The sequence below is a fragment of the Urocitellus parryii genome, chromosome 3 (assembly GCF_045843805.1).
Source record: "Urocitellus parryii isolate mUroPar1 chromosome 3, mUroPar1.hap1, whole genome shotgun sequence".
Lineage (NCBI taxonomy): Eukaryota > Metazoa > Chordata > Mammalia > Rodentia > Sciuridae > Urocitellus > Urocitellus parryii.
The window spans coordinates 157,193,446-157,414,166 of NC_135533.1; the positions used below are offsets into that span (position 1 = coordinate 157,193,446).

General features: G+C 46.4%; 5 protein-coding genes and 1 pseudogene across 23 annotated transcripts; 3 read left to right on the forward strand and 3 right to left on the reverse strand.

Annotated features, from left to right (window-relative positions):
* Positions 1-8,602: 8,602 nt before the first annotated feature.
* On the forward strand, positions 8,603-10,052 carry LOC144253510 (nucleoside diphosphate kinase, mitochondrial-like). The gene is made up of 4 exons (XM_077795603.1): positions 8,603-8,617; positions 8,855-8,956; positions 9,083-9,195; positions 9,795-10,052. Exons 1-4 carry the CDS (start codon positions 8,603-8,605, stop codon positions 9,916-9,918), a joined length of 354 nt encoding a protein of 117 aa, XP_077651729.1. The 3' UTR covers positions 9,919-10,052.
* Positions 10,053-35,325: 25,273 nt separating this feature from the next.
* On the reverse strand, positions 35,326-92,648 carry Txnrd2 (thioredoxin reductase 2). 5 transcript variants are annotated; one of them, XM_026401644.2, is made up of 19 exons: positions 92,534-92,648; positions 88,490-88,555; positions 81,525-81,581; positions 80,916-81,060; positions 80,172-80,246; positions 78,299-78,377; positions 77,619-77,681; positions 73,021-73,091; positions 69,835-69,912; positions 61,191-61,210; positions 60,326-60,417; positions 59,681-59,855; positions 46,020-46,156; positions 42,521-42,616; positions 42,077-42,169; positions 40,066-40,137; positions 39,765-39,862; positions 36,724-36,930; positions 35,326-35,601 (listed from the first exon to the last, which is right to left on the reverse strand). In XM_026401644.2, the coding sequence occupies exons 1-18, from the start codon at positions 92,646-92,648 to the stop codon at positions 36,807-36,809; spliced, it is 1,656 nt and encodes a 551-aa protein (XP_026257429.1). In that variant the 3' UTR covers positions 35,326-35,601; positions 36,724-36,806. The 5 variants fall into 5 exon arrangements, with proteins under 5 accessions (XP_026257429.1, XP_026257428.1, XP_026257432.1 ...); XM_026401643.2 differs by having other exon boundaries at positions 88,490-88,558; XM_026401647.2 differs by lacking the exon at positions 69,835-69,912.
* Positions 92,649-92,654: 6 nt separating this feature from the next.
* Comt (catechol-O-methyltransferase) lies at positions 92,655-127,060 on the forward strand. 4 transcript variants are annotated; one of them, XM_077796180.1, is made up of 6 exons: positions 92,659-92,738; positions 114,953-115,028; positions 119,482-119,770; positions 120,703-120,896; positions 121,255-121,386; positions 125,743-127,060. In XM_077796180.1, exons 3-6 carry the CDS (start codon positions 119,482-119,484, stop codon positions 125,941-125,943), a joined length of 816 nt encoding a protein of 271 aa, XP_077652306.1. In that variant the 5' UTR covers positions 92,659-92,738; positions 114,953-115,028; the 3' UTR covers positions 125,944-127,060. The 4 variants fall into 4 exon arrangements, with proteins under 4 accessions (XP_026257436.2, XP_077652306.1, XP_026257433.2 ...); XM_026401648.2 differs by lacking the exon at positions 114,953-115,028 and adding an exon at positions 108,022-108,111 and having other exon boundaries at positions 92,662-92,738; XM_026401651.2 differs by lacking the exon at positions 114,953-115,028 and having other exon boundaries at positions 92,655-92,738.
* Positions 101,495-102,396, reverse strand: LOC113191795 (inhibitor of growth protein 1 pseudogene; annotated as a pseudogene).
* A 99-nt stretch (positions 127,061-127,159) lies between the features above and the next one.
* Positions 127,160-178,025, reverse strand: Arvcf (ARVCF delta catenin family member). 8 transcript variants are annotated; one of them, XM_077796176.1, is made up of 19 exons: positions 177,849-178,024; positions 172,171-172,224; positions 148,153-148,379; positions 139,836-139,994; positions 139,119-139,645; positions 137,609-138,108; positions 136,530-136,713; positions 135,547-135,664; positions 135,038-135,209; positions 133,266-133,337; positions 131,827-131,954; positions 131,439-131,589; positions 130,950-131,148; positions 130,734-130,845; positions 130,547-130,637; positions 130,159-130,212; positions 129,729-129,814; positions 129,007-129,126; positions 127,160-128,487 (listed from the first exon to the last, which is right to left on the reverse strand). In XM_077796176.1, exons 3-18 carry the CDS (start codon positions 148,360-148,362, stop codon positions 129,019-129,021), a joined length of 2,871 nt encoding a protein of 956 aa, XP_077652302.1. In that variant the 5' UTR covers positions 148,363-148,379; positions 172,171-172,224; positions 177,849-178,024; the 3' UTR covers positions 127,160-128,487; positions 129,007-129,018. The 8 variants fall into 8 exon arrangements, with proteins under 8 accessions (XP_077652302.1, XP_026257437.2, XP_077652300.1 ...); XM_026401652.2 differs by lacking the exon at positions 129,007-129,126 and adding an exon at positions 129,456-129,624; XM_077796174.1 differs by lacking the exon at positions 129,007-129,126 and adding an exon at positions 129,456-129,624 and having other exon boundaries at positions 130,547-130,845; positions 177,849-178,025.
* Positions 178,026-181,148: 3,123 nt separating this feature from the next.
* On the forward strand, positions 181,149-218,089 carry Tango2 (transport and golgi organization 2 homolog). Of its 5 annotated transcripts, none has more exons than XM_026401736.2 (9): positions 181,149-181,243; positions 198,699-198,793; positions 201,586-201,674; positions 205,897-206,016; positions 206,685-206,799; positions 209,094-209,164; positions 214,855-215,008; positions 216,204-216,308; positions 216,980-218,089. In XM_026401736.2, exons 2-9 carry the CDS (start codon positions 198,738-198,740, stop codon positions 217,098-217,100), a joined length of 831 nt encoding a protein of 276 aa, XP_026257521.1. In that variant the 5' UTR covers positions 181,149-181,243; positions 198,699-198,737; the 3' UTR covers positions 217,101-218,089. The 5 variants fall into 5 exon arrangements, with proteins under 5 accessions (XP_026257521.1, XP_077652307.1, XP_026257523.1 ...); XM_077796181.1 differs by lacking the exon at positions 181,149-181,243 and adding an exon at positions 181,714-181,734; XM_026401738.2 differs by lacking the exon at positions 181,149-181,243 and adding an exon at positions 182,970-182,990.
* Positions 218,090-220,721: the final 2,632 nt, after the last annotated feature.

The window sequence follows — 220,721 nt, forward strand, 5'->3', positions numbered from 1 at the left end:
ATATACAAAACAAAATTTACCATCTTAACCATTGTTAAGTATGCAATTCAGTAGCATTAAGTACACCGCTACCATTCCCAGACCTTTCTCATTACCCCAGTAACTGTCTTTAAAACTAGCTCTCATCCACCTCACCCCCAACCCCTTGCATCCACATTTTACATTCTATCTCTATGAATTTGACTACTGTAGGTACCTCACATATGTGGGCTCAAAATATTTGTGGCTCTCATATTTCACTTAGTATAATGTTTCCAGGGTGCACTCATGTTGTAACATGTGTTGGAATTTTACTTTTTAAAAGCTGTTGTGTATATATACATTTTGTTTATTTATTCATCTCTCCATGGACACTTGGTATTGTTTCCATCTTTTGGCAATTGTGAATAATGCTGCTGTGAATATTGTTGTACAAAATTCTGTTTTGAGTCCTTGGTTTCAATTCTTTTTAAGTATTTCCCCAAAAGAGTGGAATTTCCGGATCATATGGTAATTCTGTATCACTTTTTCCCCTTTTCTTATTTTATTTATTTACTTTTATTGGTTCTTTTTAATTATACATGACAGTGGAATCCATTTTAACATAATTATACAATATATGTAATATTGTATAATATATCTTGTTGTAATTCAGATCCCAGTACCTCTCCCTCCCCTTCCCTATTCCCGCTCTCTTCTTGCTCCCTTCCCTCTATTGATCTTTCTGCCATTTACCCATAGTTATATTTTTAAATTAATTTCCTATGGATATACACAATGGTAAGATCAACTGTGGCATATTCATATATGTACATAGGATCTATATCACTCTTTGAGGAACCACCAAAATGTTTTCCATAGTGGTTGCATCATTTTACATTCCCACCAACAATGCACAAGGGTTCCAGTTTCTCCACATTCTCCCCAACACTTGGTTATTTTCTGGGTTTTTCAACACTAGCCATACTGATAGATATTATGTGGTATCTCATAGTGGTTTTAATTTGCATTTCCCTAAATGACTAGTGATAGTCATTAGTGATAGTCAAATGTTATTGTCCATTTGTATGTCTTCACTGGAGAAAAGTCTATTTAAGTCATTCCTATTTTTAGTTGAGCTTTTGTTTATTTTTAAGTTGTAAAAGTTTTTTTAGATATTCTAGAGATTCATATGCATATAGATATATATAAACATAGATATATATTTTGCTAATATTTCTCCCATTCCATAGATTGCCTTTCATCCTATTGATAGTTTCCTTTGAAACACAGAATTTTAAAAATTTTACAAAGTCAAATTTGTCTACATGCTGCTTTAGTTGCTATACTTTTGATGTTACAGCCTAGAAATCACTGCCAAATCCAATATTGTGAAGATTTTGCCCTATGAATTTCTTCTAAGAGTTTTATAGTTTTAGGTTTTACATTTATGTCTCTGATCCATTTTGAATTAATATTCTGTTTGCTAAGGATCTGGCTTTGTTCTTTTGCATGTGAACATTCAATTCTTCCAGCACCATTTGTTATAAAGACTGTCCTTTCCCCATTGAATGATTTTGGTACCCTTGTCAAAAATCATACATGGGGCTGGGGCTAGGGCTCAGCTGTAGCATACTTCCTTGGCATGTGTGAGGCATTGGGTTCAATTCTCAGCATCACATATAAATAAATAAAATAAGAATCTATCAACAAAAAATAATAATTTAAATAAATATTTTTTTAAAAATCATATAAGCTAGGGCTGGGGTTGTAGCTCAGTGGTAAAGCGCTCAACCTAGCATGTGTGAGGCCTTGGGTTAGATCCTCAGCACTACATAAAAATAAATAAATAAAGGTATTGTGTCCAACTACACCTAAATAATAAATTTTTTAAAAAATAATATATGCTGGGCATGATGGCACACTCCTGTAATCCTAGCAGCTTGGGAAGCTGAGGCAGGAGGATCACAAGTTCAATGCCAGCCTCAGCAATTTAGAGAGGCTCTAAGCAACTTGGAGAGACCCTGCCTCAAAATAAAAAATAAAAAGGGATGGAGATGTGGCTCAGTGGTTAAGTGCCCCTGGATTCAATCCCTGGTACCAAAAAAAAAAAAATTATATGTGAGAGTTTATTTCTAGACTTTCTATTAGTTCCATCAGTTTATGTGTCTTTTTATTTTTTTATTTTTATCTTTTGTACTGGAGATTGAACTCAGGGGCCCTTTACCACTGAGCTACATGCCCAGCCCTTTGTTTATTCTGAGATACAGTCTCACTTAGTTGCCCAGGTTGATCTCTGGAGTAGCTGGAATGCACCACTATTTCTGGCTATATGTTTGTCTTTATGCCATTACCACAATGTTTTGATTACTGTTGCTTGGTAGTATGCTTTCAAAAAAGGAAGTATGAGACCTTCAAGTTTGCTCCTTTTTGAGATTGTTTTGACTATTAGGGGTCCCTTGAGATTCCATATGAATTTCAGGATAGGTTTTTCTATCTCTGCAAAATCACCATGGATATTTTAATAATAATTCATTGAATCTTAGGTCACTTTGGATAGTATTGATATCTTAACAATACTGGGCTGGGATGAGCTCAGTGGTAGAACACTTGCCTAGTATGCATGAGACCCTATGTATGATGCTCTTCTAGCTCTGGGGGAATATTATTTTAGTCTTTTATTTTCAGGTTTTATTTTATGTCTTTTCCTTTTATTTAGGTTTTCTTTCTTCCTTTCTTTCTTTCTTTCAATACTGAGGGTTGAACCCAGGTGTGCTTAACACTGAACCACATTCCCAGCCCTTTTTTATATTTTATTTAGAGACAAGGTCTCACTGAGTTGCTAGGTGCCTTGCTAAGTCTGAGGCTGGCTTTGAACTCACTATCCTCCTGCCTCAGCCTCCCAGGCAGCTGGGATTACAGATGTACACCACCATGCCTAGCTTATTTAGGTTTTCTTTTATTCCTTTTAGCAATTCAGGGGGTAGGGTGGTAGTGGGGATTTAACTCAGGGCAATTTACCACTGATTTACATTCCCCAGCTCTTTTTATGTTTTATTTTGAGACAGGGTCTTGCTAAATTGCTTAGGGCCTCGCTAAATTGCTGAGGCTGGCCTCAAACTTGTAATCCTCCTGCCTCAGCCTCCCAATTCACTGGGATCACAGTGGGGCACCACCACCCCAACGTAGTAGTTTTAACAATGCTTTCGAGGAACTTCATGGTTTTCTAGGTAAGTTCATAACATCTATGAACAAAGATTTTTACTTCTTTCTTTCCATTTTGGAACTCCTTTTCTTGCATAATTATTTTGGCTACAACTTCTAGTACTGTTTTAGTCAGCTTTTTTGCTTCTATGACCAAAAGACCTAATGAGAACAATTTTAGAAGAGGAAGCTCACGGTTTCAGAGGTTTCAGATGGCCCATATCTTTGCTCTGGGCCGCAGGTGAGGCAGAACATCTTGGCAGAAGAGAGTGGAGGGGGAAAACAGCTCAGACCATGACAATCAGAAAACAGAGTTCTGCTCACCAGGGACAAAATATAAACCCCAAAGGCATACCCCCAGACATCTATCTCCTCTAGGCACTCCCCACTTGCCTACATTTACCTCTGAATAGATTATAGCTTTTATAACCCAATCATTTCACCTCTAAACTTTCTTGCATTGTCTTATACATGAGCCTTTGGGAGGCTCTTCATATCTAAACCATATCAAGCACTATGTTGGAATAGATGTGGCAGAAATGTGCATCCTTGTTTTGTCCCCTGTCTTAAGGGAACAGATTTTAGACTTTCAGAATGAAATATGATGTTGACTGTGGGTTTTTCATGTATGAGCTTTAGTATTTTGAAGAAGCATCCTATTATTGAGTATCTCTGTCTTGAAAAAGTATTGAGTTTTGTCAAATGCTTTTTCTGTATTGAGATGATCACACAGTTTTTTTTTCCTTTTGCTCTACTTATGTGATGCATATACTGACTTTAATACATATATTTCCAAATAATTTTAACTTTCCTATGGATTGGGTCCTTAACAGGGCCCAGGCTGCCTTTTCAACCAGAGTGGGGGAAGCAAACTTTGCTGAGAGCCCATCATATGATGAAAGAATTCCCAAGGATAATAAAGCAGGAATAAGCTCAATTCACAGATGGACAAGACTTACCCAAGGGAAATCCCCTTACTTGTATGGATGCATTTGAACTTCGAGGCCCAGAGAAAGTGGTCACCCAAAGGACATTGGATTGGACTTTGTCTCTCAGATGTTTCAGGTTAATGTGAGCCCTGTAGCTCCCTAGAGCCAGGGGTAACAAGAAGCAGGCACAGGCAGCACAGAAGGGTTGATAGTCACTCTCCAAGAACTATTAGCCTCTTAGCTGCCTGTGTTCTTTGTGCTTGGACTTGCATGAGAGTCATTCTTCAGAGCATCTGAGTCAGAATCAGGAGCAGCAGGGCTTTGCTATTTAGCCAGCCATTTTACTGTCTTGACAGAAATTTCCTTCAAAATGCAGAGCTGTATCCTTTGGTGCCTTTTCAGAGGTCTAATGGTCATTTTCCAGAAAGGTCTACCTTCTGCCCTGCTGATGGGTCTGTGACCTATGTGATTAGCATGGACACTTCAGAGACCCTTCCAATTTAGCCAGGAGGATGAGCCCCTGAGTGTGGTGCTCCAGGGCTCCTTGTACTTCAGCCTTTAGAAAGAGTAGAGCCTTTGTGGGTTTCCTTCCATTCTTTTTGTTGTTGAGGTTAGATTTACTATAATGAAATATACAGACCCTAATGTAGTTGCATCCCCATATCTGAAGTTTCTCTTTCTATGGTTTCAGTTACCTATGCTCAACTGTAGACTGAAAATACTATATTAAAAAATTCCATAAATAAACAATATAAGATTCTTAAATTACATAGCATTTTGAGTACCAGAAATATAGCACCGCCCCATTCTGTATCTCTCAGGATGAACCATCCCTTTGTACTTGTTCTCAAGTAATCCTTATTTTATTAATAATGGTCCCCAAACACAAAAATAGAGATACTGTCAATTGGGATATGCCAAAGAGAAGTTGTAAATTGCTTCCTTTGTTCCTTTTAGTGAAAAGTGAAATTTCTGAAAAAGAAAAAAAATGCCTGTTGATATTGCTAAGATCTATGATAAGAACAAATCTAAGCATGAAATTGTGAAGAAAGAAAAGTAACTTTGTGCTAGTTTTTACTGTTGTACCTAAAACTGAGACAGTTACAGCTACAGTGTGTGGTTAGTACTGAGTTAAGATGAAAAGAGGCTGATCACAGTGATGCATGCCTGTAATCTAAGCAACTCAGGAGGCTGAGGCAAGAGGATCACAAGCTTAAGGCCAGCTTCTGCAATTTAGCAATACCTCATTTACTTAGTGAGACCCTATCTCAAAAATAAAAGGGGACTAGTGATGTACTCAGTAGTAAACTGCTCCTGGTTCAATCCCCAATTTTAAAAAAAGAAAATACCATTACTGTGTGGGTGGAAGACAAAAACAGAAAACCATTCATGGCAGAAAGCTTTGAACCTATAGGAAGTTTACAACAAGAAAACTGAAAGGAGTGACACCAAATCATTTACATAACACCACTGTATATTGGTATAATTATTCTATTTTATTTTTAACTATTTTTGATAATCTCTTACCGTGCCTAATTTAAAATTTAAACTTTATCAGAGGCACATAGGCACATACGCAAAGTATATATAGGATTTAGTAGTACCCAAGATTACCTGGAAGTCTTAGAATGTATCTCTAAGAATGCATTGTACAGTCACATGTATTTTGTACATGTAAACCACTGGCATATACAATTAAGCTATGAACATTCTATTCTACAGAGAGTGCCAGTATGCTCCATTCTTCACAGGCACTGTTCCAATTTCTACTCCATAGTTTCATTTCACTCATTCTGGAACTTCTAACAAACAGAACTCAACAGTATGGACTCTTTTGTGTCTGTCCTTGTTGTGGTTTAGATGTGAGGTGTCCCCCAAAAGCTCACATGTGAGACAATATAAGAAGGTTCAGAGGAGAAATGATTGGGTTATAAGAGTCTTAATCCAATCAGTGAATTAATCCCCTTATAAGGATTAACTGAAGTGGTAGGGTGTGGCTGAAGGAGGTGGGAATGGGGGCGTGGCGGAGGGGTATATATTCTGTATCTTGAGAGTGGAGACTCTTTCTGTTTTCTTATCACCATATGAGCTGCTTCCTTCTGCCACATTCTTTTTTTTTTTTTTTTTTTTTTTTTTTTTTTGGAGAGAGGAGAGGGGGAGAGAGAGAGAGAATTTATTTATTCATTTTAGTTTTTTTTCGGCGTACACAACATCTCTGTTTGTACGTGGTGCTGAGGATCGAACCCGGCCGCAAGCATGCCAGGCGAGCGCACTACCGCTTGAGCCACATCCCCAGCCCCCACATTCTTCTTCCATGATGTTTTGCCTCACCTCAAGCCCCAAGTATTGGAGCCAGCCTTCTATGGACCAAGACCTCTGAAACTGTGAGCCCTCAAATAAACTTTTCCTCCTCTACAATTGTGCTGGTGGCGTCCTTTAGTCATAGCAGTGAAAAAACTGACTAAAACAGGCCTTTTATGGTTAATATAACATTTATAAGAATCATCCAAAGTGTAGTTTAGTATGTCTCATTTGTTTTTATTGCTATGTTGTATCTCATTTCATGTCTACACAGTTTTCATGTCCATTCTTTTATCCATGGACATTCTGTTTTTTCTGAATTTTTTTTCTGTTTTTTTTTTTTTGTTTTTTTTTTTTAAGAAAGCTGCTATGAGCATTTGTGCAAGTTCTTTTTATACACATAAGTTTCATTTCTTTTAGATAATATCTAGGGGTGGACTTGCTGGGTCACAAGATAGGTACATATATTTAACTTTATAACAAACTTCCAAGAATTTTCCAAAGTACTGAAACTTTTGTATTTCCTTCAGTAATATATCATGATTCTAGCTGCTCCACACCCTCCCCAACACTTGATATGATCAGCCTTTTAAATTTTAATCATTCTGACAGGAGAGGAGTAATATCCATTGTATTTTTGGTTTGCATTTCCTGATGACTAATAGTGCCCATGTTTTCACATGGTTGTCATATTTTATTAATTTGCAAGTTATTAAGTTATTACATACATTTTGAATAAGTCTTTTTCAGATACATTCATCAAAAATACCTTTTCCTACTGTCAATTGTGTTATTCATTTTCTCAATAGTGTCTTTTGAAGAGAAATTTTATGTCTGGTGTCTTGAGATTTTAATACCCAAAGAAACTTTTGCTTCCCCAGTGAAAGGAAGATTTTCTCCTATGTTTAATTTTAAAAGTTCTGTTGATTTATCTCTTATATGCATATCTATGGTGTATTTTGAACTGATTTCTTTGTGTGACATAGATCGAAGTTCATTTGTCTCCATGTACATCCTGTTGTTCTGGCACCATCTGTTAAAAAGATGATTCTCTTCCTCGCTGAATTACCTTGACACTTTGTGAAAATTTCAGTTCCATTGGGCTATGGGTGTAACTCAGTGGTAGAGCAAATTCTTAGCATGCTCAAGGCCCTGGGTTCGATCTCCAGCACCAGCAAAAGATAAAGAGTTCATGAATATAAATTCCTTAGGACTTTCCATGTACATGATCATGTCATCTATGATTAAAGATAATTATACTTTTAAAATATATATGTTCATATTCAGTTATCCCTTGATATCCACAGGGTATTGGTTTCAGGATCCTCCTTGGACACCAAGATCTAAAGATGCTCAGTTTCCTTATATAAAATGGCATAGGGGGCTGGGGATGTGGCTCAAGCGGTAGTGCACTCGCCTGGCATGCGTGTGGCCCGGGTTCGATCCTCAGCACCACATACAAACAAAGATGTTGTGTCCGCCAAAAACTAAAAATAAATAAATAAATATTAAAAATAAAAAAATGGCATAGTACTTGCATGTAACCTACCCATATTCTCCTGTATACTTTTATATTTTTTTTGAGAATTTTAATATTTATTCTTTTTTAGTTTTCAGCGGACACAATATCTTTGTTTGTATGTAGTGCTGAGGATCGAACCCGGGCCACATGCATGCCAGGTGAGCGCACCACCGCTTGAGCCACATCCCCAGCCCCCATCCTCAGCCCTTTTTAAATTTTTTTTTTTGAGAGAGGGTCTTACTAAATTGCTGGGGCTGGCTTTGAACTCACAAACCTCCTGCCTCAGCCTCCTGAGCTGTTAGGATTACAGGTGTACACCACTGCACCAGTCTTGGGCAGTTTTTGCCACTGTGTGGGAGAAGCCTGTGGGGACATGCTGCCTTGGGTACCCCTGGCAGGCAGTGCTAGAAGGCAGCTCATGTTTGGGGGTGCTGTGCTTGTTCCTTCTAGAGCTGCCCTGCATAAAGGCACTCTGAAGCCTAGTGCTGTCTGGGCCCAGGCAGGAACTCAGGTTGGGGAGATGTGAAAGGGTGAGGCAATGGCAACCCTAAACTTCCCCACTTTTAAAGGAGGGCCCTCCTGGACCCAGGAGAGCACCCTGGTTGCAGTGAAGCCAGATGGGGTACAGCGGCAGCTCATCGGAACTGTGATCCAGCGCTTTGAGAGGCGGAGCTTCAAGCTGGTTGGCATGAAGATGCTGCAGGTATCAGAGCCCTTGTAGTGTTTGAGGTACTAGGGGTGCTTCTTGGCCATTCACAGCTCAGTCCAGTGTCATGGGGGTTTTCTGGCTTGGTATTTGCAGGTGTGGGGAGGTATCTGTCTGGGATGCCAGCCTATGTAGGTATTAACTGCAATGTGCCCTGAGGTCAGGACACCAGTTTTGGGGTGGGGGGGGGCTCATCTTTAGGGACTCCTCTTACCCTTCTCCCATGTTACCCAGGCACCTGAGAGCATCCTTGCTGAGCATTACCAGGACCTACAGAGGAAGCCCTTTTACCCAGCCCTCATCAGCTACATGAGCTCTGGGCCCGTGGTGGCAATGGTACGACAGGACCAGGGTGGAGGATGTGCAATGTGGGTGTGTCCTTCCACCAAGCACAGGGAAAGGATTGAGCCCTGGGCTCTTGGTGCTCCTCACTTCTCCCCAACTTGTAGCTCTGTACTGCAGGTCTGGGAAGAGTACAATGTGGTCCGCGCCTCAAGGGCCATGATAGGACACAGTGACTCCACTGAGGCTGCCCCTGGGACCATCCAGGGGGACTTCAGCATCCACATCAGCAGGTACTGGGAGCCTGATACACTGGGTTGCCTGCTGTGGGGTGAGGAGGGCCATTCCAGCAACAGCATGCTTTGAAGGCAGATCCCAAGGCTTGGGTTTCTTGCTGGGTGGGCGACCAACCTTGCACATAACTGGGTCACTCCCTGGCTGGGTGCTGAAGCGGCTGGGTGCTGAGTCGCTTAGTCACAGAAATGTGACAGAGCTTTCCCCACCCTTGGTGGGGGGGTGAAGCCAAAGAGGCTTGACAGTGGGACATCATGAATAAAACTGACTAGAACAACTTCTTTCCCTGCCCTTCCATGCACTTATTGATAATGACACATTCTCATTGTTTGTTGTTTTGACTGTACTCTGTGTTGTGTGTTATCTGTCCTGCCAGATACCCTGAAGGGCTGGTGTGGGACACTGGTGGGGAAAGAAGGCTCCCAAAAATCAGGGTTTGGGCTGGCCCCAAGAGGCTGGCCTGGCAGTTTTCTGGCTCCTATTTTTCCTTTTCCTTCTGCAGTCACCTACTTGCTCCTGTGGGTGCAGGGGAGCAGCAGATTGACCCTAGGGCCCTCGGATGCACACTGGAGACTAAGCTACTTGTCACCTGGCACAGGAACATCATCCAAGCCAGTGACTCAGTGGAAGGGGCCCAGAGAGAGATCCAGCTATGGTTCCAGAGCATCGAGCTGGTGAACTGGGCAGATGGGGGCCACTACAGCAGCAGCTACCCAGCTTGAGGGCTTGTGCTGCCCTCAGTGCCCCAGCAATCACCCAGGACCAACTGCTTTGGTCAACAACTCAAGCCACACCCATCCTGTCTCCCCCAAGCCACTTTCTTGCTCACTTTCTTCCCCACCACAGCCCAAGGGAGTTTGAGGCCCAACTCTATGTGCCTTTCTGTATCCTAAGTCAGCACAAGATTGGACCAAATCCTTCTGTACCAAAGTGCCAGACAACCTTTGGGCATCCTCAGAGGTTACCTTAACTGCTCCAAAGGAGACACATTAAAATCCACTGCTTAGGGGCTGGGGATGTGGCTCAAGCGGTATAGCGCTTGCCTGGCATGCGTGCGGCCCGGGTTCGATTCTCAGCACCACATACAAAGACGTAGTGTCCGCCGAGAACTAAGAAAAAATAAATAAATGTTAAAAAATTCTCTCTCCCTCTCTGTCCCCCTCTCTCTCTCTCACTCTCTCTTTAAAAAAAAAATAAAAAATAAAAAATAAAATAAAATCCACTGCTTATAATGGGGATGGTGTGCTCATTTTGTCTTCTGCCATTTCTGAGACAGTAAAGATGCCCTTATGAAGTAGTAAACAGAATAAAATTGAAGCTTCCTGCCTTGCACACACAGAAGGGGCTCCCTGACTTTGATGACTGTATGAATCAGGCTGAAATCTGGGGAAATTCTAGCGGAACTCTGCCTAGCCAGTCTGATTCTGCTGAAGGAGAGTGGCAGGAAGGGAGAGGTAGGGACTAGGACCACACAAGGCACAATGAGCCTGTGACCATGGTTCCCCCCACTTAGTGGCCTGATTTCATTCAACACCAAGAGGTGCCCAGCAGTAGGGTTTTTTTTGTTTTTGTTTTTGTTTTTCTGGCACTGGCAATTGCACCTAAGGGCTTCATGCATGCTAAACAAGTGCTCAACCACTGAGCTACATTCCAGACCTTTAAAAAATTCTAGAGACAGTCTCCCTAAATTTGCAGAGGTTGGCCTCAGACTTGCCATCCTTCTGCCTCTCCTCCTGAGCTGCTGGAATTAAAAGCCAGCGCCACCGGGCCCACCTGGCGTCTGCACATCTTCACGTTGCCACAAGCTGCTCATATCCATGGGTCCTGAGGTTGCTTCTCTATAGCCCAGGTTACAGGAAGGCCGACCTGGCTGTCACTTCCCCACTTGACACGGAGCGACCGAGGCCTAGGGTCTAGGTTCTGAGCGGCTACAGATGGCATGGGCGAAGTGCCTAGACGCTCTCCACCCGGCACAGGGGCAGTCCTGCGTGCACACCACCGCCTTTTCGGCCCCAGTTTCGCGAGGTCATCCACCACAGGGAAAGCGTGTCCGCGAAGCGGGTACCTCCGCACGCAGAGCGCCCCACGAACTGGCCTTAGTCCAGTAGTCTGAGAGTCGGTGGAGAATGGTCGCCTACCAGCACCGGTGGGAAGGACCTCCTGTATACTTTTTTTTAAAGTTTCAACCCTTGTATGTCTACTTCTCTAGTTTATTTATTTATTTATTTATTTTGAGAGAGAGAGAGAGAATTTTTTTTTAAATATTTATTTTTTAGTTCTCTGCGGACACAACATCTTTGTTGGTATGTGGTGCTGAGGATCAAACCCCGGGCGCAGGCATGCCAGGCGAGCCCGCTACCGCTTGAGCCACATCTCCAGCCCCCCCCCCCCACTTTTTTTAAATATATTTTTTTAAATTGTTGATAGATCTTTATTTTTATTTATTTATTTATATGTGGTGCTGAAAATCGAACCCAGTGCCTCACACATGCTAGGCAAGTGCACTACCGCTGAGCCTCAGCCCCAGCCCCTTTGTTTTCCTTTTAATACAGGTTCTGACTATGTTACTCAGACTCCTCTCAAACTCCTGTGTCCAAGTAATCTTCTTGCTTCAGCCACAGCCATATCCATCTCTTATACTTTAAATCATCTCTAGATTACTTATAGTACCTAAGATAATATAAATGCTAGGCAAATAGTTCTTTTATTTTGGAAATAATAACAAGAAATGCAAGTCTGTATATGTTCAGTACAGACACCATTCCCCTCCCATATTTTCCATCCACAGTTGGTTGAATCTGTGGATGTGGAACTCACTGATAACAGAGGGCTGAATATACAAAGGACATTTCTGTGTATCTATTTATCAATCTATAATGTGTACATCATATATTCATATGTATATATACACCATATATTGTATATTTATATATGTGTGTGTGTATATATGTGTTTTTCCCCCCTAAAAACAGCCAAGATCTTTAGTAACAAAGTTCAACAAAGGTGACTTATTCCTAATCTTAGAAGGAAAGTGTTTGATCTTTCACCACTAAGTGAGATATTAGCCATCGACATTTATCCTAGATGACTTTTCAGCAGGTTGAGAGAGTTTCTTTTTAGCTCTAGTTTATTAAGAGTTTGTTTCACATAAATAACATGATATATGTGAATGACATATGCTTTTTCTCTATTGATATGATCACAATATTTTTATTTATCATTCTGTTAATGTGATAAATTATATTGATTAAATGTTGAATATGAAACCATCTAGCATTCCTGGGATGAATCCCACTTGGCCATAATGAATTTTTGCATGTATTGCTAAATTCAATATGCTCATATTTTGTTAAGGACTTTTTCATCTATTTTTGAGGAATATTGGTTTGTCATTTTCTTTGCTTGTAATGTTTCTTTGCTTGTAATTGTCTGGTTTTGAAACCGAGGTGATAATTTGGGAAAATATTTCTTTCTGATCTATTTTCTGAGATAATTATTGTAAAGATTGGTACTAACTCTTCCTTAAATATTCTATAACATTAATCAATGAAACAATCTGGGCCCGGAGTTTTTTTATGAGATAGTTTTTTTTGTTTGTTTGTTTATTTTGTTTTGTTATTTGTTTTTGAAGTACCAGGGATTTAACCCAGAGCCTCATTGTTTTAGTAAGCTTTTTCACTGCTGTGACTTAAGGACCCAACCAGAACTATAAAGGAGGAAAAGTTTATTTGAGGCTCACGGTTTCAGAGGTCTTAGTCCATAGAAGGCTGGTTCCTTTCCTCAGAGCTCAAGGTGAGGCTGAACATCATGGCGGGAGAGTGTGGCAGAGGGAAGCATCTCACATCATGATCAGAGAGAAAGAGATTTCCACTTGCCAGAGACAAGTAGAAATACCCCATAGCCATGCCCCAATTCCCACCTCCTCCAGCCACACCCTACCACTTCAATTACCATTCAGTTAATCCCTATCAGGGGATTAAATCACTGATTGGGTTAAGACTCTTACAACCCAATCATTTCTCTTCTGACCCTTCTTACATTTTCTCATAAGTGAGCTTTTGGGGAAAACTTCACATCCGAACCCCAACACTCATGCATACTAGGCAAAAGCTCTACACTGAGTTGTTATTATCTCTAGTCCTTCTTACTTTGAGACAGAGTCTTACTAAGTTGTATAGGCTGTCCTTGAATTTGAAATCTCAAGTAGCTAAGATTATAGTATTTGTTACCACACCCAATTTATGAGGTTTTAAAAAAAATTTTTAATTGTGGATGGACACAATACCTTTATTTTAGTTATTCATTTTTATATGGTGCTGAGACTCAAAACCAGTACATCACACATGCTAGTCAAGTGCTCTACCACTGAGCCACATCCCCAGCCCCAGTTTATGAGATATTTTTAATGAAGAATTTATAAACATTTTAATAGAGGGCTACTCATATTTTCTTCTTCTTATTAAGAAATCTGTCTATTTCATCTAAATTATCAAATTTATTTGTAATATTGCCTTATTATCATTTGTGAGTATATGAGTATGTGTGTGTGCACACATGCAAGCTTGAGGATTAAACCCAGAGCCTCATGCATGGGAGGCAAGCACCCTACCATTGAGATACACTCCAGTGCTTTTATTATTCTTTTAATGCCTATAACTTTAGTAGCAGTGTTTCTTCTTTCGTTCCTGATACAAGTAATTTTATTTTTTTCAAATAACAAACATTTTATTTTATTAATCATGATTTTCTTCTACTTAATTGTTATCCACTTTTACATTTATTATTTATATCTTATTTATGTTGGTCTTAATTTGTTCTTTTTTTGGTTTAAGGAAATCTGGGGTCATGGATTATAAATCTTTCTTTTTAAAAAAATATTTATTTTTTAGTTTTAGGTGGACACAATATCTTTATTTTATCTTTATGTGGTTCTGAGAATCGAATCAATCCAGTGCCTCACACATGCTAGGCGAGCGTGCTACCACTTGAGCCACATCCCCAGCCCCCAAAATCTTTCTTTTTAAGAGATGTATTCACTGTTTGGGGCTTTTTTGTTTTTCTTTTTGAGAGGGAGTCTTGCTGTATTGCCCAGTCTGCTCTCCAACTTGTGGGCTCAATTGATCCTTCTGCCTTAGCCTCCAGAGTCATTGGGTTTATAGGTGGGCATCACCATATCCAGCATCATTCTTATAATGTTAAACATGTGCTAACTTTATGACCTAGACATTTCAGTCCCAGATGACCAAGAGAAATTAAAACATTTGTCCACACAAAGAGTACACCAACATTTGTTGTAGTTTCATTGCTAATAGCCCATAACAATCCAAGTCAAATATTCATCTATAGGTGAATGGATAAGCAAAATTGGCACATCTGTTCAATGGAATACTATTTATTAAAAAGAAGAAGAGAAAAATAGATAAATCAGGTACATCACAAAAACTGAGTGAAAGAAATCAGACTCAATAGAGTATACACTGTATGAAACCCTTTAAATAAGATGTTCCAGAAAAATGCAAATTCATCCTTAGTGGCAGAAAGCAGATCAGTCCTCACCTAGAACAAGGAGGTGGCAGAAGTGAAAGACCAACAGGGCATGAAGAAATTTGGGGGAAAGGGGATGAAAAATTTCTATATCTTGGGGCTGGAGTGGTGGCTCAGTGGTGGAGCATTTGCCTGGCATGTGTGGGGCATTGGGTTCAATTCTCAACACCGCATATAAATAAATAAAATAAAGGTCCACTGATAACTAAAAAATATATTTTTAAAAAAGTTTCTATATCTTGATCATTGGGGTGACTTCCTGAGTAGATACATTTGTCAAAAGTTATCAAATTGTGGGCTGGGATTGTAGCTCAGCAGTGTAGCGCTCACCTTGCATGTGCGAGGCCCTGGATTCAATCCTCAGCACCATGTAAAAATAAATAAATAAAATAAAGGTATTGTGTCCAACTACAACTAAAAAAAATTTTTTTAATTGTCAAATTGTACCATTTATATGAGTATGATTTAACCTCAAAAACTTGTTATTGAAACTTTTCACAAAATTCTATCAGAGCTGCTAGCCATTAGAGTATAAATGAAAATAATGTGACTTCTGTTGAAAAAATTAAAAATGGGCATGGTGTTCTATAAATATCAATTGGATTTAGGTGGTTGATAGTACCTTCAAACCTGAATTTTTCAGCTGTATATCAATTACTGAGCAAGGTATTAATATCTGTGTGAATTCGTCCTTTATCTATCTATCTATGATTCTGGTATCAAACCCACAGTTTTGTCTTTTATTGTTTTAATTTTGCAATTCTGGCTGGCTGCATTGGAATATGCCTGTAATCTCAGTGATTCATAACACTGAGGCAGGAGTATTGCAAGTTCAAAATTAGCCTCAGCAACCTGGGTCAAAATAAAAAAACTGGGGTGTAACTTAGTGGTAGAGTACCCCTGGATTCAATCTCCAGTACTGCAGCAACAACAACAACAACAACAAAAGCAGTTCTGTTACTAGTTATGTACATTTATGAGTGTTATGCTTTCCTGATAAGTTGAGTCTTTTATGATTACGAAATGTTCCTCTTTTACACATTTTTTCACATACAGGAGCTCCAGGCAATCCTGTATGTGCCCTGATATGTCCTATAAAGAATGGATCTTTTCTGTCCCAGATTAAACTTTGTATAGTGGAAAACAAAGAGAAAACAGTAGAAGAAGGGGAAATCCTACCAGCATCTTCAAGGGATACTATAGCATTAACTATATACTGACTATCAGAAAATAAATTAAATACAGAATCTTTAAACATCACAAAAGTTTGTAATACTGCATTAAGCTCTACCTTTTGAGCTGATTGTTTGGGTACTAAAAATGTAAAAGTTCGATCAGGGGTAACTATTGCTGCTGTACCATTATTTGATCCATCAGTGAATATATTTGGAGCATTCATGATAGGTGTTTTTCTTGTCATTTTTGGAAAAATTACAGGATGCAATGACCAAAAAGACAATAAAGGATTAGATGGTAAGTGGTTATCAAATGAAACATTAGATTTGCACATGATTATTGCCCAAGTATTTAACTCATTAGCTAATTCATCAATTTGATTCATAGTATATGGAGTAATAATTTTATTAGGAGAAATTCCAAACACTGCCTTTGCTGTTTTTATTCCTTTGAGTATTAATTGTCCTACAGCCTCAGGATACCTAGTAAGAATATTGTTAGGAGAATAAGATAAATGTATCCATAATAATGGACCTTCTTGCCAAAATACTCCTGTAGGAATATTTTTTGTTGATAGTACAATAAATAATAAAGGCAAACTTATATCAATTCTATCCAAATGCATATTTTCCATATATGTTTCAATGATTTTTAATGCCTTTCTTGCTTCAGGCGTTAACATTCGGGGTGAATTTGGATCTGATGGACCTTTTAGGATATCAAATAAAGGTCCCAATTCTCCTGTTGGAATACCTAGATAAGGCCTTATCCAATTTATGTCTCCTAATAACTTTTGAAAGTCATTAAGTGATTTGAGTTGATCTACTCGTATTTGAATTTTTGGTGGACGGACCATGGTTGAGAATAATAGAACTCCCAAATAATTAATTGGAAAATTTAATTGTACTTTATCTATTGCTATCTCTAGATTATAATTTTTTAATAAGTTTGTAAGTGTGGCATAACATTCTAGCAATGTGTTTTTAGCTTTGTGTGCTAATAATATGTCATCCATATAGTGAAATATTTGTAGCTCAGGATTTTGATTTCTAAGTGGCTGGATTACTTTGTTAACATAAATTTGACACATAGTTGGGCTGTTAGCCATCCCTTGAGGGAGTACTTTCCATTCATATCTCTGATCAGGACCTTCATGATTCAGTGCAGGGATAGTAAATGCAAAACGTGGACTATCCTCAGGATGAATTGGAATTGAAAAAAAACAATCTTTAATATCTATAACTAAAACATACCAAGTTTTTGGCAAAGCAGACAACTGAGGAATCCCCGATTGAGCAGGTCCCATAATGACCATTTCATTATTAATGGCTCTTAAATCTTGCAATAATCTCCATTTACCAGATTTCTTTTTGATGACAAAAATGGGAGTATTATGGGGAGATACAGAAGGTTGTATATGTCCTTCCACAGGGACAAGGCATAGTTGAAAGAGCTCATCAAACTATTAAAATGTACTTATTAAAGCAAAAAGACGGAATTGGGAAGGGGTATATATTCCCCAAAGATAAACTTAAAATAACCCTTTTTACTCTAAACTTTTTAAATTTGGATTCATCAGGACTTAGTGCTGCAGAAAGGCATATGTGTCCAAAAAATGTACATAAGCCCAAGGTACTTTGGAAAGATATTCTAACAGGACAGTGGAAAGGTCCTGACCCAGTAATTGTCTGGAGTCGGGGGTCTGTTTGTGTGTTTCCACAGGAAGAACAGCAGCCGATTTGGATTCCGGAGAGATTAACTAAAGTCCTGACCCAGTGATTGTCTGGAGTCGGGGGCCTGTTTTTGTGTTTCCACAGGGAGAACAGCAGCCGATTTGGATTCCAGAGAGATTAACTAAAGCAATTTCTACAGACCAAAAAGAAGATGATTTGGCTCAAATCCATAACAGCTGATATCCAAAACTCCAATTTGGCTATCCTTACATCTGCAACAGAACCAGGATGCTTTTTTCAATATCTATTTTATTCTATTTTGTTTTTTGAGCTCATATAGACCTAGGTTAATGTTTTGCTGATCAGTTCTATATATTTTTTTTTACTATAGAGTTTTTAAACATTGCAATGGAGATTTCACCTGTAAAAAGTTATAAGGCCTTTACCATTATGTTATGTGTTGTATGTATTATATTATGTGTGCACACTTGTGTTTTGTGTTTGAATGTACATATGTCCATATATCATATATGATGAGCGCTCATAAAAAAAAAAAAATGGATCCAAAAATTTTTTTTTTTATTCACGTGATTTAAATGGTTTAATTTAAATTGGGTAAATAACTGTTAAGAATTGTTTTAATATGTAAACAAAAAAAGGCTAACAGATCTGTTTGTTTACTTTCACCTATCCTTTTCATTATATTTAATAATTCTTTTCAAGATAATGTAAATTGTTAAGAAAATTGTTTTCTTTTAGTGCCTTCTAGAATGTTACACAATTATTAATATTAACCATTATTGTCAAAATTCTTATCTTCATCCCAGTGCCGGTGGAGATAATGTAAATTGTTAAGAAAATTGTTTTCTTTTAGTGCCTTCTGGAATGTTACACAATGTTTTCTTTAGCTATTGTTGCCAGAATTTCTATCTTCATCCCAGTGCCAGTGAAGACAATGTAAATTGTTAAGAAAATTGTTTTCTTTTAGTACCTTCTAGAATGTTATATAATTTTTTCTTTAGCCATTATTGCCAGAATTCCTATCTTCATCCCTGTGCCGGTGAAGACAAAGATAAAACTAATCTACAGTCTCTGCAATAGCCATCACTGAACCGCTTAACTCACTTGTATGCATTGTGAACTATCTGTTGGTGCAGCAACTTGTGGTAGTGTTGGAGTATTTTTGCTGATGATGTCATCAGTGGTACAATTTTTCCAACAAGAGCTGTCAATTGGCTTGGTATATCTTCCTCTCTTCTGCTTGTCATGATCGTTCAGCTATTTGGGGGCCAACAGAGGTGAGGCAAAGAACCTCACCCCCCCGCTGGTACCTCTCCACAGGTGTGGCTGTATACTGGACCGGTAGTCAATGACGGGTAAGATCCAATTACAATGGTACCAACCTAAGACAGGAGGCTGACGCCCTGAGGTCAGCTCATCCGAAGACGGGTAAGGACCATATGTAGTATTGGACAACCTAAGGCAGGCACGGTCCCTAAGCCACATGCTTGTTGTTTAAACAGAGAGGGGGAGATGTTGAGAGCCACAGCCAAAGGGGCCCCAGAAAACTTCCAGCTGCCAGCAAACTCCCAGCTGCCGGCTGATGATTGGCTCACAGTGGCCCCAGCAACATCTAGCTGATTGGCTCCTCTGCGGCGATGTTCATTGGGCTGTTTCCCTGCCCTTCAAGCTGCCAGCTGATGATTGGCTCACATTGGCCCCAGCAACATCTAGCTGATTGGCTCCTCTGCAGTCATGTTCATTGGGCTGTTTCCCTGCCCTTCAGACTACGGAACTGCTCATTGGGGGACTTCTTTGGCTCCGCCCACGCGACCTAGCCAATCGGCCTCAAGAGCAGGAGGATTGTGGGAGGTGGTGGTTGGTGTGTGGGGAGGCTTGGGGAAGCCGGTGGTGGCAGTTGGGCTCTGAGGGTTTTTCCTGAGGAGCTGTTTTGTTTGGCGTTTGTAGTTTTAAAAATAAAGTTTGTTTCTTTTGACAAGTGGCTCCTGAATTGTGCCCAGTCAGACTGCGGCATTTGGTGGCCCGTACGGGGAGCGACTGAGGGTAAGTAAACTGCTCGCCCCTGAGGGCAGGGCGAGAGGATGGGTAGCCATTCTAAGTTTACTCTTTTGTTTTGCTTCATTTTTGTTTTAAGTTGCCTGTCCCTGGAGATGAGTGAGACGGAAGAAAAACCGCTCACATTTGAGGAAAAATTATTTGCGTTTGAGGAACAGATAGGGAGAAAGGACGGATGGACATTTCAGTCCCTGGAGATGAGTGAGACGGAAGAAAAACCGCTCACATTTGAGGAAAAACTATTTACGTCTGAGGAACAGATAGGGAGAAAGGACGGATGCACATGTCAGGAGGATAGAAAGGCTATAATGAAATTTTGTTGTTCCATTTTTATTGGATTCTGTCTCGGTTTGGTTTGGTGTTATCTTGCTGGGTTGTATTATAGTAGAAATACGGGATCAGCAATTAGTAAAAAACAAACCGAAAGAGTGTTAAGTAAATTGTTAGACGAAGGAGGCATCCCAGTAAAATCAAGAGCAGTCAGGGCATACGTTGATACAATACAAAAATACAGCCCATGGCTTTTTAAGGAGGAGTTGTTAGATATATCACAATGGAACCATCATGGTGAAGATTTAAAAAGAATAGAAAAGAACAACCCAGGGACTCTGCCAGTTGGCACATTGACATTGTGGGCGAACGTATCTGGTTTGCTTAGTCCAAAGCCTTCAGATCAGACAAAGGTAGAGGAAGGAGAAGACATATTGATTCAAGTAAAAGAGGTCTCTCAAGTTAGTCAGAATGAGGAAAAGATTCAAGTACAAGACAAGGTCTTTCAAGCTAGTGAGACAGAGGAAGGAAGTTTAGAGCAGAAAAAGCCATCAGGGGAAAAGTTACAACAGGAGACTGCTAATAACACCTTTCTATCAGAGAGCGAAAGTGTCCAACCAACAGCACCACCTCTACAGGAGACTGCTACTAACAGCATTCTATCACCAGAGGGCATAAGGGTCCAATCAACAGCACCACCTCCATATGCTAAGAGACTCCCAACCCCCGCAGTTGATAGTTGGGATCCTGAGACAGGATCTCAAGTATGCCCTGTATTTGAGGTAGGAGGGCAGCGAATTCACCAGGGTTTATTTTACAAAACAGTGAAGGAGCTAAAAGAGGCTGTAACAACCTATGGTCCTCAAGCACCCTTCACTGTAAGCTTGATCGAATCCATTACCAACTTAAACATGACGCCAGCAGATTGGGCTAATATGTGTAAAGCTGTGCTAACTGGAGGACAATACCTGTTATGGAAGGTTGCTAATGAGGAATTTTGCAAGGAGACAGCTATGGGAAATGCAGCAGCTGGTTATCCTCAGAGAAATCTAGATATGTTGTTAGGAAAGGGACCTTATGAGGATCGGCAGCAACAACTTGCATATGATCCTGGTGTATACGCACAAATTGCTATAGATGCACTTAAGGCATGGAAGACTTTACAAGGACATGGAGGTTTACAAGGTCAATTATCTAAGATAATACAAGGAGCTAATGAACCTTATGCTGAATTTGTAGATAGGCTTATTCAAACAGCTACCAGAGTTTTTGGGAATACAGAACAAGCAATGCCATTAATAAAACAACTGGCTTATGACCAAGCGAATCGTTGGTGCAGAGATATCATTAGACCATGGAAACAGGAAGATTTAAACAAATATATTAAATTGTGTAGAGACATTAATGAACAAGAGCAAGTCATGGCAGCTGCAGTAAAACAGGCTTTAGATGCCAGAGACATTAATGAACAAGGGCAAATTGTGGCAGCTGCAGTAAAACAGGCTTTAGATGCCAGAGACATTAATGAACAAGGGCAAATTGTGGCAGCTGCAGTAAAACAGGCTTTAGATGCCGGGCTAAGAACATGCTACAATTGTCAACAAGCAGGACATTTTAAAAGGAATTGCCCCATAGGAGGAGGGTTTAACAATACTAGGTATCAAAGGAATAGAATACCGGGTATTTGCCCACCATGCCGTAGAGGGAGACATTGGGCTAATGAATGCCGTTCTCAAACCACCATAGAGAGTACTCCATTATCAAAAAACGAACAAGGACAAGGTTTTTATCCACAATATCGTGGACAAAGGCATCGGGCTCCGTTGCCAAAAAACGGACAGGGGGCCCCAATGCTCCGGGGCCCCAAACCACAAATATATGGAGCTCTGGAGGAACCCAGCAACCCCAGCAACCCCATCAGGGTAGTGCCCAGGGCATCAGATCCCTCATCAGACAGACTAGAGGGAGCGCAGGGTTGGACATCTGCGCCTCCGTCAAATCAGTACTAACTCCAGAGATGGGAGTTCAAATCATTCCCACAGGGGTGAAAGGACCTCTTCCCAAAGGAACAGTAGGCTTATTATTGGGACGCAGCTCTTCTACTCTAAAAGGACTTTTGATAAGTCCTGGAGTAATTGATCCCGATTATGAAGGTGAAATAAAAATTATAGCCAGTTCTCCAAAGGGTATATCAGTAATTTCACCAGGAGATAGAATAGCACAGTTACTAATAATACCATGCCTACATGATAAATTTTCCAGTCATGCTGTAGAAAGAGGTTCCAAGGGATTAGGCTCCACAGGTGTAGATTGGGCTATGCTTTCTTTAAATTTAGATTCTCGCCCCATGCTAAAACTAAATATCCAAGGACATGAATTTAATGGGTTAATGGATACAGGTGCAGACCTTAGCATTATCTCTCATCAAGAATGGCCAAAACATTGGCCATTACAACAAGCCACTCAAACGCTTCGAGGCCTAGGAGTGGCGAATAATCCCGATAAAAGTGCAATGGTATTAGATTGGAAGGATCCTGAAGGATGTGAAGGAACTATACAGCCATATGTATTGGATCATCTTCCTGTAAATTTATGGGGACGAGATGTCTTAGATCAATTAGGTTTAACATTAACAAATAATATCAATAAAAATGCACCCACTATTATGGCTAGACAAGGTTTTAGGAAAGGAAAAAGATTAGAAAAACAAGAACAAGGTATAGCAGCACCAATACAAATAAATCAAGGAACAGACAGACATGGGTTGGATTTTCACAAAGGGCCACTGAGACAATAAAAATTACCTGGAAATCAGAAAGACCAGTATGGGTTCCTCAGTGGCCCTTGACTAAAGAAAAGATACAAGTAGCCCATGATCTGGTCAAACAACAATTAGTGGAAGGACATATACAACATATACAACATATACAGCTCCTCAGGAAAAACCCTCAGAGCCCAACTGCCACCACCGGCTTCCCCAAGCCTCCCCACACACCAACCACCACCTCCCACAATCCTCCTGCTCTTGAGGCCGATTGGCTAGGTCGCGTGGGCGGAGCCAAAGAAGTCCCCCAATGAGCAGTTCCGTAGTCTGAAGGGCAGGGAAACAGCCCAATGAACATGACTGCAGAGGAGCCAATCAGCTAGATGTTGCTGGGGCCAATGTGAGCCAATCATCAGCTGGCAGCTTGAAGGGCAGGGAAACAGCCCAATGAACATCGCCGCAGAGGAGCCAATCAGCTAGATGTTGCTGGGGCCACTGTGAGCCAATCATCAGCCGGCAGCTGGGAGTTTGCTGGCAGCTGGAAGTTTTCTGGGGCCCCTTTGGCTGTGGCTCTCAACAGTACATTTATGAGTGTTATGCTTTCCTGATAAGTTGAGTCTTTTATGATTACGAAATGTTCCTCTTTTATCTTTGGTGAAACTCCTCTTGAAGTCCACATTGTTTGATATTGATATAGATACATCAGCTTTGTAGTGCTTTCATTTCAGATTATATATATATTTTCCATCTGTTTACTTTCAATCTGGATGTGTTTTCATATGTAAAGGCATCTCTTATAGATAACATATAGTTGGATTTTGTTTTTTAAAATCAAGTATGACAATCTGCATTTGTTTAGTTGTAAAGTTTAATCCATTTTTATGCAATTATTAATATGATTAGGTTTAGGTCTACCATTTTACTACTTGTTTTCTATTTCTTCCATCTTTTGTTGTTATTCCTCCATTCCCCCTTTTCTGGCTTCTTTTGGGTTTTTCAATATTTTTTGTTTTCTATTTTATTTCCTCTATTGGCTTTTTTATTTTTATTTATTTAGCTTGCAGTGCAGGGTGGAACCTAGTGCCTTGTATATCCTAGGTGCCGCAGTCTGGCTGGGCACAATTCAGGAGCCACTTGTCAAAAGAAACTAACTTTATTTTTAGAACTACAAACGCCAAGCAAAACAGCTCCTCAGGAAAAGAAACCCTCAGAGCCCAACTGCCACCACCGGCTTCCACAAGTTTCTCTCCCACCCCAACCTCCCACAATCCTCCTGCTCTTGAGGCCGATTGGCTGGGTCGTGTGGGCGGAGCCAAAGAAGTCCCCCAATGAGCAGTTCCGTAGTCTGAAGGGCAGGGAAACAGCCCAATGAGCAGCTCCGTGGAGGAGCCAATCAGCTAGATGTTGCTGGGGCCGCTGTGAGCCAATCATCAGCCGGCTGCTGGAAGTTTGCTGGCAGCTGGAAGTTTGCTGGGGCCCCTTTGGCTGTGGCTCTCAACACTAGGCAAGTGCTCTACCTCGGCGTTACATCCCCAGTCCTCTACTGACTTTTTAGATGTAACTTTTTCTACTTCATTACCCCCCCCCTTTTTTTTTTGCCATCAACAATCTGTTTTTTGTTTGTTTTGGTACTGGGGATTGAACCCAGGGGGCACTCAACCACTGCACCACATCCCCAGACCTTTTTAATATTTTATTTAGAAATATGGTCTCTCTGAGTTGTCTGGTGCTTCACTAAGTTGCTGAGGTTGGCTTTGAACTCACAATCTTCCTGCCTTGGCCTTTCCAGCTGCTGAGATTATAGGCATGTGCCACCAAACCCAGTTTACAATCTGTTCATTTGTTATTATATGTTTGTAACCTAGAATTTTCATCTGGGTTTCTTTTATAGTGTCTATTTCTCTGCTGAAATTCCCTCTGTTCATTAATTGTGGCATTTAGTGGTTGCTCCAGAAGTTTATAACACATCCTTAATTTGTTATGACCTACTTAGAGTTAATATTGTATCACTTCACTTTAAATTGAAGAATCTTGCACTCATATGACTGCATTTGCAACTGTTTTGCCCTTGACATTTTTTCATTACTGTAAGTTCAGCTGAACATTTTTATAGTTGTTGTAAGTAATCAGTATCTTAAAGAAAATAAAGAGGAAACAGTATATTTTGTTCATCTGTATTTTTACCACTTCTTGTGTGTATTAATTTCTTTTTATAAATTTGTTTCCATCTTGTATAATTTCCCTTCAGTTTGAGAAGAACTTCTGTAGTTGTTATATTTATTTATTCTAATTTGTTATACTTGACAGCAGAATACGTTGTAGCTGTTCTTGTAGTGTAAGTCTATTTCGAGGAATTATCTCAGCAGTCTTTATCTGAGAATGTCCTTATTTCTTTCTAGGGTTTGAGTAATGTTTATTGCTCATAGATTTCAGGTTGGCTTCTTTTTTCTGCCAATACATTTTGTTCCATTCCTTCTGATCTGTTTTTTTCTGATGCAAAATAGGGTAGTGATGTGTACCTTATTTCTGCTTTCAGCATATTCCATTAATCTTTGATTTTCAAGAAGTTCGGCTATTATGTATCTGCCTGTTATTTTTCATTCCCCCACCCTCTCCGTTGTTATTTTTATTTTGAGATGGGGTCTCATTATGTTGCCCAGGCTGGTCTCAAACTGCTAGGCTCAAGCAATCTTCCTGGGCTTAAGTGATTCTCCTGCCTTAGCCTCCTGAGCAAACTACTCAGGACACTACAGGTGCACTCACACCTGGCTTGCCTGTGCTATTTATTTTTTCTTTCTTTCTGGTACTGGGGTTTGAACACAGGGGCAATCTACCACTGATTCCCAGACCTTCCTTAAAAAATCATTTTTTTTTTGAGGGACTGGAGTTGTGGCTCAATGGTAGAGCGCTCGTCTAGCATGTGTGAGGCCCTGGGTTCGATCCTCAGCACCACCTGTAAATAAAGGTATTGCGTGCAACTACAACTAAAAAATAAATAAACATTTTTAAAAAATCATTTTTTTGAGACGGGGTCTCACTAAGTTGCCAAGCTGTCCTCAATGTTAAGATCCTCTCGCCTCAGCTGCCTAAGTTGCATAGGCCACCACACTCATCTGCCTGAGTTTATATAGCTTAGGGTTTGAAGAGATTCTTTTTTTTTTTTTTAGTTGTAGTTGAATACAATACCTTTATTTTATTTATTTATTTATTTTTATGTGATGTTGAGGATCGAACCCAGCACCTTGCACGTGCTAGTTGAGTGCTGTACTGCTGAGGCATAACCCCAATTCTGCTGAGATTCTTAATCTATAAATTGATGTTTTTTCACAAGATTCATGAAATTTTAGGTAATTATTTATTCAGAATTTTTTTTTGCCCTGTTCACTTTTTTTTCTGAAGCACCATTATGTTAGACTTTTAAATATTACCTCTTAGGTCCCTGGTTTTTGTTGTTATTTTTAATATTTTTACTCTCTAATCTTTGGAGACTTTTTAAAAATATGTCATCAAGTTCCTTACCCTTGTGGTGCATACATATAAACCCAGTGTGAGTTCAAAATGAGTTCAAAATGAGCATCATGAGTTCAAAGCCAGCCTCAGCAACTTAGCAAAGCCCTAAGAAACTCAGTGAGACTATGTCTCTAAATAAAATACAAAAAAGGGCTGGGGATGTGCTTCAGTGGTTAAGTGCCCCTGAGTTTAATCCTCGGTCCTGGAAAAAAAAAAAATTCAATACCCTTTACTCTGTCATCTATAATCTTTTCTTTCTTTTTTTTTTTTTTTTTTTTTGAGGGGGTCATATTAAGGATTGAACTCAGGGGCACTGGACCACTGAGCCACCTCCCCAGGCCTATTTTGTATTTTATTTAGAGACAGGGTGTCGTTGAGTTGCTTAGTGCCTCACTTTTGCTGAAGCTGGCTTTAAACTTGCAATCTTCCTGCCTCAGCCTCCTGAGCTGCTGGGATTACAGGTGTGTGCCATTGCACCTGGCATACAATCTTTTCTTTTTTTTTTTTTTTTTTTAAATTTATTTTTTAGTTCTCGGCGGACACAACATCTTTGTTGGTATGTGGTGCTGAGGATCGAACCCGGGCCGCACGCATGCCAGGCGAGCGCGCTACCGCTTGAGCCACATCCCCAGCCCCCACAATCTTTTCTTAAGAACAAAGTCTACCCAATTTTTTATTTATTATTTTGCTTTTATGTTCTAGAATTTTCATCTGGCTTCCTTTTATAGTGCCTGTTTCTTTGCTGAATTTCCTCTGTTTATTGTGATTGTTTTTCTCTTCAAATATTTACACATATATTTAAGCTATTTCAAAATTTAATAACAGGCGGGTGAGGTGGTAGATGGCTGTAATCACAACAACTCCAGAAGCTGGGGCATATGGATTGCAAGTTTGAGACAAGCCTCAGCAACTTAGTAAGAACCTCAGCAATTTAGTAAGACCCTGTCTCAAAATAAAACCAAAAAGGGCTAGGTATGTAGTTCAGTGAACGAGTACCCCTGGATTCAATCCCCAGTACTAAAAAAAAAAAAAAAAAAAATTTTTTTTTTTTTTTTAGAATTCCAGTATCTGAGTCATCTTGGGGCCAGTTCCTATTGACTGAGTTTTCTTTGGGCTAAGAATCACATGTGACTTTATATGTCTAGTATTTTTAATTGCATTCTGAATACTGTAAATGGCATTTTATAGAGATTCTAGATTTTGTCCTCTTCTTTTGAAGAGTATTAACTTTTGTTCTAGCAGGCCTTCTATTTCAAGTTTATGTTTGTTAGGATAGATCTGTTGCAGTTTTGCTTTTAGTCCTAAAGTTAGTCCTTTAGTCCTGGAATACAATTTTTTCCTCTAAGGCAAGGACTTTCTGTGGTTTTAGTGGTTGAATTCCCATAGTGTCTACTGCTTTCAGTTGATTTTCAGTAACTTCAAGAAGTTTTCTTTCATATTTTATCTAGAATCATTCATTGCTATCTGTGATCAATTGATCAACACCTCTGTACATTTGTTTTATAAGCATTGGTCCAGCAGTGCCTGTCTTTGTGGCTGGATATGCAGGGTGCTTGACAAAATGTTTGTAGAAGGTGTGTTATTCTGCTCATCTCACATGGAGGTGGTCTCCAGTGCATCAGATGCAAGAGAAGGTAAGCTGAAGAAAGTCAGATCACATCTAAACTACCCCCTATTTCCACAAACTATGTACAGAATATATAATCTTAGATATTGCACAGGAGGGCACCATGGACACTTTAACACAGAAAGTAGAACATAGGGGTAGGGATGTAGCTCAGTGGTAGAACACCTGTCTAGCAGGCATGAGGCCCTGAGGTTCAGTCCCTATTACTGAAGAAGAAGAAGGAGAAGGAGAAGAAGAAGAAAGTATAATAGTATAACATAAAAACTTCATGTCAGGTTGACAACCATGCTTTACACATCTACTATTTACCAGGGACCCATACTGGGGATAAAGATATGAAGAAAGAAGGCCCCGTTTGGACACAGGAGAAAAAAACCCTTCTAGGGTCACAGAAAAAACAACATTCCATGGGAGCCCTGAACAGGTGATTCTTAACCAGAGCAGAAGAGTGCAGAAGGCACATCTTTGGACTGAGGGAATAGATAGACAAAGGCATATAAAGACCAGACAAGGCCAGATGTGTGCTGCACTGAAAAATCCAAATAAGAGGAGTGCCCCCTTCACTGAGTGCCTCTATGGTAGCAGGCACCTGGTTCTCAGAGCAGCCTTTGGAAGGGTGGGGCGGGGTGAAAGCTTGTCTGAGCTGGTGGAGGCAGGACTCGTTCCCACTATGTCTGGGCCTCCTGGTATAGCTTCCCGCCCTGACATGCCTGGGCACTGGGGAGCTGACAGGTACAACACTTTTTGAGAAAATTAAGGCACAAGATGGGAGACTCTGCCTTGCAAAGAATAGACCGATATGAACAACATACTCCATTTATACACTGCCTCCCCTCCCAAAGACTTTGAAAATCAAATACTCCCCAAGCTATGGAAACCAAACCACTGGCTGATTGTTAAAACTTTATTATTATAATCACCCGGCCCAATTCCAGCCATCATGGGCAGAACAATGAGCCATTGAAGCCTTGTGGAAGTTTCACCTCCCATCTACTCTCCCACAGGCAGGGATCTAGTGCTGGGGCCTCTGTGGGGAGGGTAGCAGGGGCAGCATGCTGGTATCCTGGCTTTACCATTGCATACCATAGTGACTCCTGGGGGCTCTGGGCATGGTCTTCTCATTCATCAAGTGAGGGACCTGAAGAAAACACATCCTGACATTTTGTACCATATCTTGACCCTTGTAGGTCAAGATATCTATGCCTGCCTTATGGAAATCTATGGATATGAAAATTCTATTAAGATTCTGGAGATACATGAGGACCTGAGTGCCTTAACCAGAGAGACTGTGGGATTATCCTGCCCCATGTTGGGGTGCTCACATGTGTGCCCATTCCCAGAGTGGAGCTGGCCCTGGGAGTCCCAGCTGGACTAGCAGCCAGCAATTGGGTCAGTGACCAGCAATTGGGGCATAGAGCTGCACGCAAATCTTTCCCAACCCCCAGCTGCTAACGTAACAAGGCCATAATGTGTCTTCTTTATGGTTCTACTTTATTCCCAAGCATTTGGTGTTATTTGATCCTCAGTTATTATCCCAAAAGATCTGATTTTATTAGGAGAAAAACAGTTTAATTTTATGGAACCACAAGGCCCAATCACTGTCCCATGAAATACTAGAGGCCGGGACCTCGCTAGGTCTGCCTTGGCTATCATTTCTGTTGTTGCCACTGGCTTTGAATTTCCTGGGTAGAGGCTTCAGCAGATCCAGCCAACCAGCCAAGGACCTGGTGTTTTCAAGCTTGCTAGCGTTCACCAGGTCAGGATTTTCTTTTACCTCTGTGGGTGCCCAGCACTCTGCCCCATCCCTAGTTGGAGTCAGCTCTAAACACAGATGGCTCCTGGGGGGAAGTCCTCTTGCTGCCCACTGGGAAGGCCCTGAGTGCCCCTCAGATGGTGCTGGGAAGGCTGCTGGAACCCTGGCTTGGGTTTCAGGATTAGGGTAACCCGAGTACCATAAACCGCATCAGGGCTGGGATTAGGCAGGCTTGAGTCTAAGATGCTTTACTGGGCCCCAGGGGGACGAGGAGGGCTCCTTATTGCCCTTGTCACCACAGGTGCTTGGCTGGGGACCAGGATATGCAGGGCTCCTGGAATCCCTGGAAACCTGAGAATTCTTGGGGAGTGAATTTGTGCCATAAGGGGGATGGGGGATAGAGAGGGAGGACAGCAGAAATGAGGCCCCAGTGGGTTCAGAGTGCTCAGGTGGGTCTGTAGGAAAGTGTGAAGGCCTGCAGCTGTTAGGCCCAGGTCTGATGACCTCTTGATGGTTGTTCCACCATCAAGCTCACAGGTTTTAAGTAGCAACATCTGCTTAAATAGGCCCAAAGTCCTGTCTCTTTTCCTCTCCCAGGGTTGCTTCCTACACTGGGTGTTGACAGAAGCAAGTTGGGACACTAAGTAGACCCAGGCCATGGTGGGCATGAGTGTGACATGGCACGACACCATGCATGGACAGGCACAGGTGCCTGAAATCTTTAGTTTCTGATCGGTGTAGTGAGGTATAACTATAGCCACTCTTTGTTTCTTTTGCGACCTATAATGCTGGCCCTAGAGGGAGCTGATCACAGCCTGTGGAAGCTCATGTTTGCTGTATGTCCTTGGCCCTTAACAAATCTTCAGCCTGTTGTGGTGGGATTCTGAAAACAGCAGCAATGACTACAGCCATGAGTGTTGGGCTTGGAGGTGGGCCCTGTGATCAGGGGCTGTTATAGGTAAGGCCTAAGGAACATTTAGGTATGGCAGTCTGGAGTCTCATCTCTCTAGCTCTCTGCCTTCCCAGATTACCATCACTGAAATATCTCTTCCATTTCCTGAATTATCAACCTCTTAGTAGTTCTTTGGTGAAGAATTTTTCTCCAGTTATGTCTAGTTATTTCCCAAGCTGAACATTCTGGACAAGCCCTTGCCATCCTGCTACCTGCTTTGGGTAGCTCCTTCTTCCCCAGCCTGTCCAAGGGGAACACCATTCAGCTGGGACCCTATGGCCTAGCCCTGTGGAAGCTGGGACAGAGTTGTTGTCTACACAAATCCAGGAGAGCCTTCTCCCAACCAGGAAGAAGCCCAGCAGAAAAGCCCCAAAGCAGAGCATCAGGGAATCCCCTCAAAAACTTGGGTATGTAGAGGAACATCGGGGGCAGGCAAAGCCTGTGCTTGGCAGCCCCTCCTGCCTGCCTTCTGCTAGGAATGGGCATAAAGATGCCAGTATATACTTACTTACTTATGCCCATCTGGCACAGGAAGGATGTAAGGCAGCTCCTAAGGCCATGCAATGACCAGTCATAAAAAGCCTAGATCTAAGAAGAAGGAAGAAACAGAGGTGGGACACAAAATGCTACCCATGCAGGCCAGCCTGGTTCTGGGCTTCTGGTGGCACTAACACCAAGGAGAAACCTGATGGGGAGGAAAAGGGCAAAGGAGGCAGAATTTCTCAGCCTAGAGAGATCCTCAGAGAGGAATCTTTTGTGCTGGGAGCTCGATCAGGTGGGCTTGGGGCTGCTGCTTGGTGATTTTTTCCTTGGCAGCCTAGGGACCAGATTCTAGAAACCTCTAACAACAGTCAGCCACCTCGTTGTGCAAGCATGAGGAAGAAATAGGGGTCAGGGTTGTAGATAGATAGGCAGTAGGGTCCCGGGCAGCAAGGGTGCTAAGGGTTCAGACCTATAGATAACTCTCCAGGTTAGGCCCTAAGGCCAGGCCCTGCTCAAGCAGTCCCTGGTCAAGGGTATCTACATAGCTAGAGGAGAAGGATAGTACCCATCATCACTCCACCTCCATTCTAGTACCCAACCCCAGTTTAGATTGGGCTGAGGCTCCCACACCTGGCAGGAGGCCCACAGCTTTCAACTTTGGGGCCAGGAAATTTTCGTCTGAGTAGGGTTTGGGGGTAGGCCAAAGCCTGGTTTAGATCCCATCTGAATGGAGAATTAGTTCACACATGCTTCACAGGACTGGGCTTGTGGAGGAATATACTTGAGCTTTCATGGGTTCTGGTACTCAGGGCTAGGCTCCTGGCGGTGTTGTCCCACTCCCCAGCATCTAGTGCCCAACGGCCATCTTTATGCACCCACTACTGCTGCTTCTTGCTTGATGGGTGGCGGATATTCCCAACCACATGCCTGGCAATGACTAGCCCACATTGTCTTCCCCTTGTACCCTCAGCAGGACCAAAGTTGGATTAACTAGACAAGTGGACTGGCAGATAAGCAGAGGTCAGGGCAAGGGAAGCCAACAGGTTTGGTCAGGCTTGGTAACAAGGGGCCCTGGTTGGAGGGGAAGTGGCTCCAGAGGCATATAAGGTAAAATCAGGGAGGCAGGAGCAAGTCCTACCCTCAAGTCTAGTGCAGACATGAACACACCTCTCACATGGAGTGAGTCCCCTGACCAGGAGGGCCGGGGGAATCTGGAGTCTGAATAGGGTATAGAAGGCTCAGCAATATGGCCTTGTAGTACGAGGTCTCCTGCAATGGCACAGCCCACCTGGCCATTTCAGAGTGTCCCTTGTGTAGGTCCTGGGTGGCCTGAACTTCCAGGTAGCTCTGTACCCAGCAGGTGAGTGGTAGGTGGTAGCCTCGGGCCTCCCCCTGTAGACCTACCTTAGAGTGGGGAGTAGTCTGGGGCCTAGGCTTCTGCTTGGGCACTGAGGCTGGAGTAGCCACCTGGTGAGGTGAGTCATGTATGTCAAGATACTGTGGGACACACAAACACACAGACCTCAGGGACAAGCTCAAACCTGAAGTCATAGGCACTGCCAGATGCTGAGTTGCTCCTCACAGGAGCAACTCTGCTCACATGTGAGGGCCCCCATCCAGGAGGTCACTTCCAACAGCCAGAAAAGCAGAGCCAAAGCATATGCCCTCCACTGGCACTGAATGAAACTGGGATCCCAACATGCTGTGGGATGCTCAGAGTGGATGCTCAGGGGGGCTTCAGTCTGAACATCTCAGCTGTTCCTTTTGATATGATGACTTCCTTCTACACCCTACTGTCAGCCCCAGGCCCCTTTGTCAGAGACTTCTCTGGACCCTACCCTTTACTACTAGTACTTCATTCAGCCTCATAACCACATGTCACCCTTCCTCTGTGTGCTTACCCTCAGAGAGCTTCAGAATAGTGTGCAAGGTGGGGGTGGCTGAAGGAGGAAAAGGGTGTGGTGTGGCAGAAGAGGATGGGTGATCCTGCCCCACTTCCCAGGGGAGGGTGAGGCAGAGATGGGCCAGCTTGGCCCTGAGCATAGTACCCCACCCCCATCACCCGCTCCTCTCCCTCCCCTATCCTTGCGCAACCTGGAGCCACAAGAAGTGTGCAAGACATCCCCAGGGTAATTGCAGGTTACATGGAACAATCTGAGGAATTAAAATCATATTTTCATTGCACCATAAAAACATGCAAAGGCAGCAAGGAGACAGCCCTGGGGCCAGGTGGAGAGCACCTCGCCTGTGGCACTCTGGCCCCTCCTTGTGTTTTCCTGGGTGGAAGAGAAGGGCAATCTCTGAGCAGGGGCTGGCCATGCCATGATCTTGGAGCTAGAGCAGTAGGGACACCCAGGACAGAAGCCATCCCTGCATAGTATATCTGGCCTGCTTCTGACCCTGGCCCCACCTTGATGTAGGCACAGGAGCTCAGGGTGAGAGGCCCATTGGAGCTGTCATGTGTACACACTCATGTTGGGGTTTTCCTCTTATGGTCCTGATCCATAGCTGACTGTGTGCGGTTTTTGGGCTCATGCCTCACTAGAGCAATAGCATGCCTCCAAGGTCCCCTGAACCTGTTTCAGGGCAATGAACCCTATGGCCAAACCAGTGTATACTGCTCCAGCATCCATCCCTGAAGGTTGCCCTGGTGATTGTGGTCCCTAAGATCTTTGTGGAAGATTTTCTCCTGCAACACTCAACTGTGAGATGGACCAGTCCCCTGCTCACCATTTCCCAGGAGTGCATAAGGCCCTGTGCAAAGGGAGTCAATGGACTTAAGACCATCCGGGATATGAGTTATAGACATTTTGATCCCTCCTAGGGGTTGGCACATGCCAGATGAACAGCACAATGAGAGGAGAAATTTTTTTTTTTTTTTAAATTTATTTATTGTTTTTTAGTTCTCGGCGGACACAACATCTTTGTTGGTATGTGGTGCTGAGGATTGAACCCGGGTCGCACGTATGCCAGGCGAGCGCGCTACCGCTTGAGCCACATCCCCAGCCCGAGAGGAGAAATTATAGGAGCAGATATGCTGATGCAAGATCTGTTTCTGGGGAAAAGATGTGCAAGAAGACCACCTGGAGGGACTATGGGGGACATGGATGTGTGTGAGCATTCTGGCTGCCAGTGACAGGTACTCCTGGCTGACTGGGTGGGCAAGGAGGCAAAAGGCCCTCACCCCAGGGAGCTGCCTGGTATATGCTGAGGACCCCATATAGGCTGAATCTTTTCTGTCATCACAGAGAGTACCAACTGCAAGTTTCTTGTCTGCCCCAAAATAGAGGGTGCTGCTGGGGCAGAATAATGTCTGCCCTACCTGTCTGACCCCCAGAGGGGCCTCCCACAGACCCCCCACAGGCCCCAGGTGTTAGCTGACCTCTTTGCCTCTGAGGCAGACAAAAAGCTCAGGCTAGAGGATTCTTCCCTGCAGGATCTGCTGCAGGGGTGTGCCACCAGCCGTGCGTTAAATGGGACACGGCTGATCTGGCTCTGCACTTGTCAGGAGGACCCAGCCCAGCCCAGCACTTGGCATCTTAATTGGGCGTCTGAGAGCTCCCGCACACGCTTCACACCGTGAGCCAGGCTCCCGTAGGCCCATTAAGGTACAAACACATTCCTTTGTTCACTGACAAGCAGGGTCCCATCCAGGGCTCCCAGGCCGGCAGACTAAGTGATGTTTTCTTAAGGAAGACATGAGATTAGCTGCCACTAAAGCCTCAGCACAATGCCGGGCCCTGCCCAGCGCTGTCAGCACTGTCTCTCTGCAATGTGACAGACAGGCGCTCCCTCAACCCATCAAGCCTCAATGTGCAGGATTAGCCAGAGTGCAGCCAACAAGCTGACTTGGAGGCCACGATGGAAATGTAATGAGGTGGCTGATGTTCAGGGACAGAAGTCTCAAACACCCCTGCCAATTCATACACTCCTGTCACTTGCCCCAACCCCTGCCCAGTATCTGCTTGGGGCTGTCCTCCTTGCTTTGAGGTACATAGAAAACTAAGGGGAACCTGTGCAGAGGGTCCCCAGAGAGATCCCTATGAGAGGTCAGATAGCCAGGAGGCACAGGGGGGACTGTGTTCTTCCTGGGGGCCAGAAGGGTCAGCGTCTGCCCCTCTCACCCACTGGCTACTGGGAACTTATATGCTCTGAACTCTGGATGGCCCCAGTTGATTGTGGGCTTCCCTTGCCAGCAGGTCCTAGAAACTACTCTCATTTGATGAAGGGAGCTAGTGGGCTGGCCAGGCCTACCTTACCTGAGCAGTCCTGCATATATATCAGGGATATCATAGGCAAAACACACTTCAGGAAAACATCCTCTTTATTTACAATCCAGAAACGCCAGGGGGCTCGGACATGGGCAGCCCACAGAGTGGGTTTCTGCCCAGGCCGTCATCATTTGGCATTTAGGGGTCTGGGTTGGGCAGTGGCGCTAGCCCAGGTAGAAGAGGAGAAAGGGGCTGACTACCCCTGGAGCCATCCCTGCAGGGCACACCAGCCATCTGTGCAGATACACGCTGCTCCCATGCAAACAGAAGAGGGGAAGAGACTCATCCAATTCTCGCCTTCTAGTCCTGCCAACGACAGGTAGGAGTCAGCACAAGGCAACCCTCACATTTGTTTGGACACATCTCCCTCAGCTGCCCATGGGACCCTCAAAGGGTAGACTGGAGAGATGCTCCCCTCTCCCTACACCAGTGCTATAAAAATATTTTGAAATGATAAAATTTTTGTAGCAGGCTCTTAACAAAACAGCTCTGTGAGGTATAATATTCTGATAAGAGTTTCCTCAAGATGCTTTGTTTGTCTGTATCAAAGGCATCCCTGGTTCTGGTAGGTTGTGGTGGAGCTAGATGTCAAAATGTCCAGGCAAGGCCCCCCTAGTCAGGACCTACTGCCCACTGGACCCCTCAGCAGCTGATTAGACAATGAAGTCTGCCAAGAGTATCTCAAGGGGGAGCTTACTGTTCTGCCTACCAACTCTGCCTCTGCTCTGGAGGAAGAGGGGATCTAAAGAAAGGATTAGGAGGAGTCAACAGTCATAGGAGACACCCAGGGAGGGCTGGACTGTGTAGGCTCCAGGGTTTAACCCTGCTGGGGCTTGAAGAGTGTTATGTCAGACTGACAGGGGACAAAGCCCTGGCCATATGCATGCTTTCCTAGGGGCTAGGAACTCACTACTTTTTTTCCTCTACAGAAGAAAACTGCAATGAACACTGCAATACCCCTGAGACTTCTGGCCATCCATTTGGCCAGCCCAGCTTTGCAAAGCTGTAACAGAACCAGATGTGCAGGGCGGCAGCTGGCTATGTATGAGGCAGCATCTCCACCTTCTGGGCAAGAAGGAAAAGAGCTGGTGCTGGCACTCTGAAAAGACAGGAGCGGGTGGCCAGCTTCTTGCCAGCAGCCCACAAGGACCAGCAACTTGAGGTTGCCCAGGGGATACTATAGGTGTGAGCTTGTCCTTTCAAAACCTGAACATGGGGAACATTTAATGGCCAGGAAGGGCTCTCTGGGTATCTTTCAGAGAGTAAGGATACTTGGTGGCCTCCCCTCCAATCCATGCTTCTAGGCTACCAGGGCTTAACACAGGGAGCAGGGCACACTTGTTTCAGGTGGCATAGTAGGTGCAACCTTGCACCTACCTGATGGCTCCCACAACTCTGAACCACGTGTTTATCCTCAAACCTGCATACCTGGATCTGGGCTTTTTAGGAGCCTTGGCAGTGGGGAGCAGCATGTCGTGTACCCTTGGCCTTGCAGGGATGATGGCTTAACCTCAGCAGCCAGTCACAGTAGGGTCCAGGCCTGAGCGCTTGGAGATACGTAGCTTGACCACCTCCTCAGAACAGGTGGGGTGGATGCCCACTGTCCTCATCACCTGTGCATACGAGGCCCCGCATCTGCATGCAAAGATTAGCAGAGATACGCAAGGAACCTGTCAGCACAGGGAGTCATATCTATGCCACTCTGACTCTAGGAAGGCTTTAGAAGTACCCCTGCCTTCTCCAGCCAGTGCCAGAACACCTGCCTGTGTCTACATTGTACCTGACCACCCAGAAAATGTCCAGTTCCCTCAGTGGCCAAGTGGCAACCCCTTCTGGCCCACCTCCCATCCAACCTCTCCTTGGCTTGTTATAGCCTGGCCTCCTGCTGCTGTAGTCCTACCAGGCATAGTCCCATCTGGTCTTTCCCTAGGACCTGCTCCCTCACTCTGTCAAGATATAGTTCAAGGGCTGGGATTGTGGCTCAGTGGTACAGCGCTTGCCTAGCATGCATGAGACACTGGGTTTGATTCTTAGCACCACATAAAAGTATTGTGTCCACTCACAACTAAAAATATATTTTAAAAAAAAAGATATGGTTCAAATTACCAATCAAAGTAAGCTCAAGCCCACTTCTTTTTTTGGTGGTGCTAGAAACTGAACCCAGAGTCTTGCATATGCTAGGCAAGTGCTCTAACCATTTAGCTACACTTTTTATTACTGCAGACTGCACCTGCCTGGCCTCCTGCTCAGCCCAGTTCTGCTCAGACTTCTCACATGCAGCGGCATAAGGCATAACGCCAGTGCTCTGAGCACCTGCTGCCTAAGGCAGGGAGCTGGCTGCTCTGTGGGTGGCTGTGCCCTGAGCCCCAGCATCCTGCCTGCATAGAGTGAGTATACAATGGAGCATGGGGGAGGGGTCTGGTCTAGCTCTGCAACTAGCCCTATAAGAAACAGCCTTTGCTTCCTCTGGAACTTCTGAGACCTGGCCCTCATCCAGGATCCCAAGCCCACCTTCCAAAATTCTACAGATTAAGAGCTGAGGTGGGTATTCAAGGCATCTACTCATGTCCCTTGCATTACTTCACACACTCAATGTACACTGTTCATCTACTTGGGAAAACAGTATTATGGATATCTCATAGGGCACAGATAGCTTCCGTTGTTTGTCATTAGACAAGGTTGCAATAGGCAGCTCTCCTTAAGATGTACTTGTGTGTTGGAATATCTCATGGGTAAATTCCTAACTCAAACAATAGGCATGTGCATTACAGACAAGAAGTCAGTAGTAGGAAGGTCCACTCCATGTCTGAAATATCAGTCTTTGAGCTCTACTAGCTTGCTTCAGAGCATCAGTGTTTCCATCATGCAGACACTGGAAAATGATCATTACGGGACAGTATTAAGCCCCTTATGCTTTATCAACCAAGATGGTTCAATAGTATTTGAATTACATTTTAATATTCCAAACTTTACATTTCTGGGCACAGTGGCCTTCTATTGTTTATTATTATTTTATTTCCTGTGAATTGCCTATTTATTTTCTGTATTTTTTCTTTTTGGGTTATTTGCTCCAAAATTACTATTGATTTATTAACAGCTCTTTGCATATTAAGAAAATCAGCTCTGCTGGGCATGGTGGGGCACTCCTGTAATCGTGGCAGCTTGGGAGCAAACAGACATTTGGAACTGGACATTTTCTGGGAAGGAGATGGTCAGGTACAACATAGACACATACATAGACACTTAGACCCTGGAATCCCCCAAACACATGGCATGATGGGGTTGGGATGTAACTCAGCAGTAGAGTGCATGCTTAGTACGCCTGAGCAACATAGCAAGGACTTTAGCAACTCAGTGAGACCCTGTCTCAAAATAAAAAATAAAAAGGTGTGGGGATGTGGCTTAGTGGTTAAATGCTCCTTGGTTAAATTCCCTGTATCAAAGAAAGAAAGGAAAATCAACTCTGCAGTTGCATTATAAAAAGAGGCTGCCAAAATTTAAAGGACTTTTCCAGAAATTATTCCAGAAACCAAGTGTTGGTATTGGCATCAGCATTTGCATTCTAGAGCATGTGAATGGCAAAAGCCTTGTGGATGGACCAGATTGTAAGTGTAACTAAGAGCTAGTCTTAAGGGTAAGAGGTCTGGGTATAGGGAAGGTCAGTGAGAAGGCTGGGGCAGGAAAGCAGGGCCAATATGTTGAAAGGTTCCATGGGCAAGGTGGAGGATCTGGGCCAGATGCTCTGGGTCTGGGCCCTGTCAGCCCCAGAAGTCTCTCAGGCTAGAGCTAGTACTGTGGACGGCCCCAGCCTACCATCTCTTGCACAGTGTCAGTGAACTGGGTTCCAAGGGTCATTCTTCTTGCACCCCACAGGCTCTAGGAGAACTCTCAGCAGAAGCTACATGAGGCTCATGGGTTCTATCCAAAAGTTACTAAGGTCTGGACTTGCTTAGTACATGTAATACCCTGTGTTTGATCCCTAGCACTGAAAAACAAAAACAAAACAAAAATATAACACAGCTTTAGTCCAGGACACAGGCAAAAGCCCAAGCCACAGAAAACACAAAACCACTCCATTGTGGCTCTTTCCTGGCTCACTTGAAACCAGGACCTTGCTCTCAACTGCCTGAGGGCTCAGCTGGGTAAGTGAAGACCAATTCTGCTTGTTCTGACTGTGTAGAAAAGGCCTAAACAGTGACCCAGGGCCACAATGATCCCCAGGCAGCCAGCCACAGCAGACATGTAGCATGGCTCTGCCTGAACAGTGTTTGGCTAGAGAAGAAAGCTGCCTCTCTTCCCACTGAACCTGCCATGTCTGAGGGGAACCTAAAGAATCCGTGTTGGAAACATGCGCAAGGCCACATGAAAGCAACATGAAACCCAGCAGGCTTTCCACTGTAGTGCTGCCAACACTAGGAGGGACACCCAGTCTGAGCAACGCATAACGGCCGAAATTCCTCCCGACTTACTTGATCCCCAGAGCAAATCCTTGAGTAACTTCACCAGCGTTGGGGCCGAGGAAGTGCAGGCCCAGCACCAGCTGTGGGGGCTCCTTCAGGCACACCAACTGAAAAACAGAGTATCTCAGTGGCAGCCAGGCCAAAGGAGGGACCCAACTATGTCCCACCTCTGGGGACACTAGTGACCCTCAGACATTCCAACTGTTTTGCTAGAGGGGCACCACAAATCTCACCCACCTCTGTTGCCAGCTCTTTCCCTCCTTTCCTCCAACCCCCTGCACACCTCAGGCTGGACCCAAAAGACACTCACCTTTATGTAACACTGGGATGCATCTCGTTCAGCCACTGTGAACTCTAGTGGTTTATAATATGCGTGATAAACCTGGGTGACAAGACACCAGTTCCTGGAATTAGCAGCCACAGCAAAACCAGTCCTATGGGTATTTTTTGGATCCAACAGGAAGGGTGCAAGGAGTAGATGTGTTCTCAGGGACCCAGAATTATTCACTTGGCTCAAAACTGTGATGTGGGGTGAGAACACAGCCTAGCTGGCTGCAGAGTGTGTTCACCTCTCCCATGCACAAGAAGCCAGTACCTGCAGCCAAGCAATCTGCAGGATAGACCCTCTCCTGCTCAGGCCCTAAACCCCTGTAACTATATGCAGCAGGACACTATAGATTGCTCAGGTACTGCTCACCATGATGTGTCATGAGCTTGGGCCAGGGCATTGGTGCACTCCCTTGGGAGCAAATGTTGGGTAGACACAGGTCCCCCATGACAATGTAAACTGGACAAAGTAACTGCAGCAATGGCCAGTGTGGGGGTTTCCCAGCCTGCCCACATAAGCAGGATTGGGCTGATGGACCTCTGTTGGGCATTCTGTCCTTGGTTTGGCCTTGACTTCAGTGAGGAGGAGGGGCCTGACACAGGGTGGCCAAGGGCTAGGGCAGGCTACGGTCACACTGGAGCTGTCGAACAGAGGCTTTCAGCACCCATGAAGGGCCGACAGCACATTTGGGGCTGCAGCAAGTAAAAAATGAGCAGGGCCCTCACATGTGCTGCACAGCCATTATTAATTAATAGAGCTTCAGAGAATATTGTTCTAAGTAAGACAGAACTGAAAAGAAAACAAACAAAGAGTATTTGGCCATTCAACATTGTGAAACATAAAATAACATTATAAAATGCCATGAACACATGTCCCAGTGTACTTATGATGAATCAAACAAAAATAGCAAATAAAGTGCTGCAGGGAAGGCTGGCCTGTCAGATGCTTTCTAGTGATGGAGGGGCCTGAGGTGCAGGGGAAGGGCCAGGCTCTGGAGTCCAGTGACTCATTCCTGAATAGCACAGACCTCCCTGCCCAGGCCACATGGGGTCTGGTTTCCCCTACCGCCTGCAAGCTGCTGTAGCAGGAAGATGAAACCACATGGAAGGCTTTCAGCTTCCACAGCCTGGCAAGTTTCAAAGCCTCCAACTTCCCTTTAGAGCACCTAGACATATTCTGTGGCCACCTTGGGGGCCATAGCCCACCTGCCAGGGCAGACCCCAAAAGTAATCTTGCCCTATAAAAGCTCGTTTCTTTGGGATGAATGCTTGAGTCTGGGCCACGGAGGCCTGCAAGGACTTAAAGAGTCTGGGAAGAGGACTGGAAGCTTGGATTGGGGCAAAATGGGATCATGCCTGCTGGAGCTGCTGGAGGAATGCCCAGGGTTACAGGTAGGAGGGGATGGGGCAGCCTTAGGTAAGAGGACAGAGTAAAGGGGAACAGAGGTCAGAGGACACCCCAGAGGAGCTATTCCAGGTTGAGAGAGACCATGCCCCTGTGAGGTGGTGAGAACCACAGAGGCACATGGGCCCTCAGGTCTTCTGTGACAAGTACTCTTCATGCTGGAATGGGGCTGGTACTTTGATGCCCTGAGACTTTAGCAGGGAGCTGTTGGTACCAAGGTGAGGACCCCTGATGTGTTGTAGCACAGCTGGGCATGAAAGCTAGAGGCTGCTGGACCACTCAGCTTCAGAATGAGGCATCTTGGGGCCCTTCGGTAGTCACATGACATGCAGTAGCAGATGGCCACTGAGACCACAGAAGCTGAGGCTCAGCCCACACCAAAGCTGACAGAGGCCTCTGCTTTCCTTCATTTCTAGAGTTGCCTTCCAATGCTTCTGTCCTGTGTGTTCCTTCCATAGCCATTGTTATGGATCCCCATATCCTGCCCTGCCAAGCCACAGCTCACAGGAAGCAGGGACATAAACACCCCTGTTCACAGGACTTCCATCCAGGGAAGGACCATCTGTGGGGGTGAGAGCCACACATGTACCTCAATATGCTCTTGTCCATGGCGAGCCACAGCCTCCTCTTCTGACAACCCCACACAGCCATATTCCAATGGAGTGAAGACAGTAGTGGGAACCTAAAAAGCAGGTCTGGAGTCAGGTATGCCTCTAGACCCCACAAATTGAAAGTCTCCACTGTATAATTCAAATAGAAGTGATCACGGGCCAGGGCCCTAGCCATAGTGGCTGGCAGGCTGCAAGCACAGCAAGTGGATCCATTCACAGTTCCTGGGCTGCACTCTTGGACTAAACCATAAACATGTGCTCATATATGTGTACAAAACATTCACATACACATACCACTTGCATATGCACATATGTGCCATGAAAATGCAGGCATACAAGAGCACACACATACCCTACCCACTCCAGAAGATCCAGCCTTAGCCTTTTCCAGGCTGGACTTGGGTTTCTTTAAGACAACTCACATTGTTATAATCCATCAGGTCTGAGGATTGTCCAAAGAGCCGCTGGGCCAGAAGCTTCCCTGCCATGATAGCTGTGGGTGTCAGCTCAGGCCGCCCCTGATGGAAGAAACTCAAGGTTATATCAGTACCACATTAGAGAGTGCACCACCCATCACCTTCCTCATGGGCAGCTCCCTGATGAAACTCCACAGAATGGCAGTGAATTGAGAGCTTTCTCTACTGGAGGTTGATTCTCCCATGGTGAGAAGGTGCAGGAATGTCAAGACCCTCATTGGTTTGCTTATTCTCTTAATGGCTTCCTTACACCTTCCTCTGGGGAGAAACCTGTGCTTATGACCCTCTTTCCAGGAAGAGAAAATGAACTGCTAATGGGCTCAGTCAGGTCACTTTCACTCACTCAAGTCTTCTCTCTGAATCCCTTATTCATGTTAATGAACTCAAAGGTTTGTCCCCATGACAAACCTCAAAAGAGATCCTTGCTCCATTCCCATTAACTGAGATTTCAGCTAAAATGTGCCTCAAGTAGCCCATATGCTCCTGATACACACCTTGAAGTGCATGTCACAGCCCATGACAAATCTCAAATCAAAGTATCATACTGTAAGAGACCCCTCCAACCCAGGGTGTACTCCCTGCCTTGGGTTTTCCTGCATATGTAGACCTGGGATCTGCTAGCAGTCACTTCTGCAGCAGGAAATGCAGATGTTGTTTGGCATTCCAGAAATGAATAGAGATCTGCAGAGATAAACTCAGGAAAGCAGCCTGTGCATTCCACCAGGCCTGACTAACTGCGGAAACATCCACACACACAGCACACAATATCTCATTAAACAATATCCCCCTGCCCCCAATCCTCAGAGCTCTTCCCAGCTCTGGTCTAACACTGGGTGTTAACTCTTTGAACTGCTCAAAATGACCTTTGAAGCTACAAAGAATGCTTTTGTATTTGTCATGTATTTCTGGCAATATAGTTCGAAGTGTTATCATTTCTATCACATTGTTATAGGCCTTGGAGACTAGGAACTGTGTTAGTGCAGATGAAGAAACTTCAACTGGTGGGTGCAAAGGAGGCATCACAGGATGCACAGAGATGCACACAGTGTTATGCTGGTAAGAAAACAGGTGTTGTCTTAGGGTACAGCACTCACAGGATTCAACAGAAGCCTGCACACAGATCACCACATCCAAACTGTCTACAGGCAGAGAGGCCTAGCAACTGCATTGCCCAGCTAAGTGGGCTGGAGCCAGTTGACAAAAGAAGCCATTACTTTGATGGATTGTGTACAATCCAGCAGGGAAGGGGACAGACTCTGATAGCAAGCCCCACCAGAGCTGTCTCATAATCCTTTTCAACACGGGGAGCCTTAGAACATCTACCTGGCAGGGTGTGGGGGTTGCATCTGGCAGCAGTGGGTACCCAGAGTCCTCCAGTGCCCTACACATGGTTTCTTGAACTTGAGTCACAGGGGCTTGAGTGCTTGAGTAGCAGCAACTTGGCTCACATCTATGTATTAGCAATGGCTGGTAGGTGGTGCCTCTTGCACACTGGGGGCACGAAGGACTCTATTGCCCCAGCAGAAAGGATTAGTGTGGGTCCCAGTATTTGGCAGGAATGATTCATACCACATAAGCAGGCTGGTCCCCAGGAACAAGGGAAAGCCTCACCTTGTATAGCCCTCTGCTCTGATCTGTTTCTACATGTATGCCAACCTTTTCCCTGGTGTGAGTCTTAGCAGAGTCCAACATGGAGGAATAGTCCTTCAGTATTGATGATAATGCCCACCTGTGCCCACTCAGCTCTGGGATATCCCACCCAGGGACTTGCTAGCCTTAGATACTGGCTCCCATTCCCTCCAAGCTCCTTGCTGGCATTTCCCAAAGTGGGTTCTAGGGTGATCCAGGGCAGGGTGGTGCCTGTACTCTCCTGAGAGCACTAGTATCCCCACAAAGCCTGCTGTGTTCCAGCACAGGGGTGGATACTCACTGGGCCCCCTCTCTTAACTCCTTCTAGGTCTCTCCTGATCCCTAGTACTAAGCATCTCTTGATGTCTGAAATAATTCACTTACTATCATCTATAACCTCTTCCAAGATGCACTTCCATGTGGGTGTAACGTTTATTCCTGCTGTGTCCCCAGTACCCAGAAAAATGCCTGGTATGCAGTGGGCACTCAAGTGAATGTCCATCTGAGTGAATGTAAATTAATGTATTTGGGTGGGTTGAATAGAGACTTCCCAAAATTCATGACTGCCTGCAACCTCAGAATGTGCTTATTTGGAAATAGGGTCTTTGCAGATATAATTAGGGTTGCAGTGGATTGGGATAGGCCATAAATCTGATGGGAGACATTTATAAGAGACAAATAAGGGCACAAAAACACATGGAGGAGATGGGTACAATACTGAAGTGATGTGGACAGGATGCAAGGAACTCACAGGGCCATCAGAAACAGGGGGAGACAGAAAAAAATCCTCCTCTAAAAGGTCCTGGAGAGTGCAGCCTGGCCTACACCTTCATTTCAGACTTCTGGACCCCAGAATGTGAGAGATGAATATCTGTTGTTTTAAGCCACTGAATTTGTGGTGATGTGTTTATAGCAGCCCCAGGACATGAACACACACATAGATGACATTAGCATATCTCACTGCAAAGAGGTGACAGGGCCTAGGAATGTAGGGAGCACCTCTCAGCTTGTTTGACTAGGGACGTCCTGAGGCACCTTCCCCCAAATGTATTAGAAACATGCAGGTCAGGCCAACTGTTCCTGAGGATGTGGGGAAACAGTGTCCCATGACTGATTTCTTTCAAGAAACCATGCAGGTTTCTTGCTGGGTGCCCATAAAAGAGAGGGTGACTAGATGCCTCCCAAGCTAGGAGTAGGGTCTAGGGACTTCAACCAGGGACTCACTAGGGAGGTGTTACAGTCCTTGCTTTCCAGGGGAGAAAGTAAGACAGGGAAGAGACTGCAGCTACAGACCCAGTGGATGGAGGCAGACTCCAAAGCCTTTGTGTCTTCCTTGGACTGAACCTCCCACCAGGAAAGATCAAACTGGCCCCCATTTACAGTAACAGTAAGAAGCAGACACCCTGCTCCCATGTGATACCCTAGTTAGGGAGCAAATTGAACCTGCCTGCAGATCAGAGGAAAAAATAAGGCAAGGTGGGCAGGACCAGGAAGGGCTGAACTAGGCCTGCCCTTCTACCCCTGTGGGAACAGGATGGCCCTAGGGCCTCCAACAATGTCATTTGTGAGATGTGGCTAGTTGAGCTTACAGCCATTTTTTTAAGTTATCCCACACGGGGTGGGGGGGAGGAGCTTTTGAAAGAGCTGAATCTAATGCCCAGTTCTTCCCAGAACACACCCTACCAACCCCTGAGGTTTGGTCCAGTGCCTCTGTAATTGAAGAAATGTCTCTTTCCCATGTGAAAGCAGCCATAGGAACACGGGCAGCTGGGGGGTTCCTGGTCACAGGAGATGAACAGAGGGGCACAGGTCATACCTCAGCAACATCTCCAATGGCATAGATGTGGGGGACAGAGGTGACATCCTGGGCATCAACAATGATCTTTTGATTCTCAGGGTTTATATTCACTCCAACTTCCTTCAGATTCAGATTTCTGGTTTCTGGAATTCGACCTGAAGGAAAGACAGAGAAGGTTGAAAGATTTTCTTTAGAAGTTCTAACCTAGATTCCTTTTATTTAAAACATTTCTTGGAGCTGGACATGGTTGTAGTGTACCTGAAGTTCCAGCTACTCAGGAGACAGAGGCAGGGGGATCACCTGAGCCAGGAGTTTGAGGTTAGCCTGGGCAACACAGTGAAACCCTGTCTCAAAACAAACACACAAACAAACAAAAAAACGAGGAGGAGGAGGAGGAGGAGGAGGAGGAGGAGGAGGAGGAGGAGGAGGAGGAGGAGGAGGAGGAGGAGAAGGAGGAGAAAGAGGAAGAGGAGATAGAGGAGATGGAGGAGAAGGAGATGGGGAGGGGAGAGCGGAGGAGGAACAAGAAAAAAAATTAAAACATTTCTCAGAATGATCTTAGAAATGGTCAAATGTGAAGTACAGATGGTCTCAAAAGGCTCCCGGCTTCTGTAGACAAGCAGCTTCACCATGGAAGAGGGGCAGGGGTGTCTGTTATGAACCTTTATCAAATGACACAACTAGTCCATTGTTGCATACTGAAGAGAGAAGCCTTCTCAGTGGCTGCATTCTGGCATGTGGGGAAAAGAGCAGATGCTTACAAATACAAATGCTGCCCAACATCAGGGTGCTAGAAATAAGACTCCAGAACCTTCCATGGGCCTCAACCTAGCCTGCACCACCACCAGTACTAGCATGAATAGTTCTAATACTGTTTTCATCTTGAGAAACCAGTCCTTCCTTGGAAACACAGAGTAGTGCTGTTGGCACCTGGTCCTCTTGCTGTATCATCCTCCACACCACAGCTCACTGCCATTAGGTACCAGGAACACAGCCCCCAGATTTTGAGAGTCCAGCTGGGCTTCCTCTGAGGGACACCAAATGGCTTTGATGGCCTCTTTCTCATCTGGACAGTCTGAGGCTCAGTTGGTCGTGTACTGGGTTATAGCCTCAGTTGACACTGTCTGGCCCCACCCAGGGCCTTAAGGTCTCTCCCCTCCAAGGATGCATGCTCAGGGCCTCCCTCTCCACTAATGATGCCTTCTTCATTCCTTTGGTTGTTCCCCCCAACCCCCCCCCCCCCAGTGCTGGAGATCAAATCAAGGACCTTATGTGTGCTAGGCCAGTATTCTACTACTGAACTGTACCCCAGACCCTTTCCTTTGGTTGTAACATGAAGATGTTATATATTATTTTTTGTTTCTGACAATGCAGAGGAGGTCTGGTTCCCACAACCCAGGGCAGAACAACTTAGGCCTTAGAAGTAACCCTACATGGAACTGAGACCCTTAAACTGACATGCTGCAAAAGCTACATAGATAATGCTTTTTGAAGGTGGGCCCTGGGCCCCTGCTGGACTCTGCTTTGGACTACTACATGCTGGGAGATGACTGCCTGGGATTCCCTGTCCCTCCATGAACAAGAGACCCTGGACAAACCTCTTTTCTCTATGAACTTCGGTGTTCTCATCTGTAAACAGTGCCAATGTGAGACCCAGACAAGATGAGGCATATGGCTCACATGGAGATTCCTTTTCCATCCTGCCTTAATAGTCACAGGGGAAGGCCATGAGACCATTGCAGAACCAGTTCTTCTGCCTGAACTTTCGCAGAGGGAGTCCCTATGCTGACATGAGTCAGGAGGGGCTACCTAGGCTGATCTGAGGGGCCATGGGATAGAGTAGGGCAGGCACACAGCAAAGCAGTGAGTGTTCAGAGCATCATTGTGAAGATGGAGGAAATGCATGTGCACATACATGTGCCTGTAAAACATACACACACATTTGCAAAAGGAATCAATGAAAGATTAAAAGCAGAATCTTACAGGAAGTGAGAGAAGAGGACAGAGGGACCGAGGTGGTCCAAACACATCTTGTGACATTTTGGTTTTCTTTTTTCTTGAATTCTACACAATTATGTATTAAAAAAATAATATTATATTAACACAGGAAAAATTCTTTAAAACCATAAATAACCTAAAATGAATGAACCTAACTTCATATAAGGCTGGTAACAGAGCACACAAGAAAAGCATTATAGTTGTACCTGTGAGAAACTGGTTCTAGATCCCCCCACCAGGGATAATAACACTCAACTGCCTTTTACAAAATGGCACAGTGTTTGCATATAATTTACCCACATCTTCCTGTAAACTTTAAATTATCTCTACATTATTGATAATATCTAATACAATGTCAATGCTAGGTAAATAGTTGTTTAAGGAATAATGACAAGATAAAAAGTCTGTATATGTTCAATACAGTGCAGCAACACAGTACTTTCCATCCATAGTTGGTTGAATCCATAGACAAGGGTTGACTTTTTTTTTTTTCTCTATGCCAGGGATTGAACCTCAGGGTCCTTAACCACTGAACTACATCTCCAGTCTTTTTTCTCTTTTTTTCTTAATTGAGATAGGGCCTTACTAAGTTGCTTAGGGCCTCCCTAAGTTGCTGAAGCTGGTGTTGAACTTGCAATCCTCCTGCCTCAGCTTCCCAAGTTGCTGGGATTACAGGTGTGTATTACTGTACCAGGCTCAACTATTGTTGAAAAGATGGAAGGAGCCCATGTTTCCTAATATTAAAGAAAGCTGCAAAATATCATCCAAAGAGGACAATTAAGACCCTGTAATTTCACATTTCAACTACAAACAGTAATTTATTTTCTTTTACAAAATATGAAGTTCTGGGCTCTGGTCTAGCAGCAGAAATGATCAACAAGTGACTCTAGCCCTACAATGGGATCTCTAAATGCCTCCCACCAAGATCAGGTTCTTCCTGGTCTAGACTGCTTGTAAATGGGGCAGAATATGATCAAAGACACTGCATAACAGAGAAGGCCAGGCAGCATGGAAAAGCATCATACCCCAAGAGGAAGATGCCCATCTTAGTCAGATTGAACCTAGGGTCCTTAACCACTGAACTACATCTATAAGTAGTGCTTATAGGAGTAGTTGCTCCATCCAAGTAGAATGTAAACCCTAGAACTGTCTTGTATTTTGGGGTATGGGATATCTCAGTCTTCTGGAGCTCCAAGTGAGCTGACCACCTGGCAACTCTCCATATGGCTCTTCCTGGGAGAAGCAATCTTCTCCCCACTCAATCAGCCCCCAGGACTCCCCTGAAGCATTTACCATCCCCCATTACTGAGCTCCTTGTACAGGCAAGCCCCTCACATCAGGATGGGTTCATATTCCTCTCTGCCAATATAAAAAGTGGGCAGTTTTCACCCATATGTCCCCATAATCCAACAGTATGGCCTGTAGTCAGTGTTGTGTAAAGCGCAAGCCAACAAGAGCCAGCAGTGAGAATTTGTAAGCTCATGCTCCACCCAGACTCTCAGAGCAGGCCCACAACCTACTTATCAGGCAGATATCACAGGTGCTGAATGAACAGGGCTTGCAGCCAGGTCTTCCAGCCACTCCGTGTCCCAGGCCTCCACTAAGTCCTCTCCTACATGCCCCAAATGGCTGCCCAGCAAACAGCCCCAGTTTTGAGACCTCAGAGTTGAGAGGAGCTGGGCTTTGGGGCAATGTTTGAATCACATCACACCTATATTAAGGCACATTTGGAACCCACTGATCCTGCTTTCCAGGTGAAAAGTCAGGAGGGGTGGTGGCAGTGGTAGCATTGGCATGGCTGTCCTCTCCAGACTCCATACAGCTTTGGGCCTATAGGCAGAGAGCCAACATATGGATCTTATCATAGTTGAGCTGTCAGTGGAGGTTCCTTTAGCCCCCAATTCTGAGGAGTATGACCTGGTTGAGCCAGTGGGTGGTCCCCCAGGGCTAAGGTGCTCTTGGCTCCCAGTGGCTCAAGATTCCCTAATGACAAAGGTGATTTGCTATTAGAGGTATCATTTTATCAGCTCTTGGAGTCTCAGACAAAACAGAGTTCAGCAGGCAGCAGCCGGGAATTGGGTGGCGCCCACCTGAACTTGTGGGAAGATAATGCCCCTATGAAAAGGAAACTTTAGGGGCTGGGGATGTGGCTCAAGCAGTAGCGCGCTCACCTGGCATGCGTGCAGCCCGGGTTCGATCCTCAGCACCACATACCAACAAAGATGTTGTGTCCGCCAACTAAAAAATAAATATTAAAAATTCTCTCTCTCTCCTTTCTCACGCTCTCTAAAAAATAAAAAAATTAAAAAAAAAAAAAAAAAAAAAAAAAGAAAAGGAAACTTTAAGTCTCCAGCTGCCGCCCCACAGTGGGAAGTCAAAACACAGAGGCTCAGCTAAGCTGAATTGCTCAAGTTCATGGGAGGTCGGCTCCAGCCTCTTGGAGCTGCTAGGCTACAGGAATTGGATGCCAGGTGGGTTGGCACCAGTCAGGATCAGCCCAGACTCAGTGGTGAGAGACCACATCAGAGGAAGGAGCTGAGGTCACATGGGCAGGACTGGGGCATTCAGGAGACGAGGGTCCCTGCAGTCTGGGGCTCAGAGCTCAATTGTTGGGTCCCTCCCCATGCTGGTCTGTCCAACTCAACAGCTGCTTCCTGGAGACAGCTCTGTGTTGAACTAAGAGCAAAGCTAATAGCCCTGCCTCAATGCTGGCCACCCTGTATCTACACAGCCCCTTGTACACCTGCCTGACTATTCCTGGGGAGGCGTAGAATATCTCCTTATGCTCTTTGCAGTAACTAACAATTATGAACCTTACACGTGCGTGCTGACGAAGCTCTGTGCCAATGTCCAGAGGAAATAAAGATATAGCCATGCAACACTTAATGACCAAGATATATTCTGAGAAATTTGTTGTTAGGTGAATTCATCAATGTGCAAACATCTAGAGTCTACTTAAACAAACCTAGGTGATATGGCCTATTACACACCTGGGCTTTATGATATATCTCATATGTATATAGATATGTATATGCACATACACGTATGCCTATGTGTGTGCATACATATATACATGCATATGTGTCCCCATAATCCAACAGCATGTATATGTGTGTGCATACATAGAGATTATGTGTGTGCATGCACACATGGGAGATTGTGTATATAGCCTACTACTCCTAGACTACAAACTAGCACAGAATTTTACTCTCTGTGCACTGTACACAGTTGTAACACAATGGAAAGCATTTGTGCATCTAAATAGATTTGTTTGCAACAGCAGCACCACAAACAAGCAATTGTTGAACTGCAGTTACACTAACTCTGAAGAGGTCATTATACCATAGAACATTTTCAGTTCTATTATAAACCTTATGGTCATATATTTGGTCCATTGTTGATCAAAATGTTGACTGATTGATTGATTGGTACTAGGGATTAAACCCAGGGGAGTTTTACCACTGAGCTTTTTTTTTTTTGAAGGGGGGGACTGGGGATTGAACTCAGGATACTCAATTACTGAGCCATATCCCAGTCCTATTTTGTATTTTCATTTAGAGACAGGGTCTCACGGAGTTGCTTAGCACCTTGCTATTGCTGAGGCTGGCTTTGAACTTGCAATCTTCTTGTCTCAGATTCCTGAGCTGCTAGGATTATAGACATGTGCCACCATGCCCGGCTCTGAGCTTTTTAAATTTTTTATTTTTATCTTTCTAAGTTGTTTAGGGCCTCACTAAATTGCTGAGGCTGGTCTTGAACTTGCAATTCTCCTGCTTCAGCTTCCCAAGTCACTGGGATTATAGGCATGTGCCACTGGGCCTGGCTAAAATGTTATTGTATTTAAAAGCAGTTGCAGGAGATAACGGAGGCATGGAACTAAGTGGTCCCTATGATACATTTCAAAGCCAGGACTCTTAAGGACATATTGTAGGTGTACTCTAGGGAAGTGTGCAAGAATATGAGTATGTAGGAAATTGATGGCTGGATGGATGCAAGACGAATGGACAGTGTGGCAAAAACTTGCCCAGTATGTTCTGTTGCACGCCTATGTGCTCTGTTGTTGCTTTTGGAATAGATGGTAAAGGGAAGGCGGAAGAGAGAGGCCAAGATAGACAGTGAAGTCCAATCTTGAGAAAGAAAGAGTTTAGAAGGTATATTGGCAGGGGTTGACCCTAGTGGGCAGGGAAGCCAGCTCCACCCAGGTGCTCTACATCATGGGGCCATGTCTTGAAGCTGTAACAGACTCTGCCAGCTAGGACACTGAGCCCTGAGCCCCTACTCTGCACCTGGCTAAGCAAAGGACTCTAGCACAGAAGAGGCAGGGTGGGTCCCATGACTTCAAACATCTCATAACCACTTGAAACACTGCTCCCTCATGCTTAGAGCAAGGTCAAACCTCCCTGTTGGTGCTGGGGATCCAATCAGGTGTAGGTACCCCTTCAGTTTGAGGCTGAATTCCCAGTGGAAGACGGGAAATAGATGCCAAGGTCCATAAGTAGGGTAGCTTCAGGCACACTAGGCTGAGGTCCAGTGGACCCTACATGGTATGAGAAGAAAGATACAGGCCAACATGCCCCAAGTCATCTCCTTGACCACTTTTCTCTTGTCTTATGCAGCCAATTTGGGGGGGGGGGGAGAAGAGATCCCATGTCTTATACTCAAGAGTTTTCTCAGTCCCAGCTGGGTCCCAGGATGCCAGCTCTAGGCCTCTTTGTGGGGGCCTTTGTATTTCGTATGGCTCCAGCCTCATGGCCTCAGCTCTAGAAAGCCCAGTGTGGTGTCTGTCAAGCAATATTGAACCTGGGGTGGGACATTTTGTGGCTTCTGAATCTTTCCTTCCTAGATACCACCAGGCTGGAGACCTGAGGAACTCCTTTGTCTATGTGTCTGTTTGGTTTCTTAGAACAAATTCTCAGAGGAGAGACAGTTGGACAGAAGGGTGAAGTTTCCCAGCACAAGGTGGGGGCCTCCTCTCAGGATGGTTTCTTCTTTTTTTAGGGGGGGCGGGTTCCAGGGATTGAACCCAGGGGCACTTAACCACTGAGTCATATCCCCAGCCCTTTTCTTATTTTGAGACAGGGTCTTGGTAAGTTGCTCAAAGCTTGCTAAGTTGCTGAAGCTGGCTTTGAATCTGTGATCCTCCTGCCTCAGCCTCTGGAGTTGCTGGGATTACAGATATGTGCCACTGCACCTTATTCTTGAATATGTACCTTCACTGGGGGGGAAGGGTGGCTCAGAGGGTCCTCTTAAAATGTTTTTATTTACACTTCTTTGATGATTAATAAATTAAGTACTTTCTGGTCACATGTTTACCAACTATAGTTTCTCTTTGGTGAACTGCCAGTTCCTGCCTTTTCTCATTCACTGGTAGACATCTTCGTAGATTTTCGTGATTAGAGCTTCTTTATGTAAATGACGCATGATGCTCTGTCACATTTTCTGCAAATGATGAGGGCATTAAAGTTCCAGGTATAAATGGACATTCTCACTTCCGCCTCTGAGTAAACATGTGGATGGGTCTTTGATGGGGGATATTCAATATGCCCTGTACTAAAAACTTCTGGCCACTGGATCTGCCTCCTTTCCCAGGTCCAGCCATGTGACTTGCCAATAGGACAGCCCTTTCCCTCAGACCAGGGACCCTAAGGTAGGCAGGATTTGGCCCCTGAGACCCTCAGAGCAATGGGGCAGGAACAGATCTCTTCCAATCATACTGGGAATCCCACCAGCTGCTGTTGCTGGCCCAGGGGTACCCAGCCACCACGCCTGCCAGTCAGCCCTTCTCCAAGGCAAAGCCAAAGAGGGCTGTAGGCCAAAACCCACCCAGAAGGCAGACATCGTTCATCACTACCTGCTCTGCTGGACACAGAGAAACATAGACAGAAGGCCACATGCAGCAACATAAGTTTCTCTTATCCACAATGGAAAAAAGCATACCCTCCAATTTCATGCCTGCCTGGAACATATGTTCCCACTAAGGAAGAACAAGCCTTGTAATGAAGTGAGATTTAAGTGTCAGCAAGAGTAGGCAGGATGGATGAGGGGTTATGATAGAGATGAACATAGCTTGGGCATAAAGGACACAGCCAGAAGCTCCATGCTAGGAGGTGCAAGGGTCAATAGGGTAGAGCTAGCTATGGCTGCCCTGCAAAGCAGGCAGAGCTTCACATAGGCTTGAGTCCTCCAGTGCCAGCCTAGTTCAAGAGCCAGGCCTTTCATTTGCCCACCCCAGGCATATAGAAGGTTCACATCTGTGGAGTCTAGAGTCAGATCCTTGAGAGGCTCTGATCTCCTTCTCTTACTCTTTTTGTGTATGTGTGTATTTGTGTATATGTGAGCTGGAGCTAGAACCCAGAGCTTTGAGCATGCTAAGCATGAACTCTACCACTGAGCTACACCCTCAGCCCTCTTCTTCCTCCTTCCTCTTCCTTCTTCCTCTCCTTCCTCTTCCTCTTTTTTTTCTAGAATGGCTCCTTCTCAATGATTCCCAGGCCCCCACCCACAGCTGTGACACCCCAGGGGCAGGTCCCTGGTGGGCTTGGCCTGGGGAGGTATAAGGTTCTCTGGACTAGTATATCCATGCTCTGTGGTTCTATCAGCTCCTCCCCAGTGTCTGAGCTCCTAGCCATGGCCTTCAGGAGGTACCAGACCCTGATCCACCTCTTCCCTTTCACAGGGCTCAGAATATTTCCATCATAAATTCCCAGACTTGGGGAACTCAGTTTTGTTTAGCCTTTGATCTCCTCTCTTGCTGCCTGGCATTCTAGAGGGGGGAGGAGCACACTGCAGGGACTCGCATGGACTGTGTCTATGATGGCAGGGCCACTGTGTAAATATAAGCAAGCAGTCCTGGGTGGAGAAGACCCAGGCTAGAGCCCCTCTGGGCCAATGTGTACCCTTCTTGGACACTGAGGGATCCTCATCATGGTCTCCCCAGCTTCCTTGGTCATGGGTCAAGTGCTATGTGGGGTGAAGTATCTGTACATGGGGCAGCTCCTGTGGCAGCCTTCACACAGTGGTCAGATAAGAGTGGAGAAGCCAAGCTCCAATGCCCAAGAGCCAAGCAGGGCTTTCTGGCTGCCCTCACACCACTTCCGAGAATCAGAAGTGGGTCTATGACACTAAGTTGTCTAAGACAAAGGCTGAAAAAGGGCCTCAGTGGCTGCAGGTGAGAATCAGGCTGATTCTTCCCCTAGGTCTCACCTACCACTTTTTTTTTTTGTAGTTATAGATGGACAGAATGCTTTATTTTATTTATTATTTTTTTATGTGGTGCTAAGGATCAAACCTAGCCTTTTATACATGCTAGGCAAGCGCTCTGCCACTGAGCTACGGCCCTAGCCCTCACCTGCCACTCTTGAGAAGTTCTCCAGGCAGGCCCCACTGCCCTCCCAGGCATGAAGGATAGCAGAAACAAAGGCCATCCAGGCTGCAGACCCCACAGATGCAACAAGGTCCCTCTGTTACATGCTGGCTCTTCCCACTACAGCAGGACTCCTTGGCCGAGATGGACTTACCAGAGTCTTCATCATTTTTCTAAAAAAGGGGCAAAGAACCATCCAGAGGGACCTGGGATGTTGAAAGGCACACAACAATCTCAGGTCTGGGTTTTCCCAAGACTGAACTCCAGAAGCATTCTTTCCCTTCTTTAACACCCAAAGTTCAACTAGAGCTTAGACATGTCTACAGTGTGAAGGCATCTGCTGCGATGCCCATCCTGGTCCCTCTCCCCAGACAGCTGTGAATTCAGGCCACAACTGGTTAACTTGACGGGCAAATTCGAGCCCGCAGCAGCCTGTGCACAGGCTGACTGTCTTCACTCAGCGCTGTAATCGGCACATCTGCAGACAGGAAATCCTCCTCGCTGAAGTTCCCAGTCTATTATCTGAGACACCTGGTGTGGGCGGGTGATTCAGAGACAAACAATGAGGAGGCCCCCTGCACAGCAATTAACTGCTTTAACTGCTAATGTGTTTAATCCACCACGTGGAGATCAAGGCTGTGCCGAGGAAGAGGCTGAGTCCTCTTCGGCTTCCAGACTTGTAGCACCCACTTCGTGATGCCAACATTCATTGTCCTCAAGGGCTGCAGGACACAAGCCACTGGGCAGGTCCACAGCAGCATTTGGGCCCCTTTTAAATGTGTTCTTGGAGGCAAAAAGGGCATCCTTCCCTTTTCTGTTTTTTAAACACCCACCAAAGCCCAGCTTATTTGGACACAATACTTACTGCTCAGGACTAGAAGCACCATCCAAGGAGATGCTAGTGGTGCCAGATATGCAGCCCCTCAAGGCATTTTACTTTAACCTTCTGGAACGGATCATCCTTTATTACAAGTAGAAATAATTCTTGTTTAAAGGCTTATCAGTGCAAACCAGAGAAAAGATTACCAGTTGTTAAACTGGGAAGTGGCTCCTGAATGTTTACAAAACCTGGCTCAGAGGGAGCAGCAAAGTCAGCACATGCCTGTACCACCCCCCTCCTCCCCAGAAGGCGTGCCAGAAACTGCTGCCGCCACTGCCACAGCCCTGGGGAAGCAAGGTCAAAGGCCAAGGACTGTGAAAAGCTTCCATCCCCAGCATCAATCACACCAGGCAGACTGTCTGGGGGATGCTCTTTTTGAAAATACAAAAAATAGAATAGTGGGGGAGGGTGTGTGTATGTATCATGGCAACTCTGCCTGGCAGGGGCCTTACTTTTTTCCTGCCAGGGACCTCCTTGAAGTTGGGAGGACCGGGGATTTTCCAAAGGCAAGGTCCTTGGCTCTCTAGAGCCACTGCCATCCAACAGCATCTGGCTGCATGGCCCACCCCTCCATTCAAAGGTGAGATAAGGGTTCTGTGTGCCAATGGTGGGAGTACAGAAGACAAAGGGGAAGGTTGGGGACTGAGTAGGAAACAAGAAACTGGCTATCTCACTGATTAGAATGTAGTTTAACACTTTTGGCTCCAAAAGGTACACCTAATCTTCGTGGTGGCCATTATACTGAATTTACTTAAATTTTACTTCTACAATTTGACCAAAACCATATCCTTTGGTAGCTGGTCAACTTTGGGTCAAGAAGTGCTGAATTCATTCCAGGGCATTTCAGATCCCTCCTTATCCAATCTGCTCTAGTGTTCACTATATATAAGTGGAAGGTCTGACTCCTTCATTTTTTTTGTTGTTGTTGTTTAGATTTCCATGTATTCTAAACAATTCAGGAGAAACATTTTTTTTTTTTTCCAGAAGCAGCCTGGCTCCTTTGGGACCCCCATCTTAGCGGATGCTGGGACCCTGGTTAAATAAATCAGCCTTAACAAGCACTGATGGAACAGCCTCTTGGGCTACTTGGTAAACACGAGTTTCATGAGGCTTCTGAGAGTGACCTGAGTTCTAAGCCCTCTGGCTTACATCAGGGGGACACAGACAAGGCTCAGCAGTGACTCCAGAGAACCAGAAATAACGGGAGAAAGCAACAACCTGACAATTCTGTCAATGTACAAGTTGACAGGACAGTTAGGAAAACCAGAAGCCAAACTAAAAGATGCTCATATTGAGGTGGGCAGGGATGTCCTCATAGAGAAAACAGCATGCATCCTATGACTCTGACCAACAAGAATCTGCAGCCCTGACCAGGTACAGTGGCACACACCTATAATCTAGTTACACAGGAGGCTAAGGCAGGAGGATTGCAAGTTTGAGGCCAGTCTGAGTAATTTAGCAAGCCCATGACTCAAAATAAAAAGGGCTTAGTGGTAAAGTATCCCTGGGCTCAATTTCCATTTAGAGGGTAAGGTGGGGGGACAGCCTGCAGTCCTCCTCCAGGGAGCCCATTCACAGTAGCTGTGGTACCCTAATCCCAGCATGAATATGACTCAAATGGCATCTGAGCTTTCTGCTCCTCCCACTAGGTTCTGGGCATCCCTCCACAGTCACCCTCACCCAGGCTCTGGGCAGGAATCTCCTCTGGCTGCATCCATACTCTTCACCCTTTTCCCCAGGTGCACAGCCAGGGAGGCTATGTGTTTAGCAAGGTCAGCAATGAGCTACTTATACACAGTCACATCTGTTCCACCTTCATCCTCATGAAAAACTAGATCCATCACTCACAGGGAGTAGGTGGCCAGGCCACGCCTGCTGGAAAGACCTCCCCAGCCATGCCTCTGCCCAGTCACTGGATGCTGCCTTTGGAAACCTGCACACCAAGACTTCTGGAAAGTCCAGTGAGATCCTGATCCTAGCATGTGATGATTTATAGGACCCAAAGCTACCCAATGGAAGCATAAGAAGACATGAAAAGCCCAGTTAGAGCTGGAAAAAAAAATCTGTTGTTTTTTTTTTTTCAGTACTGGGGGTCAAACCCAGGGCCTCCCACATACTAGATAAATGTTCTGCCTAGCTACATTTGCAGCCCCTGTATCATTGTTATATGTTATAAACAACTATAAACAAAAGTAGACAGCCATGTTCATAGCAACACTATTCATAATAATCCAAAGGTGGAAGCAACCCAAGTGTCTCTCAGGAAACGAATGGATAAACAAAATTGTTCAATCTTAAAAAAGAAGGAAAAGCCAGGCGCAGTGACAAACACCTGTAATCCCAGTGACTCAGGAGGCTGAGGCAGGAGGATTGTGAGTCCAAAGCCAGCCTCAGCAAAAAGCAAGGTGCTAAGCAACTCAGTGAGACCCTGTCTCTAAATAAAATACAAAATAGGGCTGGGGATGTGGCTTAGTGGTAGGGTGCCCCGAGTTCAATTCCTGGTACCCTCTCCCCAACAAAGGGAATTCTGTCACATGCTACAACATGGATAAACCTTGAAGACATTATGCTAAGTTAAACAGGCCAGGCACAAAAAGATACATGCTGTATGTTCCCGCTTATGTGAGAAACCTAGAATCATCAAATTCATAGAAACAGAAAGGAGAATGGTGGTTGCCAAGGGACTGGAGGGAGGGAAGAATGAGGAATTATTGTTTAATGAGGATGGAGTTCCAGTTTTAAGATAATGAAAAAGTTCTGGATACGGATGGTAGTGATGGTTGCACAACAATGTGAATGTATTCAATGTTGTTATATCAGACATTTAATGGTTAAAGCTGTGAATAAGGTTGGGCATATAGCTGAAGGGTGAAGTGCTTACCTAGCAGTGCTTGCCTAGATTGAATCATCATCACCACACACATAAAGAAAGGTAAATTTTAAGTTATCATATTATAGTTTGAAACTAAAATAAAAACCATCTATTTTGTGAAAAGGAAAAAAACATAGCAAGGCTTAAATCTCATAGGAAGTATATAGGATTTATATGCTGAAACTTTAATGAACATTCTATCAGAGGACATGGAAGCTGGAGGACTCATTATCTTTACTAAATGATTATAATTGGCTGAGAACAGCTGGGTCTCTTTTTTGATTTGTGTTTCTAGAACATGACAGGGTAGAAGAAAAAAGACAGAGGCACATTGTGCCCGGGATGGCCAGAAATGGATAATGTATCTACAGGCTTTTATAATGAATGGCCCATGAAGGGCACCAGGCAGCAGCCAACCTTCCTTGGAACCAACAGAATGGTTCCAACATTGGAAAACAAAGGGATAGAATGGTAAAGATTTCTGTTCCAAAGGACAAGTTTCTGTTAGTTTCCATGGACCTCAGGGCAACCAGAGACAGCATGTGTGTGGCTCAACATCCCCTTACCTATGGCCCACAGGACAGTGTCAAAGATGCCTGTGTCCTTCTTGCCAGAGGTGCGGTCCTCCCAGGTAACCTGGAGTTGGCCATCTGGAAGCCTCTTGATGCAGGTGGGGATGCAACCCTTCAGGAATTGGGTGCCATGAGACTCCATGTGCTCCATGACCAAAGAAGACATTTGCTATGAAGCATAAAAAGACATTCCATGAAGACTAGGTGGCAGCGAGATGCAGACCCCAAAAGGGTTCAGCAAGGAAGGACCAAGGAGTTGAAGGTCTCTGAGGTGGGGATAGTGCTTCTGTGATATATGCCCACCACTTACTAATGGGGCATATGAAAAGAGTGACCCAAACTGATGGTCCCGGAAGCTGGACTTGGTGTGCCCACAAATGTCCCCTCAGCCTGGTAAGAAGAATGTATGTGCAGCTGTGTGTACACTCCATGCACCAAATCCTTCCTTCTATGTTCTAGCACATGCATTTTTATATTTTCTGGAACAATTCCCTTGTTTAATTCAAGGACCTGTTTCTAAAGATACAGACTTTATTCCAAGTCCACAACTGTACTTGCCTAGGGGCAGGGAGCAGAAGGGAATTCAGGCCCCCTGGGAGAGCACAATGGTAAGGCAGGAGCCAGAGCTACTTGTACTACCTGGTCAAAGCCCCGAAGGGGGATACTGCGCATCATGACAGTGGTGTCCAGTCCAATCCCAGTGAGGAAGCCAGCACACTCCAGTGCCACATCTGTGAGTACCAGGCTAAGAAATACTAAGAAATCATGACTCCAGAAAAAAGGAGGCAAGACTCCAGGCTCCTGCTCAAGCATCCCACACCCCCACACATCCATTGCCAGCCCCAGTCTCAAGTGCATGGACTAGGGGGTAAGGGCTTTGCCAGCTGGAACTTTAAGCCCTTCCAATAGCACCCAAAGACTAAGTTGGCCTGTGCCTCTACAAGTTATCTGTCTTGGCTTTGGAGTTTAATCTCAGCCTCTAGGGATGGGCCTGCATCTGGGGGTGGGGTGGGGGGTGTCTATAGAGGTGGAGAGCTGCTGGCCAAGCATAGGGAAGAAGAATATCATGGGTGGAAGATACAAAGCTGCTATCTTTGACCTGTATTTTCAGCTATAAAGTTCCAAAGCGATCATCTGACCCTGGGCTCCCTCTGGGGTTCCTGTCTTGACCCTCTCTGGTTTGACTGCTCCTTCTGAAGGAATGAGGCCAGAGCAGGGCTATTCTCAAGGGAGGAATGCTTGGCTGCCTCACAGCCGTGTCCAGATGCCCCAGCTGGCTTAACTGGCTCAGTGTGTGGCTCAGGAAGTCTCCAGGAAGCCCTATCCCCAGAAGGTAAACTTCAAATTGTCCTTCTCTGAGGGCACAGACCTTACCCCTGAGAGGCTCAGTAAGCATCTAGTCTGAGGCAGCAAAATGACCACTGGGAAGAAAAGCCATCAGGAGGATTCAGGAGAATAAAAGTCCATGTCCCAAAGACAACCACTGCATACTAGCAAAGGATACAGCTGGCCCCAACCACCAACCTGTTAGAGAAATGGACAGAGAGAAAAAGCATGTGAGAACCTGTGTGGCCCACATGGGCACACAAGCAGTCATCCCAAGGGTGGGACAGAAGAGCCCTTTAGCCTTCACGCCAGGCACTCAGCTAATGAATGCTGAGGCTGACTATTCAAATAGCCCATACTGAGGTACAAAGCCCACTTCCCAGAGGCTATGGCTGTGAAATACAATACAACAAACAGTGTTATTGAACCAGCAAATTGCCTGGTGGTGAAGGGTATGTGGTCAGTGACAAACAGCACCTGTCCTATGAAAGGCACCAGCATTCTGTGGATGTGCTGAGAAACATCCCTCAGGAGAAGCACAGAGTTTTTCTTCTGCCCTAAAATGAGTTCTGTCTTGAGGCCTCTGGAGCCTCCTGGGGCCAGGGTGGAAGCAGGGACATGCTTTGCAGGCAGTAAGGGGACCAGACTGTGGGGAGTTCTTGGGGAAGCATATTCTGTGAACTGAATACTCTTAGACCGCAGAAGGCAAGGCTGGAAAGCCTATGTCTGCCCGCCAGCCTACTATACCTGGGCCCAAAGCCAGGAGAGTCAGTTTTCCAGAGCCAAAGACAAAGGGTACCCAGGTTGCTGGGAGGAAGGACAGGATGCTGAGACTCACTGGAAATGTTTGCTCTAGTAGTTTAGATCCTCTCCTGTGGTCCACTTCATATTCCATAGGTATGTGCACACACACATACTCACATACACACGCACACATACATACTGACACACAGGTGCACACAATCTCATGCAATTCACATGCACACATACCTAACTTGCACACATGTGGACATGCACCCATGTGATAATTGGCATGTGCACATATGCATCACATAACACCCTTGTAAACATGCTTATATATGTGTACTTACTTACATGCACACATGTGTACAAAATCACATAGACATATGCATGCACATACTCAGGAGCAGGCTCAGAACCCAACAGAGAATGAGAATTCCCAGCCAGGGTGGCTACGCATGGGTGGGCTCGACAGATCACCTCTTCAGTCTTTGAACAAGAGGAGATGATGTAAGGATGGATAAGCCTAATGTCAGCATTAATCCTGGCAGGTACTAATGATATAATTCCATTTCAAAAAGCATGTATCCCTTGGAATACTTCTATAGGTGCCCTGCGGGAAGCATCTGGCATGCAGCTTCTTCATAGGAGCTGGGAACAGAACCACACTGACTGGCTGAGTACAAGGTGGTCCTGGCTTGTTACACATTCACACTTAGAATATAAGGAAGGTAAGAGAAGACCCTGGAATTTTCAGCAGATCAGGAGAGCAGAAATGCATTCCAGGCCCCACACAGGGTCAGCAATGCCTAAGCAATAGACACAGGGGCACAAATGTATATCCATATGAGTGTAGACTCACCCATAGGTGTAATACACATAACCAAAGTTACAAAACCTAACTCTTTTTGGATTTGACGTATATAGTGAAAGGTTACAAGCTGGGTTTTTTTTCCCCATTTTTTTTTTTTTACTGATACATTGTAGTTGTACATAGTGGTGAGATTTGTTGTTAAATATTCATACATGCACACAATATAGCAATATAATCTGGCCAATTCAATTCCCCAGTATTTCCCTGTTCCCTCCCTTACTTCCCCCCTCTGGTCTCTTTCCTCTGCTCTACTGATATCCATTTTTATGGGGCAGGAACTGGGGATTGAACTCAGGGGTACTTGGCCACAACCCCGGCCCTATTTTGTAATTAATTTACAGACAGAGTCTGAGTTGCTTAGCACCTTGCTTTTGCTGGTTGCCTTTGAACTCTCGATCCTCCTGCCTCAGCCTCCTAAGCTGCTGGGATTACACGTGTATGCCACTGTGCCTAGCTACTGATCTCCTTTTGATTTTCATGAGTTCCCACCTTAACCTTTCTTTTCCTTTTTCCTCTCCAGCTTCTCATATGAGAGAAAATATGTGACCCTTGACTTTCTGAGTTTAGTGGTATGAGCCTTTCTTTAAGATATGAAATTATGCATTACTTAAACTACAAACAAATCCAGTTACCATGGATATATTGGCATAAACCCATGAATGAAGTTGGGAAAGTGCAACAGTGCTCAACATGCAGTGTTCTTTGTTCCCTGCTTCTAGCAGTGCCCATGCAATGGGACTCCTGCATTTTGCCAAGCCATGCAGCACTAGAGAAACAAAACAAGTGTGGCCCCTATATTGGCCCCTATAGTGTCTTACTAACACTCCTTGGGGAGTGGGCCAGCTGCAATCTACAGTCTGCAGGACAATGGGTTGGGCCAATCTCTGGGCCCTCCTAGCACACTGTTGAGCACAAAACAATGTGGTCTCCTGATTCTAGCAAAAATTTTTTCTGTTTCTGTAGTCCATATGTGTTTCCTAGACCTTCTGCACAGGAAGCTAAATGGAGGAGACAGGTGGATGGGGAAACTGAATCCCCAGATCCTCCCTTGGAGTCCTCTCAGCACCCTGGGCCACCTACCTGCTCCAACAGCCAAAAGCAGTGGGGAGAAGTTACTACTTCATGAGTGCCCTCAGCCCTCAGGCTGCATCTCTAAATTTCCAACTGAAGGCAAATATAGGGGGAAGACAGATGTCAGTCAGATATACTCCTAAATGAGACTTCATGACCATACTTACGTGGCTGAAATCTCGCAATAAAAGCTTACTTCCTGCTTAAATGGAGAGAAACTTTGGGCCTCATGTCTTATGAGTAATGATTTGTTAGTATTGGTTTTTATTCCCCCAATGGATCAAATAATGAGAATGTTTATTCTTTGAAGAATGCAGAACATGAGAACTCAGAGAATTCCCTTCACACCAACTAAAGTAAGAAAATTCTGGGGCAAAAGTGGATATAGACAAAAGAATTCTTCAGATCATGAGGAATAGAAAGTTCCACAAGAAGACTAACTATGAATCAATTTCCACTGGCCACTGGAAAGGACTGGAGGACAGATGAAGACCAGGGGGGCCAAGACTACTACAGAAGTGGAGTTACCAGTCCAGGCCATGGCTACCCATGGTATGGTAGTGCTGGTAGAAGTCAAGGAACCAGATCAACAGACCTGAAGGCAGGAAGCTGGACACCAGGGACTTATCACTTTATTAAAAAGACCCTAGGGGGCTGGGGTTGTAGCTCACTGGTAGAGCACTTGCCTAGCATGTGTAAGGCACTGCGTTTGATTCTCAGCACCACATATAAATTAATAAAATAAAAGGTTCACTGATAACTAAAAAAATTTAAAAAAAAAAAAGATCCTGGGGTATAGCTCAGTGGCAGAGCATGCACAAGGCCCTTGTTTCGACTCCCAGTACCACACAAACATGCCAAAAAAAAGGGGGGGGCTGGGATTGTGGCTCAGTGGTAGAGCGCTCACCTAGCATGGGCAGGACCTGGGTTTGATTCTCAGCACCACATAAAAATAAAGACATTGTGTCCATATACACCTAAAAAAATAAATATTAAAAACAACAAAAAAAACAAACTTAAAACCAGAGTGTTTGCCCACCCACACCAGAAGTTACCATCCTATACCCTGTGAACCTAGAATCCAATTTTCCATGCGTTTCAGGAGGCTCCATTCTCTGACTTCCGGTGCACCAGCGTTTTCCACAGAGAAATAACTGCTATGAGATTAGCTTAATCACAGGATAGGCTTTCTCATTCAAAATCAAAATGGTAGAGGAAGCAAAAATAAAAGCATTAACACAGACCCACAAAAGCCCAGTTTTACAGAGCCCTCCATATGCCTCTTGAGCTTGAAGGTCCCTGATCCAATCTCTGGGAGGCACACTCATATAAGTGACAATCTTACAGGAGTACCTGGGCCCTTGGCAGTCCTTCCAGCACAGGAAATGCCAGTCAGGCTGCAGAGTTCTGGATGCCCCAGAGAGGCAGCACCAGGGAGAGGCACTCCCAAAGCTTCTACCCCAGCGGAGTCTGGCTCTGGGCTTGCCTGGGATCTGGTAGCCCCATCCAATCCCTTAGGAACCAACATTGGGCCTGCCAGAGCCTCTATGCAGGCCAACTGCTAGGAAATAGATGTTATCTCAGGTCCTGGCTCCATAATATTTTAGCTGCAAGGACACAGACAGATGGGTAGAGAGGCTTAACAGTCTAAGAACCAAGTCCCAGGCAGATAGCTGGTATCCTTTTTGCTGAACACAAAGACGGTACATCAAAGGAATGTGTACACTAAGCAGAAAATGCAAAAGCAGAAAATGCAGGGGCGATTTGTTCCAAAAAAAAAATAATTGTAGCTCTCCCTAAGATAAAATTTACCTTTCTCCCTCTTATACTTAGGAAAACAGAAAAACAGACATGGTATCTGACTGACTTGTGAACTTCATGATAAAAGAGGTCAAACAAAAGCTCCTCCTAGGACAAACTGAAGTGTTAAATCAGCCCAAGTTATAAAAACACTCTCCCTGCTTCAAAGGACCCAGAAAAATCCAAGGACAGAGAACCCTGAAATGCTAATGTGGCCACAAGAGAGTAGATAGTCCTGAGCTGGCTTTGGTCTCCTTCCAAGAACCAGTGGGAAGCCCAGGGAATCCCTGAGTAGGGCTGGGAGCTATGGGTGAGATTGATCCCCTGTTCTATAAGCCTCCTGGGGACCTGCACAGAGGCTACCCAAGTGGACAGCAGGAACAAGGTGGTCTTGATTGCTATCTGGAAATAACAACTCAGTTATTGGACTTAGTCTAGACTAAGTCCAATGTAGGGAAAGAGTCTCCCTGAGACAGCCATCCTTTTCCTGATCCTAATGTTGCCAGCTCAGGGCCCACATTTGTAGAAAGTTGACCTTCAGACACAGCAAGCCCCAGATCAGCTTCCCAGGAGGTAAGTAGGTAAGTAAGTAATAGAGTAGCTGTGATCCCTTGCTTCAGGGTTAGGGTATCTGAGCCCTGAAACCTGGTATTAAGGGAAAAGGCAGAGCCCAGGACTTTGGAAGTGCAGAAGGGAGAAATCAGGGATGCTAGACCTGGGCAGGCTGGGCAACCAGGACTGAGTTTCTACCACGGTGCAGAGGAGCAGATGGGAAGAAGGCAAGGGGTAGGTTCCTCTTAAGATATCAGACTCCCAAACAACAATAAGTGCTGGAGAGGATGCGGGGGAAAAGGGCACTCTTGTTCATTGCTGGTGGGACTGCAAATTGGTGCAGCCAATTTGGAAAGCAGTATGGAGATTTCTTGGAAAGCTGGGAATGGAACCACCATTTGACCCAGCTATTCCCCTTCTCGGTCTATTCCCTAAAGACCTAATAAGAGCATGCTACAGGGACACTGCTACATCGATGTTCATAGCAGCACAATTCACGATAGCAAGATTGTGGAATCAGCCTAGATGCCCTTCAATAGATGAATGGATTAAAAAAATGTGGCATTTATACACAATGGAGTATTACTCTGCATTAAAAAATGACAAAATCATAGAATTTGGAGGGAAATGGGTGGCATTAGAGCAGATTATGCTAAGTGAAGCTAGTCAATCTTTAAAAAACAAATACCAAATGACCCCTTTGATATAAGGGGAGTAAACAAGGACAGGGTAGGGACGAAGAGCTTGAGAAGAAGATTTACATGAAACAGGGATGAGAGGTGGGAGGGAAAGGGAGTGAGAAGGGAAATCGCATGGAAACGGAAGGCGATCCTCAGGGTTATACAAAATGACATATAAGAGGAAAGGAGGGGTAAGACAAGATAATACAAATCGAAGAAATGATTTACAGTAGAAGGGGTAGAGAGAGAAAAGGGGAGGGGAGGGGAGGGGAGGGGGGATAGTAGAGAATAGGACAGACAACAGAATACATCAGACACTAGAAAGGCAATTTGTCAATCAATGGAAGGGTAACTGATGTGATACAGCAATCTGTATACGGGGTAAAAGCGGGAGTTCATAACCCACTTGAATCAAACTGTGAAATATGATGTATTAAGAACTATGTAATGTTTTGAACGACCAACAATAAAAAAAAAAAAAAAGAAAAAAAAAAGATATCAGACTCCTTCCAGGCCACATCTGGTTGCATTTGAATCATGACCCCAATGCTGTCTCCTTAAAGGAGCTTTGGGAAGCAAGCTTCCCTTTCTCACCTTCTACAACCCCTCCACAGCAATGGCCTTGATTTCTGAAACAGAATGGCTCAGCCATGCAGGGCCACACATCCACTCTATATCCCTACTTCTACAGCTGCTGGTGGACAGCTATCCACAGCGGCCATTATCTCACTGACCATTCTTCCTGAAGAAGCCCCTGCTACCCGCCCAGGGGACCCTGTCCCTCCCCCAGAATTATCCTCATGTCTTCCACCTATTCTGGATTTTGACAGAGAAATAAACTGAATAATGGAAAAAGCAACCAATCTGGGCACAAAGCTGATATCCAGGTGGCCAAAGCTGAGTAGGTACCAGCATGGAGTTCCACCCAGGATTTTGTACTAGCTGGGACCAGCCCCCTGAGATGGGGGGACAGCTCCTTTTCCCCAAAGGTACAGTTATGAGGATCTGGGGCAACCAGGAAGGCCCCTGACCCCATTGGGCCTAAGTGTCCCACCTCCCACAAACTAATGCTGCCTTCCCAGAGGTTCTCTACACAGGGTTGATCATCTTCACAGATACTGACTTAGGTGCTTGGCCTACTATGTGTCTGACAAATATAGCCATTTGCCAGCACCCAGCTGTTGAGTGAAGGAGATCATTTAATTCTATTTCCTATGAACAGGGCTCAGGCATGATTGCCCCATGCCTGTCATCTCTCTAGCCATGGGCTCCCTCTCAGACCTGGATGTCATCCAAGAAGCCAGGGTGGGGATGGGAGTAGAGGTATTCTTCACATAATGCTCAAAGGTAAAGGCAGCATGGAGGCTGAAGGGCCACAGGCCTCACTATAGGCTCAACTTATTTCACTTCTCACTGCATCCCATGTAGACAGACCTGAAAGAAAGTTCTACCATGGTGCAGCTGCTTATGCACATACAAGTAGAGGAAAGGAAGTCTTTGTGCTGCACAACTCCCCAAGGACATGGGTTGGGACAGAAATGACCCATCCTTAGTACCGAAATGTCAACCAGTAGATGTAGTGTCCACTGCAGACAGAGGCCCAAGGAAGCTGAATATTCTCAGCCACTGAACTGGCCTCCTGTATGGGGCCAAGTCAAAATGTCCCCACCAGGCTCCAGGGCACTCTGGGGCCAGAGGGGCAGCCCTAAGGTCCATATTAATTTCAGCTCCATTTTAAAGGCGAGTTAAAATAAACATGGGGAATATTTATAAGGCAAATAAATCTGGCAGAAACAGCCCCTCCAAGTGTGAGTGGAGGCCTCCCCCTCAGCCCCAGCCCAAGCTGATAAAATACAGAAATGCTACTGTAGACCCTCCGGGCTTATTTTGACTGCTGCGGAGGAATGTAACATGTAAACACTGACTCCCATATTACACTGTTACAACTTGCATTAACAGCGCTGGACAAAAGCTGCATTTTCACAGAAGCATCGTACAGGGATATATCTCCAGCTTAATTTTTAAAAAAAACATTTCCTCACATAAATCATGCTCAGAACTAAACGGGTGACTGATACATTGCAAACACTTTTTTTCTTAACAATAACATACCTAGATTCCTTCTAAACGAAAGAGCTTTAAAAAAAAAAAACAAAAAACTTTGAATTTTTTTTCCTGAAGAAAATAAACACTGAAGTTTCTTTCTTGACCAAAATATCTGAAGCCTTGTCTTCCTAGCTGAGTGGGCTGCCCCTAGAACAAGGTCACATAGGAGAGGTCCCCCAATCCTGTACCATCTCACTAGAGGGAGGTCCTTCCTGGGCTACACTGCTGTGTACATCCACAGTCTGTGTACACCTATTTTCTGATCATAACTCAGAAAATGCTAGTCTTTGGTGACAGTTCAAGACAATGATCTGAGCTTATGGGAGGCCTCAGCCTGGACAGAGGTGTCTGGCAGGGGCTGGCTTCCAGGGTTATTGAATCTTCAAGATTGTTTCATGATGGGTCTAGCACATAAAGCACTATGAAGAAGCTGGAAAGCATAAATAAATTCTACCAAGAGAAATCAATGTAAAAAAAAAATCTTGGAGGTGAGGCAGGCCTTTCTGAACATGTAATAAATCTAAAAGCCATTAAATGTAAAAAGAGATTTAAGTTACATTAAAAAAAAAAAGGAAAACCATTTGTACATCACAAGTTCAAAGACATTATGAGAAGCTGAGAAAATCTGCACCATGTATGTCACAGGGTCCCATTTCTAAAACACAAAACAGATGGAAGATAAGAAAAAGATAAGGGATTTGGTGGGGGGAGGGAAGAAGAATCAGCTAGGCACAGTGGTGCACGCCTATAATCCCAGCAACTTGGGAGGCTGAGGCAGAAGGATCAATAGTTCAAAGCCTGTCTCAGTAACTTAGCAAGGCCCTAAGTAACTTAAGAGAAAACCTGCCTCAAAATAAAATATAAATAGGACTGGGGATGTAGCTAAGTGCCCCTGAGTTCAATTCCTGGTACTGGGGGAAAAAAAAAGTCATCAACAACCAGATAGAAAGCAGGTCAAGGACCAATCAGTTAATTCACACAAACATGTACATACTCACATGCTTATAGAACACACTCTCAATTTCAAATACAGCCAATAAATACTCAAAAAGATGACTGATTGTGGCCCATATAACCTATCAGACAGTAAAAGGAGTAAAAGGTAAAAACAAACAAACAATAACAACAAAAACAGATAAGGGGTAAGTGTGGCAGTATATGCCTAGAATCCCAGTGACTCAGGAGCCTGTCAGAAGGATGGCAATCCCCAGTGTCTCTGTCTGTCTGTCTCTCTCTCTCTCTCTCTCTCTCTCTCACACACACACACACACACACACACACACACGACCAGTTAAGGGATTGGGGATATAGCTCAATGACGTAGTCTTGCCCAGCATATGATGTGCAATGCCCTGGGTTCAATTCCCAGCATTGAAAAAATAAAATAAACAAACAAACAAACAAACAAAAAACCCTAAAAATTACAGCATAAAGGAAAAAAGGAAATAGTGATAATGTGACAAAAATTTAGGCTGAGCATGTAGCTTAATGGTAATGTGCTTGCCTAGTATTTATAAGGCCCTGGGTTTGATCTCTAGCACTGCCACAAAAATAAATAAAATTTTTGAAAAAAATATCACCAATTCAAAAGATAAACCTTAATCTGGGGATCCTGTGAGAGGCAGCAGATGAGCTCAGCTGCAATTTTAGGGAGAGGATGGAAGTGCCATAGGCAACAGGTATCATGACCATTCCACTGGAATGGGAAGAGAGGGTCCTTTCTATTTTATATCTTATAAAAAAGCTGTTGCACTAGGAGTGATGACACATGCCTATAATTCCCCCAACTCAAGAGGCTGAGGCAGAGGATCACAAGTTCAAGGCCAGCCTTAGCAATTTAGTGAGGCCCTAAGCAACTTAGGGAGACCCTATCTCAAAAAATAAAAGGGACTAGGGGTATAGCTCAGTGATTAAGCACCCCTGGGTTCAATCTCTAATACAAAAATAAATAAATAAATAAAAGCTGATGCCCAAGTTATGGGGGATAATGGAGAAGTAGGCAGAAATACATGTAGGACAGGGTATAGCCAGCCATATGTTGAGGTTGAAGGGCATCTGCCTTTGGAGTCAGCTTTTCTACTTGTAGGAAACACCCCTGACAGGTATATATAAAATGTATAAGACTACCTCATCCCATCAGGACCAGAAAATAACTGGTGAGGATATGGAGACATTCTAACCCCACTGCACTGTTAATGGGAATGTAAGATGCTGAAGCTGCTATGGAAAACAGTTTAGCAGTTTCTTATAAAGCTAAAGTTTCTTAAAAAGTACAGTTACCATAAATCTAGAAAATCTACTTCTGGGTACATACCCAAAAGAATCAAAAGCAGGGACTCAAATAGATATGTATACACCCATATTCAAGGCACTATTATTCATAAAAGCCAAGAGGTGGGAGAGCCCAAGCACATAGTGGATGAATGTACAAATAAAATGTGATGTACACAATGCAATATTATTCAATTTTAAGAAGGAAATTCTGATGCATTCTCCAATATGCAGAAAGTTAGAAGACATGATGTTCAGCAAAATAAGCCAGTCATAAAAGGAAAAATACTGTGCATGTCCACTTACAGGAGGTAGTGAGAATTGTCAAATTCATAGAAATGGAAAATAGAATGGTGGTTCCAGAGGCTGGGGTGTGGGGATGAGGTGTACTGCAGAGTTTCAATTTGCAAAAATGAAGAGTTCTGGAAATGGATGATGGTAATAGTTACCCAACAATTATTAGTGTATTTGACATCACCGAACTGTAGACTTTAAAAGGTCAAAATGATGGGGCTGGGGTTGTGGCTCAGTGGCAGAGTGCTTGCCTAAATGATAAAAATTTTAGAGATTTAACTCAGGGGCACTCTACCACTGTCTTATATCGCCCCCAGCAACCCCCACTGTTTTTTTTTTTTTTTTTGCAGTGCTCAGGATTGAACCCAAGGCTTCACATATGTTAGGCAAGTGCCTTACCACTGAGCTATATCCCCAGCTGGTCTCAGTCCTTTTTTAATTTTATTTAGAGATAAGGTCTCTCTAAGTTAAGGAGGCTGGCCTCCTCTCTAAGTTAAAGAGGCTGGTCTCAAACTTGTGATCCTCCAGCCTATCTGGGATTACAGGCACATGCCACCAGCAAAATGGTAAATTTTATGTGTATTTTTCATCATTTTAATAATTGAAAAAATGAATAAGTAATATTTATGATACAAGGTAAGAAAGATAAACTACCGAGATATTCATTCATGATAGAAAGGTCAAAGAAACAATACCACAACCAGTTAAGAGACTCCAGACTTGATCCCAAAGATGCCACCTCATTTAGTGTGAAATACTGAAGGCAAGTAGAGCATGTGACACACACAGACACTCCCCACAAATACATTTCAACACACACACACACACACACACATATACACACCTGCATTCATTCTCTCTCACACACACACACACACACTGCGCATCTCTGGGACTTTTCTACCAGGATTTCCTTATGGCCAAACACTGCTATCAAACAAGCCTCTGCTGCCCTCTGGTGGTTACTCTGGTCCCTGCAAGCTGGAAGTCACACTTGTAGCCATCAGAAGCTGCCTGGACCTGGGACCCCTGGACCAGCTGCACTGTGAACATGTGGACGTACTTAATGCATGTGTGCCAACTGCATGCTTTTGGTATCAACTGGGATATAACTTCTGAGGCTTTTGGATCTTCTTCTAGATTTCAAGCAGATGATACTGAGGACATTTGATTGAGGCCCTCCCTGATGTCCCTAAGGAACTCTAGGGTTCCGGGGAACCATGCTGAACAACTACTGACCTAGATAATAAACGGCTGACTCACTTTATGTGACATTTGTGCTATAACTTCTAAAACAGTCATAGCACACAGCATCAACAGCCCTGCAGAGGGGCACACATGACAGTTTTTTTTTCATTCTTTTTTTTTAATATTTATTTTTTAGTTTTAGGTGGACACAATATCTTTATTTTATTTTTATGTGGTGCTGAGAATCGAACCCAGTGCCTCACACATGCTAGGCAAGCGCGCTACCACTTGAGCTACATCCCCAGCCCCTCTTTCTTTCATTCTTCTAGAAAAACTGGAAAGAATGGACTAAGAACTGAACAGTGCCATGGACAGACACTGATGCTAGCGAGCAAAAAGAGGATTCTCATCCTGGGCATGCTAGACCTTACGTTTTTCCAGGGGATTCCTTCAGCCAGAAGATGTCATCACTTGTAATTCCATATTCCAAGGCACCTTCAATCTATCAAAGGAAAGAAGATCAATATGACAGGAATGCCATTTGGTCTGTCCCAAGAACCTCCTCAAAGAGAATGCCTCTTTTGAAGAAACAACCAGAACCATACCCAGCCCACATGTGGAGAAGGTTTCTCTTCAAACTTGAACAATGGAACTTGTCTTCAGGTTGTAACCTCTCTGGGGATAGAAAGTGAACTGTCTATATATCAAATTCAGTGTGTGTCTGCCTGGGTGGCTCTTTCTGCTCTCTGAAATTTTCCACTTGACCTTGATGTAGATAAGAGCATGGGGCCTTAGAAAAGCATGGCAGCTGTAGGGGCCACACACACAGAGAGCTGGTCCTCCCATGACTCTGGGTACTCAGTAAGGGAAGAGATGGGGGCATGCAGACCAAGGGAGTAATGCTCAGGTCTGGGGGTCAACTATGAGAGAAGCAGGTAAAGAGGTTGGAAAATCACAGATTGGGGTTTTAGCTTAGTGGTAGAGTATTTGCCTGGCATGCTCAAGGCCCTGGGCTCAAAAGTAGGAAGGAAAGAAAGAAAATCAGAGATCAGGAGAGCTCTGCAATGTCCCAGTGACAGGGGCCAGGCACCAGAGTAGGACAGAAGAAGAGGATAAGCATCATGGGCTGAGAACAGGTAGGACATGGGGAGTTGATGGTTCTGAGGACACGAGATTGCAGGCTAGACACACCAGAAATCCCTCTGAGACCATTTAGGATGAGTTCTGTGCCCAGGAATGATATAGATCCTTTGATAAGAGGCAGCTAAGTAGGTGGGGGAGTCCCAAGGTCATGCATCCTCTTGGCCTTATGAAAGTTAAGATGTGCTGGTGGAGAGGAAATAGATTTTAAACAGTTTACAATTCCAATTGGCCAAAATAAAATACAGTCATGAATTTCTCCAGTTTGCACAAGGAAAACCAAAAGGTCTGAAAATCAAAGGGACTTAAACAGAAGCAAGCTTTGGCACACACTCAAGGAATGCACATGAGGGATAGCAGTGGGCAGTGGAGAGAGTGGATCAGCCACTGAGCTGCCTTCTCTAGGACCTGGGAACTGTAGCTCCACTTTCCTGTGGGAAAGCAGAGACACCAGCAGTACAGCAGGGCGGAGCAGGCCAAGGAATGTCCATAGGGCACTGAAGCATGGGGGCATATATAGCTCTGCTCAGCACCCTTAAGGAGCTGAGGTGACTATGGCCCTGGGGACTTCCAACCACCAGAGCCTTACTCCTGGCTGATGGGGTCACTTCAATCCTGTCCACTGAATCAAACTTGAACGATGGCACTGTATCATCTATGGAGCCAAGCAGTCTGCCTAAGGGCCACCTCTGTGCACAAGCAGCTAGTGCCACCTTAGAGACTGCTCTTTTTGACTTGCCAGACAGAGGTCCCATGGCCCTCTGAGGACTGGGGGAACTCACATTACTCTGGTCTCTTTTCCTCCCCATTTTTTAGGGCAAGCACAGAATAGAAGTAGAAGTTGAGGGTTTAGATGTTCATATGTCTCTGTTCCCATCTAAAAAGGAACCCCTTGTTCTTCCTCCATCCAAGCTCCACCTGGGTCTAATCAGAGGCTGGTGTGGCTTCCAGGATCATGAGACCTGTGGGCTTCATTAGCTTTTTTGAAGCTAACATGTTGAGGGCTGGTAACATCTAGGTCCCTGAGAGACTTGTGAGGATGTAGCCTTAGCCAAATTCCTGTTCCTGCTTCTTACTTTCCCTGTAGCAGCTCCTCCATATCCCCACCCAAGCTCACTCTGTGGCCCCTTCCTCAACTCTGCCCTCCAGGAGGAAAGAAAAGCCCCCTCATCCCAGAAGACTGGGCCAGGAGATGATGTCAGCAGAATAGGACCTCCCAAAATTCAACCCTCTGTGAAAGCAGAGAAAAAACTGGCAAGAAAGTTCAGATTCAATTTTTTTTTTTTTTTTTTTTTTTTTTTTTTGGTAAAGGGGATTGAACCCAGGGGTGCTCAATGTGGATCTGAGACTGAGATCCTGAGGAACTGAGTCACATCCCCAGCCCTTTTTATTTTTATTTATTTTTGGTACTGAGGCTTGAACCAGGGGCACTTAATACTGAGCTGCATCCCCAGCCCTTTCTGTATTTTATATTGACACAAAGTCTCACCAAGTTTCTCAGGACCTTGCTAAGTTGCTGAGGCTTTGAACTCACTTTGAACTTGCCATCTTCCTGCCTCAGTCTCCTGAGCCACTGAGATTACAGGTGTGCACCACCATGTCAAGCTTTTATTTTTTTATTTTGAGACAGGGTCTTGCTAAGTTGCTTTAAGCCTTGCTAAGTTGCTGAGTTTGGCTTTGAACTTGTGATCCCCCTGCCTCAGCCTCCCAAGTCACTTGGATTACAGGCATTCACCATTGTGTCTAGCCAGATTCACCTTTTCAGAGCTTTGAAAAATCAACTAAGAACTCACAGCAACACAGGGAATACTGAATCAAGAAAAACAGAGGGAAGTCAATAAGAACAGCATCTCTATGAGGAGAGTTTAACTTACCCTAGTCCTGTCTCCCAGTCTTAAAAAATGACAGCACCAGAAATAGCAGGACAGAGTTGGGTGCCTTGCAAAGTCTCTTTCCCAAAGAATACTAGCATTTGAGCTGGCTGATAGTTCGTAACTTTCCTCCAGTATGGCCAGTGCTAAAAGCCTCTCCCTGGGCATCTGGCCAACATTTTATCTTCATGGCTTCCTGAGGTGATGGATAACAGGTAAGGCAAACAACAGGTGAACCAAGAAGTTGAAAAAGAAAAATTGAGGAATGAATATTCACAGGTGCTCTGAAAAGCTCCCACAATATCTCTGGGTATCTAGAAGGCCAGGCAAATGCACTAGGTTGTGCACACATCAGGAAAGACTAAGGGCTCTCATCTTGGGCTAACCTTAATCTCTGCACAAGCAGGAAGCAAAAGCTAAAGTAGAGTTATTTACTGCCCAACTGAGTGTTGACAGCACCCTGAAAATGGACATAGGCCTCAACAAAGACTGGGAGGTTTCGTGGTTCCAGGTGTTTAAGGAACTCTCTACTTAGTCTTTCACTGAGCAAGCAGACTTCAGTAGCCACATATAACAAAGAATAAATACTTTATAAAATTAGTTCAAATAAGTCACCAAACAGCAAAACAACAGAAAAATTCTAGAGAGGAAGGAGAATCTGATTTCCAGCATTATCACAATAACTCACATTATTTGAAAAGTTCAACTTATCACAAAAAATTATAAGATATGTAAAGAAACTAGAAATTGTGCCCTTTGTTCATTGCTGGAGGGAATGTACACCACTTTGTACACTGCTAAATGGTATAGCCACTTTGAAAAACCATCTGGTAGTTCCTCAAAAGGTTACAGTGACCATATGATCTGAATTCCTTTCCTAAGTAAATTCACAAGAGAAATAAAAACCAAATCCCTCAGAAAACTTTTACACAGATAGCCACAGCAGCACAGTTCATAATAGTTAAAAAACAGCAAATCACTGAGATATTCATTGTGGACAAGTAGATAAATAAAATGTGATCTACACATACACTGGAGTATCATTCAGGCTTAAAAAATAAAGGAAATTCTGACACATACTACAACATGGATGAGCCTTTGAAATAAGCCAGTCACAAAAAGACAAACTGTGTGAACCCACTTTTTTGTGTATCTAGAATACTCAAACTCATAGAGACAGAAAGGAGAATGGTGGCCATCAGGGGCTGGGGGAGAAAAGGACAGAGAACTGTTGTTTAATGGGTGCAGAGACTTTGTTTGGGATGATTAAAAAGTTCTGAAGATGGAAGTTGGTGACTGATGGTTGTGCAACTGTGTGAATGTACTAAAAGCCATTGAATTGTATTTATAAAAGGGTGAATTTATGATATTTGAATTTTATTTCAAATTTTTAAAAAATGGGGGAGGAGAAGAAAGATAAAAAAGGCTTAAATTTTCCATGCCCCAACATTCTGAGGTTAAAGAGAAAAGGAAGAGTCAACAATGAAGACTCAGAAGAAAGGTCACCAGGGCTGGATGTGTTGGCATGAACCTGCAGACCCAGCTATAAAGAAACTGAAGAGGAGGGTAACTTGAGCAGAGTAGTTCAGGGCCAGCCTGAGCAAAACAGTGAGACTCTATCACTTAAAAATAGAGAGGGAGGGAGGGAAGAAGAGAGGAAGAGAAAGAAAGGGAGGGGAGAGGGAGGAGAAAAGAATGAGGAGGAGGAAGAAGAAAAGGAGGAGGAGGGGAGAAAATGGAAGAGGAGGAGGAACACTAGTATGAAAGGAAAACAGGCTCAGTGATACCCAGGATCTAACTAAAGAGTGCAATAAGAATAATTCTGAGGATTCAGCAATAGAAGATATCTCTGGAGACTTCCAGTTTCAGCAGAATGGATTCGAGAGAGAACTGAAAAGGAAATAAAGATGTATGGAAGAAAACAAAGGGGTGAAAGCTTTGATGTGGGAAGCATGTGAGCCCAAGGACCATTAATTTGCTCAGGGGTGCAGGGGAAGCTGGGTTTTGGGGACACTCACATGTGTGGGGTACCTCGGCCGTCCTCCAGTAGCAATAACGATGTGGTCAGCTGAGAGCAGAGTCTGAGAATAAACCAAGAAAGCTGCAGATCAAACTGTATACTATGATCACCCAACAAAAGGCTCAAATGCCTGCTGGTACGGCAGGACAACAGTACCCTGCACTATAGTCCCCTACCAGTAGCTCAGAGTCACACAGAGCAGGGATCTGTCAAAAGTCTGTCAGACAGGAGACAACAGGAGGTTACAGGTGGAAGGGACAGGGTGATACTCCAACTCCAAGCACTTCACAATTTATAAGTACCCAGCAGGCATCTTATCTCCTCAAATCTCTATAAAATTCTGCAAAGAGGTTGTGATCACGCTCCCTGTCAGCCCGTTACCCTGAATAGCTGGGCAGCTTGACATGATGTGCATCCCATGCACAAACTGTTAAATAATTTTTTTTTGGCAGAGCTAGGGTTGGAACCCAGGATCCGACACATGCTAGGAAAGCACTCTACCACAGAGCTAAACTCCCAGCCCTATTAAATCATTTTGAAGAAGTGTGACCTCAAAGGAAGTCATTAGTTTAATTCCAGCAGTGCTTATTACTAGAACAATACTTAAGCTGAACAAGACTGGACCCCAGGTCCTCAGAATGCCTGGAGAGAATCATGAAGGACAAGGTGAGCATTTACCTCTTTCCCACTTTTTGCGATGCCACAAACAGTGTGCTCATTGATGAAGCTGGCTTTGATGTTAAAGTACTTGACTTTTCTGCAAAACAAAAATAAGGATTTTCAACATTTCCTCTGCAAATTAAAATTCAGTGATCAGATCATCGTATAGACTGCTAAAAGATAAGCTTTGGAACTGAGAATATACCTCAGAGATGGAGCACTTGTCTAGCATGTGTAAGGCCCCAGGATCCTTCCCAATACTGCAAAAAATAAAACAAACAAACAAAAAACTAACCCAAAAAATAAAAAGCAAAAAAGGCAAGGTCCAGCCCAGGATCTGGTACCTATGCTAAGGTGCTTGTCTGAACATGAGCAGAATACCATGCTGGGAAACATGAGGGTATGAAGGGCATCTTGCCAATTCTCTATGCTTCCCTGGTACATGGTGACCATAGGTGTCAAAGCAGGGACAAAAGTCAACTCAGAACTGTCCTGAAAACCCATGTTCAAGCCCTGGTAGGCAATGACAAGGGCCAGGCCTTAAGCCTAGGCATGTACCAACAAGAAACTAAGGTGCCTACCATGTAGGTGCCACCCTCTCTGCCTTTAGGACTTGGTGTTGCCTGAAGGAGGGGCTTAATGTGGTTGGTGGGGCCCAGCAGTGGTCAGGTGCATAATATGCAGCAATGATCCATGCAGCCAGGGCCAGTGTACACATCTGTAATCCCAGTATCCAGGAGGCTGAGGCAGAAGGATTGTGAGTTCAAGACTAGCCTGGGCAACTTAGTGAAATCCTGTATCAAAATAAAAAAATAAGGGGCTAGAGATATAGCTCAGTTGGTAGAGTGCTTGCCTCACATGCACAAGGCCCTGGGTTCAATCCCCAATACCACAATCAATCAATCAATGAAATAAAAATAAATTTAAAAAATGATTAGGAGTGTAGCTCAGTGGTAGAGTGCCCCTGGGTTCAATCCCCACTATAACCAACAAAAGAAAAAAGAAAAAAAGAAATGACCCACACTAATTATAAAGACCATACTATCTCAGGAGTTCTTAATAGTTTGGAGATGGGTTTGCCTCCTCATTGTGCATTATCTCCACCTCCAAGCTCTGTGCCTTTCTGGGCTATCTGAGCTATAGGAAGCTCCTGTACACATGCCCTTCACTTATCATAACAATAGGAAATAGCTGTGTGAAACAGAGGCACATAGCATTATTCATAATAATGAAAAACTGAAACAACCCAGGTCCCTGCTATTCTCCCTTTAGGGGTGGCTGTGAATTGGGCCTGCTTTGCACCTGCCTGGGAGCTGCCTGGGGCCAGAAGAAGGATGGCAGAGCCTACTACCTTCAGAAAACCAAACTTGGGAATATGGAGCTCCATATGAAAGACACAAAAAACTGTAACAAAAGGTGGCTTAGTTTTCTGGTAGGGCAACTGGCTGGTAAAGTCCAGGCAGTGGACAAGGGGGTCAGCTTCCTTGGTTCAGCTTCCCTGGCTTGAGTGGGAAGCTGCCCACTGTGGAGTCCCAGGAAGACCCCAGGCCTGAGGCCTCCCTGTCCCTGAATGACCTCTTTTCTCATCAGGCTCTGGCTATTTGGATACATGTCCCTCTTTAACTCTTCTGGGTTCTACTCAGTTCTGGGCCTCGAGGGCATCCCCCACTTCCCACAGCAGTTGCTCTGTCCACCCCTTGTCTGTGTTCCCACCCAGGAGCATGGACCCCTTGTCCTATCTTGGCTGTGCATTTAGAGCCTACCAGGGTTTACTCTGCACAATCAGTAAGAGCTTATCCAGGTATGAATAGAATTTGGGAAGGCCAGGAGGGGAGTTTTCCCACTGAGGGCCTCACTATATAGCCACTAAGGACTGTGGAAATCTCAGTACCTGTCCTGCAGTTGGACACGGTGCCCCCAGTTCAGGGACTTCACATGGTTTTGCACAGCTTCTGCCATTTTCCTCCTTTGAAACAGAAAACAAAATGTAAAAACCACAATAGAAGTGTTAACTATGGAATCTCAAACAGACTAGACTCAAATAGTACATTTATCTAAATATTAAGAAGTGGAAGTGTGTCTAAAGGAGTACAATGTGATGTCTTCCTCATGGGCATCATGACCTCTCACCAGAGTTTGGGGCTATGAATCTTTGAAATCAGGAAACAGAGGCTTTGGCCCACAACCATTCAAATGTAGTGGTTCTGCATCCAGGACATCATACCTGGCAGGCAACATCCTGCCTCAGTCACCTGTATGTGAGCTCTGAGCAGAACCATGTGCTACTGCCTCCATCAATCTTCTTCCCAAAAGAACTAAACCGAAGAGGCTTTATGTCCCCACATTGGCCTTTGGGGCTGGATCATTCTTGGTAGGCCTATTCCATGCACTCTAGGACATTTGGCAGCATCCCTGGGTTTTACTCAGGAAATGAAGCAAACCCTTCCCTGACCCAGGGAAAACCAAAGTGTCTCCAGAGATTGCCAAATATCTGGGGATTCAGGTTCAGAGCTACCCCTAGCTGAAAGCTCCTGTCCTATAGCTGCTCCCAGTGAGAGTTAGTGGGGAATAAATCTCTTCCTCTACTTAAGAGTAGCAGAAAAGAACTGGGAACTTCCCATAATGAGCTCCTTACCAGTCATGCCGGATGGGTTGAGCCACCTCCCAGCCATAGTGGTGGGCATCCTGGATCATGCCCCCAAGCAGTGCCGCCTGATGCATCAGCTTCTTGGGGATGCAGCCCACATTCACACAGGTGCCACCAAGGCCCCACTTGGTGCCTGCAATATTGGGAAGTGCACTTTTTTTTTTTTTTTTGTAGTGCCAAGAATCAAACCCAGAGCCTTTCACATGTTAGGCAAGTACTCTTTCACTACTTTCACTGGCCATATTCCCAGCCCTGGGAAAAATCACATTTGAATTCATATACATAGACGCACAGGAGGACTTCTGCTCTATGGTGTTTAGAATCCCTTTAAGTGGTCATTGTTCTGTAATTCAAACATGGCCCAGGTGAGCCCTACCATAGGAATATTCTCTCTGTAACTGTGTTCAGCACCATTTTAAACATGAGGATAAAGAATTTTTAAAATAAAGACAGTTTACATCTGAAATAGGACACTCTCCAGAGACAATAAACAGAAGGGGACAAATGATTTTGTATCAGTCACCTTCTATATATGAACTAGGTTCCATCTCCCAAACCCTTCCCTAGGACACAGGGTTCCTATCAGGGACCGCCTACCTTGGGGAGAGGGCTCCACATAGTCTACTACAGCCACCTTCCTTCCCAGTTGAGCAGCTGGAATGACAAAAGAACTGAAGATGAGCACAGCAGGAAAGGTGGCCAGGGGCTGGGGAACAGGGGCTACCAGGGGCCCATAAAACTGAAAAGAAGGTGGGGAAGGGCCTGGGCTAGCTTCTGCCTTCACAGTGGCCAAGCTGATAATGTTAGTGACTCTGTCCCATCTACCCTGGTATTCTGGCCAAGGCCACACTGCCTACTAGCTTTGCACCAACCTCCTGGCCTTCCTACTGTCCAATAAGCTGTGTTGCTCAAAGGAGGGAGCCCTTAGGCCTCTTCTCATACTGCAGCCTTCACACCCCCTACCAAGATGACATTGGGACCAATCCCCACTTGGCTCTTGCTCCTATTAGTTTCAGGACCAGATGTTCGGAATGAATTCAGTGCACACCTCAATTACATAGGGAGTTATCCCAGGAGCAGCCCACCTCCCTGGGAGAGGACCCCTAATCTCCATCTGTTCTGGGAAGCCCAGACTCTTCTCACTGGCTCACCTCTTTTCCAAATAGTGAGAATGAACATAACCTGGCCTCATCAGGGCATTTACTTGCCTCCCTCTCAGGTTGAAAAACATCAAAGTTTAGAAGTGAAACATTAAGTCCAAGGTTGATCATCTCCCAGAGAAGAAGGGGAGACCTAGAGTCTAAACAGATTCCCTGCCATGTAGCTACCAGTTGACCTCCCAGTCATTAGCAGGGGGTTGAGGGCCTCAATCCTCAGGTTTTGAGGCCAACTCTTGAACCATTAGTAGAGTTAATTAATTGCCAGGCATCCCTTTGATTTACCTTGGGAAGTACATTGGCAAACCCTGGGCCCTGGACTTGATTATCTCTGAGGGCATGCGGGCTTAAACTTCATGAACCCAAAAGTATTCAAAACATAAAAGAACACAAAAATTCATAGCTATTAGAAAGCAAGACTAGAACAAAGTTTTAGAAGGTTCTTTTTTTTTTCCCCTGCAGTACATGGGATTGAATCCAGGGCTTACACATGACAGGCAAGTGCTCTATCACGAAACTGTATTACCCAGCTTCCCCCAACTTTTTTTTTTTTTTGTGTGTGTGTGTGTGTGTATTTTATTTTATTTTATTTTTTTTTTGTGTGTATATTTTATCTAGAGAGTTGCTTGGGACCTAAGTTGCTGAGGCTGGCTTTGAATTTGGGATCCTCCTGTCTCAGCCTCCCAAGCTGCTGGGATTACAGGTGTGCATCACCATGTATGGCAAATCACAATCTCTTTTAAAAAATTTATTTTGAGATAGGGTCTCACCAAATAGCCCAGAGTGGCCTCAAACTTGTGATTCTCCTGCCTTAGCCTCCTGAGTAGATAGGTTTACAGTGTGTGCTACCACACCTGGCAGAAGAGTTCATCTTAAAAATCTACTTTCCTCAAGTGATTAATGATGATAATCCAGCTGGGTACAGGGGCATATGACAAGAGGGCTGCCAAGTTCAAGGTCATCCTGGGCAATTTAGCCAAAACTTGTCCAAAAAAAAAAAAAAAAAAAAAAGGATTCCCACACCTAAGTTAAAAGCTTGGGCTGATGGGAATCATTAAAATATCAATGTCAAACTCTCAAGTCTGACCACGGAGCAACAGTGGCCAAATTTAGCCTTCCACCTGAAACAACCAAAAATTCAGACAAAATATATGAAACAACAAATTATTAAGACACTGGACATTAGGCAACAAAGGATCCGAGATACAAGAAATGAACAAGGTGAAATTGACTATAGAGTTTCCTGGATCCAACATTGCAGGTAAGGCAGATCCAGTGAAAGAGAGGAAGGGCTGAGATTCTGAGATGTCCAGAGTTCATGGGACAGAAGAGAGGGAAGAGCCAGATCAGCACATGCACTTGAGGATCTGAGTCTGAACTACCAAAAGGATTAGAGCAGACAGCACTTGCACAGGGCAGGAAATAGTGCCCATTCCCAGAAGCCAGATAAAAAAAATATATACAATTCCTGGGATTATGCATAAGTTCTAAGGAAGGTCATGCTTCAGGAGTTGAGAATAATTAGTCCTCACCTAACAAATACTAGGCAGAAGGATCAAACCCTTTCTTAATAAGTTACCTGCATCCAGAATAAACCTTAATAATATTTCTAGAAATATGAAAATGTCCAGAACCCAACAAGGTGAATTCAAGATGTTTGGCATTCAACCAAAAATTACTAGGCAAACAAAGAAGCAAGAAAATACATACAACACATAAAGATGGAAATAGTCAATGGAAACCAAGAACTGACTTAAATGTCAAAGGACCAGTAAGACACTCATAACTATTCCATATGTTCAAACAATTAAGGAGGAACATGGAAGATACAAGGACCTAAGTTAATTTATAGAGATAAAAACTATAATATAAAAGATGAAAAATACAATGAATGGTATTAATGACAGATTTAGACACTGCAAAATTTATTATTAGTGAATTTGAAAACAAGAATAGAAATTTACAAAATAAAACACAGAGATAATAAGAATTTTTTTTATTTGTTTGTTTTAATGAAAAGAAGCCTAATATACATGTAATTAAAATCTCCAACAGTGAGGGGGTGGGGATGGAAAAAATATTTGAGAAAATGATTATAAAATTTCACAGGTTAATGAAAACTATAAACCCATAGACCCCAAAAGCTCAACAAACTCTAGGAAAAAAAAAAAACAATAAGAAAACTAATCAAGGTACACCAAAATTTAAAGCCATTCCTAGAGGACTGGGGATGTAGCTCAGTGATAGTGCTTGCCTAGCATGCACAAGGCTCTGGATTCAATACCCAGTACCACAAATAAAGCAACAATAATAACAAACAACACTGCTCAAAAACAATGAAGAAAGAAAATTCAAAAAGCAGTCAGAGAAAAAAAGATATACTACTGAGCAACAAAGATAAAGATGGCAGCACACATTTTGTCACCAGAAACCAAGCCAGAGAACCTGCCAAGATTCCGACTGACTGGAATTGAGTGCCTTCCCAACTAAGAAATAAAAGGAAAAATGAATTTAATTGCAGTTAGGTTAAAATGAGGAAAAGCAGCTAATCGATCTCTGCTGGTCTTACAGAAGTGGTCCCATAGAAGCAATTACAATTTATAAAATCATAAACCAGAAAATATACACATGTAGATTTAGCTAGGTTGTGCTAACAAGAACTTTGTTACAATTTTAGTTTCCTTGGTGACAGCTCCAGGGCAGAGGGTAATTTCTCCAGTTTACATTCTTAGCATGAAGAAACTCTGGATGCAGAAAATCAGTCACCAGGAAGTTGGGAAGCAAAAAGTACTTTGGGGCTTTTAATTTCAAAGAGACTTTGTTATAATTTCTCACTGGAAATAGTACAAGTGAAAAGAGAAAGGGGCAAAATCTTTAAAATACTAAAGAAAAAAAACTGTCTACTTGAATTCTATTCCCCAAGAAAATGTCTTTTAAAAATTAAAGGCAAACTGGGAGTGGTAATGGGACACATCTATAATCCCAGCCACTCGGGAGGCTGAGGCAAGATCAAGTTGAGGTTAGTCTCAGCAACTTAGTGAGGCCCTGTTTCAAAATAAAAATAAAAAGGACTGGAGATGTACCTCACTGGTAGAACACTTGCTTAGCATGTGCAAGGCCCTGGGTTCAATTCCCTGTACTGGGGAAAAAAAAAAAAAAGCTAAAAGAACCTATTACCACTAGAACCATGTTGTGAGAATTGTTCAAGGACATCTTCAAGGTAGAAGAAAAATGAAGGGCTTGGTGGTAGACACCAGTAATACCAGCTACCCAGGATGCTACAGTAGGAGGATTGCAATTTGAGGCCAGCCTTGGCAACTTAGCAAGATCTTGTCTCAAAATAAAAATAAATAAACTTATTAAAACAGCTGGGGATATAACTCAGTGGTAGTGCCCCTGGGTTCAATCTCTAGTACTGAGAAAAAAAAAGGGTAGAAGAAAAATGATAATAGGTAAAAAATGTCTCTACACAAAGAAATAAAGAACACTGGAAATGGGAAATACATGGGTAAGTATGTAAGATTTTTCTCTTATTATCTTACTTATCAAACTTTCGCAGTGTTAAGGATTGAACCCAGGGTCTTCTATGTTAAGGAAGTGTTCCTTCTTCCTTCATTCCTCGCTATAACTCAGACCCCTTAGTTTGGTTCCTGTTTGTTCTGTGTTTCCAGAATTTCTAAGAAACATAGGCTAACTCTTAAATTCTGGAGAACAGTTAGAAATGCTTTGAAAGTAGGGCTCGTTGGTCAAATTAATGGCTTAGATAAACTCAGAAGATACCAGAAATGGTTTTGAATGTATAAAAACTTGAACCTGTAAGAGTATTCACAGCCACAATTAAAAAGGCAAGTAATCAGGGCTGAGGGTGTAGCTCAATGGGAGAGCACTTGCCTAGCATGTGTGAGGCAGTGGGTTCGATCCTCAGCAATGCATAAAAATGAATAAATAAAATAAAGGTATTGTGTCCATTTACAACCCCAAAATAAATAAAGGCAATTTATCAAAAATTTTCTTGGTTACATCTGGAGTCTACAGATCCAGACAGAGAAGAAAAACTTGGAGATATGAGTATATGTATTGTGTGTGTGTGTGTATGTGGGGGGGGGGGTGAAACAATTCATTTTAAAAAACAGGCAAAGATTTTGAATAGACATTCCTCAAAAAAATTTCTAATAAGCACAAGAAAAGATGCTCAATAATGCTAATTATTAGAGAAATGTAAATCAACCACAATGAAATACCATTCATACCTACTTAAGATGACAGATAACAAAGAATTAGTGAGGATATGGAGAAGATGGAACCTTCTTGATGATGGCATTGTAAATGATACCAGTCACTTTGGAAGACAGACAATTCCTCAAAAGATTAAACATAGAGTTCTCATATGACCTAGATGTTACTATTATGACTCCACTCCTAGGTAAATACCAAAGAGAAACAGAAACATATGTCCCACAAAAACTTACATATAGGGACTGGGGCTCTAGCTCAGTGGTAGAACGCTTGCCTTCCACGTGTGAGGCACTGGGTTCGATTCTCAGCACCACATACAAATAAATAGAGATATTGTGTCTATCTACGACTAAAAAAAAATTTTAAAAAGAAACCAACATATAGATGTTCACAGCAGCATTGCTCATAATAGCTGAAAAGTGGGTTTAAACGATTCAATGTCAGTCACCTAACAAATGTATAGACAAAATATGATCTATCTGTACAATGGAATATTAACCACCACAAGAAGGATCCAAAAGCTGTATCATGGATGAACACAGAAGACAACATGCTAAGAAAAAGAAACAATGACAAAAGACCATGTATGATCCCATTCCAAAACAGGCAAATCCACAAAGAGACAGGAAGTAGCTGAGTGAGGGTGCCAGGAGCAAGGAGAAGAGGGAATGTACTAATGGGTACAGAGTATTTCAGGGTAGGGAGATGAAAATGTTCTAAAGTTGATTGTGGTGCTAGTTGAACAATTCTGCAAATATAGTAAAAATAAAAAAAACACTGAATAATGTACACAGAATGAATAAATCACATGGTATGTGACATATTTCAAAACTGTTATATAAAAAAGGGGTAAGTCCAGCAAAAGATGTGAAAGATCTGTATAGTGAAAACTGCAAAATACTGCTGAGAGAAATGAAAAAAAAATATCTAGATTAGAGATATATCATGACTCAATTCGTCCAATTTTAGGCATTTACCCAAGAGAATTTTAAACATACATCCCCAGAAACATACATACAAATGTTTACAGCAGCACCATATGCAATAGCCAAAACCAACAAACAAAAACAAAAATGACCATCTGCAGGTGATCAAATTCCTGCAGGTGGTATACTGTTCACCAATAAACAAGAACAAACTGTACATACATGTAGCAACAGGGATGAGTCTCAAAATAAAGATGCAAAATGAAAGAAGTCAGAAGAGTAAGAGCATATATAACTTGATTCCATCTATATAAAACTTTAGAAAATGCAAACTAGGCCAGGTACAGTGTCTCAGCTCTGGAGGCTGAGGCAGGAGGATCGTGAATTCAAAGCCAGCCTCAGCAAAAGCAAGGCACTAAGCAACTCAGTGAGACCCTGTCTCTAAATAAAATACAAAATAGGGCTGGGAATGTGGCTCATCAGTCCAGTGTCCCTGAATTTAATCTCCGGTACCAAAAAAAAAAAAAAAAAAAAAAAAAAAAAAAGAAAAGCAAGAAGAGAGGAGGCAGGAAGGGATCACCAATTAGACTGTAAGGTTCCTATAGCAGTTCAATGAGTCCCAGTGAACTGCACTACTAGATTATCAGTGAACCGAAAGGTAAGGTCTCTGGATGTATCATCCACCATGTCTTTACTGAGCACCTACTGAGTACCAGACCTAGGTCCAGACATGATTTGCAGAGGCAACTGTGGTCTCTTTAAGAAGGCAAAGCACTAAGAACAAGGATAGAGGAGCTAGTGACAGGGATTATACAGTGGGAGTGTGCAGTTCTAAGTATAGCTATCTCAGCAAAGACTGAAGAGAGATGAGTGAGACCCCCAGCTAACCTGGTGGGCAAACAACAGACCAACAAATCAAGCTGCCAGGGCAAGAAGGACATAAGCACTTCTGGAAGGATGTGCAGAACAGTAAGGAGGTAGGGCAGTGGGGGTGGGTAGCTGCTGAAATTGGATGGATGAGGTCAGATCCTGTGAGGCCCAAGGACCTCCACTTTGAGCAAAGACTGTGCTCAGACTTCAAGTACTGCTGTGACTGCCATGAGTGGCAGACACCACACTATTCCATGGTGGGAAGCAGGGCATAACTAGGAGGTTGCTTGGGTGACCAAGCAGGTAAGCTGTACTCTACTTGTGGATACTGAGGCCCACGTCCACAATGCCACCTCTCCAGGGACATACATACCTTCTTTGGCACAAGCCAAGCCACCAGATCCCCCACCAATCACCAGGAGATCATAGTTCTGTTGTCCTGCTGAGGAAAGAATGAGGTGAGAAGTAAAGAAACCAGAACCAGAAGAGCCCCTGTGATTTCCAAAGGGCAAAAAGCTCTGTTTAAACATGGTGCAGCATTTATTTTATCAGGATGGGAGATTCCATATTAGGATGGAAAATTCCATCCTGTGGCAGTTTGGGCTGAAAACACATCAGCATCATGAATCAGAGCAGAAAGTGACTCCATACATGTCTTCCACACAAAGCCAGAATCTAAGCAAAGTGAGGCAAAGTTGGCAGCAGGTGTGCATGAACAGCTTTGCAGACCATTCTCCCTACCACACTACCACACACACCCTGGCAGCACTTCTCAGAATTTAACCTTCAGTGTTCTGAACCAGACAGAACTAAAATATTTTCTGTGAGTTCATGTTCGTTCCAGTTGTAAAGGTGATCCTTTGTTAGAAGTTAGCAAGAAGAAAAAGTATAGCCCCCGCCACATGGAAGTCGGTGACAAAAAAGGTGTTTCAGTGTGCCAGAATACAAAGTATAGGAGGGAAAGGACCCTGGACACCAGTAGAGCTGCCTGGGCTCAGGCTTCCTCCCTGGGATCCCTTTTGGAAGCTCACACCATAGCTTACTCACAGCTCAGAGGGCTGCTCAGAGCCTTTCTGACCAGTCTGCTGTCCCACCCCTCCACTCTGCAAGCTGCTGTATGAAAGGCAGGCAAGTAACAGGTCATGGGTGAAGATGAAGGAAGGAGAGGGGAGAGTGCTTTAACCTGGGCCTGAAGTTGGGGATACCCAGCACCAGGCATCAGGCCACTCCATCGAGGAAGGAATAACAGAAAAGTATCAGGGTTAGGGCATGGTGAGGACTGGTACCAGGCCAGGATATAAACAAATAGTGCCTTCAGTACCTCTACAGACATGAGCCTGCCTGAAATGCCATCCTCTGGAGTTGGCCACTGTTTCCAAGTAAGGCCCAGGGGTCCCATGACCAAAGTGCCTGCCATCCAAGGCTGAGGCATCTTCCCCTACCAGCATCAAAATCTAGCATCTGTGGGGGAAAAGCTGTGTCTGTCTTTGCAGCCACCAGCCTTCTTGGTCTGGCAAAGATGAAATGCAGGGGCTTCCTTGCCCCTCAGGGTCTCTGGCTGTGCAAACAGGGCCTGTACTCTTATAGGAACACAGAACTGAAGGAGGCCTATGGCTTGCAACTGGCCTGCCGCACAACTAGACCCACTCAAGGTCCTGTCCAGCAGCCATTATTTGAACGAATGAACACAAAGGAGTCACAGCTAACTCAAGCAGCCTTATAAAGCACACCCAATTCCATGTTCAATTCAAGGACTCTGAAAAAGCCTGACAAGCTGTAAATTATTCTGATGGTTTTAATATGAGCCAAAAGAACTAAGGACAACTGGTCGTAGAAGGGAAGACTGCCACAGAGCTCCAGGAATCACAAAAATATGGGTCAGGGCCTCTCTCCTCTCCTGCTACTAGGGATGGGGTGGGAGCAGGGCAGAGGCTCAAGGGATTGAGGGTGGGAGAAGCAAAGCTTCATCCTGGAGAGTCCTACCTTCCATTGCAAATACTTGTCCTTCCTGTAACCAGAGCGGGTTGTCCAGAGTTGTCCTGCCCCAAAGCCCTCTGCCTGCCCTCTGCCTGCCTGCTATCAGCCAGCAAACAGGACTGGCTGCTTGTGAATTGTGGACTTATCTTGGGCCCTTTGCTATCTCCCTGTGCATACCTAGGAGTACTCTCAGCCTGATTAATACTTGGAAAAAGGTCCTGCAGTAGAGCAGTTTGCAAGTGCAAGATATCTCCAAGTATTTGGGAGGCTCTGAGTAGCCTGTTGAGAGCAAGCACTCCAAAGGTGGATGAGGTGGGACTGGGCATAGCAGGTATTACTTGATGGGAAAACTAACATCCTGGCCTTCATCCACTTGAGCGGGTCACAACCTCCCTGCCCACAGGGCTTGGCACCAGAACCTGTCTTTGCCTCATCTCTACCTTCTTACCATATTATTCTTTAATTTTCTGACCCTTTCTGGATCCAGTGCCTGGTACAGGGCCAGCAAAGAACAGGAGCCCAGTGAGTATGGCAAAGACCAAATGAGTGGTGCAAAGTTCTAACAAGGGTAAGAAGATCTGCAAAATGGTTGTGTACCTGAAGGTGGGCTGGCCACCCCTAAGGGAGTCACCTCCAGGAGGAGATTCCTGTAAAACTATTCTTCCTGCTTCAAGCTCTTTTCTGTTAGCAGGTGTTAGGGTGACAGATGACTCCAGCAGTGCTGTCATTCTAGTTCTCATTCAGGAGTTATATCAGTTATAATAGCTGATATAACTCAAAAGGGAAGATGTTTCTTCTCTGAAAGGAGAAGCTGTCAGGCTGAAATGGAGGAGACTCAAAATTGGACTCTGGAATCATCGTTAAGGGGGTTGGCACCTTCTCCAGGGCCTAGATTATGACTCCAGAAAGTCCTGGGGTCTTCCACTTACTGCCAGCACTCCCTGGGTTCCAGAACAGAATCCTCAGGGCAGCAGTGCCTCCTGCCCAGCTAAAAATGAAATGCCTGGCCCCAAGGCCACAGTTACCCACCAGCCTAAAGGCCCTGGATGTGTGACCACAAGCACTGCTCCTGTTAATGCGCTAATGGATCTTTTAATGCCACTAAACAGGGTAATAGCTTCACTGATATGGGTGCATTTAATCCATATAAATGTTCCTACCTGACATATGCAACAAGGAGGCTCCAAAAGATAGCCCTTTCCAAAGTCTCAGGGTTAGCAAAGGTAACCAATAAGAGCAGACTTAGGTTCCTCTAGGTTTTCACTTCAGGACATGGTGACTACCTCCTGGGGCTCTGTAGGGCCACCTTCAGCTCCAAGGCATCCCAAGGTTCCAACATTAACAGCTCTGCCCATTCATATATGCAGTCAGCAGCAATCCCTTCTGAATCAACTGCTGGCTGAGTGCCAGCCACTCTGTTTCCCAGGCAGCCATTTTTGTGAAGATGCCATGGTGTGTCCTTACTCACAGCCCTCCATACTCACTTCCATGGGGGAGAGTTGAGCTCTGTCACTAGAGTCCAGGGAATAGCGCTGGGGCAATGGTGGTGGGGTGGTTACTGTGCAGGTTCATGCATGGGACTGGCCTCACCATCCCAGATGTGGTGGCACTGTTGCCAGTTCTGTAGTGTGAACTGTTCTGAGAGACTTGCCCATCCTCTGCACACAGATTATTTAGTGTGGTGATGAGTTCTTTGAAGTCTATATCAAATTGTCTGACTTTAGCCTGCAGTGCTTTTTCAGCTTGGATGGGGCAGGACAGCTGCAAGATAACTTGAGTCCTAATAAGGATCCAGACTTCTGGCCACTTAAAGTTAATGATTATTGTCCTAATTTGGTCAATGAGGCTCAGTCCTTCCCTAACATAGATTCCCATGTGCATTGGGTCCCCAGAACCCATTGGTCTTAGCTTCCCCTCATTCATTCCCTACCATAGCCAGTGGTTTGATGTGGAGGTGCTCATCGTGTGGCCCGTGGGGTGCCAGATGACCCCAAGAGTGGGGACATCATCCTAGTCAGAACTACAGTTAATTTTGAGCTGGGGTGGCGGCGAGTGGGGGTGGGGAGAGACAGCTTCTGGAGGTTGCAGGTACAGCCAGTACTGGATGATCTCTGCAAGCCCACCAACCTGTTTCCCCATCTGAGGAGGCTACCTGGCTAGAAGCAGGTCTGACTCCTATTCTGTGCTACTCCCAGTCGTGCGCCAACACCCCTACTGAACAATCTCGGTACGGATACCCCGTCCTCCAACCCGGGAGTACTCTCCTATGGATACATGCCCTATCCACGGTCAGCACGGGCACGCCCGCCCCCACAAGGACACCCCCCCCACGTCGACACCTACGCACTACACCGTGTACCAGGCCACGCGGACACCCCCACGTGGGCACCCCCGCCCCCAGCCGCAGGGATTCGGTCGCTCCCTAGGTCGCCCACCCTACCTGCCACGCCCCGAGCCGCACCCCGCACCCCTCCCGCCAAGGCCTGCGTCCGCCACCGGAAGCGCCGGCCCGGGCCCCGCAGAGCCGCCGCCATTGCCGCCGCCATCGCCGCCATCGTGTCGGGACCTCTCAGTTGCCGGGGCTGCCCTCCGCGCTGCCTGCGCCCAGTGCGTCCGGCAGTCCAGGGAGCGCGGCCTTGAGCGAGGTGAGTAAGCTGGTGAGCCTAGGGATGGGCTCATGGGTGGGGTATTTGGCCGGCGGTGAAGGGGTCGGAGAGTCTCCGGACCTGGGTTGGTGATTCCAACCTGAGCTGGGGAATTTGAGTGTAGGAATCTGCCCTTGGGCGTGGGTCTGCGGACCTGGGTTGGAAGATGTATTTAAAGTGGGGAGTTTTGGAAGGATGAGGAATTTGGATAGCCGTTAGGGGTTCTGATCTTCTGTGAAGGTCTCTGGACAGGGTCTGGGCACCAGACTCTGTGTGTGTGTGTGTGTGTGTGTGTGTGTGTGTAGTGGGGAGGTGGTTATTTGAAGATCTGTGCTGGAGTTGGCCTCGAGACAGGGGTAGGAAATCTGTTCTTCTACCACGGGTGGGGATCAAGACTTACAGACTGAAAGGGCAGGCCTATCCCAGGAGCATGGCTTGACCTGGTGAGGATGTGGCAAAGCCAGGACCCTACCCATTGGAGGATCCCACTTGGTCCTTAGATAAGGATCAGACTCTCAGATCAGAGAGTTTTAGGGACCCAGGAAGAGTACAATGATCTTCACAATAGGTTCCCCCTTGGAGTCCTTGGGGAACACTCCACTAAATGGCCTTTCCATGCAAGTGAGTGGCTTCCTGACCTGGAAGGGGGACCCATCAGAGTCCAGAACCCCCCAAGGCTGAGCTGTGTGTTATTGCAGGAGGCTCGCCACACCTGCCTTGCTAGCAGATCAGCATTTCAGATTTTTCCAGCCAGAGATTTTGGTGCCCTACTGCATTTGTTAAATATGGTTCTCCATGCCTCAGTACTTGCTGCTTCCTGGAGGGACTCTGGGGGACTCTGCAAGGCTCAATGAGGAGGACAGCATATCACAGAGAAATACAACTCGACACTAGTTGATGTGGCAAAAACAAATTTTACTCAGGAACTAGTAATAGCAGGAGAAAGAGTTGAGCTCCATTCTGATTTGTGCAGAGGTGACTGAGTGTTTCACAGGGGTATGGGGGAGTAAAGAGTGCAGTAGGGTCAAGGAAGTAAGCATTTACAAAAATCAGGGAAGGAGGGTGGGTTCCTGGGAAGGCCAAATGGGTTTGCTGCGGGGGCCTTTGAATTTTGCTGCATTCTTGAATTTTCTTAGGCATTTTGAGGGGGTTAGGGCTATCCTAGGGATGCAGTCATGAGCTATTAGAAACTTAGTATTTAAAGGGAGCCTTAATGGTTGGAGTTTGGACAGAGAGGATCTTGTCAGTGTTCTTGTTCAAGAGACATTCTTCTTCCCTAATAATAGAAGTCCATTTTCTGTTCCATAGCCTTTTGTTTGTGAAGGACTAGCTGAACTAGGATGAAGATATTTGCTGTATGGTGTAAATGATCAGGTATTTAATGAGAGGCATTTCTGTGAAAATAGGAAAATAAAGGTTAATGGTTGGAGTTGACCTCTAAACCCAGCTTTTTTTTTGGGGGGGGGGTATCAGGAATTGAACTGAAGGGCGCTTAACCACTGAGCCACATCCCCAGCCCTGTTTTATTTATTTTTTTTTATTTTGAGACAATGTCTCACTAAGTTATTTAGGGCCTCATTGGGTTGCTGAGTCTGGCTTTGAACTTGCCATTCTTCTGCCTTAGCCTCCTAAATTGCTGGGATTACAGGTGTGTGCCTAATCCCAGTTTTTGAGACTAGCGGGCAGTAATTTCTGGGTGTCTGACTCTTAAGTGTCTTTAAAAAAAATTTTTTTTTACTTGTTGATGGACCTTTATTTAATTAATTTATTTATATACAGTGCTGAGAATTGAACACAGTGCCTCACATGCTAGGCAAGTGCTGTACCGCTGAGCCACAACTCCAGTGCCTCTTAACTTTCTTTTTAAGTGGTAGAATGTGGACAGCAGTAGCAACTTCATGGATTGCCCAGATTTTGAAGTCCGAATGTGTGTGGTGAAGGCATAGACATCAATGTCAGCATTGTACTTATTTTTTGGAGCAGAGTATGAAACTTGTAGGAGTTGGAGAGGACTTCGTGGCTCATGTGGCAGCAGCTCTAGGCATGATGGTTGCACATAGACTATTTAGTGTGGGATGAGTTCTTTGAAGTCTATATCAAATTGTCTGGCTTTAGCCTGCAGTGCTTTTTCAGATTCTGATAGGGTAGGACAGCCAGCTCCAGTCCCAGTAAAGATTCAGACTGTCAGGTTTTGTTCTCAGTGACAACAAGTCAGAATGGAAGAAGAAAAATCGAAAACAACATTTTGGTGCTCTGTAGCCAAATATTGAAGGAAAGTGTATCTGTGTTGAGAGCCACAGCCGAGTCAGAATGACGCCTGGCATATTGCCAGAGGGAATGGTTGAAAGGTGAAGCCAGCGAACCATTGAGATGATGATTTGAGTTAAGCTGTATATAATTGCTGTGATGCTGGATTGATTGAGTTGTATATGGACCCTGCTCTGGGAATTGGCGGCTCCGGGAATCTGCCAAGATCACCCGCTACTTTGGAGTTCCCGGGCAGTTCTCGTGGGGGTTCGGAGAGATTGGACGGAGCCCGGTGGAGGGAGTGCCTTCCTGTGTGGTGTGTGCAGTGCCGGTAAGAGTTAGATTGGATTGGACGGAGCCCGGTGGAGGGAGTGCCTTCCTGTGTGGTGTGTGCAGTGCCGGTAAGAGTTGGGGAATAAAGAGTTGCTGTTTGAATCTACAAGGCTTTGTGGCGGCTCGGTTATTTGTGCCCAGCCAGACTGCAGCATATCTGAGTATTTGAGGGCTGGCAAAATGAATAAGAAATCAAAGTCCAACCCAATTTATAGGTACATCATAAAAAAATCAGAATCTAATAATCTATAAAGGTATATTATACTTCTCCATCAAACATAAAAATAGCTGGGCGCAGTGGCGCATGCCCGCAATCCCAGTGGCTTGAGAGGCTGAGGCAGGAAGATCACAAGTTCAAAGCCATTCTCAGTAACAGCGAGGCACTAGGCAACTCATCAAGACCCTGTCTCTTGGGGCTAGGGATGTGGCTCAAGCGGTAACACGCCCGCCTGGCATGCGTGGGGCGCTGGGTTCGATCCTCAGCACCACATAAAAATAAAATAAAGATGTTGTGTCCACCGAAAACTGAAAAATAAATATTAAAAAATTCTCTCTCTCTCTCTCTCTAAAAAAAAAAAAAAAAAAAAAAGACCCTGTCTCTAAATAAAATACAAAGTAGGGTTGGGGAGATGCCTCAGTGTTTGAGTACCCCTGAGTTCAATCCCTGGTAAACCAACTTAAGAATAACCTCTTTTTAAAATTTTTTAATTAATTAATTTATTTTAATTAAGTATATATGACAGCAGAATGCATTTTGATTCATTGTACATAATTGCAGCACAAATTTTTATTTCTCTGGTTGTACATGATGAAGTGTCACACCATATGTACCTAGGGTAATGATGTCCAACTCATTCTACCATCTTTCCTGCTCTCATGCCCTCTCCCCTTTGCCAAATCACAGTTCCTCCATTTCTCCCCCACCCCCCACAATTATGGATCAGCATCCACTTATCAGATGCTACCTTTGGTTTTTTGGGATTGGCTTTCTTCGCTTAGCATGATATTCTCCAACTCTATCCATTTACCTGCAAATGCCATAATTTTATTCTCTTTTAATGCTAAGTAATATTCCACTCTTTCTTTGTCCATTCATTTATTGAAAGACATCTAGGTTGGTTCTATTGTGAATTGAGCTGCTGTAAACATTGATGTGGCTGCATTATTATAGTATGCTGATTTTAAGTCCTTTGGTTATAGACTGAGGAGTGGGGTAGCTGGGTCAAATAGTGGTCCCATTCCAAGTTTTCTATGGAATCTCCATACTACTTTCCAGATTGGTTGCACCAATTTGCAGTCCCACCAGTAATATATGAGTGTGCCTTTTCCCCCACATCCTTGTCAACATTTATTGTTGTTTGTATTCTTGATAACTGCCATTCTGACTGGTGTGAGAGGAAATCTTAGAATAGGTTTGATTTGCATTTCTTTAATTAATAGAGATGTTGAACAAAAAATAACCTCTTTTTGAGCAAAGATAATGAAAGCACTTTTTTTTTTCCTGTGCTGGGGATTGAACTCAGATCCTTGAGCATGCTAGACAAGTGCTCTACCACTGAGCTAAGCCCCCATCCCAGAGAAAGGCTGTGTGTGTGTGTGTGTGTGTGTGTGTGTGTGTGTGTGTTTGCTGGTGGTGAAGATTCACAGCCTCATGCATGCTAATCATGCACTTTTCTGCTGAGCTACACCTCCAGTCCCTATACCTAATTTTTGTTTTGACCCCAAGTATCATGACCCCATGAGATTCTCAGCTGGAATTCTGGAGACCCTGTCCCAGCCCAGTGGCATGGTCTCAAAGTGATACCATCAGAAGCCTGTGCCTCAGAGTTGCCTTCAGAGGCCTTTCCGTGGTATTGGAGACGAAGCACTTTGGCCTGTAATTGATTGCAAGAGCTTTTAAGAAAGCATCAGAGTAAAACAGCTATTTGTGATGATTAAAGAACATGAGGTGATTAAAGGTTTAATAAGAGTTCTTTACAAAATAATGCGTGGGTTCCAGTTTTTGCCCTTGTTCTACTTTGGTGCCACCCTAGAGACTGTGTACCTACTTAGCTTTTTCTTTTCTTCAGGGGGCTGGAGATGTGGCTCAGCGGTAGCGCGCTCGCCTGGCATGCGTGCGGCCCGGGTTCGATCCTCAGCACCACATACCAACAAAGATGTTGTGTCCGCCGAGAACTAAAAAATAAATATTAAAAATTCAAAAAAAAAAAAAAACAAAATAATGCAAAATTGTTTTTGTGACCCCCCCCAACTTTTAAAATAATGATTATAATTATGAATGTGTGACTGCTAACATTATATGAAGACATATAATGGGCATTGACAAATTACTAGGGACTTCACCCAATTTCTGAAGTCCTTAAATTAACTTTTACCTATACAAATATAACTTGAGAAAGGTTAAACAGAATTTTTTTTTTTCCTTTTGCAGTGCTAAGGATTTAACTCATGGCCTCATAAACTTTACCACTGAGCTATATCCTCAGCCCTAACTTAGTTAGTATTTAATTGAAATGACATTGAAATCATTGAGATTATTGTGACACGGATGGAGAGTATAGCTCAGTTGTAGAGCTTGGCTGACTTGAACTGAAGCAGGGAATTCCATCTGCCATACCAGTAAAATAATTAAAGATAAAAGTAAATATAAGCAATAACAAGACAGTGAAAGATTAACTCTTTTAACTTGAGAAGACGAGATTTTAGATAACCAGGATACAATAATGATTGCATGAAACCCAGGAACTTATTTTGATATGATAAAGAATCCTTATTATATTCTAGGCATTTTGTTGAAAAAGTACCGAAAACTGAGATGGTGGTGCCTACCTATAATCCTAGAGATTTAGGAGACTGAGACAGGAGGGTCTCAAGTTTGAGGCCAGCCTCAGCAAATTGGCATAGGCCCTGTCTCAAAAACAAAACAAAAAGGGATAGGGATATAGCTCAAAAAAAGTGCCCCTAGGTTCAATCTCAGTACCAAAAAACAAAAACAAAAATACGGGGCTGGGGCGGTAGCTCAGTGCATAGCGCTTGCCTACCGTGCATGAGGCACTGGGTTCGATCCTCAACACCACATAAAAAAAAAAATAATCAAATAAAATAAAGGCATTCTGTCCATCTACAACTACAAAAAAATAAAAAAAAAATGTAGGTGCTAGGGGCTGAGGTGAATAGGGGTGTAGTTTAGGATAGAACACTTGGCTAGCATGCTTAAGGCCCAGGGTTTAATCCATAGCATGGTTTAAAAAAAAAAAAATGCAGGGAATGTTTTGTTTTGTTTTGGTACTGGGGATTGAACCCAGAGGCGCTTAGCCGCTGAACTACATGCCCAGCCCTTTAAAATTTTTGAGATAGGGTCTCACTAAATTGCTGAGGCTATCCTGGAACTTGTGATTCTCCTGTCTTGGCCTCCTGAGTTTCTGGGTTACAGGCATATGCTACCACACCCAACAACTTTGTTTTATGTATTTATTTTAAGATTTTTTTTTTTTAAAGATTGAGACAATCTTTGTTTATTTTTATGTGGTGCTGAGGCTCGAACCCAGGGCCTCACATTTGTGAGGCAAGCGCTTTACCATTGAGCTATAACCCCAGCCCCAACTTTGTTGTTTATTTATTTTTTTAATTTTAAAAATTAATTAAAAAACAAAAGACCAAGTTAAAAAAAAGATAAAAGATAAAAAAGATAAAAAGAGATCAAGTTACTGTGCAGTTGGAACACAGACAGAAGAAAGGTTAACACTTTTGAAAAGGACACTGCGAAACTGAGCACTCAGCATAAATTCACCATGTCTAAAATGACTGCACACTTAAAACATGCAGAGAAGAAATAAAAGTGTACCCAGTAACAGGAGAAAAATCAAGCAATGGAAAAAGACACATAAATGGCAAAGAAAATGGAATTAATAGACAAGGACATTAAGAGAGCTTGCTCGTTATGTTCAGGTATTTAAGAGAAAATAACCATAGTAAGAATTAGAAAGAAAATAAGAAAAAGAATATATCAAATAAAGAACAGGGATGACTCATTGGATAGGTTTAAAACAAAATAGACCTTGTAGACATTTACTTAAACTTGCAACTTTGTTGTTTTAACAGAGAGAAAAACACACTGTAGTTTTTAGATCAGTACACTGTTGATAGTAAAGCTCATTTTAAAAAACTTTATATATAAATCCCCTTAATCCTAGCCTGCTTTGAGCTTGAAACATTTTCTGCAAACCTACAACTTTCTGTATCCATTCAGGATTTTTCCTATAATTTCCCTCTTTCTTATTTTACTTTTAGACAAAATTTTTTTCTTCCCTGTAACAAAAACACATTCTACATTCTTGGCATACTTTTCATGTAAAAACACATCCTGTTTTCCACCAATATTTGCACATTTGTTTGCCTTTGCTTTTTTTTACACTATGTTTTTATATCTTTATTTTATTTATTTATTTTTATGTGGCACTGAGAATTAAACCTAGTGCCTCACAAGTGCTAGGCAAGTGCTCTATTACTGAGCTACAACTGCAGCTCTGTTCCTAGTAGTTTTGTCAGTGTGTGTGTGTGTGTTTATATATAATTTATTTTTTTCAGTGATGGTCTGGGAATAAAACCCAGGACCTCACACATGCTAGGCAAGCACTCTGCCAATGAACTACCCCCATCCCATAATTTTTAACCATTAGTAACTTGTACCTTACAGAGAAATCTAGGAAGTAGACTATTGTGAATGTATTATATACAAGTATCAGTAGTAGATTAGCACATTTTATGAATAAGAGACTGAAAACACAGTTCTTATCCCCAGTAATTAGGACAAGGTTTTGAGAAAAAAGGAAAAAGAAGTTTTGTTGGTTTGCTAGCAAATAAGAAGGCAGCAGACTCCTGTCTTGGAGGTTATTGCAGTTCTGTCAGGGGGAGTAGAGGGCTTTTAAACAGGGGATACATAGGCTAAATTCCAGGTGTGCATATCAGCAGTTGTAATTCACATCCATATGTAGCCTTGAGAGATAGCCATTTCTTACATCCATTGGTACCACCTCCCTAGTCTCCATTTCTTCATTCCTGTGGTCAGTGAGCCAGAAGAAGTACAGATAACTTGGCCTAGGATAGAAGGAATGTTAATCTTGCTTCCCCTGAAGTTAGGGGGAAGAAGAAGGGAAAAAAAAAAAAAAGTCAGTTTTAAAATAAGCCACCATGGGGCTGGGGATGTGGCTCAAGCGGTAGCGCGCTCGCCTGGCATGCGTGCGGCCCGGGTTCGATCCTCAGCATCACATACCAACAAAGATGTTGTGTCCGCCGATAACTAAAAAATAAATATTAAAAAATTCAAAAAAAAATAAATAAAATAAAATAAAATAAGCCACCATGGTCAAACATGTTACATGAAAGGGACTGCTGTTACAAATAAATGATCTTATATAACATCTAGAGGCATTGCTTTTTATAGTATAACTTTTTGTAGTCATGGTACTGGGAATTAAACCCAGGAGTGCTGTCACCGATCTATACCCCCAGTCCTTTTATTTTGAGATAAGTTCTCTCAGAGTTTCCAAGATTAGCTTCAAACTTATATTCCTCCTGCCTCGGCCTCCTCAGTAGCTAGGATAATATGTGTGCATTACTGTGTCTGGTTGTCTAGGCACTTTTTTTTTTTTTTTTTTGCGGTGCTGGGGATTGAATCCAGAGCCTTGTGCATGTGAGGCAAGCACTCTACCAACTGAGCTATATCCCCAGTTCCAGCATTTTTTTTTTAATGCAGAAAGCACGTTAGTTCTTCTTGAGCTTATTAATAGACCCAAATATCTAACTCCTCTGTATCATGTAACAAGAAACTAGGGCTGGGGGTGGAGCTCAGTGGTAGAATGCTTGCCTAGTGTGTTCAAAGCCCTGGTTTCCAGAGAGGCAAAAAAGCCAAAAGCATATACCTAGGCTTAATAATGTTTCAGCACTCTTTCTTCCTCTTCTTCCTCTTCCTTCTCTTCCTCCTCTTCTTCCTCTTCCTCTTCCTCTTCTTCCTCTTCCTCCTCTTCCTCCTCTTCTTCCTCTTCCTCCTCTTCCTCTTCTTCCTCCTCTTCTTCTTCCTCCTCCTCCTCCTCCTCCTCCTCCTCCCCCTCCTCCCCCTCCTCCTCCCCCCCCCCCCGTAAGTGTTTAATTGAAACCTATATTTGTAGTTCCTAAAATGCTGATCCACAGACCACTGTTTTCTTACACACATATACCAGTGAGAACAAAAGGTGGAGAGAGTCACTGCCATCCCTGTGAAGGGAACGGTGCCTTCTCCAACATTCCTTGAAAATACACATTTGACAATCCTCACACCTCAGCACAGGTGGCAATGTAATAAGTACACTAGCTGGTTCTGTTTTCCCCAGTACTAGTGAATGTCCACAAACTGCCTTTTATAGGCTTTCTCTTTTTTGGACTTCTCCAATGCTTTGTCCATTGTTTTCTCATTTTCCCCCCGACACTTGGGACAGTAGCACTTGCCCTTTGGTTTATGATTGAGTCCCACGTATGAGAAGTGGAACCATTTGATGGGGCACTCGTCATTCTCCATAAGAGACCTGATTGCACAGACAGTACGTGGGCTTATTTGGGTCGATGGGAAGGTCTGCAGGGGATGCTTCCCTCTCTGCTTTGGCCTTAGAGCGTTTTTTCTTCTTCGAGGTCTTTGCTTTCTTCTCCTTGGGTGTTCCTGAGGTGATGTCATCATGGCCATGATTATTAGATGCATTTTCTCGATTGTTATTGTTGCGCTGCCTCTGGGACGTTTGTTATTCGGCTTTTCTGCCTGCGTGATTGTCTCATTCTTTGACTTATCTTGGCCAGCTTTGCCGCTGTTGCCAGTGGTGTCATTGATTTCCTGATGTGTTTCAAAGAGTTCCACATGATATCCACTTGTCTGGTCCGGTTCTCCACCAGCTCCACCATCTGACTCACAATCTGAATCTTCACATCGCCCAGTTCCTGGCTCCGAATCAGGGCTCTCTGGATGCAGTGTAACACACTGGGCACCATCTGTCTCTCATTTAAACTTCTCCTGATATTCGTCTAATTCCTTCAGGATTTCAAGCACAGGCTGACAAGGAGGTTAGACTTGCAACAAGTTTTAAAGGAAAGGCTTGGTTTAGTGTCCTGGGGCTCTGGCGACACCTCAACACCCACGGCCGGCTCGCTGCAGAGACAGATGCAGGAGGGCAGGGTGGCGCTAGGCGGTGTAGGGCGCGCACGTTATGCGGAGGTCGGCGGGGTAAGTTCTACCATCAGGCACAGACAACAGCTTTCCTGGGTGACACAGACAGAATCCCAGAACTCGAGGCCCTAAGACCCCAAACTCGCTGTCGCTGCCTCTCCTTCAGGTTCCTGAGACCCCTGGGTCGGGCAGGCTTGTCGCCTCTCGGGCACCATCCTCAAAGCTGGATCCCCAGGAACACACCCCTCGGTCACTCGTGATTCTGGGTCACGCGCGCCGCACCCTTGGCTCTGCAGAGGCAGCGCGAGCCACAGGGAGGAGCCACAGGGACTGGGCGGACGGCCAGACCCAGCGCCAAGGAGCCGTAGGCTGCCATTGCACCGTGCCCAGAAGTGCTTTTTCTTCTTTTAAAAATTATTTAGGGGGCTGGGGATGTGGCTCAGGCGGTAGCTCGCTCGCCTGGCATGCGTGCAGCCGGGTTGGATCCTCAGCACCACATACAAACAAAATGTTGTGTCCGCGGAGAACTGAAAAATAAATATTAAAATTTTAAAAAAATTATTTAGGGCTGAGTGCAATGGCACATGCCTGTAATCCCAGTGACTTGGGAGGCTGAGGCAGGAAGATTGTAAATTCAAGGCCATCCTCAGCAGTTTAGTGAGACCCTGTCTCAAAATTTAAAAAAAAAAAAAGGGCTTGGGGTGTAGCACAGTAGCTCAGTGGAAGAATGTCCCTGGGTTCAATCTCTAGTACCACCAATAAATAAATAAATAAATAATGTAGGCAATGGAGGTATAACTCAGTAGTGGAGCAAGTGCTTAGCTTGCAGGAAACCCTGAATTAATTCCCAGCACTAAAATGTATGAATTATGATATGTTAAGAGCATTGTAACGTTTTTGAGCAACCAATAATAAAAAAAAAAATTCCCAGCACCAAATAAAAAAGAAATTAGCTATTCAATGAATATCTATTATGTAACTATTTTAGTATAATGCTAAGTTTATAAGTTATAAAAAAGATTTTTGAAACTTTTAGGCAGATATAAAACACAATTTACAAAACATAAAATCAATAATTTATGTGAAAAATTGTTCTCTCCTCCATTTTGTATTTTTATTTTGGCTTTTTTTGTGGGGGGGAGGCATAATAAGTGTTGAACTTAGATGTGCTTTGCCACTGAGCTGCATCCCCTGCCACAGTCTGGCTGGGCACAATTCAGGAGCCACTTGAACATGCCAAACCACCGCAGCTCCAGGAAAACCTTCAGAGCCCCCCACCGTGGGCTTCCCACAAGCCTCTCTACCTCCCCCACTCCTTTTGCTCTTGAGGCCGATTGGCTGGGTCGCATGGGCGGAGCCAAAAAGTCCCCCAATGAGCAGCTCAGTGGTCTGAAAGGGCGGGGAAACAACCTAATGAGCATCACCGCAGAGGAGCCAATCAGTTGGCAGCTAGAAGTTTGCTGGGGCCTCTGTAAGCCAATCATCAGCTGGCAGCTGGAAGTTTGCTGGCAGCTGGAAGTTTGCTGGGGCCCCTTGGGCTGTGGCTCTCAACAATCCCCAGACTTTTTTATTTTTTATTTTGAGACAGGGTCTCACTAAGTTGCTGAGGCTGGCCTCGAACTTGGGATTCTCTTGCTTTAGCTTCCCAAGTCACTGGGATTATAGGCATGTGCCTCTGTGCCTGGTCATATGTTTCTGATAGATGGAATAAATTAGGGGTTATCTGCTTAATGTGAGGCTAAAGCCTTCCGCCAGTATTTATAGAGAAAAACTTTCTTTGCCCTGATATATAATCTTATGGAGGCCATGGTCTAAATATCTATTTCTAATTAGTTTTTCAATTTTGTTTTTTTGGTGCTAGGGATTGAACCCAGGCATGCTAAGCATGCAATATACTACTGAATTACACCTCTACCCTTCCAGGGAGTGTTTTTTCTTGTTCAGCTTCAAGTGGTTGCTTTTGGGGAACCCTGTGTTCCTTGAGAGCCACTGTTGGAGAAAGGGGCCTAAAGTTTCAGGGAGTATCCAGAGTTGAGGAACTGGAATGGGAAATGAAAGATTAGAACAGAGGGGTACAAGGGATGGAGGCTTGAAAGAGGATATATCAAATGATGTAAGGAAGCCAAAAGGAAGATAGAAGGTGGTAGGAGGAGGAAGGAGAGAGCTGGGGATGTAGTTCCGTGGTAGAGCATGAATGAGACCCTTGGTTCAATTCCCAACCACTCCCTCTGAAAAAGAGGAACAGGAGGAGCAGGGATAACAGAAAGGAGGAGCCAGTTAGGGGAAATCTTGTTTCCCCAAAAAGCCATTGATGTTCCAGATTAACCTTGGTAGTGATGTCAGCAAGAAGAAGATAGATTATTTCTGGTAGTTTTATTTTTTATTTTCATATATTGATTAGAAGTAGTGACAGAACATACAGAGGCTCAAGTAGGAGTGTTTAGTCAGCCAAGAAGTTCCCATGGGAGGAGTAGTAAGAAATGCTTCCAAGGATGGGGGAGGGAGGATCTTCCAGCCCTGGGTAAATTAGCACTTGAAACCAAGAGCATTTTCAGCCCCAGTGCTTAGCAAAAAGTAGTTGCAGAAGTGGCGCACACCTGTAATCCCAGCGGATTGGGAGACTGAGGCAGGAGAATTGCAAATCCAAGGCCAGCCTCAGTAATTTGGCAGGGCCATAAACGACTTAGTGAGACCCTGTCTTAAAATAAAAAATGCTGGGGGTGTGGCTAAGTGGTAATGTGCCCCTGGGTTCAATCCTTGGTACCAAAATAAATTAATAAGAAGTGCAGTTGTTCTCAGCCATATGGCATCAGACATTTGTTTGGAGCCTTGGACTAGGAGGGGGACCTCACCATGGACTGCCCAATTGAGCAAGCAAACCTGAGGTGGCACATAAGTTTTTGAGCATGCTCTGACAGTCCAGTGGTCCTGATCTAGATCAGAGTCCTGATTCTGGTTGAAGAGGTAAGGACAGAAAGTATTTGGTGACTACTAATGGTAGGGGAAAGAGCTAGGCTTCATTCTGACCCTGGCAGAAGCAACTAGCATTTTAAAGAGAGAATTAAGGAGTAGGAAGGAGGAATGTGAGGTGCTTGAACAAAAGTAGAAATCGACTAAAGAACGGAAGGATGATTGAGCACCATGGCAAACAGTTGTAATCCCAGCCACTCAGGAGGCTGAGGCACAAAGATTACAAATTTGAGGCCAGCCTGGGCAATTTATGAGACCCTGTCTAAAAATAAAAAAGGGCTGGAGGTATAGCTCAGTGGTAGAGCACCCCTAGTTTCATTCCCTGTTTTAGTCAGCTTTTTTGCTGCTGTGACTAAAAGACCTGACGAGAACAACTTTAGAGGAGGAAAAGTTTTCAGAGGTCTCAATTCATAGAAGGCTGACTTCATTCCTTGGGCTTGAGGTGAGGCAGAACAACATAGCGGAAGAGTTTGGCAGAGGGAAGCGACATGCATGATGATTAGGAAGCCGAGAGAGAATCTATTCACCAGATATAAAATATATACTCCAAAGGCATGCCCCCAATGACCCACCTCCTTCAGCCATACTCTACCCACCTTCAATTACTGCTCAATTAATCCCCTCAGGGATTGGGTTAAGGCTCTCATAGCCTAATATTTCTCCTCTAAACCTTCTTGCATTTTCTCACGTATGAGCTTTTGGGGGACACCTCGCATCCAAATCATAACAATCCCCAACACCACACACACACACACACACACACATACACAATAGAGAAAAGAAAAAAAAGGGTTTATTTTATTTTTTGTTGGTCCATGGAAAACACATCTGGGTTTGCTACTCTAGTTTATGAAGTTACACTCCTGGGTGGGGGTGTAGCTAAGTGGTAGAGTGCTTGCTTAGCATGTGTGAGGCCCTGGGTTAAATCCCCATCATTGCAAAGAAAATAAATAAAAAGACAAGAAAAAGAAAGATTCCTACACTCCCACAGAAGCTGGGAAACAGGGGGCTCTGTTTCAGGTGTTGGCTACAATAGACTGCTTATGTTCTCAGGCATTCACTTTGAGGAGGCCTAGAATCATCCTAGGGACATGACCATGAGCTGTTAGAAACTATGTTCAGGTTTGTTCACATCTGCATGGGCCAATATGATGGTTCAGAGGAGCCTGGCAGGAGTTTGCTAAGGGAGAAAATTTTTGTCAAGGTTATTGCAATGATGGGGCCTGGGGGAGAGAGGTGATAGTACTATCCAGTCTTTGAGGAATGGAATAAAGATGTCAGATTCAGATTTAGTGGGCTATTTCCAGTCCAGCCCAGAGCCCAGGGTAGCTGCTGGGGCATTGCTCATGGTGTTCAGGAAGTGCTAGAAACTTGAGTTTCCAGGCAGAGCAAACTTGTTGGTCTGTTGAGACTGGCCTATGGGGCACCTGGCTGACCTGGTCATCACCCCAACACATTCATCCAGGCTGTTTTTGCCTCGCCCTAGAAAGAGTCCCATCCTTTTGGTACTTTCCACATAAGGATCCTCCAGCCTAAGGCCTGTGCTTTCCTGGGAGCCAAGAAGACAGCCATGCTCCTAGCACATGAGCCTTGACCAGAGCGGCTGGCTCTGTTGTGGGGGTTTTCCAAGAAGTAGGTAGGTGCCAAGGCAGGTTCAGGTGTGACTGAAGAATACCTGTGAAGGATGGAAGGGCATGTTAGACCATGATGCAGGTCTGGCCATTCCAGTTCTGTTCCTATGGAGACCAGTTTTTATTTCGTTACGCAAGGTTATTATGGTTTCTGTTGCAACAACTTACCTCTGCTGTGGCTTGTGAGAGCAAGCACATGAACGAGTGAGCTACATTCCACGCCCATAGGGCTTTATTGACAAAATAGGCAGCAGGCAGGACCCTTACATGATACCCAGGACAGATTTGTTTTCTTAACTCAGGTGACAAAGACAAGAGGCCAAGTTCTCTGACTCCCTCTTCTTCCCTATTGGAGGGTGTGAGACAGTCATGGAAGGGGTCATTGTCCAGAGTTCTGCAAAAGAGAGAGGCCAGGCTCTCTGCTGCAAAGGCCTGGAGACCCTGCCACTATCTGGATTTAATAGGGTATTTTGCAGCCTTTTTATTTCTAGTCCCTTCCTTAGATACTCAGAGAGCCCAAGTAGAGTTAAGGGGTCAGCCCCTGGGTTCACAGATGTGAGCAGATTGCAGTTGGGTGGAGATTCAATGCTAGCCTCCCTGTGTCTTCACAGCCTGTTTAAGTGCTGCTCAGGGATGCCATGTGTAGCTGTACCTTGGCCATTCTTTAAGAACCTATAGTGGGGGTGGGGATGTGGCTCAAGCGGTAGAGTGCTTGCCTGGCATGCGTGCAGCCCGGGTTCGATCCTCAGCACCACATACAAACAAAGATGTGTGTCTGCCGAAAACTAAAAAATAAATTCTCATTCTCATTCTCTCTCTCTCTCTCTCTCTCTCTCTCTCTCTCTCTCTCTCCCTCCCTCTCCCTCTCCCTCTCCCTCTCTCTCTCTTTTTTAAAAATAAATAATAAAAAAAGAACCAATAATGGAATGTGCATGCCCATCATCCTAGCTTCTTGGGAGGCTGAGGCAGGGGAACCCCAAAAAGGAACCTATAATGGTGCCAGGTGTGCCATTAGCTTGGCTGGGGGTATAGCTCAGTGGTAGAATATTCCAGGGTTCAATCCCCATTACCAAAACAGACAAATAAACCTACATTGGCTGTCCCCTGGGATTATTGGGCCCTTGTCTCAGTCCCTTTTTATCTTGCAGGACCAGCCCCTCTAGTGCAGGGTTCATACCTGCTCCATTTTTTGCTAGGAGTTTCCAGCCCTGTTCGGCAAGCTCCAGGCAAGGCTCTCCCCAGTTTCCTTGGAGGACCTGTGTGCAGAGTGGGACTACCTCTGTCTTTCAGTGCTCACATGTCACCCTTTTCCCTGCCACTGTCCTGGTTGTCATCACACCTGTGGCTCTATACCCTCTGCATGAGGGCAGGACAAGGCATGCCTGAGCCAGTCATTCTTAGGGTACTGGTGGCTGTCATTGGTTGTGTTCAGGATTATAAAGTACTTCTCAAATGGCTAGTACTGCTGAAGACCCATTGCATCCATGTGTTGACCTGCTATGGAAAACGGGGAACATGCAGCCCTTTGAGTTCATTCTCAAGGAGGCTGACTATGGCCCTTTCTGACAACTGCCTGAGGTCACCTGTGCATGACCTGGACTTTTCTTCTTGTTGCTTCTGGTAGCTGCATGCGCCCAAGCACCATCTCATCCCTCCTTGAACTTCTGAATCAGGAAGACATGAGCAGAGCTGGTGCATCTGCTGCTCTTCAAACTGAGGTGGGGATGGAATGTGGCATAAGATTCCAGATCTTTGCAAATGAGTCAAAGTCACTTCCTAGTTATCTTTCATGATTTTTATAAAATGAGCCTATAAACCAGGTCATACAAGTAGTTTGTATTTTTATTTATTTATTTATTGTTTATTTATTTATTTATTTATTAGGTGTAGATGGACACAACACAATGCCTTTATTTTTATGTGGTGCTGAGGATCGAATCCGGGTCCCACCCGTGCTAGGCGAGTGCTCTACAATCCCAGCCCCAAGTAGTTTGTATTGTTAAAGAATTTTTGAGTCTTCATTCTACTGGTGCTTCCTTGAAGTATATTTGTGGAAAGGTAGTCTCCACCCAACTTTTCCTCTTTAAGGAAAGATGAAAGGGTATATAGCTCAGTTGTAGAGCCTTGCCTAGCAGGTATGAGGGCCTGGCTTCAGTCCCCAGCATGGCAATAATTAAATAATAAAAGAAAGATGAGAATACTGACCAGCTGACAAGTGATGAACTATCCGGCTATGAAGAACAAAAAGAGGCAGAGAAAAGCATGGGCTGCCATTCTGAGCTCCGGGAGCTCTTATTGTTCCTTGTCCACCATCATACTGGAGACCTGGGACAATTACCCATTTTATAGAAGAAGAAACAGGCTTAGCTGTGGGAGAATGTGCTGAATTCCACGGTCCTGCCGTTAAGGCTGGGCTTGTGGCTGCCCTCCCTCCAAGGTGGCCTCTGAACCTTCCCTCTCAGCCTTCTTGTCCATAGATTGCTCAGTCTGCAAGGGCACCTTGACCTTGGAGGAACTTGTGCCTGACAGACCTCGAAGGAGCTAGTGAGTAAGAGTAGAGGGTATGGGCTGGGGATGTGGCTCAAGCGATAGCGCGCTCACCTGGCATGCGTGCAGCCCGGGGTTCGATCCTTAGCACCACATACAAACAAAGATGTTGTGTGCCGGGGGGCGGCTGCAGCAAAATAACCGAGGGTGACCAATAACTTCTGTAGATTGATACAGCAGGAATGGGAGCCGTTTATTGTAGGACAACAGAGCTATTTATACATTTTGCACAGCTTATCTTAATTAGCATAAACTAGATACATCAATCAACCAATAAGGAATCTCCACACTTAATGGCTCGCTTTTGTTACTTCTCAAACCACTCCCTCTGACATTTTGCCAGGCACCATCCAGACTTGTTTACGAACTCTAACATTTCTCTGGCAAAATACCAGGTGTTATTTTTGACTTATTTACAGACCTTAACAGTTGTGTCTGCCGAAAACTAAAAAAAATAAATATTAAAAGAAAAAAAAAAGAGTAGAGGGTAGCCAGTGCAACAGCACTCCTGGGAAAGCCTGCATCCAAACCTAAAGGACCCTTTGACTGCAAGAGACAGCAGCAGCCTGACTGGAAACAACCTGTGCAGAAAAGGTGCAAGTTTTGTTTGCAGGCACAGCATCTTGGCTCTATTCTTATAGCTTCTTCCCCTTTAAGATGACAGCTGAAGGCATTCAGAAGGTAGGCACTCAGCAGAGAGGTTGAAAGGCTCTCTTTGTGCTTCATAGCCAGATAGTTCATCACTTGTCAGCTGGTCAGTATTTTCATCTTTAACATCCCCAGATGATCTTTCTTTTAATTTATTTAATTATTGCCATGCTGGGGACTGAAGCCAGGCCCTCATGTCTGCTAGGCAAGGCTCTACAAGTGAGCTATACACCCTCTCATCTTTCCTTAAAGAGGCATAAACATTTTCCACAAATGTACTGCAAGGAAGCACCAGTAGAATGAAGACTCAAGAAGTGGGGAGGTGGCTGGCACACAGACAAGCCTGGTATCTGTTGGAAGTTGGGGCATGGGACAGCACAGATCTGGACAGTCTCTGCTGTCCAGATCTGTTGGGAGTTGGGGCAACTGTGGGTCTGTTGGGAGTTGGGGCATGGGACATCACAGATCTGGACAGTCTATGCTGGGAGGATATGGACATGTGGGAACAGTTACTCAGGCCCCTTGAACTCACCACCCTAGGCAGTTTCACATAGTGTGTTTGTCCTGCTGTCCATGTCTGTTTATTTAGGAAAAGGCCATTAGAGTGAACATCATCTGCCATCTGCCCCATAACAACTGTGGGTTGTCTTCCTGGGCCCCATTATGGGTAACTGTGAAATCCTTTGGAATGGGGCTGGGGTTGAGTGGCGGAGTGCTTGCCTAGCATGTGTAAGGCACTCAGTTCAAGTCTCAGCAACACATAAAATAAATAAATAAAGGTATTGTGTCCATCTACATTAAAAAAAAAAATCCTTTGAAATGTCCTCAAAAGTGGAGTTGCTCAACTTCCTGATTCTTGGGAACTACTAGAGCTGCTGGGTATGTCTTTGAGAAAGGGACAGGGTCTGATACACCCTGGTGCAGATGATTGTGCCAGGCTAAAAGTTGTGAAACACTACTACAATCAATTGCAAAACTGTTGACTCTGGGTGTCAGTGGCCCACCTTGACCCGAGGGTAGCTGCCAAGCACTCCCCACTCCCCACCAGTATGGAGATCTTTTATGTTGCTCGAACAGACCTTGAACTCCAGGGCTTAAATGATCCTCCTGCCTTCCAGGTAGCTGGGACTACAGGGATGTACCACTATGCCTTTCTAACTGCCCACAAGTCTTGATTGCCCTCTTCAGGTTTCTGGGAGGACAGATGGTGATGGGAGTTGATTGAGATAGGTGTTCACAGTTTGTTTTTGCAGGGATACTGTCTAACCAAGCTTATGAGGGTTTTATGGGATGCTTGGGTATTTTTGTGTTTGTTTGTTGAGTTCAACTCAGGGACACTCAACCACTCGGCAACATTCCTAGCCCTGTTTTTTTTTTTTTTTTTTTAAGAGACAGGGTCTCCCTGAGTTGCTTAGCGCCTCTCCATTGCTGAGACTGGCTTTAAACTCAAGATTCTCCTGCCTCAGCCTCCCAAACTGCTGGGATTACAGGTGTGTGCCACTGGGATTAACTGCTCAGGTGTTCTTGTTGCTGCTTTGGGAAAGAAGACCTGACCCTTGCCTAGGTGCATGCGGCTGATCCTTGAAGGCTGCTGGATACACATATTAAGAGCACATGGCAAGGAAGAGCTTGAAATGGACAGATTCTTGCTGTAATAAAGACAGCCTCTTCCCCTGACTCCAAGAAGAAAGAGAATCTTTCCAAAGGGCATACTCTATCATCAGGCACAGCCGGGGTGGACTGCAATTTTCAGGCAGCCAGGAAGATCTGGTTGGCAGAGAGAGGCCCTCCTGAATGACTGAGTTCCCCGGGGAACTGGAAGCTGTAATTGTTTTTCTGGGTCTTCTCTCTTTATGGGGAATGGTATGTCCATTATCATTTTTTGAACAGGGAGGGCTTGAAGCAGTTTTGTTTTTTTTTTAAATTTTGTCCTACTACAATGTTTTTCTTTCATTTCTCCTCCTCCTCCTTTTTTTTTTTTTTTTTTTTAGATTTTTTTTTGCTGTGCTGGGAATGAACCCAGCACCTTGTATATGGCAGGTAAGAACTATTATTTTGAGACAGGGTCTTGCTAAATCACCCAAGATGGCTTTGAATTTTTGAACCTCCTGCCTCAGCCTCCTGAGTACTAGGATTATAGGCATGCATCACCATGCTTGGCTGTTTTGTTTTTGTATTTATCTTGGTAAAATATACTGGGCTTATAATTTATCATTTTAACCATTTCTAGGTGTACAACTCATTGGCACATAAAACCAAATTTTTGAGACTAAGGGATCTGTGAAATAATAGGGTTTATTGACCTGTGATAGATGCCAGCTAGAAAAGGAAAGGACCAGTCCTGGGACACATTCCCCAAACTCAGCATTGGGGACAGGTAGCAGTTGGAAATGTCCATCAGACAGGAGCTAAGAGCTTTTTTTCCTGAGCTCTGAGGGAAGGAAAAACACTGTAACCTACATTGGCTGTAGATGAAAAGGGCAGGATAACTCAAAGGAGGCAAAATATTGGGATAAGATGGTTTTTAAAGAGAAGTGCTTGTTGCTTCTGGATTGGTTGGGATCAACAGTCCAGAAAGCTTATGTGTACATAGGCCGTGATGGCCCTGGTAGCAGTGATAGAGTTTAAGTCAAAGTTTCAACATTAGGAATTTTGTGTTGGGAGAGTGAGTGTTGGAAATTGAACCCAGGGCCTCACACATGTTAAGCATGTGCTCTACCAATGAACTATATCCCCAGCCTAAGTTTCAACAGCGTTTTTATTGGTTTTGTAGGCAGCTGTTAACTGATTAACTTGCCCTATCTTTTTCTCTCTTTATCCTCCGGCCTTTGTAGATAAATTTAGGACAAAAATTTTAGAAGTTTTATCAAGTATAAAGTATATTCACAATTCACAATGTTGCGTAATCTTTAACCACTATTTCCAGAATGTTCTATCATCCCAAACACAAATTATACCCATTAGGCAGTAATTCCTCTCCCCCTCCTTTCAGCCCCTGGTAACCTCTAGTCTACTGCCTATAGATTTTCCTATTTATATTTTTCATTACCTGTAATCATACAGTGTTTAATCCTTTTGTGTTTGACTTTTTTCACTTATATAATGTCTTTAAGGTTCATGCATGTTGCAGCATGAATCAGGACTTTATTCATTTTAATTACTGTAATATTCCATTGTATGAATATACCACATTTTTCTTATCTATTCATCTTTGGGTAGACATTTGGGTTGTTTCAGTCTTTGGGCTTTTGCAAATAATGCTATGAATATGGGCTATTGCAAATAATGCTATGAACATGAGTGGGCAAGTGTATGTTTGAGTCCCTGCTTTCAATTCTGTCTATACTATTGAATTGCAGTATCATATGGTAATTCTTTGTGTACTTTTTTTTTTTTTTTTTGTGGAACTGAACCCAGGTGATCTTACCACTGAGTTACATCCCCAGCCCTTTTTGTTTTTTACTTTGAAACAGTCTCACTAAGTTGCTGAGGCTGACCTACAACTTGTGAACCTCCTGCCTCAACCTCCTGAATTGCTTAGATTATAGGCTTGTGCCACTGTGCCCAGTTTGGGAAATTGTTTGATGGTTTCTCAAAAAGTTACAGAAAGAGCTGGTTGTGGTAGCCCAAATCTTGTAATCCCAATAACACAGGAGGCTGAGGCAGGATGAACCCAAGTTTGAGGCCAGCCTTAGCAATTAAGTAAGACCCTATCTCAAAATGAAGAAAAAAAAAAGTGGGGTTGGGGATGTAAGCTAGTGGTAAAGCAGCCCTGGGTTCAGTCTCTAGTACTGCAAAACAACAACAAAAGTGTTTTCCACCTCCATTTGCACCAATAGTGGATGGGCCAATTTCCCCACATCCTTGTTATTTTTCTTTTAAAAAGAAAAAAGCCATTTTCATGAGTGAAGTGAGGTTGTGATTTTCATTTCCCTAATGACTAATAAGGCTGAACCTCTTTTTATGTTTATCTCCCCTTCCACATTCCCCTAAACTGGCTATGGAACCTAGGGCCTCCTGTGTGCTCTATCGCTAAGCTACACCCAGCTCCAATTTCCATTTTTAAATGGAGTCTTTTGTCATTTTATTAGGTTTTAGGGATTTCTTTATATGTTCGTGAATTAAACTCTCAAAAGATTGATGATTTGCAAGTATTTTCTTTCATTTTTCATTGTCTTTTTTAGTGATTTGATGCAGGAAAGTTTTTAATTTTATTAAGGTCCAACTTATTTTTTGATTGTTGCCTGTGTTTTTGGTGTCACATATAAGAATCCACTACCAAATCCAAAGTCGCTTATGTCTATAGTTTATTCTGAGCTTTATAGTTTTAGCCCTTAAAGTTGGATGTTTCATCCATTTTGAGTGTTGAGTTTTTGTTGTTATTGTTGTTATTTAATTTTTGCATATGATATGACATAAGAATCTAACTTTATTCTTCTGCATGTGGTATCATTTGTCTCAGCATCATTTGTTGAAGAGACTTTTTTCCCGCTGACTGGTTTTGGCACCTTTGTTGACTATAGATGAGGGTTTATTTCTGGACTTGGTTCTAGTCCATTGGTTTATATGTCTGTCTTTATGCCACTACCATAGTATTTTAATTACTGTAGCTTTGTAGTGAGTTTTATTTTATTTATTTATTTTTGCAGTACTGAAGATTGAACCCAAGGACTTATACATACTAGGCAAGAGCTCTACCACTGAACTGCACCCCCAAGTCTTATAGTGAGTTTTAAATATGAAAGTGTAAATCCTGTAATTTGTTTTTCTTTTTCAAGATTGTTTTGGCTATTCAGGGTCCCTTGATTCCATGGGACTTTCAGGCAGATTTCTCTTTTTCTGCAAATATGTCCTTGTGATTTAAAAAAAAATTTTTTTTAATTGGGGATTGAGGCACTATCACTGAGCAACATCCCTAGCCCTTTTTATTTTGTTATTTTTGAGACAGCATCTTATAAAGTTGCTAAGGCTGGCCTCAAACTTGCCATCCTCCTCCCTCTGTAGTCAGTAGATCTGCCTGGATCCTAGATGGCTGGATTTAGCTTCCCACCTGTGTAAAAATTAGGCAAAAGATGTCAAACTGGGGATAAGCAATCCAGTTGGAAGCTTCTCCCCACTGACCCCACAAAAGCAATTACTTATAGAAACAAAAGCCAGGTTATATACATATGTAGGTTTAGCTAATCTTTCAGGCCATAATGGGCAATCTCTGCTCCCATCTTCTTTGGCACCTGTCAGGGTCAAGGGTCACAGTCCTTTAGCTTCCTTCTTTCAGCAGAAGTTCTTAATTGGTGTGTGTGGGGGGGGAGGTACAAATTCTGTTTTACCTCAGCTCACCCAGTAGCTGGAATTACACTGTGCAGTGACCTTCTATATTTTTCATGCTCTTGTAATAACTAAAGGTATAATGCGGAACCAGGTTCAGTTGTACATGTCTGTTAATCCCATTGACTAGGGACACTAAGGCAGGAGGATTGCAAATTCAAGGCCAGCCTGGACAATTTAGCAAGACCCTGTCTCAAAATAAAAATAAAAAGTCTTGGGGTAATAGCTTGGTGATGAATGCCCTGGGTTTAATCACACACACACACACACACACACACACACACACACACTACTGAGAGGGAGAAGAAAAAGGAAGGGCAGGGGCGGGGGGAAGAAGAAGAAGTTGTAATCAGGCCTGGGTTATAGCCCAACCTCTTGCCCAGAACTCCTGGGCAATTAAAAACTCTATAGACAGTGACTAATGTCTGCACAGTGTCCTTTGATATCCAGGATGGCATGATTCATACCTCCTCATGAGTGGACAGGACCGGGGCCAACCCCAGGTGGTCTGCAAGACCTGCATCTGGTTTGCCCTGCTTGTTCCAGGCTTCTGGGCCTTTTTTCTGTAAGCTGTGCATTGGTCATGCTGGCCCATTGTTCTCTTAGATCATTTCTTTCTTTCTTTCTTTCTTTTTTTTTTTTTGTGTGGTGCTGGGGATTGAACCCAGGGCCTTGTGCATGTGAAGCAAGCACTGTACCAACTGATCTATATCCCCAGCCCTAGATCATCTCTTTCTTATTGATTTATATGTATTCTTTGTAACTAGCCCTCCATCTTATGTGTAATTTCCAAGTTTTATCACTGATCTCCTGGGGAAAATATGGCCCGGGCAAAATGGTTCCTTTTTCCTGCTTTTCCTAAGGTTCGGTTTCATGTACCACCATAACTCACAGGGCGGTGCAGATAACAATCAGAGAGACTTCTACAGAGTCCCTGGTTGGGGGACACTCTACCATTACCTCTCTGAGGCCTTCTACTGTCTCTTCTGAGGCTGGTAAGGTGAATTGCTACCTTCAGCAAGATGGGGAAGGCCTGGGCGAGGCTGGCCTATGGGGAAGGGGCTTGGATAGTTGGACCTTGATAATTTCTGGATTAAGGTTTCTGTTAATGATTGATTATCCAAAAACAAAACTGAGCTCCACACAAATATCTGCTTGGCTGGTAAGCTCAGAGAATAGAGTCTAGACCCTTTCCACAGCTGTGAGAACAGGAGCTATTTGAAACAGCTTTGAAGATCATTTGGCTGATGGAAGAGGGCAGGATGGATTCAGGTCTAGCATGTGTTCAGTGTAAATTGGCTTTATGTCCTGAGACTACCTAGAAGTCTAGGTGCCCATACTATCCCCGCTTGAGGCAGAGCCTCAGCTTTTCTTTCTTTTTTTTTTTTTTAAAGAGAGAGAGAGAGAAAATGTTAATATTTATTTTTTAGTTTTTGGCGGACACAACATCTTTGTTTGTATGTGGTGCTGAGGATCGAACCTGGGCCACATGCATGCCAGGCAAGCGCGCTACTGCTTGAGCCACATCCCCAGCCCGAGCCTCAGCTTTTCTATTTATTTTCTGCTCTATCTTCTGAGTCCTTTTCCCCACCAGTGATCCTGGGGTTTAAAGCCCTGAAAATGTCCTCAAGCAGTCTCCCTACAGAGAGAGGAAGCAGGTCCTGGGCCTGACTCCTTTTCCCTCTTGGATGTGCCTTTCTGTGCTTTTAGTAGAAAACTGGATTTTGTATAGTTGCAAGGGTTTCCCAGGCCCCATCCCAGAAAGACCTGTGAGTGACTATAGGGACCCTGAGGGAAGCTTGGCAGATTTCTCTTTCTTATGTTACAATCTCTGGCCTGAAATGATGGGCCTTTGCTCTGAACATTGTGAACTCAACTCTATGGATTTCAAGTGGAGCCATTTGCCATGATTTCAGATTTCATTGTGCCTTTTTTTTTTTTTTAGGCACTCAGGGCAGCTCTACCACTAAGCCACATCCCTAGCCCTATTTTGTATTTTATTTAGGGACAGAGTCTCACTGAGTTGCTTAGTGCCTTGCTTTTTTGCTGAGGCTGCCTTTGAATTCGTTATTCTCTTGTCTCAGCCTGCCAAGATGCAGGGATTACAGGTATACGCCACTACGCTCAGCTTTATCATGCCACTCTTGTGGTCAACAGATATGGTTTTGCATGTCTCACTTACCTTGTGGTGTGGGCATACAGGGCCAACCTTTCTCCCTCTGGAACAGTACTCCATGAGGAGAATGGTTGTCTTTGTGTATCCAGCCTGGGCACTGCCTCTCTCTTTACCCGGAAATACAGGGCCACACAATGGGGGCTGGGGGAATGGAGCTCAGTGATAGCACTAGAGCATGTGTTGGCATATGTAAGACCCCTGGGTTCAATTCTTAGCAACGACAAAAAGGGTCATGTAAATCTGTTGGCTGTGCGGACTATGAGTGTCCAGTGAAGGCTTCCCTGGTGGGGCCAAGGGGGCTCCACAAAGTGTGTGGCCTCCTCTGTGCCTTGTAACCTCTCCTAACCCTTAACACTTCCTTGCCTGTACTCCAGGCTGTGGAGCCTTCCTAGACCTGTGTTGTCTTCTAAGGTGCCAGGAGGTGACAACCTTGGTCTATATTTACTTCTGTATCATGTTTTTGTTTTTACAGTGCAGGGATCAAACCCAGGGCCTCACACATGCTAGGCAAGTGCCCTACCATTGAGCTGCATCCCTAGCCCTTGTGCATGGTTTTAGAGGGTCAGTAGACTAAAGCTGTTCCCTACCTCAGTCGGGCAGGTTGCCTCACACACACACCCCCATCCCAGTCCCTCTGATGCGGGGAAGGGAGAGATTCTTGTACCCTCCCTTAGAGCATGTTTGCTGTTTAGCTGGGTTCAGCTGGGTGGAATGTAACTAATACAAGGCTGAATAACAAGATAAAATTGCACAAGTTTTATTAATTTTACATGCACATTGGGAATTTCCACACAACAATCAAGTGCAAAGACATGATCAAAACATGATATTTTCATGCTTCTTTAGACAATGATAAATTTGTAAGAAATTTTATGATCTCTGACTTGAATAGTAAATTCTAGGGATATCACTTAGAGATACATGGGGGGGTAGTCTAAGTTTTATTTAGCTTCATCACAGCCCCAAGTTACTCTCTCGGGGGCGCGGCGGTGGAGAGTATGTGTGTATGTATGTATGTATTTATTTATTTATTTGTACTAGGGGTTGAACACAAGGGCACTTAACCACTGAGCCACATCCCTAGCCCTTTTTTATATTTTACTTAAAGACAGGGTCTTGCTGAGTTGCTTAGGACTTCACTAAGTTGCTGAGGCTGGCTTTGAACTTGAGATCCTCCTGCCTTAGCCTCCTAGCTGCTGGATTACAGGCATGCACCACCTCACCTAGCCCAATAAATGTTTATGGGCTGCTACATGTAGGAAAAGGGCCACAAGGCCCTTCCTACAGTCATAGTTCTTCTTTCATTTTGAACTAATGACAGTTCAGCATATTCTGAGATGGCCTGTCCTTAACTCCTTCACTGGGAAGGATCCAGACAGGGAGTTCTGCCTGGACAGGTCTCCATGCAGGACTACCAGAGGAACATGTGCATCCTCTCTGTTTCTTTACAGATGTTAGAGGGGTAGGGTGGTGAGCTTCCCTGGCACTGAGGCAACCAAGGCATGCAACATTGTTTCTCTGAATTTTGGCCCTCCACTGAGGACAGGGTGGTGAGTCAGGAAAAGCACAGAACACTTAAGCCCCTCCCTCTCTGCTCACTCCCTTCTCTGTTCCCTTCTGTGGACTTCCTTTACCCTGCTGCCCCGCCCCCTCCCTCACCAAGCTCCGCCTTTGCAGATGCTGGGAGTCCTTCTTCTGCTGTTGGCAGCTGCCTCATTGGGCCTTGTGCTGCTAGTCCTGCTGCTATTACGGAGATACCGGTTGAGCTGGGGATTATTAGTCATCTTCTGGCTTGAGTGGGTCCTGCAGCCAGTCCGCAACCTGATCATGGGTGACACTAAGGAGCAGCGTATCCTCCGCCACATGCAGCAGAATGCAAAGCCTGGAGACCCCCAGAGTGTGCTGGAAGCCATTGATACTTACTGCACACAGAAAGAGTGGGCCATGAATGTGGGTGATAGGAAAGGTAGGTGACCTCTCTAGCAGGCAGAACCCTGGTCAGTCAGCACTGTTGCCTCTACAGGAGAATCCTGTTAAGGGGGTGGGTGGTTTGGGTTTGGGAGCCCTGGAACGTGTTCAGGTGGGAATGGGAGACTCGTCAGGACACTGAGCCACAGGACCCTGCTTGTTGCTCCCTGACCCGGGGCAAAGACTGTTCAGAGACCTGGACACCCATTGCCGGACTCTGCACCCAGACTATTGCTCCAGTGAGGAGAGATGTTTTCCAAAATGTGCTTTGTAAGGAGAGAGCCAGCCAGGGAAAGTCATTGTCCAGGGACGTAGGGGTAGGAGTCAGGTTCTGCAAAGTCCCTACCATAGATGTCTCCATGGACACCAGTCCCTAGTGACTCCTCATAATCCCATTACTTAAGAAGGCCACAGCAGGAATTACATTCAGGACCCTACACTCAGACAATAAGAGTGGTGCAGCTTCCCTTGACTTTGTCCCACAGTGTCATGGGACCTGCCTAGGAACCAGTCAGTCAGGTTCTCCAGGCACCTCCCCTGCTCTTGGACTCTAGCTCAGGGCACAGATGTGTGTTCTGCTTTACCTCCTGGAACTGAGCCCTGAGGACAAGACTTCCCAGCCCCTGTCCATCCCCCTTAGATTGTATAAATCTTGAGGGAGCCAGGGAGGGTAGGAAAAAGAGGGACTGGTGGGTGCAAAGGCATAGAAGCCTGGAGGACCTAGAGGAAGTTCTAAGAATATGTGCAGTGAGGACAGGTCCTCAGAGCTGGGGACTTTGGGGAAGTAAAAGATCCTCTCCAGCAATGGTTAGGGAGGGTGGGGAGGAAAGAGGGACCTGTTGCTTGGTCTGGAGAGAGGTGGAACCTATGAGTAGGAGTTAAGTTCCCCTTTGTCCAGCCTCACTTACATACTCCCCAACTGCTCTACAGGCCAGATTGTGGATGCCGTGATTCAGGAGCACAGCCCCTCCCTTGTGCTGGAGCTGGGGGCCTACTGTGGCTACTCAGCTGTGCGCATGGCTCGCCTGCTGCCAACTGGTGCACGACTGCTCACCATGGAGATGAACCCTGACTTTGCTGCCATCACTCAGCAGATGGTAGATTTTGCAGGTCTGCAGGACAAGGTGAGGCATGCCTGACATAAGTGACAGATGTGGACATTGAGACTTTAAAGGGGAAGGTGAACAGGTGGGGAGTGCCTAGGGCACACACAAAATTGATTCATGCATTGAACACATGCTTTGCCTGGGCTTCTTGGTACTTTCCAAGTCTGGGGTCATGAAAGGAATGCCCAGCAGCTTTGGAAGAGTGGTATTGCTTGGAAATTCCCAAGGCTTCCCCAGGAGGGAGCAGGCAAAACCCCATAATATGAAAGAAAACTAATGGGAGACAAAATCTGTGGTGTCTGGTGGGGTGGTTGCAGGGATTGGGGTAGGGAGCTCTTATGTGTTCTCAGGGCACAGCACCAATATACTGTTCTAGGTCACTGTCCTGGTTGGGGCATCCCATGACCTCATCCCTCAGCTGAAGAAGAAGTATGATGTGGACACACTGGACATGGTCTTCCTTGACCACTGGAAGGACCGATACCTGCCAGACACACTCCTCCTGGAGGTGAGTTACACATGCCTCACTAGAACAGGCTCCTAGGTTGACTGCTGCTTCAGGGGCTACTGGGACCAACTGACCAGGTCGGTTGACCTCTGCCTCTGAAGATCCATGTACCCTGGCCATATCCTGCTGGGGGAAGTCCAGGGGACATAGACAGCTTTGGGTACTATGTCAGTCAGTTTTCCAACACTGTGACAAAATACCTGAGAAAACCAACTTAGAGGAGGAAAGATTTTAGTTTGGCTCACAATTTCAGAGGTGTCAGTCCATGATCACTTGGCTCTATTGATTCTAGGCCTGTGATGAGGCAGAACATCATAAAGGGGAGCACTTTGGTGGAGTGGGAAAGAAAGAGAAAAGGGGAGAAGGGGCTGGGGAAAGATATTTTGTTGAAGGACACAGCCCCAGTTATCTGCTTCCTCCAATTAGGCTCCACCTCCTAAAGTTTCTACCACTTGCCAGTGGTGCCACCAGTTGGGGACCAAGCCTTCAACACACAAACCTTTGGGGGACATTCCATATCCAAATTATAATAGGCATTGAATTACACCTAGGGTGCCACCTAAGGTCAGGGAAAGCAAACAACCATGGAGGCCCTGAGGCAGGTGGAGATAGGAGGAAAGGGGTTGCTGGATCAGGGATCAGGTAAAATAACCCATTGGAAGCATGGGGGTCAGATTGCCTGCATTGGGAAAATAGGGGCCAGAAAGCCCAGGTGGAAAGGGCACAAAGCTGAGGAAACAGGAAGAGCAGCTCTAGGGGCCATGGCCACTTTGCCAATTGGGTATCTGTTGGTATTGGCTCTGGGGAAACCAGTGTGTCCTTAAAAATCTATCTCTTGGGCTGGGGATATGGCTCAAGTAGTAGCGCGCTCGCCTGGTATTCGTGGGGCACTGGGTTTGATCCTCAGCACCATATAAAAATAGATAAGATATTGTGTCCACCTAAAGCTAAAAAAAAAAAAAAAAAAATCTGTCTCTCGAAGTTTCTATTGTACAATCCCTGATTCCCTCGGGCTCCTCCCAGACTCTTCCCAGCCCTCAGTGCTGCTGCTACTCACCCAGACTCACCTTGCAAGTGACTGGGAATGGACATCCTTGCTCCCTAAGTGGCTAGGACTTGGGTCATTGGACAACCCCTAATGAACTAACTTTTAAAGGGCTTCCATTGGGGATATACTTATCTTGGCCCTCCTGGGTGGCCTATTAGGAGACACTGAGGAGCTCCTTGGCCCTGTCCTGACCTCCTTGCGTGGTGTAACCAGCATGGGGTTGTCCCATATTGTTCCTCTATTTGTTGTTCTTCTGCAGTTGTCCTAGCAGTTGGATACCCTGCTTTGTGCAGCAGGACCCCAAGTATGGGGGGCTTGGTCACCAAGCCCTAGCAGGGCAGTGCCATTGTGACCTGGATGCAGATGGGAAGGGGCCAACACTAGCAGAGGCCTAAAAGGGCACAGTGTGTTCTGAGACATGGAAGGCTTTGAGCATCTGAAAGGACCCCTGTTGGCCCTATGGGACATAGAGAGGGGTGACATTGGGAGGGCATTTCAGAGACTGCTCAAAGGCATTTTGGAAGTTCTAAGCCCTGCAATTCAAGAGGTTAGGAAGTAACTGGAATTTGGACCAGAGTACCTGCAAAGGGGGGGCAAGCAGTGGGGAACAGGAAGGGACCTGCAGGCCAGGATAGGGTAGCTTCAGAGACTTCATCTGGGTATAGGAAGCCCACCTGTGGCAAAGGGTGAAGAAATTGGATATTGAAGGCAGAGAGCAGGCAATCAATCAGAGGAGCCTTACTTGAGTAGGAGAGACATACCATGGGGAGGTCTGCATTACAGGGAATGGATTTCAGCAGTACTTAGTGTGTGATCAATTACAGGGGCCTGCTTTTGGAAAAATATGAATATTGCAGTTTATTAACTAGGAAAGTAATAGTTTTCTCAGTGCTGCTGTTCAAAGCTGGTAATTATCTCAAAAGAAGAGAAGGCATGAATTGGGAATGGCTGTACTTTTTAAGCATATAGACTCTTGCCCCCTGGCTTGTGCAGGGTCAGGGCCAATCTGAAATGTGGAGGCCCAGCCATCCCCTCTGCTTAGTTGGTTCTGTAAGCATCAGAGGAACAAAGGGCTTAGGGACAGGTGACAATTCAAAATCATGTGGCTGCTTGGAGGAGGAGGCTGCAGGCCCTTATGATATGCATGTCTCCATAGGGCTGGTTGAAAATCCCAACATGATGGCTGGCTTTCTCTAAACTCAGAAATTAGAGGGCGAGAGACGCCTTTTTTTTTTTTTAGTTGTAGATGGACACGATTCCCTTATTTTATTTATTTTATGTGGTACTGAGGATTAAACCCAATGCCTTACATTTGCTAGGCAAGTGCTCTACTACTGAGCTACAATCGTAGCCTTTTTTTTTTCTTGACCAGTTTCTTAAAGGACATTGGGCCCTAGCACCTCCAAAGGTGACCAACACTTCACTCTTCCTTTATGACATGATGAACTCATGAAATTTTGGTATCATTGGTCTTACTAAAGGTTAGCTTGTATCTCTTGAGGTTGACCCCTGAGTCTCTGCTTGACCCTAAAACTCTAGGGGCCCAGGCTTCCTGCTCATCTTGTATATTTCCTGCCCTTTCTTGGTACCTTAGCACAGGTGCCCTCCTTCTGAGTAGTTCTTTGTTCTAGATATTTTCAGCTAACTTTGCTAGGACATTCTTTTTTTTTTCCCCCTAAGAGAAAATACATCATGATTGATAGTGTACTTCCTTTGCAAATTCCAGATCATGGGGTTGTCCCCTGACCTAAGTGACCTTACAACTATGTCCTCTACTACTGTAGCCTGAGGGCTCCCTTGGCTTTCTCCCACTGCCAACAGGCTGAAAAAGACTGCCCTCCACCACTTCCACAGCTGAAAATGCTGTGTGGCTATTGAACATAGGGCAGCACATCCCTGCAGAGGTGCAGAGTGACATCTGTCATTTTCAAGTGAGAGACCCCCTCCTGCCTCTGATTTGAGATACCCAAGGTCACTTATCTTTGTTGTTGTTTTGGCAAAATTGAACCCGGAGGCGCACACATGTTAGGCAAGTGCTCTACCACCAGGCTACATTCCCATCCCTTTTTGAGATAAGAGTCTTGCCAAGTTTCCCAGGCTAGCCTCAAACTTGTGATCCTACAGCCTTAGCCTTTCAAGTCATTGGAATTATTGGTGTGTGCCCATTATGCTGGCTTTGTTGTTGTTTTACAGTACAAGGGATAAAACCCAGGCCTGGGCAGTACTCCAATCTGGGTTGCTTGTTTTTCCTTTCAATGTTTAAAATTGCTTTTTAACTTTTATTTTGTAATTATGTGGGGAGGGTGAGGGAGACAAAAAACCAACAACCTTCCATGCTTCCAAACTCAACTCCAAGATGTGTCTGGGGAACCTTTTTCACAGCCTCTTTCCCCACCAGGATACACTTCCACTCAGGTTTCTTTTTTATTATTTATAAATATTTATATATTTATTTTTCTGATGTGTGCAGATCTACCTCCCAGCTTAAACAAAACATTTTTTTGCTTAAGTTTTTCATCTGACTGCAGACCCTGGGTGGCAACCACCTGTCACAGCATGTTCAATAATGACTCCTTCATCCTGCAGACAGTCCTGTATCTTCCCACATCCCCAATATTGGTGGAATAGAGATCTGCAAAGGCAGGAACCTTGGGATATCCAGAGAAGTGGGTAGGCTTGTCAGTGGCAAGATCAACTTGCCCCCCAATCCTGCAGGGTCACCAGCTCTTATCTGTGATGATTGTATCAGCAGCCTAAGCTGCCTAGGGCTCCTCTCCCTTGTAGGGGCCTGTGTTCCTAGAACTAGTTATCTCAGGAGCATGCTCTGGTTCCAGCATTTCCTCTTCTTCCTCATCCAGTAAGCATTTATTGATGGGGATTTATTGCTGTGTGTCACATGTTTTTCTAGGGACTGAGTTGGATATAGGAGTGAATGGAAGTGTGGAGATGTGGTTCAGTGGTAGAGCATCTACCTAGTATATGTAAGGCCCTTGATTTGATCTCCAGTACCATGAACAAAAAAAAAAAAAAAAAGAAAGAAAAAGAAAGGAGGATCAAAAAGTTCCAAGGTCCCATCATTTCAGAAAGCTGATGTTCCAGACACAGGACTAGGACCTAATATAACCCTTTCTGACACTGGTTGCTCTGGGGAGAAAATGAGGGAGTGAGAGAGACCTGACCTGGTCCCCAGGGTGAGGCACAGGTCAGTGCATGAAGCAGCATCTTGGGGAGGAGCACCTGGTTTGGGGTGAATTTTCCTGGCTCCATAGTTTAATAGGTTCATTACTCCATCTGTCTATCCTCTGTAGGAATGTGGCCTGCTGCGGAAGGGGACAGTACTTTTGGCTGACAATGTCATCATCCCAGGAACACCCGAATATCTGGCATATGTGCGTGCGAGCAACAACTTTGAGTGCACACATTACAGCTCATATTTGGAATACATGAATGTGGTGGATGGCCTCGAGAAAGCCATCTACAAGGGCCCAACCAGTCCAGTGCAGCCTTGATTGTCTATCCTGCTCTGGGCTCCCCTGACAAGCTTGGTCCTCCAAAGGGCAAGATAGACAAACTTCTACTAATGCCATTTCTGTAATTCTGAGAACTGTACTCAAATCCTGTAAGGCCTGGGCCTTGCCCATATAGTGACCTCTCTGTGTTGCAGTTCCAGATTGTCACACTCTGGCACACTCCATAGAGTAGGTTCATTGTGTGAAAATACTGCTGACAAAGCTAAATTGAGGGTAGTGGGGATATAGCTCAGAGCATTTGCCTAGTGAGGCCCTGGGTTCCATCCTCAGCAATACACACCACAAACACACACCAAATTGGGGCAGGTGGTATCTTTGGTGTCACTGACCAGCAAGTGGAATTCCAATAGGGTTTCTACATGGTTCTCAGGCACTGACACCTCCTTTAGACCCAGAAAGGGGTGTGAAAGTCAGACATTTACAAACTGCTGTGCCTTCCACTCAGGATGTCCTCAAGGCTTGCTGTCAGTAGGTGGCAGCAAAGCCTCAGTAACTATCAGAATTAACAACTCTTACATACTTTGGACTCCTGAATTTTCACTTTCTTTTAAAGAATGAATCATAACTGCTTTACTAAAATTGGCTAGCTGCAATAATCTTATACTAAAATAATGTTTAAAGGACAAAATAGAAATTAAAAATTAAACGCTGGGCCCGGTGGTGCATGCCTGTAATCCCAATGGCTCGGGAGGATCATGAGTTCAAAGCCAGCCTCAGCAACAGTGAGGCACTAAGCAACTCAGTGAGACCCTGTCTCTAAATAAAATACAAAAGAGGGCTGGGAATGTGGCTTAGTGGTCAAGCACCCCTAAGCTCAATCCCCAGTATCAAAAAAAAAAAAAAAAGAAAAAAAGAAAGATTAAGTATTTAGATATAAGATAACTGAGTACAGTTCTTCTCAACTGCCACACTGCTCCCTCTTTCCCAGGACCCTTTGCTAAAACCAAACATGCCAAGTTCCTCTTGATGGAATGCTAATGCTACAGGCTGGGCTCATGACTGGCTAGATCCTGTGTATCACACCCAGCCTAGGACTCCTGGCCATAGCAGTGAAGTGGGAGCCAGCCTTGCTCAGTATTACCAAAAAAAAAACAAACAGAAAAATCGGCCAGCCTTTACCCATCTCTAAGCAGGCACTAGGTAGAGGTGAACACAGGGCTATGCAAAGTGCCTGACTCTCTGGACATGAGGCACTGAATATGAATGAGTATGTTCCTTCCTAGTCCCAGTCAGCTTGGTTTAAAGTAAAGGAAGGCAGGTTTAGCCTAGCCAGAGTAGTTCTTCTGGCTGCCCAGGTACCAAGTGGTGAAGCAAAGTTGATTTGTGTATGCCTAAATCTAGAGCTGCTCCAACCTCGACCGTGTCTCTGAGGCCCCAACTCCTCCAAGTGATCAGATTACTGGCCACCTCAGCAGGATCCCAGTTCCTATACTGGACACAAATATAAACCCTGTCCAAGCTGAGCTCACCTGTGCCCATTCCTGGTCTCGGGGCCAGCTAACCACCCATAAGCAGCCCACTCCTCTGAGCATAGAGAACAGGAATTAGCAAGTAGCCAGGGTGAATGGATATGGAGAAATGCCCAAAGGGCAGGAGCAGAGTCTGCACTGGTCAGCCTTTACCTATCCAGGGCTGAAAGAGAAGCCCAGTGGCTTGGGAAGAAGAAGCGGAGCCACACAAAACAGAAAGTTCTTTGTTGCTTTTTAAAATTTTCTTACAAAAACTTAGATGTTTACCAATACAATCTTATTTTGGTTTTGTTTTTAATGCTTTTTGTCAGTGTTTTTCTTCTGTTTTTAAGTCACAAACAGCAGGCACTGAACAGCATTCCCTTGGGGGCTGCTGCCAGAGGTCAGTCCCGGAGGTTACTTGAGGTTCTGGGCAGATGCAGATATGGCAGCCACGGCAGCCCCAGCTAGAGGCAGCTCAGGGAAGAGTTCCACTATATGGGGATCCCACACATCCACAGATCCCAAGGAGTGGTGGAGGGGCAAGCATAGCCTGACTTCCATCTTGCTAATCCCCTGCCTGGGTCAGCCCTCTTGGAGTAGCCCCATGCCTACAGTCTGCTTTCTAAGCAGGGTAGGGCTTCAGCCAGGGGAGGGCCTCCATTCTCCATGGACCAACTTCTTTTCCCAAGCCCCTCCCTCCCTGCCTGGCTACCTGTCCCTAGGAGTTGCACCCCAGTTCCATATTGTTCCTCTGGGGCACTGGGCACACAGGGTGCTCTCTCCTGGTCTTCCAAAGCAAAACCAGCTACCCTCCCCTGCCACTTAACTGGTCCCCACCCCTGCCCACACACAGCACCATGTCAGTAAATAGCTAACTCTGGCCTAGGGAGTTAGGTCGGGAGAGCAGAGGGAAGAATGGACAGGGTGGGTCAGGAGGGGTGTCCAGAAAGGTTCTGGCTCCGGTGAGAGTCTCAGCCAACCCCTGCCGCCAGGGGGCTCCAAGCTCCACGACAGGGTCTGCTCAGGATGGCCCTTCTGGTGATCCCTAAGAACAAATGGTTGGGTCCAGGCCCTGCAGAGGGAGATGGAAGGAAGAAAGATGCTGCAACCACTAGCACAAGCAAGTGGCCAGAACCAAATGAATGGGACAGAGCAACTGCAACCTCTGGACAGAGGTCACTGGCCATGTGAATGCAGATGTGGACAAAAGCAACTACTATGGATCAGGAGGTAGGGGTCAACCCCCAGGGACTTGACACTAGGACCAATCCTGACTTGTTGGACCTGGTGGAGTCCTGTGCTAGAGGAATTTAAGGCTTATGAGGGACCACCCCCTGCTCTGGATTAATCTCCTCAGGACCTTGATTTCACAGTGCCCAGGATGAGGCTATGGGCCCTGGGAAGATCCCTGCTCAAACCTCAGTCTGGCCTTCCCTAAGATGGACATTTGGGCCTGCTGTGCCTGCTGGCAGCTTGGGTCTTGCCAGGGAGCAACAGGGAGAGCAGAGCATGCGGCCAACAGAGATTAACAAGATGCCCTGCCCAGAGGATAGGAAAACAGTTGGACAAACAACCAGACAAGAGAACATACCAGGCATGCAAGCTAGACCCAGGAGTCAACGGGCTGAGGCTTAGTGTCCCCCACGGCGTCCACCAGCCTGACCGAAGGCCTGCTGGGCCCGGGAAGAAGGGCCTTCCTGCAGGGGTCAGGCTGCAGCACACAGATGGGTGGGGTGGATGGATGGGTGGGTGGGTAGGCAGGACAACGGCAGAGGCAGAACAAAGCACGTTAGTTGCAGCTGAAGGGCGGGGCTGAGCTGGTCAGTGGGGTCAGGGCCAGGGCAGTGTGAGGATGGGCCTGCCAAGGCAGTATGGAGCAACTCAGCTGGCATGGCTCACATAGGCTTAGGTGGCATGTGGACACATAAAGGCCTTCACATAAAGCCAGGGACTGGTATAGAGCAGGTGATGGGTGCTGCACTCTCCACTGGACCATGGCATGGACCATACACATGCATGCAGAGAAGGACGCAGACTCACTTTCTCAGGCTCCAGTCCAGTGCAGTGTGTGGCTAGGTGGAGCTCTATTCCCTTTCTCCTCCCTCCCAGCAGGTGAAGCTCTGAACCCAACACCCAAAGGCTGATTGATGTGAAGGGCTGCTTCCCAGGCTTGGTTCCACCTCCCAGTTGTCCATGGATGAATGTCATCCTAGTCATGCCCCAGGGACCAGATCAAACTGAGTACTACCTAGCTGCTCCTTGGACAAGCCCTAGACATACAGCCTCCCTGGTCACCTGCCCACAATCACTTACTTTTAATGGTTCCTTCTCTGAGGCCTCTCCTAAGGAGTCACTACCCAGAGTCCTCCGCTCCCTCCGGTCCACGGTGGAATATCCATCTGTGGAGTGGGTTAGGGTTGGTGGGGCATGAGGAGAGCTCTGAGGGGCAGGCACTCTAGGAACAAGTTAGCTCCTCTCAGGCCAAACTCAGGAGACCCCTTGGACAGGGAGCTTTTGCAGAGGATCTCCACCTATCAGATCCTTGGAGACCTGTCCTGGTGCCAGCTCTCACCAGCACTGCATTATATTCCCTGGGTATCCCTGAACCAAATCTTCTCCAGGGAGTAGATCCTTGGAAGTTCTTCCCAGCACTAACCACACTTACCCCATAAAACCAGCAGGACTGTCTCAGGGCCCTCCCTCCTCCCTGAGGAGGAAACAAGTTCACAGCACCTGCCCTCACCTGGGCCAAGGGCATCCATGGGGATCACATCCCGGCTGCCTGGCTTCTCACCATCTGGAAGGCATAAGCAGGTAGCTGGTTACAAGGAAAGGACAAGCAGCTGGGGATGGAGAGGTGACCAAGGCAGATAAGCCCATCATAGGACTGACCTCACTGACCTTGGGTGCTCTTGTCATTAATGTCACTGCATTCTTCAGCCCAGCTTCTAGGCACCCACCACCCAGCCTGGTGCCAATGTAGACAGCATGGGAAGGAAATACCCAGGAGGATGAGAGCAGGGAAAGGGGCCACCCCCAACCTTGTCACGATCAACGCAGGTGGGGAGCCACTCTTGAGCCTTAGGGATGGACTCTTGTGCCATCCACCTCTTCCTCTGGCCTGTACTCACCAAGGCTCTTGTCTACTAGAGGCAGCGTGCTGTCATCGAAGCCTCCGGGATTAGAAGCTGCCTTGGGTGCTTTGGCTGCTGCAGCAGCCGACTTAAAGAGACACAAAACAGGGGGTGAGGTGGGAAGCAGCGCTCTTGGAAACCTGACATGGTAAAATGGGAGAGGGAAGGCCAGGGTGGACCACACCTGAAAGCGAGCCTTAGTCCAGCCATCCCTCTGTAGGGCACTACGTAGCTCCTTGTAACTCCACACAGTCTGAAGCACATGTGATGCTGCTTTTGCCTCCCGAACCGACTGGCTGCAGCAGGATCAGAGGCAGGATCATAAGTCCCTGGGGCCTTAGAGTCTCCCAACCCCACCTCCTGGCCCCATTCCCACCCCCTGGTCCCCATCCCTACCCACCTGGCGGCCCCTAGCGCCACCAGCGCAGGCACGCCACGGGCCTGCAAGAGTGAGCGTGCATTATCCAGGCTGTCGGACACAATCTCATGGATGGTGTTCAGAACAGCAACCACTGTGTCTTCTTCCAGGCGGGCTCCGGGTTGAGCTGGAGCCTGAGCATTGCGCACGTTCCGCACCAGTTCTGCCATGGCGTAGCTCCCTAAGAGGCAGGGTTGGGTGTTAGGACATAGATAACCTCTGCCCAACTGTGTGGGAAGGAGCAGGATTGAGGCAAAGGGCATTGCCAGGAAGGCCCCCAGGTCGCCACAAGGACCCCTAAGAGCAGGGGGCTGAGCTTCAGAGAATGGGCCAAGAAGACAGTGAGTTCCTGTAGCTGGCTGGGACCAGCCCAAGACACAAGGGCAGGGCCTGGATTCCCAAACTACCCACCTCAAACCAGAAGTGAAAGGCCTTCGTGGTTCTACACCTTGGCCCTGTCAATGTCCTTACCGATGAGGTCTTTGTTGCGACGGTCCAGGGAGAGGTTGCGCAATGCAATGGCTACTGCACGTACCACCTTGTCAGTCTCAGACTGCAGTAGCTCCACCAGCACCGGCAGCCCGCGCTCCTTGCGCACTGTGGCACGGATGTATGTGGCCCACTGTGGCGGTGGGGGCAGGGAGGTGGGTTGCTCAGCGAGGGGTGGTTCCTCATAAAGTCCTGCCCCAATAGCTCAGCACCACCTGTACCACCCAAGGTGTGTACCCTGAACCTCCCAGACCTTGGGGAGTCACACTGTATCTCACCTCCCCCTGAACCACCCTCCAGCTTGGGCAGGGATTGGGGAAATTCCCTTCCTGTCCAGGTCATGCTCTCCCTGCCAAAACTGGCCCCTTACCATCCAGTTGCCGGCACTGAGGTTTTGTAGGGCACCTGCTGCAGCTTCTAGGGTGTTGAAGTTCCGACTCTCCGTGAGGAGGGATAGGTAGAGGCGTACTACCTCTGGCTGGTATAGTAGCTCAAAGCCTGGGTACAAGGACAACCAGAGCCCATAGTCATCCAGAACCCCCTTACTCCCAAAGTTGTGGTGAACTGGGGCCAGGGATGAGTGTGGAGGAGTCAGGACATGTTTTCTATCAATGTATTGAACCCTATAGCCACCCAAAGAGGAAAATGTTCCCATTTCACAGAGGGGCAAACAGGCTTACTCAGAAGGTAATAGGTTTGGGTGAGGACATTCCTTCCTCAACCGTGCTGCCAAAGAAATGGGACTGGATCTGCCTGGCAGCCTGAGCATAGCAGGGGACTTTGGGGAAAGGAGGTGACAACCAGGACATGCCACTAGCAATAAGCCCCAATAGGCCAGGGCACCTGGCTACCCTCCCTGGAAACAGGACCTTCCACCCAACCCAAATGCAAATGAATCTGTGAACAAGGGGCCTGCCCTACCAACAGGGCCTGCTTTTCCTGCCAACCACTCTTAAAAGCTCCAGTAATTAAGGTCTCAGATTGTAATCATGGCTGCCCTAAGATGGTGCCCTGCAGAGGGCTCCAGAGTCAGAGGTGGAGGCAGCATTCCAAGCCTGCCTGTCCCTACTTTGGGCCTCTGGTCTGGCTCTAAGACATTACTTCCCTTTCCCCTATCCTCTCACATTTCATCACCGCTCCCCTGTCCTCAAGTCTCATGTTCCCTCTACTCTAGCTGGGCTTACTACTCCCCAAACTCTCCAAGCATTCTCCTCTAAGGCCCTGTTGCTCTGCCTGGTATGGCCCCACATCACACAAACCCACCCATGGCCGGGGCCTTCTACTCAACTTGGGGGCATCTGGGTTCTTCTAGCTTGCAGGGCAATGTTTTCTTTCACAAGCTAGTTCTGAGTGCAGCAAACAAGGCCAATCCATATATATGAATCCAGCGGACAGGGGATATGAAGGGTGAACAAGCCTGTCCCTGCGTGAGTCCATAAGTGGGGCATTCTTGGGTCCTAGCCCTCTGGTCCATGACCTACTGGCTCCCAACCCCCATGGAGTATACTGAAAGCCCTACCTTCCCTCTGACTGGCCTTTTTTACCTGCTGAGTGACTGAGCAGAGCCTGGCCTGTATCTTCCCATCTACCCTACCTGAAATTACCTGTGATATTGATCCTGATTCTGAGCCCTTCCGAGGTGCCCAGGGATTGGACCCCTCCATGAAATCCCATACATATGGGCCCATTTCCCTGTCTGAATGATCCCCTCAGACTCTTCAAGCCTGCTTGATGGCACTAGGCTTCCCCAGCTCATACAGCCCCACCAAGTACTTATGGCCACTTCTGGCTCTGCCTCTTCCCACTTACCTTTTGCAGCCTCAGTTCGCTTGGGCAGGTCCAATGTGTCAAAGTTCCGGTCCATCTCACCATCCCTCTTTCCTGAAACAGAAAAGCAGTGTGAGGGGAGGAAGTCTTCATGGGGCATAAGAGTATATCAGGAGGATTAGGCATCGTCCTCTCCTGCCCAGAGATCAGAAACAACCTTAATGTCCAGGCCTGAGCACTAAGAGACCCTGGGTGTGAAGCACTTATTCTGAGTTTTTTGTCTGAGTCAGGGAGGTAGGGCCTAGGGACATCCCAGCCCTGCCCTGGGGACCTAGTCCTCACCTTCCATCAGGTTCTGGGAATGTACCACAGACCTCTTCATGGCTTCCTTGCAGCTGCCAGGTGTTTGAAATAAGGGAAACAGGAGCCCATGCTGGGTAGCAGTTAGATACAAGCATAGAGAAACTGACAGGGACAGTACTTAGATGGGACTTGACAGGGGTCAAGTCTCATCTAAGGGGAAAATTCCCCTAGTCAGGGGCCAGAACATGAACATAGCCTCTACGAACCAGAACCCCCATACCCAGGCTGGGTTCCTATAGTGGCCCTACCAAATTCTTGTACAGCCCTGGCTTGCACACCTTCAGGACAATAAACTCAGTGCCTCTAGCCATCTTCCTCTTGGAAAGCAGTAAGCCAAGCTCAAATGACCTGAGGTTCCTGCCTTGCCCATCCTCATGGGACAACTAAGCCACATTATAGGGGCACATTCTGCCCTAGTACACATTCTGCCCTCTGAGTAATAGACATACTCTAGGCCTTGCACACTTTCTGCTCTGCCCTGGCCCTGCTTAGGTAACTGAGTCTGATGTTACAGAGGGTATTCCCTCTCAGGCTCCCCACAAGTCCACAGCTCACATTCCTGCCTTTGTCAAGTCCATGTAGTTGTCATGGAGATGGCTGCCTTTTCATGGGACTGGGGGTGGGACAGGGCCTTGAAACTGGAAGGCATTCCAAGAGCCCATTGTACCCACTGCCCTGCAGACGTCATAGAAAACTGTCTTGAGCCATGGGGACACGCATCTCCCTGATGCTACAGCACCTGCCAGGCCTGGACAGCAGGACAAACAGGAACTCACCTTGATGGAACCATTCCTCTGGGCGGCCGGAGGAAGCACAGGAGAGAGGAGATGAGCCTGAGCAGGTGGCACCCTCCCTGTGCCCTCAGATTCCCACTGCGTGCCTTGGACCAAGTAAGAACCTTGTCCCAATTACTCTTTGGGGCTGAGAACTCACCAGTGGCACATGCAAGGGAGGACCTGGGATCAGCAGGGCAGGTGAAGGAGGTACACTGTTCTACAACTGGTGGGGGATGCAGGTTCCTGGAAACTGCAACCCCCAGGTACCTAAGGGGACAGTGTGCAGCAGAAGCCTAGCCCAGCTGGAGTGGGGTATACCTGCAGGGCTTGTCAGGACATGTAGGTGCTCTTTAAATGATCAGGGGGTGTCACCTATAGCACTTTCCAAATTCTCAAGCCAACAGAACCCTTTCCTAGAGTTAAGGGACAGAGTTTGGGCAGTAGTAGACAACATGAACAGTTTTCTGGGGGGCTCACAGCACAGGGTGAAGACCAGGCTTGGGTGTGAACCCTGGCCCGTTAGCTGTGTGACCCACGGCAGTTCCCTACTTCCTCACCTGCCCATGGAGGACTGACCAGATGTCCTCCATCTTTTGTGGTTGTCTGTCATGGATATGAGAGACTTTAGCCCAGGGAATAGGGTCTAGGGGGAGCATGTCAATCTCACCCACCCACCTTTGGCCTTCTTGCCACCAAAGCAGCTGGCGTCATCCCTCCTCCGGCGCTGGGAGCCTGCAGCACTGCCTGGGGGCCCAGGCTCAGCCTCCTGGTACCTGTCAGCCCCAGGCACCTCCTTGTGCACATGGTAGGACAGGTTTCGCATGATGCACACGCAGTTCTCCACAGACTGTGGGGAAAGGTGACCTGGTGGGGCAGGGCCACGGGGTCTGGGGATTGCTGACCATCCCAGGACCCTGTGTGTGGAACTAGCTTTCAGGAAAGATTGGCCACAGTTAGGCCAAGGAGGGGCTACAAGAGGAAGCCCCTATATTAGGGAGCACTTGCCATCAGTAGGACCATGCCTTCTTCCCAGTGTGGCCACTACCAGGTGGGTCATGTCCAGATCCACACCCATGCCCCTTTGGGCCACCCCAGACAGTTCCAGACCCCTGGGTCCCATTCCTGCACCATCCAGTTTTTGATCCTTGGAAGGAGGCTGCCAAGACTGTCCCTGCCCTGCCCACCTTGTTGTCTGTATCCTTTCTGCCCACAGCTGACTGCAGGGCATGCAGGAGAGCATCCACCAGTCCTTCACATTCCCGGAGCCGTCGCCTGGCCTCAGCACCATCTGAGCTCACATTCCTGTATTGCCAGAGAGCAGGCCTGGTGACCCCCTAACTCCGGTAAGAACTTCTCCAGCCCCAACCCTGGCCCAAAGGGCTTGTCTTCATCTGTACAATTGGCCCTGCTGCTGCCACAACAGTGCCACTGGGATAGTATACCAAAACCTGAAGCACAGTGAAGGAGGGGCAGGAAGTCCTGACAACTTCAACTCCAGGAGGTGGGCTGCTTTAGCTCAACATATCTGTTGGGCATAAGGGGTCTTCCCTGACTCCCAGTTTAATTAGGAAGGGCCAAAGAGGGGCCCAAGGAGGCCTGAATCCACCAGTGCATGGTAATTCTGCCCCTGCATCCCAGCGGCAGCACTAGGCTTCACACTGAGAGGTCTGGACCCCAGAGGACCATTGGAGCAGGACCTGATGGACAGGCATGACCATGGGATCATACCTGTGGAGTCTATGGAAGGCCTCCCAGAGATAGGAGGGGAAGAGCAAAGGTCATAAACATGAAGGGATAAGACCCAGAGGCAACTGGACACAAGGATCTTGCTCCTACTCCCTAGCTATCATGGTGATGGGACAATGGGCAGAGCTAGAGTGGTTGGACATTATAGGAAAGGTGAGAGTCCCTGTCTAGAGGTTGCCCTTGGGGGTGAAGATATCTCCCATCAATCCTACTTCCCATCAACAGGACTCGTGATGTGGCTCTGAAACTCCTAAGATTCAGGTGGTTCACTGTCTTCCATGCTCTCTGGGACTTTGAGAACATGGTTACCCACCAGGACAGGGCCTGGGTATATGTGCAGTCTCTGGCACCTGTTTCTGCCTCCCTAATTGAATACCCAGTCATCCTGTGGAAACAGCCTGAGCCCAGCCCCTACCCACACCTCAGGCAGCCTGATGTGTTCTTGAAGACAGTCGTCCACTCAGCATCCCGGGGCTTGGAGTCCTCGTTGGGCTCTCGCTCCCAGCCCGAGTGGGGCACGATGACCTCATGGGTCAGCGTCTGCAGGCCATGGTCAATGATGACCATCTTCAGGGGTTCGTAGGATGACAGGTTCCAGAGTGTGCCTGCAGGGCGCCGCCGACCAACCATGCTGACTACTGGGCCCTGCCTCCCCTGGGGACTATGCTCAGGACCTGCCCCCACCCTTGTTCCCCAGTTCACATAGGAATTTTTTGTTTGGTTTGGTTTAGTTTGGTACTGGGAATTGAACCCAGGGGCACTTACCACTGAGCTACAACCCCAGTTCTTTGCAGGAGCTACCCAGAACTCGAAATCCTGTCTCAGTCTCCCAAGTAGATGGGATTATAGGCATAAGTCAAAGTACCCAGCTTTACACAGTTAATCAGTATAGGTTTTTTTTCTTTTTCTTTTTCTGGACTGAGGATTGAACCAGGGCCTTAGTACATGCTAGGCAAGCACACTAAGACTGAGCTACACTCTAGCTTGCACAAAAAGTTAGAAAATAATAAAAAGCCAGGAGAGGTTCTGGAAGACCATCCTGGCCTAGGCAAGATAAGCAGGCAGCACCTAAAGGTGGCTTCCAGCTGGGAGGGAAGAGCTGGGCTTCAGAGGGGCCTGGCATGTGTCATCTCTTCCTACCCATTCCTGCTATGTAGGTAGGTGGGACAAAGTTCCTGAGGCCACCAGGCCATACACAGAGATGGTCATGTGACCCTGCCTGCTCCTTCAGGTCCTACAAGACACAAACCCTACTACCCTACTATCATGGGGTGGGAACCAGGAAGGTGGGTCCTGGTACCAGCACCCCTGCCTATGGTAATAGAGACTGGGAATCTGTCACAGCATCTGGGCTGGATGCCCACTCCCAGGGCAAACAGTCCCAGCAGCTGGAATTCCTGACCTCCTGGGTGCTCTCCCCCAGGTGGCCTCACCCCTTGCAGGCTGAGCCTTGCTCTCCTTTCTTCCTGGGGGAAGTAGGCATGACCAGGTCCCACTCACCAGTGACCAGCTCACGGACCTCGTTGTCACGGGCTGCTCGCAGCAGGCGCACCAGAGCAGGCACACCGCCACAATCCCGGATTGCAGCCTTGTTGTCGGTGTCACGGCCATAGGAGAGATTGCGCAGTGCTCCACAGGCCCGGCGACGCACTTCAGCCCGAGGGTGGTCTAGCAGTGCCACAAGTAGTGGCAGTCCACGCAGCTGCCGTACACGTCTCTTGACACTCTCATTCTCAAAGCACAGGTGCTGCAGGTAGGCAGCTGCGTTGGCCTTCACAGGGTCCACAGGGTGCCGGAGCATGGCCAGCACTTCAGGTAGCTCAGGGTCCCGCCAGCGTGGCTCCTTTCGGGCACTGTCCACTGAGGGTGAGCGACGTACCACCCGGTCCAGGCTGCCCAGACTGCCCCGCTCTGGCTGGGCCAGTGGTGCCGTTGCTGCTGGGTACAGGGGCCGCTCATCAGTCAGTTCACCAGCATCATCTGCTACATCCTCATAGGCCCTGTTCAGGGGAGCAGGGCAAGTGAACATCTTTACAGCCGCTGCCAGCCCTACCCTCTGAGCTACCCATCACAGTATCCAGAAGACGATAAATGCCCAGAGCAGGGCTGGGCTGACAGAATCTATATCTCAGTTCTGAGCATGGAGTGGGTCCCAAAAGTCATGCCCAAGAATTGACCATGCCAAAAAGTCATGACCAAGCAAGAACTGACTCACAGTCAATGACAGAGCCAAATCCCAGCCAAAGGCCACTGGGGATGGGGAGTTTGCTCACTCCTATCACCAATCCTGCACTAAATGTGTTTCCATGTAATATTTTTCTGTGATAGTGGGTGGGAAATCTCACCCCATTTTGTAAGATCATCTGGCTAGTACCAGGAAGCAGGGGAAGTAAATGACTTTCCCTTCATGTGGTCATTCTAGTAGAACTATCTGAAGGGCATTCAGGCTACTAGCCTTTCAGAGTATGAGATATCCTTTGCTCTCAGTAGCCCCATGGGCTCTCATCAAACCCACTTCCCAGGGTAGGGACTGAGCTAGGAGGGTCAAGTAACTCACCTAGGGTCACATAAAAAATCCAGACCCAGGCTGTGATTATGTTCCCACTCTGCACATATAAGGCATATAGACAGAACCAGAGGCTGTGACAGGAAGGACTAGGGGCAATGGGTTCTAATTATTCTGGTACCTGGGAAAGACTGAAGCACAGGGATAGTCTGGGACCTTGAGCTCAGAGTAACACCCTGAATCTCTTGCACTTTGGTATTAACAGCCATCTGTTTGGAACAAAGCAGGAATCTGGCACTGTCACCAGCTTCTCTCCTGTCCAGACTAACATCTACCATCTCAGGGTCTGTCCTTGCTGCTGTCTTTGAGAAAAGTCAAGGCTGATCCAAACTAAAGTGTGCATGACTAACTCAGCCCCGGCAGCTTGACTGTGGAGTATTCTATGGCTTGGGTAGAGAAGGTAGAATTTCCAAAGGAGGCAGCCACATGGAATGGGGTGCTCACCTGGCACGAAGGCCCCGCCCACACTCAGCTCTTCTCCGTGTGGCTGTGCCGTAATCGGGCTCCAGCTCAGGGCCACCCTCATCGTCAGCGGCCAGGCTGCGTGTGTCATCCTCCAAGCCATAGGGCTCTGCCTGGAAACGCTCGGGCAGGGAACGACCACTTGATGGTCCAGGCTCAGGACCCACAGGGAAGGCCTCCCAGCGGCCAGGCAGTGTGAAGCAGCCATCACCAGGTCCTGGGCCAAGGGGGCCAGTGCGTGGGGGCCGTAACCCTAGACCCCGGGACAGGCTGCCATAGCTAGGGCCATCACGGAGCTCAAGGCCATCAGGAAAGCCATTCCCACTACTGAGGTAGGTTCGGGAGAGTGTGGCTGCTGGACCACCACCACGCAGTAGGAAATGCCGATCCAGAGGACCATCAGCAAAAGGGCCAAGTGGAGGGCCACCATCCAGCAGGGGGAGTCCATCTGGGCCCAAAGGCACCTGCCGTACTGTCCTCGTGGTCACTGTCTTGACAGTCTTGGTGACCTGGTGGATAAGCCGGTAGTGTGTGAGCTGGGCAGTCCAAGAGGCCTGGGCAGTACCCTAGCAGAGCCAGGGTGGCCTCAATTTTCCACCCAAACAGGCGGCCCCTAGGGGGCTGGCTCACATGCCCACATCACAAAGGGAGAGCCACGGGCTTCCTGGCTTACTTTCTTAACACCTGCACCCGCCATACCTTGGTTTCAGTGCGCCGGGTTGTGCCATCTTCAGATGTGACAATGGATACATGGGAGGTAGGTGTACCAGGGTCCTCCTCCACTGTCACTGTCTCCTCTAGCACCTCAGGTGCCTCCGGCATTGTGGCCAGTGATGCCTGGCTCCCTGGGCTCTGCTCCTGGGGAAAAGAGGCAGATATCAGGGGGCAGGACCTGCTGCTCATATGTCCCTGGAGTGTAGGTGCCTGGTTCCCCTCCTAGGGCCTCCTTGGGTTCCACTAGCAAATAAATAGCTTAGAGAGGTACAGGCCTCTCTGAGCTTCAATGCCTTGGCTATTGCAGGTTTTTCCAGGCCCGAAGAGATCCTAGATAGGACATGTAGGATGTCCTCCTGACATAACTTGTTACTCCTGGCTGGACCCTCAAGGTTTTGTGCAGCCTCCTCCCTATTGCACTCCAGAAGCCTGGAATGCATAAATGCATAAATGTTGGGGATCACAGTTTCAGTGGCACTGACTGTCTCCTGTGGCCACTCCTGGTCTCCTGCAAAGTCCAGCCAGATGCTCTTACAGGACAGAAATACCCAGCTTTCAGAATGTACTGTAGTCCAAAGCACCAAAATATCCTTGATCCTTCCAATTTAGACACTCTTAAAGGCATGGTCTGGCCCCACCTCAGGCCTATGTCTGGTGCCCCCAGCTGACAGAGATTCTAGATGTCATATCAGAGACCAGTGATAGTAGATTTGCACTACAGTCACCTTACCATCACCCTGCAGGGGGCACACAACAGTGAAATTCTAGGCAGGACAACTCTAGACTATGCCCTTCTGAGATCCATGTGCTAAATAGCTGGACTTGCCAGTGGGGAAGCTGAAGCTGAAAGAGGACAGGCCAGTTCTGCTCTGCTGAGTGGCATGGAGACCTAAGCCAATCTGCCTTTGGGCATATGTACCCCAGGGTTCCACCATACTTATGTCCGGGGATTGGCATCTACCAGGATGGGCAGGGGGACTGAAATCAAAACTGTTGTGGGTGGGCAAAGGGGAAGCACATTCCCGGGTAGCCAGGGACAGGTCAGCAGTTCATGCCTCACTCTGTGGCCCAGGCCTCACAGAATGTGCTCCCTGTTTGGGCCCCTTGAGGCCTGCACAGATCCTGAGCAGAGGTCCAGGGAGGGTTGCAATTCATACTGCACCTGCCTGGCTCCAGAGCTATACTCTGGCTGCGTGTGTCATCTTCAGAGGTACTCTAGGCAAAATGCCCAGGGCTGTTTTCAGGGCCTTCCTCCTGAGATCTTTGGCACAGGAATCTGCCTCACATCAGGGCCCTGTCCTAGGGGCCCTAATGCATGTGTGCAGAGGTCAGGGTAGGAGCCTGCACCAATATGTTAAGACAGTGCATCCCTCAGGATCAAGAGGAAGAGGAGAGCAATAGCACAGAATGCACTCCCCTCTCCCCTAGAAGCAGGTCCTCAGAAGGTAAAGAGATGAGATTATAGATGGGAAAACTGAGGTCTGGCAGAGGGGAGAAAGTTTACTCAGAACCTCACTATTGTTAGCCAAGGGATTTCAGGCACTTATCTGATAAGGAATCCTTTGAGTGACACCTTACCTCTTGGGAACAAGGCCTTGATGGGGACAAGGCCTTGATGGCCACCAGCCCAGTCTTACTGGAAAGTCTGCTGGGACCTGGCCAGAAAGAAGAGACCCTGTTCCCAGGGAAGAGAAACAGATTGAGGTCCAGAGTGGGGACAATTGGTAGTGTGCTGAGAGGGAGGCCTGGGCTTTTACCCCAAGGGCAATGGGGTAAAATGGGAAGGTTCTAAAGTAAAAGTAGGCACAGGGCAGCTATCCTTTCTAGCGCCTGGGCTTCCCCATGTGTATCTGGTAACTGCGTGTCAGGCTTCAAACTCTGTGCAGGGCCCTGAGATTAGTCACAGCTCTAGTGTGGGGCCCAAGAAAGAGGGGCAGAGACAAGGTAGAGGGGAAGAGCAAGACTGAGGAGACTGTTGCCAGTCATATATGGCCTCTTAGATTTTTATACATTAAACACAAGTAGAAGAGCTCATATTCCCTAGCTAGGTGGTAGGGAACTGAGCCCATACCAATCAGCTCACTCTGTCAAGTACATGCTGTTCATGAGCCCACCAACCCACAGACTCACCAGAAAGATGTTCCAGAGTTTGAGTCACAGAATGGCTTTGGGCATTTCTTTACCATAAGCTTCAGTTTACCTATTTGCTGCCAGGTCTGAGATCCCCATAGTTGGGAGATGGGGGAAGGACATTGTGGTACCTCATTACCAATCTGTGGCCCATCTTCCTCCTCCCAAGTTGGCTATGGTGAGGGTCTAATAGTGCAGAGTTAGGGTGAAAGAGTTAGGAGAGCAAGGGCCCCCAGCCATCAGTGGCAATTCTGTAGTATCACCACTAACATTGGGGATCAGCAGCAAGGCAGCGGGATCCCATGGACCCAAGAGTCCCTGCTGGCAAATGACCTCAGGGAGCTAAAAATGGGCAATGACTTCATCCAGGCAGGTGGAAGCATGAGTCAGCTGGCACTCAAGGAAAAGCCCAGCCCTGTTACACATGCCTAGGCACACACAGACAGGGATCTGGAAACATGCACAGACACATGTACCTGATTCCTCAGGCAGGAACATGTGCATGTCCATAAGTATATGAGCACCCAGCCTAGTTCACAGGTCCAAACATATAAATTTGTGGCACCTCTAAGAACACCCAAAATGCACAGTACTACTATTCTCAAAGGCATATGCTAGAATACCTGTATTCTCATGTCTTCCACTGGTTTATCCAGACCCTTACCCATGTGGGGCCTCGAGATATGCTTTCAACATACAAGGACCAAGACACAGACTCTCAGAGCTGGCAGCAAATAGAGAAACTGAAGCTTATAGCAGAGGGATGCCCAGGTTAACTCCATGGCTCAGGCCTCTCCAACATCTTTATGGAGGATCTATAGGATGGTGAACTAATGACCAGTATACATTTGACAAAGGGGGCTGAATGGGGTGCCTGGTTCCCTGACTGGCTCCAGTGTCCTATTCTGGTGTTCTACGATTCACATCTGTAAGCCCAGACTGGCCTGCAGGGAACCCAGTCCTGCAGCCTCACATTACCTTTGTCCTAGACCTGATTCTAGTCTGTTCCCCTCTATAGCCCAGACATTGGCACCATGCTGGACACAACACCCCTCTCCTCCCCTACTCCTTATGTCCTGCCAATCATTTATCGTCACCTCCTCCTTGGTTCTGACTTTATCCTTTCACCTCATAGAAGGACCATGTTCTATGGGGCTCACATTCATCCTGGGGCTCTCCCATCTATGGTACAGCAGGTCTATAGCTTCTGGGCCTGGCTTGGAGAGGGGCTGCAGCCCAGATCTGGGGTTTCCTATGATTTCCCTTGGGCCTGTAGAAGAAGCCAGAGTGTCTGATGAGGCAGACCCGCCCACTACCTCTCAATAGGATCCCTGCAGACACAACTGAGCACAGCACAAGCGCTTTGGGCCCCAAGAGGCGTCTGCCTCTTTGGGGGTTGTTTTCCTCATACAGAGATTCCGGAAACAGGTTGCCAGTCCAATCTATATAGCCAGATACAAGAAACATAGGGGGTAGAAAAGCAAGATGTAGATCAATGCTCAAAGGTCTATGAACTTTATAGATACACACCCACAGTCTGTATCATGAAGAACAGACTGCAGAAGTGGGCTGCCCACCCTATGCAAGGTCTGCTGGGAAACACTGGGTACAGGTTAAGGTGAGAATGTACACTGAGAGACTACAACTCCTGGGCCAAGTCTCCAGAGGGCAAGCAATGGCTACCCCTGGATGGATAAAAAATTGGAAAAATAATTGTTCTGAATCCCTCAGTATGACACTTCCAGGTGGAGTACAGGACAAGTCAGGCTGATATCTACCACGAGGCATCCAGACCTTGGCCACCACAAAGTACCCTCTCCTTTGGTGCCCATGGCCGCTGAAGGTTGACCTTCCACAGTAGCAATATACCTGCCAGGGTGTGGCCCTAGACAAGTGGGCTGAAAGGCCAAGGGAATCTGGTGTCCAGCAGGCTGGGAGAGCAAGCCAGTCACCTAACCCAGTTTCCCTAAGCCTAGACCTCAGCTACACTGTACCCACAAATTCCTCCCTGGTCCCTCCATTTCTGAATCAGTCAGTAGCCAGACCCCCAGAGCCAGAAATGCGTAACAGACAGAAATCTGGCTGTGGGAGACACTCCTCCTACCATAAAGGGTCTTATGTGGGGTTGCTCCTCTATTCAGCCTATTTCCCAGACTATTACTGAATCTTACTTCTGAGCAGAGTACAGGCTGCTCACCTGCCTTCCACTCTATTCAGTAATGGGAGGCGACCAGCCCCGTTTTCCTCTGAGACCCCTCCTGCCTCCACACGTGGGCAGGACCAGCTTCCACCTCTCCTCTCATGAGCGTTGCTGAGGCAGAGCTTCCATTAAAGCTCCAGAAGCTCTTTCTCTCTCGTAGGTCCCCAGAGTAGGAGCCTGCGCAGGGGTAGAGAGGGAAGGGAAGGGAAAGGGAGGGTGCCCCAAGGAAACAGGAGGCCTGGTTGGACTCCCCTCTGCAGACTCAGTCAGCCTCCCTCTGCACAGAGAAGGGCTACTCAGGGAGGCCCTGGCCCTCTACCCGGGTACCCCACCACCTATCTTGGTGCTGGCTGAGATACAACCAACCAGCTCAGGTCCTGGCTCCTTCTGAACCCAGGGTCACCTGCCTTGGGACACCGCGCGCTAGTTCTGAAGACCCAGAGGCCCCAACCCATTCTGCACAAACCCAGGGTAGTGTGCTCACTCCTGCCACCCCGCCTGGCCCTGGGTCCCGCGCAGCCCAGCCGGGAGATCAGACAATAGCTGCTTTGGGCCAGCAGCTCAGCGTAACAAAAGCAGGTCCTTCCCGGGGAAGGCCGGCGCCCCGCCCTCCGGTGGGGCTGGCCCCAGGATGGTGCCCTCGGCCTGGTGCCCTCGGCCCCCGCCCGGAACCGAGTTCCCTCCAACCTGTCTGAGTTCGGCCGGCATCGGGCCGGGGGTTCTGGGGGCGCAGGCCTGCAGGGGCGGCGGCAGATACACCGGGCTCGGCTCCGGTGCCTCTGCCGCTTGGGCTCAGCGGACTCGCTCCCCGCGGGGGCGGATCTGGCGGCGGTCACGGTGAGCAGCCAATCGGGCGGGGCCGCGCCCAGGCGGGGCGGGGCGGGAGCCAGAGGAGTGGGGTGAGGTTCAGCATTCTACTGTCCGGGGCGGGGCTCTGCAGCCAGGATAGGCCCGGGTGGTCCCCAGGTCCCTGGCAGCTGGTCAGAATTCTCGTCCCTCCCCCAGGGGGTGGCATTTTCCAGCCGAGTGACTCTAGCCAAGTCCTTCCTAGGCTTCGGTTGGACTTCAGCAAATGAACACACACACACCCTTTTTACAGACGGAAAAACTGAATTCAAAAGCCAGCATCTTTGGCATAATCCACTTATCCTGGTTATGATTCCGTTTTCCCCTTCTAGGCCAATAAGACAGTAGTTAAGCATTGTTAGCGCTGCAAGTTCTCTCAGATCTAGTCCCAGCCCTCTGCCTAGCCCCTACCCAGCATGGGCTTCCAAGAAAGGCCCTCCCACAAAGCTCAATGGGGACCTGGCGAATGGTCTTTCCACAGGCCTACTTTATGTTTTGAGTTCTCTCCATCAAGAGACCCTGTGTCTTCCCACCCTTTGAGGTGTCAGAGTGCGTCAAATATTGGGGCAGGAAAACAACTCTTGGGTAACCTTGTGTAAAAATCTTAATCCCTTTACCAGGTGAGGTGGCACAAGCCTGTAATTCCAGAATCGCAGCGACTGGCTGAGACAGGAGGATTGCCAGCCTCAGCAACTTAGTGAATTAAATAAAAAATAAAAAAGGCTGGAGATGTGGCTTAGTGGCTAGGTGCCCCTGGGTCCAATCCCCAGTACCAAAACCAAATCAAACCAAACCAAAATCCAACCCTCAAAAAAACTTAATATCTTGATCTTGAACCCTCAGAAAAAGTCCTAGGGGCTGAACTGGCTTCAGACCCTCTGTTTCTGATCTACTGGGAAGTGGTGGATGAAGTGAGGGGATCAGAGTTGCCAATTAGGGGTTCTCTATCCCATGGAGTCCCCAAGCAGCCACACCTAAGGAGTCTGACTCTGTTTGGGGGAAACTTAGGTGAAGGGGAGGGAAATTCAGGAGAGGGTCAGTGAGGGCGACCTTCTTGGGTCATTTCCCACAGAGGCAAGCCAATGGCTCCTGCATCATGAATGACAAACCAGGTTCTGATATTAACAGAGCTGGGGCCAGCCCACAGAGGCTTTGGGGGTACTGCAAGAAAGGGGCATAGGCTTGAGCTTCCTGCCTCATACCACCCCTGGCTTCCACAATATGCCATGTACAGAGGTTATACTTCCAGTAAGCTCAAGCACTTTCAATGTCCACTATGTGCCACTTTGAGCCTCAGTTTCCCTACCTAGACAGGAGTGAGTTGACTTTACCACTGGCCTACTGCATCCTCCATTCATGGCTACCCAGGCCAGTGAGAAGTATACACTGCTTTAAGGGAATGTGGCCCTGATCCTGAATTAAGGCCGGTTTGGTCTTCTCCCCAAATGCACCAGTTGCTAGTGCCCCAGCCACAGGCCATCTTGCCTGGGCCCAAGGCAGGTCCAATGGCCCATCTGGCCAGGCCTTCATGGTACCCTTCCCACCTAGGTGAGGATCAGCCCTGCTCTAGCTGAGTGTCTGAAGGGCAGGCAGCCAAGACCATGGAGAATCCCAGGAGACACAGCAGCAGTAACTTCTAGCCTTGGTTCCATAGTCTTGGCCCCCAGCTACCTGTCTTGCCAGCTTTAGAACTCCAGCTCTGTCCCGAGATTCAATGATAGCTCACCCAGCACCTCCTGCTGGGATTAATCTGAGAAGTAGGTTTGGCATGGAGGCAATTGGGTCTGGCTAATCCAATGCCTCCCTGTGTCCCCATCAGCCTCATCAGTCCAGCTACAGCCCTGGGAACACATGTTGTCTCTGCTCCCAGCCTAAGAAAAAAGGGCAGGGTGGAGGAGAGGTCATGGCCTAAGGTCATGCAGGCTCAGTCCCCAGGAGGCCAGGGCAATTCCAGACTGTGGGAACATGTTTATGCCAGAGCATCGACCCTCTGAATGCCCTCTGTCCTCCCACACTACTTATCTGTGAGCTGTAGAACAGAGCCTGTTCCAGGCTGGGAGGGATAGACTGAGTGCCTGGTGTTTGAGGAGCACCCTTGGGGTCACAGGCTGCCATTGTCCCCATGTGGCTCAGCTAGGCATTCTATTCCCCTGCTAGAGTTTAGGGAACACCCTTTGGAACGCTTGAGGTTTGGAACTCTTTGAGTTCTTGTATTCATACTGATTCCTCTCAGTTCCAGGCTTCTGTGGGTGGTTATGCCACCTGCCCGAGACCACTCAGACCCAGATGCTTAGAAAGAGTTCCCCCAATGAGTTAGGGGCATTCTGAAGACATGCATTTGACTTTGACTGTGTACTTGTACAGGGCCATACATTTTATATGAGTGGATCTCATGAGTGGACAAAAGAACCATCACTCGGCCACTGTCAAGCAAGGCCAAACTCAGGGAGGGGTCACTTGCCCTAAGTTCCTCAGCCTGACACAGGCAGATTGTCACCAGACTCTATAGGCTCCTTGCGCTTCCTCATTCCACCCTCATGACCCATGGAGGTAAGGGAGATGTTGGGAAGGTCTAGGAAGTCTGACTCCTGTGGAGCCCTATCTGTTCCACTGGCTAGGAAATAGACAGGGCTTCAGACCCTCTGGGGATAGAAGCTGCCTAAAGCCTATTCTGAGGGCAATGTCCAGCAGGGAAACTGAGGCTCCCAGGTCACCCTCTGAGCTGTAGACAGAGCCTGGGACCTCAATCAAGCCTTCCCCTGGGGCTGACCTACCAGTGCATGCAATGAAGGAGAAAATCATGAAAGGGAGGCTCCAGAACAGGCAAAACCCTCAGTGTTACCAGGCTGCCCAAAGAGCTGCCAAGATCAGATCCTATCCACTGAATCCTGAGCATTCCCTCAGTGGAGTATGCTAATCTCAGGGTCAAACTGTATCTTGAACATCATTCATATAGTGCCTAGCATACCTAAGTGGCTAGCCAACATCCTTGGGATCTTTTCTTTCCTCTCCAAAAGCTCAACAGGTCTTATAACAAGCCATTGCATACATCAGAGGTTTGCTAGGACTCTTTGATTGATTCCCCAGTTGGCTCTTTTTACCCTCTCCCAGTCAGTGGGCTGTTACCTGCAGGACCAGCTGTTGCCAGGCCATTGGTAGGGGATGCCCACTGCCCACACCACTGCTGCCTACTCCAGGCTGCTGGGCATGCTCCAGCTGCAGGGCAACATGGCGCCGCTCCTGCTCCAGTGCCCGTGTCAGTCGCTCGAAACGGGCCTCCTGCTCCTTCACCGAGGCCAAGATGCTGGCAGCTGAGTGTACATTGTAGTCCTCCATGATAGGGTGCCAGCCAGCTGCAGGCAAAGCAGAGCAAACTAAGAGTGGTGTGGAACAGTGGCCTGATGAGGCCATCACAGGCCTCTTGCCTATGCCACTCACAGATCATGCAACTCACTCCCAGACCAGAACATTCAGCTCTCTGGAGGGAAGCTGCATTGATTAAATTCTAAATTAAAAGTCATTAATCCCAGGCCGGCTGGAAGCAGCTGGCTTACTCCCAGTGAGGACTGGGGCTCTGACCCAGGCTCCTCTGCTTCCTACCAGGTCCAGCAGAATCATGGACTGTGAGTGTCTTAGAGACTGCTGGGATGGGCAGGAAGAACTGGTGTGATGAGTGTCCACTATATCCTTGGCCCACAGCATATACCAGCTCATCCCTATTTCATGGGACTACCCCAGCCCCACCTTATAACAGTGGACAAGGCCAAGAAAGGGTCAGGGACCATCTGTAGCCACACAACTAGTGTACCAGAGCTGGTGCAGCCAATGGACAGGGAGTAAGAAGCCAGTCTACTATCGTAGTTGCCTAGAACACCTAGGCAAGTGACCTCTGCCTCAGCGCCCAGCAACCCTGGCCCAAGGACTATTGTCCAGCCTCCATTTGCAGCCACCCCAGCCTAAAATAGGGGCAGTATCTGTTTCATATGGCTAAGTGAAAACCTAGTGAAAGCCTTGCTGAGGTTCTGGCTAGGGCTACATGAAGTTTAGAGGCTCTGTGCCTATAAGTGGCCTATGTGTGAGAGGGCATAGGCCCGAACATCTGAGGCCCAATACTTGGGGAGGTCAGGCCCACCCAGCCCCTGGCTCAGCACTGCCCCCATGGGGTCCAGAGCCCCAGGGGAACAAACAGGGGCAATGAAGAGTTGGCATTTGCAGTGACAAGCCAGCACTTTTCCTTGCTGCTTGTTCTCTGGCTGACCAGTGTGTTTGTTTTTCATGGGCAATGAAAAGCAGACCAAGTATGCAGAGCTCAAACCCAGGCTCAGAGCCGCAGGCAGGGTACAACCATGTGGCCACAGTGCCCAGAGCTTGGTGCGTGGCTTGATGCCCAGTGCTATTTGGAGTCTGCTCCTGGCTGGTCCCACACAGCCCACTAAGGCCAATTCTGCTAGACCCCTTACCCCTGCACCAACATAGAACCTGAACTTAGAAAAGAGAGGCCTCTGTGTATGAATGCCACACACAATGACTGACACAAACAGAGGGCCAGGTCTGCTGCTCACTGGCCTGGATGGAGCCAGCTGCAAGGACAGAGCTCCTAGAGAGGAAGGGCCAGTGTTAGGCTGGGCCACATCAGTGATGGCTGAGTTGAGGACACAGTGTATTTCAAAGGTGAAATGATACTATGGGGCCTAGTCCCACCATGACACTTGAGAAACCAAGGCCCAATGAGGGCAAGAGACCAGCATAAGTCCCCACACCTGCTCTTCATCTCCCCAGCTCCTGTCACATAAATAAAATGGTCAATGTGACCTTGTGGGGATGCTAGTGTGGGGATAGGAGCTGTTAAATCAGCCATACCCTGAGAATGAATGGCACTATAGCTGGGAAAGGTGTTAGCCCCACTGGGAAGAGGGGGTTGGGAGTGAGGCACAATTTGGGTTCTCTGGCCACCAAAAAGCACAGCACAGGCAAAGAAGGAGTACTCTGTCCTGTGCACATCTTCCAGCACCCAGACCCAGTCAAGGTGTAGACACTAGGCCTTATAAAAGTATGAACTGAGACTGGTAGTACAAAGAGTGATGCTAGATGGGTATGGAGTCTTCCTGCCTGGGAGGAGACAAACAACCCAAGTCCTCAGCCATGTCTTGTTTGCTGAGTTGGCCCATCTCAGCTGAGACTTAGAGCCAAGAAGCAGAAGGGACCGAGACACTGCATGTGGGTAGCAATGATCAGGATCCATGGGACAACTGCTGGCCCGTGGGCAGGAGGCAGCTTTCTTCTCTCCTTGTGCCGAGAAAGATTCCTGCTTGACCTCCATAATCAGTTTCACATTTTCCAAACAAGAGGCCACTTTATGACAAATGTGCCTACCCATAGAGTGAATTATAAATGACAGGGACAACATTGGGCATGCCAGGAGTGACCATACATCAGGACCGTGTGAGAACACGAATATCCAGACCAGAAAACATTAGGAACCTTGTAGGTGGGTTGGTAAGGTCAGAGCTGAGATTAAATGTTGCAAAACTTAATTATAAAAGAAAAGTGACTGCCTAGTCCCAGCACAAAAGACACCACATGAGGGGCTGGGGTTGTGGCTCAAGCTTTAGAGCGCTCGCCTAGCATGCATGAGGCACTGGGTTCGATCCTCAGCACCACATAAAAATAAAATAAAGATATTGTGTCTACCTAAAACTAAAAAATAAATATTAAAAAAAAAAAGATACTGGCTGAGTGTTCAGTATTAAGCTAAGAGCATTCCCCCATGGTCTCAGAATGCTGCTGGACAGGGAGTTGCATGAGAGGCCTGGGTGGAAAAACAAGTGACTCCAGGACACACAAATTGGAAGTGGAAGACTAAAGGAAGAACAAATCACAGATGGGAATGTAGTGGGGAGGAAGGACAGACAAATGGGTGAATAGATGGACAGGCAGGTAGGGGATGGAGGGAGATAGATGGGTGAATACAGGGATAGGCAGGTGAATATGGGAAATGGACAAATACATAAATGGATGGATGGGTAGGTGGGGGAATACAGAGGATGGACAGACTGACGGGTGAATGGAGCAATGGATAGGCAGGTAGGAGAATGATGGTTTGACAAATGGGTGAAAGGATGGATGGGCAAGTAGGATTATGGTGGGTTGTAAATAAATGGATGAGAGGATGGTAGATAACTTGACAAGTAGATGGATTGGCAAATGGATGGATGGATGGGTAGGTGGATAGAAGGAGGGATGGGAGAATAGGAGGCTGGATGGAAGAGGGAATAAATGAGTGAGAGAACAGGTGTGTGCACAAGAGGATGAGGAGATGATTATATGAGACGAGGAGGGCTCCATGGAAGGTTGGAGGGAGGATGGATCAGGTGGGTGGATGGATAAAAAGATGAGTAAGAAGACTAGACAGATGGGCTGATTAGAAGATAAATAGATGGGGGATGAAGTAATAAGTGAATAGATAGTTGATCAAATGGATAGGGCACTGTGGTGGCAGGTGTGTAACAACAAAGCTTGCAACACAACTGGAAGGAGGAAGCCCAACCTCACATGCTCTGAGGCAAATGTGGTCAATGCTAGTTCTGTTGGGAAAGAGAAGACATCATCAGAGAAACCTCAGGATAGGATCTGAATGCTTCCCCTGAAACCAAAAATCCAATATTTGACGTCTTCTTGCTGACCCAGACATTCCTCCTCAGAAGGAGTCCAGCCAAAGCACTGCTCTGGAAAATCAAATTATGGGGCCCCAGTCCAATCTGGGTTGAGGAATTAGAGGAATTTCCTAAGGGTCAGGGCAGCAGGGGAGTAGGCAGCAGCTCTTGTCAGCCACATATCAGAACCCAGGAGGGAACTGGTGACATCAATCCTTCTTCCACTCCCCATTCTATACTCTGGCCATCTGGAGGAGAAGAACATGGTACCAGAAAGTAAACTAGCAGGAATTGAACTCAAGCCCAGTGGTATACAAGTCCATACTTTCTTCCTAGGACATTGTTGGAGCTCTGTCCCCCCACCCCACAAGAGACTTATTCCCTAATTTATTGGCCAGGCCTTCTGGGGACCCATCATTATCCCATTGCCCCTATTGGGATCATATGGTGCCCGAAGCTTCAGGGATAATTTCTGGTCAACCCCCAAGGATAGGCACTGTGCCCAATCTGGGAATAAGGCAAAGAAGTGCAGACTTGGGTAAAGGGTTCACACTGGGCAGAGTCCACTCTTGCCAGAGGCCAGGACTACAAGGTCTTTGGCCAGTCAGTGCAGACCATGGGGTGCCTGGCAGTGCTAGGGGAAGGCTGTTCTCAGTCTCTAAGCAATGGCAGAAACTGCTAAGGAAAGAGGAACCAGCAGGACTTAGAATAAAACATTTCTATACGTTAAAAAAAAAAAAGCACCAAATAGTATGGTCATTTTTTAGGAAGTGACACCTCTAAGAACAACACATGCAGTAAGCATTTTAGCTGGAATAACAAGCATTGGATTTACTTTTAGACTGTGACTTCAGCACAGTGGAGGCTGGTGTGGGGCATGTGGGACCCACTGCACTCCTCTTTCTACTTCTGTGCCTTTGTAATTTTCCACAGCAGAAAGCAGAAGAAAGTCAAGTACAGTGGTATAAGTCTTTAGTCCCAGTTACTAAGAAGACTGAGGAAAGAGAATCGCTTGAGCCCAGGAGTTTGAGGCCAGCTTGGGGAAACATAACAAAATTCTGACTCAGAGAGAAATAGAGAGAGAGAGAGGTGGGGGGGAGGGATGGGGGGAGGAGAGAGAAAAGGATAAGGCATACAGACTATCAAAACATAATTGACATGATAGAATCAAGTATTTTTAACATCTGGCAATAAAGTGATATCCTTAATCTGTAGGTGCTCTAACAAATCAATAAGAAAAAAAAAAACACAGCTGAAAGTGAAGAAGACATAAACAATGTGGTTGGAGGTAAGATTCACACACATACACATGCATACACAGGAAAGGACTACAATGATCTTTATCTTGAGGCCAGAGTGGTGGCTGGTGGTGGGGAGGGTCCCTTGTACTGGGGATGCTCCAGGACTCTCACACAGTTCTGCACATGCCCGTGTCCTACAAAGAACATGAGCTATGATTATAGTCGAACCTAAGTAAGAAAGGAGACTGCAGAGCTCAGTAACCACTCCTCTGAAAGAGTCCCCACCCACCACTAATGTGTAGGCTGTGCTTCAATAATGGGATCTCTGCCAGCTGGTGGATATGGCCATGATGATGCCTGAGCCACCTTGGAGCCTCCCGGACAGGTGGCACTAAATGGCATGCATGTGCTCAGTGACTGCAGTCATGTAAAATGTGCAGAGCAGTCAAGACAGCATGCAAAAGGGAAGATGTGGGGGGCCAGGGGAAGAGGAAGGGTCTTTCTTTAACAGTCTTCATTGTTTGTAGGATAGAAGGAATGGTCAGGTAACACCACTCTGGTTTCCAGGGAGAAGTGTTTCTACTAGAATGGCCCTGAGTACCTGGCTTAGAATGCACTCACCCTCTCTCCCAGCTCCTTTGATTGGTGGGTTTGGTGGAAGGCAATGACCATGCTCAGCTCAGGCCCTTCCTTTGTGGATTCCACCTGCCTACAGAGAGGTTCTGCCATCTTCTCTTTTTCCTTTGGGAAGCAGAATCTGTGCAGGTGAGGGCAGGACTGCAGCATGGGGCATGAAGTTCAATTTACAGGGCTTATCCTATTGAGACCACATGGCTCTTACACCAAAGAAGTTGGAATCTTGATCTCCATGTGTCTAATTATTTTTTGTTTTGTTTTGTTTTGTTTTTGGTGCTGGGGATTGAATCCAGGGTCTTGTGCATGCAAGGCAAGCACTCTACCAACTGAGCTATATCTCCAGCCCATGTGTCTGATTCCATTGGGCATAGAGGGATGTTTTTTAAATTGGCCTTTATTAAGAATCATTGTTGGGCTAGGGATGTGGCTCAAGCGGTAGCGCACGTTTGCCTGGCATGCGCGGGGCACTGGGTTCGATCCTCAACACCACATAAAAATAAAAAATAAAAACATTGTGTCCACCTAAAACTAAAAAATAAATATTAAAAAAAAGAATCATTGTTGTCAAAAAGTATCTTATTAAAAAAGGAAAAAAAAAAAAAAAGAAAGGCGGCTGAATGTGGTGGCACAGGCCTGTAATCCTAGCAATTTGGGAAGCTGAGGCAGGAAGATCACAAGTTTAAGGCTAGTCTCAGCAATTTAACAAGGCTCTAAGCAACATAGCAATACCCTATCTCAAAATAAAAATTAAAAGGGCTGGGAATTTAGCTCAGTGGCTAAGTGTCCCTGAATTCAATTCAGGTACCAAATAAAGAAAGAAAGAGAAAGAAAAAAGAAAGTAGAAAAAAAAAATGTCCAGAAAGCATGGAGGCCAGGAAATTAAGTTCCCCAGGGGCCAGGGCAGTGCCCACAACCTGCAGCTTGGGGGATGCAGCAGGATTTTCATGCAGCCAGAAGAGCCATAATCAGATTCAGTGTGGAAATTAGATTTCCCAAGCAGAGGAGGTATGTCACACTGGACCACAGTGGGGGTGGGGTGAGGGGAGACGCCCTGTAGTGATTACCCAGTATATTTGCTGATCACATGTAGAAGGGCTCCTATGTGCAAGTGAACCCTTTGTGGGTTCTTCTGTATTAATAGGCACCCTAGGCCAAGGGCAGGGCAGGACCAAGGCAGGGGCTTCTGAACAGGAAGTCCTGGGGGGATTAAGGGGTATGGGAGGGCTGACATAGGAGGCTTAGGGTCAGATTAAGGCAGGACACACTGGGGGGTCAGGGACATGGTGGGCAAGCAGATGGGGCTTGTGAGTATTCCAGTGTTTGTCTTCCTCCATAAGAGGCCTGAACCACAGGGAACCACTTCTGGATCCCATGCCACAGACACCTGATCTCTGTGCCAACTGCACCCTTCGAGTCTTTGTTCCTTGAGACTCGCATCTCCATGAGGACGTAGGGATCAAGGGTGGACAGGAGTTCCCCCGACCCTAGGTTGAGATTTAGGGCAGTGCTCATTCTGGCCCCTTCTGTGCCTGACCTAGACTCCAGCTGCAGCCAAGTCTACCTGAATTGCAGATAGACCTAGGGGCAGTAAGGACCCACATCCTCTGGGGTCTCTGCAGCAACTGACCTGGGGCAACTCTAAGGGCCTAAGGCCCCAGGGCTGGGAGCTCCAGGCACAGAAGTGTGGGGGCTACCAGCATACAGTATCTTCTCCCTACATATTCAGCCTACCCACTTCATCTATGACAACAAAGCCCATGGAAGTTGAAGGGACTTGTCCCCTAAGATGTCTCATCAAGTAGGATCAAGCATGGTGATGGTGGCAGCCATTGCCTCTACTCCCTCCCCTGACAAATATTCAGCCTGCAAGGTGCATTATATGGCTCATCTTCACATCTCAAGGAGATAGGAGCAGTGTGGGGGGTTATGAGGTCCCAGGCACATAGTTGAGCCCCACTTTCTGTACTCTGGGGTTGGGTGGAGATAAAAGCATTCCTGAGGAGGGATCTGAAGCTCACTGCAAGGCTGAGACTAATCACAAACAAGCACAGGGCTTGGGAACCCCATTCCTACTAACATTCAGATTGCCTCACTGAGGCCCAGTCAGCAACAAGTGTCCTGACAGGCAGAGGGGCTGTAGCTGGGCAGGTGCAATAGTTACCATGCTGGCCACTAGCCTGTGTGAACAGTGTCTTAGGCCTGGACCCCCCCCCCGCCCCCGCACCACACACACACACACACACACACACACACACACACACAGACGGTGGGTGGACCCCTTCTGCCAGGCCCCTCCATCACCATGGCAACACCCAGGCTTCTCTGGAAGGACAGAGTGTCTTTGTGTGACACAAAGCCCCTTTGAGGGGTAGTAGGGGTGCAGCCCCTAGAAGCCTATGGCCAGAAAGTCTCTGGGGAATAAGGGAGGCCCTCCTGGCCCAGCCTTTCTTCCCTGGTTTGCAAAGCTAAAGCAGCCATGGTGGGAATGCCTGATGATTAGGGGATGGATCAGGTACCATTTGCTCCAGCTGCCCATAAAAAGGTTCCTGGGCTTCACAGCCCAGGAGATACAACAAAGGCCATGGGCCTACTCACTTTCTCACACATTCTTTTAACAAGGAATGATTTCTTATTTGATGATGGGAAAGACCTTTGCAGGGGGAACTTGTGCTTGATGAGAAACACCTAGGACTGGTTACAGGGACAGTGACGGGCTGGGGAACCAGTGGGAACTGGAAAGTAGGAAGTCATAGGCAGGTGAGCAGGCAGAGCCCAAGGCTTGCAGGTAAGGTGGAGGGAGGTCTGGCACCAGGTCTGTTTGGGACTGGTTATGGCATCTGGGCCCCACCCCAGCTCACTGTCCTCTTACGTCTCTTGTCTTGGCACTTCCTGCTGTAGGGAACCCTCACTTTGCTGGCCTTCTCTGGGGAGAACATGGCCCATCCAGCTGTGCTGTCTATAGCAAACTTGCTGGAGCCATAAACCCCAGGACAAGTCTAGACAAAAAGGAATCTCACCATGGACTGGCTTGATCCAGGGTCAGAGAAACAGAACTCTTGGGTCAATGCAGGTCCTGGGCACCCCTTAGCATGGTAGCCCCATCTGCAATCCCACTCCACAGTTGAGGCAAGAGGTGGCTAGGCCACATTTCAGTAGATCTCTAGTCCTAGAGCCCTTCCCTGTCCTGGCCTAAGGGTCCCTACTCACCCTAACTGCTGCTGACGAGGCGCTTGGCAGTACCCCTACATGCTGGGCTCCCTGCCCGGGAGGCCCTCACCAAGTGACCTCAGTCTGACCCACAACAGCTTTGCTAACTAAGCTACTGGTGGAGGGTCACAGGTCCTAGTGGCAGCAGGAGGTGGCATTGGCCCCAGAAAAGATCTGTCCCTTTGTGTGCAAATGGGCCATCCCCCAACCTGGCAATACCTCTGAGTCAGCAAGTGCTCTCTCTAGCTCCCACAGAGGCCACCACCTCATCCGTCCTGTCCTGATTTCCCCATTGGCATTTGTGCTATCTGCTGATGCCTGTAGACACCAGGATATGCCTGTGGAGACCCACTATTCAATAACACCCCATCAATCCTCCCCACAGCCCTGTGAGCACAGCCAGACTGCATAGGCTCACACAGGACAAAGTGTTGAAGTGTGCTCCAATTATTCCCAGCTAAGGGCCTCTTCCACCCAGGGAAGATGGGGATCTAGGTTGGATTTCCTACATCCTTCAAAAAGTAGTTGCTTGGTAAGAATGAGGTGTGGGGAGGTCAGGACAGGTGCACATGCCTAATCCCAGCGACTCAGGAGGCTGAAGCAGAAGGATTTCAAGTTTGAGGCCAGCTTTGGCAACTTAGTGAAACCCTGTCTCAAAGAATAAAAATAGGACTGAGGATGTAGCTCAGTGGTAAAATACCTCTGGGTTCCATCACTAATACAAAAACAAAACAAAACAAAACCCTGTGACCCAAAAAGTGAGACTCCCCCTTTCCTGGTCCTGCCTGCATAGGGACCACAAGCAAAGTTGGTCAGACTTGGGAACAGCATGGAGAGACCTGGGCATAGCACTTTTGACTTTGTATCAGGAGGATCCTCCAGCACCATGGCAGAGGCTGCTGTGGTGGAACTTTGGATATTTGGTTGTGGATGGATGGGAGGTGGGAGTGGGTAAATAAATGGGGAGTTCAGGATGACTATAGGAGTTTGGACCTGGACAGCTGAGGGAAGGAGCCCAGACCCTGCACTCCAGAGTGCAGGTGGGGATGTGTTAGGCTAGAAAAACCAAGGACCCACTGGATATAGGCGACTCCAGAAGAGAGATTAAGGCTGGAGACAGAGAACCACTGTCAGATTCTGAGAGATAATGAGGTGCAGAAAACAAATGAACAAACCAACAATAACAACACCACCAACAACAACAATAAAAAACCCCACAGCATCATGGCTGGATGTTGTGGTGCACACCTGTAATCCTAGCCGCTCAGGAGGCTGAGGCAGGAGGATCACAATTTCAAAGCCAACCTCAGCAACTTAGCAAGGCCCTGTCTTAAGATATAAAAAGGGCTGGGGATGTGGCTCAGTGGTTAAGTGCCCCTGGGTTTAATCTCTGTAACCAACCAACTAAACAACAATAACAATAATAATAACAACAAAAAAACCACCAACAACAGAAAAAACAAAACAAAACAAAAACAAAAACAAAAGAAAAAATTAGGGCTGGGGAATGCTGGCCTGTAAATCATCCACAAGCCCCGAATTCAGTGTCCAGTACCACAAAACAAAACAACTCCTCCCCCCACAAAACAGCACCACTTCCTGATAGGCCTCCTTTTAACATCTTTTTTAATTTTTGGGGGGGTGGTTACTGGAGATTGAACTCAGGGGCACTTGTCCACTGAGCCACATTCCCACCCTTATTTTGTATTTTATTTAGAGACATGGTCTCATTGAGTTGCTTAATGCTCAATGTTGCTGAGGCTTACTTTAAACTCACGATCCTCCTGCCTTAGCCTCCCAAGCCACTGGGATAACAGGCGTGAGCCACTGTGCACCAGCTTTGCTTTAACATCTTTTAGAACAAGGAAATGACATTACTCTCCATGCCATCAGCTGTCATGGCTTTGGAAGGGACAGAAGCTAGAATACACTGAAAAGTCAGTCTTGGGAAGGCAACAGAGCTGCCATCATTTCAGGTCCACCTGAAAATGTAAAGACCCTCAGAGGAAAGGTGCTCATCAAGCTCTTCCAGCTCAGCAAATCAGGGTAGCAGTTGGTACAAGATCTTGATCCAACCAGGAATGGTAGTCCATCCTATTGGGCAAGGTGGTTTTAGATACCAAAGACCTGGGTCCCCAAACTCTGCTCTTACTCAGGGTCTTGTGTATATATGGCCTGTGGTAGCTCCTGCCAGGGCCCCAGGGGGACAGCACTTCCCTTCTAAAACCTGAGGTAGATGTTTCCATGCTGCTTACAATCCTGTGTCTCCGGGGCTCTGGAGCCAGTTCAGCTTACAGTGCCCATGGCAACACACCAACCACCAGCAAATGAGCAAAGTCCTGCCTTTTATCTGCAAACAAGGAAGCAGGAATGGGCAGGGTACTCTCTCCACCTACCACCCAGGGCAGACTTCAGGCCCCACAGTGTCCCCTTCTGGCTCCCTCCCACACACATACCACAAGAGCCTTCTGGTAGCTGGATTTGTCTATGTCCAGCTCCTGTCAAAAAAAAGGCATGAAGGGCTGAGGATACAGCTCATTTGATAGAGTGCTTGCCTTGCATGCACAAAGCCCTGAGTTCAATCCCGAGCAACACACACACCCACCAAAAAAAAAAAAAAAAAAAAAAAAAAAAAAGGCAGGAAGCCAGGCATGGTAGCACATTCCTGTAATCTCAGCAACTTGGGAGGCCAAGGCAGGAGGACTGCAAGTTCAAGGCCAGCCCCAGCAACTTAGCGGGGGCCTAAAGCAACTTAATGAGACACTATCTCAAAAAATAAAAAGGGCTAGGGATGTGGATAAGAACCCCTGGGTTCAATCCCCAGTACAAAAAAAGGAAAAAAAAAAGACAGAAACATTACAGCAGGAAATATTATCATGTCTGGAGATCTTCTCAAAGCTAACCAAAGGTTCATGTGGGTAACCACCCATATAGTCCCTGGTCATGCATGTATACAACACACAAATACATAGAGCACACCTATCCACAGGTACCCACAGATGCCCTCCCAGGAACAATACCTATGCACAGGAATTCATACCCATTTGGCCCTTCCTACCCCACGTGAAAATAGGTAGTAGATGGTCTGAAAGTCCTGACAGGCTTCTTGGCAGGAAGGGAGGACCAGGGCTTGGCCATGACAACTCCTTCTGAGCACTGGCATTCTGGGCAGACCTCTGTTGCTGTCCTGAACAATGGGCAAAGGTGCCTCTTCCCTAGCCAAGACTGTAGTCAGCACCAGTCTGCAAGAAACCTCAGCACTGTAAGCTGAACTGCCTCAGGGCTCTCAGTGACAGACTGGTGTGGCCAGGCCCACAGATCCTGAGTTTGCAAAGGGAAAAACAAACAAATGTCAATATCCAGTGCTTTGAAGACCCTCCTGTTTTGGGTGAACTAAGAAAGCTGCCTCTTGCTGAATCACATTGAGCATATTTACTAACACAGATGTTGGGAGTTGAAGGTATATGCCCCTCAAAAGGCTAAAAAGACAGTGTTCAATGAAATGAGAATTGACCACAATGAAAAGGCATCATTGTAATCAGGAGCCCATGGAGATTTACAGAAAAACATGACAAAGGCAGCAAATTGCAGAGAGGATGCTGTAGAAAACCAGTACACAATGTCAGGCAGAAGGCAGCAAATCAAGATGGCCTTCCAAACCTAGCAGAAAATGATACAGATGACAAAAGGTGGATGGCAGGAGATGTAACAGGAATTCCCAGAGTAAGGATGAGCTGAGAGGGTTTTACTGACCATAGAAACATGGCAGAGGGGTCATAGAAGAGGGGACCCTCATCATGTTGAAGTTGGACCCTGAGTTGAGGTGAGCTTTTTGTCCAGAAAAGGTGTTTCCATCCATTTCTGTTGCTAATAACATATTACCCAAGACTGGGTAAGTTATGAAGAGGTTTACTTTGGCCCATGATTCTGGTTCAAAGTTGAGGGGTCATATCTGATGATGGCCTTCTTAGCAGGGTCCTGAGGAGGCACAGAGCATCATATTGCAAGATGCAGGGAACACAAGAAAGCAAGCAGCCAAACTAGCTTTCATAGAAGACTCACTCTTAAGATGAACTCATTAATCCATTAATTTACCAATCATGATTGGATTAATCAATTCATAAGGGTAGATCCCTAATCACCTCTTAAAAGGTCCTACCTAGTCCCACTTCTTAGTATTTCATAAAAGGTATTAAATTTCAGCACAAAATTTATTTATTTTGGTTACTGGGGATTTAATCCAGGAGCAATTTACCACCAAGCTACATTTTTAGAGATAGGGTCTCACTAAGTTGCTTAGGGCCTCAAAAGTTGCTGAGTTTGGCCTTGATCCTCCTTTTTTCAGTCTCCAGAGCCACTGGGATTATCCGTGTGTGCCACTGTGCCTGATTCAACATGAATTCTGGAGGATATAAACCATAGCAGAAGCTGAGGAAATCATGGGCATGTCTTTCTCCAGCATTTCATGATTCAGTCTCATCAAAGTCACATTTCTGTGATGTGTCTGCTTCATGATGTAGGGAGAAGGTCTGCCAGGTCCTGACCTGCCAACCTTGCTGAGGTCTGGGTCACTCTTTTTGCCAGGATGTCCGCAGCCCTGGAGAAGACACTGACCACCCATGTTAGCTTCAGCATGGTTCCCACTACTGGCTCCTATATCTTACATCTCAGATGCTCTTTTATGGAAAGGAAAAGCTGATGGCTTTGTTAAAAAAACAAAATGCCTTTCTTCTTTACCTTGAAATCTTCTCCCCACCGCAGGCTAGCCTCACATCCCTGGATTCCAGTGATCCTTTTACCTTAGCCTTTCAAGCAGCAGGTGCTATAGGTATGTGCCATGGCACCAGCTAATACCTTGATGTCTTTAAGCAAGTTAACCTAGCTCCAAAATTCCTTAAGGAAACAACATGATGAAGTTCTGAATTTCAGGGTCATAATTTTATCATTCCCTCTGAATGGCTTTCCCTCTGGAGGCAGTGAATATGTCTCACCTGGAACCCTGGACACCAAGAAAGCAGTTTTGCTTTAAGAACCAAAAGAAGAAGAAAAACTCCAGGATCTATAAGGCCTGAAAAAAATGGGATCCTGTGCTTGTACTGCTGGATTTAAATCTGGGGGTGGCCACCACTATGATTTGGTAAGAAGTACCCAGCTTGGGCATGAAGGCATCATTCTTCTAGGGAACAACTGCTGAGACAAGGAACTGATTCTTCCAGCAAAACTCTAGGATTCTGAATTTATCAAGACAGCTTTGATTGTCTGAAACAGGTTGCTGTCAACTGACCATGGGAGCATTTTTATTATCATGGGAAATCAGGATTGATGATTGCAACACATTAAGTGTGAATTCAAGAAATATAAAACAAGATCCAACCAAGTCAAAAAATAAACAAACAACAAAGTAAAACAAAAAACTCTCTTGTTCTGGCATGTCTTTTCTTTGTATTTTAAAATAAAACACTGGTAAGAGAATATTATAAAGCAACTATGTGGGCTGGGGATATAGCTCAGTTGCTAGAGTGCTTGCCTTGTATGCACAAGGCCCTAGGTTCAATCCCCAGTACCAAATTAAAAAAAAAAAAATTATGAGCTAACAAATTACATAGCCTAGATAAAATGGATAAATTCTTACAAACGCACAATCTACCATGACTGAATTGTGAAGAAACAGAAAAACTTCAATACAATAGTCCTCCCTTATCTGTGCATAATACATTCCAAACCCCCATGAATGCCTGAAACCACAGATAGTAGTACCCTATTTTTTACTGTTTATATATATATGCATATAGACACACACATATATGTGTACATATATATTAGTGATAAAGTTTAACATAAAATAGTCACAGCAGGAGTATAACAATAACTGATAACATTGAGCAATTACACTGTAATAAAATTTATGTGAATGTGGTCTCTCTCAAAATACCTTATTGTACCATATTCACCCTTCTTCTGATGATATGAGCTGATACAATGCCTACATAATGAGAAGAAGTGAGGTGAAAGACAAACTTAAAAATGGTGTACAATTTAAAACTTATGAATTGTTTACTTCTGCAACTTTCCATTTAATATTTTCAGAACAGAGCTGACCACAAGTAACTGAAGCTGCAGAAAACACAGCTGTGAGCTGCACATGGTGGTGCATGCCTAAAGTTCCACCTAATTGGGAAGCTGAGGCAGAAGGATCATGAGTTCAAGGTCAGCCTCAGCAACTTACCGAGACCCTGTCTCAAAAAATTTAAGAAAAGGCTGGGGAATGTAGCTCTGCGCTAAAGCACTCCTGGGTTCAATCCTCAGCACCACACACACACACACACACAAAAAAAAAAAAATCTAAAGTTTCCTTGGCCACCATCTGGAAGGGTGGTCTGGGTGGGGGAAACAAGGCCACCTTGGCCTCTATGGAATTTCAGGCCAGAACTAGACACCAGTTGGCACAGTATCTGGTACATAGCAGGTGCTCAATTTGTTTCTGCTGCACTGAGGAAGCAGGGAAAAGTCAGAGAACAGTGCCCAGGCCAGCAAAGCAGTGCAGTTCCTGTGTTCAAGAATCGGAGTTTGTTCCCTGCATTGACACAGATTTTTGTAGAAAACTCCAGAAATGTCAGGAGAAAGACTGCTTTGGGCTGCAGCAGGCTCAGAAGGCGATGCCTTGGGATCTCCACATTTAGAAAGATGGGGAAGGGGAACAACTGCTGAGACAAGGAACTGATAGGCAGTCAGCAGAGTTAATTAAGATGGCTGAGACTTAGATAAAAAGTGAGATGGCAGTCTCACAGGAACTTGCACAGTTTTTATACTGAAGGCAATGAGAAGCTCAAGATGGTATTAAGAGGGAAGATCAATTAAATATTTGCTGAAAGAGTGGGCAAAAGAAACATGTCCAATGCAGGAACTTCCATGGCTCCAGCAGAAGCAGACCCCACCAGAGGGAAAGCCATCCTTCCTTCACACCTACCCATCCCTGCTCAAGCCTGCTGTCCTCATCTTACCAGTGTTGGCTCTGGGAGGTCATCCCCATCAACAGGGATGGGGAGGCTCTGAGTACGCTGAAGCCAAGTTACCAGGAACAAGAAGACTGCCATATTACACAATGAACCCCAAGGATCATGGCCCAAGGCTCTTCCAGGGCACAGGCTGTCTGGGCTACCATCACAGATGCCTTCTCCTCTACACCATGCTTAGCTACTCTGGAAATCCCTGGGTCTGAAAAGACATAAGTCTGTGACTACAAGGCTTAATTTAAAATTAACCAATGCCTTTTTCATAGGTTTGGTAAATAAATATCTGGAATTATTACTCTGAGCACAAAATACTCAGTGAATTAGTTTCCTTAAAAACAATAGCTCCTGGACTGGGGATGTGGCTCAAGCGGTAGCACGCTTGCCTGGCATGCATGCGGCCCGGGTTCGATCCTCAGCACCACATACAAACAAAGATGCCGTATCCGCCGAAAACTAAAAAATAAATATTAAAAAAAAATTCTCTCTCCCTCTCTCTTTCTCTCTCTTTAAATACAACACAACAAAACAAAACAACAACAACAACAAAAAGAAAACAATAGCTCCCTGTAGATGATGGGCAAATGCCAAAGAAATATGAAGACTGGAAAGGGCCCACTCACTGTGAGGCCCATGAGGGAAGATGGTCTTAGTCTCATGCAAAGCCCTGGTCCCAAGCCAGGACTTAGGCTGCAGTGGTCAGGATAGCTGGATGGAAGCCCCAGCAGAAGGAAGGTAGTTTTGGCATGCTCACCTTCTCCAGGGCCCTGAATAGCAATGATCCCCACCCCCATCTTCTCCAGGTTGGAAGGACCAGGTGAAGCTTATAGTCTATACTGGCTGGGGGGAGGGGGTCCCCAGAAATTCCATGGCTAAGGGGCTGCCATCTCCCAGTGCGTTCAGCAAAGTCCCCTCCCCAGCAATCCCTGTTCTCAGAAGGCACAGTATTTGGCCCAGGGTGCTTAGCATCTTCCTTCTTCCTGTCTCTGCACAAGGGGCCTGGTCCTCTAATCATCTGCTTCCTTCCTTCCTCTGCATTCCTATCTACCTCCTCTGGCACTCTTGTCTCCCCACATATCGCACATCTCCCTGTCCCCTCATTTCCCCCTGCTTCCCTCCATCCCCTATATTCCTCTACCCTTTCCTTGACTGCATCCCACCCTGTCCCCACTCTTGCTTCCCCCTCACCCTGTCAGATGTCTAGGCAGTTTCCAGCACCCCACTCTTACTAATGGTGAATGGACTGAAGAGCTCATGGCATGTTTTGAGGGGTACAGCTAACCCCCTGAGCAGAATCCTAGAGCCCCTACCCTAACATAGGCCTCTGCAAGGGGATGAGAGGAGCTAAGGGGCCTCTAGATATGTATACAGTAGACTTAGCTCTAAGGCTGCTACCCTGACTGCCAGGGACCATCAATGACTCACCTGGGAGGTGGTCATATGCAGGGATACTAGCACTACCAGACCTCTGACTCTCAAGGGGTCTGTGCTGGGGGTGAGGAAGGGTCCATGACTAGGAGACCAGGTGGTAGAGTCATAAACAGAGAGGAAGGCCCCAGCACCTACTTAGCACTGTGCCTATGGTAGGTTCTGTGGGGACCAGTCCCAGACCCAGGATAGTCTAGGTTCCTAAAGACCTACCCTGTGCGGTCTTTGAGGCAGGCTATAAGGACCAGGATGGGGACCGAGACCAGGACTGCGACCAGGCCCAGGCCCAGACCCAAAATGGCCTGGGTTCCTCAAGACCTACTGTGTGGTGTCTGACACAATCAGTAGGGATCAGTTTCAGGTCCAGGGCAGCCTGGGTATCTTCTTTTTTTTTTTTTAAAGAGAGAGGAGAGAGAGAGAGAGAATTTTTTTAATATTTATTTCTTTTAGTTATTGGCGGACACAACATCTTTGTTTGTATGTGGCGCTGAGGATCGAACCCGGGCCGCACTCATGCCAGGTGAGCGCGCTACCACTTGAGCCACATCCCCAGCCCCAAGCCTGGGTATCTTGATGTAGTACTAGAAGTGCTGTCACCTCATACATGCCTGCCAGGGGATTTAGGCTCCCATTTTATAGGTGAGGAGCAGTGGGTAGACAGAGCGTTCCTAGCTGGCAGTATGGTTCTCTAGATTGTTTTCCCAGAAAGACTCATCTTCTCTGCAGGTCCCAGAATAGGCTCTATTTGCAGAGATGGACCTGGATGTTTCTTGTGAGAAGGGCTGGCATTGGTCACAGGCTATGCTCCTAGGCTTCACTGGTGTGTGATCCTCCCTGCCAAGGCACTGACCACAGCAGACACATTGCTCAAGGTTCAAGTTCAAGTTGTTCAAATACATAAAAGTGGCTTGGGGCATAAGATGTTTATTGCAGCATCCCTAACGATGAAGAAGAAATGGCAACATTTTGAATGTCCATGATGGGATAAAGGACAAATTTCACAAGCCCTTTGGGGAAAATGCAAGGGACAAGGGGGAACAAGTCAGGAGTGTTAAGGAAAGGCAGGCCCAATACCATGGGGCACATGGGTAGAGAGAGGGAAACCTATCCCCTTCCCACTCATATTTGCCACTCATCTAGACTTTAGCAATAGGAAATGCCAATGAGGGGACACTAGGGAACTAGGAACCCAACCCACATCATACTTAAACACCGCATGGCAGTGGTAGTGCACACTGGTAATCCCAGTGACTTGAGAGGCTGAGGCAGGAGGATTGTTAGTTTGAAGCCAGTCTCAGCAATACAATGAGGCTCTAAGCAACTTAATGAGACCCCCACCTCAAAATTTAAAAAATCAAAATGGCTGGGGGATGTTGCTCAGTGGTTAAGCACCCTAGCTTCGATCTCCAGTACTAATCAACCAACCAACCAATCAACCAACCAACAAAACAATAACAACAAAAAAAAACCACAAGGCAGAGTGTGGCTCAATGGTAAAGTAACTGTTCTATCACACATAAGACCCTGAGTTTGATTCCTACCAGTACAAAATAAAATGAAAATAAAAACCATACGGTAAAGGACAGGCAGTGCTCGGGTGTGGAGATATGCAAGTATGTCTTTTCCTTACTTTTCTGTGTTTTCTACATTTTCCAGCACATACAGATCTACTATTAAAAATTAAAGGCAAAAAGAGGGATGCTGGCACCTCAGACACTTGGTCTCTTGTCAGCTAGCCTCTTTGTCTCTTGGGCACACCCAGGAGAGCCTGGCCCACCTAGATGTGGATAATAGAAGGCACATCTTGGCATCACAAGACTCAGGGCTTGGTGTAGGAGGTGGATCATTTGAGAAGGAAGACCTGCTTTGAGAAGGCTGGGCCTTGCCTGGGCCTGAGATTCCTCTGCCTACATAATTCTACATTCCTCAGTGGTCCAGGTATCAGTTTTCCCATCTGTATACTCAAGCCCCTTTAGGGACTGTGGCCAAGATCCTGACCAGCTGGGATGAACCCGGAGGGCATGTAGCACCTCCCTCCAGGGCACAAAGGACAGCCCCAAGGAAGACACAGCAGGGAGCCATCTCTGCAGACTCATTATCTCACAAAATGCAGAGGGAAGCAAGTACTTTCAGACTCTGGAATGGCCTAATAAGAATTTGAAGGACAGTGAAAGTATTTTGAACATAAAAAGTTTAACTAAAGACATATTAGCCAACTCAGAGCTGCAAAGTGTCAAGATCAGGTCAGTTCTGCCCCCTCACCCACTAAAAAAAAAAAAATTAGGAATCAGAATCCCCAAGTCTGAGCTGCTGAGGGGCATTCCACAGGGGCGTTCTTACCACACAGAGCTGAACTGATGACTGCTGGGCCCCCGCAGCCGAGGGTCATGCCAGGACAAAGGGTACCCAAGCCTGAGAGAAGGAAGGCACTTCACTCAGCCTGAGTCCAGAGGCATTCATGAGCAGATCCCCTAGGACAATCCTGGCAGGGAACAGCTAGAAGGTGACTATAGTCAGAATGACTGTATGAGGTCCAAGGGAAGGGCACAAGGAGTAAAGGAAGCTCTGGAGAAGACAACAATGAGGCTGGGGGCCTATAAACATGGGGGGGGGTTGTGGACACCAAAATAGCCATCTGGTGGCAGCATATGAAGACTGCCCAGGAGAGCCCTCAGACAGAGAACACAGCTAGGCCACTTCATCTGATGGCCTGGACACTATAGGCCTTGCCATTCTTACAGCATAGGCCATACCACTAGTCACAAATCATACTGAGAAAGGGATGGCAAGGTGAAGTACCTGGCTAGCCTCTCCAGTCATGCAGGCAAGGTTCTTATGTGACAGCCAGATCAACTGAATTGTCCACCAGCCCTTGTGGCTGGGACACATATAGAACATGAGTGAGGGAAGTGCCTCTACCTTGAATCATGAAGATGCCAAAGTTGGTGATCCCTGAAGATGAGGCCTACTGGCTTAACACCCACCCCATTCCCAGCATGACAAAGCTGCTTGGTTAAGGGGTGCCCCCAGGTGAAAGGTCATATAAGCTGATATCAGGAGGCTCAAGCTCCTCAGGGATGGCTCAGGGATTGGGGACCCTGGGGGTCCTGAAATGACCCTAACAGTAGCCAGAATGTGGTATCTAAAGGCTAGACACCTACAAAGAGGTCCAGGTTACATTCCGGGCTTCTAGGGAGGGTCCTATCACAACAGGGATCAAGTCCCCTGCTCTTGGTCAATGGGCCCCAAGTATACCACAGCCTATGCAAGGAGGGTCAGCCTGCTTAAGCAGCATGAGTTTCAAGGGAGTCCCATAGAGATCTCAGGGAGGGGAGCTTGCAGTAGTTCAACACACATTCAAAGAAACACGCAGAACAACCAAAACATTGAGAATAAAGACTGATGGCATGGAGTCTCCCTTACTTGGTCTTTTAGTTAAAAAGTAACAAGCAAACCTGGGCCTGATGTGGCTGCGATGGCCAATGTTGGGCATGGAGCTCAGGGAGTGGGAGCTGTTATCAAAGCTGAGTGTAGGGACTGTCTGTAACTAGGGACTGCCTGCCTGTCACCAGTGATAGCAAACCTGAGGACATAAGGACATCAAAACATTTCCAACTTCTAGTGACATTAGGCAAGATATTAGGCAATAAATGGTTCATATGCAACAGGAAAAACTAAACTAAACTCTCACCTGATGTTTATGTAAAAAAAAATTCTAGATGGATTAAATGCTAAGTGTTAAGAACTAAAGTAGAAACATCTACTAGAAGAGAAGACAAACATGTATTTATCTGGCTACATGCTGAGGAGGACTATACACAGAGTGATGGAACAACTAAAGAAAGGGAAAAAAATCCAACATTTTGCTACAAAGTATGAAAAATTTCTGAACATCAAAAACTGTCAAAAACCCAAAATCATAGAATTTGGAGGGAAATGGATGGCATTAGAGCAGATTATGCTAAGTGAAGCTAGTCAATATTTAAAAAACAAATACCAAATGACTCCTTTGATATAAGGGGAGTAAACAAGGACAGGGTAGGGACGAAGAGCTTGAGAAGAAGATTTACATTAAACAGGGATGAGAGGTGGGAGGGAAAGGGAGTGAGAAGGGAAATTGCATGGAAATGGAAGGCCGATCCTCAGGGTTATACAAAATGTCATATAAGAGGAAAGGAGGGGTAAGACAAGTTAATACAAATGGAAGAAATGATTTACAGTAGAAGGGGTAGAGAGAGAAAAGGGGAGGGGAGGGGAGGGGAGGGGAGGGGGGATAGTAGAGAATAGGACAGACAGCAGAATACATCAGACACTAGAAAGGCAATACGTCAATCAATGGAAGGGTAACTGATGTGATACAGCAATCTGTATACGGGGTAAAAGCGGGAGTTCATAAACCACTTGAATCAAACCGTGTAATATGATGTATTAAGAACTATGTAATGTTATGAACGACCAATAAAAAAAAAATTAAAAAAAAAACTGTCAAAAACAAAAATTAAAAAGCTGAGAAAAAATATTCAGCAGGCAGGGAGATGAGCAAATAATTAATATCTTTAATATAGAAAGGCTCATATTAAGGGCTAAGAAACTCATCAAGACCCCAGGGGAAACCCAGCACAGGGACAGGATGGGCTGGGTGCCTGTTTCTGAGAGGGAATACCAGGGCTGGCCCCCACCAGCCCTTGTCACCTAGGCCTGGCATCAGCATATGCCAACTCATCACATGGCCCTCCAGCTCTCCATCCCCAGGAAGCCCCTCCATTCATCATCTCACAATCCCACAGTTAGCCACTGTTTCCCTGTTTGATATCCATCTTCTCAGCCAGACTGGGAGCTTCTCAAGGGCAGGGCTGGGCCCAATGGGGTTGCCATGCCCAATGTTGGGCATGGGGCTCGGGAGTGGGAGATGTTATCAAAGCCGAGTGTAGGACACACATGTGTGTTTATATCAGTCCCTATCTCAACTTAGCTTTGATGTCTCCCTCCTATCTCCTTCCTGGTTATGGGTAGAACTATATCCTGCGGCTCAGCAGAACAGGGAACCAATAAGTATGGGCCTGGCTTCTACTTGCTAGTCTGTGAAATGTGGTCCACTACAAATGCCATCACCCATTCATCTAATGCCTAGGTCGGACATGAATAATCAATCACAACACTCCATGGTCAGAGTACAGGCAAGGAGAAAAAAGAAAAAGAGGGGGAGAAAGAGAGAAAGAAACAGAGCAACAGATATGAGGAGAAGACCAGGAATTGGAAGCAGGAAAAGAAATAGAGGGACAGGAAAGGAGTGAGCAATGGCAGGAAAATCAGGTGATAAGGGCCAGGTAGCCTTTGATGTGTTTAGCTCCCGCGCCCCCATAGACTTTGTTATTAGAGATGACATCTGACCTGGCCTCCCTAAGAAGTTAAGGGGGATGGGAGCCACTCTCTCCTCACGCTGTTGTCTCCAGACACTGTTACCTTCTGTCACAAGCAATGTTATGTCCCAAGTCCTGGACACTCTGGCCCAGTAAGCCCTGGACACAGCCTGAGCCTCTTCTTCCCAGAATTCCCTGTATGGGTCAATGACCTGAGCACTGAAATACTTGGCCAAATACTGGTTCTCCCACACAGGAGTCAGCAACAGACTTAGCTCCTCCCAGGCTGACCTGGGCTGGCCTGGTCAGCAACTTCCCACACCCAAGGTCCTTGGGAACAAGGAATGAGAAACCAGACCTCTCTCTCTCCCTTCCCCTACATCCCTTTGTACAGAACACTCAGGCACCCAAAGACCTAGGGGTTCCTGGGTCTGCTGCTACCACCTTCTCCCAAGCACAGTACCAGTGGGCAAGGCTTCCACACTGGGTGATAAGTGTCACTAAGAATCCACAGGGCTGTCATTAGTTGAGACAGCACTCATTAGGTAGGGAAATGGACAGATAGCTGGCTGGGAACTGGGCAACTGTACTGGAAGAACAAGAGTAACTAGGAATACTTTTTGTAACCAATCACCCATTCTGCCCAGCAGCAACCATCACAGCAGTATTCTTGACAGGGTGTCAGGTGCCATCAGGGAGTCCCTTCTATTCAAAAGGGTATAGGGGGACATAATTATCACTCAGCCTTCCAATCTGTTGTATCTTCCTAGTACCACATCTCAGTGAGCTATAATTAACAGATGAACTCAAAACACAGATAACACCACTGGCAGGGGCCAGCACATATAACCCCCAGCTGTACTCAGAGCAGGATATCATTTGCTAGGGCTAGAAGTGTTGGTCAGTGGTTCAGTACCCCTGGGTTCAATCCCTGGTTTGAAAACCAAAAAACAAAAAGAAGGAAAGAAGGAAAGAAGGAAAGAAAGAAAGAAAGAAAGAAAGAAAGAAAGAAAGAAAGAAAGAAAGAAAGATAGATCATTGCTAGAATTGTCTACAGTTGTTCTTGCTCTACAATGGCAGAGTAAGGTGGCTGTGACAGAGATCACAAACCTGAAAAACTGCAATATTTATTATTTGCCTCTTTCAGACAAAGTCTGTGGAAGCTGGCCTTGAGGCCCATCAGCTATGACCAGCCAGGTGCTCCAATCTCCTAGGAGCTACCCTGAGATGAACACAAGGCTGGGCCGGCTGTGCTGACATCCAGATTGCAATGGCTGGTGTCCAAGCCAAACTGGATGGGGATCAGAACTAGCTAATGTCCTAATCAATACTTACCATCAGTCTGGTAGGTTGGGTCCACCAGAGGGTTGTCCTCAAGTCAGACATCAAACTGGTGGCTGCTGCCCACATTGGGACCATTAGGAAATCCAGCAGGGGTTGCCATATCCAGCCTTTATACAAAAGGTTATAAAGCTCAACCAAGGTAAAGATGACCAGGATGGATGACAGTGCCCATCCACTCTCTATTGACCACACCTGCCAGGTTCAGCAAGACTATGCTGTCCTGTGTGGGAAACAGATATGTTCAGGTCAACCCCAGGCCACTTACCTTTCTCTATGGGAGATCAGCATGTCCTAATGCCCATCCTGTGGACTCTGGCTCCTGCAAAGAAACAAGAGGGCACTGTTTAATGCTACCCCAGCTAGGGTGAATTCCTTCTGGATTAAGATGTAATGGTCCAGATTCCAAATCAGAATGATGTCATTCTGAACCCTAAGGTCATCCTGCAGTGCTCCTGACTCATAACCACACACTTGTGTGCACTTTCTTGTCCTAATGTCGCTGGTACCTAGTTTATATCAAGTCAACTTCTCTTTCCTTCCTTCCACCCTTCCTTCCTTTCCTTCTTTTCCCTTTGTAGCACTGGGGATCAAACCCAGGGCCTCATGTATACTAGGTAGGCACTCTACCACTCAGCTATATTTCTAGCCCCTCTTGTATTTCTAACATTGTTGAGAGTTCAGAGTTGTGCACTGATAGTGACCTCTTTTCCCCTTCCAGAAGGCTGGGCTCATTTTATCCTGATAAGAAGCATAAAGAGAGAAGTCCCGCACAAGAGACAGTTAGGACCACAGTTCTGGTGGCCTACTCAGGTGTTCACAATCCCTCCACCAACATGGCCCTGATCCTTCTACCCTAGAGTCCACTCCTGTACTATGGAATAGTATCTGCCTCTCCTAATGCTCCCAGAGGCCAGCCCAGATCTTTTGTTCTCCCAAATAGGCAGCAGCTCCCCAGTCCATAAGATACCAGTGGCAGGTAGGCTACTGATCCCAGAGCTATGTTCAAGTGCAACCTGGGACCTGGCTCTTGGGTGACCACATTATATGGAGCCAAGATGGGGACAAGGTGGCACCTGTCCCTCACATAGGCCACAGCTCACAGTCCTGGAACCACACACTTCCTGTCTCAGCCAATAGCCTGGGGACACATTCCCTCTAATTATATCCACACCTGGAGACTGCCAAAGCACCCATGTTGTAAAAATGAGAACCAGAATGGCATAGATAGGCAGGGAGGGGTGGCCTTGGTTGGGAAGCACTTTCTTCTACCTGAGTGGAGGGTATTGGGAAGCCATGTCTGAGGATAAAGCTGGTAATGCTGGGAGTTCTTTTGCCTCTGCTCTATGGTATTTTCCAGATTGTTCTGAGTCTCTACCCAACCTGTGTGGATGTGATCTATTTGGGTGTGCCAACAGCCCCTTCATCATGGGGAAGAACTTTGTGTAGGAGTGGGAACAGGCCATGGGTCAGGGCAGGAACATTAGGGGTTAGGGGATTAGGACCTGGAAGTCAGAGGCAGGAACAAACTGGGGCTCCAAGCTGGTGCATGCTCATGTGCACAATTAGTGTGCATCTGTGTATAGACCAGCCTGGAAGGACTTATCTGGAAGCAGCAGGTAGGCATGGTTTAGGGCTAGCCCCTAATACCCTCCACCCAAGTAGATAAAAATGCTGCTCCTATCCTGAGGTCTGAGGCTCAGGAATCCTTCCTCTCAATATGACATCTCTGGGACACATTTGCTTTTAGTTTAAATATTCACAACAATTTTGTCCCACAAAGAACTGTGTGAATTTATCATCAATCTTGATATCTTACAGTCTCTCCTCAGGACTTGCCATGTGTCGCTGTTTTGTGCAATGCAGGTTGTCTGCCAACATCTCACTGATTCCTCCTAGGTGCCCCGAGTAGAGCTAACACCTCATTTTATAGATGATAAAACCAGGTCCAGGACAGAAAGTGATTGGACCAACATCTGAGCTCAGATCTTCCTGTCTCCGGAGTTCCCCATAATTTCTACCCAGCTGGGGATGGCACGTCCTCAAGAAGAATGGGGCTCCTGCCTTGCAAGGTGCCTCAGAGGTGGTGGTGGGAGCAGTGGTGGGGAAGAAGAAGGGACTGTGGAGGCAGAATAGTGGTAGCCAGAAGGAATGTGTCTCGGTCTTAAGTGTGTCCTTGTCATAGTGGCTTCATACAGGTGAGGTTAAGGCAGAATGATTGTAGCCAGCCTGCTGGAAGCCCTGAGGCAGCAGATGGATGGAGGAAGTGATTTAAGAAGTGACAGAACAGAGATATGAAGATAGATTTAATGATGAGAATTGTGACAAGGGGGTAGGAGATACCCATTTGAGAAGAGCCTTTCAATACTCCTTGAGGCTAGTCTATAGGCTCAGGGGTCATCCATCTGGTCAAGGACTCAGAAATAGGAATCTTGTAGCTAGGAGAGCCACCAACCTTGTCAGATGGTTCATCCAACAAATAGGTTGGCCTGGTCCTATCCTTACCATGGCCACTCCATGCTGGGACTCCCCACCAAACTTCCTACTCACAGCCAAGCCCTGGGGTACTACCAGGCCCTGCCCACTCCCCACAGAACCACCTCCAGTCCTGGGAAGGTCTACAGCTCTGATGTAGTATCTGTGGCCCAAACAGAAGACACAGACTAGGGCATGAGCCCAGCCCAGGCTGCAAGGACCAATCATGCAACCAGACCATGAGCTACAAGTCTTAAGAATATGAACTGCATGAGGCAGTTCCTATGGTTACAAGCTGAGTCCACAGTGGGGACAGGATCTGGATTGGGCATGCTAGGCACGCGGCTTGGGGCCCATGGCCCAGAGAGATCAGATAGGTCTGAGAACTTGCTTTATATGGCTGCAGTGTGAACTTGGTAGGCTATAGCCCTAGACAGATCTCCTCCAAACCTGCTCTGTGAGCAGAGGTGGAATTGAATACAAGTAGCTGGGGATATGTTCTTCCAGAAACCAAGGTGGGCATATTTATGGACCACACCTTGGCCACCACTTAACAGGGGAGATTCAGGTTTCCCAATGACAATGGTGTCCACCATAGCAAAACCAATGTGTTCCTCTAGGCAGCTACCACCCTGAGAACATCATGAGGACACAACCCATGCCTGTACCCTGCTGTGGTGACAGGACCAGGCTTGGGAAAGTGGCTGGGGTGCATGTCTGAAAGAGGCCTTTCAGGGCCATGCAAGCACAGGGCTCCATTTTTCACTGTTCCCACCATTTGGCCCTGGAGTCTACATCCAAGTGTAAGGGGCACCAAGGGGCTTGCCCCATGATTTCTTTTCCAGATCCACATTCTTGACAAGTAGCCCAGAGGAAGCAGAGCTTTGGCCTCCCAGGTGGGCACTTCAGGAAAGGTTCTAGCCCTTAGAAGGAGACTGAGTGAAGATGGTCTTGTCTGCCATGACCATGGTCCCAGCTGCCCTCTGGTGGCCATGGCTGGCCCCTAGTTGCTTTGCAAGAGGTCAGCAGCCCCTCACTGGGCAGAAGCAGTGAAAAGGGCCAGTGAATGACTCAGTGGAGAAAGGAGGACACATACGTGTGTGTATGTGTGTGTGTGTGTGTGTGTGTGTATGTCTACCAATTCTGAAAATATCTTCTCAACCTGAAACAGGCTGATAGGTGAGCTCCTTAGCTAGAACGTCCACAAAGGGATCTCTGACCCTCTATCTTCCTAATTCTGGGGTTCTTACAGAGTGGCCTAAAACCTCATCCTGACCTTAATGAAAGCCTGTTGTAAAAGAACATAAATTGTCTCTCAACAGGAGTTACTGTCTGGAAGTCTCCAGACTTTCTTGTGGCCCACCTGGTCTCTTGCAGTGCTGCCTCAGGGACTCCTCCATCCTCCATTCCTGGCAGAGTGGGCCTTGACTCCAACTGAAACTCTGCCCCCTCCCCCTGTGTTAGAGAATATGACAGATGCGGGGGCTGGCCAGACATGCCTGGTATCCTTGGCATAGCTCCTGGCTCCTCCTTGCAGGGTATCTCATTACTTCTGCTCTCACTCCAGGCTTGCCTTGTGCCCCCTAGGCCTCTTGGTGTGAAATAACTCAGCCTGAGTCCTTGTGAAGCACAAACAGAGCTGCAGCCCCATTCTCATGAGAGAGGTTAAGAAATGCAAAGGGCCTCTGGGACTTGGAAGAGATTTGAAGGGCCACCTCTAGAGGGGGTGTCAGAGCTAACATAGGAAATCAAGCAGTCTAATTGTGACAGGTGGTGAGAGCAGAACAGAGTTTAAGCAGGACAAAGGGCTGAATGGAGTTCCAGCTTTGGATAGCAGGTCCTCGGGTCTACACGAATCCCAAAGGCAGTCCAGCTAGAAAAATCCAGTGGGAGGCTGTTCTCAGGATCACCCTCCTCACCAATTTTGGACTTGAGTTCTTGTGCTTAGTAAATACTCTGTGCTCAGTCATATGCGGGGCCCTGGTGCACCCCAAACAGAAAATAGGTATGAAGTTAGGGGACAGCAGAGAGCAATCACCTCAGTTGGGATGGGACAAGGATGGGGGAAAAGTCTATGCCTTTCCAGATCCCGAAGCCTGTACTACCTGCTCAGGAACTGACTGGACATGGCTCTACAATGCTGGACCAGAGAACTCTGTCTTTGGTGTCCAACACTATCTCAGGTCCAAAGATACAAGGAGCACAAGATAAGCAGCATCTGCTCTGAATGGACCAACTCTATGACCACAGCCTGGATCCTGGAGTAGAGGCAGAAGGGCTATAGTCACCAAGGGGCTGGAGGTTCCCAGTGTACCTCTGGCTGGTATTCAGGGGATGATTTCCCCTGAGAGGCATCTTGCTCATCACTCCACCCTCTGGGCTAATACATTCTGGCGTGTACATTACAATGTGGAATGTGCATGACCACCTGAGATTGTTAGCTCATATCACCAGACCAGTGTAGTGGAGAAAGCCTGAGGAGGCCTGTAATCCAGCAACTCAGGAGGCTTAGGCAGAAAGATCACAAGTTCAAAGACAGCCTCAGCAACTTAGAGAACCTGTCTCAAAATTTAAAAATAAAAAAGGGCTGGGGATGTTGCCAATAAGAAAGGTGGGTGGGGTGAGGAAGAGACTACTTACCCTAAAGGTTGACACCCAGGGGTCTGAATATGTCTTAATTTAGAGGGAAGGAGCCAAAGTTTTTTAGTTTGATATTCAATCTGATAGATAACACAATCAGAAAGGATTAAATGTAACCCAGTACTGAGTTATTAAAGAGTTAAAATGGGAAAGCTAGGGAACTTAGACTTCTGCCCTGGGCAACTCCTCAGCAATCCCAGATTACACACTACTCAGAGTAACCAGGACTGCGTCCGTCAGAGAAGGTGGCAGGAATGACGTGGGGGAAGTGACCCAGGCCGGGATACCAGACAGGGATCCCCGGCGGTGTCTCTCGCTTATTCCCCAGGCGGTAGCAGCAGCGCGGTGCGGGAACATCCCCTTGGCCAGGCTGAGGCCCTACGGCACACCACCCCTGGAAAGTTCCCCGGCCTCGCCGCCCCTCAGGCCCTTGGAAAGTTTCCGTGGCCACCCTCGAGGCGCCGTAGTCGCTCAGTGTGGACATCGCTGCGGAGCTGGGATGCACTCAGCTGGGGCGCGCGACGCTAGGCGACCCCCGGCCAGGTCCGGCAGAGCCCTGAGGCTGCGCACAAAGGGACCCGCCCCCGCGGGCCATGAGACTCCAGCGCGACGGTGAGAGCAAAAAGCTGGTGAGGTGGAGCTGGCCACCGCCCCCCCGCCGCCCCCCAATCCCGCTCTCACGTGCACCTGGACTCAGGGCCCAGGAACCCATTTCTCCTGTCCTATTCGCACCACAGGTCCCAGACCCCGGCTCAGCACCAGCCGGACGTGAATTTCCAAACCTCCTCCCCAGCCCCGGGTTCCCGACCCCGCCCACCGGCTTGAGCTTACCTGGAGCGCAGCGTGGGCGGCTCCGCAACACGGTCTCCGCCTCCAGTCGAGCTTCCCTGGGTCTTTAGGCGTGCAGGGAGAGGCGTTGCCACCGCGCTGCGCGGGTCGCGGTCCACAGGGCCGCAACTTGAGCCGGTGCAGGAGCAGACCCCTCCCTCCCCGGCCCAGCGCTCAGCCCGTCAGCCACCCTCCCCGCCCCTCGCGCGGATCGTGCGCAAAGCTGCCCAGGCCGGCGACGCGACCCTCTGCCCCGCCCCATCTAACTGAGAATTTTCCCATTGGTCGAGAAGCCCGGCAACCCATGCCGATTGGACCGTTGCACAGAGAAGACGGCTTACCATTGGCCCTCGAGGTTGTCAGTTTGGCCAACGACCGGCCCCCTCGCGGAGAGGCCGAGGCCTAGGCACCTGCCTGGAACGTTGCGGTGGAGGCCAGGGGCTCGGGACTGCCCCCTCCAGGCTGTCTTCTGAGGACGTTCTCAGATTGTCCGGCCTCGAAAGCGGGGATTGGGCAAGGCCGGTGACTCTTCCCTACACTCCGGCAGTGTTGTGTCCATCACCAACCCTAGTTCGCAGGTATCCTCCAGCGCTGGGCGCTGCGCTCAGATCCCTTCTACCACCGTCGAATTGTATCCCTCACGTAATCGGTGAGGGAGAGTTCTGCTACTTACCTCATTTTATTTACATTTTAGGGACAAAAAAACGAGGCTCAGAGAGGTTCTTGCTTTAGATGACAGGTTTAGTGTCCGACTTCGGGATCTGGGAACTCTCCCACTCTCACCGCCCCACGGCACCTGCAGCCCCGGCAGAGTTGCGTTCTTGGCTTAGTGAGGCTGTGGAGTGGAATAGGGCGGAACGGAGTCCTTGGTAAACTACCTCCCCCACCAGGCCTTGATCTACAGAACCCTTGGGCTTTCACCATCCTGCAGTTCCTCTATGACCCCCTTTTCACCTCCTGGTGGCCTGGACACAACTCTCAGCCTGGGTACGGGATGTTATGTTTCTTCTCACTCCATCCTGGTGTCCCTTTCCCCTGTATTACCTGGAGTGATAAAGGAACATTGTGGGACTTTGGCTACCTCCTGCTGAGATCAGCACAAGCCTCATTTTCCCGAGAGCACCAACCTCCTCCCTGCAGTGATAACCCTAGGCCAGCTCCACTTACTTTTGTGGTTTCAGGGGAACCAACAGGAATGTTATCCAGTGGGGCTAGTTTTTGGAGAGTGAGTCAGTGAACCTGGCTCATATTTGGTTCTAAACCTTTCCTACCCTGATGAACCTGGAGATGACTAGTTCCTGGGTTCCTTGTATTCCCCAAGACCACAAGAGGAGCAAATTTACCTGCAGACAGTACTAATGGAAGTACACTTAGATCTAATACAGACACTTAGATCTAATCCAACTATTTGGAGACTCCAGTTGTTCACCCAAGTTGCTTGGTCAGAACAAAGGAAGTGGCCTGGGTCAAAACCTCACCATTGGTACCACCATTGGGTCCCCCTGAGTCCTGGCAGACATAATAAATCAATTTCAGCATGACACAGCCACTACCAATCCATTATTTTTGCCATTTGATGTGAAAGCCATTTGGCATCTAGGCATAGGAATGCTGTTTGCAGCTGGGGGTGGGGTTGCAGAATGAGGCATCACCCCCTGGAACTCAAGAGCCCCTGTGAACAATGTAGCTCTCTTCCTGTGGAGCTGCACTGTGGGTAACATCTTGACTCAGATGCTATGGGGCTGGGCAGAGGGTGTTTAGTTTACTCCTTATGGGAGATTTAATAAGTCTGTCACAGGGCATCTCTTCAAGGACATCAGACCCTACTACTCCTGGAGCCCTTATTGTGATGACCTCATAGTCATGTACCACCTCCTCCTTACACTCATTTATAAGACCCAGATCCTGCTTGTTCAACATCACTGTGTCTTAGCTCTATGGACTGTATGGTCTGGTAGCTCAGAGGGAGATCGCTGGCACTAGCCAAACAGGATTGTGCTGCTGCTGTTCTATAGGAAGGAGCTGCATGTCTGGATAGGTCTGCCACCTACTGGCCATGAGTCCTAGAGTGGAGTTCTCTGGAAGGCTTCTATAGGTTCCTGAGGCATACAGTTACAACAGCTAGAGAGCTGGGCAGAATGTGCTGTTGGGTCGTTCTAGGTTAGATTATTGCGTTTGCTTCTCTGAGCTGCAGTTTTCCATAGGGTGTCAGTGCTCCAGGTCAGGGTCAGGACATCAGGGTGTTCAACACAGGCCAGTGGATATAATCCAGTCACCATTTGACTTCAACTGGATGGCATAACTGCTCAGTGTTTATGTCTGTAAACTGGGTGAATAAGAATTGTGGACTGAGGGCTAGGGCTGTAGCTCAATGGCAGAGTGCTTGCCTAGCAAGTGTGAGGCACTGGGTTTGATCCTCAGCACTACATTAAAGAAAAAAATATATATGTATATATATTTAAAAAGCCTGTGGACTAAGGCACTGGGTTTAGAGTTCTTAACACATTGTCAGTATTCTTAATGTAGTTGTCATAGTTTGTTGAACACTCACTTTGGGGCAGGCCCTGGGCCTTTGGTCCTTGACTCTCCAACTATGCAGTGCTCAGGCCCCTGATATACCTCTGAGGCCACTGGGGACAGGAAGCCCCAGGGAATGTCTCTATCTTTTTGAGACTAGCTCCAGTGAGTTCCCATCTGCTCACCTGGTACAGCTCAAACTGGGCCAGCCCCTCATCCTTGAGGCCTGGACCTGCAGAAGAACAGTCCACATGGGGGCTCAAAAGCTTTAGTAGGTCAGGTGTGGCTGAATGGCCTGGTCAAGGGTCTGGGCTGTGTCCTGATACAGGAACATCAGGAATTAGGGCTGCAGTGGGGAGAGGGGCAGAGGCTAGAGAAGCAAACTGGAGCGGGGAAACGAAGAGGATGTCTAGAACGGAGGATGGATGAGTCCAGAGGTCGGGTTTAGGGGACAGGGATTGGAAGACTAGGACCAAGTCAGAGGGGGGCGGTCTGCAAGCGAGCATCCCTGTCCCCTTCCAGGAAGGAGAGCAGGGTGGACAGGTGACATGGTGTCCGCGAGGGCACAGGCTCACGGGACATTCGATTTTCCGAAGACACCTCAGCTGGCTGAGGAGCCCTGGAGACCAGCAAGGCCATGAGGTCACGTGGCGCTCAGACGCCAGCACAGCTTCCAGACTTGACGCAGCTCTACTGCAGCCCCTGAGCGACAGCGCGAAGAGCCAACCGGGCCCTGCTCTTAGGTGCTCTACTCTGCCCCTCATCTCCTAGTCCAATGACTAAGTGCACTGGCAGAGGGTGGGGCGGGGCTTGAGCTGGCTACTGTGCCGCGCGGGCGCGGTACCCGGAAGTCGGCGGCAGCGGCGGCGGAGGCGGAGGCGGTGAGTGCGCGGCGGGCGACTTGGCCTGGACAACACTGCTCCCTGCGGGGTTGGCCGGGGATCGGGGACTCAGGGTTCTTGGGGCTCCGGTGGAACCGAGCTGCATCAGGGCGAGGCAGGCTGCACCAGGGCGAGGCGGGCTGCACTTCTTCGCCGTGCCTCAGTTTCCCTTTTCCAAGGCGTAGTGCGGAAATCTGGCGGCCTGGCTCAGGGATTCTGTTGGGTCCAGGGAGACCAGACCTCCCTGGCCAACGAAAGCATCCCATGCAGTACTGGAAGGCGTTTGCAGCGTGCAGGTTGAGACCGCTGGCACACAGGAGCAAACTCGCTGAGGGAATGCTGAGATTGGTGGGATATGGAGCTTCGTGGTCGCAGCAGAGTGGTAGGATGCGGCCTCAGCCAGCGTCAGGGACTACTCTGGAGCCGAGTCACGCTGGCCCATCCCCCATGCTATCGCGCCACAGCAGGATGACAGCTGTTGCCCCTTTAGAGTAAGTAGCAAGTGCTGGGTCATCCCAGTGCCTGGATGCGGCCTTCCCGGGGGTATCTTGAATAGTTAAACCCCCACCTCAACCCTACCTGGAAGGCAGGGGTGTGGACTGGGCAGGACTTCACCCAGACCAGGCCTGGTCCCACTGCTGGACTAGGCCTGTATTCTCTTGGGCAATGGACACAGAGGGCCAGTTGCTGAGAATCCCTACCTTGTGCCTAGCACCTCTCCCATACTCCTTGGCTTCCTTCTGGGTCACAGCTTTGAAGTGAACTTTCTACCCTTGGATAAGTCCCTGAGCCTCTGGAGCCTCTTTATCCAATGGAACAGCCCATGCTGTGGGTGGGCCAGGTCTTTCATACCTCTCTGAACCCACTGACTTGCTACCACTCTGGCTCAGCCATCTTCCATGAGACAGATGTGATGGCAGCAATAAGAGGCAGCTGTGTGGTGCTTAGGAAGGTATCCTCACACTTGCTCAATTACCCTCTGGGTAACTTTTTGGGGTAAGTATTTATTAGTCCAACCCTTTTTATAGTGAAGAAAATTCAGGCTAAGGGGACAGGTGGAGTTTCCAAGGTCGTTTAGGGCTAGGACTGGCTCCCAGTGCTTCTATTCTTCCTGGGCCCCCCTCCCAGGAGCACTTCTGAATCAGGTGATCTGTCTGGTGGGGTGGTAGTACTGGGGAGAGTGACTGGGATGGGCACAGCAGAACCTCTGCCTCCTCTGGGATCCCCAGGATCCTAGCACCCTGGTGGGGCTGGGTGACATGTTCTGGTATTCTCACCTCCTTGGGCCCCTATAGCAAGGGTTCTCAGTTCCACGTTTTCATGTTACTTGCATGTCCTTGGACTGCAGGCCTCTCAGTCTGAGCACCTGCCTGCTCTGATGAGTGATGACAATAGCGTTTTCCTAAATGAAGATGATTGGCTACCACAGCTCTGCCTGGGCTGCTCTGCCCCTATGCTTCATTGATGTCTTTACTTGTACATTGTTATTCCAATCGTGTTTCATGATGAATACAATCACTTGCAATATTGTGGGGTCTGGATCTGTCCCTACTTTCTATGACAGATGGTGGTTCCTATGACTACTTTCTGTGTCAGATGGTGATCTCTGCTGTCATCCTGATGTCTGCCCACGGGTGCTACTTTTGAGAATGTCTGTGGAGAGAGTGGGTCTGTAGAGAAATGATGTAAGACTGGGAGGCCTGGAGGATTTCAAGAAGTGGGACCATGCTTGTCATTGACACTCTAGGTGGGTGAGAACTGGGGTCCATCCTTTGGTAATGTATCAATCAGCACATCATAGCAACATGGGTGAGTCTGGCATTTGTTATTCCTTACCAGGGGTTTGGTGATGGGCTCTGTGAAAAAAAGGTCATTCCAAATCAACTGAGCTGTTCTTTGAGGTTATTGGTGCAGATTTCCCCTCCCCTTCATCTCTATTTTCTTTTTTAGACTGCAAAAATAATATATGCTCACTTAAAAAATGAAAAAGGCTGACCTCCAACTCCTGGATGGCTGGTATACCTGCTGACATTTGAAAGTGCATTGTCAAGTACCATACTAACCATTTTTTATTTTTATTTTTTGTGGTACTGGGGATTGAAGTCAGGAGCACTGTACCTCTAAACTACATTCTTAACACCACTTCCTCCTTCCCCTTTTTAAAATTTATTTTTTTGTAGTTGTATATGGACAGAATGCCTTTATTTTGTTTGTTTTTTATGTGGTGCTAAGGATCAAACCCAGTGCCTCAAACATGCTAGGCAAGTGCTCTGCCACTGAGCTACAGCTCCCAGCCCTGTCCCCCCTTTTTATTTTTTTAAACATATTTATTTATTTTTTAAAGTTTTTTTTAGGTGGATACAATATCTTTATTTTATTTTTATGTGGTGTTGAGGATTGAACCCAGTGCCTTGCGCATGCCAGGCAGGCACGCTACCACTTGAGCCACAACCCCAGCCCCTGTCCCCCCTTTTTAGAGACAGAGTCTCACTAAGTTGTTTGGACTAGACTTGAACTTACAGTCCTGCCTCCCAAGGAGCTAGGATTATAGCATATGCCACCGTGCTCAGCTTTGTGCATTTTTGCATGTGTGGTGTTTGCCATACAGGAGATGGAACCTAGATGTTCTCTGCCACTGAGCTACATCACAGCCCTTTTTATTTTTTATTTTGGAAGGGTCTTGCTAAGCTGCTGAGGATGACCTTGAACTTGGAATCCTGGCCTCGAATTGCTGGGATTACAGACTACAGGGCCTGGACATGCTTACTTTTAAATGCTAGCTTTTGTCTTTTTTGAGCAGTTAAGAATGTCCTCTTTTCTTTCTTTCTTCTTCTTCTTCTTCTTTTTTTTTTTTTTACACACCACATAGGCCATAAGGACTACCTTAATGCTGAGCCTGTCTTTCTGTTGTGGGGAAGCCAGGTATCCTGCCAGAAGCATGAGATGCAAGGGTCACTCTGTGTCCAAAGCTTTGTATCATGACCATGATGTGTCTTATTTGTGCTGCTCCTTTAAACTATGAAAGGAGAATGACATCATGGTGTAAGGCTGAAAAAAATGTCCTTAAAACATTGCAAAGATCTGAGGAGAGAGTATCACTGTAGAAAATCTGTCATGGTAAAATGTCATGTAATAGCTAAAATGAGAAAGTGCAGCTTGCTGAGCTCTTACTGCTGTTATGAGAGGAGAGTAGGGTGTTGCTATGGATTGGCCACTCAGAGGATTTCAGGATGTCAGGGCTTTCTCAGCCAAGGTCCCAGGAACAGTGACACTTTTCTGTGTGTGTTTATCTCCTTTATTGGCTGCTGCTGGAAGCCCATATCACATAATATCACATGTCTTTGTCTGTCCTGTCCTACCAATAGAGCAACTCCACCCCAGGAGATGCCACAGCTGACAGTGACAGCCATGCCATTGCAGTTAGGCAGTTAGTGGAGTTAGGTACCTGGCTGCTTAGCCCTGCTGAGTTGCTCTCTAGAAGTCTCTGGGACTCTGACCTTTTCTTGGCCTCTCCAGAGTTTGGATAGCTGTAAAACATACTCCCTACATGTTGTAAACTACTTGGTGTAAATTAAGTGGGTCAGCTTGTTGTGGGGCTCAGATAACCTCTGTCCAGAGCCTTGATACATGCATCTCTGGTAGACCATCTTGCTGGGAACTGCGAACCCCACTTTTCCATGTGTACTGACCCTGTGTCTACATAAAAATACCTCTGTTCCCTTGTGTGTGTATTCCTGCATCTGTCATTGCTGCATCCTGATTCTGCACTTTTCCCTAGTGCCACATGACCTCTTTGCCTTTTTAGCTGACAAAGGGAAGTGTTCCTTGTCACCTCAAGGGCCACAGGGTGATAGGTAAATAGTGTTGTTGAAAGATAGCTCAGCTGCTCCTCCCTCTACCAAGTTGTTTTTTTTTTTTTTTAAACCAGGGCTGATCTGTTTTTGTCCAGTCTCCTGTGAGCAGGCAACTCACCTTAAGCTATCCCCACCTGCCTATCTCCCTCGCCTTTTCTGCCAGTACTAGCAGGGTGAAGAGGGCAAGGTATGCAAACTTTCTTCTGATGGCAGCTTTTGGGACTGGAAAATTACTCTTTTTCCTGCCATGAAATACACCTATTGAGAACACACAAGTTCTTGGCATCTAGCTAGATGGATTCTACAAAGGGATCCTAGTCAGGAAATCACCATCCATGCCAGGACATGGAAGCTATCACCCACATTTATGTATCTCCCTCAAGTCCCCCAGCTGTTCCAGAGACTAGGTGGCTCTGCCTTGCTTCTGTCCCTATGGGCCCTGATTATTTCTGGCTTCTGAACAAATGTCTGAGGTGATAAGCTTTCTCCTAGCTGGGTCTCCCTGCTACCTCAGGAGCTGAGCTTGTTGCTGTCTTCCACTACATGTTGCTCCAGGGTAGAGACACTATTTTAGAAGGACACAGACTTGCTTCAAGTTCCAGGATGTTGGGGCTGTAGGTCTATCTCAGTTTATAGTACATAGTTTGGGGTGCCAAAATAGCAGCCTCTGGCAAGAACTGTCTGGCTATATAACCTCAGGGCAGATTGGAATGGCAGGAGCATGTGTGGGAACAAGCAATCACATAGCCAAATTGGAGGCCAGAAAGGGATTCAGGGATTGGGCTTGCACTTATATAACAACTTGATCTTTTAAGAGCTCAAGGTCAAAAGAACCATCATAATCTCTTTCAAAGATTCAAAGACAGTGTCCTCAGTGACATAAGGAGACTTTTTTCTTTTTGGTACTTGGAATTGATCCTAGGGGCGCTTAAACACTGAGCCATATTCCCAGCCCCCCCCTTTTTTTTTTTTTACTTTTTTTTTCTCTTAAATATTTTCTAATCTTATTTCACAATACGGTCTTTGTATTTAAGAACTGTTTTTGCTGTTTGACAATTAGAGCTGTCACTGAAGCAATTAAAATTTGTGTAATCAGTATGAGACATGTTCCTTGTGCTTTAACAGGCTACTTCCTTTTTAGAGTTTTTCTTTTTTTTAATTCAAATTTGTTATATATGACAGCAGAATGCATTTCAATTCATATTACACATAGAGCACAATTTTTCATGTCTCTGGTTGTATACAAAGTAGATTTATATCATTCATATCTTCATACATGTACTTAGGATAATGATGTCCATCTCATTCCACCATCTTTTCTACCCTTTTTACTTTTTCTTGGAGACCAGATCTCAATAAGTTGGTTTGGGCCTTGCTAAATTGCTGAGGCTGACTTTGAACTTGGGATTCTCATGCCTCAGCCTCCCAAGTTGCTGGGATTACAAGCATGGGCCACCATGCTTGGCAGGAGCCATTTGTTAAAGGTTCCACCACCACCCAGCACCACTAAGGACCAAATTCCTGAGTTTGGGGACACACTTAAGCTATAGCTTCTGGGAATAGCTAAAGGAGACTTGCTTTTCAGACACCAGAGTATGCCCTGGAGCTAAGGTAAAACTACTGTAGCATTTGAGACCCTGTGACATATGCAGGGCTCTGAGAGACCAGGAGTCTAGGGTATGACCGAGGTGGGGCAGACTGGATGGCCCAATGACCTACCTGCAGAGTAGTGGCTGTGCATTAGGGAAATGTGGGTGTATCCTTGCCTCATACTATCTATACAAGCAGACAGGGCAGATTCAAGAGCTAAGCCTATACAAGGAAGTCAGGAAAAAAGGGTTCTCAGTTTGGGGGCAGATAGGGTCTTATGTAATAGAATGGGACACAAACACTGTGGTTAGGAAATTTGCCATATGATAAGACCATTTTTGATAGGCAGCCTTGCAGGCAAAGCTGGAAGGCAGGGGATAGACAGGTGAAAGCAGTTGCAGGTTATGGAACAGGTGTGTGGATGCCCATATCCTGCCAGCTGCACTATAAGTCCATGAGACAAAGTCCCAGGAGTCAGTACCCAAATTGGTGATCTGTGGGCAAGGGCAGACAGGTGGTCAACAGTCTTAAAACTCTTAGCCACTGGGGATTGCCAATGGAACCATGGTGAGAGCATTTCCTGCCACTGCATACCTGGTATCACTGGACATTTGGGGACAGTTGGCCAGGTCTGCTTATAGAATATAACCTATTTGTTTGTACATGTGTGTGAGTGCTTGCTGAGAAACCTATGACAACACACATAGCCCTCCAGGTGGGTCTTCTGCCTGATGTATCATTAGAAAAATGTTTCCAGCAAGTATACGCTCCTGTATAGCCCAGGCAATGGGAGCAACAACTGTAGTCCCCACTGGCTCTACAGAGCTGCCAGTTGTGGCAGCCAGAGATGTGGAGTCTTGGACTTGACATGAAGAAGCTAAATGGAGTGGATGGACAAGCTTGCAGCGAATGCAAGCGAATAGGGTGGAATGGGCTATTTTGAAATGCCAGAGGAGGTGATGCTGGTCAGGGGGTGGTTGGCCAGCTTGGTTAGTGTGTGATGCCTATTACCTGCTGGCAGATTGGGTCTGTAGTGCACAGGAGGGTGGCTTTGATTCCTCTCTAGGCTAAACCATATCCTGCATTGTTGAAGCCTTTCATGTGTGACTGCAAAGCCCCGTTGACATGGTCCTTGGGTCCCTCTGATCTCTCCGTCTAGTGGATCTTTGTCAGAGTGATGGGCCTTACCTTCATATGGCTCTTGTAAGAGTGACTGCCATCATTGCCATGTGCTCTTGGCGTGTGGCCAAGTCTTTGAGCAGGTCTGTCTGTGTCATTTTCTTGTTGTACTCTTTTTAGACAATGCATGGAGTGAGATTTGGGGCTTGGCTCACCTGGAGATTCTTGTCCTCCTCAGAGAAGTGGTTTAGCCCATTTCCACTTGGCCTTTAGGAAGAAAAGGCCCTGCTGATTCCTCTGAGAATTCCAAGAGAGAAGGAAGAGCCCCAGGCTTGACCCGGGGTGCCAAGAGGTGTTGATGTCAGAGGCAGTTGGTGGGCAGATAGTACATTGCATGTTGGGAAAGTTCTTTTTTTTTTTTTTAAAGATATTTATTTATTTGTTTTTAGTTTTTTTCGGCAGACACAACATCTTTGTTTGTATGTGGTGCTGAGTATCGAACACGGGCAGCACGCATGCCAAGCAAGCGTGCTACGGCTTGAGCCACATCCCCAGCCCGGGAAAGGTTCTTAAAAGCATTATCAGCATATAGGCCAGGAATGCCTGAAAGCTCTGTTCCTTTCAGCCAGCACCATGCACCAAGAATAACTTGAGCCAAATCCAAGATGTGTTCTTCCTGTTTTGCAGAATTACAGGTTGTTAGGCCAGGAGAATTTGAACCAATATTCTGGGAAGACTTCCACTGGCGTTCTTAGAGGATGGGAAGTCCTTGGCTGCAATATGAAGGGGGCTCTTTCTTTCCATTCACATTTTGCATATCCTTCTAGCCCAGAGCCTGGGTATGCTCAGGGACTCCCAGGTGTGGGTAGAAAGCACTGGGGGGTTTTCTCCCTGAGAGTGACCTGTACCATGTTCCTGCGTGGGCTCTGGCAGCACTCAGGGTTCAGCATTGGTGACCATCTCTGGGACCTCCCTGGCAGGGTCAGTAGAGGCAGTGAGTAAACCAAGCAGGTTTATTCCCAGGCCTCCCTGAACACAAACTACACATGTTCTTTGGGCATTTGTTTCGGTGGGGGCTGGACACTGTAGGAAAGCAGAATGCCTGGCCCAGCACCAACTCGCTGGTACCAGCCATAATACCTGGACTTTGGTTAGTGGTGAGGTGGCTGTAGATGGGGTGGCCCTGTGGCCAATCGCAGCCCGTAGAGAGCTGGAGTGTCCTATTGGGATGGTGTTGACTGTCACAGGATCTTCCTTTGTCATCTCATCTGGGTAAGAGGAACTTGACTTTCCTCAGACATAGAGCCTCATGACATATATGTGCATGCATTTCTTACATGTCTGCCAGGTTGCTGTGTACCCTGGGAGGCAGGCAGGCAGGCAGGCAGGTCTGTTTGAGCATAGAGCTATGTGTCTCTTTTAGAGGGTGTACCAGGACTTTGGGGGAGGAGAGATTCTCATGTACAAGACAATTACTTAAAAAGAAAAATGAAAAAGAAACAAAAAGAATGTATGCTTTGTAAATCCTGAAAGAACTGACAAATTTGACTTAGAGATGGAATGTAACTTTGCTTACAAAATTTGTCACTAAACTCTTTGCTTAAGACTCTCTAATTTTGGGCTGGGGATGTGGCTCAAGCGGTAGCGTGCTCGCCTGGCATGCGTGCGGCCTGGGTTCGATCCTCAGCACCACATACAAAGATGTTGTGTCTGCCGAGAACTAAAAAATAAATATTAAAAAATTCTCACTCTCTCTTAAAAAAAAGACTCTCTAATTTTCTATAAGCACACTAAAGGCAAAAAATTAATGTGAATAAAGTGGGGAAGCAAAAAGGATATAGCTTATAATACCCAGTCACATAGAAATTTCCTGCCCAGTTCCCTGTAATGGGTCCTGGAGTGGCCCCCACCTCCAGAGAGCCATATACCAGGTGTCCCCTGCCCCCTGCCCCCAAGTTACTTGGGTGATTTGACTGTGCAGGGCAATTGTGATTCAGCTTGGGCCTTGCCCAGTCAGGTAACCCATGATCAGTGGTAGGCTTCAGTAACAGAGCTTTCTGGCCCTGTGAATACCTCTAGGGTGATGTTTCACTGGAGGCAGGTGTAAATCAGCAGGGCTGGGCTGGGCCCAGAGAGCAGACTGCCCAGAGTGAAGCCTATTGGTGGGCTCTGAGGTCCAGCCCCTCATGAGGAGCCACTGTGTAGCCTTAGCCCAGTGTGCTCACCTCTGTGAGCCACTGTGCCTTTGCCCTGCGGGGTCACCCTGTGACAGTGCTGTTGAAAGATCCCAGAGCCACCCTTAGCTTCAGTGATTCACTAGAGGACTCAGAACTCAGAAAGGCTAGTCACAGTCCACTTCATGTTCACTGTGAACCTCAAATGGATCCTTACTGTGACCTAAGCTGCTCTGCAAAGAAAACCAGAGAGCTAAGCCCTATCAGCATGGCAGCTGGCTCCAGCAGTGGCCTAAACAGTGCACCCTGGAGTCTCCTTGACATGGCTTTCTTTTGATGCCATGTTCCACAACTCACACAGACTCTACTTTGCTGCACATAACTACCAGGCACATTTCTTCAAACTATGATGGTGTTACCTAAAAAGCCAATCCTTGTGAGTTATAGGTCTTTTAAAAAATACTTCCTGGGGGCTGGGGTTGTGGCTCAGCGTTAGAACACTTGCCTAGCACTTGCAAAGCCCTAGGTTTGGTCCTCAGCACCACATAAAAAAATCAAAAAATAAATAAAATAAAAAACTACCTGGAAAGTTCTAAAAATGAACAGGGACTAGCACAATCAGGGTCACTGTTATGAAGGGTGAAGGGTGAAGGCACAGTGGCTCACTGAGGTGAGCACACTGGGCTAAGGCACAGTGGCTCTTTGTTTCCTGAATCCCCACCTCCCCCGTCTATCTTATGAGATGCTGACTTCACTGTACTTCCCATGAGGGAGGGGCTGGACCTCAGAGCCCACCAACAGGCTCCACTCTGGACAGTCTGCTCTCTGGGCCCAGCCTAGCCCAGTCCAATTACACCTGACTCCAATTACACCTGACTGGGTATTATTTACTAAAAGGAAAGACATCCATTAAAATTAGCAATGGAAAAGGTACAGAGGGTAGTATTTAGGAGGACCAGGCACCAGCTTCCAGCTTCCAGTTGCCCTCTCCTAGTGGAGTTGTGTGTACATGTTTATTTCTCTCAGCAGCCATGCGTGAAAACATGTGGAGTGTTGCTAATACAGAAGCCTACCCCAGCCTTGGTGTCCTCAGATTTTTATTGGGGGTTGGTTATTTAGCTTGATTGACTGCCAGCCTGTATGGTTGACCTTACTTCCTTTTCAACCCCTCCAGAGGTTGAGCTGATACAATGTGTCCTAGGACCCTCACCATAAATCACATTGTTAACATAGATTATCTGGTATTGCCCAAGGCTCCAGTTGAATAAGGACACTCTTGCTGGACAGGATATTCCAGAGGATTAGAGGATAGATACTTCCTGGGAGATGTACAAGGCCAGAGCCTTCTTTGGAATATGTAGGGTATGGACAGCCTAGGCCTGCTGAGCTATCCCTGCATTGCACACATGGTCACCCTGGACTGATCCAGCTGCAGGTGGGAGCACTTTGAAAAGGTGCACATTTGGGTTTGCTATAATACTCCAGGAGATGTGGTATTTTCTCAGCTGTTGCTAGGCAGGCTAAGGACACAGTGGTAGTCCCCTGTCTAGGGATTGGTGGACAGATGTGAGTTGTGGGTACTCTGGCCTCATTCATGCACTTGCATCTTCAAGTATCTGCCTTATCTGAATCACAGTCCCTGGGTTGGAGACCCTTGATACAGTCACAGACCTTGCTGAGTGCTTTCAGAGAAAACATACTTCCAGGGCCACAGCCTCTGGTGCTCAGCAGGAGTTCTTGCTGGTCCCTGTTCATTTTTAGAATGTTCCAGGTAGTTTTTTTTAGAAGACCTATAACTCACAGGGTTGGCTTTTTAGGTGACATCTTGGTTTAACAAACATTGCCTGGTAGTCATGTGCAGCAAAGTAGAGTCTGTGTGAGTTGTGGAACATGGCATCAAAAGGAAGCAATGACAAGGAGACTCCAGGGTGCACTGTTTAGGCCACTGCTGGAGCCAGCTGCCATGCTGATAGGGCTTAGCTCTCTGATTTTCTTTGCAGAGCAGCTTAGGTCACAGTAAGGATCCATTTGAGGTTCATAGTGAGAATGAAGTGGAAAGCTTCCCCACACAATGGTAAGAGAGCCACTTCTCTTGCCTTTCTGGTAAGAGAACCACTTCTCTTTCCGAGCTCATGGAGAGTCCAGAGGGCAGCAGGCCTGGCTTGAGTGTGGGGTGAGGGAACCTCATCACGGTGCTATGTCACACTGCTCTTGCATCTTGACATGTGTCAGGATGTTGGCCAACTCGTAGACCCTAGTCTCAGCTCTTGCATGTGGCTTTTCCTGACTAATATCCACATGGCCTCATTTCTTCAACTTGGACCACACATCTGAACTTTTCATTCCTATGGGCCTGAACAAGACTGGCCTGTACCCTTGTATCATGGCAGTTGCCCTTAGGACAGTGCTGTCAGTGCGACCACCATAATAACCTGGGGAAGGCTGCTGCTCTGTCACCCCTGCTTCTCCTCCTTTGGGGAGGGTTGGAAGCCTGGCCATAGGGAGATCAGTGAGGTGACAGGACCTCTACAAGTGGCATGCCAGCTTCTAGGAATTTCTGTGACACGACTGGGCAAAATAGTCTGTGGATCTGCAGATGGACAGAACCAGTACTGGGGGTGTCCTGGTACTGGGAAGGAAGTAGTTGCCAGGAGCAAGTGCAGAGTCCAGGAGGCCTGTTTCGCTCCAGCATCCCATGTGTACTCACTCTAGAATAGCCAACTCATCACTCCTTCATGCCAATTCAAGCTGTCAGGCACCTCACTAGGCCCATGAACCTCACTAGGCCCATCTTGCCACATCCCCAGTGTATGACCTTGGATATGTTGCTAGAGCTGTCAGTGAGAGGGATTACACCTGTGAAACTTGAAGCCTGGGGATGGCACTCTTTAGCTGACCCTCCCCTGCTTTGTGATACCTTGGGCTAGCCTCCTCCAGGTCAGTATGTGTGGTACCTGCACCATTTTGTTGGGGGCCCTCTCCCCTCTCCTATGACCTGGCTTTTATCGTGGTTACTTGAGACTAGGAGAGAGGATGAGGGAGGGTGAATCTTTTACACCTGAAGAGAATGGGTGTGTGTGAACATTTGACTGCTGTTGGCAGTGTGTGTAGCTTGGTGTTGTGTTCTCCTCATTCTGCTGGGGCAGGAAGTACTTGTCATAGGACATGATTTCTTGTAAATACTCAGATGCTTCCAGGTCAGGCTCCCAAAGCCCCTGGGTGAGGCTCCTGGTCAGATCCCTGGTCCTCCTATTTGCTTCTTCCTTTACCTGCTCTTGCTGTGGTCTAGCTCTGGCTAGTTGGGCCTCAGAGGCCCTAAAATCCTGTGTGGTCCTGACGAGGCTGCCAAGGACCTATAGAGATTCCTCTTAGTCCATGTGTTGAACCCAGAGTTGGGGCCAGACAGTGGAGGTATCAACAGGAAAACCAGGCTTATTTCTCCCCTGGATGCTACCCTCTCTTGAACAATGCAGGTATCCTTTAAGATGAGGTCCTTGAGGATGAGCACTAGCCTCACCTGTGGCACAATGAATTTTCCTACAGAGCTGTGGGAAATATCCTTGGGAAGTATGTAGGTACACAACAGTGTGATCAGTATGCCATGGAGTTTGTCCTGTAGGGTGATTATAACTGCCTGTGTGCCCACCTTCCCTGCCTACCCTGAGTACCCTGCCCACTATGCAATGACTAGGAGGCCAGGGTCTGTACCCAGGGCTTGCTCTCAGAGCCTGCAGGTCCACAGGAGTGAGAAGGTGGCCCATTGAGCAGGGTGTCAGGGAAGACTTTGTCAGTAGCAGAGCTTGGGGTTGGTGGGTGGGAGCCTGGGTGGAAGATACATTGAGTTCACAGGAACCTGCCAAAGAGTTTGCTGATGGAGTATATAGAGGCATAGGTGAAGGAGGTGGATATGCTGAGGGAGCGAAGTGGGAAAGGAAGAGGGATGGTCCAGTGGGCAGCGGGCCTGGCTTGAGTGGGGGGTGAGGGATTGGAGAGAAAGGCAGTTCCTGATGGTCCCCTCCCCAGGGGCTGGCTTTCCTCTGGTCTTTCCCTCCCAATGACTGCGTCTTCATCAAGATTGCACGTCTGGGCTCTGCGCCAACATCTCCAGCACCAGGCTACCTGGAGATCCATCATTTGACTTCCTGTGGAGAGTGGAACCCTCCTTATCACTGTTGTCTCGAGGGCTGGTCTGCTAGGATGGCAGGGTCCTAAAGCTGAACCAAGGGCCCTTTCTTTCTGACAATGGACAAGGGTTTCTCCTGTCAGCAGTCTTGCCCAGCAATGGGGGCTTGCAGTCAGAGAGTAGACCAGGACTGAGGGTCTACCCTTCTTCTCTGATACTATAGAATGGTGTGTTCCTGGTGGGCAGTCCTTACAAGAGCTCTTCATCATCCCTGGACTTGGGCAGCTGCTGGGCACTGAGCCAATGGGATTATGGTAGGGATTGGCTAACAGGCTTTCTCTCATGACCTCAGCTTGGCAGGTTCTCATGTCAGGGAAAAATTGGCTCCTCTAGGGTGAGGGCACTGTGTCTTCTGGTCATGTGGTGGTTACTGGGATCCCCTATCCACAGCACCTGAGAGGTGGGATAGCTGGGACTTTTCTAAGTCTCAGTATGCTTCTTATCTCCTTGCACTGCCAAGGATGATTCTGCTGATCCATCTCATCAGTTATGTCCTATTTGAATAATCCACTGTTGTTCAATGCCTCACACCAAAAAATAAAATAAAGAAAAATAAAGAAAAGAAAAAGTAAGAAAAGTCCCCTGCTGAGCTTTAACTTGTGACTTATGATTCCTATATTCCTATAGCTTATAGCTTTCATTTTTAAAGAACTTTTTTTTTTGTACCAGGGATTAAACTCAGAGGCATTTGACTACTGAGGCACATCCCCAGCCCTATTTTGTATTTTAGTTAAAGACTCTCACTGAGTTGCTTAGTGCCTCACTTTTGCTGAGGCTGCATTTGAACTTGCCTCCTGCCTTAGCCTCCCAGCCACTGGGATTACAGGCATGCACCACCATACCCAGCAAGAACTTTCTAAAAATTCCTTTAGTGCTTTGTAAACTTTCTGGTTTACTGGCTCAATTCCTCTCAGTTGCTTTTATTTTTCTGGAATTAGAGTTTTTTGATCTATGATATATATGTGGATCCCTTTCTGCTGGTCCTTACTCCTGGTGTTTGTATCCAGGTATCTACCAATTGTGGGCACCCTCAATATGAACCTCAGTCTAATCCATGGAAGTCTGGCTGAATCAGGACTTTCTCCCTGTTTTTGCACATTGTTCTCAGAGCCCCTGGGGGTGACTGTGGATGTAGCTTACCCTTACTTACCTGTGTTTATCTTATTTACTTTGAGAATCTAATTTGGGGGAAGATCCTCTAGGAATTAGATTCCCTATTTTGATGAAGGACCCTAAGCCTTGTCTTCTGTGCCCTTGTCCTATGAGGCTACCAGAACCTAAGCCTAGTTTGTCCTGACAGATGCTTTGAGCCAGAAACAGCCACTGTGCCCTGCTTTCCTTTCTGGGTCCCTATATTCTCTGAGATATTTTCCAAATCCTTGGTGATCTTGGCTTCTTTTCAGATATTTTCATATTTTTTCAAGTTTTTTTTTTTTTTTTCGTACCAGGATTTTACCCAGGGGCACTTAACCACTGAGCCCTTTTTATTTTTCATTTTGAGCAAGGGTCTCACTAAGTTGCTTAGGGCCTCAGCTAAGTTGCTGAGGCTGGCTTTGAATTTAGGATCCTCCTGCCTCAGCTCCTGAGCCACTGGGTTTACAAGCATGCACTGCCACACCCATTTTTCCCCAAGCACTTTGGTGTATTTTTTACTAAGAATGTTGGCTAATAGCCTGCATACCAGTTCTGGATTCTTACATTACCCTGAGATGATGGTCTTCAGTGGGTACTGCCAGGGCACCCAGGGAGAGAATCCAGTCTGCGCCTGACCTCTGGCCTCATTCTGTATAGGAACCTTCATGTTTGGCATCCCTTTGGCTCAGTGTCCTGTGAAAGGCAGTGACTAGCAGCCCATTTACAATGGCTGAATGTCTCCCAGCACCCTGTGCTCCTGCAGATGGTTGCATAGCCACTGGCTCCTTCCTAGGGCAGAATATAGGCCCCTAGTGGTTATAGTAACTTTTGTGCCTGCAGGGCCCTGGAACAGAGCAGAAACCATGGGATAAGGATGTGTATGTAGGTGGAGGAACACAGGTTGGAGAGCTCTGAGCCTCAGCTGAATCCTGAGGGCTTTTTCCACAGCCTGGTGGGACTGGGTCCTTGGTGGTCCCAGTGTGTAGCTGTGGGAGCTGGCAGGGAAAGTAGCAGTTCGTGGATGGAAAGTGGAGCTCTTGTGCCTCTCCCCTGACTTCTAGGATTGACCAGTGAGCAGGAGACATCATGACATTGTCTAAGAGAAGGGCTGTGAACTTGGCAGTGTCCCCATGGCTGTCAACCCAGGTGTTCACTGAAGGCTATGACCAAAGCCCCTGCTATTCCCATGGTGCCAGCTCTGGCTTTGATAGCAGGGTTGGTGCAGTGGAAATGCCTTTGTTTTGTGCTGAGATGCAGAGTCTGAAAAGTTGTTATGTCAGATTCCCAAGAATTTGGAGTCATCGCACCATTTCAGAGGGGGAGGTTTCAGTGAGGCCTCTTTTTAAGAGGCTGGTTATGGCCATTGTTGGGAGTTCCTGGCCTGAAACAGTGAACCAAGAGCCTTCCCCAGCTCATGCTTGCTGCTTATACACCAATAGGGAGGCTTTGGGGGGTCTTTACCCAGGATGATGCCCTGTGTGCTTGCTCTAAGACCTTGGGCAGAGGAGCAGGAGTGCTTATGAACTGTTGAGACTTGGAGACAGAATGGGCTGGGTCTGGGACACCTCACTTGAGTAACCTTGGTCTCCTGCCCTAGCAAGGGCCTGGATACCCACTTTATAGGTATGCTGCCTCTTGAGGAGGAACCCAAGCTCTAGTGGGTACCATATGCTTAACATCTGGGACCAAGGCCACTGTAGGGACCCTCTTTACCCCCGATGGTGTTCCAAGATATAACACCGTCCTCCCTGACTCCTAGGGTTCCCCAAGATATGGCATGATACTCCCCAACCAAGGGTTAACCAAGATAAGGCACTCAGACCTCTAGGGTATCTTCTGCTAATGTGCTTGGGGAGCTCAGTGGCCTCCTTGAAATATTCATATGCTCACAAATGCAGGTATATACAGATGCTATTCATATGTACACATGTGTACATACATGTATATATACACACAAGTACATATATTAGTTGGCTTCCTGTCACTATGACAAAATACCTGTGAAAATCAAAGGAGGAAAGATTTTTTTTTTAATTTTAATGTTTATTTTTTTACTTTTCTGCGGACACAATATCTTTATTTGTATGTGGTACTGAGGATTGAACCCTGGCCGCATGCATGCCAGGTGAATGCACTACCGCTTGAGCCATATCCCCAGCCCAGGAGGAAAGATTTATTATGTTTCATGGATTAAGATTGTGGTTGGTTACACTATTCCTGGGCACGTGGTGAGGCAGAGCATCATAGTGGAGAGGATGTGGTAGAACAGAGTTGCTTATCTCATGGTAGCTCAGTGATAAGGGACAAATATACGCTTCCAAAGTTAATAACTAGTGAGTGTCCTACTTTCTCCAATTAGGCCCCACCTCTTAAAGGTTGCACTATCTCCTAATAGCACCACAAGCTGGTAATTAAACCTTAGCACTTGGCCTTTGGGGGACATTTCAGATCCAAACCATAACACACGTGTACAAAGAAACACACAAAGACTTATTCATGCACTTACATACCTCAGCAGACTCACCTCTGTATATACACCAAATATCCATATGCATACCGGTTTGTTAGACTTTTTTGGGAAGAATATGTTTGGCTCCCTTAGTATTAAAACAGCTTTTTGGCTGTTCCATGTCTTGGCTGCAGACATTAGCTCTGCCTGAAGCTATATCACTGAATCATTGCACATGTATAGTCTTCAGGGACCTTTGAGTCACTTTTACATGTTGGTGGCATTAATATCTAATGTGTTTTCAATTTGGTTGTGGGAAAATGCTTGCTTGGCTCCAGGGGCTCCCAGGCACAGGGTCTGGGGTCTGTGTGGCAAGGGAGTGGGCACTTAATCCATGCTTGCCCAACACCTAGGTGTGTGTGCACATTGCCAGCACATGTCCCTGCCTGCTAATGTGGATGTCCAGGGCTCCTGTGTCCTATGGGGTGGTGGGCATGAGCTGGATGAAGGCCTGCCAGGGACATATGCTGCAGAGCATCCCAGGTGAGTGGGGTGTAGTGTCCTGCCTTAAGGTGCCATGGGCTGAGATGAAAGTGCCTCCCTTGGTTGCTTGTGGGGAGGATTTGGTACCATTTCAGGGGAGGGTATGCTACCTGCTGGCCCTAGCTACATGCGTGGTTCCTAGTCTCACTGTTGCCATTCCCTCCACACCCACTCACCACCCCCATGTGGTGTGTCCAGGGCCTGTGAACATCATGGATAACTGCGATAGAGAGTGGCTATGCTGATGAGTGCACAGGTGAAGACAGATGTTTATGCAGTGCCAGCAAGCATGTGATTTTTGCCTGTTCAGCCCTGCTTGCTGGCATTTCTGTTATAGGCTGTTGTAAGTTCAGTGAGGCTATTCTATCATCAGTCATTTATTCAACTTATTATTTTCCTTTTCCTGCAGACCTCATTGAACCTGTTGCAAAGCCATCCCTCGCAACCCATGTGCATCATCTTCTTTAAGTTTGATCCTCACCCTGTTTCCAAAAATGCATACAGGTAACACTCTGGCTCTGCGTCTTTCATGTTCTGCTGGGTCTGGGATGCCTGGCTGGTTCTCTCCCAGTCCTGTGCACCACATACAGGAGGGGTGAGAGCAGATCAGAGGGCATGTAGACTGAGCCCTGGATGGCTGAGTCCTGGGTTTAATCTCTAGTATCTTAAAAGCAAACAAATAAACAACAACAACAAAAAACCAAACCACTATGTTTGCAGTAATTTGATATCTATCATAGAAAACCAAGATAACATGGTCATACTATCACATAACCACCATCTTTTAAAAAGATGCTTTTTACACTTACATGCTGAAGTCCTTTGTTGCCTACAACCTAGACTGTCACTCCTCATGGTAACTTCTGTGGGGTTATCACTGAGGCCCTGATCAATGGATCACAGCACCTGCTACCTGCTGCCATACCACCCCTCAGATGGTGACTGATCCAGCCCCAAATGGTCACAGACTCACCCTACCATGATACACATACCTTCCCGCAGACTCACCCCAGACCTTGCATAGACACATCCCCCTGATGTTGCACACACTCATCTCCCCCCAACAATGTACCCTTTCATCTCCCCGATGTTGCATATGTTCACTTACCCCATCTGTGTGAAGAGTGCTTGGTGGTGATGGATAATCAGTGGTTTCAGTTAATGGAACAGAACCAAACCAGTGGATGATTTGCCATGTGATGCACAGCCCTTCACCATGGTGTTTTATCATTCAGACCCTGAACATTGGCATAGATGAACTTTCATCTGCATTGCAGTCTCAAGTATTGACTGAGGGAATTACTTCCTCCTCTCATCTAGGGCTCTAGGCATCAGAGTAGGTAGTCATCACACTCATTTCTTTCTGAATTATGTATTTAATGAAATCCCAGGCAAGGCAAATCTCTGGCAATTCAGCTAAACAGTGTCTCCTATGGTAAAATAACCTATAAATTAATGTTTCTGAATTATTAGGCAAATACATTCCTATCGAAAAATAGGCAGTTGAACATCTTAAGGTCGAAGACTGCTTTAATAAGCTTTTCATTTCCTTATTATTATTATTTTTTTCCTTCCCTGTAACCTTATGTAAGAATTGGTACCCAAAGACAACAGCCTCAGCCTGGCTTTGGACTGTGGAGTTTATTATCCTCTCCTTGGGAGGGCTGGTTTTATCCAGCAGGGGCCTCCCTATTACCCCATCTCCCACTCACCCTCAGAGATCTTGGAGGTGAGAAAAGAGAAGAAACATTCTTTTTAAAAGAGAGAACACTTGAATAGGACCTTGTGGAAATTGACTTCCACCCCGACAGGGACCATAGGGGCTTCAACCCAGTCCCTAGTGTATCTTTACTGTAGCTTATCTATCTCCTCCCACTCAGGGACCTCCTCCTAATCACTGTTCAAGCACAGCTGAAGGCAGGACTGACCTATACAGGTCCAGGGACAGACATGATGCCTGTTAGAATGGTGTCAGTCAGGATGGCCCTGGGGCCAGGAAAGGTGGGCACTGCTGCTGCCTCTGCTGCAGAGGTTGGGGACACCTCTGACTAGAGGGACAGAGGAAATGTGGTAGGAGATGTAGGCTGGAATCTAGGTTGAAACTTGGCAGTTGAAGGTGCAGAGGGTTATTTTGTATATGGCTGATTCTTTTTTTTAAAAAAATTTTGATTTGTTAATATATGACAACAGAATGCATTACAATTCATATTCCACATATAGAGCACAATTTTTCATATCTCTGGTTGTACACAACGTAGAGTCACATCCTTCGTGTCTTCTTACATGTACTTAGGGTAATGATGACCATCACATTCCTCCTTCGTTCCTATCCCTATACCCCTTCCCTTCCCTTTTCCCCTTTGCCCTATCTAGAGTTCATTTAATTCCTCCCCCTCCCAGCAGCATATTGTGAATGGCTGATTCTTGTATCAGGGACAGTGGACAGACCATTCCCTTCTCACCCTGGGTGGCACATACCTGATGCAGCCCTGGAACTAGCTATGTGGATGGGATAGAGAGGGGCCACATGGGGTGCCCTGAAGATGGTGAGGCTTCTGTAGGAGACCCAGAAGGTTCGAGGGAAATGCACAGTCCCTGGCCAGACCTGACCCCTCCTGCCAAAGAAACTCACTATAAAATAGGATGGAACAGCCCTCAGAGGGCTGCTGACATTCAGCATATGTCTTCAAGTTCCCTTTCATGCATGCTTACATTCCAGGAAGCCTACAGGCTTTCTGTAGGTATTCTCAAGGAATGGGACAGATGGTCAGAAGAAGGGATGGTTCCCCATTCTCTAATCTAGGCCCCCAGGATGTGCTTGATGATTCCATTCCTGATCCTCACTTGCCCAGCACCTGGTCCTGCCACTGGCTGGGACCTTTTGGGGTGGGCAGGGACTCTGTGTAGTATGGAACAAGGGTGTCCCATGGGCCCTGGCAGACCTGTCTCTTAGCACTAAGCCAGGTAGTCTTACGTCTTTGCCCAGGACCTGTCTGTTTCTTGGGTAGGGGCTCTGAGTGCTATCTCCCTAGGGGCTACCTGAAGCCTCTATATACTTTTGTCTGTTGTTGGTTTGGCAAGGACTGAAGGGTTTCTATCATCTTTAGGTCTTATCCTTATTGCTATATCCTATAAATTTTATATATTAGCAAGAGAAGCTGGGGGTGTAGTTTATTGGTAGAGTACATGCTAGGCATGTGCAAGGACCTGAGCTCAATCCCCAGCACAAAAGAGAGAGAGAGAATGTGGATTTTCTGTTTCAATCCGAGATGGCCAGTCATACTTTTTTCTCCTAGGTTCATTCTGGCAGCCAACAGGGATGAGTTCTACCACAGACCATCCAAGTTGGCAGGCTTCTGGGGGACTAACAATGAGATCCTCAGTGGTAAGTCTTATTTCACACCTGGTAGATAGCCATTCAGCATGGCCCCACTCAGGCTCCTGGGGTATCATGAAAGTGCAAGTCACAGAATGATCCTAATAATATCCTTGCTTCCAAGTGTAAGTACCAAATGTGTGCAAGGATATGGTGAACCTTGGGATCTGGGTCAGCATTGAGTTATCCAGCCCCAGCATTGAGCACCACCCAGTGTCCTTGTGGTTTTACATACCCTGTGACCCCTTGAAGAAGTAAGTAGTCACACTACATGTAGGAGCTATATCACTTCTGAGGCATCCTAATTGTGTGTGCATGCACATATGTATGTTTGTGTCTGCATTATTGTTTCTATTTATCTTCTCTTGCTGCAGGGAAGATGGGCTGAATTGGTGGAGCAAAGGCTTGGGTGGGGCACATTTTGTATTACTAGAAATATCTTTTTTAAAACAGTTTTTTAGATGTTGATGTACCTTTATTTTATTCATTTATTTGGATGTGGTGCTGAGAATTGAACCCAGTGCCTCTCACATGCTAAGTAAGCTCTCTACCACTAACCACAACACCAGCCCTGAAATATTATCATTGATTGCATGGATGGTGCATCTCTACATCTTGTACAACCAGAGAATTGAAATGTTGCACTCCATTTGTGAACCATGAATTGAAATGCATTTGCTGTCATGTACAACTAAGTAGAACAAATAAAAATAATAATTAATTTAAAAAATGTTATAATTGAGTTTTGTTTTGGATTAGGTAAGTTATTACAAGAACCATGTTGAGGCTGGATACATGCCTATTGATCCCAGTGAATCAGGAGGCTGAGGCAGTATGATCACAAGTGTGAGGACATCCTGGTCAACTTAGTGAGACTCTTCCTCCAAAAAAAAAAAAAAAAAAAAGAGCTGGGAATGTAGGTGCTCCTGGGTTCAATCCTTAGTATTGGGGGAAAAAAAAGAAACATAGTTTAAGCAGGGTGTAGTGGCACACACTTGAAATCCCATATTATACTCTGTGGGCTGAGGCAGGGAAATTTTAAGTTTGAGGCCAAATTCAGAAGCCTAGGGAGACCCTATCTCAAAATAAAAAGGGCGGAGGATGTTGCTCAGTGGTAAAATGCCCCTGGGTTCAATCCCAGTACCAATAAATAAATAAATAGATGCCATTTTGGTCTTTTCAGGTCTTCTTCTTAAGATTTGATAGGTTTGGAACTGTGTAGCCTGTTCAGGGCGAATTATTACATGTTTTTTCTAATTTGACTTCTAGGAGTGATATTATGTGTAAGTACTGACCAGGTCTAATCTTTCTGGTTGGTTCAGATAATTTGTGCACTAATTAGAACTCTGGTGTTCTCTGTGTGGCTCTCCTCTCTGATCTTCTTTTGATGAACTCTGGCTTCCTCTGTATCCCCCAACTCTCAGTCTCTGCCCTCAGCTCAGGGAGTCTGCTGATCTCTTCCTGGCCGCCCCCCCCCACCTCCCCTTTGCTGGATCCTGGGGACTTTCCAGTCATGGAACTCATCTCATTTGCTTCTTGTCTCTCACCTCCTTTATCTCAAAACTCCTTTATTCACATATTTTAATTTTTGATTGTTCTAATTGGGAGAGAAAATCTGGATCCTGTTGCTTGGTCACATAGGAATGCTGGAATGCTGTTCTTCTTCTTCTTTTTTTTTTTTGGTACCAGGGATTGAAATCAGGGGCACTCAATCACTGAGCCACATCCCCAGCCCTATTTTATGTTATTAGAGACAGGGCTGAGGCTGGCTTTGAACTCATGATCCTCTCGCCTCAGCCTCCCGAGCTGCTGGGATTACAGGCATGCACCACCGCGCTGAGCAAGCTGTTCATTTAAAAATTATTAGTTTGGGCTGGGGATGTGGCTCAAGCGGTAGCGTGCTCGCCTGGCATGCGTGCTGCCTGGGTTCGATCCTTAGCACCTCATACAAACAAAGATGTTGTGTCCACTGAAAACTAAAAAATAAATATTAAAATTCTCTCTTTTTTTAAAAAAAATTATTAGTTTGTAGGATTTCTTTATGCATTCTGGATGTGCATCCTTTGTTGATAAATGTATTGCTTACTCATTTCTTGAATGATTTCTTTTGGTGAGTAGATTTTAGCAAAATGCATTTTATCTACTCTTTTATGGTTTCTTCTTTTTGTGTTGTATTTGAGAAATCTTTGCCTCCATTAGGTCATGAAATGTTTTCCTATTTTGCTTCCTCTGTTTTGCCTTTCGATTTTGAGATCTATGCTTTGGTTTATGATTTATCTCAAATTAATTTTTATACATTGTATAAAGTAAGGGTTGAGGGTCATCTCCCTTCCATCTCTCTGGTTGTTCCAGCATCATTTATTAAAATGGATACTCTTTTACCTGTTAGCATCTTGGTTGTAAGTCAGTTGAACATATTTGTATCCCATTGATCTGTGTGTCTCTCTTGATGCCAGTACCACAATATCTCAAAATGTCCTTTTGAGCCAAGTGCAGTGGCAAACGCCTGTAGTCTCAGCTACTAAGGAGGCTTAGGTAGGAGGATCACTTGAACCCAGAAGTTCAAGACCAGTATGGGCAACATAGTGACACTCCAATCTCAAAACAACAACAATTTAGTCCTTTATAGTGAGTCTTAAAGTTCCCCAGCTTTGTTCTTTTTCAGGACTGTTTAGGCAATTCCAGTTCCTTCACATGTCCATAAACATTTTATTAGCTTGCCAATCTCTGTGTAATTAAAAAAAAAAAACCTAGAGGATTTTGATAGGATGGTGTTCATGGGCCAGTTGGGGAAGAAGTTGGGTCTTCCATTTGGCATACAAGATGGCACACTTCTCCTTGGTCAGCTTGACTTCCTTCTGCAGTGTTCTCTGGCTTTCTATCTTTAGGTGTCATGTGGTTTTTTTTTTTTTTTTTTTTTTTTTTTTTTTTTTTTTTTTTTTTTAGAGAGAGAGAGTGTTAGTTTTAAAATTTATTTTTAGTTATCGGCGGACACAACATCTTTGTTTATATGTGGTGCTGAGGATCGAACCGGGCTGCACGCAAGCCAGGCAAGCGTGCTACCGCTTGAGCCACATCCCCAGCCCGTCATGTGTTTTTCATTAAATGTTTTCCTAACTATTTTAAAAATCATACTAAGCGTTTTGTTAACACTGTTGTCAATGGTATATTTAAAATTTCTTTTTATAATTATTTTTTAATTATAGGTGGATACAATCTTTATTTTTATGTGGTGCTGAGGATCGAACCCAGTGCCTCACACATGCTAGGCGAGCGCTCTACCTCTAAGCCACAACCCCAGCCCTCTAATTCTTTTTTTTAAATCTTATTTATTTATTTATTTATTTATTGGTGGTGCTGAGGATCAAGCCCAGCTACTCACACGTGCTAGGCGAGTGCTCTATTGCTGAGCCACAACCCCAACCCTCTTTTTCTAATTCTTGCTCATGTTTACTTACTGGCTCTAGTAGATTGTTTTGGGTATTGCTTTTAGATTTTCTTAGTATATAATCTTGTCATCTACAAATAAAGACAGTTTTGCTTCTTCCTTTCCATGTTTACATTTTATTTCTTTTTCTGTTATAATTGATCTTTGTTATAAAAATGACATTTTAGTGACTTAGGAAAATGATCCTCTAGTCTAGCAAGGCTCCCCCTCCTGTGACTCTTTTTGTTTTTTGTAGCAGGTGCTGGAGGTCTAACCCAGGGCCTCCTGCATGCTAGGCAAGCATTTTACCACTGAGCCCACTCGCTCACCCCAATGCCTGTTTTTAAGGGCCTAGTAGACCTTGTGGTATGGTGTGGTAACCCATGCAGGACTGACCACTGACTGGGCCTGTGCCAGTTTCCAGTAGATGAGGCAGCCTGGCCTGGTTTCTGCATGGAAGTGACTTCCAAAACTGGTTCAAGCATGAGGTGTGTTCTGTAGAAGTCACAAAGGGAATACCTGATTTCAGGGCCCTCTGTTGGTGTCATGATGGGTATAGTTGGTGCCCATGTTAATCTGTATCATCTGCACCTCTTGTATCCTCAGGGGCTGCCTCACCTTGCAGAGTTAGAGCCCATTCAATAGGCTAGGCTGTTAGACCAAGCTGTGCATTGCTGTGTGTCCTCATGGAGCAAAGGAGTTTGTTTCCCAGGAGACAGGGACCAGGAGGGAGACCAGAATGGGTTGATGCTCTTCATGGTGATTATTGCTGGTGGTAACACTGTTGCCTGCTACCTGCTACAGGGCTTGACATGGAAGAAGGCAAAGAAGGAGGCACATGGTTGGGCATCAGCACACGGGGGAAGCTGGGGGCACTCACTAACTACCTGCAGCCACAACAGGATCCAGAGGCCCGTGGCAGAGGTAAGTTGGATAGGGTAGAATGGGACCTAGGCAGGGCAGAGCCAAGGCATAGCAGGTAAGGTGGGTGGGCTAGGGACTATCAAGGCAGTCAGGAGTCATGTTATAAGGGCTTCTTCTGATATACCTCACCCACCTTGATCTGCTTCTGGGCCATGTGGCAGAGACAGGAGAGGAGTCACCATGGGAGTCACCTGAGACTTGTTTATCTCAGTGAGTGAGCTCCAAGCATATTACTTCCCAAAGTGTCACGCTAAGGGGCTGGGGATATAGCTCATGCCAGAGCACTTTGCTAGCATGTGTGAGGCCCTGGATTTAATCTCTAGCACTGGTTAAAAACAAAACACCAAAATGTCACTCTTAATCACTGTGTCAGCCTCTTGAATGTTGCAGAGCATATGTCTGCCCCAAGAGCACACATAAATATGTTCCCAGGGAAATTTTCTCCTTTCATGCTGAATTTCTCTATGGAGGCATAATGGGGAAAACTTTTTTTAACTGAAAAAAATCAGATTTCTTGGTGTCAACCTCAGTGGCAGTACAGTCAATGAGGTGTGGCTCTAGTGGGACCCTTTTCCTTCCTGCATCCTCCTGAAGGGGCCTCACTCCTGTATTCCCAGGAAGAAGGGTTTACCCTGTTTTCCTCAGCCATGTGTATCCCCTGCCTATAGGTGAACTTGTGGCCCACTTTCTGACCACTGATATGGACAGCTTGTCCTACCTGAAGAAGGTCTCCACAGAGGGCCACCTATACAATGGCTTCAACCTCATAGCAGCTGATTTGAGGTGGGTCTACCAGCAGGGGGACAGCCATGCTACCCAGCACTGCCTTGAGGGCCAGGTCTACAGATCATTGGAAAGCAGGGTTCAACTCCACCAATCAGCTTGGCAGCCTTTCCTAAGATGTTGTTTCCGGTTGGCTTGGCAGGCATCCTGAGGACCTACCTGTTTCAGACCCATCAACTTGGGAACTAAGAACATAGCCTAGGGCTTCCTGTGACAGTGTGAGGCTTCTTGCTTCCTGACTCCAGAGAACTGAGGTGGGGACCTGGCAGTGTAGGACTGGGAAGGGCAGCCTGTTTGGAGAAGCCTGGCTAGGTTCCTCCTCACTTCCCATAAGCAGGTTTCACAGTGCAGCCTATGGCAGCCCTAATCAAATACTATGCTCCCAGGTGACTCTCATATTAGAGACGTAGCCATAGGAACTGGAGAGGTTTTGTATGTTTTGCCTTTTAGTGAAGGGAGCATCCTTCCTATGCTTCCCTGTCCTCTCCTGGGTCCTCTTCCTCCCTTCTCTGAAGCCAAAGAAGCCAGTGAATGCTGTTAGCCTAGGGGCTTCCTCCAGTACAGATAGTGAGGGAGGCCATTAGTATCCTTTGGATAGCCCATGTTCAGATGCCCATCCTGAGCTGCCTCCTTCTGTGAGGGGAAGTCAATGGACCTCTGGGCTCTTAAGACCTAGGCTTCTATTCCTTTGAGCATCCATTTCATGTGGCATTCTTTGCCTCATCTCTGTACCACATGGCTAGACAGACTCAGTGTGGAGGTTGAGCAAGCTGTAATAACCCATAGGAGGAAGGCCCAGGATAGAGGCTGATTATGAATTTGCTGCCAAGAATTCTCCTTTCTGCTGACTTTAGTTCCTGAAGACCAAGTCCATGTGCTGTCTAGGCTCTCCATACTTGGTTACCACTGTTAGTAGTTCCATGCTTATCTGACCCAGCCCTAAGAAACCAGACTAGCAACTATGATGCTAGTGAGACTGGGTGTTCTGCAGCTGTGTCGAGTGTCCAGGGAACAAGGGAGTTGTCCTCTGAATGGATGTATGGTCAAATGTGAGATGGTGGCTCCTGCAGTTGTGGAAAGTGAGGGCCTATATCTTTGGGAGCCTGATAAGCTGTCCTGGTTCCTGGTTCAGAGGCCTGCTATCCCAACACCACCCAAGAAGTTTGACAGTGGCCAGAAGAGCATCCTGTGGTTAGATGGAAGATGGTGCCAGGAAAGCAGCCCTGTTGGTGGGTGCTAATGAGGAAACCAAGACCTGTTCTAGGTCAGGCCCTCCTTTTGCCTGGCCTCTGGCGACACTGGCATTAGTTCCAGTATCTATTTCTATAGGCCCATAGGCAAAAAATTTAAAAGAACTTTTGCCAGAAAATAAAATCTCTGAAGTCATTAGCCAAACATCTTGAGGAAATTGCCAAGGATTGTAGTGAGGAAGAATGTGAAAGAAATGTGAGCACAGGCTAGGGGTTCTAGATGCCTGTGTGGACTGGAGAGTGGTTGGAGAGTGAGGGAGGAAGGGCAGGTCTCTAGTACTCAACATCTGCCCCTTACTCTGCATTTGTCCGTATTGAAGACAAGGGTCTCCTTGTTCAGCTTTTTGTCTTGGGAAGATGTCTCACAGGTTATAAAGAATCCCTATTTATTTATTTGAGACAGGGTCTAGGTTAGTTGCCTAGGTGGGCCTTAAACTTGCAATCCTTCTGTCTGAACCTTTCAAGTAGCTAGGATCACAGGGGAGTCCCTCTTTAGTTTGCAAAAAAGGTATTCCAAGTTCTAGCAGAAAGACTTACTACAGTATTGAGGAACTGGGATATCTTTAGCTGTGGAGCAGTTTAAACTATTTTTAAAATCTGTAGTCAGTATACAAAAATATGTTTTCATATGGCACTTTGTTGAGAAGTCTATGTCGCCCTGAGACCAACTGCCCAGGAACAGATTGAGATCAATTGTGGAGGTGGGGGCCTTGGCCCCTGGAGTGTTCAGGTGTTTGTTGGGGTGGGGCCCAACTCAGATATTATCACTACATTCCTATGCTATGTGGCATTCAGCCATGCTTTGCTGTGCCTCCTAGGCTGGTGGTCCCCAAGGTGAGCCAGGAATGTACCTGTGATGTTAGAAGGAGCCAGGGTCTCCATGATTCTGGCTTCCAGTATCCTAGCCTGGCTAAAGTGGACCATTGTTTTTGCATTGGCTCCCATTGGGGCTCTGGGAATGGGGCCATGAGATCAAACTGCACAATGTGGGGGCAGGATACCCTGTGGCTCCCATCTTACCTTCTCCCCTCCCTCTATCTACAGTACAACAAAAGGAGACTTGGTTTGCTACTATGGAAACCGGGGGAGGCCTGAGCCCATTGTCCTGACACCAGGTGAGTCTGTTCTGGGAGTCTGACGGAGAAGGGGGCTGCTCCTAATGAAGGGGATAACCTATACTTTTCAGAGACCAGGACCCTGTTGCAGCACTTTCCTGGGACTTTTTTGGCCACTTGATGCCTAATGATCTGTACAAGATTGTGGCCCATACCTGCCACAAGAGAGCTTTATACCCTCCCTACTGCCTTTCATGGGCTTTTCCTATAGACTAAGACTGCACTTGCTCTGGACTTCCCATCTTAGCCCCAAAGCCCAGCTGGTGACCCCCAACCCCACTTTATAGCCCCATCACCAGCCCCACCTCGTAGCTTCATCTTGCCTTAGATCCTTTAGGCTCCACCCAGGCTCTTCCCCTTGACCTCTTCCCCATGCACAAGCACCACATGCTAACTTGTCACAAATGCATACCTCCTGCATCTGGCCACATGCTGGCCCATGTTCTCAGAGACTTGTCTCTCTCATCACCTGCCTGCCTCCCCCTGTACCCCAGAGCACACTCTGCCTGGACCATCCCCTCCCTCTAGCTACACCTTTGCCCAGGCTGTGCCTTCTGCTGCTCTGCCCTTCTATTCCCTTCTTCTTTAGGTGTTATGATTTTCTGAAAGCCTCCTCTGTCAGCACCCATCCCCACAATCTGGGCAGAGAGTATTACATTGCCTTCCCCACTATAAACCACTTTTGGGAGGAGGTCTGAGTCTTCAGGACAGAGCAGGAACCCCTGGGAAAAGCACAAATGGGGTCTAGCACAGTATACCAGGTAAACAAAATTCCTGGGACCAGAACCCTGCCTTCAGGCCTGCTTCCTCCCCCCATAGCTTGCTGCTTGAGGCCTGTTCTCACTGGTGACATCTTAGGACTACAGAACTCAGACACCCACTCTGGTCCCTATATCTGAGCTGTTGGCCCATATCAGATGACCCAGCCAACGGGAAGAGTGTCAACATCCTTGGTATCACCCTCATCCCTGCCTCTTTGAGGCAGTGTTCTTTTGTAGTATAGTTTTTGTGTCCTCAGGACACAGGAATTTTCTCTGCAGTTGGCACCAGTCACCAAGTGAGGTCGCAGGACACAGGTCCTTCCTTCCCACTGGGGGTTAATGGTGCACATTTATGCTGGCACCTATTCCTCATCCTGGCCCAGTTACCACAAGGTGCTCTGGAGCCATAGCGGGACCCCAGCTCCCACCTTAGAGCCATAGGGATCCAAAGCAGGGCTGGCCAAGCTCCCAAGAGTTGGGTGATACATAACCAACAGCAAGGAACAGGGGGACATGATGCTCAGAGATCCTGGGTTTGGGAAGAATCATTCTGGCTTCCCTTGGGACAGTTCTTACCATTCTTCTTGCCTCAGTGTCTCCCCATAAGTTCAGACTTCTTGGGGTTTGGGTATGTGGTGAGGTGGGTTTGTACCCTGGAGTCAGTCTCTCCTTTCACATATTGTTGGGGCTGCCCTGAGCCAGTGACCGTGCAGGAGAGAATTGGAAACTAAAATATCAAAGGACAGAGATAGGTCCACTCCTCATTTTAAACATTGGCCCAGAGGCCTTTGGGAAGCAGATAGAAGCTTTCTGTTCTCAGTGCCTGAGACCCCCTTACTAGAGACACTTATTTTCTGCTAAGTCATTTTTGGTAGAAATTCTTTCATGTATCTTTTTTTTTTTTTTTTTGGTGGTGCTACGGATTGAACTCAGGGCCTTGTGCATGCTAGACAAGCACTCTACCACCTGAGCTATATCCCCAGCCCCCAACCTCCTGTTTTTATCCCTGCGTCTGCCCCCACCTGATCTGTGTTCCTTCTTTTACTTTTTTTAGGAATTGAACCCAATACCTCATGCCTGCTAAGTACACATTCTTACTTTATTTTATTTTTATGTGGTGCCGATGATCAAACCCAGCACCCCACATGTGTTAGTCAAGTGCTCTACTAAGTACACAAAAGCTCTTAAGTACACAAAAGTACACAATCTTACTACTGAACTATACCTTAGTACACCCTAGCAATGACTTTTTTTTTTTTTTTTAATAGACAAAGTACAGATTTGATGAAGGTGGAAGTAGCACTCTGTAAGATACAGTGGAGCAGGCTGAGCAAGAGAGAGGCTCAAGGCCCAGTTACCATTTTTTTAAATAACAGTTTTATTGAGATATGGCTCACATGCTGTATAGTTCACCCATTTAAAGTATATTATATTCAATGGGTTTTAGTAAATGCACAAAATTACTCAACTGTCACTACATCTAATTCCAGAATCTTTTCATCATATCCCAAAGAAAGTCTCACATTCATTAGCACATACTCCCCCTTCCCCCTTGCTTCCCAGCCCCTGGCAACCTTTTATTTTTCTCTTTGGTACTAGAGATTGAATCCAGGGGAGACTGTACCACAGAACTACAACCCCAGCCCTTTTTATTTTTTATTTTGAGACAGAGTCTCATTAAGTTGCCCTGATTGGCCTCAAACTTGAGATCATCTTGCCTCAGCCTTCTGAGTCACTGGGATTACAGGTGTGGGCTACCATGTCTGTACCTTGGCAACTTTTTTTTTTTGGTGCTGGGTATTGAAATCAGGGGTGTCAACCACTGAAATACATCCCCCCTATTTTGTATTTTATTTAGAAATAGGGTCTCACTGAGTTGCGTAGCACCTCGCTGCTGCTGAGGCTGGCTTTGAACTCACAATCTTCCTGCCTCAGCCTCCCTAGCTGCTGGGATTATAGGCGTGTGCCACTGCGCCCAGCTCCTGGCAACTTTTAATCTGCTGTCTCTATGGACTTGCTCATTATGAACATTTCATACAGATGGAATCATGTGCTGTGTGGTCTTAGGAACTGACTTCTGAATTCTTTCGCTTAGCTTAATGTTTTCAATATTCATCTTGTAGCCTGAATCAGCTTGTTGATTCTTTATTTTTAGTTATTTTTAGTTGTAGTTGGACACAATATTTATTTTTAGTTGTAGTTGGACACAATACCTTTATTTATTTATGTTTGTATGTGATGTTGAGGATTGAACCTAGGGCTTTGCATGTGTTAGGCGAGCACTCCACTGCTGAGCCACAAGCCCATCCCTTGTTGATTCTTTTTAAGGCTGAGTAATACTCTATGGTTATATATTTTGTTTCTCTATTCAGCCATTAATGAATACTTTTGTCTATTATGAATAATGCTGCCATGAACGTTTATTAAAAGTTTTTGTGTGGACATGTTTTCACCTCGCTTGTGGTGAAACAGTACAGACACACATAAAAACACCTAGGAGTGGAATGGCTGGATCATATGGTAACTTTGTTAGCCTTTTGAGGAACTTCCAAATTATTTTCCAAAGCATCTGCACCATTTTACATTTTTTTGTTGTTAATATGTTTTAGTTGTAGATAGACACAATACCTTTATTTTATTTATTTTTATGTGGTGCTGAGGATTGAACCCAGGGCCTCGCTCTTGCTAGGTGAGCGCTCTGCTGCTGAGCTACAACCCCAGCCTCCCATTTTACATTTCTAACAGCAGTGTACAAGGGTCTCAGTTTCTCTGAATCCTCACCAATCCTTGTTATTTATTTATTTTTGCAATGGGGTGGGGTGGGTACTGGGATTGAATCCAGGCCTTGTGCTTGCTAAGCACATGTACCAATGAGCTACATTCCCCAGTCTTCTGTCTTTGGGTGTGTGCATATGATGCTGGGAATTGAACCCATGGCTTCAACACATCAGGCAAGTGTTCTAGTGCTATGTTACATTCCAACTCTATCCTCTATCTTTTAGATTGTAGCTATCTTAATGGGTATGAAGGGGCATCTTCTTGTGGTTTTTATTTCATTTGTCTGGTGGCTATGGATGTTGAACATATTTTCATGTACTTGTTAGCCACTTTTTCTGCCAAGAAATGTTTATTCAGGTCTTTGCTCATTTTAAAATTTGGTTCTCTGCCCAGTGTGGTAGTGCATGCCTATAATCCCAGTAACTCAGGAGGTTGAGGCAGGAGGATCCCAAGTTCAAAGCCCAGCAACTTAGTGAGGCCCTAATCTAGCGAGACCCTGTCTCAAAATAAAAAAATAAAAAGGGCTGAGGATGTGGCTTAATAGTTAAGTGCCCCTGGGTTCAATCCTCAGAATGAATGAATGTTTTCTTTTATATATATATATATTTTAGTTGTAGATGGACACACAATATCTTTTATTTATACATGGTGCTGAGGATTGAGCCCAGTGCCTCACACATGTGAGGCAGGCACTTTATCACTTGAGCTACAGCCCCAGCCCTAGGTTTTCTTTTTGAGTTGTAGGATTTCTTTATTCTACCAATGCAACAAGAGATCTGATTTGCAAAAATTCTTCCCCATTTCATGGATTTTCTTTTTTACTTTCTTGGTTTCTTTTGAAGCACAAAGTTCTAAGTTTGGATAAAGCCCCCTATTTTTTTTCTTCTGTTGTTTATGTTTTTGCTGTCTTATTTAATAAGTCATTGCTTGATCTAAGGTTATGAAGCTTTCATCTCATGTTTTCTTCTAAGGGTTTATAGTTGTACCTCTTTCATTTATGTCTTTGGTCCAATTTGAGTTAGTTTTGTGTACAATGTCAGGTGGGATCAAACTCCAGTCTTTGCCTGTGGCTTCCTAATTTCCTAGCACCAATATTAAATTGTCTTCCCAGTTCCTGAAGGAAAAAAACCACAATGACATCAGGGACTGGCAACTTGACTATGGGGGCTCCAGCAGAGTCCAGGGCAATCTTTCTGGACTTGACTGGAACTGCTTCAGACTCTGCTTCTTTGGTGCCTCATCCAGGATGCAGAGCTGTGTGCTACTTGGCCCCCTGGACCTCTGGAGAAGCAGCTCTGAGGGGTCTCTCCCTTCAAATGTGTGTCTTTAACTTTTATGACATGAGAAACCCTTTCTCTTTTGGTCACACCTTCTGTCCACTTTAGAACTTCCTTGTTCTGAGAAACTGCAGCTCAGAGTCCTTGCAATGAATCCACCTGCTTCCTTAGCAGGAACCCAGTCAGTATACAGAGGTGGGCTCTGTATAATGGATATGTATACTGTCTGTGTGTCCACTGGCTAGGACTTCCTATCTCCTCATGAGTCAGGACCTATCATGGTGGGTACCCTCCTGCCCTTGGGTTGGTGGTTGTCCCACCCTTGATTTTTGCAGATAACCCTCATACCATACCTTAGAAATGGATGCCTATTAGAGTTCAAGTTTTTTATTTCATATTAGTTCATCCATCTTGTCCCCTAGATATCTGTACTTTGTGGAATCTTGAGGTTGCCACTTGCCTCTGCCCTGCCTTGGGTTCTGTACCCCTTACCATAGATATGGATCAGGTATGAGCCTAGAGAGTGCCAAAGTGATGCAGTCTGGTTCAATTTTGCTATCATCTGCTATACCCCTGCCATTTTGTTTTTTGGGGGGATACCAGGGATGTTTAACCACTGAGCCACATTTCTAGCTCTTTTATTTTGAGATAAGTTCTTGCTAAGTTGCTTAGGGCGTCACTAAATTGCTGAGGCTGGCTTTGAACTGGGGGGTCTTCCTGACTCAGCCTCTTGAGCTGCTGGGATTACAGGCATGTGCCACCACACTCAGCTATCCCTAACGTCTTGTGTTGGGTGGACCAGTAGGTGTCAGAAGTTTACCTTGAAATCACATAGCTGGACCTCTGCATGGCTAAGCTGGTCTCTTCCCTGCAGGGACTTATGGACTGAGCAATGCACTGCTGGAGACGCCCTGGAGGAAGCTGTGCTTTGGCAAGAAGCTCTTCCTAGAGGTTGTGGAGCAGAGCCATGTGCTCCCCAAGGATACTCTTGTTACCCAGCTCCTGGATGTGCTCAACAATGAGGAGGCGTAAGTGGGCAGATTCTTCTGGAGTGACCAGAAGAGGCAAAGAAGAAGGCAGGCTCTGCTACTCTAAAGGCCTATGAAAGTAACCAGGGCTGGCTTCTAACTGCAGGAAACCTGAAAAATATGCTGTCCTTGGCCCCTCTGCTACTCCCCCACTGTTCTCCTTGATTTCTGGTAGGGGCCTTTAATGATGAGAGATGGGGAAGTCAGGGTCATGTGGGCTGGGAGGTTCAGTGCTCATAGAGATCTGATGCAGGCTGGCCTGAGGCCAGAGCAGCTGGAGGTTCTCTTCTGTGTGAGAGGGGATATAGATAGAGCTTCCCACATGCTGTCTTTCTAGTGACTTTGGGGTTGAGCACTGGGCACAGACATGCCTGTTCCTGGGGGCAGGGGAGCTCCCCCACCATCTTCCTTGCCCATAGACCTCTGCACAGGGCACCCTCAGATACTGGACACCTAGGGCTTAGCTGTCCCAGCAGGGATCCTGGTGCTCATCAACCTGGATTTTGTTCTGCGTGTAGTCCCATATATCCCTCCCACTGCCACACATACCATTTCCTGCCTAGACAACCCAGCATTCACTTGTGTACCCTGTTGGTCTCACTTCCCCCAGTGGACCTTCAGAGGACACCTCATAGTCTGTCTCCCGTTCTTTTCTCCCTGCCCTCCCACAACTGCCTCAAGGCCTCTGAACCGTAACATTACCCTTTAGCCTCAGCATCACCACTCCCTTGGGGGAGCTGTGCTGGCCCAGCCCTCTGCTCAGCTCTAAGACCACATAGTCATTAGTCAGTGTGTCATCCTGGACAGAGCCATGATAGGCCCTGGCTGCTCTTATTGATTGCTGTAGCTCTAGTGCCCCTTGTGGTGGCTGGCAAGTCTCAATGCTTGAGTGGACTCCTGTCATGAAAAGCTGCTTGCAAAGGCTCTTCTAGGGGCAGTAAGAGAATATATATGCTATCTGGCTGCCTGGGTTTCAGTGATGGAGTCATAAATAGATGAGTAGACAAAGATGTGAGGCATTGAGCATGAAAGGGAATAAATCAACACTTGTGGTTCTCCCCAGTTGCTTTCCAAGCCCAGGGAGCTCATTAGGAACCTGAAAGCTGTTAGCACTTTAGGTTAGACCAGCTGGCCATACAGGACCATGGACAGGCAGCAGAGGGAATGATGACCTTTTCCCCCTCTGTTCTTCCAGACAGCTGCCAGACCCAGCCATTGAAGACCAGGGCCAGGAGTATGTGCAGCCCATACTGAGCAAGTATGCAGCTGTATGTGTGCGCTGCCCCAACTATGGAACCAGGTATGGAGGGGCTGGGGATGCCAGGTGCATCACCTTCCTACCCTAGTCTCCCACTTCCCAGGCTGGAGGAAGGATAAAGAAAGTGAGCTTCCTTATGTTCCATAGTTAGCTAGGACCAGGCTATTTCCCTAACTGAGTAAATTCAAAGCCTTTGCCCTGTATAGACTGGGCTACAGGGGCAAGCAGACTCCACAGTTAAGGGCCATGCATAACATAAATGAGCATCAATTCCCAGGGGCTCTGTAGATCAGGGCTTGAGGTCCCCCAGTCTTCAGCCGTCTTCTAGATGGGGTCATTGGGCTGCCCCCTTGGGGTCAGGCCCCCTTAGGGCCACCCTGTGAAAGTTTTGGGCAGGCAGGTGGGGCTCTTCCTGCAGAGGGAAGGCAGGGAAGGCTGGGGGTGTTTCAGACTAGAGGTGACGGGACTCACCCAGTGTGGGCATGCAGGCTTGGTCAGGAGGCCCAGATGCCTCTGACAAGCTTCTCTGTATCCTCAAGACTGGGATTGCTACTCATTTGTGACCTACCACAAAGCTGGAACCAAGTGCCCAGCACAGACCCCATACCTGGTGAATCTGCCTCTTCCTGCCTCCTGCCTCAGGTCTGGCACCAGCTGTGCCTCTGACAGGTAGGACTGGAGCCTAGGGATACAGGGTGAACACTGTTTTTCAGAACCAACACCATCATCCTTGTGGACGCAGATGGTCACGTGACCTTCACGGAGCGCAGCATGCTGAACAAGGACCCCTCCTGCTGGGAGACCAACACCTACGAGTTCATGTTACAGAGCTAATCCCCCACTGCTGGATATGGCCAGCAGGCTCTTGGGAGGCCCTACCTTGAAGGCCAGTGTGGACAGGAAACTTCCATGACCATACTACACTGCTCGTGACTTGGCCAACATTCTCAGAGATGTCTAATTTGTTTGTTACCTATTCTTGTGTTGTATCCAGCTCAGGGTCTGCCTTTATGCCAATGGGGAGTGAGAGATTCTGATGCCAGGTCTAGGACAGAACCAGGTGTACCATATGTGTATGACTATACTTGGGTCTACCTTGTCCACATGTAAAGGCACACATACACATGTAGGGCATATGCTCACACACATATACACCCCCATGTGCTGAGGCACACACATGCACACAAAATTGCACGTGTATACATATTTGAACACATACTCAAGAGTATACACACACATGTGCATGCCAAGCAGGCAGAAGAGAACCTTTTACCTTATACTTGTAGCCAATGGCTCTTTGCTCTGGTCAAATATTAGGAGTAGGCTTTTATTTAAATGGTGCCTTAAATGGTGTTTAAGTGGTGCATAGGGCACCACTGTGCTTTACTTCCCAACAACCATACCTGTTCCTGAGAGGATATGGGCCATATTTGGAATCATATACAAGGAGGACCAGAGAAAAACTCACTTTTACAATAGAAGCTCAGCCTCATTAGAGATCCAGTGGTTCTGCATATGCCAGAGAGTCCTGTGTGCATTGGACAGTCTTGAATGAGAGATGTGGCCCTACATATGCTGGGTGGTCTTTTGTGCACCAAGGGTCCTGCATGGTCAGGTCCATGGTGCAGGATGGTTGTGTGTGTGCCAGGGGCTTTCAGGCCACTACTTACCCAGGTGGGTGTTATGGGTTCTGGGAAGGCCCATCTCAGCAAGGGAACTTAGCTAGCCTTTGCTGTCTCCCTTCTTGGTACATCAAACTTTACAGGAACCTGAACTTGAATGTGAGCTGTTGATAATAAAGCTTTGAAGTTGTGGTGAGTAAATGGGTTTCAAGATCCTTCCTTTGTGTGATGGTGGTGACAGGAACTCTTGTGGTGGCACCAATACCCATACGAGGTTCTTTCTGCCTCCTTTTGTCACAACCTCCTCAACACTGTAATGGAGGCCTCTGGGTCAGGCTATCTGTCTATGGGTAGAAGCCAGGGTGCAAGAGACCCACTCATATATATGGGACCCAGGTGCTGATTACTGGATGAGGGATTCATTAGGAGGAGCCCTTGGAGGGAGAGGCATGGAAATGGTGGAGTTGAGGGCCAGAGGACAAATAGTCAGCCTCAGCCATGGCACTTGGGAGCTAAAGTTTCAAGCACTGGCCATGCATAAGTCCCACATATCCATTGCTTAGCTCCATGCTTCCTTTGCCTTTGGAGTTGACCTGACTTGGCCTTCTCAGAGCAATGAGTTTAGAGTGGATGTGGACCTGTGCTGTGTATCCCAGCCTGGGTATGACAAATTGCTAGTCCATCTGGGAATGAGTAGGGGCCCAGCTTCCCTCTTCCTGTCTCCTCCATGCCCCTGGGTCTGAGGCCCTCCATGGCTCACTTTAAACTCAGAAGAATAGTGGTTAAGCCAGACCAGGCTTAAAGGGGGCTTCCAGTGGTGACAAAATACATGTCTAGGCCAAAGTTCTCAAGACCCATGTGTCTGGCAGTCAAGGCTCCCAACCAGCCCCACTGCCAACATTCTCCATGTGCCTCAGTGGGTTTTCCTCTGTCTTGTACCCATGTTCTATGCCAGCACTTCCCCCCAGCCAGGTACTCTGCTCTCATGCAGAGCCTCCCTATCTAGAACCTCCCTGTTCATCTCTGTCCTAGAGACTGGATCTGCCCAGGGAAAGCTTTTTAAACACTTGTCATGAACCCCTCTGCCCCCGGCCTACCCAGGGCTCCCCAATAGTCTAGACCTTCTGAGGAAAGGGCAGCCCAAGATGTAGATTCTATTGTTATGGGTTGAGTTCTGCCCCCAACTCCCCTGCCCCCCCCCCAACAGTCACTTTGGATTAGGGCCCAGCCTAAATTTATCTTGATTATATATGGAAAGACGTTATCTCCCAATAGTCACATTCTAGATAGTGCAGAGTTCCCAAGGGCTTTGGCTGGCCTAGCCACAGGGAGGCTTGTGTGCCCTGGCTGAGTCCAACAGCTAGACCCTCACAGTAGAATGGTTCCTGCTATGAGATGCTAGATGCTGAGGGAGGCAGGTAGAGAGGGAAAGTCCTAAGCAGGGCTCCAGCTTCATCATCTCGATACCACCTTCCTCCATTTTCTTTATTTCTTCGTGTGTGTGTGTGTGTGTGTGTGTGTGTGTGTGTTTGTGTACTGAGGATTGAACCCAGGAGTGTTTAACCACTGAGCCACATACTCAGCCCTATTTATTTATTTTTATTTTAAAGACAAAGTCTCCCTAAGTTGCTTAGGGCCTCACTAATTTGCTGAGCCTGGCTTTGAACTTGAAATCCTCCTACTTCAGCCTCCTGAGTTGCTAGGATTATAGACATGCTCCTTAACCTTTTTCACATAAAAATTATTTCAACTTAATAAAACAACTAAAAAGTAAAGAATTCCATTATCTTTCATTTAGTTTCTCAAAATGTTAACACAGCACCAAACCACAGTAAAATGATTATAACCAGGAAATTAACATTGACACTGTTAAAAGATGATTCAATGATACTAATTAAATCATGGTAAGGAAGACTATTCAGGATCATCACCATAGTTTGGGACCACCACAGTAGGATCTTCCAATGGAAAGGATATAACTCTGAATACAGCCTGGACAAGTGGAAGTTTGTCTCTAAGGAGCAGAGTAGGGGGTCACTGAATGGAAAATTGCTGAGAGAAAATATAGGGATGAAGGGGGATTTCAGCAATCTAACAGGATTCTTGCTAAAGGCAGGCCAGGTGATCAGTCATCACCTGGGGGATGGTGAAGATCCTGATCAGATATCAAAAACTGGGGGAAGAGGGTGCTTGCCAGATTAACTTAGCAGAGTGCTTAGCAAAAATTGGAAGAACACAAATGGGCTTTGGAGAAGGTTCAGAAGCCTGACTAAAGTTTGGCCAAGTGAAGAATCTTTCAATAGAATAGAATTAACTAATCAATAGACTTTATTTGAATTTTACCACTTATCCCACTATATTCATTTTCTGAGCCGAGATCCTATTTAGGATCTGGATTTCACATTGCACTTAGTTGTGTCTCTTAATTGAAGATGGCTCTTCAGTCTGTCTTTGATTTGAATCATCTTAACACTTTGAAAAAGTGCTTGCTGGTAATTTTACAGAATGCTCCTAATTTGGGGTTTGTCTGATCTTTCTTCATTCAAGTTTTGCTTTTGGGCAGAAATACCTACTAGTGAATCTATCCCCTTTTCAGGAGACCCACAATATATCTGTCCATTGATTAGTGCTTTTTTCTCCTATCCCCCTTCATTTAAAAAAAATATTTCTTTATTTGTAGATGGACACCATACCCCTATTTTATTTATTTATTTTTATGTGGTGCTAAGGATCAAACCCAGCACCTTACACATGCTAAGGCAAGCACTCCACCACTGAGCCACAAACCCAGCCCCTCCCCACTTCATTTCTTTTGAGGTATAAGTAATAAACA

Excerpts from the sequence above, each read along its gene's own strand:
- LOC144253510 (XM_077795603.1), top strand. Across the intron at positions 8,957-9,082 it reads CTGGGCCCGTGGTGGCAATG|GTCTGGGAAGAGTACAATGT; the intron begins GTACGACAGGAC and ends TCTGTACTGCAG. Across the intron at positions 9,196-9,794 it reads TTCAGCATCCACATCAGCAG|GAACATCATCCAAGCCAGTG; the intron begins GTACTGGGAGCC and ends CACCTGGCACAG.
- Txnrd2 (XM_026401643.2), bottom strand. The coding sequence starts at position 92,648 with ATGGCGGCGATGGCGGCGGCAATGGCGGCGGCTCTGCGGGGCCCGGGC. Across the intron at positions 78,378-80,171 it reads CGTGTCCAACTGCAGGACAG|AAAAGTCAAGTACTTTAACA; the intron begins GTACTGAGATTT and ends TTTGTTTTGCAG. Across the intron at positions 36,931-39,764 it reads GGATTTGCTCTGGGGATCAA|ATGCGGGGCCTCGTATGCAC; the intron begins GTAAGTCGGGAG and ends CTTTGCATGCAG.
- Comt (XM_026401651.2), top strand. The coding sequence starts at position 119,482 with ATGCTGGGAGTCCTTCTTCTGCTGTTGGCAGCTGCCTCATTGGGCCTT. Across the intron at positions 120,897-121,254 it reads TTGCAGGTCTGCAGGACAAG|GTCACTGTCCTGGTTGGGGC; the intron begins GTGAGGCATGCC and ends ATACTGTTCTAG. Across the intron at positions 121,387-125,742 it reads CAGACACACTCCTCCTGGAG|GAATGTGGCCTGCTGCGGAA; the intron begins GTGAGTTACACA and ends TATCCTCTGTAG.
- Arvcf (XM_077796174.1), bottom strand. The coding sequence starts at position 148,362 with ATGGAGGACTACAATGTACACTCAGCTGCCAGCATCTTGGCCTCGGTG. Across the intron at positions 130,846-130,949 it reads GTGGCGCTAGGGGCCGCCAG|CCAGTCGGTTCGGGAGGCAA; the intron begins GTGGGTAGGGAT and ends ATCCTGCTGCAG. Across the intron at positions 130,213-130,546 it reads TCTAGTAGACAAGAGCCTTG|ATGGTGAGAAGCCAGGCAGC; the intron begins GTGAGTACAGGC and ends TATGCCTTCCAG.
- Tango2 (XM_026401736.2), top strand. The coding sequence starts at position 198,738 with ATGTGCATCATCTTCTTTAAGTTTGATCCTCACCCTGTTTCCAAAAAT. Across the intron at positions 198,794-201,585 it reads GTTTCCAAAAATGCATACAG|GTTCATTCTGGCAGCCAACA; the intron begins GTAACACTCTGG and ends TTTTTCTCCTAG. Across the intron at positions 209,165-214,854 it reads GCCCATTGTCCTGACACCAG|GGACTTATGGACTGAGCAAT; the intron begins GTGAGTCTGTTC and ends TCTTCCCTGCAG.